Below are 288,358 nucleotides of genomic sequence, written 5' to 3' on the forward strand. Positions count from 1 at the left end.
CTATATTTGCTAACGGCAGGCCCACATTATAATACCTCCGACTTATAATGTTTGCCTTGATATTTATTGAAACGTCTAGACATAAATTGTTTGCTCCATCAGCCAGTGACGATAGGAGTGATTTCAATAAAAGCTGTCATACATTTAGATTTAGTTCCGCCATTTATGTTTTACGAGTTATTGTTATCTGCGATGGTGTGTGTCGATATTTATTAACATTTATCGGGTAACGATTCATTTTCAACTATTATAGTCATATTATTTCATGCTAGCTCACAAGATATTGGCAACAAATTTGGTTGGGACTTAAGATTAGTACTTAGTTAGCATTATTGTTGTAACTTCTAGGGTACCTATTTCAAATTAGTAAACAAACGAAATCTACTCTTAAAGTTTTCATTTAAAAACTGTCATAAATTCCCATGTCGCATAATATTTAATTCTATTTGTATTTTTCCTCAGGGCAAATCCATAATCAACATCCTCAAATATGTAATCCATCAATCGAAATAACAGCTACACTTATCATTTTTTTTTCACATTTAATTTATCTATTTGTCAAAAAGACAAATGACTAAATATTCACCTATCATAAATATTATATTATCATAACATTACATTAGAGAAATAATAATGTCCATTACTTTAACAAAATCCTATAACCACTTTTTAGTCGTATGATGCAATGAATTCATATTTACCTTTATAAATCTTTAAACACACTTTAGCAAAAAATATAAAACCCGACGCACTTGTTTTATAATCGTGCGTTTTATGTACATTTTTCCATTAATGTCATTAAAGGCAAATAACGGCAAAAAACTGAGAAACAGGTCTAAACACGGAGATCTAATCTAGCTTTTTCCAGCGCGACACGACGTCCATAGGAGGCAAAATTGTTTAATCTTAACAATATAATACTGCTAAGGAGATTGTTAAAGTGCCAGTACATTTGTGTTGCTAATGCTGCTCGGCCATGTGTGAACTGCGAATATATTAAGAGTAAACCCTATGAGGACAAGACGTAAGGCATTTAATGCGACTTTTAGCCATTAATCCTCACGAATGATTTTTTTCTTTATCTGACGTGGTACGAATTTTACATAATAATTGATCATTAAACTAAATTTATAGAACTTACATTAAATTTAATAGTTCTGGCCTGGCGTTGTAATTTTTTTTTTAATGGATAGTAGTGTTTATATAAATAATTGTTATAATCAATGTAAATCGTTTCGTTATAATTGGATAATTATTATCCTACATGGGTCAGGATATTAAAATAAAATTTTATACGTCACACATAAATCACCGTCAGTCAGCGAGTGGCAACCCTGTGCCGTACCGGACAAAAAGTCGCGAAATTCTCGCATTAATTACGTGAATAATTACGTATAGCCCATGTTGGTCGCGACACGTTTTTGCTGAGATCAGATAGGTGAAGTGGAATCCGATAATTGTCGTGGCAACGTGCTCCGGTTGTGTATACCATTATTATAATGTCCGTGATAGATGGAGCTTCGTCCATTTTCATCCCATACTAGGATGGCTTCTTTCTATTATAATAATTAGGAAAAACTTTCATAACGTACAATAGACTTTAAAGTTCTCTCTAGCCGACAATTATGCTTGCCAAAATTATTGCAATTAAATTTATTCATAGTAAATTCACATACACGGAAAAAAACAACACATATCAACTACTTACATTTCATTAATAACAATCACTCCAACATTCTTAACACCAGCAGAGGAACGCAAATAAAATCTATGCTCATAAGACACAGGGTCCAAGATCACTTTTGACATAGTAACCCCTAATGACAATGCCTTATATGTGGAACTAAAAAAAATGGTCTTAAAACCACCCATTATAATATTTCCTTAGGTAGACTTAAAATCCCAGTAGTGTTGATACGATTTCGGGTAACTTTCTCCTATTATTCCTGCGCTGAAATCGAAATATCAATTTAACTACTGCGGCCTCCGAGTGGAGTTTATTACATGTCGCTAGCGGGTGTTATTCCGCGAAGGAATTACTTCAACCTGCCGGTCTTAGCAAAACGTTTAGCGGGATTACTCTTAAACGGAAAATGTATTAGAATTGTGTCAACAATCGGGTTTCGAGCAAAACATAATACACTCCCATTATAATAGCAGTCGCTTTAATAGGGTAGTCACGTTGGTTGTTGATTGAACATAAATGGAAAAATAATAGTAGACTATACAAATATACAGCATCATTGTGACATTCCGTTAATAAATAAAACCACATACTCTAATTTCCTCTGCTAACACTGTGCCAAAAATCATTTATGAATAACATTACTTTTCTGATTTAATAAAAAAAAATTTAGTGCGGATATGGCATGCGTGTGAGTGTATTTCTAGCTGAAAATGTGATGTTACCGTGTGACGAGTAGTATTAGTAGCATTAAGGCGTGTAATATTAAAATTACTTTTCATGGATATTTATTTTGTTCGAAATTTATTTTTTTATTTCACACACCTCAATTACGAGGAGACTGAAAATATTTTAGCTCACACTGGAACACTGTAAAATATCGACTACACTGCGAAATCCAGAATTAGACAACTCTATTTTTAGGTATATTAACCCTATTACCACATGACATACACTCAAATTATCTTCTTCACCCTACACTTTTACACATACACTCACGCACACACACACACTCGCACACACACACACACCCGCACACACACACACACACACACAATATGACGCTCTCTAACTCGCGCTTAACAAATTAATGCAATTTAATTAATTGGTTTCTCAAGACACAGGCGCAGCCTAATTTGAGAACCTCTGGTAATTTTCTTTGTACTTTTCTTATTTTTTAATAAAGGTTTTTTCATTTTCATTTTTTTTTCATACGGTTCGAGTAATTTATTGTAAATTATTATTTTCAACAAATTATGTATATGGTTTCATTTAGTAACATATCAAAACTATACTGTTCAATAAAATAAGATACTAAGACATTAATAGCGTTACTTCCCACAAATTAAAGTAAATAATCATCATTTCTAGAAATTGACTACCTATAAAATTTTAAGTTGTCAATTACTTAATCCTTTAGACTATTATAAAAGGTAATCATGGTGCACTATGTTAAGAAGATATTGAGATGATTAAAAACTTTTTGAAAAAAAATATCTGTTTCTTACAGTAACATTCACTCGGCCCTTGACCACACCAGTACATAAACAACAATATTAATTTTAGAGACAGATTGCAGCCGGAAGATGTTATCCGTCCAGTGCCGGTTACTCCAAACGATTCAGTGCAACTATTTTAAGTTGCCTGTCCGCCTGTAATGAGGGGCCATTCTACATTCCATCATCACTACAAACAGTGTAAACACATGTTATTATATCGTAGCCTCTACAGAAACAGCCCTTTAAAGTAACGGACTAAAAATACGGTCAAAACAACGGAATGAATGATTAGATTCCGATCTCTTACATGTTATTAATCAAGGGTTTTCCAGTTTATTTTTTTATTTAGTGAAGATATGCGTGGGCTGTAAACCGTGATCACAGTTTAATTCTTGGGTTATGAAATAATATTGTATTTTTAATTCGAGACTTTTATATTATAAAATTAGGATTATATCCAGACTTGATGTTAAAGTCAGTTAATAAAGCATGCTAATGGGATTTTTTAGATTCTAAAACATATTCCATATTAATTAATTTCATGGAACAATCCTCGATTAAATAAAATCCTAGACTAAACCAAATAACTATAGACAGTACAAGTAATAAAATATCGATTGAAAACATTCACTTAACGTATCACACTTAATGAAATTATGAATTTATACTTATTGTAGCGGGAGTCATTTGTCAACCCGGTCTCACAACTGGTGGAACAGGTCGTAAAATTAACTTAAAACTCTTTTATCTGAATATATTATTGCCGCTTTAATGTATCGAACGGGAAATCTGCATTTTAATAGTCACATTTTAATATATAGTCTATTAGCGAAATATATGTGTGGATAAATTGGAGCGAAGATATAATTTATGATGGGAAGAAGTGATAAGCGAGTGACCAAGTGAATTTTAATTGGGAATTTTGCTCGACAATTATGCGCATCATAGAATCCAATAGCTATATTTCATTTCTCAATAATTGTGAAAGATTTGTAAAGAAATATAAAATATCACTTTATAATTATGAAATAATTTCGTCTTTTCCGATATGTACCACAATATTCGTGGAAAAAATAAGTAAGTTTGCCGAGTACATTTTGTCAAAAAAGTTAATGATATTTCTAAGGTGTTTATATAAAGACAATGCTTCGATTGTCTTGGAAAAGAAATAATTTAGAAACCTTTTTTCCAAGCTTTACTCTCAAAGAGTCATTCTATGCCTACACATTGCAAAACCGCTTGTAACCTTAAAAAAAGATAAAAGTACATAATGTTCCAATGCACTAGAGTCGGTAATTGAAGGCATACAAGACTAGTTTAATTCAAGCAAATGGTGCTGTCATCAAACGGGTAGCTGCTCCGTGGCAATGAACTCTATATAAAAACAAATCAAGTGACACCAAAAACACCACACTTGTGTCAATTATTGTAGGCATAAGTAAAGTATTTGCTGAAGTAACATTCTAGTCCATATGCTTTTACGTTATTATTATGCTTATTTACTAATATATTTAGATTATTATAGCTAATTGCTAAATAATGAGACTTCCAGGTCCCACAACGACATAGACCCTTATTTTTACGTATCGCCATTTGATACTCACACGCCTTAATTGAGCCCTTACCAGATTTAAATATACACGGATGCCGCTGATATCTTCCATCAAAGCGAATCTGAATTCATGGCCTTGGCCATTTACTTGGAACATAATTCCACTCCCATTTCTATACTGTAATTTGTAAACGTCTGTAGACAGATATTAATATGTTAATGTTCAACACTTAAGTAGCTAACATGTTTAGTTTAATGGTTAATGTAAGTGAATTCATAAATAAATACGTACTAGCAAATAGTAACAGCAAAAATCTATATCGATTTGAACTGCGCTGATACTCCTGAGATCTTAGACATTATGACAAAATGATACTGGCACTATGAATACAGATGCTTAGGGTCATAGACAAAAGTTACCCAGATTTAGTAGCATACTTTATATAAAAGTTCGTTAGCCTATGCCACAGTACTGATGACGGTCCTAATACTGCATGTATTTGAATAATTCTCTCATGTAGAGATAAATACAAGATCTCGCCTCATCGCGTTTATGGCACCAGATGATATCGCTTTATGCTTGCTCCGTGGACCTTGTAAGCAGTTATAACTAAGTACTTAAATGTTAAGCTAAATGCACTTGATGACTTAGTTAATTCAAAGTAACGCTTGGATTAGATAATGCTATTTCTAATCTACATACTGATATACTCACGCCTTGTACCTGGATGGGTAGACAAAGTTAGTAACTTTTGCACCAGCTTTTAACCATACTTATTTTCCATATGGTGATGTGATAAAGAACGAAAGAATTTTCGCTAGCATTTTCCTTCCTTCTCCCCTCCGTCGATCCTAAAAGAACCCACCCCTCACCCAAATTCCCTCCAGGGTTTTTCTATTTCTCCACAACAACTTGCACACAGCCACCACAACTCAGAGCTACGTATCAAGTAACGGAACTTCTAAACTCTTTTTTGACTCAATAAATGAAATAACCTGACACTATATCAAATATAAATTCGAATACGAGGCAACTCGAGCCCATTTCCGCAAATCAAAAGTTGTTAAGATTTTTTATTCGACCGTTCAGCAAACGGGCATTGTAACAGGTTCAATGAGGTGACTTGAATATTCAGAATAGATTTTTCAATAGTAGGTAGGTACTACCTACCGATAATGAGTCACAAAATGTAGAATCGATTGGAAAGTCAGTGGCCTTTAGATGTTTTTGTTCACCGAACTGCAAATTCTGTATGCAATCGTCAAATGTATTCATTTTTATTTTGATCTAGTTTGACCCGAAATAAGTAGTAACGGTTGAATGTCAGTGACTTCAACCTATTTAATATAGTATATTCCTATTCTATGTAAATTTAAAATCTTCTTCCAGAATGTAATATTAACGTCAACCCGTCTTCAGTAGTATAATATATTGGCGCGGATCTCGTTGAGAAATTGATAAACTCCTGTCCTTTTTAACGTATTACTTACTTGCTTTTGTTCACAATACCGCCTCCGTAGATGCCTTTTTCCAGTATAATTTTTCTCAGTATAAAAATTAGTCTATTTTTAAATTTAGGATTTTTACAATCTGTGTGAAAAAAATCATCCTCATACATACAGCGTACGTTTAAACATAGGTAATACAATAATTCATTAACTTTCACATTCGTAAGATTAACCACTTTTTAACATAGTTATAAAGGAAAAGGTTGTTAAGGCTTCTTAGCCAATAAAGACTCCAGCGGTATCTTTAAGTCATGGCTTAAGGATACCTTGTTCATATACACCTTGTAGGCGAGGACATGTAATACCCACTGCAGAGGTATCTACTTAATCGTCATTGGTTTAGCTGTAATCGAAGCATTAAAAAAATTAATACGCTACTTTAAGACGAGTATCGATAAGCGTAATACCGCCCACAACCATCGACGGGTTGAATCGGTTATTGTTCATTATAAGTCATTTGGTATTAATAAGTTTGTATGTTGGTTATTAATGTGTTTTTTATACCGTTATCCGACTCGTACAGACAACAATAAGCTCTCGATCACGACTTGTCAACCGATGAGATTCCTACGCGTGGTAACCACAAAAACTTATAAATGCAAGTGTATTTTAGTAACAAATATTTTTATGATTAGAACAATTTTTTATTTGATAATTTTGGAACGTGTTTTAGAGTAGCATTTCAAGGAAATTTTTATGATCAAAATACTGTTTCTTTTACGTTTTTTTTTAATTTTGTGTTTAAGTAGTTAACCGGATGTAAGTTATGTTGAACACGAATCAGTATGTATACTCTTATATAATATACTAACGTTATGTTGATATTTTGATACACCACGTATGTACTTTTAAATGGTACTAATACAAGTATGGTGTAGTATTCCTGCGTCTATGCTAAATCCAGGGGTCGGTGCACGGGTTTCTTATAAGCAATGCCAAAAAAATTGGCTCGTGTTTTTACGTCCAATCGCTTGGCTGTCATGGACTGTCCTATTTTTTGTACAACTGTCACATCACAATATCCAAATTAATCTATTTTTCATTATTGCACCGTTATAAAAAGGTAATTGCGTGATTTTATTTCCTTTTGCAGGTAATTTACGAGTAGCGAAAACCATCGACATCGTAAAAACTAGTAAGTGTAAAAATCTAATTCATTTACTTACTCTATTTTTATAACAAGCGACTTGCAATTAAAATGAGGTTAATGAGATCAAAAAACATTGAAATATTGGCATAACATGTAATTTAGACTATTTATTTACTGTATTTTCATAAAAAAATTATTTGTAATTATACTAAAATGAATATGGTAGAACGATGGAATAATATCGTTTATAATTATAATATTGCGCATATAAATTGCAATTACATAAAAAAAGAGTGAGAGATTTCTGAAAAACTTAAAATAATAAAAAATTGAAAATTTCAACACACGGCTCACGGAACTCTGAAGTTTACTAAACTATAAATTTGTTCCTGCGACTAACGCTCAGTTAAAAAGCTTAACTGAGCTGTTTTTTGCTGTTGATGAAATTAACAAATAATAATAAATACTTACAAAAAAACGCACAAAATATGAAGAGTCATTAAGTAATCACTATTACGTCTTTTTGTTTATTTAGCAATAACAATATTCCTGGATACGAAAACAAAAAACGTTAGGAATTATATAATACGAATTACCAACATAGTACAAATAAAACACTATTACTGTAAACAAATTGTGTATTGCAATGGAATTTTTATTTTAAGTTATTACAAGCACAATAAAATTCAAAGCTTCAAGCCGCTAGCCACCATAAACATGATACAACCGGTATTATCTGAAAATTCAAAGAAAGGAAACCGAAATATACAATTTTACATTATAGAGTACTTCAAAAGCGAGACAATTAAGCGAAAGTTATAATAAGACTAAATCTAGTTGAATGGGCCTTCTATTGCATAAATACAAACACAAAAGAGAAAATAGGTCCAGAACACCTTCCATCATAGGAGCGAGATCTGATACGCCATTTTGGTTGCCATGACAACAGAAGTGCGAGCGCCACACGCGGCTCCTTTGATTTACCACGCACCGGTTTGTGCAGTAAATAATGGCTGGCCGACGTACATTGGCAGAAATTGGCGGGCCTTGTAGAGGTGTGGTACTTAGGCCTGATTTACACGATTTTTGACAAAATAAAATAGTGGTCAATTTTTTTTCAAAATTTATTAGAACTGCCGTATTCTCGTTTAAAAACGTAATCCTACGCCTTTATTCCCGAAGGCATAGACCAAGGATGATCAAACTCCAGCACTTATCGACCTTCGTTATATCTGAGATTGTCCCGTATTAAGAACAATTTCCAACTCCCGCAAACAGGGTTTTGTCCAATGAAAAATATTTTATGCCGCTATTGTTAATATATTAAATATGATATTACCACAAACTTCATGGTTTCTACGAAATGTAAAGGTGGCTATAGAGATGATGTGAATAATTTTCTGACGCCTGACACCTGATATAATGTATAAATTTTATATAACGGACGTATACCATCCCTCGCTCGATGATTTAAATTCTACTTTTAAAGCTGTAAAGTACCTAAAAAATCTCTTACACATGTATTTATTTATTTTGGTATGCGACATAAATGAGTAAAAGCTTTATGCACACCAAAAACATCAATCATGTTAAATATCATTAAACGCGGTAAAACTCCGCAACGTTAACGCATCCATTATTGTGTAAAGTTTATTTCTCTATCGCTAAATGCAATTTGTGATCAGAATAATTTCGAAATAACTTAACTTATCTCAAATCTTTACATAAATAGGAGTGAAACAAACTGATTTAATGTCGGATCCCAGTCATGGATTAGTAAACATTATTAATAACAGTCTCTTCATTTCTTCTATTTTACAGGCCTTTAAATCAACCAGAATATGATATGTACTGATCACTATACTTTACCAATGAAAAATAAAGTTATTAAGATTAATTTCATCCTATATTTGTCAATATAGATTTCAGAACACACGTGGAGGGAAAAAAAGCGTTTTTACCGCGTGTTTGTAGCGAGCCTTAGCATACGCTATAGAAGACAAATGCTCAAGATAGTAAAATGATACCGGCACAAGTGCGACTTAAAGCACAATGAGCTCTCTAAAATTTACGTATCCGCCACAAAATGTAGACAAAGTGTCGCCAGAAACAGCTGCGAGCCACATTTTCTCGCGGAACAATTCGTGAAACACCTAAAATAGAAACAAGTGCTATAATTCGGTAGTAATCTAAATAGACGATTCTAGAATTAAAACCACAAGTCTCGAAGTAATGGTCAGTGTTATATAATTCAATCGCATTTCTGTTTCTTGAAATTTATTTTACTTCTAAAATTGTAACAAGTTTCATAATCTATATTTTATTGTAATACTACTTTAATCTATTGTCACATTTGAAAAGTGAATACAATGAAATACTTAAATAAAATGAATACTGGTTTAATAACGACAAGGTTTGACAAATATCAAGTCACTTAAAAACTAACTTCTCAAATACCATCAATCTACGTACTAAATGCCAAACCATATCCGCATCTTATAAATCGACAGTCCGAGTGTTAACTTCTCATTAAGCTCGAATAACCGAAAATAAATAATGGCAAACTGGACACGGAGCAATCGTGGCACTCGCGGCTCTGTTCCGGATGGAGTTAAGATCAGGGGTATGTCACATTAATCACGATTTGAGCTCAATGTGCCTGTAGGCAGTGCGCATCAGTGCCTTTAATCGGGAAGCCATAGCTTTAGCGGGTAAATCTTCGACGGTAAAAATGGCGACGTACGAGTACACTCCGTGAACGTTTTAGAGTTGTGATTGTAGATCCAAAATGTCTTAATACTGTTGTGTATATTACTGTATGGCATGTAGTATGGTTTAAAAGATTAAGGAAATGTGTTTACTGTTTAAGGTTACGAGTTTTTTTTATAAATCACGAAACAGTTTAATAATAAACATTGACCTATAGCTCTCAACTCTTTCTCAGTCCATGTGACAGGCCTCATAACCATATCTTTCTCAAAGCAAATAAACTAGTATAATATGCATCATGCATTCAAACTCTCGAGTATCTGCAATAACCTGAATCATTTAAGAATAGCCGCTAGTTTGATGGCTCCACGGACTACGAAACTAGTCCGGCAAATGGGCGGCTGCATCAATCATTAGCTTGATATGTATCGGTCACACGCGGACTGGCGCACCGCTCCATGTCTTTATGTGTGTTGTAACTGAAATAAACACTGAAAGGGACAGCCTTACGTATTTAGGTTTGGTGCGAGGAAGAAAGAAACATAAAAATATACAATTAAAAATTGACACGGTAAATCATGTAACATGCTAGGTGCTTTTGATTCTTATAACCACGATGGCACATTTTTCTATTTGGTAATAGCAAACAACTATGAACTAGATCAACACTTTCTTCACAACCACCAATTAAATAAAAGAATGTCGATAATAATATTAAATATGCACTAGTAGTCAAACAGAAGCTTGTGTTACAAGTTCTTAGACGTAATATTACTGAAAAAACCGGACAAGTGCAAGTTGGACGCGTGCACCGAGGTTTCCGTACAAACTTGTAGGTGAGGCATACACAAACTTAAGTTTACCGTTCGATCCCTAGACATGGCAACTGTACCAACCGCAAATGATAAGTTTTGAATAGAAAAAATCGCTTTTTTGTTATTAAAGTATACATTTACGGTTTTTAGATTTTTTTTACATGTGCAATAAGACATCGCTTCTTATTTATTATATTTCATAATTCTAGATCAACGGGAAGTAGTAGTACCCTATATGTTTTGATTCCCTAGTAAAATAGCAAAATACACGAACATATGCGATATAAACGGTCAAAACTTTTGATCCTGTTGACTTACTAGTTTGATACCTCTAAGCGTTCCTGCGAAAGAGGATCTTGGCAGACAAACAAGCAGACGGACAACAAAGTGATCTTATAAAGGTTTTTCTGAGGTACAGAACCCCAAAAAATAATAGTAAACCTGTATTAATATCTCCTTGTTTATAATAAATTCTTGTTCTACAAATAGCTACTGGAATATTCATACACTGTCGAGGCGGCTATTATAAAAATAGATTTTGACTTTAATTTATGAATCTATAAAAACTAGTTTGCTATAACCTATTCCTTATCTATTAATATAAATAAATTATTGTTTATTAAAAAACAATTAATCAACTGGCTGTCTATTTTTTAAAGATAAATAGCTGTATATTTCTTACATTTAATTATCATAGATAGTGTATAGCGTATTTTTAAATCCGTTACCAAACTATAAGAGCAGCTTTTGAAATAAATTATATAACGTGCACTATACATGGTGACAATAGAAAGAAATATTATTTTCGAACATAACGGTGGACAGCGGATGGAGGCGCGCTGCTCAAGACTAGGATAGTTGGCGCTTACTTAGGAACCCTATTAATTCAGCAGTAGCATTGATAGGCTAATTTGTACTAATATATGTAAAAAGCTTAAGAGTTTGTTTATTTGAATGTGTTCATCTCAGGAACTAATAAACTGCTTTTGTTTTTTTTAATTAACAGAGAACTACATTACTCCCTAGTGCTGTAGACTACTTTTTGTACCGGAAAAACTTTTTCATATGGGCGGAGCCGCGAGCAAAAGCTCATAAATGGATATAATTACAACCTCACTCAGGTTTGAGGGCCCTTGAAATGTCTTTGGCATTCCAGGTAAAATCGGACTTATTATGTCCTATGTAAACCACATTATCGTTTGGCCGGCACTCATATCACCCAAATGTCCGGCAATTGTTTTCTGCAAACTTATTATTTTAACGACCTACTAACTTTATGTATCAAGTAGTTGAATTACCTTCAATAATAAAACTAAATGTAGGATATATTTTACAAAAAGTAACATACCTGCGTAAGTAAGAACTTTATTTTATAATCTTTATAAAATAAAGTTCTTTTTACCGAAAGCCAATATATAATTAAACATCCATAATCATTATAATTACCATTAATTAACCTTATCCGTTAATTGTTGAATGTAACGGATATCATGATGTAGATAAAAATCATGATATGATATTTGTTCCTTCTAGTAACCTCAAAGGTTAGTAATTCATCGATGACATGCATAGATATCAATATATTAAATTTACATTTTTTTTCGCGGGGTAAACACACATTTTCGCTACTACCATTTAGGGGGTGAGTAGAACGGTTGTTTGGTTTCTCCAGTTCATTCATCCGAGCCAGCATTGGACCTAGTCCCTAACCCTGTTATACTCTACACCAGCATACCAACCAAAACCCGCGGTGGCCTCCTTCGGCGCATACGAGACGGCCTCAGTGTATCTTGTTGCACTAAGATATTACTAGAATTGCCTCCGATCACCCTGTTCATAAGATCCAAAATCCATGATTTGGAGCCAAAATTCTGCAGGCTACTTTCAAAAATGTTAATATTATTTTACCTAAACCCACTGTAAAGTATTTACGCCGATACAATCACAATAATCGTGTATACCCGACGCTAAACGCCGTCTAACCACTACACTCTATTCGGAAGCAACTGAACTGCGAAGCACTTACGTGAGACGTAAACTGTCATTATTATATATTTATCACTGTCCGTGCACTGGCTTGAGAACTGGCCCCGTGTGTCCGGCGCGTTATAAAGCAATAATTAGAGACTTACATCGCTTTAATCGCGATATTAAAGCGATGTTTATCTTTGTTGGAAGCCAAACGGGCGTATCTGAGCACAATCGGAGATATTTGCATATTCGATGCACCGCTACGTGTTTAGATAAGAGCGATCACGTACGATACAGGGCTGGCGGTATGTAGCAAATGTCCAAACGCTACAGTTAAAGGTCATTACTTGTTTGTTAAATAGTTCTCGAACTGTTATCCACTTTGCTGGACAAGCAATTATTTAAACGTTAAAGAAGAAGGGAGGCGACACACGCAAATGAAAATTATTATCGTTAATTATTTTCTGTAAATATTTTTAATACAATAAACTATTTCGCATATTAGAAGGACCCATGTCGAGTTCGCGGCTTAGTTTCCACTCTCAATACTAGCACGTCACTGTCTGATTGATACAATTAATTATGTGTCTACTGCGTAGCGAAAATATCATGAAGGATACCTGAAATTTGTTCAGAAACATTTAATTTAATTTTTCAAATTTATTAGAAGAGGCCTGTGCCTGCAGTGGAACATTAAATAACACAGAGATAACATAATTATTTTTTTTGTTAAATGTTTGTGCCAACCCTAACTTTGCTGCAATATTTTACAAATAAATATATCATAAATTCATTGCGTCTTTGATTAATCAAATATATGATAACTATGAATAATAAAGTCAATGTAACACTTTGTCATTGTAATCTAATTTATTAATTAGTCATTTGTATTTTTCCTTTATACACGAACTTTTCTTGCAGCGCTACCCAGATAACTTATCCTGAAAAAAAGGAATAAAGGTATAATTAGCCTTTTCTGAACAATACAACATTGTATAAGTAAAAATATTTTTATAACCTGTTAATTAGTTTCAAATATTACCTCTACAAACAAACTTTACCTCATTGTAATTTTTTTATACTTACTAACTTTTGCCTGCGGCTCTACCCGCGTGATAGTTTTCCTGGAATAAAAAGTCTATAGCACTCAGGATTAATGCAACTTCCTATAAAAAATCGGTTTAGTTCCTGAGATTAACGCGTTCAAACAAACAAACATAGATGTACACATTTTAAATTCAAAATATAAAGAGCAAACTTTATTACTCGATAAATATATATTTGTACAATGTATTTAGAGATGTGCACTACATCAATCACGTTTGTCTAGGAACGATCTTACCGACCTACGTATAGTCTACTTCAATACGAAACACATCTCACGTTGACAGAGTTTGAATCACGTCCTACATCACAAAAGCCCGGATCGCGAACAACTTGTTGACAATGTCTTGTGTCAGTTTTTAATCCGCCTCAAGCATGAACACAAAATAGTTCTTGTCGTTAAAATACAATAGCTTTGACCAATGTTATAAAGCAGGTTAGAAATATAAATTTTTTTGATACCTATACATACGAATGCACTTATACCTACGAACCTAAGATATCCATTTTGGCTTTGTATTCCACTTCCACACTATCGAAACTCCGCTTTGAAATCCCCATAAGTGTTACTTATATCATTGGTAACGATGTTAAAAATATCAAATGAAAAATATCCTCGTAACTAAACGTATAACAAATGAAATTCAATCAGCACGTTCAAGATGACAAATGTGTGAAATTCTATACTCCTTTAGAACTGAGAACGTCTGAAATATGTAAAGCTTAGATATTTTATCGTGCTCATTCATTTTATTTGCCTTCTTGCGACATGACGATAAGAGTATCTCCCAGGCTCATAGTATAAAGCTTGAGATTCAATTATTGTATTACTTATACGTATTTAGTAAGAAATTACTCAATGAACTTTAAATACCTTTACGCCTATACAAACAAAGCTATAAATCTAAAGCATTGTCTGTAATTGTGATTTATTGCCTAATTTGAAATGTCATGGTGGAACAATGAAATTGTAGACAAAATGAGTGTAATGATTGATCTATTTATCACATTCACAAGATTATATCAATTTGAAATTCAAGACAGAAGCTTTCTTTAAACAACTCAATATTTTTTTAATGAATTATACAGGTCTTGGTGCTTGTTGTTCTTACCTATAACTTGATCATGTTGATACCTTATTTGTCTATATCGCGAACTTGTCTAATATAGATTAATATAAATTACTACGTCATTAATTGTCATAGGTACTTATTGAATAATGTAAGTATGCATAAGTCGTTTTTTATTATTACATATTCATTACAAAATGGCATCTACGATCTGTGATTATATAATTCTAATATCCTGAAATACTTCATGATGATCATACGATCAGTCCATATTTAAAAGAAATATCTAAATTATGCCTTCTCTTACCGTAATTAAACTCATTTAGCTCACCAACCATCCGCAATATTAAATGTGTCCCTGATAATGCAATTTTGTACGACTTCCGCTTCAGAATTATAAAGTATAATTTGTGTGCATTGAAATGAATCGTAAACGCATAAACTATAGATTTTATCATATTATTGGTTTTAAATCCAGGCGGGGTCGCGGTGACAATTTATGCCCCTAGTACTACTTACAGCAATGCTTTAATACATAGTTGCACCATTAACCTATCATCAATGGTCCTTACAAGTAATCTCACGTTCCTTAGAGTTAATTTTACAATGATCAGATAAATCATATACACCAAATAAAATAACCTGGTTAAATATAAAAACGAGACAATTGATTGTCAATTTAACCGTTTTAACTATCACATTTAATTTCGTCATACAATATTCAACCCTACGAACAACTTTTATCTGATTGGAAAATTAGCCCATGAAATACATGAAAATCTAGTGAATAATATAGTCAACTTCCAAATACTTACATAAACACACAGCATTCTTATCTCCATCCTCTGGTGCATAAACTAAAGTGGACCAAGTGACGTCAACGATCATGGTGTCCTATTAAGGGTGCGCGATATTGTCTGCATACTCGAAGTGTTTTTCCATTAAGTTTAGTTCTGTGAAAGTGATATCTTTATCTCATCGTTTTTGTTGATGATCGAAGATAGAGTTGGGGTTCAAAAACAGGTCTTACTTGTTTGTCTTAATATTAATAAAGTTGTACGCGCGCTGCGCTTGTTTTCTTTTTTGTTAGAGGTTATTTAAGGCTTTACGTGTCTTTAGCTATTAATCCGCTTGTGATATGGTTTCATCAAGTTTTTCTTCAAAATTGTTAATGTTCTAGTTTTCTCTTGGATATGAGATGTGGTGTATCGAGTATTTCGACAAGAAAATAAAAAATATACAGTTTTTAATATTTTTTGAAAAAATGATTTTAAGTATAATAATTTTATATTTCTTTATAAACATTATTATCTTATCTTAAATGCGGAAACTTGTAAAAGTGTTTGTTATATGTTAAATGCAGATACAACTGAATTGATTTGGAAGATTTTTTTCGGGTAGACCATGTCCTCGATAGACTACTTTTTATCCTAGTAATTTGCACCCATAGAAACTAATGGCATTTTTTGACCAAAAATTTTAAACAGATGCCGCTAACATCGTACAATAGGAATCCTTTGTAGCGGGTAAGGCTTTTCATGCAGGCGAAGTCGCGAACAACACCTAAAATAAAATAATTTTTATTTTAAATCCTCTGTAATAAATTTCGCAAAATAAACTATGACAGTTAACATTACTATCACTTATATTTATTGCTCGTAATTTGGCATTCAATTTCCATTCCGGGAGTCACCTGCGAAATATTTATAAAAAGCGCTGATAAATCGACGAAAACCAATTTAACACTATTCACAACAAAGGCGGTTTTATCCTTTTTGATAACGGAAAAAGGCAACTATGTATCACCGATATTATAGAATGTGCTTATCCGATTCCGTGACAGATAAAGCCGTGGGCTCGATAGCACGAAGACACCTGAAATACATCACGCGGGTTCGTACCTCCGCGGTCACAGTAACCTTCAAATTCATTTAATCCACTGCCGTTATTTTAAAATATTTTCGTTTTTCTTCCGTACGTATTCATGCAGTATCAGATCACACTGCAAAACATTCATATCATTTATAATTACTGATGGCTATCGGTGATATTTCTTGCCACGCGATTTAACTTATAGTTTTTCTATTGCTCTTGCCGTAGTCTCACTTACTCAACAGGATATGTTGAGATAAATTGGCCACTTATAAGAGCTATTTATTATTTCCTAATCAGATTATCGTTGGTATGAATGGAATGCTAAATATGTGCATTAAATTTGTCTCAAAAGATAAAATAATATAATAGAGACGTATGTTTAAATATCCCATGAAGAATATATATAATAACTCGATATTAAACATTATACTCGGAACTGACTGACAACAAGAGCGCGTCGTTTAACTGATGAGAAATGCTCATCAAAATCATTGTCAAGACTATTTCATTATTATTATCATACGTATTTGACAAGATAGCAAAGAATAAATACTTTTACTAGGTTAGTTATATTGAATTATATTATACTGTACAGGCGTAAAAAAACCTACTACACATAGCTATTAACTTGATTAAGGATATGGAGTCTTCTTTGCCAAATGATCATATACGCGTGAATTAATGGTGTTTATTTCTTTGCATTACAAAACTCTTGTCATAATAAGGGTAACGCTGTTCCTATGCACAGAAGCGTCGGCCAACCTCTACCTTATTTTATTCATCTCTTTCGAATATTTAATGCTTTTAACACTATAAATCGATTTGAATACAAACATGGCGGCAATTGAGCCGTGTACAGTCGGCACTGCAAGTTATTGCCGTAAATTAAACGCTTGTTTGTTGACCCTACCCGCGTTGGATTGCTCTAAACTTGGTTAACATTTGAATAGTATTCTTTGGTCGATAAGTTAGTATTTGCGTCTGAAAGGCATAATGCAGGGCCGGTTTGCATATCTTCCTATTAAGTTAATGTCCACGCGATATTACAAATTTATTCATCAGCCACTTTTACAACGAGCTCGATGAAGAAATGCTTCAGATGTTGATTGCGAAGTAATTGCTGTGAATAAAAAAATTGTACGACTTTGTAACTGGCTTGAAAATTTAATTTCCTTATAAATAAAGACAAACATGTGTTAATGTTTACATTACATTCAAATTTGACTCTTCGTATGTGACTCAAAACAAAAAGTTCAAATACAAGTTAAAACTGAACTATTAACTAAGTAACCAAAACAGTTGGCAGGCTATCCGCTATGTTAGTAAATCTCGTCAAATTCAGTATCTACATATATAGTATGAACCTACTTTGACATTGAATGCATGCAGCATTGTTATATCAACAGACAAACATAGCTAAACAGTCTTAACATTATTAAATTGTAATAATTTTATGAATCGGGTACTGGACCCTGTCATATTAGATTTTCGAACTTGAATACAAACACAGAATATTACATTTATATCGGTTTTCTAATAAATAAACGACTGGATATTGTATATTCATAACCAAAAATATACACCTAGTTTTAACAATTCGAGTACGCAAATCTAGATCTATGATAGCACCTAACATAGTTACAAACGATGCTTTCAATATTTTAGCTCTTACCTCATCATCCTAAAGCTATTTTCGTAAAAAATATATGATTAGTTGCAATGTAAGTTTAATTGCAGCAACAGGCGTTCCTGGATTACACCCGACCGAGTACTTAAGGTCGTCCAGTTAATAAGTTGCTTCAACGCATTAACATCGAGATAAATCCGCTGGATAAGCTCGTATGAAGCTGTATACAAATAGTGGACGGAACTTTTTCTGCGGCCGCCGCGGCTTGATATGGCTAATACACTCTAATAAATTGTGTCTGTCTATTGATTACTGGGAGAGTTTCTCTATAAGGCTGTATTGCTCTTATAAGTTCATAATATAAACGAGACTTGTTTACTTATACTAGTGTTCCTTTGGAAAGTATAAAGGAGCCGCTTTCCGTCTCCACGACTTTGGGAGGTTTTTTCTCTTTGCGTTTTTGCATCCCGCAGGTCTCATTCGTCTCGCTGCGTAACATTCTCATCTTTCAACGAGTATTGCATTTTTTATTAAAAAGAAGAATTAATGTATATTTTACAGGTAACTTAAAATTACATAGCTACATTTTAATACAGCTTTTTATAGCTGCCATGCAACATATCGTTATAGTATTTGTATTTTAACGTAGGGTCCTAAGCCCGGGCTACAATAAAGGAATAACAAATTCATAACTTAAACTGAAGAGTCATAGTAGGCAACTCATTTTAAGGCAACAAGTTATACACTTTTTTACTATCTTTATTGGTAATGATTATTCAGGTACACTCTATATCCTCTTATTATCGTATAAAATAACGTGGTAAAGTTTCGGAATTAAATTGCTTAGCTCTGTTTTATATTATAATCATTTATTAGGGATAATAACAATTGTAGAATAAATGATATAAAAGTACTAAATGTCTAAATGTACAATTGTACATTGTCCCGACATATATGTGTCCTAACTAACTACATTACCCATAGTTTATTAACCATCCGCATTTAAATACATATTCTGTGAACTTCTAACACTTTAAAACCTGCTTATAATAATAATTTATTAGTTATACACTACCGATTACATCATAAATTACACACGTACAACTACTACGTTTAAATACTAGAATCGCCTTTGATGCGCAAAAGCCTCAATTACAAAGACAGCTAGAATCACTTAGGATAGTAAAAGTTCAATTTTACTAAGAAATAATCCAAGTCGTGGCCTTAAATGGCTGTAAGCTGTTTCTAGTGAAATTACTTTAAGCGCTTCGACGAACTTATCCGTGGTTCAATAAGACTAAAAGCAACAATCGTCTCCGAAAAAAATTAAGTTTTATATTCCTTTTCTCGGTAACTGTAGCTTACGATTCTGATATCCGACTACATGAAAATCGAATCATTTACAAATTAGAAGCAATTCGAATTATCTTATCTGATCTTATAATATTTTAATTCAAAAATATACAGGTTTTAACCTTTGAAAATCTTATTACACACGAGCCGCATCATACATTGTATGCGGGGAGTGGTTTTTTTGCTGGCAACTCTTAATTTACCTCCTGGTGCGACTGACGATTGAACGTCGATCGGTCGTAGCATAGACTTGTCGAGCGCATTAATGAACGCTTAAATATTGTGACCGGATCAGATTAATGAAGTAATACCGACTGATATTAATACGACCTCTATCGATTTATGTATCCAAATAACGTATAGTCAGGGGGCCCTATTCCGACTACAGTTTGTATGTTATGTTTTTTTTTTACTTCTACGGGAATTAAAGTTGTCCTTAGATTAGAATATCTGTAATTGCAGAGACGAATTCGCTTTGTAAACGGAATAAAGCCGAAGTATATTTTCACAAATAGTCACTTAATCCATGGCAAAATTACATTTCTTTAAATATAATTATAATATAATAATAATAATATCAGCCCTGTATTATATACTTGCCCACTGCTGAGCACGGGCCTCCTCTACTACTGAGAGGGATTAGGCCTTAGTCCACCACGCTGGCCTAGTGCGGATTGGTAGACTTCACACACCTTCGAAATTCCTATAGAGAACTTCTCAGATGTGCAGGTTTCCTCACGATGTTTTCCTTCACCGTTAAAGCGAACGATAAATTCACAAAGAATACACACATGATTGTTTAGAAAAGTCAGAGGTATGTGCCCTTGGGATTTGAACCTGCGGACATTCGTCTCGGCAGTCCGTTCCACACCCAACTAGGCTATCGCCGCATATATATTTTACAAACGATTTCATTACCCACACTATGTTTAGATTTAATTTTACCGCTCAGTGACCACCTGTCATTACAAATACATTAGAAATTATGTATTTAACACGAATTAACACGGTAGCTATTAACATAATCGTTTATCACGATTTATTTACAAAAATCATAGAGCCCGCTATATTAAAATCATGCATAATTGCTGGTCAAAAGCGATATTTAGAGAGCAAACATTCTTCTAGCTTATAATTATCAACTTCTACATGTGCATTTTGCTCCCCAACTATAGAGCTTAAGCGTTAATTTCAAACTATGCTTTGAATTTCTTTACTACTAGAATGTCATTTACTTTAACCTCATTTACATAGCCTGGGGGATCTTATTACTTGTAGAGCTAGGAAAAATACTTTTTTCTGCATCGCTGCTAACTTAGTTTAAAATTAAACTTAAATTTAGAGAAAATCAACGTCGTATAACATAACAAAATGTTTCTTTGATGCGATAAGGATTCATTTGTTGAGTTTGAGCGCTTGTAATATTGAATCGAATATTAAAACCGAGATTTATATTATTATTACTCGAGACCAATCGCATGATTTATTTTTTTATATTTTTTCACAAACAAAATAATTTTGGTTTAAGAACAATTTATGAAAGTTTAATCAGTGGCTGAGGCCAGCTGTCAGCCATACAAAGTCATATCTTTTAGTACGTACAGAGTTTTCAAAGCGCCTTCTTGTCGTTATTATAAATATTTATCCGGGCCATCGGATGTCGTAACTGGTCTCCTAGTACATTCCGCTTGCCGCGGCATGCATACTCAACTGTGTAAAAAATATATACCCGTGTTCTTATTTTTTTGCGCACAAATCTGATTCATTAGTTCCTACGACATGAAAATTAATTCTCTGTCTCTTATGTTTGGATATTTCTGCAAAAACTATCAGAAGTAATTCAATTGAATGATGTTCATATTATTTATATTTACATAATCACAAATTTGATTGTTTATAAAGATTGTGAGATTAATTAGCAGTATTTTGATTATAGTAAATAATTACTTATGATAAATGACGTGGAGATGGCCTTTAGCCCTGTGCCGCAAGTAATAAACACCCACATTAAGGCTCAGCCATTGTCGGCGCCCTGCTGTGTACAAAACACCGGCTAATGGGAGATGATATTATCTTAATATGCTATATTTTTAACATACAAGTATTTAACGTCAGTTTCTCTCGTTTGTAAGTCCTATTTGCACATAAATGTTTTAATGGTATACAGTACATCGTAAATCATTCAATTTTAATCAGTATACTATACAGATATATTTTTTGCACTAACAGCTCGTATTAATATATTTTTCCGGAATAAAGTATCATTCAAGAAAAATATATTCAAAAGTATCATTTATCTTTTTTCCGATAAAAAACTAACATGTAGGCTAAACTAGGACTTTGTTTATGTATGTGCTAAATTCCAAGTCATTATACAGTATAAGTATTCACTTCTAAACAACATTCTGTTAATCTTCACAACTTGAAGTATTATTAACCTAGAGTAATATAGATTCGCACTCCGTATCAGGTTTAATCATGTTGGTTAAACAGGACATTTCGATCTATTACCGAGAAACCCATAATCTGAATTCAGGTCTAATAATCCTGGATTAAGTCCATTAGAGCTTACGTATGGGAAAACCAGTTATACGACATACAAAATTACATGTAAACCATTTCCATATTATTATTAGGCAGCCTAAATTAATCTTTTATTGAATACAACGAAACAGGCATGTTAAAAAAAATATGGAAAGATATAAAGTCTCTCAGTATTCACGTAGAAAGTGGAAATGACTACTAGAACATAATTTAACTAATACAGCTTCTTTTTGTTGAATGGTCATATTAAATTATGAGTTGTGATTGTCGTGCAATCGAAAATATCAACAATAGTCGTATGGCAAGTCAAAAGCCCTGTGGGTGGTTTAAAAATGCAGGCCTAGCTCGCAACTACATGAAATAAATTAATGATTGAGCAGCACGGCTTCAGCTCCCCTGTATTTTATGAGACAGAATTTGAGGCACGGTCCACCACACCTAGCCTATATTGCAACATTTAAATACAAACTAAATAATTGCCAAATAGTAGATATTCATAGTTAAGATTTTATAGAAAGATTTGTAGTCTTAAATATTATGTCTCGTAAGATCCTAGATGGATTAAATTTACTTGAAAGGAGGATACATATTACAAAAATGTTTTTTTTTTATTTATAGAAGTCACGCGAAATGTCAGATTAATAAGTAGAGACAATAAGCTGGCTTCGTGTCACATCCTAGGATTATAAAAAGCTAAGCGACTTCTATAATACACTTGGTCTATATATTCGGAAATATGTGCTTGAGCTGGTGTCTTGTTAGTTTAATGAATATGCTTAAATAAACATTTCATTCATGCGTACAATACGAATAACGAAACACAAATCAGAGCCCATATTAATACCGTTAAATATTTATAGCGCCGTACAATCGACAGAGTTATGTTTCATCATTAATTTTATTGTAACGCAATTGACTTGAATGGCGTATGACGATCGGCGCCATGATGTTTTTTTGTCTGTGCAAAGTGTTGACGTGTTCTGCACCTGCGCGGATGTTGCCAGGTTATCCATCATAAAATGATCTATAGTGTATTCGCTTACACCTATCCGCTGTCAATAACTTTTCGAAATAAAGAAAATAAAATAGAAACGTCGCAAACTAAGATTCTGACGTTATAATGTCGGGTATGATGTGAATTTGCAGTTTAAGTGGAGTTATACTGACGATATTTCTGTAAAAAAATCTTCAATATACTTTTTCATGAAATGAACTTGTCTCACCTACCTCATGGGAAGTTATGCTTATACCATAATTATTAACTATAAAATATACATGAAGTCGGTTAAATTTTTTGGTTACGAGTTATGTGCATAAATAATCCTTCGGTATATCCCCAAGTAGTAAAAGCTAATAACCGATTTTAGCATTTATACACTAACCAAGCATTTATAGGTTTAAAGAATTTTATTCTCAAAAAAGACAATATAAGTCGCTTACATGAGAATGCTTGCTAATTACTTAGGAGTAGATACAATATTGATCGGTATTCGCACAAAGATGCTCTTCCAACACAATCATCGTATTATTGGTATTGAAAACATTAGTATTTGTCTATCACATATTGAGCAAGTTTTACTTTGAATGTGTTGAAATAGTTTACATTTTTTATACTTGACGGTATTTTGTTATAAGTTTGTGCACCTTCATAAGTAAACATTTTTTTTCCATAATTTGTTCTTGTTTTGGGTAGAACTAAAAAACTAGCGCGGCGCGAACTTCGTTGGGATATTTGCTTGAGGCGTGTGAAGGATAGGTTAGTATGGAGAGCGTCGCTTAATATTTTTCTAACAAGAATACAAGTATTGTAAATATATAATTGTTTTATGTTCATTAATTTTGTTTCGCTGTAGATTTTGGCAGTGGGTGTTAAATATATTTATACACTAATCTGCAATGGTTAAGCGTGATGGATAATGGAGCCTAGAAGGCTCCTTATCGTAACCTTAAGATTCCCGAGAAACGCATGCAAGCCGACTTAGTCGATCTCAGGTCGTAGCAAATAGTAAGAAAAGACACTTTTTGTCACTGAATTAAATTAGATATATTTATGAATAATGAATAACTATTAATTAAAGTTGCTATAATGAAACGAATACAAAATATTTACAATCAGTAAATGTCAACCATCTCATGAATTATGCAAAATTCTAAAGAATTATAACGTCGCCAATAAGTTCGTCTAAACTTTGTTAACAGTCCCATGAACAACGTGGAGGAAGATTTAACTCAATTGGCTAAGAATGCGGGGTATGCAAGTAGCCTTTCACATTCATTCCTACTTAAGAATTTATTTAAGTATTTCAAACTGATGGATTCTGCTTCGGTCAAATAAGTTTGTATGGAAAACACATTACAGCTGAGACTTTGGTATTATGTTTAAAGTCAGCATGAGAAAACTGTATGCGGGATCATTTTGACATTGCATTAGGTACTAAATGAAACCACGTTCTTATCTTTTTGAAAATAACACTTTACAATAAGTTACTCGAACCGTATGTGAAAAATTAAATATGTAGCTTTCGAACAAAATAAATATCAATAAAAAAAATTCTTACCACTCCTATTCGGTAGAAAGTTCGTTGCAGATGAAACGTCACACTTCCAGTCAGAAATACAGTCATACAAACACCATATTTCCTAAATTTGCTCAGTATTTTTGGTAAAAATATTAATTATTCATGGATGATTTTTGTCACAATGTTAGCGAAAATAAGGACGAGTATGTGGTGTCATGTATTAATATAATGTCCAAATTATCCCGTTAAAAATATTAAATTAAGCTTACTAATACCGTATGGAATTGAACATCCGCAAGGGGAAAATAGTACATTAAATACAATACGTGATGTTTTACAAATTATTGCGCGTTTTGTCAATAAGAATAACTTTTGATATATAAATAGTAACACACCTAAATCACACCTGCGATATTACTGCATTGGTTTCCTGCAGAAACTATAATAAAAAAAATAAAAATAATATCAGCCCTGTATTATATACTTGCCTACTGCTGAGCACGGGCCTCCTCTACGCTGGCCTAGTGCGGATTGGTAGACTTCACACACCTTCGAAATTCCTATAGAGAAATTCTCAGATGTGCAGGTTTCCTCACGATGTTTTCCTTCACCGTCAAAGCGAACGATAAATTCACAAAGAAACTATAACAAATTAAAACACCTACTAAAAACGCCAATGCATTCACTACTTAGCATGTCTCGTACTCTCTGTTAGCTGATAGTGTCAAAGATACTAATGTGTAGGCGCCACATGCGGTCTCATTTGAATGGCAAATTTCGTAAAGTAAATAGTGTGTGAGCTTGCACTAATCGAGTGTCTAGGGAAATTGGACAGCATCCAGCCGTTCCGGTAGGATTTGACAGCTGTTAGAAATTGCAAAACTACGCTCAGGAACTTTGTACACATTTGTAATTGGTTAACGGATAGAAGTGGAAGCTATTTGACGGAGAGCAATCTATAATATTCTGGAAAGTTAGGAAATTATTAGAAGAGAATTAGCCAAAAAATATTGTATATAAAAACCAATTTGTGGTAATTCGTTAGTGATTAAATAGCCCAAGAGCTATTGTCCCTCCCAGGCACTTAAACCAATTAATATAATATTACTAGGCGGTTAGGGTCGTATTATTACTGCATTTGGCTCGTTCCCAGACAAACCAAGAGGCATTGTTACAGGCTTTTCGTTTTTTCCCTCTTACAATACAGAGCAATGACCAGATACAATGATAAAATACATATTAACAGTCATAAAGTATTTAAAGAAAATAGAAGAAATTTATATATTACCATTGTTTTTTTTGTGTTGGTCATTGGAACTAAAATTATAGTTTTACAGTACGTGAAAGGTAGTCAAAAATAAAATGTACATATGTACTACTAACAATAATCCTCGTCAATTAAACATTTAAATGAAAATTAAAAACTAGGAACTCCACAGTAATACACATAAAACATAAAATTATTAAATTTTGGACGTCCGCATCTGTGCGTTTTATGAATGCTCTATTTGCATTATAACTTTGCCTGCAGCCCGCCGCCATCGGAACCACGTTATCGATTCCCTTACATTCCCAACTAAAACACGCGTCATCAATTATTATGACAGCTAATTTTAGTACACACTTTATGTAAAGTTTAATATTAACGGTTAACCTTCGTCAGTTTGTCAGTTGTCATGCACGGGCAGTTTGCGCGGACGTCAGTCACGACTGGCAACCCCGGTTATTAATATCCCACCTCGTTAGTAAATTCTTATCTTCTCGTTAATGGCAACACTGGCGATTTACATAGCTGTTGATAGTTGTATGAGTTTGCAAGTCAAAGAAAATATGGAAATATGGCTATAAACTACCATAGACTTGTTTAATGGGCGTAGGAGACGTGTTTTGTCTGCAAAAAATATTTTAAATAAATTTCCTATAAAACACAATAACTACTACACGAAAATAATTTAATTTTACATATTTATTAAGGCTGGTATACTCAAAGACAGAAAGAAGTTAACTGATTTAATTCAACGTACGTGTATTTTTAAACTTCATGATAGTTATTCATAATATTTTAAGTTTGGCCCGAGACAATAATATTTAAGTTTTGCATTGAATGAAGATCAATACGTTTTTATACTATCAGCATAACATACAACTCTTAGAAATCTTACTATAGTCCAATAGCTCAATAAATACTTATTGGGAGCTGCTGTAAAAGACTTAAGGAAAATCAACGAAGTAAAACACAGAATCTTATTACACGTTCTTTGACATCAGATTACTTAAACAGCGGTGAGAACATCGGTTGGGTTAAAACTGAATGACAAGTGTTGTTAGCACCTTCTTAAGGCTCGAGCGAAAAAAATCATGTCTCTGGCAAAGGATAAAATGCGTTAGAGATGAGCGCTAACAAGTAATACTCATTTCATAAGCCGTAGTGGCGAGTCAATAAAAACCAACCCTACTCCTTACACATTATGCCTCATATCTCCGATTGTTATCGTGACAATCTCGCGATCGTATCTCTTGAATAAATCAACGAGGGCGGTATGCAGCGATTGCGCACTGGTAATATACGAACTTCGCAAAACCTTATTCACTATTCCTTTCTATTGAGCGAGGTATGTTATTGGGTTAAACTTTCGTATATTGTACTAAGCCGTGTTGGTAAAAACGACTGCGTAAATACTGAATACTCATGCAATATGTTTTTTAGACAATCCGAGACATACATAAGTGAACTATTAAAAATACCACATATTAATACAAATTAAATAATGAAGATTCTGTTGGAATTCTCCAGCAAATTGCGCAGCTAATCTACAGCATAAATGATAATGATTCATATCCAGTCAGGCGAGACAAAACCATTCTGCATCAAACGGCAGAGATAGTATAAACCATAAAAAATGCATAAAATAGAAATGTAAGCAATGATGAAAAATTCATCAAAATTAAGCCAGGCTTTTTTATCCCCGCACGGCAAAGTAACTCCATTAATTAAACCAATATGAAATAGGTAGCCTACAATGTAATCCAAATGCAATATCAATCAACAATAGTTATCTAAGGCATGACTTGTTGACGACAAAAATTATGGCGGTCTCTTACTATACACACACGAACTAACTGCGGAAACCGCCTTGTCAGTACAAGCCATTATAAAAAGCCTGTTAATTCTTCAGGTTCCATCCAAAAGATTTATTACTGACAAGAGGAAACTCGTGAGTATCATGCGAAGTCCACAGCATACGTAGCTGCCCGATGTAGGGGCCGTGTAAAGCGGTACTCGAACAGAATATATTGTGTGTTAATGTATTCCTATGTTTGTTAACGCGTACTATCTTGAATAATTGGAGTCGACCGTCGAGTCCCGGGGCCTGCCCACTGCCAGCTCACAGGAACTTCCGTGCACTGGCATGCGTCTCAACGTTACTAATTTCAATCGATTAGAATATCGACAGCGTCGTAAATCTTCTTCACGTTTTTTAATAATTGATATTTACACGTTATCTGAACGAATAAGTAATTTTATCATCAGAGACACGCTATCATAAAATATTATGGTCATGTTTTCTGTGTGGAAATCGCAATGTTTTAACGTCCATTAGTATTTGTCTGGGTATTATAATATTAGGGATAAGGGAAATAACTATACGAAAAGGATTATATACGGAGACCACTAAACAAATATATTAATATATACTATAGTATAGTAACTATACCATTGCTATATTTATCCTTTTCAAAAAGGTATAAAAATCGTTATTACGAAATTATCACTCATTCATTTTACAGTTCCCAAACAAATTATAATTACACAATATAAACGATAACTATATTAAATTGATAAAAGACCTAACAATTACATCTACCAATATTTCAATTATAAGTTGAAGTAATAAATCTTTAACTTCACATTATGCAAAATGATAAATCATAACAAAAGATAAACAATATAAAAGTTTTGCGAAATTTACGACAGTCGTGTTTGATAATAACACTAAATAACTAGACCGTTAATGTCAAATGTCAAACTAGATGTTATATTCTAAAATCATTATAATCTCATAACTTGCTCACAATTCTATGCGCAAAAATAACTTTCTTCGAAATAAGGATCCTATCTACTGTATACTTTTTTGTAATGAACTAATGGCTATACGATATTTTCTCTACTTATGTGCAAAACTGTCTTTGCGTTAACTTCTAACATCAAACTTCTTCACAAACTTTCTTATTATTAATATTCGTAGGGTGCATCTTAAAACTGATGACTCTCAGAATATTCAACGGGTGTTATACACAAGTAGTTACTTTACTTTGACACGACAGGTGGCGGAATCGAATCTCGAGCAGAGAAATATTTGTGAGGCAGTTTCTTGCATCTGGTTGCTTGTTGTCAATACCACCCACGGCACTCTAGAAAATTTCACTCGACGTTGTCGTAATCTATTGACAACATAAATTCCTTATCTCGAAATTCTACTCTTTCTAGCAATTTTAGAGAGCCTCCGTATTAAATATTTTTTTCTAAACCTTGGAATATATAACAGTTGCAGTAACGAGTCCTTAACACTGAATTTTTATTCGCAGTTGAGCTTTTGAACAAGTCCGCTGCGCGGCACGGCCGTGTGTCGGCGGCCGGCTTTATCAATTTAGTATCTTATCTGAATCTGCTACCACGTGATGTGGCCGCGCTATAACACGTCAGAGCACGTCATAGTGGCGCTCAAACCTGCACGACGGGACCAGTCGACGCGCCGCATACTTTCATATTATGCTTATCACACACGGGGAATCTAAAGGCGATTGTACTCTTTACATTTCTTATAGAGCAGGGGACTAGTGCGCGTGTGGCCCATAGCTTCATGTCTCAAACCGAAATACAAAGTCGCTGTATAGACATTAGCACTTAAAAGAAAGGGTATTATAAATTTTAAAGTAGAATAGACAGCGTGTAAAAGACGGTCCTATTACCTAGAGGACATACAACAATATAATACACTACCTCCACGAAAAACTTGAACAACAATAGGCCCGAAACAATCATAAACTATTAAAAGCAATTGTAATCTTTGTGATATATCGCCAACACATGAAAGAGATCATTCTTTTATTACTCAGCTTATGATAAACGCCAAACATGTTATAGCTAAAATGCTATATGTACTTATCTACTTGTTGTATAAAGCCAGACTATGTAAAACTCCCTTTACGTACCTGCGGAGTGCACACTGCGCACGTATTGCTCTCGGGTCAAACACAATATCAACTTATCGCCCATAAAGGAGGGGTAAATGTGAAGGAAGGTTTACGTTCTCAGATAACAGCCCGCAGATGTAATCCGGACACCACGCCTATATTCGCACATGCCTGCGCGGAACACATGTTCGTAAAATGTTATGGTTTGTACAGAGCTCCTATGTGAATCACAGGGAATACAGGCTTAATAGTATATATTATAATATATTTAATAAATGTAAGCATGTAAAGCCATTAGTCCTGCGCTTGATCTCTCTCCGGTCATGTTGGATTGCCGTCTCATCCGATTATGAGTGTGACGGAACAGAGAGTGCACCTGTGTATTACACATACTTGGGCACTATAATATCTTCTGTCTATGTGGCTGATCTCCGTTAAGTTTTGATATGTCCCAAATACAAAACACTGGGTCATTACCAAATCAAAGATAAATCTAATGCCTAAAAACCCAATAGCCCATTCAGGTTACAAGTCACGATACATGGAAACGAATCTTATGATAGCACATATACAATGTAGTCAGACATACAAAAAATATTACCTTCATTACTTGTGCAATTAGGTAAAGCCAAATAAATTCAAATTCACTCATATAAAGTACTCAATCGGCATCACAAATAACCACATAAATGCCTATTTAACTATCTATGCACATAATTTTCTCGCATTTCATAAATGCATTTTGGAATTAGCTTTAGATAGATACCATTACAGGTGTCCATTATTGGTTCTAGCAACCGTATTATCAATACAATACGAAGTAATACAGTCAACTGCTAAATGATATGACACACAGTAATATGACAGTTTATATTCGTATGATAAGCTAAATATGTAATTCGCAAACAATTTACATGCACGAACTGAAAGGGGTTAATGATTCGGAAAATAAGGTCTAACATTAGCAATTATCACACATGATTCAGTTATCATAAAATACCCCACACATAAAATAAGACCTCACCTTTATACAAAATTGTTTATACTCACCGCCTTTAATGGAAACATTACGGAATAAACAAATCGAGATGTAAAGATAGGAACGCTATCGCAGTCAATAAACATCCAGTAGCAACAAGGCAGGTGAAAATGACACGCTCCCACGTTTTGTATGCAATTATGTAAATATTATTGTTGTGGTTTTATATTGTAATGAGCGAGCGACGCGGCCCGCGTGCCACTGGCGGCACGTGCCACCCGCTATCTGTATGTACTCTTACAATGCCAATAACTTTTCCATAATATTATTACTACGATAAAACAAAACGGCATTTATTGAACCTCTAGTGAACAGAAACTGTGCTATAAAGAAAAATCATAACTTTAGTACTATGGTCTTGGTGCTCATTTTAATGGTATCAAGCATAATAATGTTCCAAATTGAAAATAATATTAAAAAGTTTTAAAATATTGTCGATGATGATATCGGCCCTATATTATATACTGTCTCACTGTGGAACACAGGCCTGCACTACTACTCAGAGAGATTAGGCCCTAGCCCACCACGCTGGCCTAGTGCGGGTTGGCAGACTTCAGAAATCCTCAAAATTCTTATATAGAACTTCCTCACATATATAGGTTTCCTAGTGACTGGTGACCTGGTGAATTCGCAAAAAATACGCACATGACTTGAGAAAAGTCAGAGATGTACGCCAGTGGCGAAAGGTAACTAGACATAATATGTAGGTAGGTACTAATATGCATAAATATTGTGCAAATCGTTGTAATGATAATTTGATTTTAAATGAATTACGAAAGAGAAGCCGGTAGGAATCGGGTTATATGGAGCCTTCGCCACTGATGTACGCCCTTAGGTTTTGAACCCGCGAACACTTGCAGCTATGAATAGTGATCATTTAATGCATCATTTAGACTATTGAGGAACAATTCGTCGAATAACTTGGGGAATAAAATATATTAAATAACCTATTTACACATACATATTCGTGACTATTTATCTTTACTCAGCAAGTATCTAAATCAGGTGATAAATACAGTGGATAATCCGCGATGAACTTTATTCCACAAACAAGAACAATAAAAAAAAATGTGTGGTATTAGCACTCGCCTTATAGAGTATGCATTCATTATATGCGAATGGCTGCTACTAGCTACTTCTTTCACTCAACGACCTGTCACCGGAGCTTAATAGCGATCCGCCATAGCGCTATATTATACGCGCTACGCGATCTCAAGCGCGCTACACCGCGCTACGCGATTTGTAAAACTCCCGCGCGATTATGCTTCATATGCACGCTACAATTCATAAAAAATAGGTATAAAACTATGTATTAAAATAAATAAAACCCATTAACACTCTTGCATAAAGGCCTAGTATTCAAGACTTAAAATTCTTTTCATGTTTGGTATAAGGTGACATATTAATTCAGAACCAATAAAATTAACCAATAAAATACACTGAACATTTATACATTGTCTATAACTATTCCTGTAGACGTATCAAGTATTTACATTAGTAATGTAATTCTAATATACACATCTATATACGCTTATAATTAGCTTATATCCCGGGAACCCGACACAACATATAGGCACTACTAATATGCATAAATGCGGTTAGCAAATCGTTCAAGAAAATTAGATTTTATATTAACTCTTGGTCTCTCGTGAATCGCCGGCGAGCCAAGACAGCTACATGACATTTGCGTGTGTCACGGGATTATAACCTTATATACTACATATATACTACATAATAAGGTTATTTTTCCGTCACACGCGTAGCTGTCAATGTTTGCCGGCAAACATTCAGCTACCTCACGGGTTAATCATGAAGCCGGCAGGAATCGAGTTATATGGACCTTTCGCCACTGCCCGATAGTGTTTCTTGCTCATTTGTCAGTTTGCATGACGCAAAACATGCGTGACCATAAGCTTTGTACGTTTTGTTCAACATTTGTAAAATTTTTATAGCTTTGTGTTGTGATTACAAATCGCACGCTAATATGCCCTCATTTTAATACATTAGCATCAACCGAGTATAGCTTGTGATATATTGTTTAACACTTGGTGTTACTGAGTTTTTGTGCTACTTCTTCAGTTTAATCATTCGCGTACGTAATTGAAAAATATTTTATAATGTTCTGTAATGCTTGTTAATTCGATCCTTGACTTATAAAATAAACTGACAAGAACTGTAGTTTAAAAAATCATAATGTTAATACAACTCTTGCAAAATTAATTTGGGCATACAAAAACAAATGTTGCTAATTCACTACACTCGTGCCACGGTATCAAGGAATATTCGAATGGTCTTTCGAATGGTCTGTCCAATTCAAATCACTTCGCGATTATTTCACGCCAAAACAGAGTACGAACGCCCATATTTCGTCGAATAAATTTATAATTCCAGTGCTAAAACACAACATCATCCATCATTTGTTAATAAGAATTTAAGAACCAAACACTGGTCGTTAGCGTGTCAAGCGCTCATTTGGAATATTCTTCGGCGGCAGCGCGTGCGCACGATTACATCGAACGTGGTTTAATACGTCATTTTACTATGCAAGCTGATTAATCGGCCTATTAGTCCCTTTCTTACATATTAGTATCCTGAGAACCATATCAGGTTAACGATAAGCAATTGCTTGCCGAGTTAAAAGTGACCAATCGTTGCCCTTTTTGAAAATAACTACATGCGATCAAATATCAAGTTTATAATTCTTGATTCATAGCCCAAGAGCAGATAATAAGGTTTTATTTCGAGTAATATTTTTGAGAAATAATTGTTTATCTGATAAATAAAATTGATGCAGGCTACTTCCAATAGATCGATCTGGAAATCTTTGGGGAGGCCTATGTTCGGCAGTGAATATCCTGCAGCTGATGATGATGATGAAGAATTGTTAATCTTGTAAACGAAGTTGCATCCAAAGAGGCCTTTTTTTAATAAGGTACAATGATTTGCATGCCAGAACATAATATTACTCTAAACTTTAATTTTCAGCTTTGTAATACTCGGGTTTAACTATTAGGAAATATTTATTGAGTAATATACATGTACATGTATATTTTATTATTATTTATTTTATGAAATCAATTAGATTTAATTACTCCATTTAGATTTAATGATCTCTTATCTCTACGGAAAAAGCGGCGATAGCCTAGTACGCAGGTTTAAAATCCATAGGCAGCACCTTTGACTTTTCTAAAGCCATATTTGTATTCTTTGTGAACGATAGCTTACTTTAACGGTGAAGGAAAACATCGTGAGGAAACCTGTATACCTGAGAAGTTCTCTATAAGAATTCTGAAGGTATGAGAAGTCTGCCAATTTGTTCTAGGTCAGCGTGGTGGACTAAGGCCTAAGCCCTCTCAATAGTAGAAAGGGTCATGCTCAACAGTGGGGCAATATATAAAAAAGAGCTGATATTATTATTTTTAGATATTATCTTCAAAGGTATAAAGACTTTAAATCGCTTATCCAAGAATTTATGGATCGATAAGCTTCCAGAGCCTTGGATGCTTATCACAACCCACATTGCTCGTAACGTTTCGTATTTTACTCATGTAGCTAGGCTATTTAAAAAAGGAATTCAGTTGGAAAGCGTTAATAAACATAATTCAACAAAAAACTATTTTCTATAATTTAAAAAATGCATTACCTATTTATAGAAAGCACGTAACTAATGCCACATGTATGGTAGTAATTAATTAGTCAGAAAAGCTAATTAATATGAATACGTGATTCTATCATCTATAAGCGTGGCTGTGTAGAATAGGCGCACATTACTTTATTAGGCAGAGGACTCATCAAAGTCGTGTTGAGTTGAGATTTATCTTCACTCGATTGTCCTTAATTGATAGAACGTATAGATAAATAGATCGATTGATTAAATACTTCGTCTCGGTCGTAAGTTTGCACAATGCTAGCATTTTCCATATTGGAGTTACTGGTTTTCAGTAATTTTTTGTCTTATTATGGATTCGAAGATTGTTGTAAAATTTCGGATACAAAAATTTAAAAGTACTTGTTCAATTTTAGATGTAATTTTATATTGAAATTATAATAATATTAGTATTGTATACAAAAATTTAGAATTTTAATAATTACTCACTATTGACATAACTGCGTTCGCTGACGTTTAGCATTTGCAGAATTGCCGCCAATGCGCATAATGCTTTTTACTTAACCCAAACGGACTCACTCGCAGATTCGCTCGCAAGAAAGCGTGATAATGACTCATCTTATTAATGCAGTTTCTAATAGAAAATTTTACCATCTTCAATGTCACTTCTGTACGATAGAACCACATATATTGCACTGTATCAGAGACTAGGCTCAGGCGAACAAAATTGGGAAATATTTTTAGATATTCTTTTTGTGCCTCCGGCTTACAGTGGACGGTAGTAGAATGTTTTTAGAGATGATTTCCATGGTGCGCTGGCTATAAATTTTAATTATCCTACTGTACTCTCTATACTATGTTTTATAGTTTACATTTAGAAAAAATATTCGTCTTAGTATTGCGTGCTATGTAATTACGAATGTATAAAAATATTGTTTTCAGAAAACTTCCTTGAGACTACTAAAAGACGTATTACAAAACCTCAAATTATTGAATATGTAATTGCCACCGTGACAATTACAAGCTCGCGGCTGTCGTGCGACAAATGCGCGGGACGGTTGACGCGACGTCGCGTCTCCCGCGCCGCGTCGCTGCGACTCCACTCGTTAGCCACGCGCGATTTATACGCGTTACTGTCGCAATTTATTATTTTACAGTGTTAACCGTTCGGATTTATTTACATACGATGAATGTTGAATTCCAGTGATTCGAGACAAGATATACGTTTCCGCTCCGTTTTGAAGAGGATAAACAGTTGTCACATCATAACGAATAGCCGATGCTATCTGTACTTTGTTGCGCTTAGATTTGCATGGAACTTATCACTATAATTGCAGATAAAATTCATTTCACCATGCTATTCGCAAAGATTTTTTATTATTACCTAGAAACAACTTATTTTAGCAGTCAAGTTTGCGAGGGCTTTTGTTTTGTTGTTTAAAAATCTTTTTAGCAAATATAATAAATAAGTATACTTTGCTTTAATATTTACACACCAGTATAGTGCATCGTCGTGCAACAATAATTTAAAGTGCTACGTAAAATTTACTAAAAAAATATCTCAGACCGTATTGCAAAGACAGAACATTACCCAAGAATTGATGGTACTAAGCTTCTCGCCTAATAAAACGCTACAATTGCCCATAAACTATAGTATTTATGCCCTGTACAGCGGTAGGCCCATCCGCGACCACAGCATAGGGGCTTACCACGGCTAACTGGATATAATAGGTATTTCCCCAATCAACGCTACAGTTCTTCAACGAATTGTATACAATAGATTAATCAATGTTGCAGTTACTTTGGTCCAGCAAACGGCCTAATATTCCACACAGATGAGATCCATACTAGTTAAAGTATAACATACACAGTTACTTAGGATGTAACCTCGCCGAAGCTCCGTCTCAGTCCCTTAAAGTACATTTGCTATAATATCCACGAGTACAGTCAACAATTATCAAATGTCGTAAATCATTTTTTTACCATTCTTCGTGTCTGTGTAGACAACTTGCAATTGATTCCTCACGTTCACGCGAGTCGGAAAGATTTCTACAGCTGTTCGAGAACCCGCCAATTGCGCTACAAAGCGCGCTGCGCCATTTACGTGTATTGGAACGTCCGTTGGCGCCTTCACCGCCGCACGCCTCCCCCGCTGCATCGGCACGCGCACCCGACCAATCACCGTAATCTATTTGAAATTAGAACTTCACACGCGCGATCACAATCACGTAGTGCGCGGAAATCATCGCCATATTTGTTTTCGCGGCGTTCCGTTTCGCGCGGCATCGTTAACCATCAAACGCGAAATAATATTTCAAACATCAATTACACCATCAGTCAAGTCTATCTTCTGTCGGGGGCAGCAATTTTGTCATTCAAAATCGTTGAAACCAGTCCGCGGCCCGTTATGGGATTAATTAATGGTCCGCTGGTTGCTGGTCGGCCATAAGGCGATGTAAACGAGTGCTTGACTTGTCTCACATGTATAAGAAAAACGTTAGAAGCGCGTGTCTGGATCGTGACTACATCAGTCAAATCTGCGCTTGATATTCAGGGGATAGCATTCGTTACTACAACGCGTGCGACTCCCATACATAATATAGATTACTTGCTGAATACATTATTGTAATGCGTCCAGTTACAGTTATAAATCGCTTTATACAAGCTTTTTTAGACGTACATTTCTTACGTATTCGGTTAATGATCGACTAATAATGCGTATTCAATTAGATTAATATCATACGACAGATGAGTGAAAAACTTAGACCAACTCGCTATCATACATAAATCATTACCTTGCCTCGTATTTATCCAATTATTATAATTTTTATAATAAAAACATAAGATATTAAATTTGAAAATAAAATGAGACGGAATATACATAATAATGTTGCTACCGACATAGTGCAAACATTAGATTTATCGCACAGTTGCATTAAAAGCTTCACATTCTTGTTATACAGTATCTACACTATAATACTTGAGCAAAAAAATATACTTTTTAAAGTGAACCCTGCCGTGTACACTTGCGCGATCTGTTTCCATCGTTCATATAAAATTTATTTTAGATACATCAAACATAATTTTAAAATAGGTAACTACTCCCAGACAATAAGTTAGATATCCGGCTTTAATACCCCCACATAGATGCGTAATTAACCTGACTACTAGACAATCAAACCTTTGTCCTTAAATAACATGACATCTCATGGAACACCAAAATAACCTTACCGTCATAAAACATTATTATCATCCTTCCAGCTATCATTTTACGATCTATAATAAGAAAAGTAACAGTCTCAATATAACAGATAAAGGTTTGTCATATCGGTACGCAAAAGGCACTCTGTATAACTTTAGGAGTTTCGTTCCGTTTTACATAGCGTACAATGGTAATAAGACAAGCCTTCGTGAAACGGAACGTAACGATGACAGCTTACAAGGCATTAACAATATGAAATATAAGTACTGCTTCAAATAATTGACCGCCAATGTTTAGAACTGATGGTCCATAGATGTAAGACTATAAAATGTATTTAATTTTATATGGATTTACGGCACTTACATCATCATTATTTGCGGTGCAAAGTTAAAAGAGCTGTGTCAAGGTTACGAAACCGTTGGGAAAGCTAAATGTACATTAGTATCAACAGAAACCCTTGTCACATACAATATTTAAATAACAACTCTTTAACAAAAGATTATACTGCCTTCAAAAACCACTAAAAACAAAAAATAATTTAATATAACCTATATACTGGTTACCAATTTTGAAGTCTGTGACTTATTGAAATTGCTATTTAAGCTGGATAAATACATGAACAAATGTACTATAACTTTTTCACCAATAGGAAACACCATTACTCCTGATTGCAACATACTACTTTTAATCCCTGGAAAATATTTATCCTAGAAATAATTATAGCCGCGAGCGGAGCCGCAGGCAATAGCTAGTTATTAATAAACATTATCGCAAAATCTCTGATTTTTATAATCATAGCTGTTAAGAATATACTAGTTTAAACAAAAAAAAACCAAAGCTTATCTCACCCACCCGATGTCACTTGCTTTTTCAACTAATCAATAAGGAGCCTTATCAGTCTGTCGATGTCGGTACGGCAGTCTGACAAGTCGCAGACCGCGGCGGACTTTGACGTGCTACCAGCAATAATATCTGGCCGAACTAACGAATCTATCAAAACAATTTCCAATTTATCTTAACGTCATTTTATACAGGGGATGGACAGTGAGACATAGATTGTGATCTGTCTTTCCGCGTCGCTGGCTCAAGCGGGTCAAGATCTTGCTCAGAAGTACTATAAAGTGAAATGATTTATATACATTTTAATTACAGCTATATCCACAAAATTATAAAGTAACCGTTGATGATTACGTGGTCATAATCATAATTTACTAGACAATGGTACTAATAACCGGGCAAGGAAATTGTAACTTAATAGATTTTTATCATTGAAATATTCATATAAACGCAATGAACATATCTATATACCTATGAGTAAAAAGCTTATCAGCCTAACATTTGATAGGGTTGTATTATCTTTGTTTGTTTAACGAACTTTAATGATAAGCCCTGATATTGCTGCAGCTGCGACTACAATAAGTATAATACTAAATATTGATGAGCCTGCTTATCGATAACATTTACGTGATATCAAAATAATGTAATATTAAAGGGTAAGTATCTAAATACATAGATACAATGGTTGATAATAATCAAGACGAGGTGTCGACCCAGGTTCCTACCTTTGCGTGTAACTTATCTGGGATAATTTTACTTGATAGTCTCTTAACTGATTGATCTTATCTGAATTGAAGTTCAGTCATAAAATAATTATATTTTCAAAACTTTTTATGTTTTAATATTTTTTATGCAAAAATTAACGATTCGATCTCTCTCAATGGAGGGAGTGCTTGAGACATGATGTAGTACATAGAGTACAGTATTACATTTTGCCTACTACTCCGCCTGTGAAAATATTTCCGGGAAAAAAAATAGCCTATAACACTCAGACGGAATGTATCTTCCTGTTAGTGAAGAAAAAATTAAAAACGTTTTAATAGTTTTTGAGATTAGCGCGTTCAAACATAATAATGAAAAAAATATATATGAACAGTTATTAAAATATAAAATCCGAATTTCTCATAAATAAGTAGGATAGTGGAAAGCAGGATTGGATAATTGTTAAGAATATGGTTATTATGAATAAATATTTTTAACGAGTTTATAGCAAAACATTAAGTTTCCTTCACTGTATAAAACTTTATAAGATTTTATTACTAACACAGAATCCTACAGCGATAGAAATCTACAATAATTATTTTAATCGTATCAAAATACATTTCGAGGTTCATAATAATTTCTCGGACTCAAAGTTAGCGCGGTAACGACTCTGTTTTATACCACATATTTTATGCGTTAGATGGGAAAGTATTATCATCTGCGCCGCAGGGTGATATCAACGTTTACATTATACTCTAGACTCATCAGTCTAGAGTATTATTAGTACCATCGAACTAATGATTATTTAATTTGCGTGATGTGGTTGCACTTAATAAATAAATTTAAAATAACGCACAAGCCTAACGAACGGGTTGATGCCAGAAGCGACGAACGAGAGAGCCCAACTAGCTAATCATTGTCTCATATTAGGTATAAGGTTCATTGCGTTAATAAATAAAATCACATATTCGGCTTTACCATTGCTAACATTGTGCCAAAAATAATTAATGAATAAAGAATATTTTCATCAAAAACCCCAATTTTACTTTTCTGATTTTTTTATCATTTTGTAGTTTAGTGCAAATAAGGCGCGTACGTGAGCATATTCTGTGTGCTGTGTGATATTGCCACTTAAGAAAAGCAGTCATGACATTAGGCATAATAAATTCAAAATTCCTTTTTTTTATATTTATTTTTTCTGACACTTATTACATTTTTTTATTTTATAGCTACAGTACGAATAATTTTATGTAAATAATTATTTTCAATAAAAAACAAACTAGCTTTTTTGGTTATTTAAGTAAATATTTGCGGATTTCATATTTTTTCCTTTACATTATTTCTTGTTAAATTTTATACTCTATAGGTTTTGATTCCCTTGTGAAATCGTCTAATACGCAGCATAAACGGTCATATCTTTTAGTCCTATTCAATTACAAAATTGTTTCTTTTTCACAGCTGAAAAAAAAACCTTGGAACTTAGTATTTCATTAAAAATTTCAACTCGATGCAAAGGCATTCTTAATAAAAAGGGTCTTGACATGCACATAGATGAACAACAAAGAAAGCCTCCTTTTGAGACACGGAATCCTAAAATAATAAAAATATATACAATTTGTTGTGAATTACGTAGGTCCACAAATAGGTCTTTTCAATTTACTTTTTAATTCATACATGTTCAATCAATCCTCACAAAAGCATCCTTGTTGTTAAAGTTTGAAGTAAGATTTATCTCTATCGAACTTCACATCTACCGCAATGTTAAACAAGCAAACATATATTTTGCAACGCTAAACATGCTGTTGGATACATGTGAATCGTGTAGTTTCATATTTACTATCGGCCTACGCGTGCATTGGCCGAAAAAATACTAACTTAACAATAGCGTTGAATTCACATTGTCTCCTTGAGGCAGAGTTCAAAATTCAATAAAAGAAAAGCAAACAGCAAAGATGCAGAAGCAAAAACGAACAACAATGATGAAGGAGTGTGTCAGAAGGCGGCAACTTACACGAACTGCAGTCTCCGCAGGGTTCCCAACTCCATAAAACTCTTTACTGTGTTCCGATTTTTATCGACGAAGGAAATTAAACTGTAAACAATAGTACTTGTATTAGTACTATTGTAATTTTATTATAAATTATACATCGAAAATGCGCCCCGTCGCCTCTATTACATTTTATTGCTGGCCTAAATTAAAAAATATTGAAGTTTTAAAAATCTTTTCTTGGAATAATATGCAGTTTAAAACCGCTTGCCAATTTGTCAGAAGGAGCAGTCAATGTCAACAATAATTAAAAGCATTAATTCACATAAAATGTAATGCTACAAGCATTTTGAATGGAATAACAGGTATTTTAAATTAAATTAATCCACTGTCTGTCTTTTCACAGTTGCCGCCTTACCCCGCAAGGCAATGGAAGCTGTCAAAATTAATAAAATGTAAGTGAAGCCACATAAAATAAAGCAAATATATACTTAGTAACAGAAAATGCACTTACTATTCTCATTTATTTATCATAGCTTTTGTCCTAGCTACGCTGGCATTATAATTCGTTTAACAGTAATTAGATTTTGAATCTAATGAGTAACTTTTGCATGATACGCCTACAATAGTCAAAATAGTCAACTATTCCAAATATGGCTTTTTGCATTCTGTGTATTTTGCCTCTACTCTCGTATTTATCGTATTAAATCGTAAATTATAATTCATTATACTCAAACAAAATAATAAATATATTTCAATTATTTCTCAATAAATTATTGTATTTCTAAAGGGCAACCCTTTCAGCAAGTCCTACAACAATAGCACGACACATTGAATATTCTATGAATCTTAAATGATTTGTGATTCAATAATGTTGTTTCTCATCACACATTATAATTATTATTACAAGATTATTTTGCGTATAACCTAACGTGTTTTCAATCGAATCTATACGTTTTTAAAAGAAATCTATAGTCAGTAAATTAAAAATAAAAAGATAACTATTTACATAGCCTTGATATAAAAACACACGTGGGACAATCGACAATAAATTTCTATATCGAATTGGTAAATTTAGTAGCGCAAGTACACATTCGAAATAACACATAATCACCAGAAATCAGTATAAATAAATCCAAGGTACAACTAACTGTGCTCAGCAAGTAATTGGGTGGAATCCGAGTCCGAGTTAGAAATTATAGTTTGTAGAGGAATTTCGCCGTCCATTGTTGCAGGAGCAGCTCTTGTTAGCCCATTGTAGTCCCCAGCGCCCTGCAGCGATGTCAGACCATTTTCGTATTAAATTGTTTTATCAAAATATATAATTTCCCGAAGGAGCCGTGCAGGCCATAATGATTAGGGAAAGCCGTCGCTTATACTTTATTCAAGGAAGGAAACGGAGTCGTAAACAAATATTATTTTATTTTAATTACTTAAATTATTGCGATGTGATTGAAAGTTTAAAAAAATTGTGGTTTTTAATTTATGGTACTTACTACTCTCATACATTTCATGTTATATTTTATATAACGTTATAAATATGTTTATATATCAGAATTTCATATTTTCAAAGATACTCAACAGCAAATATTGCAATTGAACTTTTATAAATGGCTGTACACGGTCACAAAAATAAAAATTACAATGTACTACATTCACAAGAACCAAGCCAATACCAACTATATTATAATTAATTGAGTACATCCAATAACAAACGTCTGTTACGTTGCATTTCTATAGCTCACAGAGCCAAGACTACAGTTATAATTTACAGGATAAATTTAAATATACCGTATTCTCAATGAATTGTTATTGAAAATAATGTCCATAAAGTGTGTTTTGTCTGAATACGTGGTGCGTGTTTGGCGCAATCACTACATTCGCAGCCGGCACAATGGACGACATCTTTGCTTAAATGGTAACAGATAATAGACCTCCAGTCTTACTCCAAGTATTAAGCAAATGTCACATAGAACCCTTTACTAAATAGGCACAATGGTACAATTACCCATCAGCTCGCTATTCTTCTTCCGTATATATTTGAGACAGAATTGACAACACAATACAGAGAAAAATTAATATTTATACCCTACAGCGTAAATCAACAGAATAATATACCAGGAGATCTATACATATTCCGCAGGATAAGTAGTTCATTGACTAATAAACAATATATACATAAATATTGTTTCAACAAATAAAAATTGCGACTACGTGATTGGGTACCCAATTATAAATTATTAATTAAAAATGAACTCTATGTAAACTTCTAAGACGATGATTTTATAAAATCGCTGCAATCATATCCCTCGTACCACATTGTAATAAAGCGGTGATAGTTCACGATTACCGCGCAATCGGTGCATTGTCACCAAATTGTTTCATTACATTCTCATTGTTGCACTAACAAAATGGCACCTTTTCCACACTTAATAAGGACATATTTCCATTTACATTTAACGCTTTATTTATTGGAATTCATATATTGGGAATTTGGCTTATACCTACCGCCGAAGGAATATATTCTACTTCTATATTACTTTATGGTCGTATACTCTACTTGCGAAGAGATCCTAACCCAGTTATTTTTAAACTTGATGAAATGAGCAATTCGTCTGTATAAATAATTATGTCTGTTAACAGTAATTACTTATCGGTGTATGTTTTTAAATTTAAAAAATGCTAATACGTACATTTTTCTTCCATATGTATTTTATTAATGTAGTAATAGAGTCAGGGTTGACCAATGTTTGAAATATTTCATTTTACTTTGTAATTACTTCATAATATTAATTAAAAATACGTTATGCCAAATACCGCTATCGGCATCACATTATCAACAGTTTTTTAAATAGCACTAACAACTTTATGAATTTATATTCATAATTCATAATTTTTCTTTATTAATTACTCATTTTAGCATCTATGCGTTATCTCCGAATCGCCATCCCCCTTCAAAGAAAAGGTGGTAACCATAAATGGAACCAGCGACCTGCGGTTTCTTAGCCAACGACGCCCACCGCGGTGGCCTTATTACAAAAATACCTTATTAGTACGATACCATACATACTCAAACGACCCCCTACACACACATTTTAAACAATTATTTTAGAGAATTTATAAATGTAAATGCCATGCACATGGCATTTAATAACAATTTCTCAAGTATTATGATTATTGGTAATTACTTAAAAACGCGTAACGTGAGGTTATGTGTAATGATACGCCGCGCGGTGGCTACGCGGGCGATGATTGAATAAGTAAAGCCAATTATAAAGCCGGCTACAAACGGTCCAACCACGCCTTTTAACTAACTATATGTTTTTATTGTAGTTGTTAGAAATAGGAAATGTACTTGTAATTAAATGTAACTTTTTAATTATAACGTAATCAAGATATAAAAGCATTCTTCATGGAACCATGTAATATAGTGTAGTCTTCGGTATGTGCCAATAAGAATTAGGCGACTTCAACCAAGGTGTATAGAATTTTAGTAAAACGATTTCTGTAGAAAATGACCGCGCACAGCGTTTATAATTGACATAATTGCAAATGACAATGATATAGTAAAATTGACATAAAACCAATACCAAATTCGAAAGCCGTAACGTAAAGGCGGAAACTCTCGTCCTGTCTACCTATCTGCGACATTTCATTATGGTACATATTCGATAACATTTTAATTGGGGCAGTCACGGCTAGATTTCAGAGCGACATCTTGATTAATTAGATGTGATATATAAAAGGATGTTTCTAACTGAAATTATGTATCATTTGAAATAAAAGTAGCTGAGCTTCAAAAGCTATGTGATGATGCATAAATAAATATAAAGCTACTATAAATTTTTCGGTATGTATTCCCATCGGTTTAGCTGTTATCAGTCCGTGAACCCTACTTTACTTACCATTATGTACAATGGAGTAACATTATTGTACCCTTTTTAAAAATAAAATAACATATTATGCAGTTCATTATTGCTTTTAAAGTATTTAGGCCTATTTCTGAGCCTGTGGGTGCAAAACACGCTTAACTAATATAAATTATACCCAAATGATATAATTTTTATGTTTCGGTGCTCAAAAATGGGACTATCTTCAAGATAATGATCATCTACGCTGTAACTAATTATCATTCCCAAATCAATAAACGAAAAAAAAACAACTGTAACTCTACTTAATACCGTCTAAAATAGTAATAGACAATCAGATTCACAACCGCTATCGTTTAAATAAGTAATTGTCTATAAATAATATAATTGTAGACCGAATCATAGAAGCTCACGTGCAATGCGTACTGTTTGTGTTAACAAACCCGAAGCCCGGATGCTGTACCGGCGCAGGCAAGATAGCTTAATGGTCTCGACACACGTGATTCAATAGAAATTATACCTTCACTGAGACATAGACAGATAGCGGCAGAAAGCTCACTCCGCGCAAAACGGACTCTTTTCTATTGAGTAATTATTGTGCCGGATATTATTTTCCTAGTGACAATAGCGGATATATTTTGTGGCTGGTGGAAAGGTATTAGGTATTATTTGCTAATGGAAGGAGATCAAATAAATATTGAAAACCGCAATAGGGACTTTTTTGTGAATAAAATTGCGCGCTGTATTCATGTGCACATCCAGAGAGTTGGATATAATTCTGGAGTCCTCGAAAGACGTCACAACGCTGAGGGACATAGTTTCGCTCATCGATCGCCATTATACTTGGCCTCCATTATATTTAGCACTACATTTAGTGTAGTAGTCAATGTGCCGTACTTTGATAGAATTAGAATAGCACATATATTTTATATTTAATGCACAGGATATATCCATATTCATTCTGGATTAATCTTATATCTGTCTCTACTAAGATAAGGTGAGATTATATCAATATTTCTTTAACTAAGCACGGAAAGCAAACCACAGCCGACGGTAAAATTATTTCTGGTATACATTATAAAGCATTATTTAAACATTCATCTAATAGATTTTCTGTGAAAATTTATAAATTATACCTACATTTATAAGAGTACTGTGAAAAATAAATTCATCATTAATTATTGAAAATCCTAACACTCACATAAAGGAAAGTTGGAAATAAACATAATAATTGTGAAACCAAAAGGATCAATTTTCAAAGGTGACCCTTCTTTACAGTCGTGGCTCTATGAGTAGACGGAAGACGGTGAATACGTATGGCGAACTTTATAGTCAAATTAATGTCACTGTCTTACCTCAAGAGATTTAGTACCAATGTGGGTAGGTAGCTATTTTATCTGGTTTCAAAGATAAAACGGCGAATGTTGTAAACTATTTCTTCCTATACTACCTATCCCTCAAGGCCGACAACTGTACATTAAACTATAAACGTTCCTTAGTACCCTATTTTTAGGGTATTTACTAGACGCTAGGTAATGTTATATGAATTATTAGTTGAGTATTACTATATCATGCCTTAGGATTCAAATGAATGAAAATTCTTATTTTAATATACACGTAATCATTTTAATTTTGTTAAAGAACATGCTTCCATATAACATAACTTTTTTATAACTATTATATGTCATTATGATTAAGTAGTAACGTATATATACCAATAGTTATTGTCAGACAAATCAAGATCAAGAAAATTGCCCTGTAAATTATAAAAGATTTTCGGATTGAAAAAAATCAGGATCTGTATTGCTTATCCATTTGCATTGTTTGCAAACAGACGAACAATCGAAGTAGCAGACAGGTGCTGGAGTAGAGACCATGATTAAGTAGACGTACTGTATAACGCCCTGCTGCATGATGGACCGACTACTTGAATACAGCGGCGGGTAGAAGTAGCGCGCAATTGAGGAGGCTTACGTTCAGCAGTTAACGGCGACAGGCTGATTGATTAATTTAAAAAAGTCAGCATCTTTTTAAATTAATGCTGTGTAAAATAATTAATAGGCAACCTGAGAAAATAAACTAAACATTGCATTTCGTGGTAGTTTTGAAATACACTGTATAAGCCGGGGGTGCGTGTGGCCTGATTATACACGCCCTGAATCAATACAACATTTCTACAGCATTTATCTTACTTACATTCTCCAGACATATCCTATTGGCCCACCGTTATCAATTGCAACTTGAGCCGAACATTAATCTGTTACATATTATCACTATCAGTAAGTGAATGATAATGCATTTGTGTAAATCATTAACTCGAATAACATTTGCATTTGTATACCGTAGAATTGAGTGAGAAATCATTAATTTTCGTGTAAATACACTTATTCAATTACAAAGTGAGTTAGTAAGGTTTTAATGGTCGGTGTGGTGATTGAGCTAGGTTTTCCAATGAATAAATTTGCAGTGATGTCGCCGTGGTTACTTCTCGCGCTTTGACGCTGCAAATTGAACAAATTTGATATTCATTGCGGGTAGCTCCAACAGCCTTAACTGTCGATACGATTAATAGATAACATCATGCGCAAAAAAAATGATGGATTAACTTACATATATAATATCTATCATTTATACAATGTCAGTAATGAAGTAATATAACATTGATGTTAATCATTTTTTTGTTAGAAGGTAACGGAACCATTGTTGGCCCACGTAATTTTATAATTTTCATAAAATCATTTCATAAAAAAGTAAAGAAAATAACATTTGATTAAATTGTATCATATTATAAAAAAATATTTATCATTATAATATCATTTTATTACAAAAGAACTAACAAAATATCACATTATGATTTTGCATTATGTAAAACTTAAACTAAATTAAATTAATTAAACCTGCACTCCAAAATTACCAATTGAAAAAAATCCTGCAAATGAAAATACTTGCAAAATAGTTTCGTTACGTATTCTTGAAGAAACGAAGAAAAAAGGATCACTTAATTGTTATCTTTTTTCAACATAAATAAAGTATTTCTCTCTTGTACAAAAACATACATCTAAGCAATACTAATAAATCTAATCACCAAGAGTGATTTGATAATTAGGTTAAATATTCTAAGCTACCCCACAAGCATATGGATTATAATACATAATACTTATCAAGGGAGGTTAGGGCTAATTAGCGAACTATTAAAAAGACCGAAAGGAGGTTAGGGAGGATGTCATAAACTTAAGCAGAACGTTGTTAATTCAATATAAAGACATGTCATTATTCAATACAAGTTGCTAATAATATAACAGATGTTGTTGTCCCTTATAATTATGTAAATTTATTGAAATTTTTATAAACTATGTCATCTGATGATAACTACAATGCAACCAAAAAAACACTTCGCGAACAATTACATTAACGGTCCCCATAATTATGTTCCTCAGTAATTGTGTCTTCGTGCTCATGTTAAAAGCCGAATATGCTGAAAGGAGAAACCCGTTGGGTGACATCTGTAACACCGGTGAAGTGCAAAATAAAATAATAATTAATACACAAACTTCGTTGACCACAAATGTTAAAGTTGAGGATAGTTCTTATTTTTTATAACTCACTACTTCACGTGCCAACTCTTCTGGTTGCTAAAATGTATCTACCATCAGTACCTTATCTCTCGTTAATCGACATTATATTTGCATTATACTGTACCTATTTATCATCGAAAATATCTAAAGCATCGCTTAGTTTTTGCCATTTTATTGCCGAGTAAAACATTATAAAGTCCGTAATACTGTTTTGCGGGAACAAGTTGACAATGTCGTTGCAATGCCTAATGACTGCGCAAAAAACAACATCTAATAGCAATAGACGTGCCAAGGCAAATCATTCCGAGCGCCAGTCGTCAACAATAGCGGGTATTAGTGTTCGATTAGTGAAATCTGTCTCGAATTGCGAATATATTGCAATGCAATCCTGTTTCAAATTGAAAGCTCGCCTGAGCTGATACAAAACAGTTTAACTTAATGCAGAATCAAGCTAATCAAGTCAATCAAATATCGGATATAGCATTTAATAATGTTGATTTATAACCGTTTCGATTGGTATTTAAATCATGAGTACAATCTAAGTACAGGATAGCAATCGTAAAGATAGCTGGCATACCGCGTAATGAATCAGTTGAATAATGAGCACTGGTCATTAAAATTGATTGTTGACGCAATATAGTTCTTATAATAGTTTCACTAAGATCCTATAAAAGTCAACAGTGTTTTCTTTTATGCGTCGCCAAATTAGTATGAATTTAATATGGTAATAATTTTTGTGCTAGATGAAATTTATGACATTCATTCAAGCTTATTTATGGCTGGCTTATTCATACAATTAATCGCACCTAAACACATATTGCTAAAATACTATAACGCTCTTTGCACTATGTTTCGTAGCAATCATCATCCCAGCAACTTACACCCCAGACGTAAATTGAACAAACATTGAACAGAATTCCACATTCATTTATCCCGGGATAAAACTTGTAAAACGCAAATTTAAATACTTCATTCTATAGCATTTCCTACTTTATACGATTAAAATACCATGCAAATGAACACAAGTAAAAGAAACGAAACACATCAATTAAACACATTTAATAGATCTCTTCGAGGCAGCACGAAGTCACAGAATCTCTACAAGGTCCTTATACATTTAAGTTTTTAGCGTGCCGTATACCAGCGTTGTCTGCGGGTTTTTTCAGCTCGCCCGAACAGCTTCATCGTAGTTGTACTGAGTAGTAAATTGCCTTATTCGTCTCTTACCTTAGCTCCATAAAAAACACGACACGATCCACGCATCGCAAGAGGCGCGGTCGCTCATTACATTGTTTAAATCATTTATTTTAAACTTTAAGTTGATGATGTAAAGTTCAGATTGGGTTTTCATTTATGAAATGCATCTTACACTTTATTAACTTTCCCAGTGTTTAAGGATGTTGCGGGTATAAATATGGGTTGAATAAAGATTTTTTTCTGTGTACTTGTGTAAATAAAAACCTTGCTGACGATATTAAATACGATTTTACGTAACATTTTCAATAACATTAAAAAATAACATAACCTTTTCAAAGAAATTCTAAAATTTATTTGTTAATGAAACTTATATATAAATAACATGCAATTAACATAGTAATATAAACATTGATAGAACAACACGTACAAGTCGACATGTAATTAAACTCGATTCAAACAATGAAGTTTTGACAATACAATAAAATTAAATAAAAATAAAAACAAGACCAGTGAATCCAACAGAAACAATGTTATAATAATGAAACTGCTTAACGAGATAGATTCTATAACAAAGAGTCGGCCGCGGGCGTTTTTCATTACCAGCTGGTGCGGTGGTGTGGTGTGGTGCAACGCTAATGATACAGTTCATCGTACCGACCTTTGAATTGGTGCATTTGGCGCAAACGGCGGAAATTGATAGCCCTGCTTTAGGCTAACAAATACATTATCATTACATTTTAGTGCAATAAATTGGGCAATGCAGTTGAATGCACTTCGGTTATTACCTTTATCGATTCTATGCTCCAGATAATTTGATCTATTGTGATATTTAGTAATGTAATTGGTGATACACTTAAATTAAAATAACGACTATCACATACTTCGTGATGTATTTATTATAACGGTTGCGTTGTTAGGTCCCGTTTCGTGATCACCCAAAGTAAAGCATTTCAAAATAATTCGGACAATCTTCAAAGGACGCAACATCCCGCATTGGTCAACGTCAGTCGCACTTGTGAAAATTGGAAATGGACTGATGATCTTCAAACGCCTGAATAGATCTTTATGAATTATAGCTTCTTAGCTATAATTAATAAGAGTTGATTTAGAACCATCTCGATCACATCAGCTTTAAAATAAAAAGTCGCTCAAAATCGGTAATTTGTTTAAGAGCTACGTTGCCACAAACAGGCATACAGATACACAGACACACACCTTATACTAATAACAACCCTCTATTTACGTCCAGGGCTAAAAAAATAACAGTTAAGTAAAAAAACATATAGTACGCTATAATGGATAAATTCAGCCACTTCATTATTTTACCAGCTAATTTGATCTAAAAAGAATACTAATGTAATTAATTTATAAGGATCAAAATGCAAAATTCTTTCAGGAAGGCACGTTAATCTCAATTCCGCATCATTTGGCTAGATTTGTCGTGACAATTATCTTTTGATGATCCACGTTTCTTATTGACCACTTGCTAAATCAACCATTAAACCCATCCGACCGTGTCAGCACTTCCTATTCTTTTTCATGATAGTTTTAAGCTACAATGTGTGCATAATTTATTTTGTTTGGGTTAATTTCCGTTTAAACTGATTTCACTACCAATAAAAAGGCGCCTAATTAATTTATTTAAAATTTAGCAATGCTATGCCCGTGTGAAAATGTTTTTGGGATAAAATGTAATCTATAGCACTCAGGGGTAGCTTTCTATAAATTCTTCTACTTCTCTAAAAATTTCAAAATCGGTGCAGTAATTCCCAAAATTACCGCGTCAAAGAAACAAACTCTTCAGCTTTATATATTATATATTTGTAAAAAAATATGTTTGTTTACTGATCGATATATCTTTATTATTATTTCTTATTTAATCACAGATACATTTTATATAATTCACATGTTTATTTATTCTATAGCATAAACAACTTGGAGATAGATTAAGCAAAATTTCCTAATATTCTAACAACCCGCTAAACACCACTAGAGCACAAAGATGGCTATAAAATAGAAATACTTCCTCTTGTTGTAGTTCTATAAAAACAGGCTGTTCAGCTTTTACAGCGGTAATCTCCCGCATTACCCTACCGTTATATCACAAGGTAATTCCACTAGATTTGCATAAAACCATCCGCGCCCTTATTATCCTTAGTATAAACATTAAATGGCATTCACCACTTCTACGCTTTTTTTATGTATATTTTTTTGTTATTCTGCATCACATAATTCCATTTAAAACCACTCAAAGCATTTCATTAACATTCTTAGACCACACAATTACAATAACACGTTTAATGTGACAAAAAGCTTGTTAGAAAATATTGAATAGAAATTGCTATATTAAAAGTCTAACAATAAACAAAGAGGTTCCTTAGAAGCGATTCACGATATAATACGAGATGTGTTTATTAAATTCTCATTGTATCACTATTAATAAGGCATTATTAAAGCGTTCAAATAAAATACTATAGCTATTATTGGTCTGCATAATTTATATATTTAGGCTATAGAGACAAGACGGAAATTCATTTAACATTTTAAATAATATAGTATGATTTCTCTAAGCTTGCTACACAATTTTCAAACTTGTTAAAATCTACCTAATATCGAAAGCTTTCTGGCGCACGACCAAACGAGCTATACTGATTACAATTATCTAATTAGAATAAATAACACCTATTTCGCAGCAATTAATTTAACGATATAGGCTTTAAGTAAAATAAGTCAATTTGTTGCGGTCAAAGTAATGGGTGCGTTGACAACTTCCGCCTAGTTAACAGAGATGGTATTAGCGCTAGATGGTAGCGCGAAACAATTATTTGTTTGCCGCTCGTGCAGTTTGCCCAAGTAAAATATTAAAATTACTCTTCACTCGTTAGAACGTGATACACACTGCCCATAAGTTGGGTGAACTTGGTAATTTGTTTAAGGTTTACGCGACATTGGAATCTTATCTCCATCTGTAGAAAATCAAAACATTTTAAAAATCTATCGAATATATTCCGACATACTATAAAATACCACTCAATACACGCGTATTTATGTGGATGCATATTTATATTGCTCCCTTCAGTTCCGGGTGGCGGGAATAATTAAAATGTCTCTATCTCATGTCTCTGGTATTAAAAATAATTTGAAAAACAAAGTATATATCTTAGATACAATTTTTATCAAATTGCATTTTTCATATTTTTTTCAAATCGATGTAATATGTTAGAATAAGTGGGAAGGAAAAAATAATATTTGCCGAAGTTTACGACTGTATGTTCACAGCATACCACTTCTATGCATACACTGCCTTATTTGATGATGTTATTTATTGGTTATTAGAAAATTTATTAAGTAGCACGCGTGGGCCGATTATGAATAGTTGTACAGCTACTTAGAACTCGGCTTATTTCATAGCTCTACAAAATTAAAACTATAAGTTTTCTTTCTGAAAAGTAAACAAAAATAACAAGTGATATTAACTGGTAGTAGTAGTATCATTGAGTGTATTAGTGTTTTCTACAAGGATTATTGAATTAAGCCTCAAAATATTTATTTAAAACTTCTTTAATTATACTAAAGTATAGATATAATTAATCGTTCCATCAGATTTGCTATCGAATTCGCAATTTTAGTTTGATTTCTCGATTTCGTGGCCGCCTGTACTAGTGCGTGGCACGATCCAAAGAGTATATCGCGTTCGAATCGATGTATCGATAAGGTCGCGATGTTGATTCGACATGCGATAACGTTGCGCGTTATAGCAAGCGCGGCATAGGCGCCCTCTACACTGAGAATTAATTAAACTCAGCTTATTAGTTCCCGATGCGACCTTAGTTAGGCGTAACGAGTATTGAGTTAAATTTATAGGCGTGTTTCAAAATTAAAAGTAACCAGTTTCCTCGTTAGGAATGATGTAGTGTCTGATCGAGCCATGATTTTTCTTCTATATTAATGCTGAGATCGTGTAAATGTTTTTCATTTCGTCTTTAATAGGATGTTAAATTTTTTAGTTACGCTCTGCTCTTTTTCTTTGCAGATATAAAAACTACGACGCATGCGACCGGTGTTCTATTATACGAAAAATTTCAAGATTATTCTCAACATGGGATAAGTATCATTTGGAAACAGGAAAAAAGTAATTATATAAGGTAGTCAAACCAATATACAAATATTATTCCTCGAATACATTTTAGATAAAACACATACAATCCAACAGTAAGTTTCGCAAATAATCACAATTTAATCTTATCTCGTGATTTATATCATTAAAGACGTTAAACTAGATGTTTCTTCTTTATACATCTAAAACAATGTGCCTTATCTTTTCTTGGTAACAAAATGTTAGAGTACCTATCGACATAAAGTATGAATGCTTTACAATTTATTCAAGCTTGTAGCACATGAATCGATTCGTCTGAAGTATCGATATCTGCGGGGTTACGAGTAGATCCGATTGTCGATAACACGCCGATCTCGATGCGATAACGTCGCTCCGTACATATGTTACTCGCTGACATTATAAAGTAGCTTTTATACAGTCAGCGTTCGCCAACGCGCTAGCTTTATGACCTCTCCAACAATACTCTGATGGCAATGTATGGGATTCGATATTAAAAATTATACGCACATTTAATAGAATATATAATTTTCTGGTCTTTACTTTCAATAATTTAAGACAAAATAAAATTAAGCTATATTTTATGCACTTTAAAGCATCCACAAGACATACAATTTACGGTTTTCAAATATAGAACAAGTCACTTTTTATTTATAAAACATTTACGAGCACGACTGCGAACCCTTTGGCTCCCATGTTATAATTCATTTGCTATAACTGTTTACTTTAATACTTCAAAATATTTATTGAGTGCGTGTAAACGTTTATTTTACAGTAAATAGAAAGATTATTGCAGCGTGGCAGTTGATTGACTGGCGCTTGAGGGTTCTTATTGTGATACAGTTCAATTTACGAGAATTTCGCTTGTTTGGCTGCTTTCATAATTTCTTCTCTACATAAACATATATTATTTATCTTTTTAATCTATTTTGGTATTAAAATATCCCTTTTGGAGCTCAAGTATTAGTGATTATTTAGTACTATACGTAACCATTTTTAAAAAATCATAAGATTATGTACATAAGTCTACTACTAGTCTCATGTTTTCTGAATATAAAAAAATTAATCCCTACTCAAATAAAATTACCCTTTTTCGAATAACGTTCCAATTTATTTATGCAGTATTTCCAAAGTGTACCGCTTAGATCTTATTTTACTTCTTACTAATAAAGATTGTAATGTAGTATTTTTTTTATATATAAAAACGCAGAAACAATTAAACGGGTTTGAATGAATTTGGCACACGGGTAGGCCATGTTCGGGATTATTACATATACTACATTCATCCGGTTATTTGTTCCCATGAGAAATAGAGAATTTTTTGTTACAGCGTTTTAGAGACTTTTGTAGCGAAAAAGTAGTTTCTCGAAGGCGAAGCCGTGAACAACACCTAGGTACGAATAAAACAACATTAGGGTCTGAGTCGAGAATACTCTCAGGACTATCTATAGTCTATAAACTACGCTTCCTCCCATGCCTTGGAAGTTACGTATGACGAATTTACAATCTGCAGCGGTATGTTAGTAGCGGAAGGGCAATCATGCCTCATGCAAACAAACACGCGTTTAAGGATATGTATATATTGACTAATCGCTAATATTACTTGTGTAAGCTGGCCAATTACTGATATATATATCATAATATTATAGGTACCTGTAACGCATTCATTTTATTATAATACACAAGCAATTAACATTATTTTGCAAAAACGTTCCTAAAACATTGAGTAATATTCTTCTTAAACATAGCAAGTCATTAAATAAGACAACAATCAAAGTATTAGGAAAATAGTTTAGCGGTTCCTCAGTTGTGTGTGCGTTGTAATCGGACGCCGGAATTAACTGAAGCTGCGAGATAGATACCGGCTACTTCATTGGCACGATGCGCCAGTCACACTGTGGACTTGAGAACTATACGGTTTCTTATAATTCATTCATATAAAGTTTCACGTTTTATATCGAATGCTTCGACGAGCGTGAGGGTTTTAGAAATATTGTATTTTATACGCGACGAGATAGACATATAAGTCATTAGAGTATAAGAAAAATTATACAAAATATAAAAATGACCTATGTGGCGTAATTTCCTTAAACTTATATGAAAAGGTTTAAAACTCTACTCTATGAATACGAGTGGGTTTTATAGTATTTTTATAGTACTACAATAGTAGAGCTATAAAAAAACACTTTGACAATAAAGTATATTAAACAAACATATTAATCATAACTGAGATAACTGATCACTCATTTCTCATTGTTCCGTGCATTAAATAATTCGTCACTTAAAGAGATAAAATATTGATTATTTCAAAACACTTTTAACAGATACCTATTGCTAAGACTAAATGTGTGCTACGATAGCTTTAGCATCGTCACATTTAAATAATAACCAAACAACATTAAACACACAGCGAATCTCATTTCATAAGTCTCCGCAAGGCACAGTGGTCACACCAATAAGTCGATAATCAAGCTCTTAGCTAGCCGCCCATTAAACTAGAAGATAACTCTGTAACTACGCGAAATAAATAAATACCGTGCTTGTCACGAGCGGCATTAGCTCCCACTTAAACGGATTAGATTAAGTACCCGATTTTGTTAGTTGCTCAAGTGCTTTATGATGACCATAGCGGAATATGCGAGACGGTAATGGATCTGACAAGCCCACTGGACGGTACGGTTGCAAAACGTTTATTTGAATGTATCTGTACCCGCGGGCTAGGATATCGTGTAATTGGCATGAACAATGGACGCAGTTATATTCTTTAATATTTTTGCTGTATGCAGCTGGATCAAATGCAATGCAATTTATAGTCACCATATTAATACGTGTTATATTAGTAATAACACAACAGCTATCTGTCGGCATGTAGGACTTGTTGTGAGCATATTATTACGCACAAAATTGCCTTAATAATTAAGATCTTCATTTCAATCCTTAAATTACTAGTTATGTACGTTGTATACGACTTTAAAAGCATTTTCTACCAATACGAATAAATTTATTTTCATTTTATCTCGATGTTAAAATCTCAAAACAGCACATTACTTTTAATAACCACTACACGACACAAAATACCACTTCAGTATTTATTCATTTCTTAATTACCAAGGAAAATATAAACTACAATTAGATAAACGTACAATGTACAGCAAGCACTACTTCGCAGGCTATAAAATATGCTAATATATTGTGTAGTACGATTGCGAACATGTCACTGGTAAAAATATCCCCGCAATCCACCGGCAATCTATCACATATTCAAATGAGCGGTGACATATGCAATAGGCGGCAGACAGTTTGACGGCGGGCGCGTACGTGGGCGTGGCGGGCGGACGGCGCGCACGTCACGTGCGTCCGCGGTCACCACCGACTCTCGGCCGCAGCCCGTAGTACGCAGGCGCACTCGCCGCACCGCTCGCCGCCGACACTGACTGATTGGACTCTACGCTAATTGGATTGAAATACTGCTTTTTATCGCCAATTATACAGTCTCATCTTACGTAAATCCTTATAGAATGTTCATGTGTATTTATAGGTATATTGAAAAGTTAATGGGATAAATGGCACTAATAAGGCCGCTGAAATAGAACCACATTCATATTTGCAAATTGAATCCGAAAATAATAATTTTACAAAAAGCTTACAAATATAAAAATATTTACTACTACTTACATTTAGTTTCTACAGTTAAAATAACTTTAATATTCATAATAATAACGTAACATTTCTATCTACTTTGTAATATTGTAAACTCGTCCGCTATAATTAACTTTTCTTTATACACAAGTTTTGGGTTGCGATTAGAAGTAAGCATATTTTGTAATCAATAATTGGTGTATTTTTAGTTGTAACCTGTTTTGTGTTAAATAAATAAATAAATAAATAAATAAAATAATAACCGTGATATTTTCTAGGCGACATAACTTACTATGAAAATAACAACGAAATCAATTACCTAACAGTAATATTGACTCGTCCTCATGTTGTAGCAAGATTCGCATCGATTAGCTTGTACGATATCATGCTTGCCCGGCCGTTATCAGAGCTTGTATGTGAAAACAAAAGGCGCTGCGAGGAGAATGTAGACAGTGAAACAATTATGTATGGAATCGTGTTGCGCAGTTAATTGAGGCGGCGGTTAATTAGAGACGTGTCGCGTGGTCGCCACCGCCCCCGCGCCACATTGTTCGCGCACGTAACGTGTGCACAACAAGCGGACAATAACTTACAAAATTGATTGAAATTGACAAGACAAGAAATGAACAAAATGATAATGCAACATGACTAAAAGTGTTTATTAGCCCGATAACCTCTATATTGGAGTAAAATATATGATGATAATGGAGAGAAATGAGGGTATCAAAAAAACCATTTAGTAAATCGCAAAGAAAAACACATTTGTAACAATTAACTGAATGTAGCCTGTCTCACTACAACATTAACTAGAGTTTATTCTTTAAAATTTATTGTTATAATCCCGACAATAAGATAACCCAAACGAAATTATCTTCCCACTATATCGATATTAATAAGGATTGTTTCTGAAACTAGTATGCAACCAGTACAGATATTTGAAATTTAGCTTGATTTCAGCGCAGTGTCTGCGCGGCGCGTGGCTCGCCCGCATTAACAAACACAATCCTCTCGCATTGTACTCATTGCGCTGCGTAATAACTCGCTAAGGACACATACATATTGGACGTTTATTGTATTCTATTAATTATTCTATTGTATTCATAAATAGCCAATGAAGCTACGTTAATGATGTTTATGCGTTTAATTTGCATGTATTCTGTAATGAAGCAGAAAATTATAAAGAGAAGGCAAGCAAGTGATTTAGATAAATCACGGATGCGATATGAACACGGATGGTAAAGAATTGTCTAGACCTCCATAGATCAGTATATAAAAGCTAGTCATTTGGTCCCGATCATTATTACCTCCAAAAAGGAATGCAGAGCGAAATGCAATATCTTTAACTCTACACCAACAATATGACTGACTACTAAGCCTAACGATAAACTTAATAAAGTACGATTAACCAAAAATATCACATTTCCGATAGCGCGCAATCTAGCAATCGTCCCCGCACTGTTAATGTACAATACCTCCAAAGCGCATGAGTAGCCATTGGTCTAATTCAATAGTTGATAATTCAGCGGGCGTCGGCAGCCTTCCAAGATTTATTGGTTTGGTCCGCAGCGCGCCCTTTGTTGCTCCGATCAACCGGTCACGACTCGAATAGAGGAATTCCTCACACGACAGCGGTGAACGATTTTATTTGTTGATGGCCGGCTAAGTTTCTGACACCTTAGTAGGAAGCACGGCGTCAATGCTAGTTACCGTGCAGCCGCACCGACTTCAATCTAACTCGTTCCCGCTTTCAACTTGACAAGATCTTTACTATGTTTTTTGTACTACTATTTGGGTATTTTATATCCTCATGAAGTAGCTCTATGAGCACACATGATAGTTTTGGGCGTTCGTCACCACCGTAGGACACAATCAAAAACCTAATTGAACTTAATTAAAGTTCAAGAAGTTCACGAAATACGTAATACCGTAATTTTTTTATAACTAAAATAGTACCTATAAGTAGGTACCTATATTTTATAATATATATCTAGCAGACAATCTCGCTAACCATAACCGTAAACTAAAACTGTTTAATAACGAGACGGATAAAGGGTATATTCAGAGGTCCCCAGGCGTTGCATTGCGAGTGAACTTCGATCCGAACCTCCGGCCTGCAGGGAACAGGTGTTCGCTAAGCTGTCTGCCTGCGCAACGCCCGCGCATCCTCTCACAGTTGTTTTTAAAAATCAACACACATTTAAATATTCATGAATAATGTATATCAATTATTTCGTTAAATATTTTATATTTTTTCTCTCGGCATTGATATAGTATATAAAAGCCGGGAGCGAACCGAGCAGGGCATAAAACAAGGTTGGTATTAATAAATTAAAATATTTTTAGTCTCCTACTGAATATAAATAAAAAATTAATGTAAAGCATGTATGTCGCCCCGGGTACAAGACTTCCTAAAATATATACATAGTTATTTTATGCTGATAGTATAAAGAAGCCTTAGTCTTATTTGATCCTCCATCAATGGAAATTGCATATTTTAGTCTGCACTATACTTACTGCCGGATATGAGTTCTTTGATGTGCTCTATAAAAAGATAAATGAACATTTACATGTAGCGTATTTATCTGCCTGGGAGACTTTATGCAGGAATGAACTGCCTTTTTCTTAAGGTAGACAAAATTTACTGGCTGAGTACATTAATGTAGCTGTATACTTTGTAGTGTAGTGTGTATCTCGTAAATAAACGCAGTATAATGAAAATACTAACACCATCAACACGTCTCTACATCCTTCTTTACAACAGTGCGCTAGGAAATTGCATAAAAATTTATCCTTAAAATTTCATGAGTACTTTTTCATTACAAATGGCTTAACAATCGTATTCTTCCACATTAAAATTCAATCTTAGACAGCTGTCGTAGATATAAAATAAAGGGACAATGATGACTGTATCCGAACTCCTCCGAGTCTTTAAGTAATGGATATAGTTCGAAACTTTGACCTCAAAACCGCCAATACCTCTAAGTGAACTCACTTAGTGCTTATGTCCTGTATAAATTATTCTAATAACACAATAGGTATCTCCCGGTACATGAAAACAAACGTAGGAAGTCTCGAGTCTCGATTTTATGTCAAAAGATTACACTGAATCCCCGTTAGTATCGGCACACATAAATAATGTATCAGATATGTACTCGGCTGTTTTAATGATAACGCTCGCCAGCCACGTACTTGGAATTTTAATGCGTGTGCCATTTTCAGAAACTATTGAAATATACTACTGTATACATTATGTCAAATGGATGAATGTATGTACATCAAGATTTTATTCAAAGCACGTAAGGGCGCGTGGTGTTACAAATATACTTTAATTAAATGTAAAACGAAAACAAAATGTTAATACCTAAATCTTAGTAATAGCAGAACGTGCGGATCTATACGCACTATTGGGTATAAAATAAATAACTTATTATTGTGTCCTATGACAATTATTATATTGATTCTCAGGTATATTAATTATTATTAATAAGAAAGCTTAAAGACAATATGGGGGGCCAGACCCTTCCCAACGGCGCCTACAATCCGTGCCTATCACAGCCGATGCAGCCTGGTTCTCTTAACAGATATTATTTAAAACACGCCGCCTCGCCTATTGTTTAACTTTAGTAATGGCGTATAGTGAAGTCATGTTAGTGCTTGAATCTAAAAATGTTCCGATATTATACTTTCATACCGCCCTATGTGGACATAACTCGTATTTCTATTAATAAAGATGTTTCATAGAAACTTGAGCACTAACCCGCCTCCGCGCATTTTGTTAACAGATCGGACATTGGTAGAGTAAAGCACATAAATTACTCGTAGTCATGTAATATTTTATTGTAAAGAGTAACCTGGTTTGAGTGTCTTTATGAGATGTTTGGAAAGTCAGGATGATTTACTATCAACATCAATGTGTATCCACCATCTGTCATATGTATATCAGATCAAGAATCTATATGGATATATAGATTCTTGATCTGATAGGTAGATAGATAAGGATTTAATCCATAATTATTTAGCGGATTGTCTAATAATTTTTACTGTTCTAAGGAGACAGTTTGACCAAAGATATTTTATTTTAAACTTTTAAGTAAGTACTTCTTGTTTATGTGGTAGATCTGAACTGACACGCTTCGGCCAAATTTTTTCGCATATCAGAATTATTATTTCCTTAATATTTAGTTATAGTCTCGATGTTACGGAGACGATCACAATATACTTAAATAAAATAACTCCATCAGTTGGATTCAGTTGTTTTGAATATTATCGCTTAAAATATCTGAGGTCCCAAACAATAATATAATAATAATAATATCAGCCCTGTATTATATACTTGCCTACTGCTGAGCACGGGCTTCCTCTACTACTGAGAGGGATTAGGCCTTAGTCCACCACGCTGGCCTAGTGCGGATTGGTAGACTTCACACACCTTCGAAATTCCTACAGAGAACTTCTCAGATGTGCAGGTTTCCTCATGATGTTTTCCTTCACCGTTAAAGCAAACGATAAATTCACAAAGAATACACACATAATTTTAGAAAAGTCAGAGGTGTGTGCCCTTGGGATTTGAACCTGCGGACATTCGTCTCGACAGTCCATTCCACACCCAACTAGGCTATCGCCGCTTTTTTAGGTCCCAAATAGAGGACTTAACTATTTAAATGGTCATTATTTGTATCAAGTAAATATTATTGTTAATTTACAGTTTTCATGCAGTATTATTAACTACAGTTTGTACCAGCACGCTATAATGGCCGTTTTGATGTTTATCTCGCTCATCAAGTTTTGTATTAATTCACTACGTTGAAGGAGCTAATTATTGCTGTACATTACTGTCAATAGTGACGTGCAGTATTTATAGAAAATTAATAATTTTCCGACACAATCTGCATTTGTTTCCGAAAATCAAAATTTTAATCAGAATAAATCTAATACGATCGTGACTTATAGGCCAGCACAAGTTCTATCTCCGGCAAACTCACATTGTAAAGAATAATATATTATATTCATTTTCATTGCAATATTCGATTTATTGAAATATATTAACTTATGTACTTAAAAAAATCACTTACCCCTTGCAATACTAGTTAGAAATCTAAAATCTTATAGATGCGAATCACATTTGCTTATATTTTATTAAATTGAGATTTCTATTCACTATAGTAATCTGTTAAAACGACCATCATAGAGCGTCAGTATTATACCTATTAAATTTATTTTTCGCATACTCGAGTACAAAATATGAATAAGTTACGCTTCAAACCATTATTTAAACAATAAAACTAAATTGTAAACACCATTCGTATCCTTACTGTGAAATATGTATAACATAATTTCAAAATTGATTAAACATTGTACACGTTACTCTCGTATTTATTTACTTTAGCTCGAAGCGGTGCATTACATCAGAATAATCGATTCACTCGATTCCCGTCAGCACTCGATATAATAACAAAACTATCGAATACTGAATCACGGCCGACGACGATCGAATTCTATTATTCTATTCGAATGCATCGATTTGCCGCCGGCGAGCGACTCTGCGACAGCTATTATTCCTGACTTGAAGACGGGAATAAGAATTTATCTTGAAAACCTTTATTATTTACTTACGAATAGAGTTTATGTCATCCTGTGTAATATAATTAAATTATGGATATTTTTGCCGATTTTAAGTGTTCTCTATAAGTTCAAAATCTTAACTCGGTCCTTATTACAATGTATTATGGTTTTGAACTAAACTATTTCTTGGCGTAGCCATGTAATCTGATCGTTATTGTCGGGAAGAATTCTAAGTGTAATTTAATATTAAATAAATTAAATACTGTGTATTTATTTATAGTTTCATATAACCCACTATAAATAAAAAAAAAACGATAATTATAGAAACAAGGAGATGAAGCTGTAACTTTATAAAGAATGAATCAATAAAAAATACGTTACAAGAGTAAACCATATCGTCACAAAGTTCTTTTCAAAGGGAAGAAGGTTGTATCTACCCCTGCACTATATTGGTATGGTATCTAGCATTCGTTGGCTGAAAATTATATCGTGACCCAGTCAACATACGTACTGTCAGCCACAAAAGTTCCTGTACAAATTTAAAACTACAAACGCTTCTACACATTGACTTGAATCTGAATATTAGTTCTTATTTTATCTAAACTAATAAATCGTTTGAACTTTATTTTAGTAAAGAAATAAACGACAAACGCGATTTCATTTTTTTTTTTTTTCATCTACTTTTGTGTTTCACTGTACCGATGTGTACACTGAAGAACGTATCCAGGAACAAAGGAATGCAAAAAGTTTCAATAAATCACCAACTTTCTTCATATAAAATTCATAATAACGCATTAGTTATTGATATACGGTTATTGTCCTTGTCGCACAAGCGTGTCGCGATGTCCCCGACGGCCGATGAGACGCTGCGTGACCGCTTGGGGCTTCCTTCGACAGTCGACAGACGCCTTAGCCCTGCAGCATTTAATTATTCAATAAATATACAGTTGCCCATTCAATCCGCTTTCATTTTATGACACGGTTTCAATTGGTTAAAATCCTCAATGCTTTATGACGCTTGGTTTTATTTCGATTACCATTAATTTGACTTTATCACTTAATTTGTAGTTTACTTTAGTGGGATTAATGAATTAATAAAATCAATGCTTACCTTTTATTATTATTTATTGGTGATGGTGTAAAACAGCTACATGATATATTTCTCGATTAATGATCAATTAGCGTTCTAGTACCAGCTGTACACGAGCTTTCAGATGCTTTTTAGTTCGGCTTTCCTAAAAAACAGTTTAAACGGGGAGTATTTCGTTTAATGCAGCTTCAAAATATTATACTTACATTTTCGTCTAACGTACAAACAAAATGCCTTAAAAAATATGTAATCTACATTTTTCTAAACGCCATTCGAATGGTTCTCTGATCACTATAGACCGATTTCCGCAAAATCTTATCCGTCAACGACATGGCCCAAACGTATTCCTCTGATTACCTCAAAACGCAACTAAATACCTGTCTTACGCAACATTCCAAGGGATTATCTGCTACGACACGGGCTGTGTATTTTACCATACAATCTAATCGCGTTACTCTGCTCGCACATCTCCATCACTGAAACGTGGATCAGCTTCTTATTCTCAGGTCTCGTCTATACACGTATAATCAAAAATAATGTGATACTTTGTATGTGAATACTTATAAAAAAGGAAATAAAAAAATGAATGAATAAATTCATCGATTTAAGATACCAGTAAGTTAGCAGTGTTATAAATCCTATACGATGTAAAACTTGATTAAATTTATTACTTATCAAAGTAACTCAATAAATCAAATAAATGAATACAGCGCCATGGGTTGTTAAAACTGTAACCGCGTTTTGTTACTCCATTGCAACTGCATGATATTACACAGCAACCTGTTATTTGTAGTCCGTGAAACAAAAGAGACGTTAAAACATAAACGCTGATACATCGTATCATTCCGGGATTCTAAAAGCGTTTTACCTTACAGGTGACTATTAATGACCGTGTTTGAATCCTAAATCTTGGCATACAACTAGGTATTGTGGCGCAATCTGTAATCGCAGCCGCGGGGCAGCACGAGGCCATTCCTCACCTGCCGACGATGTGGTGTTGATTAATCGCAAACCGGTAGATACTCGCGCCCCAAGCCTCTCGACCTACTAGATCACACGCAGAACGCGATTTGAGCAAATTTTACGTGAGATCTGAATCTTTGTCATTTCTGCGCGGGAACACCAATTTGTTTTCGTACTTAGCTCCCTAAGTAGCAATCTAGCGTACTGTCGTAGATTGAACGGTTTGGTTTTTAGACTTTATAAATTTATTGTTATTTATTCGAAGGTTGGATGATACTATTATACCTTATATGTTCAAACACATTCTGTAATAATGCTATCAAGTAAATGTGATTTTAATATTGGCCAAAATTATTAAAATTCATACAAAAGTAACTAAAAAAACAACGGAAATAGGTAAAAGTGAGTGCGCCTCCGATAGATACTTAGACATTTGCTTACCTCCCTCAGACATACTCCGACACAAATATACAAAACATTTTTAAACAGAAAATAAACTGTTTCAGGAGAATTTTCCAGCAGACAAAACTAACTCCATCCACTAAACAGAAACCATGTAATTTGTGATTCCACAGCTCTCTAGTTAGGCACGCATGGTCCGAAGTTACCGAAATGAGAGACTACATGCATTAATCACGTTTAGTCACGGTGCGTAACAGCTTTATTTTGTTTCAGGTGGTTAAAGCAGGGCATCCGACGTAAGTGGCGGCTTCTGATAGCCGTGGCGGAGTCTGTAAGTAATCGCCTATTAACTGTTAGCAGAACAAATGTTCCTGGCGCCAAGAGGAAGGTACTAGGGTAACATAAATTGTTTGAGATAGCTGAAGATACGAATATGTCTATAGTGTTATTTGTTTAGTTAACAGTGTCATTGGACTTAGTTGATCAAATGTAATATCCTATAATTATTGTTTTAAAAATGGGCTTTGAAGGGGTCCCGAAGCAAGCCGTCAAAGGCTGTTCGCGCACCTGCTCAAATTGAGTAACTATGACATTGGTGACAATAGGATCTTAGACAATAGAGATGGTATTCTGTTGTCGTTTTAGCTTCTACGTAGATAGAGGGGTCACAAGAAGGCATTGCGCGAGGACGATCCCGTACAGTTATCGTAGTGCAACATCATACCTGGGAACCGTCTCCTATGCACCGAAGTAGGCTTACCCTGGGCTTAAGTTCATATGCCGGTGAAGGACACTACTTCACATTTCACTTTCTACACATCGTGTTAGAAATTCGGCCCAATGCTCGGACGAATGATTCTGTACTCCCGAGTATCATAACCAAGATTACCGTTCCACTCAACCTGCGGTGGTGGTAGCAATAACATATTTTTCGCCGCAATATAGACATGCTTGTTTGGCGGTGGTTACATTAACCGTTTTTATTGTGCAAAGTATTATTAATTACATAAATATATTTTCCTATTTTACACCAAAAATAAAATATTTTTAGATCCAATAATTTATTATTTCATTAATTAACCCTAATTTTAAAGCGGGTCAGTCTTATCTTTTTTTGCAATCTTAATCTCTAAATGTCATCTGGATACTAAATATAGCAAGAATATTTCAAATAAACTATAATTAAAACACTCTCTATTTATTTATAGAGGTCAAATATTAAAGAAAGTTATTGCAGTGCAGAAATTAAACTAAGAATTTGAAACTTAGAACTTTCACATCCTTATCTGTTTTCGCGGCACACTTTGCCATGAAGAAAACACTGCACCTAATTAAAAATATTGTATTTAAAGGACGACATAGCCTTTTTAGAAGTCAGATCGTATTATGATAACCAGAAAGACTGGGCCACTTCAGGACTTAACATATAATATTAAGGACGCACCATCCTGGTAATCTTTCAACAATTAATGTCTTCCAGAATCAGAGATTTATCATGTTCATCGCAATTTCACTATTTAAATATCCGGCTCATATTAAACAACTATCAGAATAGTGAGCGATAGCTTTACCGGGTTTGGAAAGCTCAATCTAACCATACTAATCAATAACATATCGATTTAAGTCATGCATTGGTCCTAATAGATTCCCTAGAAGGCATGCACCAGGTTTAAAAAACACTATCTTTCAGATTACTGCAACTGCTTTTGAGAAGGAGGACAAGTCCTGATGCTCAACTTCGGCGAGGGTCTTGGCGGTCTGGTCGGTTTATAGTTCCTACTGGCCTGCTAAGTCCCAAGCCGCGGTGAGTCGTTCCTGTAAACAACGTGTTCTTCCACGGTTTTTTCTAATACAAATGTACACAAACAGATGTATAAACTGTTTAACATTTTTTCGTATAATGTTATATTATAATAAGTATAAGTGTGGAAAGGATTTTCAAGGACTGATTTATAAGGATAAAAAAATGTAATTGAAATCAAAGTGCAAATAAGATAAATAAAGTTAATATTCATTGTTTTTCCCGTTCGATAAATAGCAATTAAATTGCAAGTGTAACTTTTGCTTATACACAATAATTGAAATACTAGAATGTAAGTAGTAGTTTGTAAAGCCCACTATCACACTTGTTAACACGTTTTGTGAATCGCTGCGGTGTCCCGCGAAACAGGTGCGTTTTGCGCGAAACCATTTGTATCTAGTCTTAACTCTTATAAATATTTAGATAATGAAAAGTTATTGTAAACTATTTTGTCTAATACGATTGTAACAATTAAACTTCCAGCTTTTAGTTTTTAATATTGAACACTATGATGTCTTGCAATAAATGTTCAGCACAATCATTTATTAAAATTATACATACAAAGAAGCTTAAAAAATACATTATGTACCTCTAACGTCGCAAGGACTTGAAAGTTTCGTGAGGCTCGGTTTATTTCCTTGCTAATGTATTTTCCTTGCCACTGCTAGTCCTAGCCTGTAATTATAATGCTTAATTTTTTTTTTATACAGCGACGTCGTTCCGCTAATGTTGCGCTATGTTGTGCTAATTACTAGATAATGACTCTTTACACCGCTAGGGAGGATTAATATTAGTAAATAATTACCAGAAGCTACTTATGTGATGTGGTTGGATAAGCACTTAAAAACGATTACAATTAGTCAACGTGACGAAATACGCATTAAAAATTTGGTTCTACGTTAAGCGATGCAGATTATAGAGATAGTGTGGATAATTAATGCTGTTTTGGTATTGTTTAGTCTATATTTAATGATGAATAATTATAATTACTTACTTCAGGCAATATAGGGTCTCTAGTTGTTTGTGTAACTAGACTCTATATTTACAAGTAACATTACGCTCGCATTATAATAACCGTTCATAAACCCAAACGCTGTTAACTATTTACAAGCTGAATGTAATCATATAAAATTACAACACACCGCAATGTAAACAATTCCCAACAAAAACTAACCTCAATTTAGAGTATAATAACATTGAATGTCAATAATTGTTCCATACAATGTCAGTGCACGACTTAATTAAGTGAAGTGGGCTGATTGACCGCTGCTGCCCCTTTGAAGTCAGCGCGTCGTGCCTGGCCATTGTATTGTAGATCAGGGAGTTCACCACTAACTAAATCGTAACAGTGGAGCCACACAACGAGGCGCAGTGACATTGTGGCTGTTGTGTTTTGTGCAGGTTGTTCGGTGCAGCACGGCGCATGCGCACGCAGACAGCTGACGACATGCCACTTTTCACTGTTTCATTGACTGAAGCCAATGAGTATTGTCGAGGTATTGGCATTATCATTAAATTGTACTTTGCGAGGGCTATCGCTTTCATTTAGAAATAATGTGTGCGTAAAACAATTATAATTACTTTGTAATATATACGCCGTAGTAGTATATAATTTAGACATGGAATATATACATAGTACAGTCAGCCATAACGGTAGCTGAACCATTTTTTTTCTTTGTTTGAATTAGAGTAAGTCCCTTTTTTATTTTTGTGTATAGGCGTTTTGAACATTTGAATTCGTTCAGCTACTTGTGTAGTCTACTGTACAAATTAATATATGAAAAAATTGTAAGTTCAGGAACATTATTTTCATAACCCTTGCATGTAAGTTTCCTGTTTTTTCATATTTATATTATATGTAATTGTAGATATCAAATCGAAAGGTACGATTTATGTATAAATAATTTTGTAATAGGCATTTTAATATCTAGATTATAATGCGAATATCATGAATTTTTCGAGTTGCTTAGCCCGGCAGAGCAATGCCAACCCTAAAGCGATTCGTATTTTTTTACTTCATTTTCCTGCCTAATCTACCCCACACATATTATTGTCTCATTTTACTCTCAGAAAACAATAAACTGACAATCTTAAACTCACTATCTTCACCAAATCCTCGGCCAGATCGCGGAATATTTTACACAGAAAATTACAATATCCCATGTTAAGAATAGAATTTGATGTGAACTGACCGGGTTAAGCACTTCTAATCTCAAATCCGTACAAAGTATGTCGCCGTAGAGCTGGGGTTTCAAAGCGGCATGTGCCTCCAGTCATGCAATGCCCTTGGAAATCCCAAACGTGCTGGCGACCGCTACTCGACGAGGGATCTCGACACGTCTCAAGATTAGTGAGAATGATCACAGCTAAGTGGGAGTCAGCAAACGTGACAGACTGCCAAATCTGGACTTCTCGGAATGGGCGTATCCGGGCTTTTCGGACGCAATAGCTCTTTAGATATCTGTGGTTTACTGTTGGTTTATTTATAAAAAAAATTAAAAATATTATATTGACGATTTCTGTGCCTCTATTATTGTTGTTAGAGATTTATAAAGTTCTCCAAAAGTAATGAGTTTGCACAGGTTCCAACTTCATGAATACTTATTATTATAAATAATAAATTGTAATTATGTCGATGATGTTAATGAATAGATAAAATATTAATTACTGTGTATTTTCAGCACAGCCAACAGAAATGGCTCGTTTAAGTGAAAATTCACATCACAGCAGAAGCCAGTATCGATCATGGAGATACAATCCCGCACGCCATGCTGAAGGTATCCCCTTAAACAATAATTGTTACTGATTACTGTTTTATTAAACACTGTATTAACCCTTTTTATGTCATATAAATGAAAAATAAAACAGACAGATTAGATTGTTCAAAAATGTTAATTATTAGCCTACATTATCAACAAAAATGTTAAAGTGTTAAAATTATACACAATTTAGTTTTACTAATACATGATCCAGTCACGCCATAGAAAAGTGCAAAATGTAGTCACAAGCAGGTATGAAATAAATTCACCACACAGTCATTGTTGCTGATGATAGTATCTCATTTCTACGCTATCATTACTGTGCTCATCTTTTGCTAAGGTAGTCATTATATGCAGTAAAAACAACAATTATTAAGTATGCAAACACAAAATATCCATTGAAACACTAGACATATTATCATTAACACGTCCGTTAAAGTGTGTTTCTCAAACACCTACAGCGTATTCTCACCGCAATTATAGCGACTACCCTGACAGTCAACATCTACCTACTTAAAAAACTAACATGAATAACCGATAGCAACAAATACATATTATCTTAATCATATGACAAATACTAATTAACAAAAGAAAGGCAGCCTGAAATTGACGACATCATTCGCAACTCATGCCGAAGACGGCATAACTGGCATTACTGTGTACAAAGTAACCGTTTATGCAAGATTTAAAAAATGGAACAGTTGGCGATAACAAATGGCGCTAATTTTTAATTTGAGAAAAGGCAGGTGTGCCCGTTTTTTTGCAGTACAGGAGCAGGGGCTTGTCGCCGTGTCGGCAAGTTTAATTGGTATCGGAAAGCTACAGCTAATTGTGGGTGAGGCTGCAGGCGAAACTAGCGCCGCTGGGTCGCATTCACCTGTCGCCACCGACGCCGGACGCAAGAACACGCCTCCACTGAACCAAATTACTCGCGGACGGTCACGACTGGCGTCCCTCTTTTTGCACATTTTTTTGTTCTAAATCGTGCACTGGTTAATCGCTTTAGCCATTTTTACGACATACGTGACGTCTCGTTGAATAAATAGCTATCTCGAGCTAGCTATATGTAAACGGAAGTATGCGGTATTTAATACAGCTTAATTGTTTCGAGACATGCTGTATCATCACTGTCGTCTCGTCATATTTTTTCATTACGGAGCAATCAATTAAGAAATGGAAAACATCACGACGTCGATAACGTTAAAAACTAACATTCTTATTTTCTAAATGCAATTTCTAAGAAACTTTATTTATACGTTATACCAGTGGCCAGTGGACATAACTAAGTAAAAGCTCAACAAGACGCTTCATTTATCAAACACAAGACCTAATATGGAGAGCGGCGCGACTACGCGGATGACACTCGTTGCCGCAACGTTTGATTGACTTGTAACTATATCGTTTTTGTACGGTCCATCGCTAATAAGCTATATTCCCGCCATTAATGAACGCAAGTTCGGATACACTGCAACTGCAACAATCCGGTAATTGAGTTCAAGTACAATGTTTCTCAGATAGACAGGCGTCGAACATAATCTCAAGATGAAAAAATATATGCTCTCTCCATGCATTAAATAGCGTAAACACTGAACGCATTTTTTATTACATAATAAAAAAAACTTTGGTGCCGTATTTCTCATAATTTCACGCTTGATGTAATGACAAATCTGAATTTATTTACCTTTAATAGACCCTCTTAATTTTGTTATACTTTAGACTCACATACAATATTATTTCACGTATGATGATATGATGAGATTTTATAATTACAGTAAAATTTGTGTAGGTGAAATGAAACAACATTAATGGACTACAACATGGCTTAAACAGTAATTTAAGCTTCAAGATGACTGCATTATTCAGAAATAAAATTAATAAATTTGCGTGTATCCGTACCAGCCGGAGGCCGATAAGAAAATCAAAACTATATGCAAGTCGTGGCACGTGCGTAATTACGACGCGGATGCGCCCGCGCTGCACACTGCTGCGCCGCGCCGCAACCGTCGCTCTGACGGCCGTTTGACAGCCCGCCTTACTTTTGTTTTCTGATGAGTTTCTCCATCACGCTGACAATATATCCTACTGTCTATAATAATGGGCGCTTTTACACCGGGTTGCCTGTATATGGTTGTTATATATCCTGTAACCTGTCCGCTCGCGACGTGAATGTGTCAATTTTCAACCGCTACATCGAGGAAGCCACATTTGCGATTGTCATGTCGAAGCACATAAATATACTTTGAAAGTAAAATATATCCCATCACTTGTTTAGCGTACATATGGGCTTAATTAGTATCGTTTTTTATTAGACGTTCAAGTCTTGTATTAAATAAAGAAGTTACTGTGTATGTTTTAAATTAAGTAAAATAGATTTGCTTAATTAAATTATTGGTAATCAACAAGCTTTAATTTATGTTTACTATATCTAGAGAGGCAAAAGGAGTGGGACTTACTAGTATATACCTATCCTAGTTATATCTCCAAATAGTAATTAATAACACTTAAATAGGTTTACGAAAGCATGAACTAAAGATTTACATCCACTGTTCTTTTAGGACTAGGAATTCGAGTAGCATTTCCTACAAAATTTATGGAGAAAAATTTTGACAATTTCTGATCTTAACAAGATTAGAAGGTCATTTACCTTAATATTTTCAAAAATGATGGACAGTTTCCTCAGAAAGCTTTCTTCTTGCTACACTAGTTAGCTTCACTTACAGCCCCATCCGGAACATCCACCCTGTATACCACAGCCTCGAGCTATAGTCGTCAACGTTACGTCACAGACGAATAATGTGTAAGTAATGAAATGTTCACACTCACGCCATTTATCCTTGAATGGGTAGGTAGGGGCGCAACAGGCGGTCACATGTGTATTCCGTTCCATTATGTGATAGGAGGCCAGCCTCTCGCCATGTCGGGCACAATTTTTAGAATTCGAACTAGAGGAGAAAAACCCAAGATCACTTTGCCCGACCCGTAAATCGAACCCGAAACCTCAACACTGCAGTCGTACTGTAATACAACAACGCCACTAAAGCAGTTGTTCTCATAAATTAAGTTTACATATGTTATGTAGGTATTTTCTAAATTATAGAGACCAAATATTTTAGAAACTAGATACCGTGATGAACGTGGTTAATAATATCTAGCTGTTAACACATATTGTGTTTCTTATGTTTGAATTAGTTATGCAACTAGAAATAAGTAATCTGGAAAGGCGACCTGATTATTAACAACACCACGCAGGAATATTATGTTTGATCAATTTGCGCATACGCAGCTAATCTTTCAAAAAAATATTTAGTGTTTTCTGGTCTTAGCCAATCTCAATGACTTCATAAAATAATTTTGTTGTGACTAGCTAACTGTGAGACTCATACCAAGCCCATAAACAAAACTACATCCAGCATAGCTCCACACAAATTTGTTTATCAAAATTGGTGGTGTAATACCCACAATCCACAAAATAACACAGTGTACGTCTGTAATACAGCTCCCGTCACCTTTCCCAAACATAACAACTATAAAATTGTCTAATATACTTTTCAAATTACAAGCACGAAGCTGTAAGTACACGATAGCTCTCACCGGCGGCGTTGTAAGTTAAGAGCGCGAAACGAGAGAGGTCTAGGGTTCAATGTCGCGGAGACAGGTTTATAGGAAACACGCGCCGGGTCAGCGATCACCGACACGCGAAACCAATGCAACTTCCGTCAATTACCGTTCGTTTTGTTTAACAATTTCTGTTAAATTCGCTCGACGGACGGCCGTGTCACTGCGACTTTAATGCGCGCCGCGTTGCCTTTGTGAACTGACTTTGTTCAATAAACCAAACATTAATTGTTATATCTATTGCAAGAACTATAAATAAACTTTTACAATAATCGTTTATAATGTATCTAAAGGCATTAGGTTACTTGTTCAATGAATGACGAGTGAATTGATTAAATTTAAATAGATTTGACACTTGTCATTTAATTTAAATACGGCCTTTGATACGCATTATTGTTAATTGTATACCTACATTACTATCGCAATAGGGCTTAACCATTAGAAAGATCAAAAATACTAACCTTTTTAAAAAAAAATAATTCTAAAACATACTTACTGTACTTAAGTCATAACACACATATAGACTAGAATAATGATCAAAGATCATCACACATACAAAAGGTAAATAATTCAATACTAATTTTGTCAATTTGCTATTGAGAACGACAATTTATGTTTTTTGCTTAGAAAATCAGAACTGTATTTCATTATAATTGCTGTGTATTCGCTTGAATGTGCTTCTTCCATATAACTTTAAATCGATTCTTTTATTCGATCATAACTGATCGCTAAAAATGAAAAAATATGTCTTGGAATTTCTTTACAAAAACTATGTAATTCTGTATCGCAAAGTCGAACACGATGGGACATCAACTTATTAAAGAATAAAAAATGGTGTCGTTTGAAATGGACCTTAGACAGCCATCATCAATCGGATCACGTGCCAACACAAAAAACTAAGTTTTAATAACACTGTGTATCGAAGATGACTTGCCCCATTTGGCAAAATATGATTGGCACACAAGAGCGACAGGCTGACATGTATTTTGCACTGCCCCTGAGCCGCGCATGCGCGTGCCATGATAATAAGCCTCTGATGCAATTAACGGATCTAATCTTGGGTATCACGTTTTCCTGCCAAATACCCGGGATTGCTATCATGTGACTGCGAAGACGCGCTAAACGATTTTTATCAGGTGACGCGACGCAAGAATTTTGCTTTTTTATATAGTCAATTATTAAATACCGTGTTATCTCTAGGGATCTTTACAGATTTTAATAGCAATGAATTAAAAAACAAGTCTTCGAGTAATCCGTTAAAAACATTCGACCTTTTACGTAAAACCTTAAAGTCCATTGGTGATGAAAAAAAAATATTGCCACCGTGTATCTATCAGCAGTTAGAGCTAAAGTAGCAGCGGGCCAGCGAGACTCGATCTTGTGCTGCCGCCATTAAAGACCATAAAACGGATTTAACGCGACAATAAATTTATATTATTATTAGAAGCCTGTATAAACGTTGCTACTTGGAAACTCTGATAGCGAGCACGCTGAGCTACTCTACCAACTGTCAGTAGATACATATTATAGGGCTTGGTACTGGTTCTAAGATAAACGTTTGTAGAATGTGAGTTTTTATAAATTATAATTTTTGTTTTCTTATACAAGGTGTCTATAGTAGTGGTATCTGCTTGGCATGGTAGCAAGGTAAATTCATTAATGTTCAGTAATGAGGATCAGCAACAAACACTAGAAACAATATTAAAATAACCACGATTACTATAAGTTCGAATGACACTCAAGTTAGTTGTAAGTTCTTTTTCACTTTCACAATGGTAATTCTGATAACATCAAAAACCCTTGCGTGAATTAAAAACAAAAATCAGGACACAAACATACCCGTAACTCTCAATAATAAAGTACAGAGGGTCTCATTACGTCTGGTTAACGAGTAAGCATGGTAACAGACGCGCATTACAAATTCCAGCAAAGAGCTCGCTCGCTGTTTCAACCTCTTTAAAAAGATCTACACGTGCCTTTGGCAGATATAATTTCTAAATAGTATGTTATTGATACGACCCCGACGTTCATAATTATTAATCCGTTCTAGTTTTAAACAACAACATTTTTGACACGTAAGAGCATAATAATATCCCTATAATAGTTAAGGCAAATCATGTTTCGCTTATAGCTTAATTGAGCGAAATATTCATATTGTAGGTATATTATTTGTATTTTTTTAGTATCTATATTTCTTGATGCATTTTCCCTGCGGTTTATAATATTATTTTTGTTTTAAAAACAAAAAGCCCAAGATCTAATGAAGTCCGTGGAGCTGGTGTCACATTCCACGCCGAGCAATCGCACTTTATCGATCCCTTCAACGATTATAATGTTCCGTGAATTGCTATTATTGTGCACCAAATTTATATGCTAGTCCGCCGCGGTTGAAATGTGTCACGGAACGTTTAGTGTAGTCGTACTGGCCGACCAACGCAGATTCGTATTGGCGATTTATTTTATCACGAAATCTAACTTTACCAAAACAACAGAATATTACAAGCACCTTATAAAGCAATAAATAAACAAAACTAAAGTCTACTTTAGCTAAATAATTACAGACCACTTAAATGCTTGCAAAATCTTAATATTGAAACTAAATCTAATAGTTACTTTATGCAGACACAGATGTCAATATTCGATAAGTGGATGATCCCTAATCGATACCACGCAAACGTTCTATGACTGGCAAGATTTTACTTCATAGACAATGAGCATCGTATGTAGGTAAGAGCCCGAAACCACTTATGGTGTATGGAAAATCGTTGTATAGAAGCTTCTCTACTACTAATTTGTATTGCTTATCGCAAATAATAAAACAAGGCTTCTAATTAGGGTTGCCATCACACGGTAAAAATCCCGGACATTTGGCTGAAATACGAGTTTTTCCCCGGACAATTACGAAAAAAAATTTTTGCAGCAAATATAAAAATATCCTTATATTTTTTTTAATTTTTTATTTATTTATACATGGGTTATTATGAATAAATTTTTTAACTAAGATTTATTTCAATTTATAGATACTAAAAATATTGAATTTTCTCTGACAACAAAAGTGGGTTACACCCGAACACTTTTTAAAAACCTCTGCCGGACGGTCCCTGGACGCCCTTCAAACTAGGACAAATCCGGGGATTTCCGGAGAAATGGCAGCCCTACTTCTAACCAATTCAAAGTTCATTATATTATTGTCATATAATCAACGCACCATCACAGCGTCATTAGCTGAAACCGTTAAATTATTCGCTGTCGCATGCACCTAGTCTCGTAACAAGTACAAAGTGAAGGCGTAGCGGGTTTAGGGTGTTAATGTAACGTTTAGGCCGCGTCTGTAAATCGCTACCAGTATTTATTGTTTGTCGGCCGTCGCGACGGGTACCCAGGGACACGGCCGTGCGCGGGTAAATCACCTGCAACGGTGTTGTAACGCGGGCTTACATGGCGATAACACCCATTTTGTACCACCCTCGCCATAATTGGTAACTTATGGGACGACCACGATGTACGCGACAGCCGGCTGTATTGTTAAACATGCCCACGCACTATAATAAATATTGCCAGATCCTAAACGAACAAGAATAGTGTCGTCGTGTTAATCTGATACGTCGAATGAATGATCTAAGTAGCTTTTTAAATAAATAATAAATTGGAGTTTTACCATCAATATAACTTATAAATTTTAGATTGGCGAAGGTTAGTAGGTACAAGTTATTGTCCAATATTTACTTGTATATTGGCTTTAATTTGATTAGGTGCCAATAATATTGTGTAAATCTAGAACAGTTCACAAAGGACAAAATGTGCCTAAATACAAATCGCAACTCAACAGAATATTCGTTCTCTTTAGTTACTCTGACGATACATATTTTTATGGAACTATTCAAGAACTACTTTAGCAGAAAATTTTACAAACAATTCGTTAAAAGGTTGATCGCTATTCATAACTCCTGTGAAATAATATTAAAATTAATAACCAATAAAAAAAAATATTTACCTCTGTTTTTATTCTTCTTTAATGAATTATTGGTACTTATCTATAATAGCACTTGACTATGCAGTAGAGTTTTTAGGTACTCTATTGCCTTCACCAATCCATATTGTATTTGTCATTTCACCCCTCTCTGTTACTATATATTTGTATATTTATATAAACATATGATAATTGCGTGTAAAACGAGAGTTCTCATGTAGTCCCGATTCGTCTATAACAAGCCGCTCTAATCGGGAGTATTCACGCAAACATCACTTGTTTGGCGACTCGTCGCGTGCGAACAATCTATCACTTCGCCACATCATGAACCTTTATTTTTTCGCAAGGTAAGAAATTATTACCAAACATAACTGCTAATTATATTCTAGTTTTAAAATATAATAATATACTTAATTAAGTAGGTAGACAATTTTTTTTCTTGCCGAAGTAAAAGTTTGGTTAATATTGTTGCTCCATTCCTAGTCAAGTCTCTTTTATGACTATACAAAGTACGCAGTTACCAAAGATACGTTTTCGATAAATAAGATTGTATCCAGTATTATTTTTAATTACCTTTCCAAAGTTGGCAGCTAATTTATTCACGATAATACCGCAAGAAAATTAGTGTTACAGATGGACAGTGGGAAGTAATTATATAGTAAAATAATCAACTGAAGTAGCTAAGTTTTTAATGAAGGTAATTAATACAGCGTAATAAACTGCGCCAGTAAAGATACGACTATAGTAACTTAAGAAAATTCATTCAATATATGCAGGGTCTTGACGAGCACTTACACGACACGACACGACACACGTCGGACGAACGCGATCGCCGAAAGCGGGCCCAAATACGACAGCCCGTGGACAATTTGCCCCGGACGCGTCACTCAGTTTAATTGGCCATTAGCTAATGAAATCTTGCGATAACATCTGGTCGGCACGGGAGCAAAGCGAATAGGTATTGGTTGCGATCGAACGCGCGCCGTTAGGTGGCTGACGATGACAGCGGGCAGGCGACGAGACGAGCAACGTCCCCGTCGAGATCGCAGATAGCCGAGATGTGCGAAACGGTCAGGCTCGGCGCGATGCGATCCGCAAGCAGATTCTCGCGAGCGCTTCAACTTCGCCGCCACGCCGCGCCGCCAGTCTCTAACAGCTGTCAATCACACAAATTGACAAAGCGCATTCCTGGATGTGGTTTAAATATCTCGAACGGTGCGATACATTCCATTTGTTCAACTATATTTTAATTAGTTAATAGATCAAAGTTTTACTCACAATTCATTTTGCTAAATATTTAAGGAATAGCTTTACACCGTAAAATATCTCCTTACTTTTCAGATGAATCATGTTACCTCATACAGAAAGACAACACGTTTGTACTTCGAAATTTATTGCCTCTGCTTTAAAGCTCGCTTGTGCGGTACAATCTTCATTATTTGCCTGTGAGGGCATGTTGCAGATGAATGTAAGTCGTTAGCGGCTGGAGGTGAACAATATAGCGCAGGCGTCGTCGGGTGGCACCATTAGTATCACGTCAGAGCTGCGTCGCACCGCTGCCATGTGCGGGCAGCCCTGGAGCGGGCACAAGCAGGTTATCACAGGTAACCTCGTCGTTTCATTTTGTTACATTGTACCGCTTCCATTAATAACATGATATATCTATTTGTGACATGATATCTTTAAATCAAAAGACGGGCAAACGAAAATGTGGGCCATCTGATGCTAAAGGATGACCCCTTTTTATGAAAATGTACTGAGTCATAAGAATTGTAGATATGTTGCCTAGCTCAAATTTTTGTTTATTATATAAAAATAAGTATGAACCTAAGTAATTAATAATTTCAGCATTTCTTATGCACACTTATAGATCTCAGGCTAGCTCTACATTATAGCATCTTCTGTATTACCAAAAAAACAAAAGATATCTCCGAAGTTCCATTTAAGGCCGTAATTTAACAAATGACAAATTACCGCAATGATCTATAACAATATTGTTGACCATCTGACACGGACGTATGAATCAACGGCATACCGGTTTGTATCCTTCATCTTAAATGGGGAAGACAGAGCGCACTGTGTAACTAAATCTAAACTCTTAGTTATTCTCCGAAACGAGTTCCATGGGCCACTGAATGTTATCGGGTCTGAAAGTGTTCATCTGACGAGAAAACCACTTTGGAGTGGGAATGGCGAGCGTTTGTCATACGCTCGCTATCACTGAGCCACTAGCACTACAATGTCGCACTAAATGTAGAGCGTTACTGATACAAAAGCTGTTTCGTGTGTCTGATAAAATTAATTACATTATTTATTGACTGCCTCGGTGGCGTAGTTGTATTGCACGTCCGGTACAATAGCGCTCTGAGGTCCTGGGTTCGAATCCCGGGTCGGGCAAAGTGATATTTGGGTTTTTCTGCTCAGTATCAGCCCGGAGTCTGGAATTTGTGCCCGATATGGCGATAGGCTCGCCCCCTATCACATCATGGGACGGAACATACTTGGCGAAAAGTGGGTGCCCTAGTTGCGCCTCTGCATACCCCTTCGGGGATAAAATGCGTGATGTTATGTTATGTATGTATTATTTATTCAGATATAAATAGATGTCACTGTAATAATTTCTTGAATAAGAAGATCTTTAATGCAGTGATTTTATCAATAAGAGTCCTTGTTCACTCTGTCTTGATTAAACAAAGATTAAATTAAAAACACTACGAGCTCAACTCATATGTCTTTTAATCACTAAGTTGTTCAGTTTCGCCAACATGAAGCACGGGATATTAAATGAGTGGTGGGTACGTTCACATAGAACGTACAGCCAGCAATTAGAAAATTAATCGCACATAGATATGTGCATGTGTGTGTATTTAGATAAATAAGTTAAATTTTCCGGGATCGGAAATGCACTAATCGTAATGCATAACTTGCTGCGCCACAGAAGCTGTAACATAAATAGACAAGGATCAACGCCACGTAAAAAAACACAGAGTCCATATCCGCAACGCTAAAATGCCTAAAAAATACGTGCCACAGCCGCTTGTTATCACTCTCATGAACACTGCAACTAAACAGAGTTTCTTTATCTTGTATCAAAAGTGACATAAAAAAACAACAAGTGTCCTCGTTAAGACAGAAAGAAGTGTGCACGTTATGCAGTGTAAATAAACAAAAGCAGTTATCGCGGGATCGACAGCGTGTCGTTTGTTAACATTAGCATGTGCGCCACATCACGAACTGTTAAATCAGAACAATGAGCAACCGGCGGCGCAGGCGCAGCGTCAGTTCGCAGCCGGCGCGCCGATCAGCGGAGGCGCGAACGACCCACTTCGCGGCGCGTGCGCAAGTCGTCACACAGAATCATACAGACCCGACATTGTTCACAAGTTGAGCACTCGTTCATTAAGTACACAAATACTTAGAATAATTATAGCCTAAATTTATAAATAAATTTCCATTACTTCCGAAACATAATTTTATTTTTTTATCAAGCTTTTGTAATTACATTACTTACGTATCGCTATAGAGTATTCAAAATTGTGTTTACAGGTAAATAGTAAATAAATAATATCTCGCTCGAAAAATACTCTGTATCTATTCCCAAACGTAGATTTCAATTAATAAATTCAATTATTTCAATTAATGATATATTTCTTTATTTTTTACAGCCTACTTTACCTACAGAAAGTAGGCATCTGGATGACATCGTCCCATCAAGAAAACTTTATGAGATAGGTCGTAATGGAGTACGTAGTCGTAATGAGATAAAATACCAAATACGTAGCAACCGGCTCTTAAACAGCTAAAACAACTTTAATAGACATGCCTATGCAATATTGTTTTTTCGGACATCTTCGACCCAATGTATTACCGATATCTTATGTAAGAGGTACATTATTATTGTAATAAAATAGGTATTTAGTTTATCAAAGGTTTCGACTTACTAGTTGTAGATTCATACATATGAATGATATTATAATCTGAACTAAGTTTAAACTTATTAAACATCATCAAAAATAGTAGGAATATATTATTTGCTCAAAGATCGCGTGATACCGTGAAAATGACTATTTAAAATAGGAGAAATTACACCACATCCATAAAAGGTGTCACGCTGTCTAACTCAAATGAATGTCCACTCTGTCCCCGAAACGTCGAATTAAACTATGCGAGGCAGGACATAGCTCAGCCGTCGCAGATACCATCGGCACGAGTGCCGACGATGAAATGGGATTTACGAATATGCCGCACTGAACAGCACATTTCACTGTACCAACATAAATATATTACTAGAATAGGGACGTTCACTAACTTTCGTAGATACAAGTTAGACGTTATAATTTAGAAATTACATCATTTGAGGCCAGCAATGAGCTGTGCGTTTTAAAATAGCGATATTTAACGGGATACATTTAAAAGGCATTCTTAATAATAACGGTTATGCCATTACAGTACTACATAAGCTTGTATTCGACATTCGATATCTTGAAAAAATGTAGTAAAATAAATATAAAAGTTATAATGCAAAAACGAATTTGCATATTAAAAAATTTCCTAATATTAAAATGAAACATTACACTTAAATAGATCAGCATCAAATGAAACATTTGCAAAAATATTTAACATAGAAAGCCAAGCGTTGTAATAAAATGACACATTTCCTGGACCGTAAATGAAAATAAAACATAATCGCACGTGTGCGCAGTATGCAAATGCAGCTCTGCGCATGCGCTGCATTAAAATGCAAGATGGCGGAAGCGCGCACGCGAGGTCGAAGGGTCGCCGCTATCGCCACGCGCCATTGTCCGAGCCACCGACTACTGTGCCAACACGACAAAACCCGGACAATTCACACCATCCTCACTATTTATTGCAGAATGACTGGCTTTTGAAGCGGCTTTTAACTCTACATTTTTATCTAGTTCATCTCAGTTCGTATTTGTAGAGTCCACATTATGACTACAATAAATTTTAATAATTTAAAAAACGAAAAATTAAGTATTTATTAATTGCAATATGAAAACTAGTACGGTGCCTTTCAGCATCGCAAACCTACTGGAGGCAAACAATTTCTGAATATCTAGAATAAATGTAAGCGTGACTTTAGACTACCTACTTAAATACTTATTCTTAAAAAGTTGTCACACAAAATAACTATAAACATTAGCCAAAATTAACCTTGTCCTAAGATAATGAATCGCATAATAAAAATATTGCTTCTGCACTCACCTATGATTAGATACTGACTTGTAAGCACAAAATCATTATTGAATAACAATACTCCAAATTGTTAATTTGAGATGCAATTTATTAAGTGGACCCAATCGAAGTTTAGATAACTCTGGTTGGGAGTGTTTATCCGGCATTTCGCTAACAAACAGCGCACCTACATATCCTCTCACGATCTGCTAAATCGTTGAGCACAATAGACGCAGGCTCAGTTCACTTAAACTAGAATCCCCGTTGAAACACATTGTGTTGCGAAATGTTAGAAAATTATTTAACCACAACGTAGCCAGTGTAAGGCGTAGTCATCGGCGACATAGTTAATGCACATTTATACTTTGTTTTTTTTTTTATTTTGATATTTTAGCCCCATTAAATTAGTGTGCGCACTCTAGTAACAATTCTGTGTTATATTGCATACATAATATACAGAGTATTTTTATATTGCGTTATCAAATAAAACCCGTCTTTACATCTGCTAAGATCGTATCAGAAATCATCCATGAATAGCGAATATTTTGGCGAAAAACTCAGATTTAATTTTTCTATTTTTTTATTTACTTGTTCTTTTCTGCGAATATGGTATGTTCGTAGGTGTATTTCTATTAGTGTGATGTTGGTGCCCCATCGAATTCTCTTAAGGTAACAGTTAGTAGCATTAGGGTATGTAATATCAAAATTGCTTTTTGTTGCCACTTTGTTCAAAAATTACACATATTTATTTTATATCTTCGGTTACAGAACTTATTGTAATGCTATTTTCAAATACACAAGTTTGTAATTACATTTAATAACGCAATGTCAAAATAAACCTGTATAAAGAGATGTTTAGGACTTGCTCTAATTATGTAGCAAAAACGACTAATGATGATGTACCAAAATTAGTAACCAAACGGAAAACTATCGAAATCAATCCCAATATTTAACTAAGCAATATGTGAAATTGTGATACAACTTCAATCCGATCCATTTTCGCGACCCATCTGGAGATATGCACTGGGACCGTGGCGCATCTTTTTAACCTTAGTTACCTAGAGCTACGCCATTGATTCACTCTCTATAGAAAATAGAGGAGTTTGAGATAGTGCGCTTAATGTTAAAATTAAAATTATACAGAAAAAAAATCGAGAAACATAATAATTTATTTCTCAATAATATTGGAACGTTATTACACAGTGGCCACAATGCAACCCGTGTAATTGTATTTCATCTGCATCTAAGTTTTAAAAGTAGCTATATTACGTCAATACTTTTACTTACATAGTTGATGCTAAAACAGAGATTCTTAAAAAAACAATGTGTTTCAGCTCTTCACTGTCGACTAACACTCATCATTCACACCCTGTAAAGATCCCTTGCCGAGTATGGACTTCTCTCATACCACGCCACCTTTCTCGGTCCCAAGTCAATGTCATCGAGGTTGATCCGCGATAATACTCAGGAAAATAAAACCAACATACACAGATTAAGTATATTTATATTATGCAACTTAATCCCAACTATCGCTTTCTTTGAAAGCTGTCACACAGTGCGACTTGCTTTCACTGTCAAATTTTTCTATTATCTTCTTGTTTCCTTTAACTTTCTCTTGTTTGGCCGTTCTTGATGACTCTTGATGGCCGTTGTTCGGAGTGTTGGGCCGTTTGTGCGACACGTGTGAGTCGGTATCGGCTGTATCCGAATTTTTTCGGCGGCGGTTCGAACACGTCTATCTGGGAAAATAAGACCTGTTTGACTTCTGAATTATCTTGATACTTTGGTGGCAACGTTCTGAACGTATATATTTGCATGTTATAATTCCAATAAATGCATGCTAGGAAAAAACTTTGGATTTCAAAATAATCTCATAAGTAATTATTTTTTACAATAATTGAACACAAACAGTATACATACTGTACTGTGTAATAAATAAGTCTTAATAACTAAATAAGCTAATGTATGTAAAATAATTATAATTTAAATTTTAATAGACAATTATTTGCTAACATTTCAGGGGGTGCCCACCTGAAACACTCCTGAGGAAGTCCTCTTGCACGTGATGGGTGCATGCGCAGGTGCGGGCGCGAGCACGGGCGGGTGCGCGGGCGCAGGCGGGGTCGCGATGGCCGGCGACGGGACACTGCGGGTCCTTTCACGTGGCACTCTCACCGGCACCGGCGAAGACTGAGGTGTGGGCGGGCTCACGTTACTTGCTAATACTAATGCCAAAATGTTCTTTTAAATATATTAAAACCAAAAAGTATATATCCCCTATTGAAACATAATACAAAAACTATCTCGAATAAAAAAAATACTAAAATATACCAACCTTGCCGCGCTTTTATTTCAGATGGATGTCTGTAATAAAACAAAGACATTTAAATACTGTATCATCTAGAAAATGTAATATACGAGATCATTTGGAAATAGCATAACTAAATTAAACTCCACAGTTATCTTCATGAAAAATAACATTTTACACTATTACACAAATCCGTGATGTAAAATAAAAAAGTATCGAACAAAATAAATATCAATAAAAAATATTTTAATTTTATACCCCTTGAGTACAAAATTAAAATATTTTTATTTATATTTCGAGTAGCGTCGATAGCCTAGTTGGGTGTGGAACGAACTGCCAAGACGAATGTCCGCAGGTTCAAATCCCAAGAGCACACACCTCTGACTTTTCTAAAATCATGTGTGTATTCTTTGTGAATTTATCGTTCGCTTTAATGGTGAAGGAAAACATCGTGAGGAAACCTGCACATCTGAGAAGTTCTCTATAGGAATTTCGAAGGTGTGTGAAGTCTACCAATCCGCACTAGGCCAGCGTGGTGGACTAAGGCCTAATCTCTCTCAGTAGTAGAGGAGGCCCGTGCTCAGCAGTAGGCAAGTATATAATACAGGGCTGATATTATTATTATTATTATACCCCTTGATGCCACTACTACTCTAAGACAATTCGTCGCAGTGACTATACCTTACTTTATACTTTCAGTCAGAAATGCACTTTCGCACACGCCAAATTCACTTAACTACAAAATTGTAAAAAAATCAAAAATTTAATGGATGAAATATACGTTATACAAGGGTGCATTTTGGCACAATGTTAGCCGAAGTCATTACAAATATGTGGTTTCATTTATTAATGGAATCTCAAAATGATCTCAAAATGATACATGCACCTATAACATAACATCTTTATTTTATTGAAGTCCCCGAATAATTTTTCTGTTACAGTAATCGAAAGTAAGCCGTATGTATGAAATATAAAACTTATTTATGGATTATAGAGTAATTAATAGTCAATGAATAATTTGATCACACTTATATGTAGGTCGTAACACTTTTTACAAAAATACTGGTCACTCAGTGTTCGAAGTCGATCTTCTAAAGTGTTCATTAGAGGTTAAATCACTACACTGGGCGTATTCGATCGTACATCTGTATCAGATATTTGCTTAATCTTTGTACAAAAAATATACAAAATCGATATTGCTCTGCTTGATTTTGACATTTACACGCCTAGTGCCAGCATTAAAACCGCTGCAGAATACGTTGCCCAACATCACAATGTAACACACGTAACCACTTCGTGAAGCATCACTTTTGTTCATATATAAAAATACTTACATGTATAATGTATCTTTGTATATGTATGTATGTATACGTACATCCTGTACTTTTAGTTGTATTTTATTATATCAACAGTATTTTAAAATAAATAAAATAACTAATATTGATGTGATGTTTCATACAATCTGGCGAGGTGGAATGTTGTTAAACATATTCAGCATGGTGTTTTGCGACACATTTTTAACCTATTTATCTATCGAACACAAACATCACTAAAAACTAAACTAAACAAATGGCTAAATGTAGTATCGTGGTTTATTTCTAGTATTATTTTCACATAACACTCAGGTCCTAAGGATTTTATGAAAACTTATTCCAACTTTCTAAGCTAAATAAAAAACCATGCAACGAAAGGTTGAAACTACTTCGTTGAATCGGAAGAGGTTGAAATGTTGGAGTAACAAATTAAATGATAGAGTCACACACAAACAATGCAAAGGCAATGGATGACAAATTTAAACCGCAATGTGACTCCAACATCTCTCTATGAGAAATGAAACAATTACAATTGATTACATCTTTATTTATTTAAAATATTTTTACAAGTTTCTTATTAACTTGAATAATAAGTTTTAAGCCATTTAATAGCTATAATTTTTCGGTAACTTACATTTGCATACTGCAAATTCCTTACTTGCAAACTTATCGATAAAAGCTATTATAAACATTGTTAGAGTCACATTGCTTTCACCGTTCAAATGTCTGACAAAAATCTAAATAAAACCTTATGAATTAATATGTGTTAAGAGCAGTCTTGTAAATTACTTTTACTTTCTGAATTATTTTTCCTTAAAACCTTAATATAAAAGCAGTACAAAATATATGAAGCATTATTATGACATGCAAAATTAAACACTACAAAAAAACATTAAAAATATATATGAGTTTTAAAACATAAAATATAATATTATTTTATGATTAACTTATAATATAAATCTTTGGAATATTTGGTCGAGCAGTGGGAATCGCTCGCAGCGCGGGAAATGAGTTTCCACGCACTCCATCATGAACAGAACAACGTAAAGAAAGACAAATGCGACACACACGAACGCAATGGCCATAAATAAAGTGTTTAATACGCACACTGTCTTACAGTCGCCGGACGCTGCGTCGCTCCTTGAGGACGTCTGTGGATAAAAAAGCATCTCTGTTATTATTTTAACACTCTTTATTTTTTGTTCTGCAAGAACGTCTAATGGGCACCTTCCTTGAACAGGTGAGAATGGTCATGTCGGACTCACCGACCTTCCGACCTAGATGTCACATAAATGATCTCTGGTCGAGTCCCTAACCAATTTTATACCGGTATACCGACTAAAACCAGTGGTGGAATGTTTCTGCGCCTGTGGGATAATTCGAGAAGTTGTGAATGCATCCGAATTCGTCGACACGACTCCGCACAGTACCACGGCTTATCTCTTTATACAGAGTGTAATTTTCAAGTGGGCGTGAATGGCGAATACCGAGTATGATAAATACCTTAAAATGCTAGTAAGAAGTCTCGGATCCGCTTAAAATTAAAACTAAAATTTCATCCACGCCTACTACAAAAATTCACCATGTATATATACGTTCTTCTTGTTTTTTTTTTTTTTCATTAATCTATAATATAATCTTTATGAATCACACTGTGAGTTTACATCAGGCGTTTAATACTACTCGCTTAAGACTCGCCTTATCTTTATCGGCATGGTACTCATAACGCGAAATCGGGACGGATATCAGCAAGTAATAGACAAACGACGTCGTCCGTATTAGAGCAAGTCATAGCACGCACCTGGTGTATCAGTCGCTTGTAGGTGGAGTAGGGCAGCAGCGCCACGCCGTCGCGGGCCTGCAGCGCGCGCAGCACGCCCGCCGCCTGCTCGCGCCGCGACAGCGCCACCAGCGCGCTCGTGTCCTCCACGAACTGCACCGTCACCGGGCCTGCGCACACACAAACGCACGTCTATAACATACGTCACAAGATAAGGGGTGTGAACGTACGACGAACGCGTCACGTGAGGACGTCTCGCGAGCAATTACTCCAACTGTTTGCATACATCTTTACTTATTGGCTCGCCGAAAGCGCATGCGTCGGGCGTATGCAAACACACACAAACAGATTTATGCACTCAGGACATGGCATAGACAGAATATTATATGTCCATTGCATAAAATTGCTTTAGTTAGTAGCTGCGATGGTATCTATACTATTATATAAAGCTGAAGAGTTTGTTTGTTTGTTTGTTTGTTTGTTTGAACGCGCTAATCTCAGGAACTACTGGTCCAAACTGAAAAATTCTTTTTGCGTTGGATAGCCCTATGTTCGTGGAGTGCTATAGGCTATATATCATCACGCTATACCCAATAGGAGCGGAGCAGTAATGCCTACTCTCAGGAACTATGGGTCCGAACTGAAAAATTCTTTTTGCGTTGGATAGCCCTTTGTTCGTGGAGTGCTATAGGCTATATATCATCACGCTATACCCAATAGGAGCGAAGCAGTAATGGCTAATCTCAGGAACTATCGGTCCGAACTGAAAAATTCTTTTTGCGTTGGATAGCCCTTTGTTCGTGGAGTGCTATAGGCTATATATCATCACGCTATACCCAATAGGAGCGGAGCAGTAATGGCTAATCTCAGGAACTACCGGTCCAAACTGAAAAATTCTTTTTGCGTTGGATAGCCTTTTGTTCGTGAAGTGCTATAAGCTATATATCATCACGCTATACCCAATAGGAGCGAAGCAGTAATGGCTAATCTCAGGAACTACCGGTTCGAACTAAAAAAATCATTTTGTATTGGATAGCCCTTTGTTCGTGAAGTGCTATAGGCTATATATCATCACGCTATGACCAATAGGAGCAGAGCAGTAACGGCTAATCTCAGAAACTAGGAGTTTGAACTGAATAATTCTTTTTGTGTTGGATAGCCCTTTGTTCCTGGAATGCTATAGGCTATATTTATCATCACGCTATGCCCAATAGGAGCGGAGCAGTAATCGCCTAATCTCAGGAACTACCGGTTCGAACTGAAAAAATATTTTTGTGTTGGATAGCCCTTTGTTCCTGGAGTGCTATAGGTTATATATCGTCACGCTATGACCAATAGGAGCGGAGCAGTAATGAAACATGATGCAAAAACGGGGACAATTTATTAGTTTTGAGAGCTTCTGTTGCGTGCGCTGCGTAAACGGTTAAAGTTATGCAACAATAATGTATGACGGGATTGTTCCTCTTAAAAAGTTCTACAAAAATATCATAAAACAAAAGTCCCCCGCTGCATCGGTCTGCCCGAACGTGTTAAACTTAAAAACTACCCAACGTATTAGGATAAAATTTGGTATGGAGACAGTTTGAGACCCTGGGAAGAACATAGGCTCCCGGGAAAATATATAGCGTGACTTTTATAACGGAAAACTTTAGCCCGAAAAACTTTATAACGCGGGCGGAGCTGCGGGCAAAAGCTAGTTTTATATACCTATGTCTAATCATTAATTCTAAACTCACCAAATGGGCTAAAAAGTTGGTTGATATCATTCCTCTGCCATTCTTTAGGAAATGTTAAATGAAACACGTGGTCTCTCGACGGCGTCGCTGCAAAAACACAAGAGTATGGTACTTAATACCTTCTACAAGACTGCGATTATTTCTAATGCCATTTGCAGGGATTGAATCCCTCGCGGTTAAAGTTAGCCAGATGACCAATGATAAAATCTAATGTGAATCATTTCTACAACATACTTAAAAAACCTATTTATTCGGTCCACCTCACAATGGGGGCTGTAAAGCTTTCTGGTATATGAAAGTGTACTGACGATCAGCGCCCGCGAGATTCATATAAGGCGAGTCCTGGTGCGCCGTCTTGCACAGGAACAGCTTGCTGAGGAACGGCTTGAGCACGGCGGAGGTGGCGCTGGGGCGGGCGTGCTCCTCGCCGCGCATGCGCGACAGGTGTCCGTGCATCGCCAGGAAGCACAGCCCCGTCACGTACGCGTCGAACCCCGCCTCGTGGTGCTTGTCATCGGCGCGCCGGTACCCGCGACCCTCCAGCGATCCTTCAATATAAATAAGTTTGATTCAATTATTAAGTATAGTGTTACCGGGAAAAATTAACCTAGCCATGTTATGGTAAAATAGTAATTAATTTCTTTTACTGACAACATAAACTTTAAAATGAAAGGTGAAAGGGACACCCCAAAACCCAGTTTTTTTTTATATTTTCCTTCAGGTTATACCTATAAGTTTTATAAAAGGGTGCGTATATATCTAAAAATGGTTGTCATTGCAGTACATTTGCTAGATATGTACACACCGCAACACATTTTGTCGAAAACTTTATCCACCAATGACAAGAAATAGCAAAGACCGTGTGAATATCTATACTATTATATAAAGCTGAAGAGTTTGTTAGTTTGTTTGTTTGAACGCGCTAATCTCAGGAACTACCAGGTCAAACTGAAAAAATATTTTTGTATTGGATAGCCCTTTGTTCCTGGAGTGCTATAGGTTATATATCATCACGCTATACCCAATAGGAGCGGAGCAGTAATGAAACATTTTGCAAAGACGGGGAAAATTTATTAGTTTTGAGAGCTTCCGTGTCGTGCGCTGCGTAAATGGTTAAAGATATACAACAATGATGAATGACGGGATTGTTCCTCTTAAAAAGTTCTACAAAAATATATTATAAAACAAAGTTGCATCTGTCTGCCTGAACGTGTTAAACTCAAAAACTACCTAACGTTTTAAATGAAATTTGGTATGGAGACAGTTTGAGACCCTGGGAAGATCATAAGCTCCCGGGAAAATATATAGCGTGACTTTTATAAAGGAAAACTTTAGCCCGAAAAACTTTATAACGCGGGCGCAGCCACGGGCAAAATATTATATAAAAACTAACCACTATAGTGAAAAGGTGCATTAGGAAATAATTGTCACAACAATAAACAGCCTCAGTCTATACAGTTAGACACTGTTCCCTATGACTTCTATCTAACCGACTTTGTGACAAAAACGAGATATATTCCCGCATGAAAAAGGTAAAACTTACCGACTGTAGGTATCGAAAACGGTTTGCTAGATAAAGTGGAGAATAAATGCTGCAATACACTCGAATTTACTCTGTCCTTAAACGGCGGCAAACTAGACATATACTTGGTGTCTAATAACCTGAAACAATATACATGAGACGTGAATATGTATAAACGGTAAACCACACAAAATAATAATTGATAATAAATATGGAATATATACGCTTGACTCATCAAGATGTAATTTTGTTTGTTGTATGAATAAAAACAAAAGCTCTCAATTATGAACGTCTGTAGTAATTATATTAATATTCTCTCAACATGTTCTTTCAAGGGGAAATGGACTAAATAAACCGGTTAATATGATTAGTTATAATTCAATAACCATATTCATATGATCCCTTTTTTTATATGTCGACTGTAAAGCACACACCTTTTGTTTTTAAACGCGGATCAGCTGCGCGGCGGCACAGAAAAGAAAATCTTTACAAGGGTGCGGTGGCATGTTAAAAATAAGAACTAAGTACAAACAGCACGTCGGCACACCACTCCTGGTGTGTTTCATGTTGCTAACACAAACACATTTGTTACGTTAGTCAAATGCTCGTATCACTCATTTTTACTTTGACTGTGGCGACGCTGACGTTAGAGTTCACTAAACGAGAGCGAAAAACATATCTGACGTGTCACGAACAGCACTTATGTCAATTATACATTCAATGCCTTGAAGTCATCCTTCAACGATTATTTAGGCAAGGAAATAAAAAAGTCAATATATAAAAAAAAAACAATTACACTGGGAACATGCAATTACTGAATTCCTTGAAAGAGTTGTAGTCCAGCGGCAGTGGCTGGAAGAAATGATTGAGTGTGTGCAGGATATCCAGCAACATGTTGTGACCTACCACTAGCTTCCCCTGTAATAATAAATATTTTTTTTAATCCTGGCCCAATAAAACCCTTAATCGTATTTCATTCAAATTTACACAAAAAAACTGTAAATCCTATGCTTCAGATTCAATTATTGCACATAAGTACAAGTACTTGGTTACTGTGAAATGGTTATTTCATTGTGGGTAATATTTCATATTGAAATCATGCCCTGTACCGTTACTAACTTTGCAATTTACTACGATAAAATGGTAGCAAATATAATAAATATTATTAGAGAAAAAATACCGATTGACTGATCATCCGTGCCACTTTAGAAAATCCGACAGCTTCTTCCAATTCTTCCCACTCGCGTTCATTCTTCTGCGCGTTATAATTCTTAGTGTCGTCCTCTGACTTTATCCTTATAACTTTTAATACCCTATAAGCAAATAACATTTATTTATAGGTAGCGTTAAATTTTATAGTCTCAATGCATAAATAACTAAATGTCTAAGTATAATTTTTAAAACTATCTGAGTCTTATATTCTGATCCTAGTAATTGTCTAAAAGTTTTGAAACTTTAAATAGACCCTCGTTTAAAGAGCAAATTCTTTTTGTATAATACATAAAAATAACAAAAATAAAAAAATATTGACAAAGCTGGCAACAAACCAACATTTGTTCTATGTTGTTTGTTGTATTTATACAAGGTCATTTTAACATTGCATTAATAAATTTAACCACATACTCGTCAACCAATGTTAGCAGAAGTGAAGACCTCTGCTAACATTTTGCCAATAATCATCCATGAATAATAATTTTTACCAAAAATCCTAGTTTTACTTTTCTTATTTTGTGATAATTTTTTAGTTTTAGTACACATAAAGTGTGTCCGTGACTATATCTCTGACTGAAAGTGTAATGTTGCTGCTGCGGCGAATTCTCTTAGAGTACTAGTAATGGCATTGGGCTTGCAAAATTAGAATGACTTTTTTATATTTATTTTGTTCGAAACTTATAACTATACTTTTTTATTTTGCATCTACAGTTTGAGCAACTTATGGTAAAATTTTATTTTCAAAAAGTTAAGTATGTGGTTGCATTAAGTAATGCAATTTCAAAATGACCTTGGACATAAGAATAATATACAGTGCTTTAGTGTTCTGTGTTAATGTTATGAACATCATGAAATAAAGTAAAACTAGTAAGCAAATTGTACACTATCACTATCACATCTGTGTACATGTTGCTATTATAATATAAAAGCTTTAAATACCTGGTTTTGTTTTCCAAAATTTTTGATTCAATCAAGACTTCATCTTTGAAGCGTGCCCTTATCTCTTGGAAGAGAAGTAACCTAACGAAAGAATTGCATTTCTCTATCTCCATCTCGTCAGATTTATTATCATCTATAAATTGCCGAACTTGATTACTAAAATAAAAACATTCATCAGTACTTTGTTTCACTTTACAGTAATTAAGACTGTAATAGCCTAGTTGGTATGTACTAGCTCAAGAGTTTCTTTGTTAGTTTATTTGTTTGAACGAACTTATCTAAGGAACTAGTGGTTTAAATTGAAAAAAAAATCAGTTAGATAGCTCATTTATCGAGGATAGCTATAGGCTATATAATACCGCGCTATGACCAAAATGAGCAGAGCATCAATGAAAAATGATGGGAAAACAGGGAAAATTGTTTGCTACGTAACAGGTTACAGTAACACAACAATCATGTATGACGGAATTGTTCTTAAAAAAAAATCTAAAACAATATGAAACAAAGTCCATCAATGCATCTTCCTGCCACTTCTAAACACAAAAAAACAAAATTCTATTTATAAATTTGTATTTGTAGATAGAATTTTAAGTAAATATTATATTGCAAATTTTCAAGAAGTCATGAAAAGATAGATAAATAAATATATTATTCAAAAACTTGTTAATGCTAACATGAATTATGAAGTATTTAAATGTGATGACACCAACAATGTATTTGAGAACATAAGGGTATACATATTTAAATATATAAGATCTCCAAATACCCAAGATCTCATCTTGTTATGGCTAAGAAAGTTGATGGTAGATGGAATAAATAGAAAAATAAAAGAGAATAAAAAAATAACATTGTAAGCCTGTCAACAATGTATGAATCGTATGTACTCACCACACATCTTCAACAAATGTTTTGTGTTCATCAGGAATGGTTATAGCATCCTTCTCCTTGGCTTGAGTCTTTTGTTTTTCTAACAAGTTTTCTCTTAACCGTGTCTCTACTGGCTCTGTCATGTACGATATGCCTGCAATTACAATTATATAAAATCTACCCTGATAGAGCTAGTAATGCAATCATGAATCAAATACATAAATTTTCATATTATGTATACAAATACACAAACAAATCCCCATAATGTTTTAAATTAATGAGCAGTGTTGTGACTTTTTAACATGGATTACATTTTTATTTGAAGCAAGACTTACCTTCTTTAAATACCTTGTTAAAATCGAACCCTTGTGCTCCAAGGAAATCCAAACTGGAACTCTGGCACAAAAACATTTTCTCAGTTCCTACCTTTCCTCGTGGGAATAAGTAGAAGTTGTAGGTGTCATTCATATAACACTTCCTATTGTGATCCCAGTAGAAGGCACACAACCCGTACTGTATCAATAAAAAGTCCTTAGCACCTTTTAACAAACAATAGTAGTACTCTTCTGGAGTGTCGAAAGCAGACACGTCCCGTCCGTTTATTAGTCCAGTAAATTCAGTATCTATCACTAAAAAGTCCGCTTTGTCAATCGAAGCACTAATTAATGGCAACGCCTCTTTAAAATCTGAAAAAAAACATTTCAGTAAGCTTATAGCCTTACTACTCACATCGGTTTCTAACTACTATCACTCACTTTTCCTCACAACCTCCATTTCAAATGTGAAATGTAACTTGTAAGACGTTAATAAAATAAATTTAATTGATATTTCTTATTATTATTATAAAAAAATTGTGCAGGACAAGTACAATACAAACACACTAATTTTAAATAACATTTGACAAAATATGAAAATGGCATTTATGATTTGAGTCTCATTGTTTGAGTCTGACAAGAATCGGGGACCGGGTTTTCCTGTTTTTTTTTAAATTTATAACCATAGACACATGTCTTTCAGCCGAAAATATAATAAAACATACCCATTCGAGTGCAACAAACAAACAATCTTAGGGTAAAATTAATTATTGTGTCTATAGACGAAATACAATATTTAGTATAACATGGACATATAACAATAGTAAACAAAAGGAATATATAAGTATAAATTTTCTTGACAGTTTTACAAAGATGTTTACGTTTTATGAAGCTACTTGTACGTGTGTGTGTGTGCGTGTGCGTTAAAAAAAAGCATCAACAGAATACGTTCAGACTTTTTTTCGTAACCAAAAATTAAATCTAATCTAATATTTTAATATAAAGCTAGCGAGGTTTTCTAGGTTTATGATATACAGTATGTTCCATTCTAAAATTTTATTGAAAGTTTGTTACCTAAGTATATTTTTCATACCCAATCTCAAACATTGTGTCGCGTCGCCCCAAATTTTCATAAATTCTTACCCTATCTCAAAAGAGAGGTATGAGCGGCCGTAACAACAAATACGTCAATGCGGCCCGCCTCGATAAATAATGTGTACAGCATTAAAAATGCGAGTGAACCGCCCCGCCACACATCGGACTCCGGAGCATAACTAAAAATAAAATAACCTTAGAATTTTAATAATGTTTTATTTTCGCCTAAAATATACATAGGTATTGTGTAATATTATAACAATTTTATTATATTATGTAACATAAACTGTAAATTAACAAAGCATTTGCTTGACTGAGTAGAAACCAAATAAACACATATCCTTATTACTCTTTTTGCTTCAATAACTCAAAACACAACGCATATAAATGAGAATACTATAGATGAAGAGCAAGACGAATAATTATTTTTAGACTATGTGTTGCTCGTGATTTCACCCGCGTTTAAAGCCTTTTCCACTTAGTCTAATAAATGGTTTTACTTTCTTTCTTACAAGTCCGATGCATACCGCCATCGGTACAACGCCAGTGCAATGTATTAAAATTCAGGATACTATGCCTGTGTCAAATTTCCTACAAATCTGTTTAGCCGTTTCTGAGTTTATTTCTAAGACATTAACACAAACAATCGCATTATAATATTAGATAAAATAAAGTATAAGAGGACGATTGATGTGGTGGCTTCCCCCACAACAAATCTGATTTTCATATTGTATGAGCAGATAGAGGTGATCGTCCACTACATTGTTATGCCAGTTAGGTATGAAAGGCACCAACATAATCCCATTACTTTCATAACTTAACTTAGCTCTAGTGGAAAAGTACTAAAGACTCTAAACGCAACTCTTCTGAGTACTTGTTAGGTTAGAACATAAAATAATCTGCTGGAAATTGCCTCTCTTGTGCAGCCATGGCTTTGACTTGTCGCAAAGGTGAGACACGCACACAAATATAGGTAACAAAGTACAATAAAAATTATTAATATGAATTAAATTATTTTTTCTAGGTGAGCAGACAATCTCTCATAAGCCGACTTGTTCCTATAAATGTGTATATTTGCCTTTACTTTCTTCATTAGTAGCTTTGGGTCGATGTCACTAAGCTTCATTAAAGCATCTGAAAAATAAAATCATAAAGTTTAGAATTCTATGTATTTAGGATGATGTTGAACTGAACTTTCACTTCTAAATATTAGGCATAAGGGAGATTTTAAACTAATGCTATAGAATTCATATAATAATACGTGAGGAAAATTCTTTGTGCCCTTTTTTAAGCACATTGCGCGCAGAGTAGAGTGAGATTTGGCATTATTAAAGTTTATAATATACAGAAGTATGGCATAATAATAAAATTTATGTATAATATGTGTTACACATATATTAAAAATTAAGAGAAAATATTGCCTTCAACATGGGCTTCCCATAGTCGCCAAAATAATGTAAATAACAAGGACTTGTGGGTTTTAGTAGTGAGTTTAAATGGGAGCAGCCTGTGACAGGCTGTACAAAAGCTATGCAAAAATATAAAATAACATGTGTAGGATGACTTGTAATGGTAATAATATGATTTATATAACTTAACGCAAAAAACATATCACAAACAGGCTTTCGCCCCTCGATATAATTATTAACATTAGGACGACAAAGGAGGCCATCAAGGACTCGAGAGATGCGAAAGTAAATGAGGCCAGAAATCGGAAGTGGGCATTAGTCACAGGTGTTGCCATTATACAGACTATACATAAATAGGTTCTATAGCATTATATCCAACCAAGCATTTCATTGCGGAACGCCTCGTCAGCATCGTCGAGGTGTATGAGCATGGCGCCGTAGAGCGCGTCGACGTGCGCGCCGTACACCACGGTGTCGTAGGGCCGTGGCCGCTGCGCGAACAGCGCGCACAGCGTCTGCGCCGCGTATGAACGAACCTTGTCGCTGCTGTCGTCCAGCCGTTTCAACACCACTGCAATATGCGCATTAGCATGATTTGTAGACAGCGTTAAGCGGTTTGATCAAAATTTAGTTTAAGGAATTGGCCCACATTACCGGTTCATACTATGACCGTGTTATGAACGTATCAGGCACTGAAAGAATACGACGTGTCGTATTCTTGGATAATCCGTGGATTACTATGCCCGCTGCAATGTTTTAGTGACCGTACCATCGCTGCATGTCATGCATGGACCGTAGTGACACCGACCAAATAATCTCGCTGACAATTGTTAACAATCCGTGCAAGGCACATGGTATGCTGTTGATGGTGATGGTCGGTGAAGAAACCGCCTAATGCGCATAGTTACAAACTTTTCAATACAAAGGATATTTTTTACCTGACACGTCATTACTATGGTCATAGTATGAAACGGTGTAGTGGGCAGACTCCCTAAGGTATAAGCAGAAAAAGCACTACTATGGCCGACACTGACTTAACTATAGTTTATTAGGTATGTTATAAACTTTTAAATAATAATCGTATTGCAGTGATTTTAGCCACCTAATCTACTGACTTTGTTTTAACCTCTAGGATTTATGTAAGTTTGAATTAAAGTCGCCAAATAAATTTAACAATTAACGGAAAACATCAATAACCTAAACGATCAAACACATCGTCTATTAACAAATATCTAAACAAAAAAAACACGATAAAATTCCTCAAAGTGACTGACCAAAGTACAACTTATGCAGTATATCCGCAGTGAAGCAGCCGCGGCGGCCGGCGAGAGCGGCCAGGCAACAAACAGCCCGCAACGCGTGCTGGCGGCTCAGCACTGAGTTGTCGTCCACCAGCCCCGCCACCAGCGGCACCATCTGCTCCAGGAACGGCTCCAGCGACTCCTTGCTCGGAAACAGGTTCACTTGCTGTCGAGAGTTAACACTTACAAAAGGGGTGATCAGATTTGCTATTTAATCTGCCACTAGTCGCTCGCGTCACCAACCTTGTCCCTATAAAAGTCCCCTACTTTCTTTACTGGAATAAAAATTACCTTGGTGTTACCCAGGGGTATTCTCCTGGAGTCAGTGAACACAAAAAACATTCTTACAGTGAACAGTGAAGTGAACAGTGAACACAAAAAATATTCGTACTCATACATTTTTTACGTTAAAAACATTATGGTGACCTTATCGTTGTGGTCGCCATCGCCACCCTTGTCCGAGTTGAGCGGCTCTTCCAGCGGGTTCTCTTGCAGCGCGGAACAGAGGCACGCGATGGCCGCCGTGCGGATCGCCTCCGCGGTGCGGCCCGCCGACCACACTAGATTCGGCATTATCACCTCTGCGAAAACGAAACTAATTTAAATCTGTGAGATGTTAGTTACCTAATTCTTAGCTGTCTCGTTTGTGTCGTTTTCATTTCGAAATTAAAGTACCAGTGTGCTCATTTCCAGGGGTAACTGGTCTTCAATAATGATAGTCTAAGTTTAGGCTGCAGTTGGCTTCTAACGTGGAGATTTATTTATATCTAAATATATATTGATTGCTTTCGATACTATATCTGATAGTCGGTTTAAACGACACTCTCTTTCTACATGTTTTTTACGAGACTTTGTCATTTAAGCGTTGTAACTGATACATCTTTTTAGTTAATTTCTACTGTATTTAAAACGCCGTGATTTCACACAAAATTATAAAGAAAACCTTGAATACAAATAAATCAAATCTACTATGTAGTATTTACCTTCAATAACAATTTTAAGGAATGCCTCGAGTTTATCATATTCACATTTCCTGAAGTTCTCCTCCCGTTTCAAGAGCACCGTGGATAACGTAGTGAATATTTTTAACTTCACTTCAGGATCTACTTTAGGAGTTGCCAAACACTCTTTCAACAGAGGAGCTATTAGATGAAGTTGGGCACCCATTGCTGACCCTATAAGAAAAGATGGCATTGATTGTAGTGTAAATAAGCGATAATTTTAAAATTATTTTAGGTAATTCTTAAAATTACCTAATTATTTCCATAAAACGTATAATGGCAGAAAATAGTAAAGACAAAGGAATAATTGTCTAGAATAGGTACTCCAATAATAATTGAATCAAGAAAAAGCAATGGCAACACAGCCACATTTGAACGTATCATTATGTAAAATATACATAAGTTCCAGGTTTTGAACAAATGGCAACACTAACCTGCATGCGTCAGCACGCACTCGAGCAGACAGCGGTCGGGCGCGAGCAGCGTCCAGCCGAGCGCGTCGCTCGTGATGCGCGCCAGCACGCCGCGCACGTGTCGCGCGTACAGCGACGTCAGCGTGCGCCCGCACTTCTCTACCTCACGTAACTTGTCCAGATTCGCTGACAACGATATTTATAACAATTAGTCTCCTCAATAATTGGAACATGCTGAGCAGAAAGAATCCAACTAACAAACTGATATTCTTCAATTATTATCAGTTTGTTAGTTAAATCTTTTCTGTACAAAACGATCCATTTTTTTTTTTGTATAATCCGTAAAAAAATTACATAATACCTTTAAGGCTTCATGACTAAACGCAACAATCAGTTCTAAAAAAGAAAACTTAAGGAAGGTCAGTTTAAGAGATAACATTCAATTCATTGCTAATGATGATGATTACCAATTGATTGGATGGACCAAAGGATTTATACCAATGAAACCTCATTACTAATCTTAATTTACTAAGCGTCCAGGGGTACTAAAATCATATTTATATCGTTTTCGTATAAACAACGTACAAGATTGTAAGCTCCGTACTCACACAATGCCATCATCTGTATCTGATCATCGACAGGCATCGCAAAAACGGTGAAATTGATCGTGAATAAGTGATCAGCGACCGCAGCGCACGCCTCGCCGCACAAGTCCATCAGCGCCTCGCACACTTGCAGCAAGTGCGTTTGGTACTTCGGCTAGAAAAACGGTAGGTAAGTACATCATTTGGATACATGCGATTTAGACCCCAGATTCTTATAAATCTTGAGACTCCTTCCTAATACAACGCTTAAGAAAATATCTTTGACGGAAGGTAGTCGTATGCTTAAATGGAGATACAGGCGTTGCGATGTCAAATAGGTAGGTAAACTAATAAGAAATTTGCGGAGAGATCTTATGAGTCTTAACTTTTTACCACTTCGTAGTAAATTATTAAGTACAGCATACACATGTGCAGTATGTAACAAAATTTAACATCTTTTAAACCCAAATTGATTAACCTTTCTCACGGTACAGCGGTCAGGATCTGCCAGCTCTTTACAAATCTCCGGCAATGCTTTCTGCGCGACGAGTTCACCGCGCGAGCCCTTAATGATGTTGGCGAGCACGAGCAACGCACACCACGCGTCCACGTCCGCCTCCAGTAGCGGCCACCACGTCTCCGGGGTGATGAAGTACCCGAATAGCTCAGCAGCGCGTTTGATCTTGAAATAAACCACAGCATGTTCACAAATATTATAATTAATTATTATTTTTATACTTACTTTTTTAATCCCAGAACGCGACAAGCTTACGTACGTTCATTGACAGTATTGGACATTGCGATGGATCCTGCCCAGTCGTTTTCTTTCATACGAGAGCCCTACTAGTAATAAATGTGTACGCCGTTCACTATCTAGATAGATACATATAAATAGCCTACCACGAGTAGAGTCAATCCTGGTTTCGATGAACGATTCAAAATCGCGCTTGGCCGTCAATTTTACCTCGAGCACGACGCGGCAGTCCTCATCAGCGGCGCCTCGCAGCATGGTGCGTACAATGGTATTCGCGTGCTGCGTACAGCCCTCCTCCGCGCACAGTATCAGCCAACACAGCAGCTGCGACACGCGGAGACGGGCGTCCGCTTGCCATCCATCCATTTCTGTGAAAATTTTATTATTATGTAGTGGCGCTATAACCATATAAAGCAAGTCAAATCGGATTCATCAGTGTTGGGACACACACACTTGCGCAGCTATGTAAGTGCACGTGCGTAGTTGTGCGAGAACGCTGTGTCACACCATACCTCCCGTATAAAAGCAACGCGCGTCTTTGTTTAATCAGTACGTCTTACGATTTGTTACTATTACCATCTAAGTACGCCTCTGTGTATTAAACGTACTCTGGAGTTTTGAATTATACAATATATACAGTGCCATCTTTGGAGTTTCATTATAGCTAGAGTTGCGACTCCCATACATTACCATCAAATACACAATCAACTCTACATTGGTGACCCCGACGTGATTCATCCGACGCGATACACAAGACGTGATTCATCCGAAGCGATACACAAAACGTGATTCATCCGACGCGATACACAAGACGTGATTCATCCGACGCGATACACAAGACGTGATTCACCCGACGTGATCTTCAAGATGGCAACAAAGCTCCAAATACACAGACAAAAGAAACGGATCTACTGGGAGTATCCGTTCAGGCGCGTATTCCTGACTTCTGGGTAGATGAACCTCGCGCCTGGTTCATCCGGATTGAAGCCACCTTAGCACCGCAGAAGGTGAGCGACGACACATGCCCAAGGAAGTTATAACATCTATTTTTTGGCACAACCTCCGGACAGGCAACAACATATTACTACAAGTGGTCGAGTAATCAATATTCCTGTAAGATTTATGGATTCATTAGGACTCACATTATATATAAGCATATACATTTTTTACATATTTTTACTTTATTCTTACATTTTTTTTTTCTTTTTGTTCATATACACAGTGTTTATATTTTACAAAATTCATGTGCAAAACAATTCTTCGAATCATTACTATTGCATCAGATCGTAAACAACGCACGGTATCGAGTCGAGTACATGCCTGCTCATGTTTCTGCTCGATCAGCAAAGCGTTCGCGATGGACAGTTTTTGTACACATTTTATGTCTTTTATAATATTAACGTTATAACTTTGAATTATTTTAAAACAAATTGCTTTGTCAAATGTTACCCATCGCGAACAAACTGCGTAACGATGACCTAGATTTTAAATTATTTGTAACATTTTATTTGCTTACTTGGACATTGTCATAAGGTATAAGAAGCATTTATAGCGCTATAACTTCATACGTTATAGACCTCGCGGACAATCCACACTTTACGAATAATCGTAACAATGGGCAAAACTTATAGTAAAGAAGAAGTAGTTATAGCCCAGAATAGCGCAGTTGAAACGCAAGTTAATCAATTTAACATAACATTGATCGTCATAGCATCACTGCTAGTCATCATGTTAGTTACTACAGTGTGGTTACAATGTCGACGCAAAGTTAAAAAGTGGTTAAGAAAAGAGGTATCAATCGCTGCAACGAAAACAAACACCTCGCCACCTGCAGACAGCTACGCGTAATACGAGCTGTATCCTGTTGACGCGTCGAACTTATCGCAATGTTCAACAACAGCATCAGTGTCCAGTGTCTAGCGTTATTATTAGTCAGCGATGAATTTGTACTCGTCACATATTGTTTTTATTGTACTTATGTGTAGTTACTTCTTTTATAAACTGGTTTTTATGCGTTGCGTTAATTTTTTTGTAAAAGGGGGGAATGGTGTTGGGACACACACACTTGCGCAGCTATGTAAGTGCACGTGCGTAGTTGTGCGAGAACGCTGTGTCACACCATACCTCCCGTATAAAAGCAACGCGCGTCTTTGTTTAATCAGTACGTCTTACGATTTGTTACTATTACCATCTAAGTACGCCTCTGTGTATTAAACGTACTCTGGAGTTTTGAATTATACAATATATACAGTGCCATCTTTGGAGTTTCATTATAGCTAGAGTTGCGACTCCCATACATTACCATCAAATACACAATCAACTCTACAATCAGTTTTTTCCAAATAGAAAATCTCGACATTTTGGTCGCCTTTCTGGTCAACTCAAACAGTTAATGAATTATCAAATAAGGGAAGATCAATAATTATAACTAATATATAATAATAACATAATTCAACACAACAACAACAAATGACCTTTTCCAATAGCTGGAACTATTTTTCCAATATTGCTTTGGACTAAAACTCTGCATCCAAGATTAGGTCGGTTGACATCAGGGTAATGAGAGGGTATGTCTTTTAAGAAATCAGTTTTCTTTTTAAGGTCTTCCTCATTTTCTTCCATGTACTGCAAGCCTATATCTGTCCATAACTTGGTTGCAGTTTGTCTTACATCTGCTATTGCATCACTTAGACTGAAAATATAATTGAAAATAAAATTATACAAGTAATTAACACAGCATGATCAAAATATCTTATAATTTTTTGTATAATCTCTCAGAACATGTATATGATAAATATTTTATTATGGCCAACTCTATGGTATTGTTTGTATTATTTATATTAGTAATATGAAGATTATACTTCATATTATCTTCTACTTCTTTAATATTATGTTTTAGTTTTTAATTAGGTATGGTGTCAATGGTAAATCACTACATAGTATAAAACAAAGTCACTTTCTCTGTCCCTATGTCCCTTTGTATGCTTAAATCTTTAAAACTAGGCAACGGATTTTGATGCGTTTTTTTTAATAGATACGAGTGATTCAAGAGGAAAGTTTATATATAATAACATCCATTAAATAGTGGAGAAATACTGTTTTTTGGTATGTTATACCCGTGCGAAGCTAGAGCGGGCTGCTATGTTTTTATATACAACATTCACAGTTTTTCTGTAGTGTATTTAGTATCAGCCGTACGAAGCCGGGGCGGGTCGCTAGTTAAATATATTTCTATAAACATATTATCACCTATTTTTAGCTTACATGGAGAGAATTATAAGATGATTAAATTGTCACTAAATTAAAAAAAAACATTGAAAAGCTGACTGAAATTAGCCTTATAATCTAAATTACTTACCTTGTCAGCAAAAGAGGTAGCATCCTATGCCAGAATGAATATCTGTCTTTATAGTTAAGCATCCAGTTGCCCACTTCAAGTGTTACCTGCAGGCGTACCTGAGTGTTCTCATCAAATAACTTCCCAGCCATTGGAGTGATTGAGAGCTCAAAACATTTTGCACTCCCTGCTAGCACTATTGCACCTGACATCATGTTTTTTATATTAGTTAAAAAATAATTTAAAAATAATATAAGCATTCAAACTCAAATAGTTTTGTGATGATAAAAAAATTGTTATTTATTTATTTAGCTATGAAAGTTTACTCATTAAATAAATTATTTATGATTGTATATTACCTATAGCTCTGATAGCTGCAACACGAACTCTATAATGTTGGTGAGGAAAGTTAGACAAAACAGGCTTTACGTAGCTCTCTGATTGGAAGTGGAAATCTCTTTGCAACACTTTTGTCAGCAAAATTATACATTCACAAGCTTCAAGCTTCACTTTGTGAAATGGATCTGTACTTGTTTTAGACAGGATGCTAGTCAAATCATTCAGAAATGGACTTAAAAGATGAGTGACTTTATACTTCTCTATAATTTTATGCACTAGTTCCATTAGAATCAAACGAATTTCCTCTGAATCTTCGACGATTTCCGGACATCCTATACGGCGCACGAGCACGGGCACTATATAAGTTAAATAGTAGTCATTAAGGGGCAGTTTTTCTATAAAATTTGAAATTATCTGCGCAGATACTTCCCGACCAGCTTCGGATGGATCAGAAAAACTTTTAAGGACATATGCATAGATTTCTGGGAATACTATGGTAAGGTCACAATCTTCGTTTAGAGCATTCTCGAATATTTCTTCATTTATCTTCACCAGCGCATGCTTACGAGTCAATTTTGATTCGCTTTGCAATGCAGATATATGAGGCTCCAACAGGCCTCTAACATCATCTTGTAATCTACGTTTTGTAGTAGTCATGTTTCAAATAATTTACGTGCAAAGTTTACGTCTTTCAATCCTTTCTTCTTATTGACAAAACAAAAGTGCCGCACAAAATATGTTTCCATGACGACGTTGACATTTTGACAAACGGACCATGACCCAGGGCTACCAAACTCCTAAAAAAAATAGCCCAAAGTCACGATAAAATATCCCTAAATAGCCCTAAATGCAAATACCCCAAGAAAAGCCCTTTGCTGTCAATGTTATTTTGTATGGTGTAGTGTATACCCAATGTGTATACCTATCTAAGAATATAATTGAAATAAGTCCCCTGTTTTATTACAAGTTAAAGGCCGAAGCTACGCCTGTAGTTGTGAGGATCGAAGAGAATTATACTACAGCGTCTCAGAACAATGCTTGTCATTGTTCACAAGACAATATTTTTATGGCTTTAAAATTAGCCCTAAATTATTTTGGGTCCTGAAAAAAGCCCACTACACTTATTTTAGCCCTAAATTTAGGGCTAAAAGCCCTAAGTTGGCTAGTCTGCCATGACCAATGATGACCAATAAACCCAAAAACTAGATGTCTCGTCGCTATTTTCATTTCTTTTTTTTCTAATGGAAAGTTGGAAAGTCGAAATTACAGGAGTGAAGCCAAAGCACTGAAAAATATTATAAAAATAGGAAGACATCGTATCAAAGTCCTTTACATGGTCGATTAAGTATACAAGGATGTCATTCTTACTTCTGCGTAATCCGGCACAAAGTGAAAATAAAAATTTATAATCTGTTCTGTATACAAAATTGAGGACGGAACGCGAAAACGTGCACCAATCACAGCCAGCCAAGTAAAACTGTCAACGTCTTCATTACTATGAATGGACGAGATCATGCTTCTTAATTTTTAGTTTCATTTTCGTACTATTACTAGTGGACGTACTCTAATAGCACCGATTAATCCCTACTTTATTATTAATTTATTAAATCAAATATTAGTTGAACATGTATAAATCGACCGTATTTCATTTACTATTTCTGGCAGCAGCCATTGAAGTTGCGCTTTCTTTGAGAGAAGGAGATTGTGAAGTATGCGTGAAGACAGTCGAGAAGTTTGCGGCCACGTTATCAGATGATGTTAAAAAGGATACAAAATCTATCGAAGCGGAGTTCAAGAAATTTTGTAAGGGCACAAAGAATAAAGAGAACAGGTTCTGTTACTACTTGGGTGGGCTAGAGGAATCCGCCACCGGAATTCTCGGTGAGTTGTCGAAACCATTAAGTTGGTCAATGCCTGCAGACAAGATCTGCGAGAAACTGAAAAAGAAAGACGCTCAAATCTGCGATCTCAGATTCGATAAACAAATTGACCTGAAGAATGTTGATCTGAAAAAGTTGAAAGTGCGTGACCTGAAAAAGATTTTGAACGACTGGGATGAGGTTTGCGACGGCTGCATTGAGAAGACAGATTTCATCAAGAGAATAGAAGAATTAAAACCCAAATACATGGGTAGATCTGAATTGTAATATAACCTAATATTGTAGGTAAGAAATTGCTTATAGTTTACCTAATAATTTTACAGCAGTAGTAAATATTGTATTAAAAATCGAAAGACCCTACCATATGTATCATTATTTTATTCTATAAAACTGACTTTATTTTAAGATATAAAAGAAATTGATATAATGCCTTAATAATTAAATTGGCAACAGGCATCTAAAGGCCACCCACCTAAGAATGCCAAAAATAACACTACATTAAGTTCATTATATTTATAGGTTCATTAGAGGTTAGGTTGATAGAATCTTTCATTTCCTATTATACACTGTGTAAATATCAGTAAGACTTAGATGTTAGTTGCAGAAATTTTAGAGTGGATTTAATTTGCATCTCAACAATTATAGCCATTTATCAATGTGAATAAAAAGTCTGCTGTATGTAGATTTTATATTTACATTCGATATACTGTATAACATTGTGAGGTTGAGGGAATTTTTTAACCAAGTCACAACAAAATTAGCTTAATTTTTAAAAGCAACCACTTGTCATGTCATCTGCCACATCTGTGTTACACAAGTTAGAAAAATGCATATGAAAATGATACATATGAAAAATACATATGAGAATGAAGAAAAAAACATGTTTTGACTTGCAAATTGATCACAGAACCTTTCATCCTCCTGGCTCTATACACTGTCACATAAATCCTATTATTTACAATACATTTACAGAAAACCTGCAAAATATAAATTATTTATCCTAAATCTCTATGTGCAATGGAACTGTTGGGTAGTTAAGTAGCATACAATTATTTTAAATGTTTTTTTGTTTCAGGTAAATACTAAAGAATTGTCACATTGTGATATCAAGACTCTATGTTTAGCTGAGCAGTGAACTCTGAGCAAATAAACAAATGAAGCATTTTACAAACAGTAAACTAGTGTACCAGTTGCTGAGTGTGTGTGCATGTGATTAAATAAATTATTAATGTAATTAAGTAAATATTTTTTCCATACTTATTGTTTCACTCATACTCCTTCCCTTAGTATATATAATATTTGCTTAATAAAATATATATTAATCTACCTGCATTCAATGTTTTCAAATTCAGATCGCATAGTTAATAATTTAGACTACATAATCTATCATCCCTTAACTATATTCTTTTTTGTTAAAATACAAAACTAGAGGCTTTACAACGTAAATTTTGCATGCTATAATTGATTAAAATTTGGTTGGCTTTACATTAATGCTTCTCGCATTCATGTATAAGCCAACCAAATGCAAAAGTCACACAATAATCTATGCTTCTAAATAAATAGTAGTAATATGAGTACTATATAGTATATGCATTAGTTGTTTAATATAATTTTCAAATAAAATTAAATTGAAACTTGTGAAAAACATCCTAAATTTATGTTTCCAACAACCAGTTGCAAATATGTTCTATTAAAATTATTTCATGTTATTTTAAAGTAATAAAACACCACTACCATTTCGAACTAAGTTTATTGCAGTAACTGTTTATAATGCATTAGCTATACCAGCAAAATTGAAGTTAACCATTTCAGTTGCATACAATTAAATACATGTTGATGTTGTATGGCTGCAGATTAGTGGTACTTGTAGTTCCTGTGGTGCTCTGTAACAAGTAACAAATTTATATTATTAATATTTAAACCATTTTCCACAATAAAAAACAAAAATGAAAAAAAAAAACACATAATTTACAATTTGTACCCTTAATAATTTTATTTTATCATGAATTCACAGTTGTTACACATCATAATGAGTATGGGCCAACTGAGCATATATATGTTTATTTGGCTAATCATAATAAATTGTACATAGGCATCTAATCTGAGACATAATGGAAGCAAATAATAAAACTGCAGTTCAGCAAAATTTTGCCAACTGCTAATGATTTACTAAATATAATATTTATAGCAAAAGTGAATAAAAAAGTCCTTCATATGGCTTACATGTACTAGAATAAATATTGTTACACAAAAATTTACAACTTTCCATAACTATTGGGTAACATTTTTTTTTTTTTTTTCAATATAAATAGCATAATAGGATTTTGATGGCCATATTAAGAATTAAAACCATAGTCAATAATGATGATAGTCAATTTACCATCGATGACCATATGAAATATTGTATTACATATTTATTTATTTATTTACAGAGAATTATAATATAGGCAGCCTTAATGCCAGGGGAATTTTCTACCAGTTGACCTTAGGTAATAGATTATTAGTTGACAATAGACCTTAGACCTTTCTTACATGTTCCAAATGCTATTAATTTACAAAACTTGTTAATTTTAAATAAAAAAAATACAATTATGTGTATGGGGAAGACATTAGTTATACCATTCCCCATTTGTTAATAAGTTCACCTAAAACTTTAATGCCCACTATATTGCATTAATGGAGTTTGAATAAGTACTATCCTAATAATATTTGAAACAAATAACAGATTATAACATCTTTTGATTACACAATCTGTGAGACATATTAGTACAGAAGACAAATTTTAAGGTACATAATACTTTATACCAGTGATAGTACATAAATGAAACTTACTCATCCTGCCATAGTTGATAGCATAGAAGAATACCATGCTGCCCACCACAAGCTGGTAGAATGGAGCCATGCCCACCTTCTTGGGCTGCACATACTTGTGCTGCCATCTCCACCAAGCTGTACACATTAAAACAAAATATTTAGTTGTATTGAAAAAATGTTTTATTTATTTTTAATTACCTTTTTTATTAGATTAACAAAATATCTTTATGTTTTTAAGTGATTTACTATAAAAGGCTTTTACTTTCATTTAATTATGAAAAACAAAATGACAAAAAGATGAATTGCTATCAATAGTTATGTAAAACTGGGTGTTGGTTACAATTGCATCCATGCAATAAAAATCTGAAATAAAACTGCAATGTGTATTTTTCAAGATATAAGTAATATATGTCATTCCAGAAAATAACTATTTGTTATCCAAATGAATTCAGTGATTTGTGTTCTTCAACAAACATATGAACATTATACACAAACTTACACATTTATTATATTAGTAATATCTTTTTTATCTAAATGTGAATCGATACTTCCAAACGCTTACAATAAATAAATATGTAACATTAATAACCTTCTTTTTTCTCTAACCTTAAATATTTAATTATTGTAGGTAGATTTAACACCTTGAACTTACCTCGGCTGAAAGCGCCTGCTATAGCAGATGGAGTCTTATTCCTCCTGCTGAGCCATGCGCCAATCTCATTGATCTTCACCTGTCCGAATGGAGTATCAGCTGAAAACGACAAATGTTACATAATCGAGTTTCTTACTCCGAAAGACAAATTATGAATTCGTGGACACTTACGTTTGCCATAATAACGGGCAGGATCATAGGGCCCATGGACAGCTGGGTTATATTCCTTCGGGTAGTCGCCGATAGCCATGACTCTTTCACAAATTCAACCAATATTCAGAATAATCGTGATAATCGGTCGACCAATTGACAAGTACAACTGACATTTGGCTATATTATTACCAGATATCTTTATTGAAAACCCTCCACAACTGAACATAGAAATCTCAGAATAACAGTTCCTCGAAAATAAAAATATCCAGAAAAAATAATTCCGAAGAAGTTAGTAATCAAAAATGTATTACTCTGACGAGTGAATGCACTACGTTTTGCTCTGAACTTGGCTAATTTATTTCGCACCAAAAACCCCTCAGCTCATGTGGCATTAAAATACCATCAAATTTTGGGAAAACTCTTCGTCAGGCAATTACGATTAGCCATAAACAATTTAATTTTTTTGCGGATTTTACTCTGACTGCCAAGTAATGGCCATTGACAAAAAGCAAATTACAGAAGCTCAGAAACAGAAGTTTAAGAGTATAACAAATTCAACAGATCATACACTAAGCGGCACGGCGCATTTTGGGATGTCGCCATAAAAGAGATTGGACGTGTAGTGGAAGTACAGAATTTCCAATAACGTGTAAACTCAGCACCGAAGTTGAAGTGTCGAACTCTGTCTAAAATTACCACACTCTGTTATGAGAGAAAACAGTTAAACATTTATCCTTAAGGTGTTAAAGTATCAAAAAAGGCCTACTCTATCGGCACGTCCAAGTCCACGTTTTTATAATCTGTATGTTATAAATAAAAAAAATTATGACTTGTCAAAATATTGTCTATGATTATACAGCATATTTTCATTTTGCTGGAAGTGTATTGTTCTGTATTTATAAAATTTAAACTAAATAAACTATCAGAATGGTCCTGGAAAGTACTATGATTTGTGTGGACAATAGCGACTATATGAGAAATGGAGATTTCTTGCCAACGAGGCTACAAGCTCAGCAGGATGCCGTAAATTTGGTATGTCATTCCAAAACTCGATCAAACCCTGAGAATAATGTTGGTTTATTGACGTTGGCTAATGTAGAAGTCCTAGCTACATTGACCAGTGATGTTGGTCGCATTTTGTCTAAGCTTCACCGCGTTCAACCTAATGGTGATATCAATCTGTTGACCGGTATAAGAATTGCACATTTGGCTTTGAAGCACCGTCAAGGGAAAAACCACAAAATGCGTATTGTAGTGTTCGTGGGTTCCCCAATAAACACTGATGAAAAAGAACTGGTCAAACTCGCTAAAAGATTGAAAAAAGAGAAAGTAAACTGCGATGTTATATCTTTTGGCGAAGATGCCGAAAATAATCCTCTGCTGACATCTTTTGTTAACACTTTGAATGGCAAGGACAATACCTCGGGGGGTAGTCACCTTGTCTCTGTCCCTGCAGGAGGTTGTGTTGTACTCTCTGAAGCTTTGATATCGAGCCCATTGATCGGAGGGGATGGAGCAGGTCCCTCAGGCTCAGGTCTTTCTCCATTTGAATTTGGAGTTGATCCCAATGAAGATCCAGAGCTTGCACTTGCTCTGCGAGTTTCTATGGAGGAACAAAGGCAGCGTCAAGAAGAAGAGACACGTCGACAGCAAGCAACCACTGAAGGAGAACCTGGCAAGACTGGTGATGGTGAAAATAGTGTTATGGAGAGAGCTATTGCCATGTCAATGTCTATGGGCCGTGAAGCCATGGACCTGTCTGAGGAAGAGCAGATTGCTCTTGCAATGCAAATGAGTATGCAGCAAGAGGCACCTGCTGCAGAAGAAAGCATGGATGTGTCTGAGGAATATGCAGAAGTGATGAATGATCCAGCATTTTTGCAAAGTGTGCTTGAGAATCTGCCTGGAGTTGACCCCCAGAGTGAAGCTATTAGAAATGCCATGTCCACCATCAAGAAAGACAAAGATGACAAAGACGATAAAGAACAGAAGGATAAAGATGGGAAGGGTTCAGGATCTAAGTAAAATTGCTATTCTTTTCCAATTTTTTTAATAGATACATTATGCTTGTAAACTTCAAAATAGACACTACTCTGTAATGTTATTGTCAAAGTTAAATTCAATAAATTACGGATAAATGTTGTAAGTGGTGTTTAATTCCATGAAATCCAGTTCAAACCTTCAATTTTGTCATATTCTGAAATAGAATAGGAAAATATTAGTCATACATAGAATATTATTATTAGTTTTCGTTTTTTTTGCTATGTAGGGAATAAATTATAATTATATTAAAATTTACATTCCATATCTTAAATTTGACCTCTGCGGTTATTTTAGAAACTTGTTTTTAAACTAACTTGCATCATTCCAAAACTGTTTACTCTGGAACTTCTTTCTTGCTTCTGACAACTGTTCCCGTCTCTGATGTTCACTAAATGCTTCTGGTTTGGATATGCACAATAAATCTGGCTTTTCTGCAAAATTTTATTTTAGTATACTTAAACCCATTTTATTATCTAACATAAAATTGGGATTGGATAATTTGATTGTTTACAGTTTTGAGTTTGAATGTTTATGAAAAAATCAGCAATTTTTACTAAAATATAAATTTTGTACTCTATTTCGTTCTGTATAAAATTTGGATCTATGGGTGCAAATTTGACACAATACTTAGGCGATACCTCAAGGTCCATTTTCATACATTTTGTTTCGCCTTTAATCTGGGTAACTAAACAAGTATTGGCAAGTAAAGAATTTAAATTCACGTCTAGTTAGTGATTAGTTCTCGCAGTTGAAAGAAAAATGTAAAAATAATTAATAATCATGGATATTTCTGCCCTTAAAATTTCGTCATATTAAATTTTAAAGGCCGAAATATCCATGTTTTATTAATTATTTTTACATTCTAAACGTGATTTAAATTCTTTACTTGCCAATACTTTAAAAATGAATGAATATCGCTTAATTAAAATGACAAGAAGTAAATTGATAAACTGTATCAGTATTCAGTATTCTCGCGGCTTTTCCCGGATGAAAAACTTTTCCCATTGCAAAAATCACTCGGCTCTTAGTGGCGATTCATAGCGCCACCTGTACAATGCCTGCTCTACCCATTTAAAAAATAAATTTAGTTCCATAATTTTCTTTGGAACATATGATTGGGATAAAAAGTAGCAATGTGTTAATGCAGGACATATTCTATCCAAGTGCAAAATTTCATCAACTCCATTCAGGTGTTCCTGCCTTTATTTCTAACAAATATACAAACATGCAAACATTTTCATACATATTGGAATTTATTACATTACTAAGAAGACTGTAAGACTAGCTGTTCCGTGAAGCCTCGTGGAAGACTTTTCTTTTCGGAATAAACATGTACGATTTACCATTTGCAGAGAAATGTTTTGTTTTATCTCGACTTTTCTTATTAAGCAGCAGATAAGAGCTTTTTATATCTTCTAATTGCGGCTTAAAGCTTTTGTTACTATGTATGGCGGCTGAAAAATTAAACAAATCCGTTGTTTCACTTCAGTTACGTAGAACGATATTACAATAGAGACGTGCTACTCCAGGGTCGCACTAAAGGTAATATTTTAATCGTAAATAAAACATTTTCATATCATTACTTCGCTTATAGTGTAGCCCTTTTTCATATGTATTAACCTTAAATAAGGTTAAAATAGTTTAATTTAAATGTCTAACATTCGCGTAAATATAAGAAATCATTAAGGCTAAATTATTAATTGTAAGTACAACAAATAAATAAAACAAACAATACGTACTTACAATTTGGTCTACCATTTGAAGGGCTGATATAGAAATTTTTACACTTTCCATTTAATTCTTGGAGTGGTGCAGATACTTTACGTACAGGCTCTGAAATATATTATTTACATATTATATAACTTATTCTCTACGGAAAGGTGACTCGTTCTCAATCTATAGATTCATGACTTACAAATACCTATTAACAGCAACACCCTAACCTTGATTCCAGCTTCTGGCACCTGGACGGAACTCGTGCTTAGGTATGTTTACGTTTTTATTGTGTGAAGAACTGATGTTATCTGTAAATATTTCTTTTTATTATGCGTGTGAAAATGGGCTCGTCTCAACCTTTTATTAATGTATTAAATATTATGTAATTTGAAGTATTGCAATTTCAAGTGTTTTCAACAGCCGGGGTCTAAAAGCAGGCAACTCACTTTTGTTAGCGGCATTGCTTCTCGTGGGTAATTTAACCTCTAGTTTGGCATTAGTGTCATGAGTTCCGCGCAACTTGTTTCCAGAGGCCGGAGCCTTCGTAGCTGTCCAAAATAAAACACCAAGCGCTATAATAGTGATCAGTAATAGCCACTGATAAAGCAAGAGGCAGGAGGCGACCTGAGCCAACCGCCAGTACAACAAGTGGACAAGGACACTCGTTACAACATCTACATAAGTGTTTGCTGTAATAGAAGGCGGACGGACCGTGCTTTATACTATGAAGACATTCTGTAAATCCGCGGAGGCTATCTATTCGAAGTATATTCTTTTTAACAGAGCCGTAGTAGTGTAATACTATAGGTACTGTTAAATTATATAATTAGCAGAGGTCCTAATATTTTTTTTATTTTATTAATTTAAGACACAAAACAGATTACAGTCAAAAACTATAACAAATATAAAATATACAAACATAAAACTTGAATGTATTCCTAAACTTTGCGCCCTTAAAGTTAATTACTTAAAGTGCGGTTTAAGAGAAAACTATTGAGTACTGTGTAATGTTCTCTCCCTCTTTCATTATTGTGAAGTATTCGACTTCACTGGTGTGCTACTTACGATCAGTGATTTTTGATTTTGTAAAAGTCGGTTACACATTCAAAATTATACTAACATTAGTATTATTGATAATCGTCTGCTATAAATAAATATTAAACTAACTTTTATTACTACCTATATAGACCTTCTGAAGGCTTGAAGATTTAGAAAACAATACTCACGTTGTCTAATTCTGTTGATATCACTCTTCTTTGAAGTATTCGAAGGTGATGACTCTTTGATGTCTCCTTAAACACCAAAAGCGTTAATATTATCTCGTATAGTATTATCATGACGAGTTCAAATGTATGTACCTATGCTATGTTGCGTCGATTACTAGTACAAAACGTTACCTTTTAACGGTTTAACCGGAGATTTTGACCGAAGGACTGGAGATACTTTTTCTGCAGTGACATCTGTTTAACGAAATAAATGAGTAAATATATAAGTAAGTCCTCTGGGAGTACGCAAATGGAGATACGTTCAGCTGATGAAGCATATTGTACACCACTGTTATACAGTCCCGTACTTTAGATATGTACTTACACCATGTTTTCCCAGCGACAGAAGCGCTACTTTTAAATTAAATGAGGTGCAAATATCAAATATTATACACTTTGTGATATAAAAGGCCCAGTAAATTTCCAGTTTTAGTCTTTCAAATCTATTTACAATGCAACAGTACCTACTTCTAGACGCTTCAGCAGTGGAACTAAAAATAAAAAGAGCAGTCTCTTACAAATTAAACGTATTCCAGTTACAGACCTAGATAAGTTGTACTTAAAAAAAGTAATCTCTTACGCGCCACTATCTGCCGTTGAGGTGGCGATTCTCGCCTGACTGTCAATTTCCTATTCACGGGAGTCACCAATGGCTTCCCGTAACCCGAATTCGGCCGACCTAGTAATAAGTTGGTTTTTATATCATATTTCAATCTGGAATTACTGTACCTATACCTATGCGGTGCGATAAAATTAACTATTCCGATCCCAATCGTTATTTTCGAATCGATTTCGAAATTGGCCGATAAGAATATTTTTTTTAACACAATTACTTAAATATGACGTATAATAAGTATTTTTAATCAGAGGCGGCCTTTGGCGGAGGCGAACCGGGCAACCGCCCGGGGCCTCGCGCTTACAGAGACCTCGCACGATGCCTCGCAAGATCTTTTTTTTACGTTCTTACCGACGAAACTGTTAAAATAGGGCAACGTTTTCAATAGTACATTTTTGGTTTGATTCGAAGATAGCAATTGAGACTATATTAGTTACAACTTTAAACTACATGGGTTGTCAGTATCTAGTCGCTCTTACACCTAACTACATTGTTTTATTCGTAAAATACACTCACTAAGTACAAGGAAAATAATAAGAAACTGCTTTACTAACTTGGCGGGGTTGATGGCGCAATAGAAGCCTTCTTTTTGATGTTTTTCGTCACAATATCCAATATTTCTCCGTTCTTCGGAATGGGAGCAGCGCTATTTAGTGTTCTAGAACGAGCTGGAAATTTACAATCATGAGGATTTAAACAGAAGTAATAAAAAATATACTAAATAGTGAATGTGATATAAATTTTATTCACAATTTTTTTTTATCCTACAGCTGTCTTCTATCTTAGCCGAATATAAAATTAAGTATAAGGTTACCTGCTCAGTAAAAATCAATGGTTATTGATTATCTAAATAGTTTTAAACTCTTATGATAAATACATGCTATCTTTAAAAAATGTGTCAATGTGACAAATGTACTTCTTACTATCAATTACATGACTAGTCGAATTCTTCTTGATCAGTTTGAGTCGATCTGCTGGTCTGGCGTCTCGACTCGAGTTGGAACACTCGCTGATAGTACGAGCTGCGAAAATTCATTTATTCGATAACTGACGAAATCATTATTTTTTAGATACGTAATAGAAATTTTAATGATCCATTCTTCGTTATAATTTAAATAATGTTTCAAACCAATTCTATGGCATATCTACTTGTCTTCAAGGCCAGAGATGTATCTCTGTACGTTCTGTAGTAAATACAAAAATGTATATAACAATAACGTCAACCCTGTATTATATACTGTCCCACTGCTGGGCAAGGGCCTCCTACTACTAAGAGAGATTAGGCCTTAGTCCACCAGCTGGCCTAATGCGGATTGGTAGATTTCACACACGTTGTATGTTTGTAATCAGTAAACTATTTTGAATATTCTTTCTCTAATAATAATGTATATTACCCTTGAAAGTTACAGGCTACTTTTTATACCACCAATAGGTGTTAACAGGGACCGACTCACGAGCCGCAAAAGCTAGTACTTTAATGCAATATTTACATGTTGGGATCACTTCCACAGCTGCCTGCACGCATGGTTTTTCTGGCGAAGTTTCACGCCGCAGCTTGGATGTAGCGCTTTCGCTTAGTGATCCTAGTAAAAACATTTCAGCGTTAATTAAGTAAAGAAACAGAAAAAAAAACAAATAACAAAACGATTTAAAATACTAGCACTCAAATCATATTAAAAACACGTACTTGTAGATATTTTTGTTGGTGACGATGATTTGCTACGTGGTCTCACAATTCCAGATACGGTCATTCCTTTAAGTTCTTGTCTTAGTCCTGTAGACAGACGCTATAAGTATTACCTACAACTAATACGAAGGAGTAGGTATTCTTACATCCATACAGTCCCTTCAACCAACCCTGTATACAGGGATGTGCAACTAGTGAAACAAATAGTTGATTTTATTTCCATCACACGGCGACGATGAGTCTTTCGCCACATAAGCCAATTTCGGCACAACAATGTACATTCGTTGACGTAAATATAATCGAAGACCTCTCACTCAGTAAAGATCTTGGCCACCCTTGAATGAATTGTCTGAGCAGCTGGCATATTACAGCCTTTCTCCTCTGCTCTAAAAACAATAGTTATAACCCCACCTGTGACTTTAGCTCAACCAAAAATAATTCAGAAATACTATACTTACTGGAGGCATTACTCTCCCTGTAATTGACGTAAGAGTTCGGGGCGGAGCCACCATCGTGGCAAGGGGACGAGCACTTGCTCCCTCGGTTCGGTGATCGGTTACAGCGCCGCTTATGTTTCACTTCTTCCACTTGTAAATAACAAATAACGTCAATTTTCTTATCTTACCACTAATTTTCACACTTAAAGGGTATCGAAACTAATTTGGCTTTATATAAATTAATATAATTGCTATTTTCGAATCGATCACCAAAGTAAATCAAAAATAGTTCAGAATATAATTTTCCAGACATGCTTACTTTAGATTACTGATTTGTTTACTTTATTCTTGATATCGATTCGAACCGTTTATTGATTTCTGCTATTTATGATTTTACACTAAATGAAAAATTAGGATCAAATAAAAATACAAAATTTCATCAATTTCTTTATTCAAAATAAATATACAATCTTCAACTGCCTAAATGCTTTACATGCATCTAAATGCCTTACACGACTTCACGAATGCTTTGCAATCATACAGCCAATAAAACAATATTCTTACATTCTAGTAGTAAAACAGCCTTGTGTAATGATCATTTACAAAGACAATATCAAGTAGAGATACCTAACTAGCTATTTCTACTGATATTTATGTTTGTGATTTCATTACTATCAACCTTTGATGTTTTTGTCTCTGGTGATGTGCTACTATTATCTATGGTGCCGTCTGCTATTGATTCAACGGTGAACCTATGAACCATACCCAAAGTCGGATTCTTATCAGTTAAGTTCTTTTTCCTCTCGCGATTTTCTGCCTTTTGTTCCATTTCCATGCAATGCTCGGCGAACAATAGCTGTAGTGGCGCGTACATGTGAGGCAATAACTCCAAGTCACTCATTGATATCTGAAAACAACGACAATGTTACATAATATAATTAATTCTTCGTTTTAAGTCGATACAAGGGATAAAAGATTAGTTAGTTATATACGCAAAACAAAACAACACTGTAATATGTTGATACTCAAATTTCTACACTGTTTTCAGATATAATAATCTGATAATTTAAAAATGGAACTCAATAACAACCTGCATGTTGTCGAAGGCGATGCCGACGCTGTTGTTGTCGTGCAATATGTTGTGGTTGAGCCGCGGCAGGCGAGCGTATCGCTGGCTGAAGTGCGTGAGCACGGTGTACCGCGCGTGCATACTGCGCCCAATCTCGATGGCTTGAGACGTCGTCGAGTGCATCTTCATCCGCGCCTCCTCTGCCAACTGGTCTTCCATCGTCGCCTCGTGGATCAGTAGGGTCGAGTTCTTACCTGCAAAATGAAGTAATACCATAGATTATAAAAGTGTTACGGTCTTCGGTTCTGACCTACAAAGAGTAGGCAGAGGGACGTAATATGTCTCTTTAGTCGATATTATATTTGGTCTGCACTACATCAGGTGCAGGTTGACCAGAGAGTCCTGGGTTTGAATCCAAAGTTAGGCAACACATTGTATAAGTATTTCTAGTCCTATTTTCCCGAAACTGGATCTCCTAAATGAGGCCGACGTACTGGCCATCGCTCGTAAAAACTACACCACATTGTTGAAAAATATTTTAAAAAATCTGTTGTACCACATAAATTAGAGTAGAAAAAGTTAAGGTTTAGAATAAGAAGAAGGCATTACCTAGATTTACGAGTTCCTCGCAGGGTATGGTGTCGCCGGAGTACGTGAGCTTGTACTTGCTGTCGATGGAGACGGCGACGCCGAACGCGTTGGGACAGTGCGACACGAGGCACGTGCGCACGTCCTGCACGCCGATGCGCGCCAGCACCGCGCTCGTCAGCTCCTCGGACACTTTTCCTACATTGTATAACTAACAAAACATCGTATGTTAATGTAGAAATACTTTAATGGGGTGCAACCGGACAAAGAAATAGGATTCGTTATTCACTTGTATAAGTACAGATTGTGTAAATAAATCAACCAACAATTCCAATAGCTATCCTCGCATTATTCACGAAAATAGCAAATCAGGATAAAGTTTCACTAACAGGTGACTTTATTTGATTGGTTTATTCTCAGAATCTGGCCATTAGTTAAATGAAACTTACTAATTCCTGGTTGGGTATGAGAGTGAACTCTTGTCGTATCCGCTCGAAACGTTGGTCGTACACCGACAGCCAAGACATGATTTGACCTGGAGCCAGTAAATACAAGGGATCTGGTTTGTCCGCCGCGGATACTTCCTCGAACGCTTCACGGCGCGCTTGCAGGATGCCGATGAGACCTGGTAAATAAAAACCATTTTTTTTTTAAATATCTTATGACATTATTTATTCCATTTAGCATCGGAATGTTTGCCGGCAAACATGACAGCTACATGACAGTTACATGACATTATGCGTGTCACGGAAAAATAACCTTATTATGTAGTTGCAATGACTAAATATAAAGAGGAGAGGCCTCAAAAGTTAGCTATATGAATAAGTTATATTTATGTTAGGGAAATCGACGCAGAATTGTCAATATATATGTCTATCTCTTTTACTCAAAGCTTATTTGGAACGCAACAAACAAAGACAAAAATAATTGCTTTCTTCGAATATGGCACTATTTCGTTTACTTCAACACACTGGGACCGCCTTGCAGCAGAAACGCCATTTATTGCAGCCCAGTCAGCAAGTACATGTAGTGTCAGACGATGTAAACAAATCTTCATAAATATTGAATTTAAAGTAATATAATCATATTCTCAATTGTTTAGTTCGTTTATTAGTGTGTTTGTTAAGTTTCGAAAATGACTCGGTGTTGTGTGCAAGGATGCAAATCGAATTCACGCAAGAAAGACCCCGAAATATCTTTTCATAGGTTAGTAACTGTTTTTACCGAAAATTAGTAAATATCTTTGTATATTTACTTTTTGGATGTGTTTTTATCAATTAAAATTATATTTGAATCTTGTTTGATAAGCTTTGAACCCTTTTAGGCGTGATTTATAACCATTAAAATCATTATGTTTGTTTACACACGAGCTTAGGGATGGGTGGATTTGTTTAGAAATGATTGATATCGATATTTTAACAGACGCCCGTTTATCAGTTACGGATTTTGTCTTTGAAAGAATGTTAGAGCACACATCAATATTGTATTATCCAGAACGACAAACTAAGTGAAATTAGAATTTTTTTTTAGATTACCAAAAAATTTAAAAACCAAGGCAAAATGAATTGAGAATATTGGACGACGTGATTGGAATCCTACACCGAATACATACTTATATTCGTTCTTTACATTTTGAGAAGAAATGCATAAACCACACGTTTAATTAACGCGAGTAAAAGATAACTGTTTTCCAACAATATTCCCGATAAGTAAAATAGTAATGATTATTATACTTCACCTAATAGTAATATTACTTTAATATATTGCTATGAATAAAATTAGAATTGTTACATAAAAGAATAGATAAACATAAAAGATAAACATAAAAGAAACAACATAAAGATGAAATGTAAGATATATTTTTACAATTGGCGGTCTTATGTTTCGAGCAACCTTTGCATGCACGGAAATAGATACATAATCATATTGTTGTTATTGCACATAATTATGTATTATAATTGATTATCTTAACCACCATCTTTACGCTCATTGATTTTAGTTTGCTGAAACATAGTCATGTTTCTCGATCAAAGAGCATAATCATAAAATAAAATAAATACCAACCAAATAATTGCTGGCTACGCTATCTTATTCCATTTATCATGTATTAAGTAAATATCTTAATCTGTAACTTAAATTTTTAGCAAGGAATAGTGCAACATACAAATATAGATCAAACACAACTGGATGTTTGTCACAACAGGTACTGCTTTCTTTAACAATTGTTACTTATAAATCAGTTTCAGTTTGTTTGTTTATATTATAGTACGTTATATTTATATTATGGTAGAACCTAACCCCTTTCGTATTTGATCTTTTTTGGGCTTGTTTATCTCTCTTTTAATTCTTCGATGTCGATACAAAATTTTCGGTACTAGCATATCACTATTGTAAGGGGCGGAGTCGGCGCCATTTTATGCATTAAATGTGCCGCATGTCACGTGACCATATCACTCTCCTCTATACTCTTTTATCATTGTGTAGTAGATAATGCGTAATGTCATGTAGCTGTCATGTTTGCCGGCAAACATTCCGCTGGTAAATGGGTTAAAATAGATTTTTTAATATATGATCATTGTATCGCATCGATAAGTAAATTATTACGTTTCGGCACTATTATAAACTGTAATCATTGTATATAAACATTTTTCTTTTGTAAATGATCACTCGATGGAACAGATGAAATATTTACAACATTCTAATAAATCAGATGGACGAACCTATATGATGATCGGCGTGTAAATGTGACACATAAACGGCGGTGAGCGTCCTGAGGAACGCGTTCACCTTCTTTGGCCCGAAGAACCGCACCAGCTGCCCAAACGTACCCTCGCCACAGTCCAGCAGCATTGAACGATTCTCACTATAACATTATCATCATCATCCACTTATGTTTTGAACTTCAATAGGTCATATTGCGGAATAGATTATTTTCATGGATGTTGCCACCTTTCTCTCTGGGATACGATCTTGAAAAATCACATTATAAAAATCTACTGTTGCAAAACTAGGCTTCTAACTGTAACACATTGCGATACATTCGAAATAAATATTGTGATAGGGAACTAAGTGCAAGCAAGTGCCTGTCAAACGACTTTAACTTTTTTTTTAATAAAACTTTTTTGTACTCACTCGATCTGCAGTGCAATGGCGCTTGTATTTCTGGTTTTACTGGGTATGCAGGAGCCGGTACCAAGGAATACCACCTTAGGATACTCCTGGTGCGCGGTGGCCTTGTACCTGATGCCATCCACCACTCGCCGGAACTGCTCTAGGCTGCCCACGAACCCGTCTATGTCCATTGTCTCTTCAATATATTCTTGGATGTGCAGCTTTGGTTCTGCTGATCTGTGGAGATGACTTCTTTAATTTTAAAATCCGCATTGCATTGAACGCATGAGCAATAGAAAACTGGTAGCTGTTATTGAACAGCACTGTATTTGCTTTTTCTTTAAATCTACAGGGCAAAATAAGAAGCGCAAGTATAACGACATTGAAATGCCTTATTTTTGTTGCTGAGGCAGAGGCACTACCTGGAAATTGACTAGCTATGAGACAATGACTGAAAGATTTTCGATTCAATTATTTAATGTTTTGAACACACACAGTGAACACAGTTGTTTATTTACTGACCTGTCCAATTGTTTTTTGGGCCTCAGCTGGAACATAGTGAGCGTCCTTGCAGATATGATCTCGAGTTTAGCGTGAGGGTCTTCGTCTGAAGCCACTGAGCCGTCGCCCTTGCACGACCCCTCCATGTTTATTATGTTCTGGAACTGCGCGAGCGCAATCTACAAATGTTCCTTGACTATTTGTACCCATCACCATGGTTAAATGATGTTATGATGGCTAATGATGAAACGAATATTAACGGGTTATATAGCAAATGAGGTTTTACACAATTACTGTGAAGTTACAGTTACTATAATAATTAAAATGTTATTGAATGCCATTCTAACGGCGTTTAATGTGCCTAGCTAATATTATTTGAATATTATGAACGATACTAACAACTTATCAATTGTAATAATTAATAAAATCTGTTATTGTACTAGTTTGAATCCTATGTCTGAACGAGGAAGACATCTTATAGTTTAATGTTCGTAAGGTTTAAAGCCTAGTAAACCCTTTCTCTTCTAACTAGAATTCTTTATATACACTGCTGCAGGTAACTTAATCAATAAAAAATATAGTAATAAAGAAATATTAGATTACAGTGAAATTTATAAAGTAGTAGTAGTGTAGTCAAGTAAAATTGGAACTCACGAAAAATCTGATATATGAAGAATACAATATGATATATTTTTTTTCATTGATATTTCTAAATTCAGCACAGTAAAAAAATATTTATAATAATATATGAAAGAATATATCTACATAAACAAGGAAAGAAAAACATCTTGTTAGAAATAAGTAAAGATTACTTCATAGTCATTTAATATTCAAATTCAATTATTAAAATTTAGAATGTGAAATAAGCATATGTTATGATTTTGTCATTTAACCTACTTTTTATACATTCAGCACCATAATATTTATAAATGCTTTGTAATAAGAAAAGAAAAAGTTCTCATATTGCAGATTGGTTTAGTCAAATGTAACAGTATATGAAGTCAATGTTTAGTAATTGATTTATGCTTACCATTTTGGAACTGTAGTAATTTAATATTAGACTCGGTTATAGCGTTATGGCCAATCTATACTATTATATAAAGCTGAAGAGTTTGTTTGTTTGTTTGTTTGTTTGTTTGTTTGTTTGTTTGAACGCGCTAATCTCAGGAACTACCGGTCCAAACTGAAAAATTCTTTTTGCGTTGGATAGCCCTATGTTCGTGGAGTGCTATAGGCTATATATCATCACGCTATACCCAATAGGAGCGGAGCAGTAATGTCTAATCTCAGGAACTACCGGTCCAAACTGAAAAAATCTTTTTGCGTTGGATAGCCCTTTGTTCGTGGAGTGCTATAGGCTATATATCATCACGCTATACCCAATAGGAGCGGAGCAGTAATGGCTAATCTCAGGAACTACCGGTCCAAACTGAATTTTTTTTTTTGCGTTGGATAGCCTTTTGTTCGTGGAGTGCTATAGGCTATATATCATCACGCTATACCCAATAGGAGCAGAGCAGTAATGGCTAATCTCAGGAACTACCGCTTCGAACTAAAAAAAATCATTTTGTATTGGATAGCCCTTTGTTCGTGAAGTGCTATAGGCTATATATCATCACGCTATGACCAACAGGAGCAGAGCAGTAATGGCTAATCTCAGAAACTAGGAGTTTGAACTGAATAGTTCTTTTTGTGTTGGATAGCCCTTTGTTCCTGAAATGCTATAGGCTATATATATCATCACGCTATGCCCAATAGGAGCGGAGCAGTAATCGCTAATCTCAGGAACTACCGGTTCGAACTGAAAAAATATTTTTGTGTTGGATAGCCCTTTGTTCCTGGAGTGCTATAGGTTAGATATCGTCACGCTATGACCAATAGGAGCGGAGCAGTAATGAAACTTGATGCAAAAACGGGGACAATTTATTAGTTTTGAGAGCTTCTGTTGCGTGCGCTGCGTAAACGGTTAAAGTTATGCAACAATAATGTATGACGGGATTGTTCCTCTTAAAAAGTTCTACAAAAATATATCATAAAACAAAAGTCCCCCGATGCATCGGTCTGCCCGAACGTGTTCAACTCAAAAACTACCCAACGTATTAGGATAAAATTTGGTATGGAGACAGTTTGAGACCCTGGGAAGAACATAGGCTTCCGGGAAAATATATAGCGTGACTTTTATAACGGAAAACTTTAGCCTGAAAAACTTTATAACGCGGGCGGAGCCGCGGGCAAAAGCTAGTAAAATAATATACAGTTAGCTACCTAATTGTTAAGGCAAGAGCAGAAAATCACTAACAGATGAATAACCTTACAGATTTTTAAACAACTCACAAAAAAGAAGGTTCTAAAGACTTCATCTTTTTTACATTTATCGCGATATAAAAAAATATTAACAAAGCAGTGAACATGCATGTAATATGAATCGTGTGGTACCTTATTTTTCAACTCGTCAAGGCCCTTGAGGTGTTCGTGTTTGGAGTTGGCAGGCGCGCTCCACTCGGCGGGCACGGACGCGTCGCGCAGCAGCGGGAACACGTCCGCGTCCAGCAGGTGCAGCTTGTGCTGCGAGCGGTGCACCGCCTCCGAGCCCAGGCACGAGTTCTGCGCGTTCAGCACCAGGTGCCGCGTGCTCGCGCCGAACATCGACATGAACTCGCGATATCTGATACCACATCACATTTTTTTCGAGTACGTTTTAGCTTAGCAATTGCTGTCTAAACTAAAAAAAATTCGTAAAGAGTGATATCAAATTATGAATAGAAATAAGAGCAGGGAATAATATAAAAGGATTATATAGTTAAGCAACTAAACCTTTGATATGCAGGATCTGTTATAAAATTCATTCTAAATTGCACTTACGTGGGATGGTTAAATACATTAGGTGGTGTGTAATGGACGATGATCGTTGGTATGTTCTCCGGCGGATTGTCGCCATTGTCAAAGTGTGCCGCAAATTCCGACACTTTTAAATATGACAACTCTGGGACTTCGATAACTAAAAAAAAGTAAAAGGTTGACAGCAGCAGCTTGATTATCTAGTTATTGAACTTAGTTACAGGAGTAAAATATTTATTTTCTAATCATTAATATATTTGGGCTACATATCCAAAGCTGCTAATTGCTAATATTTTTTTTGTTAGCATTAATCTATGTAATGAGTATTAACTGCTCTGATTCAATAGCGATTATCATCAGCAGAGGCATGTTTAATAACTAATACAAGAAACATTTATTTTATCCCTGTAAGTGAAGTACCAATGTCTGAAGTAGTTCTTACTTATAAACACAGGTCCAGGGTCGTCAGGGGTTTTCACATCTTTCGACAACACTAGAGTGCCGTCAGGCAAAACCACATCTTGTCCGTTTTTGAGCTGACCGAGCTGCGGGCCTGGCTTCACACCCCTCTCCACACATTTGGCCAAGTCCAGAGTGCCTAACCGTTTCTGTTTATACATAAAATGTTTAATAATAATCCTTTTTCTAAGAAAATTATTACTTTCGTTTTTTAGATGCGTACAAACATGAAGAATGGACCCGAATACGCGAATTGCGAAAGAAACGCGAAATATCACAGGCGGCGCCCGCGCCTCATGTGAACCATCAAATAAAGACACGCATGAATACTTGCAACAACTGTACGCTACGGGCGAGCGTACCGCGTATTCTAATACAAACTTAGGGAACATCACTGTTACATACTATGTATATTTTTGACTCAAGCCTTGAATATTGCAAAACTATACAAACAGATTAGTTAGCAATATGGGTACACACCTTCAATGTGCAAATGTATGCAACAGTGCATTTTGTTTTCTTTTGCAGATCGTACAAAACTTTTTCAGTCTTTTTTTTCATATCTGAGGACAATGGCATTACTCAATACATATGTTAATTTACACTAAGAGAATGTATCAAATTACAATTGGGAACACAAGATTTTGAAAATAAAATTTATGTGACAGGAGAAATGTTATCTAACCATAAAATTTACTACAATTTAATATTTACAGTTTAGTATTTTGAAACTATTTGAAAAATATATACTCAGAACTTTTAAGCACATAATGGATTGATCTATTAATAATATAAAAAAAATCGACATCAGTTATGTTCACCTTTATCTGAACTTGATTTTGATTTAGATTTTTCTGGTGAGGCCCCCTTGCTCTTTGCTTCCATGTTCCTTATCTCAGGTTTGTAATAATCTGTGTCGTCGTGTATAAATTCTTCGTAATCTTTGTCTGAATTATTGTCTAACTTAGGTTTTTTTGCTGCTGGTTTCAGATCTTGGTTAACATTTGGAAGAATACTGTCATGTGGACCTCTGCGACAATTCATATTGTGATATGAAAATAATTAAAAAAATATAATATTTAATTTGTAATTAATAACAATACTGTTCAAATTATATTAGAAAATACTCTAATATTGCTAAGATTTAAATTTTTAAGCATTTAAAATTCATTTAGGCAACAAAATAGTTAAATATTGCACAATTTTTTGTTTCTTTTGAATAATGAAAAAAATATTTTTATAAAATACTTACAGTAAAACATATTTCACAGTCATGACATTATCTTCAAAGTCTTCACTGGGACTACATTGTGCCATCTTCACATTCATCTCTTTCATGATAACAAATCTTCTTGTGGCTTGGTACAACTCATCCTAAAGAATTTTTTTATTATAAAATAAGATTTAGATAAAATGGTCTAATAAAATTATGAAGCTAGTGCCTATTATTTAAAACCAGTCAATATCTAGTATTTACGAAAATTTAACTTTCATGACATAAAATATTATGATAATATATTATTATATTGCAAAACTATTAATTAGTGTTTATTAAAATATGCTCTGTACCAATCCTTCAGGTCCATGCAGGGTAATTTTTGGTATTCCAACATCCTGTAATGTCAGGGACAGTCCAGGTAGGCCACCGATATTCCGCCAAGTCTTGCTGGTGATGAAGACATGCTCAAGACGCGACAGCTTCACCTTATGCTCATGGGCGAGACGTTGTGTGCATTCACCACAGTTGAATAGGTATCTAGAGTATATAAAATGTTTTTTTACACTCAGTCTGTCACATCTTTATCCTTTAAGGGATAAGCTGAGGTACAACTAGTGCACCTGTAACGCCAGCCAAGCTTACTCATATAGCCAGTCATATACATTGGCAATTGTGTAATTCCACACAGGGAGTGTGTATTTATTGCTATAATATTATTGATTAATATTATGCACATTTTTTCTGATGGAAACTCAAATGATTTACAAAATCAAAAAGTAAATTACAGTTTTGTCATCAGATTTAATTAACAGATACAATAATTATAATATTGTTTACTTTCTAATACAGCATACCTACTAAATACATCATATTATAACAATGGTATTGCTTCACTATTAATATAATGGATGCAATGTCAAAGGCATAAATGATGCAACAAGGATATTATTATTTGTATTCTTTTATAATATTTAATGACTACATATGCATTGCATCATCTTAATTTGTATCATTGTTTTATTTATATAGTTTCAATCAATATGATAACTTAGTAAATGTTATGAAATCCTAATGGTGACATTATTATTTAAATAATTTTTCAACTAAGTTGTCAATGATTAGTTTGTGGATGATGATAGGATGCCAAAGTCTATCTAAGTGTAAGACAAGGTAATTTATCGAAAAGGGATAACGCTCAGCACCATTACTGCAAAAACATGTACTTGAATGTTAGTGACAACATACTATATCTGACTAACTTCACCTACCTAATATTCCATGTAAAAATAATCACATACCTTTTTTGATCAGTGAATAAGTACAGTGTGTTGGCGGCACCACGGGCACCGGAACCCATCACCTGAAGGTACACTGTACTAGGAGTGTACTTTTCAGACTTTTTGGAAATAACCTGCCTTTGCCGCTGTGCGACTGCAATTCTTGCCGCAGTTTCTTTAGGCATTTTTGCTAGAAATTGGAACAATTTCTTATTACGACTAGTAGAGTAACAACGACCATCACATGAACTAACTACACGTTTACTAAACAATGCACCTATACCGTACATGTGTTAAAAGGTTATTTATAAATTGATTTAAAGTTTACGAGCATGCGTCTTGTTGATTTTATTTGTAATAATTATTTTTGACATAATTAATGCATGATATTGATCTTATAGATTATATTGACGCATTTTTAGATTTAGAATTTGAGAATTGGCCAGGCACTTGACAGTTTCCAATGGTTTTCAGTATTTTCTCATTTTGCCATGACAAATGTCAAAACTTCTAAACTCTTTTTTTTTGTTTTGATTTACTCCTTAATCAGAAGGCAAAGGCTCTCAGCCATACAGCCTAGCTTCTAAACTCTACGTAAAGTGTCAAAGCGTAACATTAGGCTGGACTTATACATGTGTTTTTCAGATCTGAATCCAAAAACAGAACTGTGTTACGAAATTTGTCAATTTCGTTTTCCTTTACATATTTTATTTATTTTCACATGATAAGTAGACGTTTTATAAGGGAAAAGTTTCATTTTAATTAATTATATAATCGTTGCTGCCTTTTACGATATATCCATTCGCGAACTTTACCGAATTATATAGGTACCTAGAGTACTCGAATCTGAACGCACTTCCAACGTCAGGTCGTTGACAATTTCTTTTATCTGATTATTGAATGTACCTTTTCCTTATAAGTACACTGATTGTAGCTACCTACCGAAAATGGCTGATAGCAAAAAAAATTTTTTTTTGGCATGGCGTTATCCAATTTATTTCAGAACGGTATAAACTATTATTGCCAGTCTGCAATAAATATTCCACAAAAACTTACTAATAGCAATACTGTTATAGAAAAATGGCGTTCTTTACAGCTGTGGGTTGCGCAATTTTTATGTAAATGTGCATTAAACTAATTACTGAATTTAAGTTTTAAGTGCGGAAAATAATATAACAAAGTGGGCATGATCATTTAAATAAATAAAATAGTGCAATTATCACAAGCGTATAGTTAATATTTAATAAGTGGAAGGCTGTCATGGACCGTGTATTTTTTGTGTTGTGGTGATGTATGAGAATGATAAATAATGAAACGAAAAATAATGCGGCTATGCAAATAATGTGACAATGATGGATGTGCTATGGGTGGTGTTATTGGTGGCCGCAGCCGGCACACGCGTTGGCGACGGGCTCCCAGTCCGGCCGACGCCGCAAAACTACCCTCACGGTGAGTCATTTTATTGAAAATTTACATGTTTTTCGCTAATTATAAACATAAAACAAGATAAGTTCGCACTTGTTGTAGTTGTGAACTTAAAACTTAACCTACCTAATAAATTATACAATGTTTTGTTGTGAATACTGCAGATAACATCTGGTTAGGATCAGAAACATGCTTACATGTATCCATGTGTTAAAGTGAAATTTAAGAGGGTATAACTTTTAACGGTCGTCATATATTGAAATTATGAAGGTATTAAAATAATTATTTTTACTTATTGCGAGAAATTACAATGCCTTATTTATTTAGTAAACATGTTTTGTTTTGCTGATTGTATCAAACATACAATTAACGATTTTTATTTTAAATGATAATGTTCTTTATTTGCATTTGGACTAGATAGTGGTTTTTACAGGGAAATTGAAAGTCTCAGTCTATTCGTGTGAAGCTATAGAAGTGTAAAGCTTCTATATAATATTTCAGATGCAAGTGGGCAAGCATCTGAGGGTTGGAGTCCTGACGGAGGACTGTATGCAATGGTGCCAGCGCTGGCGCTGGTCCTCACCGCAGTTGGCTTGCTGTTTGGTTGTACATGGTGTTACCGACACAAAGATTGCAAGGTAAATTGTAATACATTTTTAATTATATTTTTCAGTCATGTTTAAGACTCAGAGTGATGATCATCACAAAAATTAAATTATCTGGAAACTTCAAAATCCAATTGATCTAGCCAGTAGATTATCATTTAAGAAAAACATTAGTAGTTTCAACATATATTTTTTTTTTATTATGTAATGAATGATGCATATTTATCTTTATGATTTGATTTGCATATTGTAAACATACAGATTGTCCTATAAATGGTATGCTGAACCTAAGAGTAAATGGTTTTAAGGGTGCAGAAAATAATAAGAATATATCTAATTATTTGTCCATACAGAAACAAAAGACAGGTCAAACAAGTAAAAAACCTCAATATTTCAAAAATACTTTTATAAACATCATTTTCTATGTCTGATAGAGCCCATAGTCGTAATTGATGTCCTTAAGTTCAGTGTATTATGTAAAGGACACCTTGTATAATACAATTGTAATATCAAAAATAATAAAGTTATGAAGTCTGTTAGGGATACTTGACTAGACTTATTAGCTATTAAATCAAAAGAATTAGGTAAACATAGTGGATTCAAACAGTAATATAAATTTGATATTAAATTTAGGCCAATTTGTTTAAAACAATATTATGAACAAATGTTGACTTTTTATCTAATAAATTCCATGTTTATTAATAAATTCAGGACTATTATGTGGTAAAAAATATGTCAGTATATTTTTTATGAAGAATTCTTGACACAGCATTTTGAACTTTTCAGCCTTGTCTGTTTTATAACATTGATTAGAACATCCTATTTAACACTTATTCATCCAATATTCTTGTAAACCTTTTCAATGCCATAGTTTTTATCACTCACTTATGTGTTTCATGCCTGTACTGATGTTATTAATTATGTACTACATACTACTTCTGAGAGTGTTTACTAATAAAGCTATCTTTTGTCAGTTATTACTGAGTGGCATAGGCAATGTTTTATACTAAAACTGTACTTGCCACCTGGCAGCGTTAAAAGCGGAAGTTTATTGTGTATCACAATTAGAAGTAATTATACAATCATTGATTAGAAAATTACTGACATAATAAATTTGACAATACTTGTTAATTAATAATGTGGGTCATTTGCTTAATTAAGTTATCCCTACTTCTCGTAACGACGATTGGGCGTTATCAGATATTCATTCATCCCGTAGGCGTCGTCGGCGGTGGGCGGTCGGCGCGTCATAATCTCGTTCCCATACGTACGACGTTGGTTAATAAAACTTCCAGTTGTGTATCTAATCAGCGGACGGATGGGGTCGTCGCACTCGACGCGCCCTTCGCGTTTTCAAAACTATGCCCATTCTAACAGATATTATCAAACACATGTTTCAGTATTTGAACAATTTCATGTTAACTTAGTTATCTGTAATCTGTGGTTCTGATAAGATTGTTTTTATTGCAAATACTTAGAGCTATGGCATATTAGGATTATGCGTAATATTATGAAATATTTATATATCTATACACCTATTTAATTATTCTTTCAATTCTTACTTTGCTTTATCTCAATTCTCTTCATAGCTTCCCTTGAAAAGTAAAGTATTTAAGAAGTGAAGTATATAAAGCTTTATTCAGGTATTTGAAAAACAACAATTCAGTTCATACTTTCTCAAGTCTGATTAATTTAAAATTTTGTGTACTGTTACTTGACATGGCTCCTTGTGCTAATCCTGCAGTATCAAGTTGTGTGTGGGATACCCAACACCTCAGCAACTTACAGCAGATATGGAATATTTGGATTCATAAGAATGGTTTCAATGAGTAAGGTGTTACATGATGATGGAGAGCCATTATGAAGAAAATTGTTAGCTTAGAAGTTTGAAATTAAAATATATTTAAATTTAAAATGACCCCTGACACAAAAAACCTCCAAAAAGTAAAAAAAAATCATGTGACTAATTTTATTACAAGTACTGATACAATATTGTTGAGTTATTGTACTAATAGTTGTGATTATCATTGAATATCAATGTTGTAACAATATCGATCACCTATCCATTAGAGTAATAATAAGTATCCCTATGCCTAGACTTTTGACAGGACTTTTGGTGTTAAGGGTAAATAACAACATTCAAAATTTTTATTTTATTTTCCGGAAAAAAACGTCCCGAAAAGGAATATCAAACGAACACAAGTAATTTCTTAAAATAGTATTTCATGAATTATTAGTACGGGAATGTCCTTATATCAATAATTTTATATTTAAAACGCCGAATAACGATACATCGTGAAATTTAAAGGTAATTAGAAAAAAACATACCCCATTAACAGATTTCTAGTAAATAAGCGGGAGTTATTTCTATACATAATTCATAAATTATGAATAATTTCAAAATTAAATTTTGGGCATTTTCCTTTGCAAAAAAACAAAACACAAATTTATGTTAATTATAGGGCTTATTATTACGTCACATGCTTTATGATAGAAATTGTACAATACGAAACGTTAAAATAAAGAACAATATATAATACGTATTTACTCTAGGTAGGTCATGCAATTTTGCTACTGTTTCAATGAAACAAGTAATAAGTTATTGAAATTAGGGTAGCTCCCCGTTTGTTATCACAGAGTAAAAGGTGGTAAAATCGATTTTTTAATCTCATGGTGCAGAAAAAGAGCCATTGTGTTGTGCGTAGGTCATCCGTGACATCACGCACGCCTCTACGACGACTCATTCAAGGCCTAACTGTCACTTTCGTGACGTAATCCTTTTAGTGCTAATACCTCCGGAGTCAAGGAAACGCACTGACCTTGGCGGCTATTATTATACAAACGAGATATAATCTGCAAAAAGAAGTACGGCAATAACTTGGAGATCATCGCGAGAAAAGCTATATTTGTCAATCATAACATTTATCTGTTAATTACCCTAACAGAATATTCGTACCGTGCTTAGACTAAGTATTAAGTATCCGACGAGGTTGTGGAATCCTTTACCAGGTGGCACAATTTCATGTTCTTTAGCGTGTGTTCTCGGAATTTGAATTATCCGATATTTTCGTAAATGCAATGCGTGACGTAGGCTTGTATTAATATAACGACTTTTAAATTTATAGTTATAAAAATAAATTTAACTTTCATTAAATCAAATGTCCTTAAATGTGAGATACTCATATTCTTTGCGCAATATTCTCAATAATATTAGAGAATATCTGATCGACCTTGTGCTCGAATGTCAAATATCACTTTTGAAATCATAATATGTTTTGTTGCGAATTCTCACCAAAAACGTCACACGGATTCTGTATTCCTAAATTTAGTCTTTATATAGGTTAAAGAGTTACTCATAATTTACATAACACCTACACATATCTACGTTACTCGAGCACCACAAGTGCTTCTTCAATGAAAGGATTCAAGTGCGTCTGAAAGCGACTTAGTCTATATAAAGGAAGCTGTCGGCTTTACTCAAATGCTTTTGTACTGCGAGCCCTCCCGGCCGAACCTATTACAGTCTAACCACTTGTGCTAATTACTCGAGATGTACAATCGACGTGAGTCATTAAAGACGGGACTGCCCGACACAATTACTCATCAAGCAGAAGACATTTGGCATTTGTGCCGCTTCTATTCTTTGCTCCGATGCTCCTACGATGTACATGACGATTCGTACTTAATGCACGTGTTTATAAATGATTTTATATGTTGTTAGTCATTGCATATGTTTTTACATCTAGCTTTTATGGCTCTTAACGCAATGTGATAGCAGATGTAGGTAGGTATATGTATTTCGTTCAAACATTATACGCGTTGTAATGTTTTTGTTGAATTATTTATATGAGCCAATAAGGTTTGATGTACATCTATAGCTTCGTTTTAAAACGTCTGTTTATGCACTAGATATCATTTATTATATCAGTTTTTTTTAATTGACCCAAACTTAAATTTCTTGATAACCTGCTTAGTCCTGAAGATTTAATGTAAATAATTGTCGTATTTATTAAACAATATTATATTAACTCATACAATGCCAAATTATTTCACACTAAACATAAATAATCGTGTATCAGCACTCTGGACAATGCAAATCATTATTCTAATTAGCTTAATGGATGAGCGTTTTCTGTGAAAGCGTATTAAATTAACTAAATAGCCTTGTGACCTGTGGGTGTTTTTATTCTTTTCGCTAATAAACAACGTCCCAGATTAGGTCATCTGTTATGATGTTTGAAACACAAAATAATTATTGTCTATACTCTATAGAATTCGTATTCCACGCGGGTCATGGTGGTGATTATAAACGAAGCGTAATTTATACTCAATATTAATTAATTTAATAGGCATTTAAACAACCCTGTCTTAAAAGACCTTGTCGATTGCATAATAATATAGCTGTAGATTCTAATTGCATTGACATCTTTCGCCTTTCTCCATCCCAGTACAGGAAAAATATGTTATGTGATAAATAATTATATATTAGGGTTTTTAAAGGTTCTCAAGGTGTTGGTGCGTACTTATATTGTGCCACCTTTTTCGTTACAAGTTTTGTAATCTGTGGAAACTGTGGGGGAATGTGTATTTCTATTTGTTTAGTTTATTATATAAGTAAAACAGTACCCTGTTATTTTCCAAATAAACTAAAATAAAAATAAAATAAGTATCATGAGGGTCGTTAGCATTAAAGTCGGTTTACATTACAGACCAAGAGCTGAGCTAAATCACTTTAGCTTAGCTGACATAGCTGAGAAAGTTACATACATTAAATGAAATAGCTTAGTTTACATAGTTTCTGGTCAGCGCCTATGTAAGAAAAAACATCTCAACTATGCAAACTAAGTTTAACTAACTTAGCGTTTATTCTGCAGCCGGCATTAGAATGGTCTAAAAACCTATCAAAGATAGAAGAAGAATCGGTACTGATCATGATCTCACGGCTCATCTCGCGCAACAAATCAATTCGTGATAATATTTAAAAAATAAGAACACAATTGCGCATCGAACTAACCCGAGACCGAGTCCGAAACAAACTGTAAACACGTCAGCTTGGTCGCAAATTACGTGCACGACACATTGTTTGGTATAGTTTCATTCTTCGCTCGATATCTAGTCATCGTGACCTTGTGCGAAATCTCAATTGCATCGTTCCAGATTCATCAGCCCGTGGCCCGTACCGAGACACGCGTTGGACGTAAACAGAATTATTCATACATCTCATTGTTGGTTAAACAAACGCGTACTCCTGATAATTACGACGTTTACATATCTGTGCGTTGACTATCAAAACATTCAACTCTGGGGAATCTTTTTGGGAATTCTTAGGATTATTGCGTTCATTTGTTTGTAATCCGAGTGTTTGTAAATGTAAAAAAAAAACATATTACTGTACTGTCCGGGTACCACCAATTTATTGTCTCGGGATCCAAATTCAAATTCTTGGCGTTGTGGATTCTTATGAATGACAATAATTATATTCATCATCGCTATCTTCAGGTAAACCATTTGCTGCTTTGTCGCCGCATTTATAGAAAAAACTTTTACAATGTGCACTTTACATATTTTGGTTACCAATTGAGATGCCAGCAATACGTATCAAAATATTAATTCTTTACTATATTCGCTTTATCAAAATAAAAATGTAATCGAAAATAAATTTCATCTTAATATACTTTTCTGTTCGTTACCGATCAAGTATATGTATATTATGTACATGTATTTGATTCTAAATTATGCAGCGGCGGATTTAAAGGTCCCCGGCTATCCTCAGCGTGTCATTCGATATCGTGACGTAGGTCCACCAAGGTGCTATATCGGGTGAGTCAGCGCCGCCCATCTGCCGGTCGATGACAACACCTCAGCGTAAACATGTGTTACGTGCAACGTTGTGCATACATCACTGATCTTGGATTTTCTTAAATTTTTTGTGATATCGTCTATTAAAAATTGCAGTCCTTTTCACAGACTATTATTTAGCTGTATTATGTTACGGAACGCCTCTTAAATTTATATACAGACGAATAAATAAATTGAAGGTCATCCTCAAACTCTAAAGAGTTAACTGTCTTGCAATTAGATATAGCACACTTGTGTTTGATTTTGTTATTTTTATTTATTTTTACAATATTACCTCTTCTGGCCTATTCATATATATATTTTCACATTCTGTTTGTATTAAAAACCCATTTAATAAACTTTTTCCAGCGAATGTCGAACCGAAAAAGAAAAGTACAAACCCGATAGTTTGGCACGTAGGTAATATAAATCCCGATTGTTTTTTATCGCTGTTTGTAGTATCATCAAACGTCTTTGTTTTTGCAAAAGAACCCCCGCGTAGGGGAGTATAATCTGATTATGTATGGAAATGGCACGGATAGATGTGTTTGCTATCAGTTCCGAAGAAAATATTGTCCCGTCTCGGTGACGGTGAGGGGATGAAGAAACTCAATGGCCTAATTCTGTGTTTGTTTTTGGGAAACAAATAATATTTCTAACTGTCTAACGTGGTAGTCCATTCATTATAAATGTTTTGTATAGTTAAAGAAATAGAAAACATAATTATTGTTGTTCTTTTAGAATAGTTCCAAGATAATACGCTAAGATTTATTTTAAAATAAGGTTATTAGTTCTGAAAGGTTCATACATTGATTTCGTAGCATAAGAAATACTAAGCATGGAAAGGAAATGCACAGGTAAGTAACACCTTTACAAAGGTTAGGTCAGAAAAATAATTTCTAGTTGTGAAGTTAAGTAGCGAGCAGGCCGACGACGGAGTCACTCACATCCTCCACAATGCTCTGAAACACTCTACTTGAACTCTGCACAACGGAATTTGAGATCACATAAAAACCCTAGACTACGCGCGAGACATTCACACGACGTAACAACAAACTTATATTTGCAGTCATAACATTTAAAATAGACTTTATGCACACTAGTTAGGAGTTAATATTAGATTGGCTAACTCAGCTATAATGTTTGTAATCTAGCGATGCAGTGGCGCTTATAGTTGGCATAGAGCCCGGGGCTAGCACACCCCGAAGCCGTGCCCCTCCTACGCTGTCATCGCTCCGCACTTCCCCCATCGCTCTTGTGATTCATGCTCTAAAATTATACCAACCTATAAAACCGGCGATGTAACGTTAAAAATGTTTCTTAGATTAATCTAGGAGCAATGCGGATGCCTTGGTAATGGTCGATGCGAATATGTGCCAGTGTTTAGAATTGTTGTACCCACATGCAGCGTATGTGTCCACTCTTTATATATGATTACATTATTGTGGTAATACATTGTATTTAATTTTCAACATTAGTATTAGTGCAGTATTAGATGCTTCAACATTATGATTGCGCGTCGGCTAATTAAAATATTATGCTTCTCCCGAAGCTTACCATTAGCGCCGATTTTTTAGCTCTTTTCATTCAAGTTACTACTGGCAACTTTAGGTGAATCGTACCGTACTGTCACCCATGGTATTGGGATCAATAATATCGACTTTATTTAGCTTCCAAATGTCATGATACTATACCAAAAGCACTGACAATTTAATTTATAATGTCATATTGCATTGCACTGCATAATGTATAAAAAATGTATGGGTCGGATTTAAGTTGTCTTATAAGTTTTATTTGATCATTCATTTTTTTTTCGCAGTGTTATCCTTGTCAGCCGTTTATTACTTCTAGTATACTATAGACACCTAAACAATCCGCACACAGTTGTTCAAACATTATGATTGTAATTAACTGTCAACAAAAAAGTTGGCTGACAATGTAATCAAAGTTAACATTAACTATTACTTAATACAGAATTAGCTTAATATTGAGGCAGGTCTGAACAACCAAACATATAACTCCAATGTCAAGACCGGTCGGTGTATCTTAGCTTAGTCATGTCTGTTTTTAATATTACTCATACTTTTGTTTAATAGACGGCATGTACGCAATTTCATGCATTTTGTTTTCGTCAAGCCAAATTTAAAACTAGCTTTTTTCCTATATGGTAAATATGATTTACAAAAATCATAAAAACATGAAGTCAATAAATTAGTCAACGTAAAAAATATAAAATCTTCGAATCAGTTAATTAAAAAACATAAACATGGATTTAAAGTAGATCGAATAAGTTATGTAAACAAAATACAGGAGCTAAATCAAAAAGTCATGAAAACGCATTGTTTCTATGATGGGTTGCCATACCGCCTGGTCTACCCGGAGGTGTTTCGACTTGTTATTTTATAGATAAATAAAATAAAATTCATCTAAATTTTTATTCATCACGTAGGCGAACATACTTACATTTATGATAAGTGAATGTACATAAGAATATTTAATTATTGACTAAGGCTCACAAAAAATGTACCATAACACACGGGAATTGTAACACACAATAACGCACAGAAAATAGGCAACACACTGGAAATATTGTTAAGATTAGTGCACACCAAAAAAGAGTACTTTATTTTAGATCAAATACTATATGCTACATTTTGTTTATTTAACTCAAGAAAAATATTATTATATCCTAATCTAAATAATTAATATGATATAATTATAATAATAATTTAGCCTTTCCCAATAGAGCTTTTGTCTTTCGGCAGGTGTTAGTGGCATCTAAAAAAAGGAAATATTTAGATAATATTTTATTTTACAAAACATGGAACGACTAACTTCAATAATCAAAGTTTTGATATGTGGTCGCCATTATGATAATATTTCCAATGTAATCTAAGCTTAATACCTTTCATGTGTATTACGTCACACAGTTACGTAACACACGTAACCCACGTGAACAAACACACGTGAATAACAGAACCCGTAAAATAATTAAATGCAATGTAAATAAGTGATAAACTACACTATATCACAATATACATATCCCTCTTATTTGTTTTTACACTTTATAGACAATTTTAGCTACTTACCATGCAAAATTGCTTCTGAAAAGTCGCTTAAACAAAGGACGAAAAATAACGTGCACTAAAGAATTCCCGTTTCTACAAAAACTAAGATGTTAGACAGGAAACTGATATATCATTTTGAAAGTAGTGAAGTCGTCATTATAAAAAAAATAGCATCATATGTTGCTACTACTTTAACAAAAAAAACTACTTCGTAACAAATCATTTGTAACACACGTGAAATAAAATGGGAACATTTTGTTTTGAAGTCGTTATTCATTCAGCTTTTGCTTATTTTAATATATCAACAAAACTGATTATAGCTTTATTTGCATGCTTTCAACATGTATACGAGAGCTCACTATAAGTATATGATTCAAGACGTTATAAAAAAATATATATTTGACTATGGGTAGACACATTTTATTTTTGTATGAAACAAGAAGTAAGCTATTTTATTATACCAGATAATTTTCGATTACATTTAATAATATCAAACTATTAAATAGCTTAGCATTGAAATATGAACAGTAGCCAACATAGGAATATTTATTTTAATTTTATTAACTTTCGAACTTACATTTTTCTTACGACGTAGTTGGGCTCATGAAAATTATAGGTGAGGTACATTTTTTTTGAGCCTTAGCCTATTATATTTATTTATTTAATATATTATTAACATCCTTCAATAAATAACGTTGCCCCGAATTAAAATTAAGACAATTATAATTATTAGCATGTAGTACCGAAAGTTTTAAATATCTCGGTTTAGCTCCAGGAAGTTATGGCAGTCTTACATTATCGCCAGCTACGGAACTGTGTAGGCTACACGAATATCTGGCCAAAGCTAATTTTTGTTGCATTTGTTAACAAGTTGATCAATATGCATTAAAACTGTAGGTCATTCATACTCATGTGGTAGTGATTTAGTTTCCTGTGTAGCATTAAAACACCGCGGGAGATACGATAGTAAAAGCAATCGACGAAATACATACGCATATTTTTGCCAAATATCCATTGTTATTTAGTCTAGCCGAGATGTTTATAGCGTTAGGTAACTGTACAAGTGACAAGAGAATGGTGTGTACACAACATTATGCGCTTGCGCATCATTATCGTGATTCACTCGCGGTCGCCGCGAGCCATCTAATTACAATACGAGAGCACGTGCTTCGATACAAATGTGGGCCTTATTGATAAGAGGCTGTTAATGAGTGCGCCTTGTTTTGCGCCTCTATAACGTCTTTGTGATTCGAGATATTACCCGACCGGGGAAATGGAGGAACGGTTTACTTTGATTTTGTTTTGCATATTTTACATAAGATTTTTGTTATTAGTTATTAAACTTGATTATGTAGTTCATATAATAGTGATCATGTGATAATTACTAAGACCATTTAAATTACAATTTCATCATTATCATCAGCTACAGGATGTCCATTACTAGAAGCTGTCGGCATCCAGAGACTCTGAATTGCTAAATTGTTAATTGTAATAAAGGTAGCAGAAACCTTTATTACAATTAACAATTTAGCAATTCAGATTTGAAATAAAAATAATCATTGATTTTATGTATGTGTGTATCTTATTCGTTTCTAATTTGACTAATAATTATTCCTACTCACCCAACACGTTTGTTTAATTTGTAACGTCCAAAAACTGTTTAACTTCGGGGTGTGGTTGAAACTTGTTTTAAAAAAACTTTAAATAATGTCAATGCCCACATTGCTATTCCAATTATTTTGGCAACAACATCGTGTCATTCATTTTAAGTCTATTTTTGTTTGGATTCCACCAAGTGTAGGTACTCGTATGTACATCGAAATGCATGTATGTTCTCTTGTAATGTTATTTCTCTGTCATAATTATGTTTTTAACAGTGCAATTTGTACGCAAATATACAGTCAATTGATGGCAGTTACAGTCGAAAAAACATACATGATTAATCGTGCGATGATATCATACGAATATAAAAAGCATACATATTAATGCCATTTACACCCTTACAAAATTATAATTAATTTACTTTCATTTATAGATAAGTTATTAAAATCAAAAAAAATATTTTATTTTTTAAATAATAATGTCAATCACATGACTTAACCCCGTGTGGTTAAATTGTACTGGATTGAAAAGATTTTTAAAATGTATCGTTCACCATTCGTCCACTTAGTATAATTGCAGAAGTAGAGTGTAATTACTCAGTCGTGCGCCCTGGCATGCTCTATTGCAAGCTCACTGATTCGTCACTGCTCACTCATAAGTTGTTGGCACTATATTCTTGAACAGTTTTATTCATGTTATAATCTCCAAAATACTTTGACTTAGATTTTACAAAATTTTCTACCAGCAATTTCCAAGATTATCGCTGATAACAACAAAGATTTTTTTCTGTTTCTATCTAAACTAGCGTGTTTATTTGCAATGCACAGTTTCACAAAACACATTTAGCATTCAATATCCTTTTGCTTCGTAGTAATTATCCTGCTCATCGTTTTTCATTAATCGCTCATAGCACTGACCTTGTAATAGGAAATCATATTTCCCAGAAACACTAGTTCTTAGTACAAGTCATATTAAAGTAATGATTCACAAGAACTTCTTTAGGTTTTCTAATTTTCTTTTAACGTATTTTTATTGTGAAACTCTATTAACTTATATTCTGTAAAAGATTATGTATTCCTTCCGAACCGAATTTCGGCTACAGTGGCCAATCTCAACAAATGCAGGAGTGTGTGCACAATCCACTGGTGCACAGTTCGGTGAAATGGCAATCTTACATGATCAGAAAGTTATCAGGCGCAGGACCAACGGCTTAACGTGCTTTCCGAGGCTCATGGGTATCCTACAGTCAATTTCCTTGCTCCGACCTGCGACTGAGTAATTTTTAAGATGGAAAATCTCAGTCACAATTATTTTGGTCCGACCCGGGATTCAAAACCAAGACATCAGCGCGGTAGTATTACTCGTATCGTGTACAATTACAACTACCCCATCGATCTAGTCAACAACAACATTTTAATTATAATTAGCGATCTTATTAATAATTATAATTATGTTAATCAGTGATTATTCTACTTAGCGTTTCACTATCGCATTCGTATCTTAGCTGTAAATACGATTTTTATTATTAACAGGTTTAATAAAATACTACTGTAAACATCCAGAAAAGATCGTGAGTCATGCTATTCCTTTATGCAAGGTGTGAAAACTGCTAATTTCTAAGAGGGCATCATCATGCTTGCGTGAGTGATTCGAAACATAACTAGTGTTTTATATATGGCATAGTCCTTACTGGCTAGTGGATGATGGTCCACTTATTTTAAAATCATATTTGTAAATTTAAAAAAAATAGAGCATATAAAAAAATTGTTTAAATTATAACATCACCACATATTATAAAATTTTAATAATAAAGACACTTACGAAAATCGTAGTATGTTATTGAATTGAGTACAAAACAAAAAAGAAACTAAAAACATGGATGGTGGACCATGTTAGGTTTCGGGCTATCTTCGGTTAAAAATTTTACCTAAACCTTCTATGAAAAACAAACAATGATCTAAGTACTGAGAAGATATCTCTCATGAGATTTAAGGAGCTTTTGAATCGGAAACAAGTACCATTATTTTCGATTTATCTTGAATATTACTGGTACATTTTTGCATATATATTTTACAAAATATCAATGCATATAAAAATATAAAAAAATGAATCACCCCTCGATAAGGTGGCTGAAGATCCAAGCCATCGGCCATTATATTATTATAAGTATCATATTTACATGCATTTTTAAATAAAGGATCTATATTATCTTCAAAATATGTGTTTTGTTGACTAAGACACTTGTTATTGGACCGTACCAAATCCGTTCCATATTTAACAAGAAAGTCGTGCACAAACATTCAGTGCGGGTGACTGTTTTGTACTTCACCGTGATTCGCGCACTGCTTTACACAACAATAGTAAGCGGCACATCTACTTTAGGCTTGCATGGGGCGCAGGCAGCAACATTGTTGATTAATGCTGATGTGATATTACGTCCGTTCTATTAGTCCCGAGGAAGATACTAGACGTAAACTTTCTAGTTAAACGTTAATAAAACCGCGTTTTGCTTGACGTTACAGAAAAACAAAATAAATCAGATCTCGTCATATACTCGCATACATGTAAGTTTTCGTTTAATCTAGAATTTTGCAAGCATTCTTTGTTGCAAAAATTATTTTGCCACTTTACTTTATTCAAATTAAAGATACTCCTAAAGTTTTTCTAATTCGCTCAGATATATCATAGATTGTTACATTGTATGGTAGCCTAAGCATCATGAAATATTACAACCGCTATTGTTAAGCATAGTGCACATTGGCACATTGTCGCATTGTTGCTGTATGGTCGTAAACGACAAATGTTCTTGTAAATTGTCGTCCATTGTTCCAAAGCCGACGACATGAGAAAAGTAATACGAAGTTTTGTTTTATTGTTAAGTGATTGTATGTACTCTGCGGTACATACAATCACTTAACAATACAGTATTAACAATTACTCAAACCTATTACCTAGGAAATTATCTGGATAAGCATATTATTATGTAAATATTTTATCGTTAACACTAATAAGCACATTTTTTTCCGAAGGTAAATAGTGACAATTACAATAAAAATATTGCCCGAATATTTTTTTTTCCGGTATGAAGTTAAAATATGTATCCAAGTTAAATCTTTTAAAAAACCTTTACGTCTAGTGTGCCAATGATAATTCATTCCAAATTATTCAGAACTTTTGGAGTAGCCCAACTAATTAAAATTACCACTTGTTTAATTTTGTAACCCCCGAATAACTACAATATTATAAGCTTAATGGGCGTTGATCTCTGAATTACAGAATTTTATTTTTTTTTTTCTTTCTGTATGTATTTATTGATTTGACTAAGGAAAAAAGAAGGAAGGAAAAACGATTTATTAGTTTGGAGTAAGTCGAATGTTTGGGTCGATAGACCTACAACAAAACCAGATACATAGATACATAATATATTGTATAGTAATATTATAAAAGTTTATCAGCATTAATTTATTTGTAACTGAGTAATACTTGACCTGTTCTTATTACGGTACAACAACATTAAAGCAGAGATAGTGTTATGGAATCTATTTAATTTTAAACATAATGACCAAACATGTAAGATATGTGACTCCTTTTAATTTATAATTATTGGGGTATTCAGATTGATGTTAGGTTAATTTTCAGGTTAGTTTCATGTCTAAATTTTATTAGCTCTCGTTCACCTGAAATATTTACAGAAAATAAAACATTCGCTGTTATTCTGGGATAAAAATAGCCCATATTACCAATGTCAACTCAGTATCTGTGTATCAAACATCTATATTCATTAGGCATTTTATGCGTATCGTAAATAAACATCTGAAACAACTTCTCAAACTTTCTCATTTACAATTTTAATGGTAGGCCATTAGCCAACCATATTAATGAGATGTTGGTAAGTATCCGTACACCTTTTTATCATGTTTACACTGCATGTTTTTCCTATGATTTCACTACTTATTTGTCAGGGACACAAATACTATGATGTATTTTGTAATCGATTTAATTTTGTCGCGAAATAGTAATCTGTAATCACATACTTCAATACAAACAGGCTATACAACAATAAAACGATAATGTGGCGGGACTCTCGAAACAATCATTAGAAGTTAATACTTCGAATGTCCGTTACTCGGAATTGGTCATTAATTGAAATCGCATTATTACAATCATCCTCTTTCATAAGTTAACAAGGAACATAATTTGTATAGACCGCAATAATACATTAAACCGGAAGTACAATAATAGCCGGCGGATACAAATAAAACTCATATTGTGATAAACCTTGACGTAGCTAGGGCTGCCATTTGTACCATGCAATACATAATTTATGTTTAAAGAGTCGTTTTATGTGTGATGCACAGCGTGCTATCACGTTTGATGTAGATGAAAAGGCGTAATTTCTGTAATAAGTGGTTGAATATTGTTCCCCGTAAGAACAAAGCGACCCTAATCCGTATTTGTATTGTGCATGATCGCAGTAACGCGTAAATTACGATCAGAATCTAGATTCTAGACGCTCCACCACCGACTATATACTTATTAAGCTTTGTTATAACGACTCTTTTAAATTTTTACTGCACTCGATCGGTTTAGGAACTTAACTAAATGTAAACAAAAACTGACATCCGGCTCCTGGGTAGTCAACCTTTTCTTAACTTTACAGTGTTTACGAAGACTGTCGTGTCAATGAAATTACTGCGTACTAAATTCCTTTTAGAACAAAACAAATAAATAATAACCCAAATAAATAAGAATACCGAAATATAACTGTAACAAACGCGAATAATAGTGTAACAGGTTATGAAGTATATTTGTGTTACGTCTTATTTCGTAAACAGAAATGGTGCGGCAAAATACCTTTTTTTTTCTATTTGCTTCCGTTTAGTTAATAAATAAACTGGTGGAGTATAGTTAATGAAATAAAATATAATTATGAATAAAATGTGTAGAACAATAACGGACAACCCTAAACTATGCTTGAGAGCTGAGGGCACAAAACGCATGTATAACGTGCGCACGTCGCGTCGTCGCACACCGAACGTCGGGCGTACATACACACACATACTGACCACACACAAACACACACTCAATGTCACACACCCGTCTTATTACCGCTGTCCGCCACGCAGCTACCGCTCTTCATTCAGCGTTGTATGATGTCATATTGCACATTATGTGTGTAGGTATGATAATAGTGGCGTAATTTATTACAAGTCAATTTTTGTTGTACAATTAGCATTCTCATTAACTGACACGACATATAAGTATAGTTTTTGTGCGTTCCATCCATACGATGTGAGTATTAGTGCAGTTTTAAATACTGGATATAACGTTTAAAGCCCCCACCGCAATCCTATTGAGTATTTTTTTCATATAGCCAGAACATTTTTGACATGAATTAACCATAATTGTGAATTGACCAGTTCTATTTGTTGAAAATATAAATGAACCACGACACAAAACACCTCTTAAAAGTTAAAGAAAAATGTGTTTGTAAGTATATTTATATTCTGGCCCAAATGTCGAGTCGGAGGACCGCTTAAGAAATATTGTCATCCCCCGATCCAGGGTTCGGTCTCGACGCGACGACTTTTGGGTCAAAGTATTACTAAATACTAGGTATTTACAATATGCTTAAAGGACAAACAAACAAATTTATTATTTTAATTTTTTAGCTAAACATACATATAAACCATTGTTTTGGTTTAGTTCAAAACATCGCAAATTACCTTAGGTATCTAAATGTTAATAAAAACACTTTATTTATGCTAAGATTAAAGTGCAAACATTTCTTTGGAATAAATTCAACAAAAGAAACCTATAAATTACCTTAACAGTATTTGAAATTCCGTACATTTACCAATTTAAATATCCAGAAACCTATTGAAAGTATGTTGTAGTGGGGTATGTGCATGCCGAACACACCCGAGATGAGTGTAGTAGTAGGTAAGCGGCTGATTGAATTGCTGATTGTTGATTGTAGCGGATACAAAGCGTCCCCGTTCACACGACACGTTGCGTGTGCCGGCCATGCAAAATACGAGCGTAAAAATTGTTCAACATTCCTCCGAAAGTAGGCATCATTTAGATGTATTTTGGTGCACACTATTCTGACTTGACTAAATAACTAACAAAATCTGACTTAGATTGCCTTTATAACGTGTATTGCGAGAAAGTAGGTTTTAAGCAAAACCATATAAAAAACCGATGTTTTTATTTACTGAAAACCACAGATCGTCTCACGTAATTTTTTTCTGTTTTCTGTAGCCGAACGAAGGAGCGGATAATCAGGTAATCCATTTATGCTAACATCCGTAGCTTCATGTATACTGTCCGACGAGTAATGTTTTGTCCACGTCGATAATAACTGTGCGGTTTGTAATGGTTGTTTGACCTTTTTATGTGTTATCTTGAAACATGTCAATTTCTGCAAACGTTCATAGCACTATTTGTATATTCTTGGGGAAGAAATTGTCGCAAATCTTAAAGATGGGGTCTGGTATTGTATGACAAATAAACTTGAAAATGAACACACATGCATTTAAGCAATGACTTGTTTAAGATGTCTCACCTGTATCGCCTTTTTAACCAAATGTATTATAATTAATTGGTACATGTACGTCGGCAGCTGTTCACAGCGAGCGCGACTCACCTGCACGAGGCGCGGCGCGCGCACCCGCCCGACTCTGGCTTCTCGGAGCCCGTCAACAACAACATCAGCGAGGACAACAACAATGGGCCCATCTCGCTGCGGGAGATGCAGAACATCGCGAACAACAACGCCGCCGCGTACATCGTCAGCGAGAACGAGGAGCGCAACAGGATCAGCCGCGAGTCCGTCGTCGAGTTCGAGCCACTGCCCACCGGGATAAGGGTCGCCGATCCGCTAGAGAGATGCGTCGATTGGTTCGGTATGTGTTGTCTCATGAGTGTAAGGTTGTAGATTCTAAGAGAAAGTAACAAAAATTCCTCTTCAATGAAATCTTGTACTATAATGTTTTCTCTGGTATATTATGTTATTCAAATGTCCGTATGAGTACTGTGACGAATTAGATCCGAGCAAAAAACGTATCGTTTAACATTTGAACTGGAGACCTCGTCACAATACATACCACTGGCATTGTATTCAGTGAAGCATTGAGAATTTCCCACGAATTACCGTGGGCCGCGGCCGGTGCCTCGAACGGTCACGCCTATCACTCACTTAGAATCTAATTAGTTAATGTAATTGTTTTCAGGCGGCGAGGACTTTCCCAGGAACACGCTGCAGTACCTAAGGGAAATAGGTCGAGGATGGTACGGCAGGGTAAGTTTACATTTCATTACAAAATCGAATAACCGTTAGTTGGCCCCAAACATGTAAAACACATGGTAATAAAAAACATAATGAGTGTTGTTTATAAGTTAGTTACCTGGTTTTTTGAACTAATTTGAGAGATTTCAAGATTTACAGTAAGAGACGAAGCATTTTTAATGTCCTATCATAGAACCATAACTATAGTCCGCGAATGATACTAAATGGCGAATTTATTATTAGCCATAAAAACGAATGAGTCGTAAGGCGACGCACATCTGTACACACATAGCAAAATTGTGAATAATGCTATGTAAATACTTATCGTGTTTATCGATAAATTTTCCTTCTTCGATGCTCTTTAAAGATCTATAAAACTTGCATATCTAAGCAGTTGCAACAGTATAAAACCATTAATGATGAAAACACAAATATGTACCTCCTGTATATCAATTTTTAACGATCATATTTAGCATTATAGTAAAAATATTTTTTTTTTTAATAATCATTTTTGTTATCAGGTTGTAGAAGGCGAAGTCGAGGATGGTGGTACGACGTCGACGGTAGCTGTGAAGATTTTGAATCAAAACGCAAGTCTGGAGGACAAGGCTCGCTTCCTCGACGAGAATAAAATGTACCGCGACGTGATTCACGAGAATGTGCTGCAGTTCCTGGCGAAGTGCTTGCAGGAAGACCCCTGGATACTTTTATTTGAATTGTGTCCTCTGGTAAATATTTTATAGTTTTACTATCTCTAATTAACTCCCCCAGTAAGATAATTTGGTTATATTATATTCATTTGTGTACGTTGTTTGTAATCAATAACAGTATACAGAAAAATCTTTGGCGAAATGATATAAATTGTTTAAAAAAACGAGACAGCAATAGATATTTCCTGTGTTTGTTTGAGATCTGTACTGGATTTACCTCGCCGTCTCTTTCGCACACCCGCACCGTAATTCCAGTGACGTCACGGCCTATTATAGATCTTACATTCTTCATTTGTTATTTTACATTTATCCTACTGCGAGATTTCAGAACTTTATTATGCGTAGTTTTTATAACATAGACACTATTGTATTCACAGGATCTCCAACAATATCTCATAGTAAACCGTCCTAAAATGGCTATATTAAACGAGAGTGGCGTACCGTTGCGAATAATGTGCGACGTCACTTCCGCACTGGCCTACCTTCACTCAAGAGGTTATATGTATGGGTAAGCAAGCAAATATTGTTATGTAATATGGTAGTATGTATGTTGTATATCCACAATTCTATATTTTTTTATAAAGCTGAAAAGTTTGATAGAACACGCTTTCTCAGGACCTCGAATAGAAAATTATTTTAGAGTTTAATAGCCTATTTATCGAGGAAGGCAGTATATAACATCACGCTAGACCAATAGGATCGGAGTATTAATGGAAAATATAGCAGAAATGGGGAAAATTTATTCCTTTGGGAGCTGTCGTTGCGTACGTTACGTAAACTGTTAAGGTTACGCAACAATTGTGAATGATGGATTTGTTCCTGTTAAAAAAATCTAAAAAATATATTATAAAACAATGTCTCCTGCTTCACCTGTTTGCCTGTCTCAATGCGAAAAACTCAAAAACTACCTAACGGATGCCAATGAAATGTAATATAAAGATAGTTTGAGACCTTGAAAAGGATATATCCTGGAAAAAAATTGAAGCGGCCGAGGCCGAAAACAAAACCTGTTTTATTTAAGATTATGTTATATTATGTTATTGATATTGTTTAAGATTTGGATATGATTTTATATGTATTTCAAATTTAAAATATTCTTAAATCTAAAGTAATATTAGATAATAATCTTGACATACATTTTCCGAAATGATGCCAACTTAAAGGATATATTATTTTCTCAGCAATTTGTGGTGTGGAAGTGTACTCATCCGCGGTAACGCAGACAACGCTCGCGCAGTACTAGGACGATACGGGACAGCAGATCCACAGTATGACTACAGCGCGCCGGAGACGAGGCGGCATCCTCCCGTGTACACGGTAAGTGATCAAAGCAAATCATCGCATAACTCTAGAAAGCTCTACTTATCGGCTTCATTCCGAATTGTAGGTAGGTATTTCGATTCATGTGAAAGCTGACAATTTCATGTCCTACTAGCCTATTATTGTTATAGATGCGAAAGTTTGTAGTTCTGGTATAATAAATATGTGAAGAATAATTGTTGGAGATACATAAACCGCTTAATAGGTTTAAATAAAATTTGGTATATAAATAGAATCAAGTGTTAAGATTAACATAATATTATTTATAGACTTATTTTATCCAGGAGAGGATACAGTATTCTTATTTGGGGAAAGTTCTTTACATTGCTAGGCCACTGAGCAAAGTCCTGTATACTATATTTCATTCTAGATTCTACTTACACTATGTATCTAATAAACATTTTGTATATCTTACAGGCCAGCAGCGATATCTGGTCCCTAGGCACACTGGTGTGGGAGGTGTGCGCATGGGGATCTACTCCTACCAGACATCCGCCTCCAGTACCTGATTTACCTTGCCCATACAGAAATCATCTGTGAGTGTGTTTTTACTGTAATAATATTAAATTTATACCCTTAGGCTATGTAAAAAGGATAATAATATGATAATTTATTTTTCAGATATCAAGTAATGCAGCTATGTTGGAATCCAAATCCAGCTAGTCGACCCACCTCAGCTCAAGTTCACGCCCTTATTAACCATCTATACACAACCCACACAGAGGCCAGTGAAGCCTCACAAGATGATGGCTATGGCAGCAGTGACTTTGAGGAACGCTGGCAAAGATTAAAGCCCAATACAATACCAAAAGTAGATGAACATATTGCTATTGTGCACGCTCCGTCCACATCCATGGCATCTCATTTCACTGGCTCTGATCAAGAAATCGATACTATACAAACAATGCAAGACACACTAAGTATTGATATGGACACAGCAGTATCAAGATCCAGTAGTATTATGTCTGACAAAGATCCATTATCTGTTCAAATAAAATCGGAAAGCCTTACAAACCTCCACGGATCATTGGAGGACGTTAGAAATATCTACCTCACACATAACGAAATGGCAGTTTTAGAATGTCACCAAGGAAATATAAGCTTAGAAGAAAACAGAGAAAAAGAACACGACCGATCTGATAGTTCTGTCGACCCCTGGTTAAAAGACATCATTGCAGGTAGTCAAGACGATGTTAGCTATTATAAAGATGTAAGCGATGTTATTAAGAATCTTGATAATATATTGAATTCGGAAAAAACATCCAGTTCAGAATCCAGCCATCAAGCTAGTCCATCGCGTGATAACCTAGTTTTGGACTGTAAGAAAGACTACCCAATGCAATCTAGCCTAGTGAAATCACCCGGCATTAGTAACTTTCAAAATATTCTAGAAACCGGTTTCAACACTAATATCGAGGACAAAAGTGTGTGTGATGATGATGAAGCCGATCGTGATACTATTGGGACATTGAGTCATTCATTCGAACGGCATAGTGATACAATCAGTCAGCAAACTTTGGAGAATCTTACACCAGAAACACCAATAAAGGATATGAATGATACTCATACATTTATAGAAACAGAAAAAAATTCTAGCATTGGAGATAACGTGATACCCCCTGTACATGAAACTGCTGAATTGCCAAAAGATAAGGAAATAGAAACTAGTGATATTAGTATTCCAAAGTTGAAGGACTTATGTGTAGCTTCATTACCTAGTATAAGTGATAAAGTTGGAAAATCAAGTATAGATGAAGATGTCATTTGTGATAGTATATTAATAGAAAGATCTGATATTAGCAATGAAACTAAGTCAGTAGGTGATGTAGAAAAAACGAGAAACGACACTCAAAGCAGTTCGACTGTTAAAAACGATCAAAATGAGGCTGCTGTGGAAATCTTGCCTGATAAAGTTGTAATACCACTCGAAAATAGTGTTGATCGTGTAGAAGCTGATATTGGAGATAATAAATTCCCTCTCAACCAAGTAAATACAGTTGATCAAGTTTTCATTAGTGTAACAGAAAATATAACCCCCATATTTTTAAACGAAAATATTAGTAAAGTAGCAGATGAGGAAGTAGGGAATAATGATCTCATTGAGCATGTAACGAGTAGTTTTAATGAACCAAGTCTTGGGGTTAATGAAACAATCATAGAAATATGTGAAACAGTAAAAACGAATGCGGAACGTCTGGAAAAACCATCAAACTCATTAATACACAGTGATAATATACAATCCCTTGAACCGTCAGTACATGTAAATTATTCTGAAACTAAGGAGTTAGTCAGAATATTTCTAGAACATGAAATTGCATTAACTGGCAAACATGCACTGAAAAAAGAGATTGTTACTGAAATTAATAAAAATAATGCAGCTATAGAATATCTAAACAAAGAAACAATACCAGAAAGACATAAAAATGAAAATAGTGTTCATCCTGCGACAGATCAATATATACATAATATCGAATCTAGTGATATTTTAATATTAGATAATACATCAGAAAGTAAACCTCCGAGCCTAATAGACATTGAAGATAAATATCTCGAAGTAGATCCTAATGCAGCTTATGATACGAAACATGAAGAGGTCCTAGAAAGCTACATAGAGATACCGCCTAAATCTATCCATGAAAATGTAACTATCAAACCAATTACCGTTGATCATACCAAGGAAAACAATGAATATCTTGCGCCCTGTTTATCCGAAACAGTCATAAATATAATGGAAGAAAAAAACAGTAGAGAAAATTCCATATCTTGTGATAAACAAATTAATTTAAAAAATGTTGAATCACTAGTTGAAGAAGATAAAGATAAGACTGTTGAAAGCGCCAACAGATTAAAGCAGATTATTCCAGAAGTTGCGCAAAGGAAACAGGAAATTAGCCTATATACACATGAAAACTTCCATGACAATAATTTGTTATTGAAAAATAAAAATACCTCACCGTCGGCACCCAGTACATCTAACGATTTGATAGTTAGAAAATCTGATATAATTGAAGTAGATGATAAAAATGAAACTACATGCACACTGGGATTGATAGACGAGCAGATAAGCGGAGAACACGATGATATCAAATTTTCTAACGACATAACTCCGGAAATAACAACTGATGAAAAACTAATACCTGCGTCCGTCGAACTACCATCCAATTTGGATCAAAGTAGCATGGATGGTTTAACAAATAATTTTGTAAGATCTGATTCGGATCTACAAAAAGACACATTGCCGGTTTTGCCACCTGATACAGTACAAAACAATGATAAGCAAAGTTCGCCTTGTGAAATTGAACAACTTGACAATAAGGATAATACTACTAATAATACTTGTAGATCTGATTATGTAGTTATAGAGTTACAAGAGCACTCGAATGATAGCACTGTTTACATGGATCTCATTAATAGTACTAATAGTAAAATTTTAAGTGATAAGACTGTAGATGATGAAGTTAGAAGAGATTTCGAACATTTCTGCTTGGACTCATTGCCGGCTGATGATGTTGCTACGGCCAAAAATGAATCGACAGTATATCTAGACCTTCCAAGTCTCGAAACAAGAAAAGAAACCATAAATTTTTTGCACATGGAAAGAATTGATACAAGTAAAGAATTAGAGAAAGTAATAAGCACAAGCACTCCGTTAGGGAGTGATAATTCTGCAGATAATATTTTAGAAAGTTCCATCAAAATGAAGGAGCCGCAAATGTCGGAAACAAAAGCCCCGGATTACGGTCTAGGTGTAACTTTAACAAAACTTGAACAAACATATGTGCCTGAAAGTATGAGCCCATTTGAATCACCAACAAAGAGCCACCATTCAGATACCTTTGATGAAAATAGTTCAGTGGTCTTAGGCCCCTTCGAGAATTGTACTTTAGAGCTGTTCAAGGGCGTGAAATCTGCAGAAATGGTAGATTTGCCCAAAGAGGAATTATTGGCTTTTTCATCCAACTTCAGCGAAATAAACCTTGAAACTCCTTCCCCTTTACGCGATGGTAATTTTTTGAATGAAGTTCCCGACATCATGCATGACGATTTACAGTTCGACGATATAACATCTGTAAGTGAAGCTAAACTGGATATGTTGACAACACAAAATGTTGTCATCAGCGAGTCTAAAGCAAGTGTGTCAGACCCACAGACAGAAACGAATACCGAAGAAAGTGGTAAATCGGTGACGGAAAAACGTGTATCACCCTTGACGCCACCAAATTCGCCCGGAATATTTCTAGCTTCAACGTCGCAACAAAAATATTTGGTTGACATTGATTTAAATCCACCAGCAGCAGTCGTTCCACAGCCCGTCCAAACTTTACAAGATGAAATCGATTTGAATCAGATTGAATTACAAATCACCTCGAAATTAGCCATGGCAGAGAACGAGAACAATTTAAACATTGAATATTCTGGTCCATTGACTGTAGAAGGTTTAGTAGAAAACGAAGCGGTCGATGCGATGCCGGAATCTTATTTGGCTGGCAATGGCGGGTCGACGGAAGATTTAAGGGAAGGCTTAACGCTAGATGAAGAATGTGTGAAAGCATTGAGAAACGAACTTGAGCTTAAACTGCCTCTAGCGCAGGTAAGATCTTATAACGTCATTTTATGCCTTAAAATGTGTTAACATAAGCTTTGTTAAAACATAATATTATGTCACGTAATTTTCTATCTTAACTGTAATTATTTTATTGAGTGGTAAAAGAAAAACAATGATAGTAATTACCGGATTGTTTGCAATCGCGAAAATATTGCCCTATTTTTGTCAACGATTTTTTTTTTGTTATTAATTTGGACAGTCGTGTTGTTAAAATTGATCACCATTGGTATTATATATCATTGAGCGTTGAAAACAAATTTAAAATTTTATTGCCTCCAGAGAGATTTGAACTCTCGACCCCTGGTTTACAAGACCAGTGCTCTAACCCCTGAGCTATGGAGGCTATACAGACTATATTCTATTTTAAAGAACCCTATGCTTGATAAATATTAGGGTATCAAGAGTATTGTTTTATTATAATGTAAATTTACATAATAATAATTTATATTTCATTCATTTCTAAACCTTGGAAATGAAACGACGCAATTTCGGCCAGTTATCAACAAAGTGTTTTTGTATGCAGTTTCTTCGCAACAAGGCGTTAGGTTCATCAATAAGAATGAGCACCAGTGGCGCAGGGTCTAAACAACTCGATTCTTGCCGTGTTCACGTTATATAGAATTTATGTGGAAACTTATTATCATTAGAACGATTTGCAGACCGCATTTATGCATATTAGTAGTACCTATGTGTTGTGTCTGGTCCCCTTTCCGAGATTTTCACTTTTCGCCACCGATGAGCACCTAGTTTAATATTTTTATATCTGGACACAAAACAACTAAAAATAAAACTTGCAGGTGGCAGCTATAGAGCCTCCATGTGAAAGCGAATGGTCGTTGGAGCTCCCGCCCCCGCCCGAGCTAGTGGTGAGCTACCCCGGCGCGCTCAGTCCCATCGCAGAGGAAACCGGCCAGCAACTCTGCGCATACGAGAACGACACTAACTGTGAGTTGCTACCTTTATATTAAGTACTTTTAAAATTTAATTAGTGTAATTAAAAAAAAATATTACAATAGTCATTGTAAATTCTATAAAGTGTAATTTATAGACGCTCCGGCACGCGGTGCAGATGTTTAAATAATACACTTTTTATTACCTAGAATCTACATACACATATTTTCTGTTTTTATTCATACTTATAGCAACACGCTTACAATATATTGAGTAGCACAACTCGTTACTTTTATTTACCGTAAACTGGAATTTATTGGATCATGTTTATATAGTTTGTAAAGTTGAGTCCTCTTCTTATAATATAAATATTTCTCGACCACTTAAATTTAAATGAAAGATAAGTATTTTTTTTTATGAAATATTCAATATTCATCCGGATCGCAAATGCCTGTCGTACAATGATTTTTCTGCTATTTTTTGCTACTTACGAATTTCAATCATAATTAGGGAGACCTCCTGCCTCCTCCTGAGATTCTGTCGCGCATTTTTAGACGCATTTTTATATCAATACTATCTAGACGCGTCTGAATAAACAAAATTATTGTCTATTTTGCGAATGCTTCCGTAAAAACAACAACAAAGATAACGGGACCGACATTGTGTTGACGGAGTTTATCATGTAACGTGGCGTTCGCATTGATCCATGTATTAAATCTGCGTCGTATCAACCGCGTGTACTGCTTCTGCACTGCTTCTGGAACGCTAACATATCTGATAGTGATACAGACTCGTGGCCCTGGGCGAAGGTGGACGTTTAGCGACAGCATCGCGACGGTTTCGCAGCCGTTTTGCGATTGCATTGCTACAAAAAGTCGATCGGACCACCTCTCTTAATAAGCCCAAATCCCTCATACTTGCCGACAGGTATATATTATCATAGTTGGAATATAACTCACGCGTGTATCTTAACCAGGGAACGCATCAATCCGCACGGACTCGTCGGAAAGCTACCCAGAGCCGTGCAACAACTCGACCGACGACGCGACCGAGCTCCCCACCGGCGCGCACAGCGGCCCGCACGACACGCACCACTCACACGACTCGCGCGACCACTCCACCTACACCATACAATCCAAGGAACAATCACCCAATGTTACTTACACCGTGCATAAGGACATCGCCAGTAGTAAAGAGTAAGCCGGACTGACTATATCTTCGATATTTTATGTTACACTTAGGCTATGTTTAATGTTCAGCGTCAAAAAGAGAGTAATATGTGTGGTTTTAAATCTAAGTTCTGTATCCGTTGTGAAAAACACAATATATTTCAAATTAATAAAATCAAATCGACATTTCAGAATTACTATGAGCGCAGACAGCTTGAACGCCAGTCCGTATAAGAAACCTAGGGAAGATGATAACCAATCACCTATCGACGATAGAACTTATAACAAAAACGACGATGAGAAAGAATCCAATTGCGAACGTATATCGCAAGTGTCGCCATTCTTACTCAGCCCTACGACTGACACCTCCGCACCCGACACTTCGGACAACTTCGATAATGCCACCGGCGTATCGACTTTGTCGAAAACCACGTTGCCGACCGACGCTAAGTTATCGAAACCCTCCGAATGTCTGTCAAAAGCAACAAGCATAGACTCGTGGTGTTCAAATGACACGCTTTATAATGTCGAAGAGAATTTCGACGATTTGGATCCCGACTTACCAACGGACTTCGTTCCAGAAAAGGAGGAGGGTAACAGCGAAAGTACTGATACTTTAACACACAACGACGACGAAAAGGAACTAAGTCACTGTTCCACTTACATTATACACGACAGTAAATCCGAAGCATGCGAGACGTTTTCGCCAGATTCGATAACAGCAAACGATAATTATACCTACACGAAAATAAAGACTGAAGCGGCAGGCACGACAACATCTGCTGTGACCAAATCGGATATCAACGATTCCTCGAAAAACAGTCAAACGAAAGATCTAGCATATGGGTCATTAATGTCCGGACTACCGTCTTACTCGAATTGTACAACTGAAGTTGGGTCCGCTCTTGATGATGCCTGGAAACTTCCCCAACCGGAGTTAGTAAGAAGATCTCCTATGGGAGACCAAAATAATATAACTCCACCTAAATTGGACGACGATAAGGAAGTCGACAGTACCAGTCCTCACTTAACATCTGAACCATGCATCAAAAAAATGGAAAGTGTAGACATATCTTGTTTACAAGATAATTTAGTTGATAGTCAAGATAAGTCGGGAAGTTCGGAGAACCAAGGCATATTAATTGATATAAACGATAGTCCAAATAATCGTTACAGAAATTATATGCCATCTGTTACAAGCACGCCGTTAACTGAGCTAGACACAGATACTGAAAATGTTGAAGGTGTACCAATGAAATTACCTGATATTAAAACAGAAACTCTGGAGTATATGGAAAGCTTACCAAATTTCCAAACTTTTCAACAATCAGCAGAGGTAAGGCCTCAAGATCTGTCATCTCATATAGAGAACGAACGAACGAATCAAGAAACCGAGATTTTACTTGAGGGGGACAGCAAAACCTTGAGTAGAAATAGCAACAAAGATAGCCTGGGTGTATCTGAACGAACCCCGACATATTCGGATTTCGAAAGTTCAGCTGTTGCAAAACCTCAAGATATGAATGCAAAAGAAAAGTCTAGTCAAAGTGTAGAGAGCGGAATAAGTTCGGAAGATTTCCGTCAGTTCGAAAACTCCGTGAGAAGCCGGCCGCAAGATCTCTCATCTATGATTGATGCCACATCGTTATTATTGAAAAGTGAAAGAATATCCAGTGAAATGCTATTAGAAGGCATCACTAATGACCAAACAAGTCAGTCTACCAGTCGACTGAGTGATCCGGTTCGTTCTCTAGATATAAGTCCGCCTAATTTTACGAATTTAATAGAATCTCACACTTTAGTTAATATTAGAGAGCCAAGCAATACTTTTTTAATAAATTTTGATATAGATGATGAAATGGAACAACCTCATTCAATAATTATAACTGAAGCACCATTAGATGTTATTAAAGATAATACCTTTGATTCGCATATGAGAGCAGAAATTTTAGATCTGCACACCACGTACGACTCACACGTTCACCAAAGTTATCCAAAAAAAGATGTTGACAAATTCAATTACAAAATGAATGGTGAAGTACCCTCGAGGGAAAGAAGTGGTGATGTCGCCGAAAGTGATACGGCTAAACTGCAATCGTCTATTGGCAATGATGACGCGACGCAAAATGTAGAGTCTCCGCGTGCGTCTATGTCGAACGGTAAACTAGTGGCTGTGACAAAACGAGACGGTAAGGTTTTTGGGAAGAATGAAAAATATGCAACAGTAAATTTTTTAAACGAAACATTTGAAGAACTCATCGAAAGTAATGTTGATGACGGTGATGTAAAAGACACAAGAGATGCAGAACTACTAGATGAAGAACAAGCAAGCTCCGAACTTAGAGGCGTGGATGACGAGGCCTCACATCATTCAAAAGCAAGCTCATATAAAGAAAATGTAGAAGTTAAAGCTAACGGCATAGTGGATGCAGACAGCCACAAAATGACGTCGGTTACTGAAAACTTTTTGCACAACGAGAAGAAATTTTGCCAGCTGGACGCTTTATTTCCATTACTAAGTGATATTAGATTTACTGGTAAGTGAATTTCAATTAAGTTTACTAAAACTAGAATAGAAAGAGCAATCTTGACATACATATTTATAAAAAGAAATATATTTCTTTCGCTTGATTATTGAAAACTATGTAACGATTCTTATTGTTTAAAAATAATATTATTATTTAAAATTAATAATAATGATCCGGTTTGTATTTCATAATTAATTTAAATGATTTGATGATCAATGTTGGTACTCCCAGGTCCCGCAACAGAAATAATGAGCACGTCGTTTACTCAAGAGTCGCCAACGGAGCCGACGTCGCCCGAGTGCGAGCGGGACGGCAAACCAGATGCAGCCATCGACATTATCAAAGAGTGGGACAGCGACACCGACTCACATTCCACCAATTCGTCCAGCGGCGAGTTTATATGGAAAGTAAGTAGTAGTGCGCGGTAGTAGTAATACATAAAGAAATTAATATATTATATCAATACAGAAAAGTGTGGATTGGTGATAACGTAACATCTTTACTTTGTGGTTAACATTACCGTCTACCTCTATCTATTGATTCCAAAAACAAGTGTTGTTGAGTGGTGTATACTGAACTTGATTTAGTTCTTGGAACACATTTAAAATGCTACAATGCAAAGGAAAGACAATAAAGATAAATAGCATTTTGTTTGTGTTTCATATCTTCGCAAAAGGTTGATGATTTAAAACTGGGCTTTTGTATTTAGCAATTTGTATATGGTGAGGTGCCTTCTTGTGATTGACGTAATGGCGTGGATACTAATCCCTTCGACCCTGCTTAGTTGGTAATACCATAGCCCAGAACATTTTGTATCTTGTTACTATATCCTCGAAGAGCTTGACAGTCTTTCTACGTGTATTGGGTAATAGTAGAATTGTTAATATATTTTACTGCTTTTTTTTATAAAAAGGAAGGTAATCGTTAAGCCGCCAATGTAGGATTTTGTGCCTATCTTCACATTGGCTGCACAAACTAATCATCATAATATAATACGATTTCCGTGTCTACATTTAAAAAAAACGTACTGGAAAGACGCGTGATGATAGATGACAGAAAGTAATCTCTAAAAAAATCCCATATTAATGATATCGAATATAAAGCGAAGATTTCGCGACATTGATTATTTTCTTAATTGAATCCCAATACATATCTGATATATTCCTTTCAAAACGATATATATTTTTAATCAATGTAAAATAAATGTCTTCTCCGTGCAAGGTTACAGTTGTACATATACAATCAGTATTGCGCCCAAATCCGTTTCAAAGTCTGTCAAGTTTTTACTTCTCTGTAATTTGGTAGCTGGATAATGCATCCCCGATACTGTATAATCTAAGATATCTCCCAGCTTCAGAATATTGTCTAAGATATTCAACTACCTTTTTATATATGTGTACAACAGATATTAAAAGTATCTTGAAAATTAGGTTTTTACGTTATAATGGTTTATTAAACATTTTGTTCGGACGACTTATAGAACTTATATTGTACAATATACTAGTGTATGTTAAATATTATTTTCAATTGAAGTACTAATACAATACAATAGTTTGATCTTATTCTGCTGCTCTGTTTGCTTTATCTTATAATAGGGGACCGGTCTATGCTTGATTTTGTACATTATTCTATATGTAATTGTTAATAATACGAAAAAGAAGCACTCCTGCGAAGACTGCATAACAATTGGTTAAAAAATGAGCGAGTAATTCATATTTAAAATATTGTAACGTGCAGAAGTGGGCGCGATGTGGGGATATCGCTTATCTCTTTTTTTCGCACGCGTCGTAATTCCCGATGACGTCACATGTGGATATTTCGTCTCTTTTCTGTTTCTTGTTAATTACCCCTTCCACCGAAATTCAAAGACTTATAAGTTGTTGATTTTTTACCGGATTTTAATAATTCCTCCTGTGTTATAATTTATATTATGTAAATATTTGATAATAGTAAAGAACAAAAATGAGTCCGGTACCCTATTATTTAATATTGTCTACTACATTATACTTACTATTACATGAAATAACACATTATTTTATTAAAACTAATTAAAACTAGTAGAGGAGAGGGGTGGGTTTGGACGGTCCGCCCCTAGTGCCTAGCACCAAGGGGTTACAACTTCCACTTACTAGCATAGCAAAAAAAAATGATGTAATTGTAAACTGTATTGAAAAAAAATCTACTATTATAAAATTCTACTATATACTGTTTACTACTAAACTGGAGTCCAAACACAAATTATATAATGGAAGCAATAATATGTGCCTGATATATGGTGAACGAGAAATCAAAGAAAGCGAAACTCTAAAAAACTATCCTACCGATTCATCTTATAATTTTCGGTGGAAAAAAATAACAATAATTTTTTTTTCCTAAATATCTACGAAAAATTTACCACCACGTGTGTTCAAGATGATTGGCGTACCAACGTTCAATTTAAAATGATTATATTATTTTGTTATGTGTTTGTGGTAGATAAAAATCCGCCCTGGATGCCAACTCATGCTACGCCGCCACTGCTACCTAGTAATAATTTATTAATTGTTTGTAATTATACATAACTACGTAAATAGTTTATTAATATGCTTTAAAAGTATCAATTAAGTACCGCTTATATTATGTAATTGTTATTATGAACGAATGCCATACCCGCTTTATATTATGTCCGAATAAAACGTTATAACTTATATAGCAGGCGTGAAAGGTGATAGTCTAAAGCTGTGTGTACATGTGTATAAATGCTGATATATCGGTGTCGGTGTGCTTGCATGTACATGTTACATTGTGTGTGTGGCGTTAGGACGGCGGCGGGCACGAGACCTCCGTCGTGCCCTCCACGCACTTCGACCATGTGAGTACCCTGCTTGTTTGTTCTCATAGTCAAGTAGAATACGCATTTATTTACACATTTTGTGTTTCGATACAATTGTTTTTGAAATGCTAAATATAAAGTTCATTTTAAAATATAAAATATTGTAACATTTCCAATTTTTTTTCATTACCACAAAATATGACGCATACTCGAAAATGACATAATGAGTAACTACTGTATACAATTATGTAGATTTACGAGCATTTAAAAAACAATCCACATCGTAGTATAGATTTTGGTTTGCTTTACACTCTAGTTCGAAATAAGTTTACGTAAATTATAGTATTTGGAACAAATATCTGATTATCCTTGCAGCATTTACAATATAGTATGAATATTTATCAATAGCAACGGTCAAGCGAGTCGCAGTCGGGCGGCGCGGAGGACGCGGCGGACGCGGACGGCGCAGGCGCGGGGGGAGCGGCGGATGGCGCGCTGTCCGACGGCTCGGGGGACTCCGGCTCCGGCTCGGAGGGGGACGAGGTGGAGTTCGTGCCGTCCTCGTGGGACTGCCGCGCCGCGCCCGCCAAGTCCTCGCTCAGGAGCCTTGAACAGGCGCCGCCGGTAAGTTTAGGTTTTTTAAGTGTGTGAACTGTGAAGCTCGATTTTATACTATTTATTCGCCTCTTTGCTTAAATAACGTAATAAGTTCATAAGGTTCACACATTATTGAAGCAAAATGGCGTATTAGTCTGTAGGAAAAAATGTTTTAGACGCGGTTGTCCCTATTAATTACATGAATACTGTGAATTCTTAAATCAAAATTGTTAGAATGTTATACGAAGAGATAAGATTATATTATGGGGACCTGACTCGTATCTTCAGGATAACAAGAAGCGCGTGGTGTTCAAGCGGCAGAAGTACCACTGTGTGTACGAGTACCCGCGTGAGGCGGCCGATGTGGACGCACACTCGCCCGCCGCCTACCTGCCCGACCTCTCCACCTACTCAGGTCGGTATAACTACTCATTAAAACCATTCATATTATACCAACCATAACATTAAGGTTTACTATTCGTGTTTTTCATTTGCACATTTAAATATAGTATATTTATTACCTTTTCCTTCCTCTTTGCAATGAAACGTGATACAATGACCAAATAAATTTTGTTATAAATACAATACACTTAAAATATTGCAAGAACAAAAATATTTAAATATGAGTTTTATTACTTCAGATTGGGACCCAACAAGCGTCGAAGAGGCAGAACTGGGCTACGGCCAGTTGTTCGGGGCTCCAAGTCCTCTAGACTTGTATCCTCTCCGCTCCGGTATAGCTTTTGGTGCTGGTAAGTAGCACAGCTTGCACGGCTATAAACACACGTTCATTCGTAGAATACATGAAGTATATTATACAATTTTATCTATAACGGCCGATTAAGATCCTTAGTTAAAAAAAAAACAAAAATATTACCTGCCTCTTGTGTCAATTGATATGACTAATAAATAGTAAGAAGTGGTATAATGAACATATTATATATCTGAATCATTATAAAAAAATAAGTGTTTTAAAATCTAAATTGCAATTTATACCGTGGTAATGTATAATAACATTAAACAATATTTTTTGTTAATAGATTATGACGAAGATTTCTTCATATCCTCATCGGCCCGGCCGTTTGAGAGTCTCGGCGTAATGTCGACGACGAGCCAGTTCTTCCCGGGCATGCACGCCAAGATGTCGCTGCTGGAGCGCGAGCTGCCCGACGAGATGTCGGAGGAGTTCCCGCCGCCGCCCTCGCCGCTACCCGCCACGCTCGCGCACACGCCCAGCCTCGACTTCACCACGCCCGACTCCGGCGTCGAGGACATCACTCCCGGCTCCACCACCGACGACGACTTCAAGGCTAAGAAGCTGCCCTCGCCGGAGCTGGCGTGGCGGCCGCTCGACAGTGGCAGCTCCAGTGAGTCTGTGAGCCCCAGCTCGCCCGGCGGCGAGGCGCTGGGCGGCCTGCGCCACACGCGCGACAAGCTGAAGCTGGACCTGCCGCCCAGCCCCCACGTGCCGTCGCCTCGGCACAACAGAGTGTTCAACTTCGTGCTCGACAAGCCCAAGCGCCGCGCTCAGGACGCGCCCGCCGAGATACCCACCACGCCGCTCGTCATGACCGACGAGACGCCGATCGTCACCACGTCCTTGCCGCTGCAGAAGGAGTGCGACGACTTGCCCGTCCCGGAACCGACGTTCTCCACCTTCGGAAAGAGCGCACAGAAAATTGAACCAGAACAGAAAATCATACTGACAGACGATGTCGAAACTGAAGACGAAGTGAAAGAAGAGAGTCCTAAAGTTGTGGAAGCCGTCAAAGGAGAAGGCACCGTGTTGGACAGTGGCGACGAGGACTCTGGAATTGAGAGCAGTTCTAAAGCGACTCTAGAGAGAAACAAATCGAATGTGTCTTAATCGAGATGGGACCTCTTGTAATTTTTTACATAGCTTTTGTGCGTGGGTTTTGTCGATTTGTAGTGAGTTGCTGACAACTGGAGGTATACATGTGGAGGAAATTTGAAGGTTAGGTAATTAAACTTATAACATTTTCCCATTACAAGTGATACCGAATTTGTTTTATAGAACCTTTGATATAATTTTTAACCATTTCGTGTGTTAGGTTTTCAATATGTTTATGTTTTTCCTGGCTAGCGGAATATTTGTAAAATATATTTTTCATAATGGTATTTTCTAAAAGCTTTTTGATAACGGTCGGATGTACACAATTGCGCCACTAATAACATCCTGATAATGTTACTCAATGCCATCGTAGTAGATAGTATTAACACCAGATGTGGACGCGTTAGTTTGCCATTTAACTATGGATAGTTGATATACATATCGGGGTAATGTTATAGGAATATTTCTGTTGTTATCCCACTCATTATTAGTCGTCAATATTACGACAATCATCAGAGTTTCGTGATAACTTTACATAACTAGCCCACACTTATTTGAATATTTACCCCACAACTCAAGATAGTTATATGCAAGGATTAAAATTTAGAATATAATAAATAATATGACTGAACGGCTCGTTAACGCAATCATATAAATGTAATTATTATAACCACATTATTTGGGTGGCTTTACAATAAAATGTGCATTGATGAGTGCCAGTTTCAGTTTCTGTCGAAGTGTAAGAACGAATATGCCGATGATTTGTTTGGTGAACACACACAACTATGGTACAAATAGACGTGAATTATGGTGTATAGTTGTATCGCTTTCATTATTGCCTATTACATAGAACTGTAAGCGTGTTGGTAAGTAATATATTTACTATATGAAAACAATAGCCTAGATTTTATATACAGTGAAAATGTTATAATTTATCGATAACACACCAGTCACTATTGCTTTAAAAACTATTTTACGGAATTTACAGCGCCTTTTCTTATTTATAATTATAAACGTAAATTGGCATATTTTTTTTTTATAAATACACTTCCAGTTAAATTAAATATGAAATATGGTCGCATTGATAATAATTAAAATGTTGTAGATTAAAGTGAACTCTTTATTTTCGGCATTTCGGTGTTCATTCTCGTGGCAAAATATTGAGTAAATAATTTTATATAAATCAAGCTGTAAGGAGATGGCCTACCCAGTTTTAGAATTTTTAGTGATATAAATGTCCGCGATGTTGTCGATATCTGTGGGCTGTGCCGTCATGGCCCCGAACAAGGCTCTATTAATAACAAAACTTATCGTCTTCGATAAAATCTTAACTGTACCTTAGAAAGCCCATAAATATTGCTAGTATTTTCATGCGTAATGTTTCACTTATTTCGTAATATTGTAGTGAATTAGATTGTAAAATTATTATTGTGTTTGTGATACATGCCACAAAATTATTATAATTTTGTTATGTTTTTGATTTTGCATGATCTGTTTCGAAGTGTTATATGTATTAAATAACTTATTTATATAAAGTTTTATAAAATTATGTAAATTAAGATTTGTTTATGATTTAAAGGAGATTTCAATAACCTATAAATTATCGATAGTCATCTGAAGACACAACTTAGAGAAAGGAAGTGCATTATAATCATGTATGGTGGAAGGATTAAGTTGCAATTCGAGAATATCGACAGATATATGCGATTTTGGCACGGAGAGTAGATTCCTCGAAAAGAAATGGCGAGTTTTAAATTGGACAGTTTCGTTGATATTGGTTATTTGTGGTTTTTGTAGCGTGTATCCAAACTTTAATATAAATAATATCTAAATTATAATGTTATTTGTGACGGTCTATATGTTTACGCACAAATAAGCATGCATCTTCCATATATTGAAAACCTCGATGAAAATATTAAAATTGCGATCATGTATTGAGGTTAAAAAGCCAATTGTTAGTGTAAGTAAGATTATATTAAGTAAGAGTAGAGTTAGATGTAACGAGTTGTGGTGACAGATCGACGTGCACCATGCATCGTAACCTCAGCAACAGGATTTGAAAATATGTGCTGAATATTATAACAAACTATCTAAGGTCACTTTTATTTTGTAATCTAAGCTGCTTCCGATTAAAACTATGACAACCAGGCATACGATGTTCACTCATAGGTCTCAAATAGTTTCGTCGGTTTAAACGTAGTGTAAGTATTTCGTAAATCCCAGTTTCTTGTCTATAATTTATAAGAAACAGACGATTTTACTTTTTTAAATCAATAAAATCGCTGTTGCTGACCATGTCCCACAAAGCGAGTGCCACTAAAATTACGTCATCCAAATATATGGAAATACGTCCAACTGAACCTATTGTGCAATTCTCCTCATTTTCATATCATCGTGTTTTAGTTGTTTAGTTACACTGTAAATATTATAATTTGAATGTTGTGTATTTAAAGAGGAAAACCCTTTTTGAATATGAAAAAAATATATTGATTACTGTGTTTATTGTTCTGAACATTATTTTTACAGTGTGTAGTAAGTTTTCGTTGATGTACAGATGTAAATACACGATAATAGATGTTCATTTTGTTAATGTGTAGAGCAAGTGGTTATACAATGTTTGGTAGGTTAGAGCCTACTGTCAGGTGTGGCCCACTTTCGTTTAAATCATATAATATTATTAACTTTCGCAATAGACTTCGATTAAGACAATTTATTTTCCGTGTCGTATATATTTTTTTTGTAACAAATAGAAAATGAAATGTTTTGTTAATTACACTGATAATGATAATAATGCAAGAACAAAGGAATTATTTGAATGAATTGTCCAATAATTATGGTATTTATTGTTTGTAAGTTGTTATTGATTTGTATGAGCAGTCGGCTGTATTGAGCAAATGTGAACGCATTAGAACTCTTTTCATATTGCGACTTTGTGGAGTCCTTTTAAAAGTATTTCTATGAAAAAATATTAAATAAAACTTGTGACTCAATATGAGCCTTTTATTTGGTATTAACGTTCTATCTTAAGATCCTAAACCAAGTAGATATTTGCATAAATAAAACAATCAACTGGGTAGTAAGTGAATACTATGCTCTACTAATATACATCTTTACAAGATACGCAAACAAATAATAAAATAGGGCTTTCTACGATATTATACCCACTACACAATTTTATAATCTATGTATACCCTTATATAAAGCTGAGGAACTATTGGTTCAAATTGAAATAATCTTTTACTTTTAGATAGCCCATTTATCGAGGAAGGTTATAATATATAAGGTATGTAACAGTATGCTATAGAAGTGAAGCATTAAAGAAAAATGTTACAAAAACAGGGAATATATTTCTTTTAACAAACTTACGCAACAATAATGTATGACGGAATTATTCTCCTTAAAAAAATAAAAAAAAAATATTATAAAATAAAGTCCCCCGCCGCATCTGTCAGGCAGACAAGCTGAAGGCGATAAACTAAAAACTACCCAGCATATTTCGATGAATTATGGTTTGCAGTTAGTTTGAGACCCTGGGAGGGAGAGAGGTAGGATACTTTCTATCCCGGGAAAATATACAGAGGGACATTGTTCCCGGGAAACTTTCACACAGGCGAAGCCACGAGCAGTCATGAATAAAAGAAACCTTAATGCATTAATGATGTGCGTAGGTAGTACCAAGGAAAGAAACATCGATATCGCTCCACGAATATTACCAATTTCACGCAACTAAACGGTCAATGTACCTTTTGGGGACTTCTCAGTAAGACCACAGGAAATTGAATAATACTACACAGTAAGACCGCTACTTGTCCTCTACCTATTACACTTTACCTAACGTGCAAAGTGCTTAGTTGCTATACTGACTGGACAGCTTTCCCGGAATGCCATTGTAAAATAATTACCTACATTTACACGTCTACTAAAATAGAATTGACTCGACATGTTTTATTTAAAATGAAAAAAAAATGTAAGGTACATATAAGTTGATATTATTTATTTGTTATCACATTATAATACAGTAGGAATGTTATTGAGTTTAACTTCGTCGCCAGATAATGACGAGTCCCGACACGTCGCTGGTGGCCAAGAGACTCTCGTCGTAGCTGAAACTGACGCCCAGCACTGGAGAGGCGTGCCCTGGAAAACAATAAAACTTTCGAACTGTAGCTGTACAAATATACGCAATATTCACTACTGCGTGATCTGTGTGAGTTTTATTGACAAAGTATTGTGAAATAAATATTATGTTTGTACTCCTAAGGGATAGCAAATATTAGGTATTTCGGAAACAAGGAAGTTCGAGTGACTCAGTGCGTATTTAAACAGAAATACAATTACTAGCTGTGGGTTTTCAATCGTATGTAACAGTATTTTAGTACATACAATTGAATAGGCGACTAAAAAAAGCTTAGTCTAACTAATAATTATTGTTGTAGAAGTCTATGATAGTAATACAATATTATGTTTTGTTTTCTTTGACGTTAAATGTGACTCGATATAGCAAGATTAAACGCTGTATAACTAAAACCATTCACCATACAACTAAACCAGACTTATACAATTTTTGAAGGAGAGAACAATTACCCTGCAATTTGTTTACAACCGGTTGCTCGTTGTGTCCCTCTATGTCGAGAAAGTAGACACACGAGTCCTCGCTGCCGGAGACGACGCACACGCCGCGCCGGAACGACATGATCGGACAGAACGTCGACTTGACGCTATACTGGTTGTGCATCACGTCGAAACGCTTCTTCAGTACCAGAGAGCCGTCACGATCCGCAATCCTGATGGTAATAAAAATATAGTCATGTACTCTACATTTTCGCTACTGCTGAGCATAATCTTTTGATTTCAAGAGGTTAAAGGCCGGTGTGAAGTTAGACACGACACCCTCTCCTTTCATCTATCTTCACCCTCTAGTATCCAAAAACAAAGGCTTGGTCGTTACCCGTAATCAACTACAAGCCGGCCGTGATTAAGTGATCGTACTGTACGTTCAAGCACATCGTTTTATCGTTTTTTAATTGATATAGCTGATAATCACACATTAAATCTATTAAATGAAGTTATCACGAGAAGTTTGATGCGGACCTAAAGAGGTAGAGCGAGTTGTCGGCGGCGCTGACGAGCAGCGCGGGGTGTCGCGCGAGCCACGGACTCCAGCTGAGGCACGTGACCGCGCCGCCCACCAGGCAGCGCCGCAGCTTGCTCAGCGACCCGCCCGCGCCTTCCAGACGGTAGCTCACTATTATACCCTGCACATATACTACGCACTAGTATATTGGGAATTTAAAGTATCAACGAAGTGGCAAATACATGCCTTAAAACATAAAAAAAAAATATATAAATATCAATAGAATTTACTTATTTAAGGATTGCATTGAATTTACTGATTTCTGTCCTGATTAGGTATTTGGAAAGACAAAGATGATAACAAAATATAAAATTCAAACAAAAGCACCTTATCATTAGCGGCCCAGAACATTCTTCCGCTTGATTCACAAGCTATGGACAACACCCGGCCGCCAAGTATGCTGCTGCCACCTTTATACCATACATTTTGTACATCATGAGATTGTCGTTAAAACTATTAACTGTAACACGCCACCACCAATTTCTTACCTCTCGGGTATATTCCAGTGGAGACATTCAAAACTTCCACCATTCCACGTGCATTACCGGCCTGACAGAAATTGAGTTAAGTCCAGAATTATATACAAAGCAGCGATAGCGCAAGACAAGAAACAAATACATTATAATGTCGAATTGGAGGACTTTTTATCTAAAAAATAATAATATTAATCTCCTAACGCCACGTATAAAAACAGATTGAGCATCTGTAAAGGATACAATGACCATGTTGTTGTTGGCGGGCTGAAACACGCAGCACAGCAGCGGCGCGGCGAGCTGGTCGCGCACGCTGCGCAGGCGTCGACGCGCAGACACTTCCCACAGGCACAGCAGTCCGTCCAGCGCGCAAGTTACCAGCAACTCGTTCGACGCCGACCAATCGCATCCTGAATCATATTACACTGAATTATCAACAATCCTCATATTATATTTAGTTTTGAGTATTATACCAAGAATGTTATGAATCATGGAAAGAGTGGGGAGCAGATTGCTCATTAATGGTACCTCAATGATTATTTTCATACAGGCCTTGGCAACATAAGCCCACTGCATCCTCTCTTTCTTTCTTTTTAATGCTTTATACTTATCTCATGATAAGTATACTAATATACCACTCCGTCATGTACAGTGGGCACTATCTGGACAGATGCAAATATCCTATCATTAGTATTACGTCATGTAGTTAGGGTCGAAGGCTATAAAGTCTTTGAAACGTCAGGAGGAAACTGTACTATAAAAAGCATGATAAAATCCAAAAAATAGTTTAATTTTTAAGTTAAGGTAACGTACGACTTAAGACGACGAAAGGAATTGTACGTTTGAATGTACAAATCCTACAAATATTGCAATGCATATGAGACTTTCCCGCCCTCACACCCACCACTACAACTCCTGTAAGCCAGGATCAGCAGTGGCACGCATTTTATGACACCGAGCAGTGAAGCTCGGCGAGTCTCAGGGAAAACTAATATGTCATTATCCCGCAACGAAATTAATCAAATAAAAAGAAAGGGCGGAGTTGGAAATATTAATTGTCCACTTCCCTCCAGAGCAATGCGGGTGACAAAATCATGATGTAAGGAGGCGATTTAACCTCAAGGATAGGGACGTTTACAACTAGATAAGCTAGTTATAAAGCACCACGGATAAATTAAATGAAAGGGTCCTATCACATGAGCTGTTAGATTTGATTACAATAGGCATGGCAAAAACGCCGGAAAGCACGGAAATTCCGTCTAGTCTCAACAAGGTCCATGTAGTATACAACCCCAGATGTTATTTGCATACTGTTTAACATGATGTTGCGCTCTTCATGCCAAAGTACGTGATGAGCAGATTGTTCAACCTCGTAACCAGGTGTAGAGCATGGGCACGCAGGAGAATCAACCAGCCTAAATGAGAATAGTTTACCCTTAAAATTACCATGGCCGGTAAGGAATTGCAATACACAGTAATCTATTTCTAGCCAAGTTTTAATTAGGCGATCGCGAACGTACGGAAAGTATTTATATAAATGACGCCCTTTCGAAGACGAGTCCCACCTACATTGCCATTCATTTAATAACTCGTTGTGTACATCAGTGTGCGGTTTAAATAGTCTATCGATTCTTAAGAGCTCGCGAGACGTAAGAAACTTTTATCCATATCCTCTCTGGTTGAATAATACATAGCGGCGCGACGCTGTACCTCCAAATCGACAGGGAGTACACCCGCGAGGACAGGCAAAGCTTCTGTACTAACAGTTCTATACGCCTTGCACAAGAATATCAACGCCAATCGTTGACTCTGGAGCAGTTTCCTGCGCACAGCACCAATAGTTGCCCTATCGGCCCATACAGGTGATCCGTATGTAATGCAAGCTAAGTAAGTCGCTCCATAGATGATTTTGAGCGTAGTGAAAGACAGTCCCCACGTAGAGGTCGATATCCTTGTCAAGGCGTAAAAGTTACGTTTTGATTTTTCCCCGACATTTTTATATGCTCTAGAAAGGAAAAATTTCGTTCTAAAATCAAACCTAAATAACAAACCGATTCTTTCCTTTTTACAACAATATTATTAAATTTTATTCGCGGCGGTGATTTTAATATACCTTTTAAAAGCAGTTGGAACGTTTTGTGAGGTGCGAATGTAAGGCGATTTCTTTCACCCCATTCAGATATTAATTGTAAACACGTATCCGCCAAACTTTCAAGCCCCGATCTACGATTAGATTCTATTAGTTAGAGGCCGTCATCCGCATATCCGGTTAAAGTGCATCCTACAGGTAAGGGAATTGAAAGAAAATCATCGAAGCTCAAATTCCATAAATAAGGACCTACAACTGAGCCTTGTGGACATCCCATACTCAGCGACTTCGACACGGCATGGTGGCCGAGTTTCAGTTTGGATGTTCCGTACGAGAAGTATGAGTAAATTAGGGAATATATATTCCTATAGTAGCCTCGTATTTTTAACTTAAGAAGTATCATAGGCCACCAAGCATTGTCGAAGGCACCGGAGATGTCTAGGAAGATACCGAGTACATATTTATGTTCCGATATACTTACTGTTCTTCTAACCGATATTGCCGCGTCTGTAGTCGACCTACCTATGGTAAATCCGAATTGATTTTTGTGAAATACTGGTCCGCCCGGTAGCAGACGAGGGACAATGAGGCGTTCTAGAAGTTTACCTAAAGATGGTAACAACGTAATAGGTCTATATGACTTGGGATCATCGGGAGCCTTGTCGCTACTTTTAGGTATTATTCGAATGAAACCGGAGCGCCATATTCGCGGAAATATACCTTCAGCAATACATCGGTTAAAGACAGATAGTAACGAATCTCCGGCTGATTTACACGCTTCTTTAATCATCTTGCAATGCATATGCTGAAAATTAAAAATTGTATAATTACCAGTGACTGGTTTAGTGTGTCCGTCCAGTACGACACTGACACGCGGCGGAGTCGCTGTTACGTCACATATGGAGACCGTGCCGTCGTTGGACGCGCAACATAGCTTCGAACGGTCATTGTTTGCAAATTTCACTACGCTCACTTGTTCCGAGTGCTGTTACATGCACAAAGTATAATTATGTAACAAAACCCATTAAAAATCTGCAAAAATGTACTAACAGTAGTCACTCATTTCTGTTATTAGATATTAGCAATAAATTGTTTCTTATAAATTTTAATATGTTTTTTATAACTGAGGTAATATCATGTCAACTTTTACAAAGAAGCTGGTAAAATCAATGATCATTTAATTTCCCCCCTAGTACAATATAAAAATGTTAAGTAGCCTTATTATTGTTGTGTTATAATTATAACCCCAATACTATTGATAATGTAGAAACTAGTTTTAACAACTCCGGTTAAAGTAATGCATCAGTTATAATGACTAAATAGTAAGGTATCTTTAAATAAATGCATATTAAAACATATTTATAACGACTAATGGATAAAGCATCCAGATTCAGTGAGAACTGTTTTCACTGTACTTATTTTCTTTTATGTCATTTCATTTGCTCCATTTAAATGCCTGTCACTATTAGACATAAATAAAAAATTGATACCTGGTCAAATATATGATGAACTCCAGAAAAGGCATAATTCTCTGATATTGTCAAATCATTTTTTTTCTTTGATGGTGAATCTTCAACAGCAAGGCTGGCCTAAAAGAAGAAGACTTATTTTATTTTTTCCCTACCAGCTTGAATGCATGCATTAATTCTCACCTACTGCATGTAGTTAATTATAAGCAAAATGAATTCATTTGAATGGATGTTTCAAATTTAGAGAATCACTATAAATACATATTTTAGATTATAATTTATGTGTGATAGTCTAGATATGAAGTTAAATATATTTCAAGTTTTTAACAAACAACATAATAATTGGTTGAACACAACTATCCCAAATAGTATCTTTAAACTTACTTTACTACTTGATCTTGGACGTGATGATGAAGAGCTGATGGAAATATTATCTTGCACCCCATATCGCCGTTGCAACAATTGGCTTCTAATATTTATATACTTTTTTATTGTTTCTATATCCTATAACACAAATTCAACTATAAAACGCTTTAAAACAATATCGATTATAATATTATAATCATAATAATATACAAATCATACCTTGAATTTGGCATTTTCTCGTAATAGTTGACTGCGGCGTCGAATGTACAGAGTTTCTGAAATATTTACAATACTATATAAAAACAATACACTGCCACTTTTTATATAGAGGTGTTTGGTTAACATATAATTTTTTAATCCCTATAATATTTATTACAGTACAAATTTAAGAAAACGTATGATTTTTATTACTACGATACGATAATTAGTTACTAAGCATGTTATATAAATAGTATTTGCATAAAATAAAACGTATTGTAGTGCTCAAATGTTAATTTTATTTATACATAATAAAAACGGTGATGTTTACTAAAATTAGGGCTATTCGGAGCTCTGTATGCGTTGAATCTCGCATCCAGCGCGAAGATTTGCTGTTGAAAGGCCGCAGCCATTGCAATAATTTATATTCTTAATTGTTATATGATGATTTAAACATTATTTCGCAATTTTTATCTAACAAATAATATTATTGTTTAATTTAATTTGACACTTATGACAACATGACATGGGAACAACTGTCATAAAAGGTGACATATATAACTAGTGTGGCCACCAAATAATTTCAAAATAATATTTTATTATGGCCACACTCCTCAAAATGCGTTTGAAATAAAATCAAATTCAAGGGAATATTTTCGACCTGTGAGAAAAGCCGAGACTTAACCGATGGCTTATGTATAATAATTTCTACTTTTGCTTGAGGCAGAAATTATTACAATCTAGTATTCTAGATACAAAGAAATTACAAAACACTTTTTGCGACTTTTAACTATTCCTTATTGAGCTCACAAGTCCGTACAAGTGAAACAAGAGAGGGAAGCTGCCGAGCCCCACGTCACATTTTGTTATTTGTAGATAACCATATTGCCTACCCACTGTTGTATGAATTTGTATTCAACTACTTATAAGGTTTCATATCGATTAGAAATCATTTCATAAAAAACAAACACATCTACATATGTTTTTTTTTTCATATTCTTGTTTTTATTATTTTTTATATTTCTCCTAACAGATAATAGAAGGCAACCCCATCGCCATGTCGGACATAATTATTGTCCCCGACGACTCAGGAGTTTACTAACACTGACTAACACGGGGCCAAAGAGCATTTCAATACTACGGAAACACGGAGACTAATAGAAAATCCGAAATATCGATTCCTTTATGTGGGTGTTGTACTCAGGACAAATATTTCAAGTATAATGTAGTAATTATGTATTCTACTTGTAAAGATTATAATACTAATGCCTGCATTTTCGAATTAGTGTCACAAATATATAATCGTAAGTTATGATACACCTACACATACACGGAGCACGTCCTCCACACCGCGCATCGACCGCGCTGAGGCCAGCGATTTCTTAGAATCTTTATTTCCGATTCCGAAATACTCGGCGCACTGATACCAGGAAATCTCGACGGGCGTTATTTTGGGGCAATGCCGTGTAAAACCCGAAACATGTAGCTTTCTAGCGAGGTGCCTCTGTCAGCCGTTATAAATAATCAGAATGCGTAAAAAGGAGTCGCTGACCCCCAATTACCCACATGATTTTATGTTTGCCTAAAAATATCTTGTACATATTTTGCCGCAGGATCCATTCTTGATTTATTTAGGAAATAAAACAAATCGTATAATATTTAAATTTCATTTTTATTAATGACCACGTTATACCAAACATGTAACATTTAAAATTTATTCATACATCAATGTATGCATCCGGACATGAGACGAAATGATAGGTACGATCAAAACAGCAAACTCGGCATTATTTACACTGTATAAAACTATCCGACAGATTAGTGGTTTCAGAGCTTTATTGAGAAAAAAATCTTATTATACTAATAACATGCTACTACAAATTCATTTGCTGCAAATAAATTAATGACTTACAAACACATTTGACTACTGTTTGTTGAACCTACATACAGTTATAAAACTTACATTGACTTAAAAAATGCACGGAGTGTGAAACATTGCTGTTAAAACATGTAGATCGTATAAATCAATCAGTCGAAAACTTATAATAAAATTCATGAAGGCAAGTATTCCTAATTAATATTTACTTAAATTAAATCTATATACAAATAAAATGTCTACACTAATAGCTATGTACACAATTTAATTAAACATTATAATATCAACATAATTTTAATAAATTTGATCTTATTTATTAGCGTGCTAACTAACTCAGATTACAAACGCTCTAGTAAATCCAACTTAGCGAACTTTATTACATACTTATCTCACTAATTAACGGAAAGTCAGAGCCACTCCCACCTGAGCGTGAATACGAGTCTAAAGAAATTAATTTCGGAGAGTTCGTGATTATCGTATTTTATGGCTGACGAAAAAATCAAATACTTAGTTACACAATTTAAGTACTGTGCTTGTCATAAGATATTATTATTGCCTTTTGTTACTCTTTCTGCATTGATTTTTTAAGATTAACGTCCTGGCAACTCACCCAAAGCCCAATGCAAAATACGTAACACGGTTCGCTAAGTGGTACGTCATATACAAATCCAAAAGAAGTACCTATGGACCCAGTAACACGAAATTTATAACAGACACTAAACTTGACTACAACCAAGCGTTTCGGCATCAGTTTGATAAAAATGGAACAATAAGAAAGGGCCTATATACAGTACATTTTATGGAGTTCATATTAGTGAAAGAGCATTCAATTCAAAATTCGAAAGCTTTGGCAATAAGTTACCATTTTAATCGATGCTTTATCTTTTTGACTTTAAATTATTTGAGATAAAGAAAAAACAACAAAACAGATTAATCACTTTTATCGGTGAAGGCCCCAAACCCAAAATATAGTAAAAAGTTTGTTTATAAAATGTACTGCATACAGGATATGATGCCGCAACGATATTAGCTTTCACAATAAACAGTGGAAAAGCACGACCACACAATACGTAGGTATAATTCGTATTTCCTTACAAATACTTAGAAAGACGTATAAAAACATATAATTTTAAACAAATATAGGATCGATTTTGTGTAATATTCGAAAAGAAATGTTTAACATACTATTAAATCAGTTCGGGAAAAACAAATTATAGATGAAGAGCTCTTAAAAAATATAACATGGAGTGCCTTTTGTATCTGTATAACTTTTATAGCGTAATAATATGTTCTACAGTGGGGCACAGAGTAATCAATAACCGCACCGGGTAGCCGTGCTAACAAACAACATATTAAACTAGCTGCAATAGACGTATCATCATTACCATTCGCGTGATTGCACAATTTTGCCTAAAACGCAAAAGATTACTGGGAATCGATTTCTTCGCGGTAAACGTTAATTCCATTCTTATGTGTCTATTATTTAAATTATAGGAAAAAGCTTTTTGAGGTCTGGCGTAAATAAGGCAAGACCCGGCTTCTGAGATTATTTTAAACGTGCATGGAACTAATTTTTATGTGTCGACAAATAAAGGGAGTGACGCGTACCGAGTGACATCACACCTCGCGCTGCAAGACGTGAAGTTGTGAGTTGTGTCGTATCAGTGACTTGTATAATCAACAATGCGTTTTGTCACAATATTTATCAACATTGATAAATAGACAAGTTCGTGGAGACGCGACGTCCCGCAGGTGAGGACGCGCCGACGCGTGTGTGCTTCGCGTCAATATTTACTCAAGCAGAACACGGCACGCAAGCGAAACTGCGATAATATATTTCGTAACGCTTCACAACTTTACAATAAATTTATCAAAGTTGTAAACAATTCTTATTAATTTAACATATGTATACTTAATAACAATAATGTAATTAAATTACGTCATTCACATTTCCCCAGGGGCCAACAGACTGTTCAGCATCGTATTGACACTGCGCGACCTCACAAGGGTAGACAACGATCAAACGCAATGTTGTCAGTTGTCACCCTTGACTTATTTATAGAAAAGCCACTCACAACGATGCGGTTCATAGAATTATATTGTATGAATTATAAACTACCTACGAGACGCAAAGTGCTTATTCACTGAAACAATCTTTGCTGTCGAGTATGCTTAAACCGTAATATGAGGTTTATTTCTAGAATGTTAAGATACAAATTCGTACAACACCTCGTAATTACTAACATATTGATTATTCGCACTATACGTGTACTTTAATAACCATTAACAAGTAACGAACCATTACCACGCATACGACGCGGTGCGATGTATACTTGCGTCGTGAATCCGTGATAAGCTATCGCGAAATAACAAACCTAACAATATTTAGCTAAATTTACTACGTTATACACATAATTTGTATACGTTCACGTTCATGTACATATTACAATTGTAAAACATTGCTACAGTTTCAACCGTCAAATTAACACTTAGAACATTTATACCCTATAGCAATGACTAATATACAAGTATTTTAAATTTGCATTTACATATTCAACGAAAATAGCTAAAGTTTACTTGAAGTTTGAACATTAATAGCGTGATAAGGCTGTACACACACCGACGGACATAATAATAACGTTAAAAATGTATATAAAGTTTTGTTATTTTATACTTAATAAAATTTAAATAATTTATAAATGTATTAAGTATCGAGAAACCTACTTGTTTATGTATAGTTTTAAATTCGTCGTAACGTTGTGAGGGGGAATCTTAGCCAAGGCGGACATGTCCCTAATCCAAGCGCATAGACTAATGCAACGCGGCTTACAGCTACTCATCGGAACTTAACTGTCCGCCGCATGTGGCCGCCGCGCGGCATACAAATGTGCTACGAGTCGAAATAAAAAGGAGCCCACCGCCTACAATTTACCTAATTCGTTCATTCCAAAACCCTGTCACGTGTTGGTGTCGCATTAGTATTGGACACGCGAATATTACCTCATAACGTTGATATTAGTGTAAACAGTTATTTACAAAAAATATAAACTTAAAATTTTTATATCCTGTATTTTAGACGTTGGTTTAAGTTTTATTTAAACGTATATCAATAACTCGTTGTTGTGATTCACTAAAGCGCCCAATACGTATAATTATGTATTAAATTGATTAGGACATGTAGGTACATATAATTATAATTTATATTTGTAAATAAACATCGCAAGATTTATCAATTTAACATTAATATAAACAATACTCGGCATGGTTTTACCTGTTATAGTTATACACATTCGTATATCCCGCAAACTCGGTTTAGCATGCATTAAATTTACTATTTATTTATTTAATAACGTGCTTTAAAACATGGCATATTTTTCGCGTGAAAAGCTTGAAGCATAAGTAATGTTCATATATTCTTATTTATTACTATAAAAAACATTCTTAAGAAAGGGCCAATAGAAAAATTGGATGTTTGCAAATTACATAACACATTTGTAACGTTATAGAGCTACTAAACCGCGCGTCTATGCTATTTAGTAGTATAAAGCCTTGCTAGTAACACTTAATCGGTTTGCATGAATGTCAATGATCAAACGCCGTGGTTAAACGAATTGATTGTGCCATATTCTATAAACACGAACCTGCTAAATCTGAACAAGTATTGTTTTTAGTAGTATGTGCATTCCACGATTTACTGTAGAAGACGACAAATTTAATATTGTTATATTAACGCCAGAAACGCATTGCATATGGGTAATTGCTACATAATATTTAATATTTATAAAAATGTTGAAGAAAATTTTATAAACGTAAGTATAGTTAACGATAACGCTTAGATGAATAAATTGAATGCAATAATATTTGCATAGGAAGGAGAGTGCTAATGTATATATTTCCATGTGCTATTTGTATAAATTCGGTTACTAAATCTGGCGCGGTACGTAATAGTGACGCACTCCGAATCGACATGCGTGACGTAAACATAGTATTATGTGTGCCGTTTGCAAGCGGTTTTATAAAACCATATAATCTCATTATAGATGAACTTTTAAAAATGTTTTGTAAATATCAACCAATGTGGGTCTGTGGATTCTGACCAAGTACCCAAAACTATACAGCCTGAATTAAGTTTAATTTAAACTTTAGGAATATTATTATAATCGATTAGGAATGAAGTCTTAATCTCCATGTATTTTATTTATAATTTACAGGTTCGTTCCACATATGTATTTTCATATCTAACACAGTCAAATTGATGTAAACAGCAATAATAAACTACAAAGAATCTCGTAAAATATATGCATATAATAACATTACTAGATATATGCAGATAAAGATAACTAAGCTTATTAACGTTCTGCTGTATTAATTTGAACCTCACTTATCAACCGACAGTGAGGGGAAGTCGCCATCACAATGTTTGTAACTAGCACATAATGTTTTATATTCTAGACTCCGTTCCACACAAGACTGCTTCAAATAACTACTTTACTAACTAAATAAGCAATAACTACTCAGATCTGAGAACATCGTATTACTAATTCTTAGAATTTGTGGAATATTTTATACAGCATTAATGTTTTATTAAGTTAACAGTAGTCGGCTTCCGTGGGTTGAAACGGATCTGGGGGGTTTTATTAATCACGTTTTACTTTTTCTCTCAATTCTTGAAATGCTAATCGGAATAACCAGTTGATAGTTTGCGAGTTGAGGCTGGTAATGCCGCCGCGCCGCTCCGTCCGCGAGTCGCGCCCGTACACGCGCAGCGCCGCGCCGCGCGCCTTCCGAGAAACGAAAGCGAGATAGCCGCTAGTAAGAAATGCGATTATCGTAATAACCTCACGGAACAAGGCCCCTTCCGATTTGAAAATAGAAACTGCTTTTTGAGAAACGCACATTACAGGCCGCCCGGAATTAAGTATTTCCATGCTTATTTATGTTTACACTGTCCATTTCATAATAATTCACACTGATATCTTATTATAGCTGCGTGTATATCATCCATGTAGTTAGACTTGTTAATAGATGTCTTATATTGCTTTAGTGACCCTTACGTAAAAAGAGGATCAGGACCAACAGACCGTTTGAGAAAAAAGGATATCAATATCGGCCTTATTTATTACAACTTTTTTTTTTATAGCTTCAGAAAATAATTATTAAACAGTCTCTCTCTATTTTGCCATTTCTTTTTAACTATAAAGATCTGTTTTAATTAAATGCAATTTATGTAATGATATTATAAAAAAACTAAGTATAATAATTACTGCCCCTCGAGGTAGCACAGGGGGCCCCCTATGGCCATAAACCAGCTGTTCAGGGACGAGCCGCACATGTAAAATCCGCACTTAACTATTCGTTCTATTCGCAAACATTTGTTTCGGGCCTATTTAAACAAGAAAAATCCAAAGGATCGTAATTCCTTCTAGAAACGTCAGTAATTTTGAAAACCCATATAACCTCGTCATAGAGTATATATAATAATATAGGGTCAGGACTATATGTCCGGCTGTTGAGTGTAATTATAATTTAATTTATTTACTTATCTTTAACAAGGTCTTTGTTAACAAAATTTCGATTAAATATACTGTTCTAAGAAACGGCCGGCATATTTAGCGGCTAATCGACTTTAAATAACACCTATCTTTCTTAGAAGGTATGAAGATTAAGTAGTCACAAAAAAGTCCCACACGATCTGAACTTGGCGCGTTAGGGACATTTACCTTATGTGGCTTTAAGCAACAATCAATACAGACCGTTTCGGAGAACAAATTAATATGTTCTTACCGAGAACTTGCACGAGGCACCAGGTGTACCAGGAAAATCCACTGTCCTGTAATTATCCGCGCAGAATAAATCTTTTCCTATCAGTTTAGCTCACTAATCTCACATTGCTGCCACTGAACAACATTAATACGGAATTATCGTGAATCATAAAAAAATAAGTATTTCTGTTAAAGTTCGGATCAAACGAGTTTACTATCGTGGTCATCTATCTTTAAAGCATTTTGACTTTACAAATTAGGGTGAAGATATTCGACGTGTCCGACAAAAATAATGATTGAATAAATATTAGTAAGTCTTGCTTTGTCTTTTTTTCCTGTCCGAATAGTAGCAAAGCAAGTTTTTGTTAAGTATTCCGATTTAATGTTAATTGAATACGGGTATCAGGCTATCAGCTACACGCATAATCTAAAACCCACATTAGAATACAAGTTTTAAGTTATGGGTATTAGGAACTACGAAGGACATTCGATCTACAAAACCCAAATCCGAATTTAATATTTGTTTCTGGATGGATCGAACATGTGGCATTTCGTTTCACAGCCAATTTAATACCTATCACGTCACCGAGGGTATATTAGTGACCAAATGAAATTCTCAGGCGTTTGGAAACTTAAATAAATCTTCTCATTGGATCGACTGTAATGCAGTGCGGTGCAGCATGGTTCAAAGAGAGCCAAAAGCACAGCCAGAATAAGACAGCGACATGCTCATCTCGTCCATCAGTTACATCAGAGAGATATTCATATAAACATTTAAGAATAATCATATTTATATATAAGCAATATTATAAATATTATAGATACTTGTACACATTACCTTTCCGTAGCTAAAATTTTCTAAATAAACATTATATAACATACGAATATTCTTGTAATGTTATGATAGAACCGAATGGGCGGGCGTTACGTTACGTGTTTGATAACCATTGCCAGTTTCACTCCCAGTCGTCGTCGGAGGAGGAGCGCTGTGGCGAGGAGTCTGCAGGCTCCGGGATGACACTCGCCAGCGTGTGGAGCACGGACCCGCCGCCGGCCCGCTCGGCGCCAGATATCCCGCGACGGCGCATCGACAGCTTGGCATGCAAGTCCGCCATTAAGTCACCAGTTGGAGCAGCTTTCGAGCCCTGGCGAAAAGTCTTATTGTTAAATAAATTACACATTTAGGTAAAAAAAATAGCGAATAATGGAAACGTATATTAAATATTAATTTTATACGACTATAAAAGAACTTAAGTATAAATGTTTTAGGATCTACTGACTAAAACTAGCTTTCATTTTGATGATGAAACGAAGATTTGTATAATATTGAGCGTATATCCATTCTTGGGAAACATTATCTAACCCATTTTTTTGATATATACATTCGGTGATGCAAATGTATACACAATCGCGAATGAAATCTTTAATATAGTAAACATGTTTATTCCATGTTTATTAATTAAGCGAATCACCAACAAAACTGTAAATTAATCAGTCATTGGCTTTATCAAACATATTGTGTTATCTCTGACGCTCGGATTACCTGACGTAATAGTAGCAAACGGTGAATAACTGTTGTTAGTTCAAACACTTATTAGTAGGTGTACGATTCATTTTAACCAACTAATTGTTAGCCAATAATATTATTTAATTGGGACTATTCGCAATTTATGCCTGAATTGAAATAACTTTTATTTAATATGAAATGCCGATATTTACTACTGTGCATAATTAGGCAGTGAAAATATGAGTATGTTTTCGTTGGATACTATCAACAATTTAATTTGTTTTAGAGTCACAACATGCGTGTTGCGACTGATTATTGAATTAAACAAGGACGCGGAGCAGTGTTATCAAGAGAGTAATATGAAATTAATTGTTTTACTCGGAATAGTGGTGTCTATCTATGCTGTTATCTATGTCTGGTTATCTACAGGTTACACAGAAGCCGAGGTCAACGCCATGTTATTTATCAGCGGTCATAGTTTACAGAGAAAATTATCGACAACAGATTCCTAGCGACCGTTTAATTGATTTTTTAAACAAAGTTGACAGCGTACTTGTAGACAGCAGATAGTTCTGGCCTATATTCAAGTAATATTAAATACTATCGTGGTGTTTTGAAAAAAATCTGCATTATATCTATTATGATCTTCTGGAGTCGATCCACTTTAAATTTGTGTTTTTATTGGAGGCATGGAATCAATTTAAATTAAGAAAAAAACTCATTGAAATAAATTGAAGTTAGTCGGCTAGTTAGCGAATTTTAAATTTTCCATCACCAGAAATTTTACTCAACCCACTATAAACATGTACTATGTCTATAAGGAATTAAAGTGATTGTAAAGTGTAATGTTTTGTCACATGATAAAAAATCATTGATTTTCTTTGAATTCAATATTATTATGACCGGTAAATTGCAGGAAGTTTTTGTGAATAATAAAGACAGTGCCGCTCGAAGGTGGTAGTACAAACATCTCATAGACGACCGACAGTTTGGCTGCTGCATATTTAGTGATGAAATTAAATTACCATCAGATCTGTTGCTAACTGATTTGATATTTTTTATTGGAAAAGTTATTATTATATTATAAGTTTTATTTCGATATTTCGATTGGGAAAGTAATTATTTAAAAGCAGGTAATAAACGTTAAGATAGTGCGGATGTATATTATGAACATAATATGCTTAGGTTTACAATGCGATATACGTATGGATAAAGCTCTATACGAAAGTTCTTATACAGAGATTTTGAACATACGATATGCATCGATACAATATATCAGTACAATATATAATTAAACTATGACAGTGTTTTTTTCATAACTTGAGATTCACTTTATATTACTTATAACAAGAACATTATTAATAGATACAGAAATTATTTTAAAGAACAAATTTAGCTGATTTTTGTTTAGAATTATCGGTATTTACAGAATAATGTTAACAGACTTTTGTAGGAAGTAAGTACAGCCAATTCATAAGTTTAATAAAGATAATATAATATGAAAGTACCATACAGAGTTTAGTATCTTAGTCGTCTCAAAGTGTAATTCATATTATATTGAAATATTCAATTACGATGCAATATATTGATACAATAAGTTTTAGGTAACTACATCCGCCCAATGAATTTTGTACAATAAAGAGGTAGATATATCAACAGCATACGAAATCTAAATAGTCAAAATTGTCCCAATTTGGACGTTTCCATACACTACGCGTAAATGACACATATTGGCTGTCTTTTCACCGTAGTATGGCAGAGCAAGAAAGGGTAATTTGACTCCCTATAAACCCATGTATATATTAATTACATACATACATACATACATACATAACATCACGCATTTATTCCCGAAGGGGTATGCAGAGGCGCAACTAAGGCACCCACTTTTCGCCAAGTATGTTCCGTCCCATGATGTGATAGGGGGCGAGCCTATCGCCATATCGGGCACAAATTCCAGACTCCGGGCTGATACTGAGCAGAAAAACCCAAATATCACTTTGCCCGACCCGGGATTCGAACCCAGGACCTCAGAGCGCTATTGTACCGGACATGCAATACAACTACGCCACCGAGGCAGTCAGTATATTAATTACACATTAGATCCGCTCCAAGAGAATCGATTTTTCGTTAGTACTTGTTTAAATACGTGAACTCTTTCACACGACAATTATATGTAGTGAAATATAAATGATATAAAATAATGTGTATGTATGCGTTCGGAACCCTTTTTTCGTTTGAATCCTTAGGCTCTGGCATAAGTATACTTTTTAAATATCACTGGACCCGCCCTATTCTAAACGCGTTATATCAATCATTGTTATGAAAATAATAGATAGTTTAATGTTGTTTCATGCATTCGATTATAATGATCCAAGACTATATTTTCAATGAGGTATAATTTAAAAATCATTAACGAGACTTAATAAATTTGTCTATCGTAGAGTTTGAAGACAACAAAAAATCCAAGAAGCACTTGATTATTTTCGTCGCATTGTTCTTGCTAATTAATTATTATCGCGTTATCTCGCTCAGTCATTACCATAATTGAATAGCGTTCGTGGAAACACTCCTCTTTCTTGTATCATTGTCAACCTTGTGGAGATATTTTACGAGGAAAAAATTCATGAGACTGAATCGTCGGAATACATTCCGCGTAAGGTCGGCAGAAAAGTAGTTACACGAGATTCTCGCTTGCGGGAACAACATCTTCAATAACCTCTACGTGAGGTGTTTAAACTCGCTTGTTGTACTGACTAAGTAGGTAGTTAGGTGCTCAAGCGGCATGCCGCGGTAGCGTATACTTTAAGAAATAATGTACAACGGTTCTTGTGGGTGTAAGTTTCAAGAAGAGTGGAAGATGTGAATCGACTACACGAGACACGTGCCAACTAGTACCGTCAACGCATTGTACCTATTGAAGTATTCATGTAAGGAACAGATATATACAGCGATGTGTAAAGAACATACAAACAGAATTAAGCGGTCAAAGGATAATAATTGCGGCTAATCTATATTTCTTTACCGATATATAAAGCTTAAGAATTTGTTTGTTTATTTGAACGGATTAATCTCCGGAATTATTGATTTGAATTGAAAAATATTTTGTTGGATAGCCTATTTATCGAGGAAGGTTGTAGGCTATATAACATCACGTTTTGACCAATGGGGACGGAGCATCAATTAAAATGTTGCAAAAACGGGGAAAATGTATTCTTTTTGACAGCTTACGTTACGTGTGCTGTGTAAACGGTTAAAAATCATCAATCATAAATATGAACTCAAAAACTACCCGATGGATTTCTATGAATTTTGGTATAAAAAAAATACTTTATTGATGACGTAGGCGAACAAAGTCGCACTTATGATACGTCAAAACAATTTATAAGAATAATTGTTCTATTTCTAAATCACAAGTAAAATCACTTATATAACTACGGACATTTTTCGTATGGAGATAATTTGAAGCCCAGGGAAGTACATAGGTTACTTTCTATCCCGGGAAAATATTTAGTTATTCATATGACACATAAACACCTTCCAAAAGTTTAAATCAGCAACCTCTTAAGGTTTGTGAACTTTAAAGTAGGATAGAATGCCCATGGCATTAAGTCTGCCTGTATACCATGTGTACAAAGTGTAAAATAAAAATAAATAAAATAAAGTCTAGATTGCACCAAATTACACTCATCATGGTAAAACATTAGTCGAATAATAGTCATATTTTCACCGTTAACTTGCGTCTCTGCCCGGATGGGGGATCCTGAGGGGATCCTCAGGATTAAAGCCGACAGTTTATAGTTGAAACCGTTCAAAATCTTAGACTTCGTAAAATACCAGGGTAAAATAATTATAATTTTTGTTCCTCGAGTAAAGGATGTGCCTACTTCTTCGAAATTCCTCCCTTAATTGGCTACAATCTACGATTCTTCCAAGTAAATTGGCCGGTTTTATTTTCATATTTCGTGGAAAAGCTGATTATTAATTACACACCTAAAAAAATATTATTGTGTACACATTCAACTACGTTTCAGATAAATAAAAAGACCTTGAAGCATAAATGGGACAATGCATATAATGGACAATTCACTTAGTGGCTGGTACTCCCGGTTCAAATTTACAATTTATTTTATAGCATTTCCATCCACAGAGATCAATTTTAATTAATAAAGCTCCAGCAAAGGCACACATTAGACTCAACTGTATTGTATATTTGGCGCGGCCTCGACGGTAGCCAGGCAATTATAATTAATATATCGTGTAATAGCTGCGATTGTTCAAGTTTAAACAACAGAGTACACAACTTTACTTTAGAATGAGATCTGGAATGAAGCCACTGGGTATATAATAATACGCATTTAGAATCTCAACTCGACGATCTTTTGTGTTCAGAAATTCCTGGTGCATTAGGGGTATACGGATTGCGGAGTATATGTGTCTGCGTTTGACTATTATAAAAAGATCTTCGTTGAACAAATTCTAGAGCATGACTAATTTAATCTGTTGTTCGAAAACGCAACCCATAGCGTAGCGTAATATCATTTATTTACGAAGATTTCTTAGGAGCGGCGTGCAGGCAAGCGGAGCGATCGATGCTTAATGATAAAACAAACATTAAGAAAACGAAAGGAATCGTGTATGCGTTGCTGGCATTAACAGCAATGTATGCTCCTCCTTTCCCCGTAACTTTTTATTAGTATAACAATCACTTGGATCGTAATTAATACATTATTTATAGAGAAAAATAAACTATAATTTATGGTCAACAAAATTTAAAGCTTCGTCTTTAATATTTTTTTTAATATTTCTGCCAACAAAATGATCGATGTCTAATCGTATACTAGAATATGTACTTATAATACCTGTATTCACAAACTATTCTTTGAGCCCGCACAGTGCGCCCGAACGCATATTACTAGCAACTTCATCTTTTTCTACGGCTTTATTCAACTTCGTATATATGACAAACATCTGAAGTAAAGTTGTATACACACATGTCAATATGAACCAATCACAGCTCCATTCTATCCCATGCATACGCACTGTGAAGGCTGTTATTCCGAAATCATTAAAAAGCAGCTTTTTATCATAGCATTGCTCTGTACTGTATTCAGTGGGAAATACCCGAAACTGTCCTAAAACAAAAACCTTCGATTCATATTTAGTATTATATTTAGTATTCGTATTCAAGGACGAATGTATTAGTAGTGATACGTTCTATCATAATAACACTAAACAAACGATTTGCGCATGTACTACAAGTTAATGCTGCTGTGTATAAGTGACATAAGATATATTTTTGCTAAAAATTTCAAGTAATATATCAGTAATTTCGCATAAGTAATACATTTTAACAAAAACGAACTGTTGAAATGAAAAACTAAAAAAAAAAACTAAAAAAAAAATCACGCGTTTGTCGGACGGTGGTATTTTACAGTAGTTCAGTGTAAAAATAACATGATTGTAATAATAATTTGAAATTCTACTATTGTTTCATAGCTCAAATGGGGTCAATTTAACTCTTTTGATAAGCCTACTCTGTGACTCTAATTATTTAATAACAATGATTTTACAGGAAGTATTATACAATCGTTGACAAAGCAACGGTAATTGGGATTGACTTAAAGAACTACTTCATTAAATAATATAGAATAATATTTTATACAATTTTATAATTAGTAGTAGTTTCAGTAAACATTTTAATTTTGTTATTATAAACTACGCCAGCTTCATAGCTCTTTCCATATCATTATTATTACCAATAATATTCTAACTTTCACAATCTACAACTAAAATTTAATGTAAGTTTATAGTGGATCGTTCCGAACAAATTTGAAATTGAATCCGTTAACTAGGTACGTGTTTAAAACTCCAGAGAGAGACTAGTTCCACGGATCCGTCAATTAAAACTTAGCGAGGGAACTAATTCATCTCAACTAATCAATCTCAAGTATAAAATGATATTTATTTTGTTACATTCAGAATGCGTAAGGAGAATTACATAGCGATATCGTATTATCATTTACAGATATTAGTGATATTTGCAAAAACAATGTCGGACTACATAATTAATTTATGTATTAAAATACCCTTTCAACATAAGGTTATTACGTAATCATAATTGGGCGTAGATACTCAAAAAGGCTCCAGCTCACAAAATGACACTTTTGAAATAGTGAAGATTGAAGTTTAAATCGTATTTTTGCTCATTGATATTTTATTTTATATTTTGTTAATAAAAAAATAAAATTAACATATTTTGACTAAGATGTTTTTACTAATGGAAAATATAGTCCTTACAGACTAGAACTAATTTGGCACACTCGGCTTATTTTCGACGATACTGTGGGTTGGATCCTTTTTGCGTATCAACGTCCAATTATACTTAATAATTGTTAAAAGAACTAACTTTTAACAAAAACTAACAAAGCACGCCTTCATCCCTAAAGTGGTAAGCACTAGGCAGAGGTGCAACTAGGGCGTTCGCTTTTCGTCATGTTATTCCGGGGTATGATAAGGCGTAATCCTATCACCAAATTGAGCAATAATTACACATCTCAGTGAAACATGTAGAGAAGACAAAAGGGCATATACCTATAGTTGAATATATAAAACATTAGTGGCGTTGCTAGACACTACATAATGCTTTATATCACATTTCTCGAAATAGAAGACATTTATCACGACGACATCGCAGGCGCCAGCTGGCGCTCGTCCAGTTACTGTACATTGTTAATTTAGACCTTATACAACAACTGACGATTATTTTAAACATATCAAACGCTTGTTACTGATATTTAGAACTTGTTTCAGGGAACTTCTGAGTAAATGCTATTCGTCACATAAATGTATAAGTTTTTCAATACAAAAGACACACTTTAATCTATGCTACGTAAGAAAAACAACCGTTTACATTAGCTGTTTAATATATAGGTACAATAAATGTAAAATAAAATTTACTTGAAACTTATGAAAATAAATAAGGAAATTTAGTAGCCGCCAAGGTAGTGTACAAGATTTCGTTCACGAGTACGGCATTGTGTAAATGTGTCGCCAAGCGTTTGTGTTCAAGCGCCATTGTTCTTTAGTATGCAGTATAACAAAATCAATGACATTACGTATACAGCATCTGATAACTTCATACTTGAATAGTACGAAGATATTTTTATCCCCTAGAAATAAATATGAGTCATAGGCTGAATGAGTAATAAAGCAATGTGTAAAGGGAAAAAGAAACACGGAATTACGGCACTTGATTAACTTTAATTTGGTATTTATATACTTACTTATATTCATATCTAAAAATTACCATGCGGTGTTTAATTTCATTAAGACGATTATAAACAGTTAAATAGGAGAGAAACTGTCGTACTGAATTTTGGAAAGAATGTACATATTTATTTTTTTAAATTCGCACAATCCGTTATTATGGAGTTAAAATTAAAATAAGGAACCATGAAGTAATATCACGTATATACCAAAAGTACTGAAATTCAATATACAAGGAAACAGCAATAAAAATATTTTGGACAGTATAAACAATATCCTTCTCTTTTTCCTCGAAAAAAAAAAAATACTTGTGGATTAACCAAAATCGTTGACGGTTCCGAACAAAACAGTTTATAGAGATTTTGTAACGTATCTTTTACCTATCTGTCTCTGTATATCCGCTTCAAAACTAATAGTTAATTCTTATAGGAACATATATAATCTACGAAAACTTCGAAGTTCCTGTAGTACTGGATTCCGAAATTAGATAATGAAACATGAGTTTCAATTTGAAAATTGGATTTTATCACATCACTATTTCATCGGGAAAACAGGCCTGATCCTATATTACGTGGAAAACACAATAAATAATGCATTGGCAACTAGTAACAACTAAACACCGTCTGACGTGAAGACGCGTTCACACAATGGGACCTGCTGATATCTTTATCATTATGTTATCAACCATATTATAGCGGCATTTCGTAGAAACCACACTAGAGCATATAATTATCGTTTCTATGAATCGTCCCGATACGTACATAATTACTCAGACGCCTTTTGCGAACTACTGAAAGAGTTTTAGAACAACATTTATTTTGTTTTGGAATATAAATTAATTACATTTATGATGAAATTATTCATGTCTACTTGTCCTTATAAAGAAGAAACATTTTTTATTAGCTTTTATAACTAATTAGTTTCCTGTGTAGGTACAAGACAGAACCATATCGTAAACATTACTTTAACTACAATATGAAATTACAATTCGCGTGCGATTAACTAGTACCTACTAGTTACACTACCTGACTTTTCGAAGAATTGTAACCAGCGGCAAATTAGGAAACTCACCTCAGTTCGACCTTGTTGAACAAAAACATAAGACATTGAACATGAGATTTTAGACAAAAAAAGTGGTTTTCCAGTTTCCACTAGCAGCGTAAGAATATTTCTTCGTACTGCTACAGTAATTATCATACACATATAGTATCACGCCTATATCCCATAGGGGTAAGCAGAGACAAAGGATTACCACTTTGCACGATTATGGCATTCTTCTCGCACTTCCTCCACGTTCATCAATCTTTTCATGCATTCCCGCCAGTTCCGGGTATTTTTGACCTGGCCTCTACTAAGAATGTCAGATATCTGACATTCGAAGGTTCGGTACGGTTGACCCCTACTAGCTCTTTCATCCACATTCGCCTTATAAACCCTCTTTGTCAGTCTCCTATCATCCATCCGCTCCAAATGCCCAAACCACCTTAGCATACCCTTCTCAATTTTAGTAACTACATACTCTGTCACTCCACACACATCCATCACCGTAGTATTCCGCACTCTATCCTTCACCCCACTCGTGCTACTTAACGCTCTTATTTCCACTGCTTTAATGTTACTTTCATGCTTTTTCTGCCATACCCAACTTCCACTACCATACATCAGAGCGGGCAATAACACTCCTCTATAGACAGCCAGTCGTGCAACACCCCAGTCACCCGATTCCCTGCACTCACTCGTCTATCGATATCACTATCATACCGACAATCACTTGTGAAAACACAACCCAGATAGACAAACTCTCTTACTTGCTGTACCCTGTCATTACGGATTATAATAACTGTATTATATAACTGTATCAGATTATATAAAAAACCGACTGTGCATACCCGAATTGGAAGCAAAAAAACAAATGATAAAAGGTCAACACCTTATTCATCATTAATGACTGACTGCTATCAGTGAGGAAACCAATGACCGCATTATGATTTAAGTACAACAAATGTTTTGTAATTTTTCATAAGTTATATTGTTGAAATTATATTTGTTTTATTCCTCTCTATATCTGTTTAGATCATCGTTCCTGAAATCTTTAATATTTGTGTTGTGTAATGTAATGTGACTGCCACTATTAAAACAAACATTCTATAGACGCTTTGTAAGTGTTTAGTTTTAATTATCTATTTGCTGTTTTATATGTCTTTTAGTTGTTCGAAAGTATTAAGACATGGCAACATGAATGAGTTCGTATGGAGCGATATAGTCACAAAATACAGCAAAGCTCCGTAAACAAAGACTAACAAAATAATAAAAAATCTAAGTTTCCACAACAATATCTAATATAGTTCACAGTTGATTTGAAAGGCACCATAATATGTTAAGATTAACCAATTGTTAAGATTAAGTATGTATAACATCGCATTAGTATTAACTGTTATGCTTTTATAATATATGTATTAATAAATAAATATATGCTTTTATTGGAAGAAATAAAAAAAGTGTTGATAGTAAGCAAAATGAAAACAATTCAGCTGATTCTTGTTAAAAATATAATTTATTGACAAAACAATACCGATGCTGTATTTGTAGAAAACAAATCATGGAAATTAATTATCTCCGCATAAAGGTTGTTTATAATTTACAATACAGAAAAACAAGTTGGCGAGTGTGTATATAATCTTCATTAAATAAAACTTCCAAGAATGCCAATAGCGAAAATTCACGCTTCATATCGAAAACGAGTCGGCGCTTATTCGCGAGTTCTACATAGCGGCGTGTAGAGCCATTAAATGTTAATTGATCGTCAGCAGGCTGACATTAACTCTTTCCGTGAATAGGGAGATTTATACGAGAATAAAGATTGTGTTTGTTTTTATTGTGTCAACCGGTTTCGAGGTTCCTTTTTTGTAAAACACGATACACGCTTCATGCACTTAGCGTATGTTAAATAATTAAAAATTCATAAACATACGAAACTTATCCACATCCCACACACGAGGCGTGTATAATTTCCTAGAATAAATCTATCATCATTCGGCCGCTCACAATACCATCGAGTAAAATAATTATAATGATTAACAACGTTACTTTCGCTAAATAAAATGGAAACATATTTGTACAATCTACACATTTTATAATTCTGTGGTTTCCTCTCGCGAATTACTCGGTAGGGTGATTAAACGAAAAATGGAAATTAATATTACTGTGATGACAATTGTACATTTTCCCGTTGGTATTTCTTAATCTCTTTATTGGTTTAATGGCAGGATACATGAGCTGTAAAGGATGGTTTGGGTTCCGAGTTGTGTAACTGTAACTTGTGTATGTAAAATTATAAATTGAACACTAGTTAAGTAATTGCCCGAAATTGGAATTTATGCCCAAGATGAGAAGAGGGCCGCTTTCTATAACATGTATGGATATAAGTTTATATAGCTGTCACTTTCATGCGCAAAAGAGTGAATATAATTCTTAATTTCTAAATGGTATGATGTAAGGTGTAGACGTACCTTTGCCGCATCAGTGTCCACAGCCGACCGGAGCTTGGCCCGGCCTGCCCCACCGGCTCTCCTGATCGCTGCCATGAGATCAGCGTGTGCGTCGCCTGTTACTGGCGGAGGCGCCGACACCGATGGGTTCTCTTCGCTATAACAAACGAATATTTCACATCACTTACCCACACAAACAATAAATATTATTTTGAGTAGGCGAGTGTACGGTATTTGGTTCAAACTTATATTTTTATAAAAGCAACGACCGACGGAGGCCGGTTAATGAAAGGTCCGTTCGAGAATTCATAGTTTCTATGAATACATACTATGGATTATGAGCACAATATAGGTTGGTAAAGATATGAATTCAGGTTAAAAATTCTCGTATAGATTTGGACGACGGAGAGCCCGACATGCAAGTGTATAAGTTTATCTCGAATCGGTTGCTATCAAAATGACGACATACAACAGGCTTTTTAACGTCAGCTCCGTTTTACTATCTAGAAATCTCTGTTTCGACTTAACTGCATGTGATGTTTTGGCGTGTGTGGTCGACTGATGTGATCACCGAATTTCTTATATCGCGCTTCTGGTTACAAAATTCTCCAGGCTTGTTTATCAGAATTTTTTACCATCTTTATAAAAAAACTCAACTTACTATTTATTGTTAAGCACAACGAATTTTTATCGTTTTATATGCAAAGTCAGCAAAAACTATTGTTTAATATTGTATTGTGCAGATAGGTTAATTATATTTATTCTGCCAATTAAATGGCTATTAATATCCATTAAAATGGCCAACATAATTTATTTTAGAATTAAATGTTTTAATATTTATGTGATTCAAATTTAGACCCAGGAGTAATAATCGAGAGAGTAATCATTCCGTTTTGATGAGCGAGTTTATAGATGTGCGTGCAATATTTAAGTCTGTCTATACCTTATATGTACTAAAAATTTTAAATAATAAAAAATTAAAATATATGAGAACAAACTAGTTGAATAATTCTTATTAAGTTTCACTGTGGGTTTAAGAGTAAAATAAAAAATTATTAATGTCAATGATGCGCTATCACCCCGTCGGTCACTATTGACTAGTTGCAACATATAGAGTGGAAGGTCCTAATTTGTATTCCCAGGTCAGCTAATGCATTGGATAGCTTGAATGACCTAATGGGGGTAAATTTGCCCGGTATTTGACACCCCAAAGAAAATTTTAGGAAAATAAGGAGAGGCAAGTAGGGATTGCAATCCGGTCCGGCGGATCCGGTAATCCGGCGGATCCGGTACGTTTTCGTTGTCTACCGGATCCAACAATATCACCGGATCTGGTGGCCGGTTCCGATATATTAAGAAAAACGTAATTTCTATTATCAAAACCGTGCGAAAGTACTAAAAAACTTGAGAAAGAAATGAGCGCTTATGAAACTGAAGGAGATAGAGGGAAATACTTGTCTCTAATATATGACTTTTTGACTTTAGTGAAACCAACCAGTGTTGAAGCTGAAAGGGCTTTTTCGGCCGCTGGTTATATTTGCAGTTCCTTGAGAAGTAGGCTAAAGGATGATACTATTAATACAATTTGTTTTCAAAGAGCGTTTTTCTAACAAAAAAAGTGATCTGTGATGTAATGAATGCATGGGTATAGTATCCATAAGCTGTTGATTTGAAAATTTTAATTTGGATTATTGAAGAATATGATTTTGATTTAATTTAGTTTTTATGAACGGGTTTAACTTAATTTAAACCATAAATAATTCATTGTTGTTTGTAATCTTTGAGACTGATTATTATATAATAACTGACTGATAATAATTATAAATAAATAAGAGTTGATTTTCGCACAAAATCGTTTCTATTTTTTCCCTGTATATTATTCCTTTTATTATGCCATGAAGTTAGAAATATGCGCTATGTTGAACACCCAAAATACCAATCCGGATCCGGCGGAATTCTCGTGATTCCGGCTGAATCCGGCCGGATTTAAGTTTGTACCGGATTGCAATCCCTAGAGGCAAGCGTCGTAAAAACTAAACATAATCGTTTCTGCATCGTGCTTGAAAAATTCTGTTGCGCTCCTTTGGATTGAGAGTGAAACTGGAGCGGGATAAAGACCATGTTCCTCCTCAGGCACTTATTAAAAATATTCATGATATAAATAAAGGGTATACTTTTATAGTTTATAGTTTCGTTAAATACCTAAATAGCAAATAAAAATTATTACCTATTATAAAAAAGTACTCACTAGATATGTACTATATAACACTATTCGCTGTATCACTAAGGAGTAAGGTCTTACAAAATAACCTTCAAGGCATCTACATAATATTATGATCATTTTACAAATAAAGACATATCGAACATAAACATTCTCAGATCGACCGATTTTCCTTGTATTTCAAATCATAATATTAAACTTGCACCCGAATTCTGAGAAATCATTAAAATATTTATGATGCTTTAGCATATTTAAAGCATATTTTTCGACGATAATGCTTCAAAAACACCCACATGTTTCAATAAATGTTTCCATTGTCGTAACATAAGAAATCTATTTATTCGAATTGAGTCGGAGCTTGTAACGTAGGTACTTCTTGCGGTTTACCCTCCTGTATCGATGTGACATGGTTTCCAATCCTAAACCAGAATAGGTGTAGCTTTAAACGGGCCAATTCGGCGGGTACTAGGTTATAAGGGGCAGTGGCGAAGCGTCCATACAAGCCGATTCCCACCGGCTTCCCTTTTGGGTTTTCGGTGATACTAAACAAATTATTTAATAGGTAAATTTAAATTTAAAATATATCAGGCAATGGACAATTATTATAATAGCTTAAATTATTAATTAATGATAACTTAATAATGACATCTAGCGGCCATTAGCCCGTTGTTTATTAAATTTAATCGATATCGATTACTTATTTTAAATAACATTAGATGGCGCACCTTGTATTTAGTTCCCCAGATATTCCGTTACCAAAGTGAAATTGTGACGCCACAGACGCAAGGTAACCCGCTGTCAAGCGGCTTAATGTCGTAGTATGTTTTTTAATATAGATGGCAGCACTTTCTATGACTTTCTATGCCAGTGTTTGTCGAAATCGCGCGGAAGATGTGGGCAAAGGTAACCCGAGCTAGTTCGGCTTCACGTTAACCGACTTTGTATAGTTGTCGCTTTTTACGTCCTTCAAACGTCATAATTTATTATGCTACTAAGTTGCGGTGTTTGTAAATTGTCATATTCATTTTTTTTTGATAGTTCTGTGATATTTAGTTACCAGCGCTTTGTTTATTTAGAAACTACAAATAAAAGTGTATTATAATGGAAATAACTAACTACTTTGTGATCAGTTAATGTCTACCTTTACGTAAGTATATTATTAGTATGTGATTTCACATATTAATATTTAGATGGTTAAATATTTGAAGTACTTAGATCTGAAAGTTTTTGATTTCAGACACAAAATGTTTGTTAGAAGAAAATAAATATTATATTTTACTGAATTTAAAATATAAATCACCACGATACAAGCAAAAATTAACGAATAACCTTCCTTGATTATTTAAATTGATACTTATATAAGTTTATCATGTAGGTGCATTTAAACTGTTGGTCTGTTTGGCGATCGTGATACCTATTTCTATAAGGAGAAATTACATTTACTTACAGTTTATTTTGAAAATAAACAGATAATCATAGGTAAGTAGTGTGGTTATAATTTGAATACTTTTGTTTACTGTTATAACAAATTAATACGTAAGTACTTATATTTGTGATTAATGAAAGGAGAATTATCTACGTTTATTGTTCGATTTTATGGATGTTTCAATTATTTACGCATAATAGGTAATTTTGTAGGCATGTCAATGTTTGTCGATTTCGATTCAAGACTAATTCGTTGTTTCCGTTTTTGTTTTCTAATAAATTGCCCCCAAAATCTTAACTGACGCCAATTTTTTTTTACACCAGGTTACCTTTTGAAAAATTTCACCCTTCGCCACTGCTAGGGGGTGCCACGGGCTCCAAAATCCATTGTCAGACAACATCGACAGGAGACGGCTCTTGCCATCACGCAAGAAATGTATATTTGCAAAAATTTGATGCCGGGTTATTTTCTAAAATTTCATTTTGATGGAAAATGAAATTACTACTACGCTTAATCTAATGAGTTTCCTCAGGCGGTAGGAGTGACACAAAAAAACACACCCTAAAAATCATGGTCTACCCGGGACGTCCGCGACGGCGCAAAGCTAAGCTAATTAATTGACTCAAGACTTTCAAAAGTCCGCCCGCAGTTGAGGTTGAAACGGGCTCTATCTGCTATCGTAGGTTCCTATTTTTGAGAAATTACATATAGAAACTTGTAAAGACTCTGTCTTAGAGTCTTTACAAGTTTCTATATGTACTTTCTATAATGTACTCACTATAATGAGATTGGTAACTAGTATTAATTAACTTTATTCAAATATAACCTACGTATTTAAAGATAGTCTGAATAACCTTGCTACTGTATCGATCCGCGCCGCTCTGCCTGAGCAAAATATTATACGAGATCTAGTCTACAGTCAATTCATCTTAATTTATATTCAATTCAGTGCTCCCTCTAACTCCTACACCAATACAGATAATAGCTCAATAGATAGAAATCACCATAGACTAGAGATATGAATTACAAAGCACTATCATATTTTATAAGTTATAACACTGCACCGAGCTGACGTTTGATACCCTGTGTCATAACACAATGTTATATTATACGCTCATGACTACTACACATCGCCAGTAAACATATATGTATTAAATAAACTATTTTTGCATTGATTGACCAATACTGATACTCCAAAATCTAATACAAAACTAATCAACGAATCCCTTATGTATTTATCTATATTGGTTTTGATATATTTCAGAAAACTTTTATAGTATATGTGCATTGTGCACTAATTAAAGTATTCGAGTTTGCATAAACTATATAATGGGTAAAGATGTACATTAATATTAATTGTATCATGTCACCAACCTGACAAAGATAAGCTCAAAATAAAACTTTTACTGTTTATTGCTCGCAGAACATTGGCTATTGAAACTCCGTGTTCGTAGAATACGCACCGAGTGATGGCTGAAAGGAGTCGCTAACAGAATTACTGTTTCTTAGTAAGAAAGCATATAAACGTATACATGTAATGATATGTAGGTACCCATTTTAGCCGATATGAAAATCTCAAAGCGGTGTTATTGGTTTTTTTATATGACAACATTCGTGCGTGTAATATGATAAAATAAATTTTGGATTGCAATAAATAGTTGAAATTATCTTCTTCTGAGTAATAAACAAGATTTTTAACGTCACATTAGAAGTGTGCAATACAGAAAGTAAACAGAAGCCAAAACAACAGTTTTTAGATTTTTTCTCTCACGCATTACGCGAAAACTACTGTATGGAATTGAATACTCGAAGTCGAACTTAAAATATAGGTTTTATTTAATCCCAGACATTATAATGAATGTATAAGTATGCAGATTAAGAACATATGTACGGAATGTATTGTTCTTCTTATTTTATATTATGGCTGCCAGAATTTATTTATCAGTAATTTTGCCAATGTTGAGTAATACGAGCTGGTAAAAAACAAAAAGAGACTAAAAATCAGGGTAATCCAAATATGTGATAAAACTATGTAAAAAAATCATGAAATGTATAACAATATTATTAGCATCTTCCATATCATCTTCCTGTCAATGATTAAGAACACTCATTTGGAACTGCGCCGGATTGTACCTATTATTTTGACTAATATCTAAACTCAAGGTAATCAATACGTATTAAGTTATTTAAATAAATTTACAGTTATTGAAAACCCATAACTTTCATGGAAATATTATTTTACGTAGAATAATAACAATAGTGAATGGATATGCGGATGCGGCACGGAAACCGCAGTCTTAACGGTGCGATCGTCTTGACAACGCGAAACCTACCGTTTTTACGAAATGTTCCACGCTTTTAATAAAATATTCATTTTACAAGCAACGAAGTTTTATTTCATGTTAAGGTTATAGGCTATAACCTTAAGTATTAAAATTAAATATTTTATATTGCCAATATTTGATCATTTAAGCTAACTAATATGTAGTTGTTTGAACAAGTCTCAAAAGAAAGTTCTTTCGCCAACAAAACGTACGTCAGTATGTAAAGGTTGTATTGTGTCATTCAAACGGAGTATATACTAAATAATGAGGAAAGGACCTAAGAACTGGCAAGATGGTGAATGTGGGTAGTGAAAAATCAAAGACGGAAATTATCATATTTACTATATGTGTGCCTAACTAAACTTATAATGTTACTTGCTAGAACAGAGAGGGGCAGTTCAAGTTGGTGTAATATTAAAACGAATTAGATAATAATAATTATTAAAAAATATTAAAATCAGCAGGTATTTTTTATAGTTTTATAAAAGTTAGGACAACGCACATTAAAAGTACTAATTCAAGTTTAAAGCGGTGTATATGAATGCTACTCGTAAATAGCGTGCTGGGTAAGGTTATATAATTCATTTAGAATTTTAAACACTTCTAATTACTGCATAACGTAATAGGTATTTAAATAGATAATATATAACAGGAGATGCGTTATTATGTTGTTTATAATTATCAAGATACACGCAACGTTATAAAAGGTTCAATCATGTGCGTCTAAACAAATCATCTAATTCTATTATTACAGTATTTAAAAATACATTGAAGATCAACAACCTTACATACTAACACAGCCCTGTTAGATGTTACTCGTACTATACAAATTGATAGCTAACTACTGCAGTGTCCATAAACATCTAGTGAAGCAATCAGCATTCAGCATGTTTTCTTTACCATCAACCGTTTCCAAAGGAGGAAATTTCATACGTCGTATTTTTTATCTTTGTTCAGGGAATATTTTTTAGCCCGTGGTTCGTTTAAACGATTCTTTTTGCTTTCTACTTCGTATAGCTTGGGATGGATCCTATTTAATTTCATTTGGTATAGGGGAATCTTGGACTGAGGATGTCGAAGAGAAGTTTTCAAAAACAAATGGGATTTTGACGTTTCATTTAGTGTTAGTTTCAATAAGATGTGTTTTATAAAAACAAAAAAAAACATACATAAAACAGACTCAAAATAGTGAGTTTGAGTCAGTTTTCTGTATTATGTTTTTATTTTCTTTTAATTATTTTTTGGATTGTCACTACAAACTTTATATGCGAAATTATTATAACATAACCTATGTAATCTTTCCAATTCGTGTATAAGTGTTTTTATGCACACTAAATAGCTTTTTAGGCATTGCCTAATTTAAAATGAATACATATATTACATTAACTAGCTTCCGCCCGCAGCTTCGCCCGCGTGGATTTTGGACTTCAAAAATGGAGCCGGTCGCGAACGTTCGAGAATGTTCGTTTTACGAAGCTACTCGCTAGGTGATTCGCTAGCCTCTAGGTGCCAAGCACGCCGCCCGCCTGTGCGTTCGCGACCTTATATATATATACAAAAATAATCCTTATAGCATGATTCAGTATTCACGCGTGATGGCTTATTATTAGCGTATTTCATGTATAACTTTGGTGTTTCTATACCGATTTCTATGATTCTTTTTTATGGAATATTTAATAATGTTAACTTTTTTAATTAGGGATGATTGAGAGTGTTATAAACGTAAGAGTAGACAAATATAATGAGAAAGCTTCGAACTGCTAAGTTATCGGGAGTTACACGTGTTATTGTGAGTCAACCATAAAAGATAGACATATGCTGTCGTGGGATATTTTTTATATAATTTTAAGGACAACATTTCCGTCATATATGATTTCTGTGTAGCTTTAACCATTAAGGTTGCACACGCGACGGAAGCTTAAAAATGGAGTAACTTCTCCCGTTTTCCCAACATTTCCCTTCACTGCTCTGCTCCTATTAATTGTAGCGTGATGAAAAGTATACTATAACCAGCTCAGGAGTATGAAAAATAATTGTACCAAGTTTCGTTAAAATCCGTCGAGTAGTTTTTGTTTCTATAATGGTTATACAGACAGACAGACAGACAAAAATTTTACTAATTGCATTTTTGGCATCAGTATCGATCCCTAATCACCCCCTGATAGTTATTTTGGAAATATATTTCATATACAGAATTGACCTCTCTACAGATTTATTATAAGTATAGAATAGATATAGATAGATTATTTTGTAAATTGTAGTGGTGTTTGGAGTCGGGTTTTTTATATCGCCTATGACCAGTGCACGCTTGCCACTAGTTCCCCATGTAATATGCCAAACATAAGCATCTTTCTTTGCGCTTCACTTCGCTTAATATCAGGTGCAGTGAAGCAACTTTACCGAGCCTCAACAAAAAAAACAATAACATACTTGGATCATGGCAAAGGCTAAAAAGAGGCACTCCGATAGATTAAACCGGTCCTGGATGGCATGTTACAGGTCATATTTTTTTTTAATTAATGGCACGATAACCGTTGATGGTTCGCCACCCTTGGCCTATCACATGTAACCTCGGTAGAATGTGATAAAAGCCGCGAGGGATTTAATTAAAACTGAAAAAACTAGTTTCTAAACTCGCGTGATGCAGTGCCAATTTCATCTATTACCTTATGCAAAAATTTGCCTTAAGGATGTATAATAGTGCGAAATCGTATGACGTGTAATGCCAAACGGATTTTATTTGGAAAAACCTCGCCTGTCGCTCGAGATATTACTCTCGTGTAAATTAGGCTTTAAAGGACCTTGACGTAATGGCTTAGGTTACGGAGGCGGCCCAGTGATGCCTGCCGTGGTATAGATCGTACGGGCAACGGCAATTTGTAAGACTGGTAACAACGAGATAGATACATGCTTAAATTATCCCAAGTTAGTTCCAGGATGTGAAATTTATTTTAGCCCATAAGCATGCATGGAAAACAGTAAAAATCCTTGAGCCAAAATCCTCCCATAATAAATAAAACATCGCAATATAGGTATAAAGCTTAGTATTACACGCGAATTGCGTAAAAACTTTCACCAGAGCACAGTACTATGCAAAAAGTATTATGAGAGTATAAATTATAAAACGTCATGATGCCATAGTGTCGGACGGCGTAGGTATTTTTTGCAATTCATTCATGTATTGTAAGAACTGGCTAACCACGTTTGACGTCACTCGTGACAAACGGGGGAAACCGTAATCAATATTTTACAATCTTATTATAACTTCTTTATATACTTTAATTGTAATGTTCATTTGTGAAAGCACTTTTTATCTACTGTTTGAACGACATTAAAGCCCACAAATTACTACAATATTGTAGTTATTAACCTAAGATTTGAGGCCTCAGGACGATAAATGCATTGTAGTGACATACAGGTACTCTGTAATTCAAAATCGTGGTTGGCGTTGCTATTGTTTACGGACAGGAGTAGCGATTATTATACGACGAGCGAACAGTTCATTCAATTCTATTCAAAATAATTTTATCCTTAACACAAAACGGAAAATCCACATAATTCCGTTTAATGGAAGGCTTACGTACGATACATACTTTAGATATGTAGTCAATTTCCAGATAAATATTTTGTTAGCAGTCTGTATGGTAGACGTAGTTATTGTAATACATACACTAAAGGGAATCCCCGGTGTATTGACATCAGGCAAGCGGTCGCAAAGGGCCTGTTTGCAAACACTAACTCAAATCTGTCTAGCGACATCTGTAAAGACATGTCTTGCATCACACCCACAAGAATCAGCTAAGATACTCGGGTAGGGTCATGATAATGTTAATACAAAAGAGAATCTTAAATCCGACACATTCCTCTATAATTACTTAGACGGTAGCGACAAAGCCTTTTATCTGCCTTTTTACAGCCCCGTACACATCATAAATTAATAACAATACTTTAATAGTGAAAGAATACCACCAAGATTATAATTGCAAATGCACACACATACGCCTTATATCCCCGAAGAGATAGGCAGAGGCACAACCCACTTTTCGCCGTACGTATTCCGTCCCATGATGTGATAGGGGTCGAGCCTATCGCAATATCGGGCAGAAATTACAGACTTCTGGCTGATACTGAGTAGAAAAACCCAATATCATTTTGAATAGGGTTCGAACCCGGGGTCTCAGCACTGCAGTAAAACTGTATTATAACTAAGTTACTGAGGCAGTGAATAACAGGCGAGATTAAAATTGCATTATAATTTATAATGAACAAAGTTTACGCCTAAGGTAAAAGAAAAATAGCATTAAAATAAATAAAAGTACTGAACCCGTTTTACTTGGTCGGCTAAATAAAACAGAGAACAATGCGTCATTAACACACTAGTAATTTCAGTCATCGCATGCTCAAAGATTTGTCATTTGTTGATGATAGGATCTACTGTCCTAGGATCTTCGTCTGCAGAGCACTGCGTGGGTAAAAAAAAGCACAAGTGGGTATAAGGAATCGCTCGATGCGAACATTAAAGCCTTTCTTATTCTACTAAGTAGTTTATTCATGAGAATTAAAGCCAACTCTGGAAAGAACAACATAGCATTCGCGTAGCTCTGACGTCAAACGCCTTAATAGGTTATCGTAACTGACATAAACACTGGCCAGTTCATCGGTAATAGGCTTTCTACGTGAAACGACGCGTCGATCATAGAAAGTCCATGTTGCCGCTTCTCTTGTTCAAAAGAATTCTATAAATACGCTGTCGCCTTTAACACGAATCGAAATCAATCAAGGAAAACATAAAGCGAATATTATATTCAAATACAATATCAGCATGGCGTATGGCTACGCACAAGACACCCAATAGAAGCAGTTATTAGCATATTAACATTCGGAACAATGCTAATTTGCAACAAGGACGTTTGCAAATATAATTTGTATGGGGCCAATGATTTATTTGATTATTGTGCATTAATTTATTTTGTCATTATATTTGTCTGTCAGTCAACATGTCCATATACAGAAAAACAATTTACATTATGTACATCTACTTCTGTATCTACGACGCGGATATCAGTAAAACTTGAACGTTTATCGCCGCTCTCTGTGACCCTATGGCATTGAACCAACCGACTTCATCTTGGCAATATTTCAATTACGATTTCGAAGAACTGATACCATAACAACTTTGCTATTAGGCCGCGTCGGTCGTCTGAATTCGAAATAATGCATACATAATACATACCTAGTAATATAATTGTTCTCCTAACCTATTTATTATTGTTATACTCCATGCGATGGATAAGACATCATTCATCAATCATAATTATTATTTACTAATGCGTATCTACTTATCATGCTTGCTGCATGCCAGTCATCAATATGTATTTGTTCATCCACGAACGCGAGTGCTATTCGTCTTAATCTTGAATGCGATTCTAATAACATGACCTCCTCGCAGCACACTTGAGAGTTCCATTCATTTATTGCGTAGTCTTAAAACTTCAAGTACTTTATGTGAAAATCATCCTGTCAAAGACGACTAGGACTTACGCCTGGGGTGTATTTCATCCACTCACATATTTTGTATCAAATTGTGAGTTGCATAATAAAAGTTATCTGACAAGCGATCGCGTTATAATTAAATATTTTAAGTACAAAAAATCCCATTATCTTTTCCACAAGACCCTCGTATTACGCAAAGTGAAGTTTACTTTTAGGTTGATGATTCTCAATCACTGGATCTCTTTTAAATGCGTAGCATTGAGAATTTGATTTTTAAAAATAGTGTAACACGTCAACATCACCTCAATATTTTATATTCATTTCAAATTTACTTCAAGCTATTTAAATTTATTTATATAATGTATTTTTTTTATGTGTAAACATAAAGCAAACGCTTCTGCTACGAAAAATTACCATACATATAAATAAAAAAATATGAAGATTTGTCGTTACATAAAATAGAGATGTACCCATTCAAAATTTGGATATAAGTTATGTGATGTATATATATTTTTAAAGTATCGCAATACATTAACTAACAAGAACTCGTGAAGAATGGAAAATCATACGCTATTCCAGTGCCAGTGACCAACGAGATCATTGAAACATGTTCAGATGTCGCCCTTGTATAGCCGTCACTGGCCAATATAACAGCTAAATAATGATTACACTTGGCTCTTTTGCATGTCAAGAGTAAATTGATGAATCCGCTATTGTACGAGCTATATACAAGCTCCCCGACAGTTATTCAATAAAAAGAGTTGATTTGTACCCAAGTTCACCAGAATTTAGAATATAAAATAAATATTATAACATGTCAAGAGAAGCTTTACACATTGGAAGGTCCAGCATGAGGTGAAGAAGTAAGGCGTTATAAAAAAATATGTGTGAGATCTAAAAAAATAGTTATGTGTGTGTATGAAACCAAGCTACACCCAACTAGCTCGTAAATGATATATTCATTGCAACATTTTGCGAATTCGAATGTTGTCGCAAAGAAAACACAAACAAAACAAATTTACACCGACAGGGGCTGGACAGAAGACAGAGGATAGTAAAGTTGCCTCTCGTATGTGTGAGCGCGGAGTGTCATTTCTTAGAACTTACTCTTTGCAATTTCCCAGAAACAAGTCTTTATGCTTAAAGAGCCATTGAGATTGATGAGGGTGGATTCTTAAGTTGGACCATCGACGGCAAACATTAATATTATTTGTATAATACGATGTTCTGTGGAACGTACGCACGCGCTTTGTTTTCAAAACGGCTGTTTCTACTTAAGAACACGTTACGGAGAAACCGGCGTGGTTTGTAAATAGTCCCATATTCTCGAATGCTACAATGCCTAGTAATTTGATGTTTATTGTACTCCAAATTTACTTCAGTGTTTACCTTGGTTTTAATAGCTTCATTACTTTGAAGTTCCTTCATTATATATATACCATCGCCCAAATGTCTTGACCTTCTAGCAATCTCTGGCTACACCTTATACGTAATAATGCAATTTCTTAATCCTTAATTTAAAACAATGGTATGGTATGTTGATTGATATTTTAAAACTAATAAAGCAAAGTTAATAATGAGAGAAATATGTAGTGAATTACATACATGCTCTGTAGAGAAACAAACGGCCCGCGAAGTGAAACTGAATATGGATTATATTGGATGGAATAACATGGTGAAAAAACGCTATAGAATTGTTAATAACTGGTTGATTAAGCATGCGCATTCATTGATGGTATCTATGAGTGCACACTGCACACACTACTTGTATTTTTTATCCATCCCTTTATCTATGGCATCAACATCTTAAAACTAGTTTCAGATAAAGCTCCAACTATTAATGCGTCATTTCGAATTTTTCTTTTTGCCTACAATGTGTTAATAAGAGTCGGTGCTCAGACTGGATCGACGGCCATTCTTCTTCTTTTTTAGAAATTGATATGCAATGCATTTATTAGTGAAGTCATAAATAAACACGCAAATAATATGGAATTGACACCTTTTACGGTTTTCACACGAGTATTATAATCACTTATATTCGAAACTGTTTATTTACACTATAACAGCAGAATATAATGACGAGGGTATTTTGTAAAGCAACAGTATTCAATTCTAGCATAATAGTTAAGAAAAACAAAGTAGACGTGTATAAAACTCCTTAACTGTCAAATTACTTTATTATACAACTCTTCAGAATACTATAAAAGCATGTTAATCTCAAGTTAAAGCTAGTTAATATTCCACCGAGAGAGTTGACGGGGGTCAAGTGACCCATAACTTCAATCTTGGCTTTGGAGTCGCGTGGAAAATGACTTTATTTACATTTTTCCGAGAAATTATATCTATATAAAACACGTTTCTTTTGAAACTGAGCCGATAACGCTATTGTATAAATTAAGAAAATTTTATCATTCGTATATTGTAAACTGATTATACAGTTTGAGTTCAAAACATAATATTATTGATTTGTGTATGAAATTCCAAGAATTCTAATTAAAACATATTTTTTCGTAATTGAAAGTTTACATAGTTGTATACTACAATATTTTCACATATTTTCATAAGGTTGCAGTTAGTCATTTATCATTTTAATAATTTAATTATAAAAAAACTTACTATCACACACAAATTCGAGAAAAGAAAATAAGTTCAATTCGCTGAAAACTCATGCGAAACGAATATAATATGATTGCAGGTAAAGCTTTACAAATAAAGTTAAAAATGTTATGTTTTTTTCATATTCCTAAACGGTATAATTTATGTCCGGCTTGGGCCGTCTTGTCTAATTAGTAGCTGCGAAAGATTGTCGATTATGGCTCGCCTACCGACAAAACAGAATTTTTAGAATTAATTGCATAAATTAAAACCCTTTTAATTAATCAAAATTCCATTGCATTAATGACATTAAGCGAGTAACAGTTTTTGCAGCAATGAACACAGCGACTAGACTAGCTTCATGTGCACCTTCATAATCTAGAATGGGGTGTTTCGCTTTTTAAAAGTATTTATCTATTCATCACACATACTATGGGATTAGACGTGACACAAAAAAAAAACAGGTACAAGAAATCCGATAACGCTAATGCGTGATTCTTAATAATGCAGACATGTGTTTTATGAGGAGTGGGGACCGAGAATATTTACGACACCAGATGCTGCGATTGGAAACATACTGTGAACTATCTAAAAATGGTAGTAACTTTTATAAAATCAGTAATTATTTTTCAATAACGTACACTTATCTACTTCTAAAAATATTTTACATAAAACATTACACGATAGTTCATTTGTAATTAATACAACTGTTAGGGATTCCTGTAGACGTCAAGTCATACTTAGAGAAAATAAACTCACATCTATAACAATGTAATAAAGCTGAAGTTTGAACGCACGGATCTTGGGAACTGCTACTATCTCGAATTTTCTTTTATTTGTGAAAGTGATAATACCCATAATGTAACTTTATATTAGTATGAGGTTAGTTTTCATCGGCGCTGGTGTGAATGTATTCGTTCACTACAAGAGCGAACGATAGAGAAGACTACATGGGGAGAAGGGTTACACGTGTTGCAGATGTTTTGTGTTACGAGGAGGTGTAGAAAAAAGGGGCATGAGTCATGCAGGCAGAGAGATCTAATTCCACGCCGAGACTTTGTGGGAATATCTAGATAAAAATAAAATTAAATATTTATCAAAAACAGAAAAACTCACCGTTTCATGTGTGTAGTTGTAAGTTCTAAAGGCGCCGGTGGAGGAGGTGGAGGCGGTGGTGGCGGCGGAGGCGGAAGCAGTAGTGCTTGTGCACTCGTCGGCGGCGGTGGAGGCGCGTCAGGAGCGTCAACCAAAGAAATCACTATTTCCGAGTTAACATTTGGTAACTCCTGAAGATCCGGCAGCTCAGACTCAGGTAAAGAAACGGCTGGGGTTACAGGTGATGTCACTACAGATGGTGCAATAGACCCTTCGTTGTTAATCAAAAATTGGACATCTCCAGCTACTCCCGGCAAATGCGGCAGATCAAGCGGCATATCAAGTTCCGGCACCTGTTTAAAACCGGTACTTGTTTAATACAGAAACATAATATTATGTAGATAGAACCAAACATTTCAAAACGAGTGTCTCACCATTCCCATTCCAGGCGCGTACATGTATTCATCGACTTCACGTTTCATCACATCTTTTTTCATTATTGAATAGGGAGCTGCTTCTAATAAACTTGTGTTTTCGATGTTTGTTTTCACTGTTGGTACATAAGTCGATAACTTATTGGATGTACCGAGATAAGGACTTTCATCAGTGTTAAAAATAAGCAATTCCCCGACAGTTTCTATGTTGTCAATCACAGCGTTTAGTCTATAGTCCTGTTTTGGTTTCGGGTTCGCAGTATCCGCGACTTTCACGTGGTAGAAATGAAGTTTTTCCTGTAATAAATCACTTGATGTGCAAATTGGCGAATATTAAATACTAAATAGACAAATTGTAAGAACTCTACCTGTATTCCTTTATCAGAAAGCAGCCCCTGAGCTTTTCCACTCAGCGTCACTTTTTTAGGTTTGTACTTATACCCTTCGAAACCAAATACTGATTCATAATTTTCTTGCGTTATGGAAGCTGGGTATTTTGCACTCGAAAATACTTTTATCGCCTTTTGCAAACCAGTTAACTTGTCAACTTTAGTTTTGGCAATTTCCATCCTATCTTTTAATTTAGCAGTTTTGTCCATGTTCTGATTGATTCTGCACATTAGTCGATAAAACACATCATCAACTACCCCGTTAAGGTTGTCAAGCGTGTCTGCTATTTGTAGAATAGTTTCTTCTGTGCTCAAATCACTCGATACTATATTTATCTTATAAAGTCCCTCCATTTTTACCATTCATGCGCATAAATTAATTCCTGTAACAATATAACCCCTTCATAAACTTTTTTATAATGCTAGGCCAAGAAACAAGTTATTTGGCATGTTTCAAAATAGTCTTTTCTTACCTACTGAGCTTCTTAAAACTGTCCTAAAATAAATTAATAAGGCACAAGAACAATCACTAGACACATCCACATTCTTGTGTGAAATAATATTATGTCCCATATTTTATAGCACTGCGTGATAAAGCTCTTAAAATTTAATATTTACAGTTCAGTTCAAGTTTAATATTTCCCTAATATATATTTTAACAATCATATCACTTAATTGAGTTCAAGTAGTCACTTGTTCAACGAGTTTATTCTCTGCGAATCAGTGAGCAGCGAATGTAAATTATCATTAGTGGGATCGGTACTCCACGAAAATCGGCAATAAGCGTCGGGTGACATTGTGGGATCTAGTATTGCTGATTCTTCAGCTAACTGACCACCCAATAACATATTATTAAGATGTTTGTTAATTACAGCATCTCCTGGGCTTACATAACCGCTAGAGGCTTGCGGCTTTAATGGCACTGTGTTGCGTACAGGTTGTTTATGACTAGGCAAGGTATCGAGTGATTGCAGCTGAATATAACTGCTGTCGGCGCCATGTTTCGCAGGCGAAGGCAAGGTAGGCATTGTCGGCAAGCTTTCTGGGCCAAACATTTTTGTTGGTGATGGTCCTAGTTTGGGGAAACTTAATCCCGTTTTCATCTGAGCTTCTTCGGGTCGTACATATCCTGACGACACCGGAGCGTGACTCGTGGCGCTGGGTTGAGGCACCCCAGTCGTAAAGATAGGTGGCGAAAGAGACGCCATAACGTAGCTCGAATTAGTATTGTGGAGTGACGGTTTTGGTAGTGAGGTTTTGATAGGCATTGACGCAGATTGAACGTATCCTGACACGGGGTTTACCGGCTGCTGCACATATCCACTATCTGAACTTTTCTTAAAGGATTTTTCACCAAAGTATGGCGAAGCATCTCGCGATGCTTCCGTGTCGTAATTAGATAAATCCTCATAGTCTTGGTTTGTATTCTTTTCTGAGGCTCGTGTTGTTTCAACTTCTAAACGAAGCGATGAATTTGAGCCATCGTCTGAAGTTGAGACTTGTCTATCTACTGGGGCACGTGACATATCCGAAAGAGCAGTACTATCTGTGTGGTCACTTGAAGCACAATTGTCATTTTCTTTTTGCTTTAGATCTGAAGTGGAAACAGTAGTTCTACTGTTTGGTAACAGCAACATTTCATCAGATGAGGGCTTTTCATCTTTGTTAGAAGGATTCCAACCTCCAAAAGCATATTTAGAAATGTCCTTTTCAGGAACACCTAATCCATTAGGCAGGACTGGTTTAATATCTTCCCTCTTTTGGTACCTTTTGTAACATTTTAATGAACCATACATCAAGCCCACTACCATAAATACTGCTATTAATATAAAAACCATCATTAATCCATCTTTACCTCCACAAGCCACTGCACTAGGATCGCTCCATTCACCTGGATGTTCCAAAACAATATTATTATTTCTGTGAGGTAGTTGCACTTTTACGCTGTCAGTTAATGTTCCATAATATTCATCTTCATCATAATTCACAGCTCTAACTCTATATGATTCTCCAGTAATTCCACCATCACAATGCACTAATGAATAATCCAAATTTGTTGTGTTGAATATCTCAGACACACCACTTCCATCCTTCACTCTGAGTATTTGATAAGAAGTAACAATGCCACCAGGAATTTCAGGAGGTTCCCATTTAACAATGTCAGGTCTACTCTTAACAGTGGGACTTTTTAATTTACTAGGTGGACCAATCTTTGTTCTAACAAATATAGCATCATTTGGTTTTACTTTTGAGCAACTTCTGATAGCAGTATTGCAAGCTTGCACAGTCCATGAGTAGTTAGTGAATCCAGTCAATTGAGCTAATTTTACATGCCTTCTTGAACCATCTTTATCCTTTTCAGATACATTGTCAACAAGAAATGGTTCACCATAATTATTAATCACATATTTTCCAATGATTCCATTCTTATGAACTGGCGGATCATACGATATAAACATTGAATTGTATTCAATTTCAGAAATAGTGATATTTACAGGGCTTGTGGGAGTATCTTCAACTGTAGTTACTTCAGTAGAAGCATTTTCAATAGTCTTGAGTCCATATGTCGTATTCATTGCCAACGTAAATAAATAAGTTGTGTATGGCTCTAAGTTTGTTATATTTATTGCCATCTGTTTTGGATCAGTTATATTAATAGTAGTTTGATTTTTAATTTGGTTTTTACAAAGATTAGTTGTAGCTAGAACTGGACAATATGAAATTCGATACCCAGTAATCACACCATCTTGCAGTGTACAGTCCATAGTCCATTTTATTTTAACATATGTTGGTCCTGGTGCATCACGGTCCATTTTTACAGGAAATCCATACATTTGAATAGTATCTTTAGATATGTCACAGATAGCCCAAACCATCCCACTTGTCTTCTTCCCACTATTAGCAGATATTGCAAATTGATACCTGTTCTCCTTTGGTAAGTTTATTACATGAGTGGTCTTACCAGGATTAAGCACTGTAAAATTCATTCTTCCTGCACAAATTCCTGTAGTATTATGAATACACCAAAAGAGAGTATAATTGTCTATATTTTGTACTCCACCCCATGATAATTTGTATGTGCCGTTTTCATAAGCAAGTTTAGTAAATGATGTTACTTTAGGCCTTGTGTTCACTTCGGGAGGGATATATAGGTAGGTGCTATTGAATGATGAGCCATTGTCATTCATAGACCAAATAGATACATCTATAGCATCTAGTGATGCATTTTTCAAAACAACATAACTCAAGCTTTTATTTTTATCAGCAAAAATTGTTTGATAATTTTGCTTATATGGTGTAGCAACTACTTTATATGTAAAATTTGTTCCTGCTTCCTCATACTCTTCCAACTGTTTCCAATAAATATATATCAACCTTTTAGTATTAAATACAGCCTGCCCAAATGCACCAACTATGGTATCAGGTGGCCTATTTGGCCTTTCACTGGTGGTATAAATAAACTTATATGTAAAATCAGACCAGATACCTTCTTTTGCTGTAGTTTTGCACTTAATATATATTCTTACCTCATACTGCATATGAGCATATGGTAAGTTGGTCAGGAGAAATCTATATGTTCTATTTTTAGCTGGCAAACTGGACACATCAACACTTCTGAAATAATCCATATTGTCAATTTTGGCAATCTGATATTCTATTCTGTGGTCGACACCATCTGGGAGTAGGTTTAGGTTCATATCTATGGTCCATTGCAGCAGCACACTATGAGTATAATTATACACAGATATTAATTTTTTAGGTGGATTAGGTTTTACAATTGAAAAATGATCTATTTTTATAAATTGCACATTGCAGCCAAATCGATTACAAGCTGTGAGGTTGAATAAATATTCTTTTTCCATTGGGCGGTATCTTGGCTGACTAAATGTATTCCACATACAAGACCTTGTGTTATTAATTCGTACTACTGTACATGGCTCTCCGGGAACACCATGAATTAAAAATGACAGACTGTAATTAGTATTACTAATATTGTTTGGTTGTGTCCAAGTACATTTCAATACTTCCAGATTTTGCGATATGCATGTAAAGTCTGTTACATTCTCAGGGGGAGAATCAACTAACACTCTAGCAAAGCAATTGTTGTTAGTTTTCTTATTTTTACAGGTATAAGTATTCAATTGCTTTTTAGGCTTGTCAATGTATAATTTAATGGTTGTCGAATTGACAGCTTCAGAAGGAATAACATCCTTGCCTATAAGAAAATTCAGATCAGCTGAGGAGGCTGTTTCATCAGTACAAAACATCTCCAGTGGTTCACTATAGTTAACAAGCAGCATTCCCTCTGGACGAATATACACAGGAATATTTTGAATGCCTAGACAGGTGGCGGGTAGGCATGGTAAACTGATTAAACTATGGATTAGCACAAACCACATCCACAGACCACAGTGCGTTCCTCTTTGCCGACCATTAAACTTCCTTTCCCTTGGAATATTACTTATATTTTCCATTGCTGAGTAATTCCGATGTCACTCCATTACGAACTGATACACTAATCCCGAAGAAACTAACTGACTGACAATCGACACATTCCTTGTTTTTTATCCGACGAGCTAAATGGCGCACCGATGGTCTCAACACGATGACACACAACACACTGACTGAACACGTTTACCCTTCGCGCACTACATTTATTTAACTAACATCACTGTTCCTCTACGACATGTAGAATTTAATGAAAGTTGCTATTGCGAGCCCGAAATGCTATAAAAGTGCACTATATCGAAAATGTATTACACCTACAGCAAGTACTTACATAAAACAGAAAGAATACTACGAATCGGAGTATTCCCAGAAACGCCAACTTCACTATAATCAAACTGTCGAAAACAAATTTGATAGGACAGTCAACACAAGCTTAGTCTACACAATATGCAATTACTACAAAGGGGTAAAACGATTTTCAAAACTAATAAGCATTTTTATAGTTAAATTTTCGGTGATAAAAATTTATTTTTCTTCAATTTTACACGAGTAATACTGTGCATAGTGCACACCATAAATGGACATTGCTGGTTTTCGACGAGTGTCTACACCCCAAGAGAATTGTAATCTATACTATTATAATTATAAAGCTAGAGTTTGTTTGTGTGAACGAGCTAATCTCAAGAACTACCAGTGAGACTTGAAAAATTCCTGCAGTGTAGGATAGCCCACTTATCGGGGGAGGCTATAGGCTATATATCACCACACTATGACCAATGGGAGCGGAGCAGAAATGAAAATTATTGCAAAAATTAGGAAAATGTATTACTTTTGAGAGATTCCGTTGCATGCGCTGCGTAAACGGTTAAAGTTATGCAACTATTATATATAACGGAATTGTTTCTCTTAAATAAAAAAAAAATATTATAAAAAAAGACCCCAGCCACATCTAACTGCCTGACTGAATGCGATAAATTCAAAAACTACCCAACGGCTTTCGAAAACATTTGGTATGGAGAAGGTTTGAGACCTTAGCAAGGACATAGGCTACTTTCTATCCTGGGAAAATATATACCGTGACTTTTATAACAAAACTTTATCTCGCGGGAGGAGCCGCGGGCAAAAGCTAGTGTATGATATGGACAGTGTACTCTTATGCGTATGTATTTAAGCCGATCATCAATAAAGGACTTTATTAGTATTCAACAAACAATCATATTTTGTTATTGATGTACCTTAGACTCTCTATTGTCTTATACACCGATTTAAATAGTGGTTTCAATTTTTATTATGGTTATGGTTTATTTGTTAAAAAAAGGGATTTTTGTATTGAATAAAACTTGTGATAAACACAATTATTCTTATCGAAAGCGCAATTATGATTATGATTCTTTGATGGTAGACTCAAAATAGAGTGGCCAAGTTGTTTTTGACGTTTTAATGTATGCAGTAAGTAGATGGTACCTAGTATAGGTATCAAAACGCAGATATTTAGGTAGATATGATATCATATTTGAAGAATCGTGTTTTTATTCATAACTTTGGTTCATCGATTCCAAGTAAAAATAAAAAGAGATTTATGTTTGACAAAGCTAGTGATAGAAACCAGCATTCGCCGCTAAGAGCAATACAATACTACGGATTCGCCGAGTGTGTACGAAGAAAATGAAAAGTTCGGTTACAACAAAATCGAGAAAATACTAAATGTTTTCATAAATCTAATTATTTTAGTACATATTTTACGTATATGCTTAGAGACTAATTAAAAATTAAATAGTTATTGTTCTATGCGTTTATACTTTATTTTCCATGAATTTTATAATTTTTGAATTATATTACGCTTTTGAAGTCCTTTTTTGACATGTATATTTGCGTTCTGAATAACTACATGTTTTCTAACTAGATGCACCAAAATATAGTATGTTGCATAATACAAAAAAAAAGATATAACTAAAATATTAACAATATACTACTACTATACTTAGTAAATTTTATTTAATAAAATATTACCAAAAGTAACATATTATGTAATTTATATTCAAATTTCGGAACGGTACTTCAATTACTTCATCCGTATTGTATTATTTTTTGTTATGATCGAAAGTACTATTAAGATAAAAGTAGTATCAATTATGTGAATAGCAGATCGGAAAATGGATGATAATCGACATACCATACTGGGTAATTCAACTAAAGATGCATTGAACAAACTTCGCGATGACATATATGGTGTAATCCAGGAACATAACAAAAAGAATCCTACTGGGTATGTTTGGTTTTTATATCTTATATTATCAAACACATAACAAATGTTACTTAATTACAGTTTCTTGTGTTAGATTTTATTACTGCAAGTTGTATTTCAGGTAATTTGAATACAGTAAAATAGGTTATATTCCGTTTTTCAGGTACGGTATAATACGCGACATAATATCTTTTTCTTCCGAGAAAGTTCTACTATCAGGAGTTGCGTACACAATCACATTTATTTACATAATATGCTTGATTTTGACTTACCTACTTGGTGTGTCAGTACAAGCGCATGCATATCTGATTTGGGAAGCATTATTTTTATTTATAATACTTGTGGTAAATTTCTTAGTAGCATTCAATGAAGAGTATTTGTACAGGAACGAAATACCTCATAGAGTAAGGAAAGTTTTAGGTAAGTAAATATATGCCATTATCATTATTCATTGTTTATTTCGTATCATAAAATTTGTTAAAAAGCCTTGGCCTGAGTACCTAAGTTTTCTGGTACCACTGAGGGACAGACCATAACATTGTGTTAAAACATCATATTTGAACTCATTGTCCAGCACACAGTGTAAATATAACCTCCATGTCTCGAACATAATCAATTTGTTATGGTAGGTTGAAAACACAAAATAGCCTTGTGCTTACTATGCAGGAGATGTTTTTTATACAAACAACCCAAATTGTTTGCATACAAAATACACATTACATTATTAACATCATTTTTCATCAATCATCAAAAAATATATGATTGATATAATGAAAATATTTTGAATAGTATATTATGAATTATATAAGGTCCCAGGGTTAGATCTCAAATTAGGCAAAGTGATATTTGGGTTTCATTACTCACTATCTGCCCAGAGTTTGCAATGTGTGTCTGATATGGTAATAGGCTCGCCCCCAATCACATGAGAGGGAACACACTTGACAAAAAGTGGGTGCCCTGGTTATACATCTGCCTACACCTTTAGGGGTATAAACATGATGTAAGTAAATTTTGAACAAAATAAACAGCAATAAAAAAACATTAAAATTTTTCACATCCTAATGCTACTAAATACTACTATAACAGAATTCTTCACAAAGGCAACATAACACTTTCAGTCAGAAATAAACCCATGCACATGCCATATTTGCACTAAGACAAAAAAACTAGAACTGGGATTTTGGTAACTCCATTTGTTATTCATGGATGATTATTGGCTCAATGTTTACTGAGGTAAAGATGACTAAGTGTGAGGTTTTATTAATTAATGCAATGTCAAAATGACCCTGTATGTATTAAGCCCTAGTCCATCACTACTAATTTAAAAGTACTACAGATTACAAGTTTAAATTTAATTTTGTAACCACATCTTCTAGCGGTTGTTTCACTTTAGTACCTTTTGGCATGGAGCTCTTAGGTGGTTTAAGCCCTTTGACCATCTATGTATACTTGTTCCAGAATTACAGATATATGAATTAAGAATAGCTAAAAGTTACCTGGCAGAAATAGTTGTTTTGCTGATAATTTTAATTATTTTTAGTTTGATTTTAAGCTTAGGTAAACATAGTATTTTTTCTTTGAGAGATAGTACAATTGAAAAATTATTTCAATTTCAATTTTTTGTTGATCTTCATTTAGATAAGTAATAAAAGTTTAAAATTGTCTTAATTTTATCATTTCAATATTTGAAATATAATAATTGTGTTTTTCAAGGCTTTATCTTGGTAATTAATTACGACACTCCTTAATATAATAATTTAGATTAGTTTTTGTTATCTAGCCAGCTTGTGTTTTAGGCATTTAAATTATGTAGTATTTTTCACTGGGTAGTCAGTTATGTTTATAACTGCCCAGCAATGAATGCCTGGATAAATGTAGCTACACAATATACAATTTAAATTGTTTTAAGCAAAAAAAAAAATATTTATATTTATTTTCAGATACACTAGATGAAGCCATTGAAAAAGCGAAATGGAAACAAGACCACTATCCACATTTATGTGCTCCGTTTTCTCCATGTGTTATTCTGCAATGGACATACAGAGATGGTAATTGCACATTTGCAACAGACTAGCTCAGTGAAGTTTAGAAAGTTGGGTTACTTTGATTACATGAATATATTATACATTTAAAAAAATGTAATGCTTGAAATAAATAACTGCATTGAATTTCATGATATATCCCTTATAAAATTCAGTTTAAAATATTAAGCTCAAAAATATTGTATCATTCTTTATTTGCTAAGCCTTGGCTACAAAGTGTAAATAGTATGGTGATTCGAAAAACGCTCAATCTGTCTTATTAGGGAAAATTACAACTGCAGACTTATTAAAACTAGATGCAATTGCAAAGTTTAGAATTAAGGCTCTTTCTATCTTCTACTTTATGGCCCGTAATATTTAATGAAAAAATACTTTATTTTTAATAGCTACAATAGTGAATCTTCCATGGGCATTACTAGTGGAAGGTGATGTGATAGTACTAAGGCCGGGTCAAGAAGTACCCGGGCACTGCAAAGGGCTTCAACCTGAAGATCCTGAATTATTTTTTGGACAAACCTTTCAGCCCAGCTCTCAGGTATAACACTATTGTACTCTTTTAGTAAACAAAAAAATGAGTAAATAATCTTCTGTCTCGTTTGCCTTTTGGTATATATTGTCGCTGGTATTAGTACTTTCGTTCTATCAAATATTGTACAATAATAATGTATTAAGATAAACAATAAAAAAACAGAGACAAAAAATATCGTAATAATATTTGGTAAATACTATTTTGTTACGTAATTACATTTATTTTGAGAAATATTCAAATACGAAATGTAGACATATTTATTCCTAATCTTTCACATTTAAGATTTTCAAACGTTTTAGTCTATAATCATTCCGTGTCTTGAAAAAGCAGTAGTTATTAGTTTATATTTTGTTACACTTTAAGAGAAGGTATAGGCAAGAAAACAATCATTTGCCTGGCACATATAAAGGTTCATTGTTGTTGCAGCATAAGGAAAGTTTCAGTGTTCCACGTATACGAGTACCTCATCAAAACAAAGCCTACAGAATGTGTGAAACGCCATACTTGAAGAATTTGAAATTGGCACTTAAGCAGGCTACTGCCAGACCTGTCACAGTTTTTGAGAAACAAAGGTATTTGGTAAGCATAAATCTTTAGTGTATCCTTATTATATTTAGATGAATTTATTATTTGCTTCATCAAAATGACGCAGTAGTCAAAATACGGCACACCAAAGAACAAAATTCGCTCATAAATAAATAAGTACAGTATAACCTGCTAGTGGTTAGCTTACTTACGTCACTGGGCGACATGTTGCGGGAAAAAGAAAAAGATCTGAATATGTCGCTACAACTCTGTCAACTTTTGCTCATTGCAATATATTAAATAGTTAATTTCTACTTCATTATCCAACCAATTAAACCGCTGTATTAAACGAATTATAAACGGTTTGTTTGTAGCTTCTAAAGCGCTACATATTAAATATTAATGCGTGAAGAAAAATCTTTGTATCCCTTTTTAAGAACATTGCGCGCATGGAGGAGTGTGAGATTTCATACCTATAGAGTGCAGAAAAATAAAATGTATGTATATTTAGGTACTTACATTAATTCCGACCATTCGACGACCGCTAGTATAAAACAATGTACAAAATCAATTATAGGTATATTTGATTGGTATTATGGCATAGCCATTCTGAATAACACTAACATACATAAATATATGTCTGTGTTAAAATTCCAGTGCACGGTGAAAATAATGGAGGGTATTGTGTTGCCGCTGGTGATATCGGTGGTGGTGGTCGCCAGCTTCATCCGGCACGTGTACCACCTGCCGGGCGTCACGCACTGGACCGAGATATACTTCCTGCAGACGATCGCGGCGTCGCTGCCGCTGCTGCAGATCGTCTTCCCCATCGCTTGGGTCACGCTCAACTGCTGCGGCATGGCTAGGTGAGTTACACATTTTGATCTTATTGCCATATAGTCTGTGGCAATGTGAACAAACAAAATTAATGTCCTTTTGTACTCGTATAAATGTACATTTCATGTATGCTCTTTACGAGATCGTTTGTAATATAAGTGTTGATGGCTTCTTTTTTATGTAAACTTGAATGATGAGATAAGCTAGTAGCAATATACTGAAAATAACGCTTACTATAATAATAATATCATATATTACTATTTCAGGTTCAAATTATTGTCAGAAACTCGCCAAAAATACGTACGTCCCAAGTCGTGTTCGATATCAGAGGACGCAAGCGATCCCCTCATACAGGCTCTGAGCGAATCTAGCCTTAAAGCGGAGACCATAAAGTCCATCGGGAAAATATTTTGTAACATACTGATCGGCAGGGAGGACATGGTGACAAGGACAGCGAATATCGTTCACGTGCTTGGATCGCTGTCTGTATGTGTATTTTATAACTATAGACAAACACACACTTTTCCCGAATCGATTAAATTTATGAGAAACTACTTTGCGGCCACGATTATATTCACGCCCTCTTAAGCACTTGAATGAATGGGTAATGAAGAATATCACATTTCAACCTTTATTTTTTTTCCTAGTATCTAGTAGCCTCTATTTTTAACTAATGCCATCGTAGGAATACCAGACATTTGGTTGTCCTCTGCTAAATTCTGGTATATAAATGTACTTTATAAAAAAATATCATTGTCATGAACTTTACAGGCTCTATGTTGTGTGGACAAAAAAGGAGTATTGTCATGGCCTAATCCGACAGCAGAGAAAGTGTTCTTGCTGCGTAACTCTGACCCAACGTCGCATAACTCTAGTAAAACCAGTTTAGTTGGCTCTATGGGACATCAAAGTAACATGACATTAGACCAGCAAGGAGATGTTAAGAATCCGGAACCGTCGACTATAGCTGAGGTATCTTAGACATACTATATATTTTTGACTGCCTCGGTGGCGTAGTTGTACTGCATGCGCGGTACGGCAGCGCTCTGAGATCCTGGGTTCGAATCCCGGGTCGGGCAAAGTAATATTTGGGTTTTTCTGCTCAATATCAGCCCGGAGTCTGGAATTTGTGTCCGATATGGCGATAGGCTCGCCCCCTATCACATTCTGGGACGGAATACACTCGGCGAAAAGTGGGTGCCTTGGTTGCACCTCTACATACCCCTTCAGGGATAAATGCGTGATGGTGTGTGTGTGCGTGGTCATATTTTATCATGTTATAGGTTATTAAAATATTTTGACATTTTGAACAAATATTGTATGCAGTGTTTACTAGAAAAAAAGTTGAAAGTAATCATAACTTAGAAAACTGGGTAACGAGTTAGTAATGTTGTCCGACCTTTACGGGCTAAGTGTGGGAAGAGAAGCTCGCAACGAATACCGATATAATATGTGTCAGGTGCTGGACTTGACGCACGACCAGAACGCGCCGTTCAGCGTGGAGTTCGACGACCAGCGCTGGCGGCAGCACCTGTCGCTGCTGAAGCCGCTGGGGCTGGCGGCGCTGCTCAACACGTGCGCGCCCGCGCCGCGACACACCTACGCGCACTTCTGCGCGCACCTCACGTGCGAGGCGCAGCTCAGGTGCGCGCCGACCTGTGTACTAACTCATGAACGCTCCAAATATTTTATCTTATTTATCTTCAAGAAGGAGTAAAGCTTTTCAATTGCACGGCACGGCCTTGCACATTGGCATACAGAAGGGTAGTTGACGTAAGAGGGAGGAGTTCCCGGAGGATAGTCACCTACGGTGTGTCATAAAAAAGGGCTTTATTTTCTAGTGAACATCTGGTTCCGGTGACGAACCGTCGGTGCCTGTGCGAGCTAGCAAAACAAATCGGCTTTAATGACTCGGTGGCCGCGTCTTATACTATACAAGACTGTCTGTCTATATTCAGGCATTTGGTAAGTTAGTCTCCATAGTCACTACACGGCACCATACTTAAAAATAGATAAGCATCATTTTATAAATGCGAGAATGACGAGGATTGATTGGCCTCTATACATATAGAAAAAGTAGACCTACCTATGGAACAATAAAAACACCCGTATAAAATACGTAAGGTAACATATAAAATATGACTACTAAGAACTAGACAATACGTTATGAAGCTTTATCTATATCTTCTATTCTATACTTATGATAAATCTGTAGAGAGGTCAATTCTGTACATGAAATATATTTCCAAAATAACTATCAGGGGGTGATTAGGGATCGATACTGATGCCAAAAATGCAATTAGTAAAATTTTTGTCTGTCTGTCTGTATAACCGTTATAGAAACAAAAACTACTCGACGGATTTTAACGAAACTTGGTACAATTATTTTTCATACTCCTGAGCTGGTTATAGTATACTTTTCATCACGCTACAATTAATAGGAGCAGAGCAGTGAAGGGAAATGTTGGGAAAACGGGAGAAGTTACTCCATTTTTTAAGCTTCCGTCGCGTGTGCAACCTTAATGGTTAAAGCTACACAGAAATCATATATGACGGAAATGTTGTCCTTAAAATTATGTAAAAAATATCCCACGACAGCATATGTCTATCTTTTATGGTTGACTCACAATAACACGTGTAACTCCCGATAGCTTAGCAGTTCGAAGCTTTCTCATTATATTTGTCTACTCTTACGTTTATAACACTCTCAGTCATCCCTAATTAAAAAGTTAACATTATTAAATATTCCATAAAAAAGAATCATAGAAATCGGTATAGAAACACCAAAGTTATACATGAAATACGCTAATAATAAGCCATCACGTGTGAATACTGAATCATGCTATATGCTTCCTTCGATTTCACCAGGATCCCATTATCAGACCCTGACCGGACAATCGGACCACCTGCATACCACCATACATTAAAAAACATCCCGACAAATTGAGCACCTCCTCCATTTTTGAAGTCTGAAATCCACGCGGGCGAAGCTGCGGGTGGAAGCTAGTTTTAAATAATGTAACGTGGCTTAATAATAACACGCATAAAAAAAATATGTGCCTACAAAAACTGTTTTAATCAATCTTTGTTTTACCTCCTTTTAAATGAACGCAAAAATAAAACAATGAGAACATAATATGTTGAGTTGTTTGGTGAGCGCAGCAGGCGGACACGCTGCGGCGCGAGACGCGGTTCGTGCGGTCGCTGCAGCTGAGCACGCGCGTGAAGGTGCCGCTGCCGCACATGCTGGCCGTGCTCGTCAAGGACCACGCCAGCCAGCTGCAGATGCTCACGCAGGTCACACTACAGCCATAGCTACTGATTTATTTACAAACTATCTAAACAATTCGATTATAAAATTATTTTTCTAATTTCATGCCTCGGTGGCATAAGCTCTCCTCGTATCACACCATGGGACCGAAACAAATAAGAACAGCGAAACATTGATGTATCAGTTGTCAGCGCATAACACAGACCAATATTTAATATGCTAACAATTTTTAATTGATTTTGTTTTGAAAGGTTATATATACTGTTTAAATTTGCTTTGTGTATTGTAAAGCGCTAATCTTAATCTTTAAATGATTCAGGGCACGGCAGACATAGTGCTGGACTCATGCGTGGACTACTGGAATGGGCGCGACCTGACTCCCATATCTCCATCGGATCGGAAAAAGATCATCGATTTTTATCAGAGAAACTCGCTCACTGCCTATTGTACTGCATTTGCCTATAAGTATGTTATCAAATAATCTATTTGCCATAAATAAGTTATTTTCGTTTGTTTTCATAAAGTGAAAAATATTATATTTTCGTTCTTCTGTTTCGCATATATATATATATATGTAGACTAGCTTTTACCCGCGGTTCGGCCCGCGTTATAAAGTCTTTCGGGCTAAAGTTTTCCTTTATAAAATAAAAGCTATATATTTTTCCGGAGCCTATGTTCTTCCCAGAGTCTCAACCTGTCTCCATACCAAATTTCATCTTAATACGTTGGGTACTTTTTGAGTTCAACACGTTCAGGCAGACAAATGCAACGGGGGACTTTGTTTTATAATATATTTTTGTAGATTTTTTTTAAAAGGAACAATCCCGTCATACATCATTGTTGCATAACTTTAACCGATTACGCAGCGCACGCAACGGAAGCTCTCAAAACTAATAAATTTCCCCGCTTTTGCAACATGTTTCATTACTCCTCCGTTTCTATTGGCCATAGCGTAATGATATATAGCCTATAGCACTCCACAAAGGGCTATCCAACACAAAAAGAATTTTTCAGTTTGTACCGGTAGTTCCTGAGATTAGCGCGTTCAAACAAACAAACAAACTCTTCAGCTTTGTATAATAGTATAGATATAAAAGTTTTGTAAAGCGATGTATAGATTAGAAAGAAAACTTGCGTCACGTAGTTGTCGGCAAGTGGTTTTGATTGTGTTGGTGCGCGGTGCACCCGCTTGTGCGGGCGTCAGTAAGCAGTGCGGTGGCGGTGTGCAGGCCGGTGACGCGCGGCGTGGCGCCGGCGCTGGCGCGCGCCTACCTGGAGCTGCCGGCCGACAGCCGCGCGCTGTACGCGCCGCACGAGCAGCACTGGGCCGACGCGCCCGCGCTGCACTTCCACTCCACCGGTAACTCACCCGCACAAGCATTACTCTTCTTCTACTGTATTTCCTTCTCTCTATCTCTCTCTCTCTCTCTTATCTTGTCTAAATCTAAATAAATAAATTGTAATATTACAACACTTGGTGATCACAAATCAATACAACAATACACTATAAACTATAATTTAATAAAATAAAAAGGACAATAAAATACAAAGCCATAACATTTCAGATTCGTTATTGTTTAACGAAGTGACCGATGACGATGTAAAAGATGCCGATGGGTATTTTGACTTGCAGTGCAATCAGGTACGTAAAATTTTTAATTGTAAACCTAAATTTTACAACCATTAAGAATATGAAATAAATAAGATATATTAGATTCTATTTGTAGTATAATCATCTTTAACTAAAAACAAGCTAATTAAGTTAGCATCCCCAATGATTTAGTGTGGTATTACACTTATTCTTTTACAAGACTTACATACAATTTTACTAGATTTGTCTTAAAGAACAAAACTTAAAACATTTTCCGCAGGTGTTCATAGGCATGGTGACGATGCAATACCAAGCGCAGAGTGACATGGTGGAACTGATAGAAAGGTTGGAGCGCGCGTGCATCCGCTTCGTGCACTTCAGCAAGGAGAACGAACTGCGCTCGCGCGTCTTCAGCGAGAAGATGGGCCTCGAGTCCGGCTGGAACTGCCACATATCGCTCATGAGCGATGAAAACGTCAGGTACATTCGTAGACACCGTCTGTTTTATCATTTATTTGTATAATTGATGCGGTAACCGATATCACTAATCATACAAGAAATAAGGGTTTGTAAAAATGACGATTACGAAGCATCACAGTAATATCATTCATAGATTTGACTTTTAATATTTGAAACATGTGACACTATTTTATAGAATTTCATAGATCTATAAAATCCCTAGGCTAACTGATATTTAATCTCTATGTATATTATTTATTATGAAAATTCAACATACTTATTGACATAACACGAATCGACCATTATATTCCAATGGATGGGCTACAATTTTGAATTAAAGAATTTATAAATATAATTTAAACACTCTTATTTACAATAGATGCAGTTTTAAGCTAAAAGATTATTTAGGGCTTATTTATTAATAAAATGTAATAACAATGTTGATGGTAATGTCTTGAGTGGATCATCGTGTGGCGCTTCAAGGTGTATCGAGTAACGCGTTTGTCATTATGTGAAGCTATAATCCCTATGTTTTTAGTCGGACTGAAGATAGTGACTAGAGATGAGACAGCTTCCTTCGTAATCACAAGTGGGCTACATTTTCCTATATTATATGCTGTAGCTATTAAAGATTATTCCTAAAGAGTATGAGTGAGTGAATGTACGGTCAATAGTTGCCTTTCTTATATACGGATTGACACAAAAGCGAGGCAGGTATTAGCCGTATAATCATTTCATCTCTTTTTATAAATTGACCTATGTCGTGGCCGTTGCATGTTGAAAACTGACAAAAGTGGTAAAAAAGGTAACTGTTTTCAGTTCAACCAAAAACATTGCGGTTCCCTGTATTAAATGTTCAAAAGTATCATGATAACACTCATCCATCTCGCACACACCACACGGCACATGTATGATTTCTTTTTCTAAATATTAGATTTTACTTTATAGACAACCTGTTTTATGAGTGTGTACATTAGTTGATTTCAGTGGTATAACAATATGTTGTGGGGCCCCCAATATTTTCTATTCGACATTAATAAGACTTGGCGTATTTGTCAATTATTTGCGCCTTATGACCAAAGTAATATCGGCTTTGTGTAATCTATGAATAAAGTTATTATTAGATTGGCTCAATATGGCAATATTTTTAATGAATAGATAATCATTATTCACAATGTAAAGCAGTCTGTTAAGCTGTTAAATTTGCCAAAATATAATATTATGATTATAAACACCAAGGGGCCCTTCTGTAAATATCAAAAATAGTTACGCCACTGATCTTATGTTAGCATACAATTGATGTTGTCTTCTATATCGAAATACCAAGCAAAATATTTACTTACAGAATGTTTACAAATGTGATACTGTACCAATCTTTATCATCAATGTAATATTATTTATTTTCATAAATTATAATGATTAAAAATATGGACTATATTATAAATTTAAACAATATTTATTATGAATTATTTATAAAAAGTAATATATTGGTATAATAAATAATGTCATACTACATTTATCGCAATGAACATTCACAGTGAAGTTATTGTTTTATAAACATTTATATGTAATATGCTAGTCCATCTTTAGAATTACATAACGTCAAAATTAGTGAAAAATACAAGCATATTGTCATGCCTAAACTCCAATGGAAGAGGCATAGATGCAAACAATACGCAAAACAATGTTATAGTTAACCTCAGATTTCTTAAGCAGCAATGTATAAGACGCGAGTGTCTTACAGTAAGAGCGCGTCGCCGCTGTCGTCACAGACGCTGGCGCCGGGCAGGGAGGCCGCCAAGCTCGCTAGGGCGTACCAAACCTATGACGTGCCCGCACTCGGCTTGTGCTATAGGTTTGTTTCTATCTCGCTCTATCGCCTGCATAGCCTTATCTCACGTTTCTCTCGCGATCAACTGATGGCTTTGATATAGGAAAATGTCGTTGATATGGGTTGTCAAAACTTTTTTCAGACAAATAAGTAATATAATTTACCGTTTGTATGAAATTTAAACCCAGGGTACTTGATTACTTTTAATATTTTAACGAATAATTTATTATTCTCTAAATAAATTTTATTAAAATATAATAATGTTGTGATTTTCTTGTTTGTAAAACGTGTTGTTTTGTCAATATAAAGCCAAGTTGAACTGCCTTTCATCATTTACTTAGAGTGAACAACGTGATATAAAGCTTGCGAAGTTTAATTACATCAGAGATGTTTATTTTGATCACATTTTATAGAACCGTCGCATTAGGAAAATTAGCCGTTTTAGTTAGAACATCCAAGCATGCTTGAAAACTTTAAAATGTGAACAAAATAATTATATTTTTAATTTAAGCCTTGCATTTCTCTTAACCTTATGTGAGCTTTTATAATTTCAATGCTTGAATTGTTAGTGTGATTAAAACACATACAATATAACACGACATCTACACGACATCGAATGGAACTAACAAGTGTTAACAATTAGAATGCACTAATGGCCTACCGGTATTATACTGCTCCCGGAATAAAGCCCCAGTAATTAGCCTATAATGTACAATTGTTGCCCCTCAGCACACTTGGCTTATATTGCCAAGCGCGATAAAACTTCCCCTTTCCATAATTTTCTATATACCCTCGAGTGATTAAGATAAAAAAAATACGTATGCGTGTATTATCCTTTAAAAATATCACTTATACCATAAACAATAATTAATGCGTATGTCGCTAGTAACAACATAGCGTCGTCTAAAGCATTGTCGATGTCGGCGCCGGGCGCGATCAACCTGGAACACACGACGGTCAAATTCGACAGCGAAATAAAGAAGGCGCGCCATTCTATCACCACAGGGTTGAAGGTATATATTTTGTGTATTTTATTTAAACTATTTAAATGCAGTAAAAAATTATCTAGTTTAAATTTTTAGTGCTAACCATCTTAGGAAACTAGTCCTTACTTAGTAAATGAATAGCATACTATCTTGTTAAACTTTTAAAACTCGAGTAATTTATAAAAATGAATTTATGAATATTATGCAGCCACAGCGTGGCAGTATAGCGACGAGCCAGCCGTCGGCGGACTCGCTGCTGGCGGGCGAGGCGGACGAGGCGGAGGAATGCGGCGAGGCGGCGGGCGCGGAGTCGCCGGCCGACGCGTGCCGCTCGCTGTCCTGCCTCACCGACTCCACCGACCACTCCGCGCCGCTCAACTTCGACATGAGCAACAGGGTATCACATATACACTTATTATCGAGCAATGACTTTGAAATTTTCCATGAACTTCAAAAAATACTAGCACCGATGTGAGTTAATTTTTTTGCCTTTATCCTGGAAGGAGTAGGTAGCAAAGAGGTGTAACCAAAACCCCCACTTTTCGCCATGTATGTTCCAGACCATAATATGATATAGAAAAAATAATAAAAAATTCGAAGTATTGTGCCAGCGTTAAGTCAGGAAAGAGGCTTTCGGTTCTTATTAAAAAAACACATGATATTTGTTAGGCATGCACTTGTTTCTATTTTGTAAGATATTTGTTATACTTTTCCACGCTATGTCATGTCTTTCATAGTAACATACGCTAGTCAGTCTAGTCTAGTCTAGTCTACGCCAAGTCTACGCTATCTTTGGAGAACAATAAACTATCTCTATACCAATCAAAATAAACTTAAATTGACATTTATTTTTATTGATTTATTCTCGACATCGTTCCGAAGATAGCCATAAAGAATCGTTTAATGATTGAAAAAACTCACAATTTATTACCTACTTTAGAATATCACGATCCACATCCCTAGTATGTAGCACTAACTGCAGAAGTAAGGGGTTGTGTATAAGTTGAGGTATGTGTGTACGCAGGCGAAGCTCCCGCGCGGCATCGAGAACATCCGGCCGCACATCGAGCAGGTGGACAACGTGCCGCTGCTGGTGTCGCTGTTCACCGACTGCACCGCGCGCTCCGTGCAGCTCATGACACAGATCATGCAGGTACCTTCACACCAGTGCCCAAGGGGATGGACCCTTGGACCCTTCGTCACTATTATACACTGCAATCTTGTTGGCTGGGAAGAGCCATGACCTAGATACCTTCCCACAATCGTTAACGCTAACGTTATGTATAAATAGACGATAGACTTATCGATAGGATATATAATTCCCATACATTTTTCTGTTTTATTAGCGTCAACGACTGTAGAGAAGCGTCTTGGTTAGGCCTGAAATTAGGTGGTAACTACCCGCCATCTTCAGTCAAATATGGTTTTATCAATATTTTATCTTGATCTTTTGAATTTTCCATTTTTCAAATACACTCATGCCTTTTTTATCGCCGAAGAAATACGTATGTAGCGATTTACGAAAGCTGGCACTTTAACAGTACTCACACCGATTCAAATTTACACAGTACGTTAAAAAAATCATCTAATTGAAAGGAGATACATATCTATGTCAAAAAAAATCGAGCTATACTTTTTAACTTAGTTGATTCGTGGACAATGCGTCGTCATGGCGCATGATACTGACGTATTTATTCATAGAATCTAATATGCGTCAGCTTTCGGTAATATCCAAAGAGAATACAAATACGTAATAATATATACTTATAGAGGAACAACTAGTGCACCCAGTTTCCGCTGTTCGTATTTCGTGATATGCAATAGGGGACGAGCCTATTGTCATTTCGAGTACAAATTCTAGACTCTGGGTTGATACTGAGCAGAATAAATCCGACTCAGTTATAGAACACGCGACGTCAGCAGCACTTGTGCAGTCGAAACAATACAACCGCGCCATCGATCCAGTCAATAATATATATTTCTTTTTATATTTCTGAACGACCAATAATATATATATATATATATATATATATATATATATATATATATATATATATATATATACAATTAAAATAAAAGAAGTGCGAGAAAATGTATAATATCTGCCTAAGTTACATATCTGTATTGATAAATGCAGGATTATGGGGAGGTGGTTTGTGTCATGGGCTCTGCTGCCAACTGTCTCAACATGGAGATATTCATGCAGGCTGATGCGAGGTACGTATACATCTTCAGAAAACGCACTTAAAACAATTACTATTTAATTTAACTGTAATAATATCGCTCGATGCGTTTGCTCAATTACTTAGAACTGTAAAATGTCTGTAAAAGACCGAAATTGGTTAAGCACGGTTTTAAATGCATATCTTCTGGAGGAACGAGGAAATGGACCATTCAGAATAAAGTTATATCGTAACATTCATTTATTTTCAAGATTAATCTAATATGTTAATAAACGATGTTCAATATCTACACATTGAACATCGTTTATTAACATATTGACTGCGGTGACAACAACAAAACAATGTACCTATCCATCAGTGCGGCACGCAAGGAGTGTGTTGTCTCGCGCTGGCAAGTGGTTGAACAACGCGAGTGAGTGAGACAGCGTGACATAGGCACATAGTAGTAGTGTGGTGCCGCCCGGGAGCCATATACAATGTGTTAATGTTATCTACGAGTGAGTGGCGCCCGTTGTTGTTATTTTACTGATTTTGAATGATATTCTAACGCAGCATCGCAGTGGAGCCGTTGTATCCAGTCTTGTGTCAAAAGATGCCTCCATATCAACTGCCCGACTCGTGCATAGGACCTATAGACTTGGCGAGGGCTCTTAACTCTGTACCTTGCTCGCTGTCGGTGAGTTCACTTTTGTTTGTTTAGCAACAGCGATATTTCCTAAAAAGTAGTTTGTATACATTGTGGGTAGATGCAAATATGCTGTTTTGAATATTAAACTTTTTTATTGTTTATGATTTTTGACATGAAATAATGCATCGTTATAAATTTAAACAATCTTTAATATACTGTGTAATCATAATGTTTTTAAATTATCATCACGAAATATATTTATGAGATACTAATCGTATGTATACAGAGAACTTTGTTTTCCTTTTATATATATTTAATTGTATGTACCTATTATATTAAATGTCTTATTTATATACACGCTGCACAGTTGCAAAACAAATGGCAAAACCAACCTTTCACTAACTACAATAAAAGTCAGAGAGTAAGTACAGAGCGCATTTATATGTGCATGAAAATGGAAAGTTCACTGCTTCTCATTAATATATCACAGCGGCAGAAAATCGGGCACCCATATAAATTAATATGAATGGATCATTATTAAAAGAACAAATATCAAAAAATGTCGCATCAGCAACACTGTCTCATCGGATGTATACGTACGCGGCTAAGACCAAATTAATGTAAGTTTTTGTTCCATAATATTGTATTTATAAATATTTTTAACAATAAAACACAACATATTTCACCAAAATAATGTATACATTTGTTTGTAAAGATACATTAATTTGATCTGCATCGGCGTTACATCCATCTAATGTGGTTGGGTTTCAATTAAATATAATTAATAATAATAACATACAATAATCGATTGATTTTTTTAAATGATTACGACAAAGCTATTTGAGTAACAAATCATATGCTTGCTGTGTTTTTTTTTTATTTATCCTTAATATGTTACATGTATATGAGATAGTGATTGTTTTGCGGTTCAGATGTCGCGCGACGCGGACGTGTCTCTGTTCACGTTGATAACGATGTCGCGCCACTACATGATGTGTTTGTGGAACAGCACGCAGTTCTGGATATGCAGCATGTGTTATATAGCGTTGTTACAGGTAAGTTAACGTCTATAATGTTCCATTTGAATTACATATAAAATGCATATTTCGAAAAGATGAACTTTTGTAACCTGAAATAGGTTAAATAGTTCAGGTTATTATATGAAACTAGCTTCTAGGCCTGCGTCTTTGGCCGCGTGAAAGTTTTTCCTGGAATAAAAAATAGCTTATAGTACTCAGCAGTAATATATTCCTATTATTGAATAAAAATTATAAATCGGTTTAGTACCTAATTCCTGACATTTGCCCGTTCAAACAAAAAAAATCTCCAGCGTTATAATTAGTATAGTTATAATGAATAATGTCTGACGAACCACTTATATATATATATATATATATATATATATATATATATATATATATATATCTGTTCTCTTTTTCCACTTACTTTTATGTCATGCTATATTATATTAGCGTGTGGTTCATTTATATTTGTTGTATCGATGGTTAAGCGCGGATAGGAATGGTTGACGAGAGTGTCGTGTGCAGGCGGGGTCGCTGTGCGCGCTGCTGCCGCTGGCGCTGGGCGTGGGCGGCGCGCTGTGGGGCGCGGCGCTGTGCGTGCCGCTGCTCGGCGCCGCGCTCGCCTTCGCGCCGCTCGACCCCGCCGTCATGACGCGCGCCGCCACGCGACCCATCACCACCATCGACTTCAACGTTAGTACTATTTATACTAATGTCGATAAATTAACGAATGGGGATGGAACAACGTGAGTGAGATGGAAACCGATAAACTAAGATGGCGCGTGCAATGTGCGGGGTGTCTCCTCCCCCGCACCTCAGCTCATACCCTCAGGTTGCCACAGAATTTAACCCAACATTCAAATTGCCTTGCATAGCACATCAATAGTTTTAATTAAATTAAGTAATTATATTTTGTTGGTTTTTCTGCAATAATAAGCTGACCTTATTGATATGTAGACAGCATTACCATTAACATGACTATAAGACGTAAATAACAATACATTGATTTCAGATGGCAATATTTGTATTCTGGTGCTACGCGTGCAAGTTCTTACCGTCAGTGATAGCGATACTTTGTCTATACGGGTTTACATTGCGGAGTTTCTGCGAACAAATCGCCGCCGCGACAAACGCAACTGACTGTTGGATAGTGTACCCGGTGAACGTGGGCAACTTCTCGCCGAGCCACGACCTCACCACCAAGAGCTGGCACGGCTGGGGAGACGACTTCTACGACGGACTGTACTTAGCGCAAAACATTACGCTCGCACTAATGACATTGCATTTAAGTAGGTATTTGTATTTATTCTTGTATGTTTGATGAAAAATCATATTTTCGTATAAACAATAATATTAAGGTGTAAGACAATAAAATATTATTATCATTTAGCTTTAAAGTAACCTACTTCAGAAAATTAAATATTATATTTTCAATAAATAAATCTTAAAGTATCTTAATTCATTATTGTCCAGTATATTAACAGCATGAATATGTTTCCAGTTGTGATCTCATTGTCATTCGTACACCGACATTCTTCCATATGGCAGAGGAAATTTTGGACAAACAGGGTGTGGTCATGGACTGTGATCATTTTGTAAGTATTCTATAAACGTTCAATGTCATCCATTAAACGCCTACATACATTATTCTTTGGATTCACACAATTAATTTATTCATAGTTTTTTAAATCAATTAAGAGCGTTTACGCATCCGCGCGCCGTATGTCTCAAAAACAGCACTTTTCGAGGGAGATAATATCCATCAAAACATTATTTTAAAAACATATGAATTAGTAATTATTATAGAAAATTTTGTTGTCTAAAAAGTTAGTAGAGAAAATTTTTAGATTTATTGAGTATTTGTAAATTGTTTAATGATTACTGAACAGAGGTTTTCAAATTTGCGCTTCGAACGTCTATTTCAAAGCTCAAAATATCTTAAACCACTAAGGAACATAACAATATGTTATTTTTATCTAACTAAGAAGATCCTGAAGAAAAAAGTTAGTGGAGAAAAAATATCTTTTTATGTTTAATTTATGAGAAATAAAAATTCAAAGAATTCGAAAATTTCAGAAATGTTGGTCATTTAAATGATTTTTTTTTATTACTATAGCTTACTTAATTGAATATAATATTGGATTACTATAATAGAAGAACATCTCCTTAAAACATACAATTTAAAAATTCTACAAAATTAGTTCTGTTATTTTTCTATAAATATTTTAAATACCACTATAAAACGCAACGCGCAAATCGTTTCAAATTAGTCCGCCTTGAGGCTTTCTAGAGAGAGGACGTATCGCTCGTCGCTCCGGCGAGACTCCAGTTGGACTTTGCTGTGCGTAGAAAAAATAGTCACGTGTATACAGTGATTGCCACATCTTAGTACTTTAGTAAGTAAAATATTTTTTCTTTAATGATTGACAATAATTTTAGTAGTTACTATAAATTATTATTATATTATTATGTTTCAGACACAATGGGAAGTAAAGCTATTTCTAGGCAAGAAAAGGAAACGTAACAACGCTGAAACTTCGGCTAAAGCAAAGGCTAAAAGATTGATGTACTAATGTTATAACATGCGTCTGTAGTTATGGTTGTTGCTTTTTTAACTCAATAAACACTTGAGCATAGTTACTCGAAGGAAAAAAAATCTCGGAAACTATGCGTCTTACATAAATTTTGTAAAGTCATAATTTGTAGCAAATTGTTTTGCCTACAAATATGTTTTTTTCTCCTTTATCCCGAAATGGTAACTCATACCTGTTCTACCTGCATAACATTCGATAAGTTAAATTTGGTAAGTTCTATGGCAAAGAAAAGAGTTAGGAATAAATAAGTAAAGTTGTACACAGACACACAACAGAGCAACAGGTTGTAGTATCGAACATTTACAACTATTGAAAGAGAATGTTTGCTTGCAGTCAACATTTTTAATGAAGTGTAATATGTGCAATATGGAATTTAAGCGCTAAGAGATATACTGATAGTATGGACGTATATCGTGGAACTGTGAATGGAGCTATGATGACTGAAGTTGGTAGATCAAATTTAAACGAACAGTTAGCTTCCATAGATTTACCAATATTAACGCAAAATGTTTACATGAAATGTTACGACGAGTTAGCTAAATGATTGAAATTAGCTGCAGAGGACAGGATGCAAGAGGCCGCTAGGGAAGAAACTGATAAAGATGTTGCCTGTGGCGATGTAAAAGACAGTATTCCCATACTTACAGTCAAAGCTGACTGCTGTTAGTCAAAAAAAAAGTACAGAACCAACTATTTTGCTTCGTCGTGTGTCGCAAATATTATGCAAAACTATGGATATAGAACTGGTAAATTGTTATACATGGATGTACAATCGATCGATTGATGATCGATGTCACTGAGAAGCAATACCTATTAAAAAAAAAAAACTATCCAAAAAAATATAACCAACTTCCGAAAAAAGAAGTCTTTTATTTCTCACTTTTTAGTTATACACCTAAAAATGACATCTCATTACATACACCTTCTGACTCAAAATATAAATTCCAATATGTAATTTCTAATGACTTAATTTAAACTTTCAATACGCTAAATATTAAAAACTGCAGATCTATGGAGTAATTATGTGGTCCATTATAAACATCGTAGCACAGTAATTTTCCTGATTTATTGTCTGATTACGGAGTTCTGGTGCCTATCTTTCGGCTTCATGATGAGCTCCACTTTACTACAGGGTACTTTCTAAATGCAAATGCTTAAATTTTTTAAGCATTTGCATTTAAAAAGTGAAAATAACAATTTGTAAAATTGCCGTTAAAATTTGTGATAAATGTTTATTTTTTTATAATTACAAAATGATACATATAAACTATTTCATGATGAATTCTTATATATTTAATAGTAGAATTCTTCATTTATCATAAATTCATAAATCATAAGTTACATTCCAATTAGATAATTAAAGCGAAAAAATCAAAATTGGTTGGTCTGACTATAAAGATAGCCGACGCGCTAACTCTACGCACACAGCTACGCAACGGCTCTGTGTGAGTGAATTTTGCGAAGAATTACCTATTGTTGACTTCACGCGCGGCACGTAAACGCTCTTAAGTTGTTTTAGAAAATTTTGTGAAATAAATATATATTTTTATATTATTGAGATATTAATTTCAAACTAGAAGTTTAGTCCTCTTCCCAGATAAATATTACTTTTAGAAAATAAATTAGACTTGAATCTTATACGTAACAAAGTAATTTTTAAAAAGCTTCCAAACTAGACTAGAACTATTTAGTTCGTTTAGTTTAACTATTTAGTTCCACTACGCTGTTCGTGGTGCCATTGAAATCACAATTATGAGTGTTGTCAAAACAAAAATCCTATCAGATTTTGTTAGTGAAAATAGATTTTAGTAGTAATAAATATTTCGATAACTCCAAAAGAAATACAATTAAGAATTTTTGTCGGCAATCTTCAATGCTATATAACGCACGATTGTGTTATTTAATCCACAAGTTACACATATCTAAGTAAGACCCGTTCTAAAGAAAATTGAACAGAATAATAACTAGTTGCGTCTTCCAGGTTGTTACTCCAAACCATATTCAGTGTGGTGATGCTGAGCAGTTCGTACGGCTACTGCGACAAGTGGGCGCTGTGCTCGCTGCAGTACCGCGTGCCGTGGCAGCTCGCCAGCACGTACCTCGCCTCGCTGCTCATCGTGTTCGCGCTCAACGAGTTCATCAAATGGCAGGAGATTAAGTTAGTCTCTTTTACTTAAAAAAATGTATAAAGAACGTTATGTATTTCCCAAAGAGCAAATTACCAGGATAGAAGAACATAACACTATGTGAATTTAAAACATACGTCTATCCGTATGCCTTCATCCAAATCCGTTCAGCGGTTACGACGTTTACCTTTAGCAAACATTTGCAATTATGATATGAATAGGAAATAAGATAGACGTTATGTGTGTAGATTATAACTAAATAAGTCTTGCATATAACATGAGTGATGGTGGCTGCAGTAGCCAGAGTGGTAGTTTGGGCTTGTAACACTGGCCCGCAGTAAAGGTAGAAACAATAGGAGGAACAGCCAATTCTGTTTGTCCCTCCACATTTTGTCCTCTGTGCGGATCGATTAAAATTATAATAAGTAATAAATCTACATTAAGACACCTCTAACGTTAAAAAGTATTATTGTAGTCCCGCCTATTGTATTAGCGTTGGGGCTTGCGGTGACTAAGTTGTTACACATCGGAAGCTGTTCGACCTTTATAAACGCTCATTTAGACGGAGCAATTATTGCTAGAAATAATCATACTCAATTATTGTAAGCAATAAAATTTCCTTGAAGACACTGTAAAGAGTACCTACATTAATGCGGGCCGGATATGTTACGCCATTACGCACGTTCAGACGGAATAACTAAACAATAATTCCATAAGACTATTGCTAGCAATATTTGATCCGTTTAAATATGGTTTAATAGATAAAAATCACATGCTATGTTAGTCTCTAAATATTATCTGTTGACGATGTTTCAGAGCGGACATCCGCAACCAGCGCCGCGCCCGATTAGACTTCGGTACAAAACTGGGAATGAATTCACCGTTTTAACCAAACGGAAAAATCTAGTCAATTACTCTTTAGTATATTTTGTTAATTAATGAACAAACGGTATCCTAATGAAGCCAATACGATGTATTTTTAAGAGAAAATGACTATGTACTTAGCACGTACGTATTTTGTACTTATTTTATTTATTTATATTAATGACACTCTGTTTTGGTGATTTTAAAATAAAAGAATAAATGAAAGTAAGTTATTTTATTTAACCTAGTCATAAGATGTATCTTACTATACCCTAAAATTGTGTATTTCAGGAGCAACTCGCGAGTTGATCTATTATGCCAGCGCCATAAATGTTCGTAAGCCTCAGACAAAGATATTACACTCAAGAAAATACTTTATTAACACTTTTTTTTTATAAACAAATTTAATGAAAATATACATATACCTAAAAAGAATCTTGTGAAACAATAATTTTGACTATTCATTTCAACAAATTGAAGTTAGTTTTGTATCAAATTCAAACTGATTTTTTTAGTCCTACTGTTGCCGATATATTTTGTGCACAGTAGTAGTTGATTTGCTTGCTGTGGAACAATTGATATACTTGCCTTGTTGAACAATATACAAATGGTTCTTCAAGGCTATGTCAAATTATATTCCATTCTTTATATCCAATATGAACACAGCATGCCACAATAAAATTAGAATAGGGTGCCAAAAGTAGATTACCTGTTTTTAATTATAAAGGGAATAATAAATAAAAAAGAAATAAATAATGCATAGACAAAAACAAATGTTTATCAAGAATAATTAATTGATTTGTGATGCATTCACTAACTAAGTATTCATTATTGCAATTGAGTCCACAATGCCAATAGTTTGATCATCTTCAGGTTAGCAGCGTACTTAAAATATGAAACACTAGCATTCTGGATGTTGTATAAAACATTAAGACAATGTCAGTAGCTAACCCTCACTAACTATAAATTTGTTAATAACATTAATAACAATCTATATTATTGTTAATGAATAAACACTTGTACTTATTGATAAGTAATATTATGTTTTAAAATAAATGTTCCTATCATTAGGAGTCATCTGGTAAATTCAGTATCTCTTGAACAAAAGAAGCTACATCAGTTTCCTTTTCACTGTGCTCCTTACAGAATGGGTGAGACAACAGTGCTGTGTAATTAGGTCTTTGTCGGTAATCTTTTTGCAAACATTTTACAATCAAATCCTCAAACTCTGGTGAGAATTTGTCACTTGGCAGTCTGGGAGGATCATCTTTTACCACTTGCTTTAATTGCTCAAAAGGCGAACCCCAAGTGCTGTAGGGAAATGTGCCAGTCGCAAGCTCGATCATAGAGATACCAAGTGACCAAACATCACTACGAATGTCATATTGCCCTGGATTACCCATAGGGTCAATTCTTTCAGGTGCCATATATGGTTTACATCCTGCATCTATGGTTTTTGCAACTGAGTCAACAAGATGTCCAGAGATACCAAAGTCACACATTTTAACTTCTCCTTTTCTATTTATCAAAATGTTAGATGGCTTTACATCTCTGTGAATAACTCTGAGCTCTGAATACAAATAATGCAGAGCACTCACAACAGAAAACGCAATTTTGCCAAGAATGTTTTCTGGTATAGAGCGTTCATTTTTGTGCACTTTCAAATAGAATTTGTCAAGGCTCATGTCCATAACCTCCATGCATATCCACACATCACCTTCTCTGAACATTGCACCATAAAAATGCACTGTAAATGGACATGCACTGGCCCTCATGGACACATCTAAGTCCATGAGTAAACGTTTCCTCTCCTGAGACTGATTATTCAATGTTGCTGTGATTCTCTGAAACACAAACACTTTATAAATAAATGTATTGATTTTAATGAAAAAATATATTTTTTTACAATCTTTAATTATCAAGGACACTAATAGGAGGCACTAAAGGCTGAATAACAAAGCAGTAATGGTGAAATATTAACTGAAGAACTGAAAGGAGTAGATCCATAGTATGTTACTGCAACTAACATTGTTTTTTGAAAACATATAATACAATAACATAAGTATAATTTAAAGAGCTCTTGTCTCATTTTACATTTACTAAATTATGTAATAAATATACAACCAACAATTTAATTCCTATTTTGCAGTGCAATGTCCATTATCTACAGTTATTAAAAAAAACGTAACCTATTATTTACTGCCATAAAAAGAACCATACCTTAACAGCCATCACAGTGTTGCTGGGTATATGACGCATCTTCTCCACAATGCCATAAGCTCCTCGGCCCAGGTCACAGATCTTCACCAGGTCATCAGCATGTACAGTGAATGTTTTATCATCAACTGTTATGGTGGTCTGTTTGTCCAAGTTGCCAGGTGGAGTCCTTTATAAGTCAATAAAGATCAATAATTAGTAAATACTTTAGGATAATTGGAACAAATCTTAATCATAGATAAAGCCATATTTTTTTATTACTGGTGATTTTTCTCATACATATAATGAGTTAACAAAAACAAGTAAATGGTTCTTGATATGAATATGATAGATTAAAATAGTAAAAAAATCAATAAGAATATCAGATTCTTTTGTAATCCTAGAAAAATCAGAAGCATTAGTTTCAAATGTCACAGTGGACTGGTACTTATTGGAATGTGTTTTATTTGTATCATAGAGTAACAAAAAGATGATTGACTCATATATCGAAATTTTTTTAACATTTATGCATTTTTCTGTACAAACAAACATCTAAAATCTGAGAAACTATGGCGCGAACGCCATGCTAAAAGTCTAATGAGCCGCCCTCAAAATAATCATAAAAATAAGGAAAACATTGATAGCTGGGCCTAATATACATCGCCTGTGCCGCCAAGCAACGGGCAACCGGAGAGCTGCAATGAGTAGATGTATATGATGTAGAGAACTAAAATTTACTCACACGACTTGCTCCTCCTGCGGTTTAAAGTTGAACCCAGGCGGTGGTGGTTTTTTAATCGGTTTTCGTGGCATGTTTCTTGAATGAAATAACACCAAACTGCCTGATTATAACAAAACTCGTAATATCACAACGAAACGCTCCTTGAGCGCCCGTTATCGCATCTAGTACAAATTACAAATGATTTCAATAAATTTGTATACAAACATATTTCACGAAATGTTGAACATAACCATAAATAGCAATCAAAGTACTATGTCCTGTAGTCTACGACGATTCTTTTTTACATTTATTTAATATTTCCAAAAATGTATGTAACAGACAGGCAGGTAACTACAGATCTGACATGAAACTACTAAAGTTGTTAGAGGTAAAAAAAGTTGTTATTATATAATTCTAATACTGGTAACTCACAGAAAAAAAATGTTGCCTTCTTTCATGAAGGAATGTACTAGGTGAACCAATTTTCGACATCGTCTGCGACTGTTTCCAATACAGAGCATTTGAAATAGGTATAGTTTCCAACGTTTATTTTTTCAAGTAAAATATCTAAAATGTATATTCTCTGCTAAAATGTATGTAGCCCCTATTTGATAGTTGGCTACTTGGAACAAAACAGGAAAAAAAAATACGATATTTACAAATACATGCACTGAACAATGTGATACAAATGAAGATTTTTTTTCAGTAAATATTACACAAGAACGTTATTTCTTAAATTAAATGTATGCGCAGTATCCATCACAAGTAACCAATTAGCTCCCGTCTTGAGATTATATAAAAAGGACGCGCCATAACATCTTTCCTTTAACAGACAAGAATTATAATTCTCTTTGAGACAAGAGTTTCAGACCTACAGCATTGGAGTTGATATTATAGTAAGCAGTTAAATATCATTGCCAATTTCTTTAAAAAACTTAAACAAAATCGAATATAAAAACGAATTTATTTTGAAAGATAAATTATATTTAAAATATAGCCTAATTAACTAATTTTATGTGGAAGAAAACTTTAAAGCTCGAACTGCATCTTTTGCTTTTTTCTCAGCTTCTTCTTTCATTCTATGTCTTTTTTCTTTTTCTGCTAAACCCACAACTACATCATGCTGCAAAGCATTTTTTACTGCTGCTTTAGCAAATAATTTACTTAAAACATAGTCATCATCACTACCTGATTGTATTTCGCTTTTATGTACTTTCTTTTTTACTTTTTTAACAGTTACTAAATTTTCCACTTTTTCATCCATCAAACTGGTGTGCTTTCTTTTATGGCCTTTTTTAATATTATTAATATTTTTATTACACACTTGCTTTGAATTATCATTATAAGAGGATGTTACAACTTTGGAAGATTCATTGATATTAATATGACTTGTATCAGATGGCTCGATATCATCATCAATTTCTTTCTCTTCTGGATTTGTATTTTTCAAGACATTTTTGATTAAAGTTTCTTCATAGTCTTTTTTTATATGCATATTGATTATATCTAATTCTGATAACACATGTTCAAAGGGGACATTTGTCTCTTTGTCATCAACTAAATTAATTTCAGGTGTTTCAATTACTGGTGGATCTCTCAATATATCTTGTTTTCTTTTGTATTCTATTCTAGGATCTTTCACTTCAACATTATTTTTATATTCCACTGAATCCTGTGATATTTTTTTACTTATAGCTTTTGCCATTTTTTTCATTGCTTCTAATTTTTTCAGATGCAAATCATTTCTCGAATGAGTTTTATCTTTTGTGTTTTTAGAGTTACTTACATTTATTTTTGTGTGTTTAAATAATGAAGCCGTCTCAGTATCACCTTCAAAATTTGGCTCTTCCAGTGAGAAAAGCCCTTGTAAAGTACTTGTACTGAGTACATTTTTTTGATTGGGATCTAGTAAAATTTTGTTACTTAGAAAATGTTTAAATATTTGTCTTTGATAGATTTTTTCTTCAATTGTTCCCGCTGAAAGAAGCCTATAAACAGTAACATTTCTTGCCTGACCTATTCTCCAAGCTCTTTCTTTAGCTTGATCGTCTGTGGCTGGGTTCCAATCAGGGTCATAAATAATAACTCGGTCTGCACCTGTTAAGTTTACTCCTAAGCCTCCCACTCTTGTAGTGGCTAGAAAAACCAAGTATTCTGGTTTTTCGTTAAATGTCCTAATTAGGTTTTGTCTTTGACCAACACTAACAGATCCATCCATCTTTAAATATTTGTATTTTTGGTTTTGCAAATATTGTTCTAAAATACACAACATAGCCCTTGACTGTGTAAATATGAGTGCCCTATGTCCTTGCTTTTGCCAAATTTTAAGTAATGAATTTACTACTGACATTTTACCAGATCTTTTCCAGTGACCAAACTTGTCAGCATCAACTTGTTCACAGTCTTCTTGAGCTTCATAAAGGTATAAGTCTGGGTGGTTGCATATTTTTCGTAATGTTGTTAAGGCCACCAACACTCTTGCTCTCAGAGGATCGCCATATTTATTTTCCTTGTCTAAAATACTTCTTACTGTACTACCCATAAGGTAACCCAAGTATAAATCTTTTTGTTCTACTGTCAGTGCACAAAATAGGACCTGCTCATTTTTTTCAGGTAGTTTAATATGGTCTTGAACTTCAGTTTTACTACGCCTTAACATGTAAGGTGTTATAATATTTTTTAATGCTTTTGCTATCTCTAATGCAGTTGCTTCTTGCATTTCAGTTGCATTGGCATATCCTCCTTGGGTAATGGGTTGAGCAAAATGTATCATAAATGTATTGTATGTTCCTAAAAGGCCTGGTTTCATAAAGTCAAACAGAGACCACAGCTCTTGCAAACTATTCTGAAGTGGAGAACCAGTTATAATTAGTTTATGCGGTGTCTGTATTTTCTTTATAAGTTTGCTAACTTGAGTATCTGGATTCCTGATTTTATGCCCCTCATCTAAAATTAGATAATGCCATTTTCTGGCCATTATTTCTTTGTGATACTTTACAATACCAGCATATGTCAATAATAATATACCGTGAGAAGCATATATATCCCTAACAAGTTTGTTGTGATTTCCACTGTGTGAACCCGTGTGGTGAAGCACAGCTACTCGTAAATGGGGACACCAGTAGTGAAAATGCGAAACCCATTGATAAATAACTGTTGCCGGTGCTACAATTATACTGGGTCCAAGGCCATCCCAACTACCTGAATTCGTTTTTGAGAGTCCTGTTAAAAATGCTATTATTTGTATAGTTTTGCCTAACCCCATTTCGTCTCCCAGTAAACCCCCAGATTGCACTTGATGTAATTCCCACAACCATTTCACTCCAGTTCTCTGAAATTTATACAACTGTTTCCAAATATAATTAGGCACCAGGTAACCATTCTGAAGTTCGTGATTTTCTTCTGGATCTTCATTTCCGTTGAGTATATACCGAATATCAGCTGATAAAGGTTCTACCTTGTTATCTCCTGCACAAGCCATGGCCAAATTGTGCCGCCAAGTCTTAATCCTTTCATTGTAAAAACTTGTGTCACCATCATCAATGATCTTCTGTACGGACTCTTTGGCGCGAGATGAAACTTTTAAAGGACATAAGTGAATAGTTTCGTCTTCATCTTCCGACGGCACATAATCCTCATCGTCGTCAGAATTCTCTGCTATAGAAGCACTTACAGCTGGTTCTGTTTTAAGATCCGATTTGTTTAGTTCCAGTTGAGGTAACTTTGACTTTTGATCTACTTTTTCTTTTTGAGAAACTTTTGCAAATTTTTTTACCTGTCTTTTCGAAATATGATCAGCTGCAGTTCTACTTTTTAAAGAAACACCATCTTTCTTAGATTTACACTCAGATCTTAGTTTAGCCAGTGCTAGTTGACTTTCGAGATATTTGTTTATATCAACCATTTCGAGATAGTTATTTGATTTATTTTGAACTGAAGTTTTTAATACTTATTATTTCATAACTTAGTGATCTTATCAGCACTCGTACATAGGTGTTTCATAGAGTAAGTAATATACTACGTAAGAGGTGTTTGTACATATGAATAATTATTTGTATTTGAATACAATTAGTAAAAAAAGTGTACCATTTTTTTTTAATTGAGTGAAATTGAGCAATATTAGGCTTAGAGACGTGATTGGCGAAAAATCGATATAATACCCAATAACAATATGATAAAGAAATCGATTATAATTAATTGTTTTCAAAGGGAAAGAGTTCAATTAGTGCCAATAGCCGTGGATTATTGTTTTAGTTTTATTAAATAAATAATTCTAATTTGCTCATGATTCATCCATCAAATCATTATTTTCGTATGTTGACATGATTATTGTTATTGTTCTAAGGTCGCCTCAGTAAGGTCGCACTGCGCACAGCACCACATACATTTAACTTCAATGTCAATTGTTAGGCAGTATGATCGTAAGACTATAGCCTGTCCTCTAAGGACGAAAAAAAAATCAATGTCATTTGTGACAGTTCATTCTTGCCAATTGGTAATTGTTTGGTTATTTGAAACTGGTGTATTTTACACGTGGGGGACAATTTTAGGAAATGTCTATTTTACCCAATACTTTTAACTTATTTGAATAGCGCTTAAAGTGATTTTCCTATAGTTTATAAGTTTATCGCAAAATACACCTATTAAAACATGCAGAAAATAAAAAGAAAAAGTGATGGTGACCAGTCTTCGCCTTCTAAAAAGAAGAAAATTCTAAACGATACTAACAAAAACACAAAGCCTAATTCTGAAGGACCAAATAAGAAAAATATAAACGATAAGAGAAACTTTAGAAATGATGGCAAAAGCGGTAAGACTTTTAATAAGTTTGGAGGTAAAGATAAAACCTTTGGCAAACCTGGCTTTAAAGGAACATCGGATAAAAAAGACCAAAGCAGCGGCGAAAAACCTAAATGGTCAGAAATGAAAAAAGAAAAGAAACAACTGAGAATAGTAAGACGCAAAGCAAAGGCCACAGCTGAAGTATTTGAAATATCACATAAAGCAAAGCTACTTGCAGCACAAATACAAAGGTATTTCAAATTAAAATATTAATAATATGTTTCCATCTAACATATAAATATTTGTAATACTGTCTTCATCTCTATAATATTCCCTCATTTTTAAACCATATCTAATGGTCTTCACAGAAGCCTTTGTTTCGTTTTCGTTTTTTTTTTACTCATCTATCACTGAACATTAAAATAATATAATTGGACTGTTGACTACAAACTTTTAAAATAATTTCCATTAATAATAATATCAGCCTTGTATTATATACTGTCCCACTGCTGGGCACGGGCCTCCTCTACTACTGAGAGGGATTAGGCCTTAGTCCATCACGCTGGCCTAGTGCGGATTGGTAAACTTCACACTCCCTCAACATTCCGATAGAGAATATCTCCGGTATACAGGTTTCCTCACTATGTTTTCCTGCACCGTTAAAGCAAGTGATAATTCACAAAGAATACACACATAATTTTTTAGAAAAGTTAGAGGTATGTGCCCTGGGATTTGAACCCCAACACCAACCCCACACCCAACTAATCTATCGCCGCTGTTTAAATATTCCATTTGTTATTTCCATTATAAATATTCAAAATAAAAAAAACACTTAATAATTATTAAGTGTTTTATTTAAATAAATAACTATTTCAGAAAAGTTGTGAAACCTGATTTCCGTTTAAAGTCATGTAAAGAGTTGCACTGTATTTTAAAAGGACAGTATAAAGCAATTGCTCTGACGCATGATTTGAGCAGAGTAATTCAAGTCTTGCTAAAGCATAGTCCAGAAGATGTAAAGAATGAAATAACTGAAGAACTTCTGGATATCATGGTGCAAATGGTTCAATCCAAGTATGGCCAGCATGCTGTCAAGAGAATCCTTAAATATGGCACTGATTTTATACGACATGAAGTGATCAAAAAGTTCTTTGGCCACATTGTGTCATTGGCAACTCATACAATAAGTGCTCCAGTACTTGATTACGCTTATGGTGAATTTGCCACTAAGAAAGAAAAAATGTATATGCAACAGGAATTTTATGGTGACATATATAAAAATGTATGTATTACATTCTTCTTTAAATTATTAATTTTGGTGTAGAACATTTAGCACCACCTGCTGTAATCCTACCTTTGACACTTGGAATCAGTAGCAGTCTTAACTAATGTGAGGCTTGAGGACCTTTATGAGGTTTTTTCCTGATTGCTTAAAGAGGGAATATTTCTCCTTTGTGCTTCTTGCTAGCATGAGGTCTCTTAAAACATGGTTGCTTAGTTCAACATTCTGTAAAGCCTCCATGGCTTGATATTTTGTCTCAGAATGGTTTCAGAATGAATATTTCTTAATTATTCTAAAAAGACTGAAATTGTGGTAGTTTCACCCCTTGTTAAATCATTGGAGAGGAATGTGCAATATTTGTCTTGTTTTAAAAAAACTACCTGAGGTTAAATCTTCCAGAAGAGATAAATAAGTCTTTAAATCTGTTCAATTAGCCTACAAAATCTTTATAACAGAAATTAATTTTGTAAAATGAATTTAAAATTGTATTATGCCAACTTCATATTGAGGGTTATATTGAAGCCACTGGAAAAAGTAGAAGCCTTACTGTCACCTAGTATTCCATTCATTGCGTGAAAGATACATAGAAATATATTTTTATTTCAGTCAAAGGATGATAAAATAAAAACTCTGGCTGATGCTTATAAGGACACCCAAGGAATGAAGCCAGCCATTCTTCAGTCATGCAAGGCGAATATTCAACGAATTCTTGATAAGAATTTACATGATGGAGAGTAAGTACAAGATAACAATGCTGCAAGTAGGATAAAAAGTAAAACCTTGTCATAGTGGTTATTGAAAACATGTGTAGCATTCCAGAATCAGACATGTATATATTGAGCTGAAACAAACTGGCGTAATTGTGTTACCATTAGGTGCAGTAGGGTCACTTTGCTGCGACCATATGAAATAAAAATTAGGAATTGGATATAAATTTGTAAAATATAAAAGTTAATTTTCCTAATTTCAGGTTATTCCATTCTGTGTTGTATGACTACATCAGAGAGTGTAGCACTGAAGACCGTACTGAGATGATCTCCACTCTTAGTTCATTAATTGTCCCTCTCAGCAACTCATTACCAGGAGTGAATGCGGCTAGCATGTGTATATGGCAAGGCACTAATAAAGATAAAAAAGTGAGGTTCTACTTTAAATAGTATTAATACTTTAAAATATATAAAAAATTATCAACACTGGTAAATTCTTGTTACAGACAATATTAAAAGTGGTAAAAGAACATGTCATACCTCTATGTAAACATAAGACTGGCTACCGTCTTCTCATTGCCATATTTGACTCAGTGGATGATACGGTTCTTGTTAAAAAGGCAATTGTTACAACTATAGCTGCCAACTTAAAGGATGTAGTCAAAGATCATTGGGGCAATATGGTAAGTATTTTGTTTGTCCACTCTAGTATATTTTGCTTTTACACAATATTTAAAAAAAAGTTGTGAATAATTTTTTTAAGTTAAATTTTGTGTGCAATAAATTTAATTAATTGTTCTTAATCATATAGTTAAGGCATATGATGCTCCTAATGCTTCCAAAACTCATTAGTGCTTTTGTACTTCATATTTCATGAGGCATTGAAATGAACAATATAAATTAAAATTTATTATTTTGTAGGTTATAATTTTTTGTATATGGCTTTGTACATTAAAAAAAAACATTCATTGCAGGTGGTACATTGGCTTGTTAAACCTAAAGATTCAGCGGCATTTCATCCAACATTTATAAAATTTTTGGAAGAGGGCGCTAAAAGTGGCACATCTAAGAAAGACGCAGAACTGCGTATCAGCGAGCTGAGAGAAGCTGTACTTCCTCCTCTAAAGCAAGATCTTGAATCTGATCCACAATTTTGGCTCAGCAGCAAAACTAATATGCTATTAGCCATAGCTGTATTGTCAACAGGTAAAAATATTAACCATTATGTTAAGAAATATTTAGGCATTTGATTATTTAATTGAACATACAGTATATTTATTTTCACTTATCTATAATGGCCCTTTACTTTTTCACAGGAACTTCAAAGGATATATTGGAAGGGTTAGCGAAAGCTATTTGCAGTCCAGAGTGGCGTATTAAGACTGAGGGAAAAGATTTATTAGCAGTAGAGGATGCTGGTATACACATGTGCCTTAAAAAATTGGCTGCACTAGACAAAGGCAAGGATGACTGCTCCCTGGGAGAGGCTGTTGCAGACCATTTAGATGATGATACAGTTAGTATTTGTAATGATATCTTATTACTTATTCCATATTAAGTTACAACAGACTTGTTGCCATGCCTCTATGTATATTAATATGCTCTTGAGCAGCATAATTATATATTTAAAACTGGACATGTATAATTATGGTGCCGAAAAAATAATGAATTATATTATAAACTAGCGACCCGCCCCGGCTTCGCACGGGTGCAATGCTGATACTAAATACACTACAGAAAAACTGTGAACGTTGTATATAAAACCATAGCGGCCCGCTCTGGCTTCGCACGGGTATAACATAACAAAATAATAGTATTTCTCCACTATTTAATGGATGTTAGTATACATATAAACCTTCCTCTTGAATCACTCTATCTATTAAAAAAAACCGCATCAAAATCCGTTGCGTAGTTTTAAAGATTTAAGCATACAAAGGGACATAGGGACAGAAAAAGCGACTTTGTTTTATACTATGTAGTGATTAATACTTTAATCACATACCATATTTCAAAGAATAAATATAATTTGTATTGCACAATAAAAATATTACGCCATATGCTTCGAAAATGTATATTTTGTAAACTTACATCCGAAATCAATACTGATAAGGAATACAACAAACACGTTGTGTCGTTTCTTTATTAAAAAGATAGTTGCATCTAATGGTCTTGGATGGGAAATCCAGCGTGTTATATTCTAGTATCACTTCTGTGCTCATCTTGAAATATATCAAAATAATGATTGTAACATTTTCAGATCAAAGTTTGGCTGCTGACCAATAGAGGATGTTTCTTCCTTTTAAAACTTATTGAGAGCAATAATGAAAATGTAGCGACTAAACTGAGTAAGAAAATAAAAGCGCACTCTAACTTATTGAAGAAACAAACATCGCAAGGTGCCAAGATTCTGCTACAAAATGTTGAGAAATAAAATAAAGATTAAAATACATTTAAAACAAACTTTCATTATCAATTTTCATTATTAAAACAAACACACATCACGCCTTTATGCCTGAAGGGTTAAGCAGGGGTGTATTCAAGACACCCCTTTTTTTCTTGTGTACCATCCCACGATGTAATAGGTGGCGAGCCTATCGCCGTATCGAGTACGAACTCCACTCCGGGTTGATACTAAGCAGAAAAACCCAATCATTAACCTATTTACGGTTCGACCCAGCACACGTACCGAGTACTATTCTTTATTCTGTGATACAGCTACGCCACCGATGCAGTATTACGTCAGTTAAATTTTCTTCTTGTTCATAATATTTACTTATGGCGGTACAGGATGTAAAATGATGTCATCCCGTAGGTATTTTTAATAGCAAATTTTTAACAATGCCTAAATTATAATGTAAATTAGCACTATAAAATCATTTATGAAAACACACTAAAGTACCGCGGTAAAAATATGAACACTAACATAGAGCAATAGCAACTTTGAATTATCCCGAATTCTCCTCTTCCTCACTAAGCAAGGGTCGCCTCAAGCCGCGGGCCTGTGGCATTTTGCCCCTCATGCCACCCTAGTATTAAGTCACTGGCTCATGTGGAAGTCTCTTTACACCTATACATTTACCTTCATAGATTAGGTACTAGAAGTATTTTGATGATAAAAACTGCTTGTAGCGATGAGATTCCGCCCCGCACAAATTACGGTCTAAGTCAGATTCATCGAACTGCACTTATTATGGAATGAATGCTGTGGATTTTTAACGTCGAGGGGATTACAAGGGTTTAATTAAAATAATGTAACATTTGGCATCGACGCGCGACATAACCTAAAAAAAACATGCTATATTCGAAATATAATATCTCTATTTTCATTTTCACTTATACACCACTTCCCATGGGGTCATGTTTCATTAACCCAAATTTTTCCAACACGCTCGTTTTCAGATTTTTTTATAACTGCTAATGTTTTTTGGACTAATTCATCTTGAATATCCTCAATTGTCCTGAAAATATAAAAATAGTACATGTAATTAACCAAATGTAGTAAATCATTAAAATGTTATAACATTATCCAGTCCCTAACTGGTAAAAATTATAATTAATTGATAATATTCCAAACTATTGTAAATAATTTGTATTCTTAAAGGAATAAGACTTATTTTTTAAAAAAAAACGTAATTTTAATAACGACTAACGACTGTATAAAAAAAAATATATCAAAATAGGACTAAGTACTCTATACACATCAATTTGGATAGTTTGAAATCATTAGTTTAATTATGACCAGTTTGTGACTTGGAACATTTTGCACAACTTAGTCAATTAATTAATTACTTATTTTTATTTTAACCGACTTTAAATATAGGAGGAAGTTCTTAATTCGACGAGTATATTTTTTGTTTAGTGACTATGACCTATTGTAGTACTTAGAAAGATATCATACGAATAGCGGCGTAATCTTATTAAGGCTTTAATGGCTCTTTCAAACTCTTCAAGAAAAAAGGGGGTGAGAAAAGGATTTTAAACAGTCAGATATATGTTTTTAAAAGAATTTACCTATTCGCATCTAGAACGTCCCAGTTTTCCTCTTTCAATTGTGAGTACATATCAACAACTTTTCTTTGAAAATCTAGAATTTCGTATCTGAAAATAAATTTCATTTGGATTGTTGATTTATTTAATTAGTGAAATCTTACCAAATAAAATCCACACAAAACTTAAAAACTGTTATATAAATATAAGTACTAAAACCCAGATGAAGTCAAATTTTGTATCGCGATTGAAATGATATTTTCCATGGCATAAATACAGCAGACAGGATAATTATAGAATTTTTAACAAGTTCAAAAAATATAGTTACCTTTCCTGCCCAAAGCCTTTCCTTTCTATGATAGCCTCAAAAGGCATTGTTAAAAAAAATACTTTATCTGGTTTAGGTAATCCCACATCTGGTGATTTACACCACTTTAAATCTAGACCTGCAATAAATTTGTAAATACAATTAAAATATCTTTTTATTTTAATACTTAATATATGGGGCATCCACGTAAACGGACAACGCAATAAACGTAACGTTCTGAAATTCATTCTAAAATATAGTACCATTACGACATAAACCACCGCGATTGAAACTTTACTTTGAATTGATTGATTTTAAATATATCTTCCGAATAGCCTTTAATCTACGACGGCAATTCTCTAGAAACCCATAACTTTATAACTAAACTTCAAATAAAAACAATGTATATCGTACGCTTACATATACTAAAACTGCAAATAGGCTGAATATGAACGAATTTCAGAACCTTATTTATTTCGGTGAGCGCTTCACGTGAAATGCTTCATATAGCTCAGGGGTGGCCAACTTGGTAAGACCCAAGATCTACTTTTCACTGATAATACTCTGTGCGATCTACCAAGCTACATACTTCTTGAAATCTTAAATGAAACAACATAGTTCACAGTACATAATTTATTATTATTTTGATTAAAAAATTGTACAAGACAATGCGTGCAGCAGTCAGTGATTAGGTATGTTGGGCGGTCTGTTCTACGTATTTATATTTTTGCCTTGCCACGATCGACTGGCCTTGTTGTCGCGATCGACCAGTCGATCGCGATCGATCGGTTGGCCACCCCTGATATAGCTCTTAAGACCTATCCAGACTATGCGTGGCGAGTTTCACACGTATAAATAGACCTTGTTCGCTCGTGTCACTGGGAACTATAGACATTGGACATCCGTAAAATATAATTTTGTAATATTAAGTACATCGAAATATTAAAAATGAATTAGGTAACTACTAAAATACATAGATAGGGACATTAAGAAAGCACATAACGTTATTGGACTAACTAAAACACAAAGTAAGTTAAAGGAAAAGCTTAAGTTTGCCGTTCAAACCCTAGACACGGTTATTGAACCAACCAATAATAAGTTTCTGATTGTTTACTATTTTCAGATTTTTCCCTTTACAGGTGCTGTAAGACATTGCTACTTGCCAAATTGCGTGATAGGTCAACGGGAAATATTCCTATAGGCTTTAATTCCATTGAGAAATCGCAAAATAATCAACAAACAGTCATGTTTTTTATCAAGTTTGATTTTGCACGTTTGAGAGACCGTAGCCCGAGCATTTTTTATAATGTGGACTTGAAAGTTCTATACGTTTCTTACAAAAAGATTATTGACAAAGTAACAGACGGACAAAAAGTGATTCTTTAACAGTTACGGAATCCTAAAAATTGACTTAAAAATTACTGTAAAATTTACAAGTTTCGTGCAAATTACCTTTAGCAGCAGAGAATGCAACACCAGAATAACAGTATCTATCTAAGATGATTGTGGTGCCAGCTTCTAATGTCTTGATTATGTTGCCAGCTTTCTCCCAACGGTTTGCAGAAAACAGAAGATGTACTGCTTCATCTGACAGATTCACCTGCATTATTAAAAAATAATCAATATTGGTTATTGAACAATTATTATTTGTCGCATTCCTGTTAAAATAATATTACATGCTAGACCTGCATCATATACCGTCCACTTTTAGACACAGACTCAACTACGGAGGATTCCGCGGTACACGAATAACAACGCCGAAACTATTTACGTGCCACTCCTGCCACACATTCACATTATGATGCAGCATAGAATCACCCACCCGTACCTTTTGCAAGCCTTGCAAATTCGACAAATGTTTGTATATTATAATAAATAATTTACTGTAAGTATCTATATTAGATATGCAATATACTACCTATGTTATTTTCTGTCTGACACATACTGGCGCCAAAGAATCCGTCGCGTGTCACCATTGTGGCAACGGCCGCGAAAACGAGGCGAAAACAGTCTAAAATACCTGAAATGGCACACGTGGAGTCGACTCGTGGAGATTTGGACGCAGTGCAGTTTCACGAACAGGTGTATGTTGCACTCTGTGGTCCGATACGCCAGCACGGACCAAAAACATGGTAATACATGTTAAAACTGTGTTAAATCTTGCTCGAAAATCACCCAGAGGCGGGAGACATGGTGACAAACATGCAAATATTTAGGAATTACCTATACTTCAGCATCCACGCAAGTAGCATATCGTTCGTTATGAGAATCGTGTCGAGTGGTTGTAAGAAAATTAATGCCATAAGGATTCAAGAAAAAGGTGAAAATTGTTTGTTTTTTTTTAAATGCTCTGGAACTACTGTTGCGAATTAAAAAAATCTTATAGTCTTGGATAGTCCATTTCTCGGGGAAGGCTATATAACATCACGCTTTGAACAATCGGAATGGAACGTCAATGAAAAATGTTCCAAAAACGGGGAAAATGTATTCTTTTTGAGTGCTTCCATTGCGTGCTTTGCGTAAACGGTTAAAGTAACGCAACAAATATGTATGATGGAATTATTACCCTAAAAAAACTTCTAAACATATAGGTATTAAAACGAAAGTCCTCTGCCGCATCTGTTTGCCTATCAGAACGCAATAAACTCAACAACTAAGTACTCAACGGATTGCGATGTAATTTGCTATGGAGGGAGTTTGTGACTCTGGGAAGGACACAAGCCTACTTTCTATCCCGGGAAAATATACAGCGGGAGTTTTATTCCGGAATTACTTTTCACGCGGGTGCAGCCGTGCACAAAAAATTGTGTGTGGTATATTTTAGACTTCGTAATGGAACACGAAGTAATAAAAATAGTCAAGTTAAAGATAAGTGGATATAAAACTTGACTTACATCTGAGGTCAAATATTTATTTATCATTTGTCCAATTTCTGTTTCACGTGATGGAAAATTCCTATATTCTGCATGGATGTTCCTCTTCTTTAAAGTTTCGACTAGAAAATAAAGAAAAAATTATATTTTAACAAACACAAAAATTATAATTTTGTTTTATCAAAAAATATTATATTTGATTCATTAGCTGCCTTTAAGAACAACTAAAAACCAAAAATAATTTAACATTATTTATATGCTGGTTACTCGTACTAATTTTTGAGTCATTTACTATTTAATATTGCTAATGGCGATACCTCAAGGTCCATTTTCATACATTTTGTTTCGCCTTTAATCTGGGTAACTAAACAAGTATTGGCAAGTAAAGAATTTAAATTCACGTCTAGTTAGTGATTAGTTCTAACGTCTAACTAGACGTGAATTTAAATTCTTTACTTGCCAATACTTGTTTAGTTACCCAGATTAAAGCCGAAACAAAATGTATGAAAATGGACCTTGAGGTATCGCCTTAAGCTATATAAGTACATGAACAAATATAAGAAAACAATGTTTAATTTTATTAGACACCTACTCCATAATCAGTAAACCAGTGAATGGGTAATCTTAATTTATTTTTTGTTTTTGAAGACGGTATAATTTTTTAATACAAAATGCTTTTAGATTGGTCCTATATATTTAAAAAAAATCGGTATAGTTAATGATTTCTTCTTAACCGAATTTCGGCCACGACGCCCAATCTCAACGAAGAACAGTCAAGTACACAAGAGATATAGTGCGCAAGTGCGGGCGCAATACACAGGTGCACTCTGTAGCTTCACTCTCGTAGTCCGGTGATAAGGCAATCCGACATAACCGGAGAGAAATCAGGGGGGTCTGCTTCGAAAAACGAACGTCAAAACGTCCGTCCGAACGAAACGACGATCTTCGGATTTAATTTTACTATCAAATACTTCGGATCTATCACCGTTCCGTAGCTTACCTTAGTGATCGAATCAATAGGGTATTACACTCTTTTTTTAAAAGTGTCTCAAATTAATCTTAAGGTGATAAAATACCACTCAATCAATAAGTGCCATTAAAATACATTTAAATATTACATTTTAAATTTTCCCGCGTAAATAAACGAAAACGCTAGAGGCCACGTTGCTGACGTCATCTCGACAATAAACATCAAGTAACAACACTGTGCATAGAGAAAGAGCAAATTATTACAATTCAAATAAGCTACTATTCCTATCATTGGTGTGGTGTTCCTGAATGTAAGAATACTAGTGTAAAAACGCCGAAAAAATGTGGATTCAAGTGCCAAGTGATATAACTATGAGGTAAACTTGGTTTAACTTGCGAGAAGAGATCCAAATTTATTGTTCGAAAAATTTGTCTATTTCGATAAATTAGAAATAGTGAACGCGTATTGACACTTCAAGTAGTTTACTGACTTGATGACGTCATGTCATGGCGGCATTCGTTTCGCATAATTGTAAAACAGATAAAAAAAATCAAAACTTTGAACTGAATTAAAAAATAGATTTTATAATTTTATGAACTGAAACTACTATTTTCCGATTGCTTTTTGATTGAACTATCTTATTTATGTATTTTTGGCTTTTTTCTCACATACACTAAAATACCCTATTCCCAGTATTTTTTTTTTTTTTTGGAGCGATCAGTGGATCTTTATCCTCGCAGATGGTTTTAAAAAGAGATGGCGAAACCTCACAAGTTCTTACAAAGTCCATTTCTAAAATTTTGCGATGAACGGATGGGATCCATAACTCTTCGTAGTTTTCATATATATTATAATTCCGTCATACATATTTTTTTCATAACATTAACCATTTACCCAGTGGACACAATAGAAGCTCACAAAAGTAATAAATTTTTCCATTTTTGCAACATTTTTCTTTACTCCGCTCCCAATGGTCATAGCATAATGATATATAGCCTTTCTCAATACATGGGCTATCCAACACTAAAATAACTTTTCAACTCAAACTGGAAGTTTCCTGAGATTAGTGCGTTCAAATAATAATAACAATTAGTTTATGTTTATTTGGAAAGTGTTCATTTTAAGTGTAATATTTAAGTAAAATAAAATGACAAAATTCTAAAAACCAGAGGTGTTTCAAATTAAATAATTTATTCAATAGGCTTGCTTTTAAAGAGTCTATCCAAATATATATAAATTATCCTGGTTAGCCAAAAATTTACAATAGTCATCCTCAAAGCAAATATTTTTTCCCCTACTTCATTATACTGGTAATAAATTAACAAAAGTAAAGTTTTAACCTTTGGCTGAAAAAATGTATTTGATAGATTCTCACTTGACAAAAGCTACAAGTAACTTTTTTGTATTTTGATTCAATTAAAATTTCATTATTAAAAGGTCATGGTTATTTTTTTTTTCAGAAACAATTTTAATGAAACAACCTAATCAAATGACAGTAAGTTAAGGTTATTTTTTTTTATTTTCTCACAGAACTCTAGGTGACAGAACTGAATTGGATGACTGTAGATTAAGGTTTTTTTATAACCATTTATCTAGCATACTCATAAAGCCATAACCAAACCGGATCAAATCATTTCCCCCTAAATAATTTGGTCATTGACAAAATTAAATTAAATTGCTACAACTGAAATGTTTGTTTATTTGAACACATGTCCCAACAATATTTTAGTGTACTTCTTATTCACATAGTACTTTCTAGGTTATCACTTATTAGTACTTAACTATTCATTAATCATAAACATAATCAAATAATAAACTTCTATAGTAAACAAACGACTGAAATTTGTGAGAAAATGTTAACATACCTAAAGTTTTGCTTTGAGTTGATTTTCCTGTTCTATCCACGCCTTCAATAACTATTAAAGCACCTCGTTTCATGTTGATTATAATTTTATTATCAGTCAAATTTCGCAAAATAGCTCACAGAAGTTTATATTTCCGTTCATAATTCATATCCTTTTTAACGTTATACTTTTTGAAGAATAAAACAGAAGCCCCGTTTGACAGCAGTTAAATTTTTTTTTTATTTTTTTATATGGCTTCAATCACTGTGTTGTGCTACGCCAATAGTTAAATGTTAGAAGCGTAGCTTATCTAAGTAATCTGTGAATATTAGTTCTGAGATATTAGTAAACGTGAGTGAGAGAGAGAGAGAAATAGAAAACTGTTCCGTACAAATAGTATCTCCATGTGTAATGAACTGTGAAGAATATCATCAAATTTTGATTTTTACAAGTATAAACAAACAACATGATATTGTATATTTTTTTATAGGTCTTATAGATTCCGAGTTATAATTTTATTTGGTATGCATCGAAGTGTTAAATGGTTTTTATAAGTAGCAACATAAAATTGCATATTTTAGTGTTGCTAATACAATAGCTTTATCAAAAACTGGTGGTTTGGTCACGTCTTTTAGAAAAAATTAATGGCTTGAGGGAAATCTCCAGTTTTAGTGGGGGTTTGGCAAAAATAATTTGGTAACACTGTATTTCATCTACGACTCGCTCCATGGACAGAAATAAATTAAAAAAAAAAAATCTACGACTCGCTCGGGTTTCGAAGTGTGCTGTGATTTGCTTGTTGAATTTTCTTTGTTTTTATTAGTTTTCGTTAATGTAAATCAACTCTGTGAATATTTTCTTCATAATCATGAAAAAAGGATATAAAGTCACTGATGTTCAACGAGAAAAGAAGATTGGCGTGGCCGCAGAAAATTTGAAAGAGTTAATTGAAAAGTCGCGTAAAAAGTTAGAAGTAAGTAATTTCAGATATCATTAAATAGGCGCTAATATGTTGTAATAACACCTATGCCATGTTTTATATTTGATTGTACTAGCGATATTCATTCATAAGGTATGATGTTTATCCTTGAAATTCATTAAATGGGTCAGGGTTGCAGCCTTGGCCGATATTGGCAGTACCTTGACCTAGTTTTACAAATGGTTGTATATTGGGTTTTAGTTCAATGTCAGCTACGCCGAATGCCGCCTCTTTGTAGCGGAGGATGGAACACTGGTCGACGACGATGAATATTTGAGTACATTACCACCACAAACACTTTTCATATTGCTTAAAAAATCTGAAAATATGATAACTGGTATGTTTTTATTCATAGTTTATAGTCAAAATTATATTTGAATTCAAAATCAGAATAAGAGTAATTGGACTTGGTCATTACTAATGAGAAAAGTACAATGATTTTGTTATATTAAAAGACTTATATAAAAATGTTGAATCCCATTAAGTATAAAACTAGGATAACAGTATCACATCTTTTATAATATCCTCAGTGGAAAGATGAATTATTGTTACTACCAAGAGTGGACATTTCATGAGAGACAAAAAATGAATTAGAATAAATTTGAAAAAAGCATATTTACTGACAGATTTCATATAAAGCATGCTGGTAAAGTTTTGAAGATAACATGGTGCTAATGCAAATTAATATAAAAAACATTTAACTTGTTTTGATTTTTTTGAATAGTTATGATATAACTTACATATCATGAATCAATATTAAATCAATCAGTTAAATATATCATACCATTATGATTTTTGTTATATTTTGTGACTTTATAACATAGTTTTAAAGGCATTCAAATATGATTTAATAGGTTTATTGTAGCATGTATATATAATATATAAAGCCTTCTTAAAAATTAAGGGCCAGTTTAGAATCAAATAAATTTTTGAGATAGTAATGGCAGTAATGACTTGTTGTGGTACTTATATGTTTAGATATTAAATATGTGTACTATTAAAAACTTTGAGAGTAAGAATAGTGTAATTTTATCCTATAAATAATATTTGGTAATGTTGAGCATTATTTTTTATGTACCTTGTTATACAGTCCTATAAATCTGCCCTTTAAAAAACTCAATGAATTCATATAAAATTTGGTTTTCAAGTTTTGCACATTCCAGAGTTGTTTGACATTATGCCCTATAATGTTAAGGCAGCCTACTACTACAAATTTGACTACCAACATATTTCATTTTGGTGGGTAACTTAATTTATATTTCCACTGATAATATAGTCAGATGACTATTAAGAGTTTGTTACAACAGTCAGGCAATATGTTATTTATTTTAAAGTAAAATAAAATTATTAAGTAAAGGATTTGTTAATGAGATTTTGTGCAAAAATAATTTAATGACAAGAGGTAAGAAAATGCAATAATATTTTAATGACCTTTTTAAAAAATATTTTTAGATTTCGACTACTACTACAATATGATTCGCTCTACAAAAAAAGAGTATCTAGAGACAGGAGCTGCAGCTAAACAGTTTCTTAGTATCAACATGAAAGAGAAGTTCAAGGTGTTTCAGAGGTATATAGCATCAGCTGATGATTCACACACAATACTCAGTGAACGTTCGGAAGACCCTGGGTGGTTTGAAGGTGAAAACAAGTTTTTTTTCTAAAGTCTTGTAAACCTCACTCTCTAGGGTGTTGACTCATATTTATTGCTGTAAATGGCGAGACGAGCTTGCCGTTCGCCTGATGGTAAGCGATACGACCACACTGTCCGACCATCTCATTTTAAATATAGGCTCCATTTTATCCCGCGAAAATATATAGCGGGACTGTTATCTGATTTGACTAAAAAAGTAATCACGAGGGCGGAGCCGAGAGAAAAAGTTTGTCGTAAAATAAAAATATCTTATTTCCGTTTTCCAATTTCAGGATTAGAGCGCAGTGAAAAAACAAAGGAGCAGTCAATGTCGAAACGCGTAAAGGAGCGAATGCGTGGATATTATTACAAGACAAAGTCGGCTCTACAGTCTTCAGATATTTACGTGTACTCAAAAAATGTACGTGGTAAGAAATTAATCGATCAATTTCTGTCGGAGCTTCGCAAGTTACTAGAAACCAACAAATATAATGAAACGTATTTTAATCGCAAAGCTGAACAAAGCTCACGGCTCTGCGATGAGAAAGGAGAATTTCGATGCGGCGGTCCGTGGAATGCCCGCAACTGCACATATGAAGGAGAACATATCATCAATCCGTACAGGAGTCGCGAAGAGCGGATCATATTCCAAACTTGGAACTTAGATCACAAAGTAGAGTTGTCTCGGTCAATTGTACCAAAGATACTAGAAGCACTAACAAGTTTGTACAATGGTGATATACACTGCGTTTCGTGTGATAAATATACTAAATCGGGTGGTATAGAAACGGATAGATATTTCCTCCAGATATTTACGCGAGAGAACCTGAAGCTCGTGCACATTGTGTGCCATTACAAAGGTAAACATGATGCTCAGTCAGCTGTGTTTACGGTATGTAAGGATTGCTTTGGTGGCCACACTCTTGAATATTAATAAAGTAAATAAGCAACAATCACATAATAATATATAATGTTTTATATTTACATGCAATATATTTTTCTGCATTATTATGCTACTTTAAAAATGATGACCTGTGATAGGTAAAACATTCGAGAATTGAAATTTACAAATCAATTTATTTTATTAATTATATTATGCTTGAGTAACATTATACACCTGTTAATTAGGTTCTCTTAAGAACTAAACAATTTTTCTTTATGTCTTTTATATTTAAAACTCACTATAACAACAATCATGATAAAGGTGCAACATAGCATATTTTGACATAAACTGTTAGATATTTATTGTGAGTTTTTATTAAAATTTTCATAGTGTCTTTGTATAGTGTATTGATATTGTAGTCTTTTTAATGTAGTTACTATAACCAGTTTTAAAATGTTGTTGTTGTGATTGTTTCAAAGTTAAAAGATTTATTCTATTCCTTGATTGATCTCCTATGCCCTTCAATTAAGCATAAGCATACCATTAATTCCTAAGTTTATATAGTTTTGTAAAGTAAATACACAATGTATGAATATTTTGTATCCAATCATATAAGTGGTCCGATCCAAAAAAAACTTGAGAATGACATTTTAAGCTATGTTTTAAGATAAGTTTTTCAGTAAGTAGGTTGTTATTTTAATAATGCCAGTAAAATTGATACACTAAAATTTTAATTAATTTTAAAATTTCAAATTCTTCAAATTAGTATGTGTAATACTGTCACCAAATTGGGCGTATTTGTCAAAATATATTCGGTTTTTGGACCAAGCAATATGAACTTTGTATTCTTTAAGCGGCGATAGCCTAGTTGGGTGTGGAACGGACTGCCAAGACGAATGTCCGCAGGTTCAAATCCCAAGGGCACACACCTCTGACTTTTCTAAAAAAATCATGTGTGTATTCTTTGTGAATTTATCGTTCGCTTTAACGGTGAAGGAAAACATCGTGAGGAAACCTGCACATCTGAGAAGTTCTCTATAGGAATTTCGAAGGTGCGTGAAGTCTACCAATCCGCACTAGGCCAGCGTGGTGGACTAAGGCCTAATCCCTCTCAGTAGTACAGGAGGCCCGTGCTCAGCAGTGGGCAAGTATATAATACAGGGCTGATATTATTATTATTATTATATATTCTTTATGCACAAAGTAATAGTTGCATTAGCCGATAATGCAAAAAGAAAACGATCGAATACGCCAAGTGTGCAGCCATCGTGATATGCTTTTTTTTATTAAGGGATAGAGTGCCATAAACTTCCTACGACTCATGATACAAAACTGAATCTTAGTGTGTGGTTAAGCTTTTTTTCTTCTTTTCAACATGGTATATATTCCACATAGTGAAGGAATCAGGTATACTTTGACAAAAGAGTAACTCCTTATATAAGTGGTATCTGACCATTAATTTAAAAAAGTCGTTGTTCTCCTTGCCTCGCAATAGTCGGGTTATAAGTACCTAACAAATTATGAATTAAGTTCTTAAAATGTCATTCACAAATTTAGGTGTATCCGTTTCATAAATTGCAATTTAAAACAGGAAAAGGAAACTTCAGTGTTATATACAGGGTTTTAGATAGCCATAAACAATTGTTTAATGAAATCAATATGTAACATTATTATGTGAAGATTTTATTTTTACGTTATTGACTGATACGGTACAAGGTGCCAAACTATCGAATTTGATAGAACAAAAACTCTTTACAAGGTTTTGTTAGATATTCTCTAAATTTATCGTTGGTGTTTCCTATTTTATGTAAGGTTGCATTCTAGCTATAGGATGGAAGGAATGTGAACCTTCCATCCAGATTATAATGTATTTAGTATCCTATATGCCTCATTGATAGTAGTATACAATTGTTATTTTTTATTATAAGTGTATCTTATTATAAATATGAATCTTTTTGTTGTGCCTGTACCATATAACTTAGGTTCTACATAATATATTACATCATTAAATGCATGATAAATATTATGTTCATGGCAGTCTGAGCATGACATACATATTTTATTTCGATTGTATTATAAAATTATGTACTTATATGAAATATTTCGTAATTCTTCTTACTATATATAATTTTTAAATTAAAATTACATAATCTCTAATTGTGCGATACCTGTTTCACAGCCGTTTGATAGATATTATATTCGCACACTTTTGATCTTATTCTAAGCTTGCGTTAACTCGCGGCTTAGCCCGCATGTATCGTATTGTAGACTATTTTAGGATAATGGGTAACCCATATTATGATTGTCTAGGACTTAATCTATCTCTATAAGGCAGATGTTTCACTTTTGTAAGGCATGCAGGCTAAAATATGTATATTTCCAGAACACTTAAAAATACCTCCTGATTAAACTTAGGTAAAATAAAAGACATTTATGATAAAAATAATATTTTTAAATTTTTTATTAAAAGTATAGCAATACCTTTAAGACAAGTTTTTGATCCCATTAATTGCAAGTAAATTATTGATGAAATTGGATAGTTTGTGTCAGAATGACAACATTTAGATTGTCACAATACATTTTATTCTGAAAGGAATGTAATTTGTTAAAATGTTTGTTACTAAGTATATGTATGTAGCCCAGTGTATACCCTCTTTTCATATAAATCCATTTAGTAATTAATTTCTGAATAATTAACATTTTTTTTTAATCACGTTTTATTTATTGATATTACAATGTGCAATAGTCGACTACAGTGAACGGTTGTGAAACAATTTCGAGTATTATTATTCTAAGTAAATTAATTATAAAAGAAAACCTATTTTGTGACAATTGTTTACCTACTTTAGATAGGTAGTGAATAGCTGCAAATGATAGCAATACTAACTTCTAAGTAGTTATGCATTGTTATAACATCTCTGGTAGTGAAATATCATAGAAGTTATAGCAATAGTTGAGTGAGTCAATAATTGTTAGTTGATATAAAAGTAGATGCTTCCAGCAAAGCTTTATAGAAATATAGTAAAAATGTTGTGTAGTGCCAAATATTTAGATGTTCTTAATATACAGTATTAGTGATTATACTACCTTTTCCTTTAGAAATGTAGTTAATTTGTATAGTGGTGTTGATAATCAACGATACAATCTTCGTGGAGTCAGTGACTTGTTTATTTTCTTTAAAAACTAGTAATATAAAAAAATACAGTTTATTTATAACATAAAATGTAATTTTTTTGTACTGTTAACTACAATTAAAAAAAACGCCATAGTAGTACAATATATATAGAAAATAAGAAAAATATCAGTAATTTTTAGTATATAATTTAATCTGATAATTATTGAAGTAGATGATGATTAGAGGTGGAATAATCTTAAAGATGTTCTATTTTAAATTATATTAAAAAGCTAGACCATGACATTGAAAGAAATAAATATTGGAAAAAATATGGTTTATTATTTAGATTACCATTTTACTGATTACTATAGTTACATTTCAACTTAAATCACAATCACTAATTGGTAACCAAAACAAATGTTGTGTGCTATTTTTCTGTGACCTGTTACTATCCTATTAAACTAATAATAAAATAAAGGGGTATAAATATAAAAACAATATTGAAGTAACCTTTTATTTTTTATGTCTTACAGTACTTCATCTCCTCTTCCGTCCAGTGGACTTCTTGCTTGGTGCCCTTTGACCTTTGCCTGCTTTAGGTTTTTTCGCTGAGAAGTTAGTTGTGTTACCTTTCCCCTTGCCTTTTCGCATTTTAGGTTTCATGGCTTTCTTTTCTTCTGATCGCCTGCATAAAAAATGTTTATGTGAGCATAGTAATATTTAATAAACATATAAAAATAAACCTTATAAAAACGCCTAGAATAGTTTCACTAACTTAAAAAAAAAACTTCACCTTGTAACAGAGCTTTTACTATTATCCTCTAAAGTCATAGGATGTGTCCTGCATGTGAATTGATATTATCATAATCCCCCTGGCCTCAGATCATTTTACTATTCAACAAGTACTATTGCAGTTTATGTCTATTTTCTAAATGTCTTCACAATCTTGCACATTTATAATAAATTGGAAGCTACTTGTGGCTTTGTCGATGTACAAAAAAAAATCGTGTTACAATACCCCTAAATGATTACTGATCTATAGCACCCTCAGTGCAAAAATAACACCATCTATGTAAAAATTCAAATATTTGCTACAACAGCAAGGTACCATGGCGAAAAGTAGCTTATATTATGTTAGTACAGGACATGGTCAAGCTGTATGCAAAAATTTATTGAAATCTGTCATGTCTTTAATATGTTTCCTTCTAAAAATCATTCAAACATTTTCACAAACATTCACATTTATAATATGATAGTAAGTAAAATTAGTTAGATTACACTTGAAATAATATCATGGGTACTACTCACTGAATTTGCTCAGTATTTATGTGTCTAGCAACAGCTTTGTCCATATCAATTTTGGGTCTTTTGTTGAGAATATTGTCCAACACATTGAGATTGTGTTCTTTTTCTGCTTGTGGGGTAGGTATTGGAGCTTTACGTTTACGCTCTTTGCCTGGTATAAGTTCATGGACACCTTTGCCTCGAGCTTCTTTCTCTTTAGGTAATTTATCTTGAAATTTGCCAAGTGATGCTGTAGATGCTTTAGCTACTGTAGCTGCAGTTGCAAGCTGGAATAGTTAATAATATACTAGACAACATTTCACTTAAATTAGGATAAATCTATAACATTAGTTTGCATGAAAAACCTCTAATAATAATATGTACACCTTAATAATAACTGACCTGATTTGCAGAGGCTTTATCAGAAGTGACAGGAAGACCGACTCTGGGGATTTTGACCTTTCTAGCCCTGGCTATGTTCTTCAGCCTCTGTAGCTCATTCTTCGCCACCTTCTCTGATTTCTCACTTGCTTTCTTCTCATACATATCTGTCATAGGGTCTACATTTTGAGGCACTTCTATGAGCCAATTCTTTTCTTTTTCTGCAGCTGCTTTCTTAAATCTAAAAATAAATGTTTAAATGAATTTTTGCACCATTTTTTCTTAAACATTACATTATAAGTTAATTATTAGGTAATGATATAATATAGCTGAAACCTGTAGTTATCTGCCACACTTTAAAAATAGTTATTGCAATATCACCTTTATTTCTTTAGAATGCTCAATGAACTGCAGTATATCAGTATAAACTGGGTAGACTAATAAAAACAAGTTTAAATAAAATTGGACTGGTGTAATTCAGGACTAAGGCACAAAGGGTTCTTCACAAACTTGTATGTAAGGTATATCAGTTCAAATTTAACAAGCTTAACATTGCCATTCAATACCTATACATGTTTATTGCACCAACCATAAGTAATAAGTTTATAATAGTAAATTTTATTGCAATATTTGTTTTTAGTTTTTTCCTTCACATGTATTGTAAGACATTATTTCTTGTCAAATTATGATTTTATGGCAACAGAAAGTACCCTATAGGTTTTGATTGCCTTGTGAAATTGAAAATATGTGAAAAAAAAAATGGAAATAAATGGCCATATCTTTGGTAGCATAGACATACAAGAGACTATACTATACTATAGTCCTATGTATTTAGTATTTTTTTTAAATTTCCTAAGAAATAGGGTTTTGGTAGATAGACAGACAACAAAGTGATTCTATAAGAGTTCCTTTTTGGATATGCAACCCTAAAAACAAATAACACCACTTAAAAATCCTATACAATTGTAGAACATTCAAATGACTTAAGAGATAAACATTTTCGTAAATACATTGTATTCAAATAAAAAAATTAAAACATCAAATTCTGATTTAAAATTGTCTTTTGAAATGAATAAATATTGAAATAAAAGATTAGAAATAAAGTAGATGGAACCATAAATATTATTAATCAGTTTTGCTTACCCAAACAGAGGAACCCATTTTTGCAACTGTTCATCCCACTGGAGTTTATCTTTCTTTTTCTTATTAATGCCCTTTGCTTTGGCAAACTCTTCCCATTTAGTGAGAGGTCGCGGTTTGGGCACGGGCTTGGCTCGCGGAAGTACCGTAGTGGGTGGTGGAAGGCGCACTACTATCGCCTCTTCGATCCTCTCAGTAGGCAGTTCCCATACTTTGTTCAGAAGTAACTGTGTGTTGTCTCGTGCAAGTGATTGTAAGTATTCATCAGTGTTGGAACTGGAATGATAACGTTTGGGATATAATTTCTGTTGATACATTTATTGCCACACATGGGTAATGGATACAAAAAACGATTGCATTATTATATTGCGATCTATCTATAAATCATCCCTAGACCATAAAAGACATAAAAATAATTACTTACTTCAATAATTTCGTATCTAAGTCATTAGAATCATAGGCTAATAAAGTGCCAATATCAAATTCTACTTCTAAATGTTTATCAACAATTATTGGTTTATATTTTTCAGCTTTTTTCTGTTCTCTGTCTAAAATTTCGTTTACGATTTCCATGGTTTATTTATGAAAACGCTACACATGTGTCACAAACCACAATACGAGGCAAATAACCTCAAAGTAATTTTGACAATTAATGTTTTTTTTTTAAATTCTTTTTTGCGGCGAAGCTAAGGACGAAGTCATACAGTCATATTTTCATTACAAAAAGTATATGCTGAGATGAAGGGCAAATATATAAAGAAAAAGCTGTATATATGTAATTTTTTTTTCGTCGAGTGCGGACGTAATTACAAATTTAGATTTGAAATATTATACAATTCCCAATTCTGTTTCTATTGTAGTCAAAATGGCCTGGATAGACAAAGATTTAAAGCCTAAGTGCTTATAAGAAATTATTCATTACAGCAATATGTTTATTTCCGTGTCGTATAATCACATTTTTCTTCATAAAACTGATCCTTGCACTGCATACAATTATTACAATATTTTTATCGATAGTAAAATATCGATAATTCAACCTTCAGTCTCTACCCTCCACCATGAGCGTAGCGAGTAGCGAATAGCGATGTAGCGATATAATAGAGTAGTAGTCTTCTCTAGAAGCCGGGAAGTATAGCTCCTGTGCAATTGTTGAGATTTTTTCTGTATTTGTTCCGTATTTTTATCATGTCAAGCCCGTTTATGTATATACTGGAGGAAAAAAAGGAGCTACTCGTAGGCTTCTCGTTGTTCATCCTTTATATAACATATTATATAGTGGAAGTTGTGAAGGTAACTTTAATAATTACGCTATTTTACTATAATTACCTTTATAGTATAGACCGGTGCGGTGCGGTGACATTGAATATATTTTTTTTACTAATATTATAAAAGCCTGCTTTAACATTTATTGCAAATTATAAAATCTGTGATATATTTTTTTCGTTAATTGAATACAATAATGCATAGTTGATTAATTATTATGGTTCAGGAAATTCAAACAATATGTAATTTTTTTTTAAATAGAATAAAAAAATATTGAAAGATAGTCGCATTTGTCCAGTACTCTCATAATTATTTATTATATTACTATGCGGCGTTCCTATGTAAAAATTAACAGCTTAGTACTTAATATATTTTTAGTGTAAAGTACATATGTGCATTAGTCCTAATTTTTATCTTTTCTTTACCATCTGTGTCCATTCGTTACGTACGATTTTTAAATACTAATCCAGACACTTTTTGCATTTCGTGATATGCACAAATATCTTACGTAAAATTAAATGTTAAAATTAGCTTATATTGATGTATTCATTATGCATTTGACTTAAAAAAAATGGACGGTAGTCGTAGATCATAAGTCCGCAAATACTGTCAAATGTAAGACATTATAAAATAGTTTTGGTAATGAAATGGTTTACATAAAATCAGAGCCGGGACTCGCGAGTCTTACATGTCGTGGATCGATGACGCGATATTACGACCTTTGTACTAGTCAGTTCGGCCGAGACGCGCGTGTATGATTCGCGTCGAGTCGCTACAGTTTACAGTCTCCCCTGATTGTATTGTTATTAATGAAAGTCTTGTAACTCGTGCTCTGATCATGATACATTTAACCTGATTATTATATTATCTGCTGACCTCAAAATTATCGATTTGTAACACTAACATTTATTTATGAAGACTCTGATTTATTATATGACTAAGGATTGTTTGGTGATAGAAAAGCTAGGATTTTGATTTTTAGAGATCCCTTAAGAGAAAAGGGGAGAAAGTTGTCTTTTCTTGAAGCTGCCTCCTTAGAGCAAAAGTAAATTTATGCATATTTTCTGGATAAAATTAAATTATCAAAGGAATGTCTGCAAAGTTTTATTCCTGTCAATAAAAGATAAATACATATTACTTCGTATCTTTAATTCAACCTCTAAGGAAGTAAAGAGGGAAGAGGTAAACGATTTTCTTGATCATCATATTATATCAATTTATTTGATTTACACATATGGAAAAGGCTACCATTATGATGTATATGCAAATACATACAACGTTCACGAATTTGTGAGGATGTTCACTTAACTTTATTACTTATACTTAATAGGTAACATTTTAATAGTAGCCCAGGAACATAGTAGTTAAGAAAAGGATAATATTTCTAATAATTACTTAATACATAATAGAAGTATGCGATGGCATTCGAGTATACTCGCTCAGGATGCTAGTCGGGAATAGAACCTAAGCCTTCATCTAAGCCTCGCAACCATATTACCCATTTCTCGCATGTTCCATATATTTTGTTCTAAACATTTGTTCAGATAAAAAATAAGAAAAATGACGATATATGTGTAAATAATACATTAGACTCTAGGTAACATAGTTACCGCCTAATGAAGAGACGACTTACCACACCTGTTTTTTTTTTATTTAAACGAGCAATATAAATATAATTAATAATCCATATAAACAAGTTGTTATTTCCTCCAAGGCGTGCCTTAATCGCACTCCCCCCACTGTGGGACTCGCCATCTGCTTGATTAACCACAAACTCGTTACCGTCGTCAAATAGAGTTAAACTCGTCTATTTTCCTTTAATCTCAATTGAATTGCTCAAATTTCGTACCATTCGCTGAAGACTAATATAATATCGATGCTTAAGGTACCTAATAGGTTCTATAAAGCCGAGGTTTTGTTTCTTTGAACGCGCATATCTGCAAACCTGTCTAGGCACTGCTCTAATTATGAAATGCATACTCTTATTATATAGGCCGGTTACATTATATATGTGCTAGATATTAGTATTTTTAGCTCAGGAATGGGCCTTTAGGCGAGCCTAGCACAAGCGCTAACAGAAGCTATTTCAATAAGTCTCAATCATTTTGAAATTTTGAAGCAACTAATTTCAAATTATAGTGAACTCAGGAAGTTGGGGTTCCATATCGCAATGGGGTCGTAGACTCATTTATACTCGTTGTTCAATGTTTACAGGCACACGTTTACCATCGCATTATTTGATATTTGCGATGGCATATTACTTTTTTCTGTTTCATTGACTATGGCAGTTTGAACATCTTGTGTATGATGGTCGCTATCCGGGTGTACACATTTATCGTACGATCACGTATGAAATTGTAATAATAAAGTATACATATACACAAGTGATGGTTTCGTATTTTTTTGATTACAAATAATATGTCGTTATATTGCAGAAACCGATATTGGTATGCGGTAAGGCAGAGTTTCGCGAATTTCTGCAAAATAATGTGCCCCTTCTTGGAGAATGCTATTGGCCGACGCCATGGTGTGTCGAATCACGTCTACAAACAGTCATCGGTTCTATCTTGCGATCTTGGTTATCGCCAACAGCACTCTATCGACGGTGCGTATATTTGCAATTCAAAATTATTACAGAGGTCTTGCTAATAAGTGTTTTTAATTCGAAGAAATTTATTTAATTAAAGCGTGTTTTTGATAAACTTCAAAGGGGTACCGGTTAGTGATTCACTAAAACTCAGGATTGTCATTTATGGAAGGATCTTGAGAGAGCTTAACATTAGGACTTCATACTTAATACTTCAAATTCTAATACAATTATACAATGATGAGGTCCTTAGTTAATCAAGATGCATGGTTACGGAGCTGGCGTGGTTGCAGGGAGGTGCTGGTGTTGTCGGACGGCGGGCAGGTGGCGCTGGATTGGATAGAGCCCGAGGTGGCGGAGCCGCGCGCCGTTTTGTTGGTGTTGCCCGGGCTCACCGGTAGCGTGCACTCTGACTATGTGCGTTGCATAGCCACCGCGGCGCAGAAGCTTAAAACGCGCTGCGTCGTGTTCAACAACCGCGGCCTTGGGGGACTACCGCTTACAGTAAATATTGATGACATTTTTTTCGTTTATCTTGAAATAATTTACTGCCTCGATGGTGTAGTCGTGGTGGGAGAGGTTGGAAGTGGGCAAACTGATATTGGGTTTCTTTTTACTAGTATCAGCTCGAAGTTTGGAATTTGTGTCCGATGTGGCAATAGCCTCACCCATCCCTCGGCATGGGTCCTCGGGCGCGGATCTCGGTCCGCTATTTAATGACGTTTCTTGGGTTGGCTATGCTTCTGGCATTGCTTTAGTCCATGGGCGGTGGATGCTGCTTACTATCTTGCTCGTTTGCCTACTAAGGCAATAAAAAAAGGAGCGTTCTTTATGATGGGCGGAGGGGTGAAGGAAGGGAATAGTTAGCAAACTGTTACAGGCTTCAATGTGAATGTATAACCAAGACATACTGATCTGTGCGCCTAGGGCCTTGGCAAATGTCACCCAGTGTAATGGCGTGCATTCTGCAGTCATGTGTCAAGTGTCGAGTACATTGTTAGTGTCTGCAGTTGACGCGATGGTGATGAGCGTGGTGTGACACAGACGCCGCGGCTGTACTGCGCGGTGAGCCACGACGACCTGGCGGAGGTGGCGCGCGCGGTACGGGCGCGCTGCGGGGACGCGCCGCTGCTCGCCGCCGGCGTGTCGCTCGGCGGGCTCATCCTCGGACACTACCTGGCGGCGCAGGGCGAGCGCGCGCTCGTGCACGCCGCGCTTGTAGTCTCCTCGCCGCTTGACGTCATTAAGGGTTCAACATTTACCTATTATTTAGCTCAACCGGATGAACATTTTGCTTAAGGCGATACCTCAAGGTCCATTTTCATACATTTTGTTTCATATTTAATCTGGGTAACTAAACAAGAATTGCAAGTAAAGAATTTAAATTCACGTCTAGTTAGTGATTAGTTCTCGCAGTTGAAAGAAAAACGTAAAAATAATTAATAATCATGGATATTTCGGCCTTTAAAATTTAATATGACGAAATTTTAAAGGCAGAAATATCCATGATTAGCATACATTAGGTCGTTTATTGGTATATAGTGGTTATTCACCGTTCCACCTTGCTTATTCATAGATACAATTGTACCTACTATACGAATAAACATTATTCCTATTTGTATCTCTACCTTAACAAAATTACAGACTGTCGTATGGCTGATAGCTTACATCTATAATAATAAAATTTGTTACTTTGCAGGTACTGACTACATGAACCGTCTGCCGTTCAACGCGTTATTATCGTATTTGTTAGCGCGCGACATGCGCAACACGATACGTTCGCACGCGCCGGTGCGCGGATTGTCGTGTGATTGGAGACGCGTCGAACGCGCGAAAACCGTGCGTCAGTTCGATGAGGCGTTTACGGCGCATCATTTTGGTTTCGACTCAGTAGAAGCGTATTATCGCGCAGCGACGCTGCGGGACAAACTGGAGGATGTGCGGGTTCCGCTGCTGTGTCTCTGTGCCGGTGATGATCCTTTCCAGCCTCTTGACGGTAAGTTCATCATTGGTTCTAATACTGTACTCATGGAGAAAAGAGCAAGATTAGCGTTCTTTCTCCTATTTTTGTTTGGTGAAAACCCATGAGAGGGCTGACTAAGTTGTGTGGTAGCTATTCCGATGCGCGAGGCGGAGCGGGCGCAGTTCGTGGCGCTGGCGGTGACGGCGCGCGGCGGACACATCGGGTTCCTGGAGGGCTGGTGGCCGGCGCGTGCGCCGTCGCGCCAGTACCTCACGCGCCTCACCGAGCAGTATTTCTCAGCGCTGCTCACGCACCCCGAGTTGCTCCACAATGCGCCTGCGCCATGACTCCACACACTCCACACACGCTTAGTGCCGTAACTACGTAAGTATGTTTTTTTAAACTATTGTGTAGAGAATTTATAGTTGTATAATCTAATTATGGTAAATTATCTATTCGTATATAAGTTTATAGATTTTTTTGGCATTTTAGGTACATACATGCCAAGGTATTGGCTTTGTATCTATATAGTTCTTACATAATTCAGATGTTTGAAGGATACAAATTGCTATTGCATCAACTGTAAAATTGGAAATCTTATTATCTATCTAAAAGCTGTTGGGTAATGTGCACGTGTTTCACGTGTGTATCCGATAACCTTATAGTATTTGAGATTAACAGAATGATATATTTTATAGATATTAAAAATGGTTTCTTCGGAACATTATGGGTCAAATTTACCTATCGTTAGACCACAGTGTTATTTGCCGGTAACCAGCGTAACTTGAATTCTTTATCCAAGAAAATTTTAGTAGTCCAAATACCCAATAGCTTTCTGCATATAGTAGCAATTCTTTATAATACTTATATGTTAATTGAAAAAAATTCTGACCAGTGATTTCATAGTTTGAAAACATTTGTTTCCAATTAACACGGTTAACACACTAATATTGTCTTTAATAACAAATATTTTTAATATTATTGCGCATGTATAATAAATGACCTATTTACAATGTAATTATTTACTCATGTGTTTTTCAGACGGCCCGGCGGCTACGAACAAACGCGGCCATCCACGAGGTTACTCACTGAAACAGCCTATTAGATAGAAATAATTATATTGCAAATATTGCATTTTATAGCATAGGCAACGTCTAGGTTGTGGTGCCTGAGGTTGTATGCAAACAATTTTTTTTTATCGTCTTAAGCCCTCTCGTAATCAGCGATTGAAATGAAAAATGTAATTTATCGCTTTACATTTTCTTGCCAGGAAACTTTTACTACATGCCAGAAATGGTTCAAGGGACTTTTGAGGATGGGACAGGTATATTTTTATTTGCGAGAAATTTAATTTCTTTTAAAATTTATGTATGGACTTCCCCAACTCACCCACGGAACTGCATAGGTAGAATGTAGTAAGCGGTTAATCGTGTGTCAGTATAAATGATTTTTGTCGGTCACACTCAATCATGTGAAAGTTGTTTAGAAGTCTTACCAATAAACAAAACTCATTAACAATATAATTTTAAATTTCAAATAATCGTTAGTGGTAAAGAAACAGATAAAACCGATGTATTATAGACTAAAAAAAATATTGGTAACAAATTAATATATTTTCTACTACAGAATCAACAAATTGGCACATTAAATTGTAATTTCTACAATGTAGATAAATGAGGTATAAAAGCGCAATAAAATGTCCACACGTGTGATCTGCTGACACTCCGCTGACATCTACTGCATCTTACCCTCAGGTCATGGCCTTTACTCCCAACGTCAATACGATCAAAGATTCCACTGCTATTTAAGTATATGTTATAGTTCATATAACCTCATCATGATTATTACTTTGCGGCTAATACTCGCAGTAATCTATGCCATTATACATGAAATAACGTTTTCGATTGAAGTCCCGTGATCGTCCTTGTTTTATTCCTATCGATTATACCGCTCTGTTCAATGTATAAGGAGCTGCACCAAATGATTTTTAACAACGTAACTGATATATCTTACTCTAGATTTGTAAATACGGGTATTTTTGTTACTATGTAATTTATAACGAGGTTTGGTAATGTACTTGTCTAATTTCATATCAATGTGGGCAACGATATTTCATCATTAGATAATAATAATTAATTATTGTTTTTACAAATGTTGCACATTATTGATAGAATTAAATACTAATGAGTGTCAGAGACGTTCACGAGTCACGACGCCCATTGTTACCACTGTGATAATATTAATTTAAGACTAAATTACACTAGTAATTAGACTTGGCTAGATGCTTCTAAAACAAACAGAAAAAGCCGCGCCACTGCGATATTTTGTAACACTGACTTTTGCTTCAACAAGTTGACTGATATAGAGATAAACTATTTATTGAATGTGAAAATTTTCCCATATTGAGAGCTCTCATAACACTCAAAAAATTAACAATGAGTCACTGGAATAAAAAGTCGCAGCCGGCAGCGGATGTAAGCCCGAAGCCGCCTCGTAAAAACTACCGACACTCATTATTCGCAAGCGTGTACAAAGATACACATTCAGTAACAGCCGAGTCTTAACAGTTCACCGAGAATGTCAAGACTCTCCTGTTGTAGGTACTGAACTAAATTAGATTACATGCAAGTTACAAGTCAGCACGCGCATTTCCTAATATTATATTATGCACATAAGCAATGAGATTTTATGACATTCCTTGATTTATCGTAAACACAATATTATTACTATATTAGGGTCGGAAAACTGAAAGTTATAAACGAATTATAATTTAGTAAAGCGTATAATATAGACGTAAGTGAACAGAAGTATCAGTTTTAAGCGCATAGTACGTTACCGCCCGTAAGTGGTCTTTTGGTGAGTACTGATTTTATGAAGCTCAATGTCGCCAGTATTCAGTCCTCTAGAATGCGACTGTGGTTAAGAACTGTGAAAAAGTTCTTAGAAGCAGGAGAAAATGCAATTACTCGAGATTACGATGTAATTTTATTGTTTATTGGTTTATTCAAGTAAATAAATGCTTGTTTTTATAAATTACATTTTTTATTTGGCTCCTTAGTTTGCATTATATTATATATATATACTTATATACTTACGTAACGCCCTCCGGGGCAGATAGATACTTATCTGGGGGTATCAGTTACTATTGAAATTATTGTATGTGAATATATACTCAAATATTGTACACCAATGTAGAATAGTAATTATCTATGTTTATTTTAGTTGTATTCTCCTCACTATTTTTTTATTATCTATCGTGATCCAATTTCTTTCTGTACCTCACTATTATAAAATATAAATATGGCGATTGAGTACATACCATACTTTTTATTTCCCATGCTATTTAAATGCAATTTCATCAGTTATCCTACCTCACAAAAAAACCTAGTGTACTTTAGCAGATGGACAGAATCAACAATTATAGTGGCATTTTATTGTAAAATTAATTATATCATTTTTTAGTAAATAAGTAAGTAGCCGTTTCACTGAAGAGAGCATCTTAGGTTGATCTTAGGAGCGTTAGGTACTCCGTTTGGAACTCTAATGTAACGGGGAGGGCACCGTAATAAATTCCTGTATTAGTTGCAATCAATGATGCAATGTATGTTACATTCGGTCATCGCTAACTTGCAGCAGCGTTTTACCCTTTGCCTCCCTCTCAATGGGCTATAATTATCTGGATGTATAGGTATTGAAACACAGGGTACCTACTCTTTATTTATTGTATCAATGCCCAGAGGCGGCTCGAGCTCATGTGCAGCCCGAGTGCAAGAAATTCCTTGGCGCACCCTAAGAGACAGTGTAATCTTTAATAAATTTTATAATAATCAAAAGTTATTGTGTAAAATAAAGTAGCCGCTCGCCGGCCTTAGCACGGGCGCAGGTTGTTTGAGAGCGCCAGTGTCGCGAGCGACGCATGTCTTTTTGAAGGTATCGTGTCTGGCGCCTCTCTAACACACTGCGCCCGTGTGCAGCGCACACCCTGCACAGTAGGTAACGCCGCCTCTACCAATGCATATAATAATTTAATTCGAATTTCGATATAATATAGTCATTCTACACATATTATACATTATATTTCAGGAATTAATATTTACTGCTGGATTTGAAAGAAAGAAAAGAAATTTATTTTGCAACAAATACAAGTTACATAAACATAACAAACATTAAAACAAGCGAAACAGACAAGAAAACCTAAACACATGTCACAAAAAAGGCAAGAACTTAGCAATATGCTGCAAGCGTAGACAGAGAAACTAACTAAAAGTGAAGCCAGCGCCGATCTTTCGTTGAGTCGTTTATTAAAAATGACGTGACGGAAGACAAAGAATAAAATAAAAACCATTTATGACATACTAGTTTTTACTCACGGCGCCTTACACTTTTCAGCTGCAGTTTAACGGAAATGGTTTTTACCCGAAAAAGAGGAATATGTTTATGATGGACTAATGACGAAGCTGTATGGGCTAGAAACCTTTGGCTTCTCACTACATAGGGAAAAAAAAATATAACTCATTACCGCGGACGCCTGTTGTCAGCTAGAGTTGAGTAGGACATGACATAAAAAAGAGTTTGTAAGAGTAGCCTCTTTTTAGCATTGAGCCGGTACAACGTCCTACTTCAAATGAGGCGAGGCGTAGTGAGGCTCGGCGCTTCAATGCGTATCTTACAGTATTTTGTAATGTTAACTCTCAAAATATTTCCCTCTCGCTCGCGACTCGAAACGCAGTAATGTAACGTTTATTGTAAAATAACGTCCTATTGTAATTTGTAGCATGCGGTTCTCTACCTCACTGTCCTCGTCCTACAGTTTACCAGAAACGAAGAATAAGTAACGCGACTGCCGCGACATAAAATTTGAAGTAGTACAATATATAATTTTGAGCTACTCTTACATTTTGACGTCATGTCCCGGACAAATGTACCCCCTCTTGTATGTCCTACTCAACATTATTGTCAGCTGTCAAGTGTCACCTGTGTTTATTTCTTTTTTTTTGAAAATTGGATTGAATTCAATTGCATGTCGTTAAATATTTCGTCTTATTCCCTATCTAGGATTTATTTATGTAAAACCTGAATACTTATAATAATATTGCACCAAAGTATATATAATTCCTGAATGAACAATAATTTATGGTAAAATAATGACTGGTGAAGAAGAAAAACCTTGTTTTAAGAGAGAAAATAAGTTTATCGTAAAGAGTGGTTGTAAGAAACGAATGTGGAGATCTCTCAAGCAGATTTTGACTGCGGAGCGTACACTGCTCTGGCCTAACGAAGCTGTTTTATGTAAGAAATGCTTTGGTTTAATAAGGGTAATTTATTTAGTTTATTCTTTAATCCTATTTTTCTTTCAGATTATTCAATTAATGCCCCGCCAACATTCAAACCTACCAAGAAATATTCGGATATATCTGGGTTACCAGCTCCATATGTAGACCGTCACTCAAAACTTTTTTATGCAAATGTTGAAGAATTTGCTACCGTTAGAAGTTTACCAATGGACATTACCGCAGGCTATTTACAGCTGCGTGGAGCAAATAACCTTGTAGGCTGAGGGACTAATAAACTAATGTAAATCAAATTAATGTTACAGTATATTTTGCATATAAATTGTACTTTCATTTTGATATTTATTATTTTTGTAGTGAGTGAGTAAAGGTAGCTTAAGATGCAAGGTTTGGGATAATGATAATGAAATAAAAAAAACACATTGCAATTTTTTTTATTAATAAAATATATTTACCCGTGATTCCGACTTGATGTTAATTTCATTCACATGCAGGGCTGAAGCGTAATTATACAAATAATAAGAAAATTAAATCTCAGGTATTTTTCTTTAACTGTTAGTAAATAATTCATAGAATAATCAACAAATATGTAACCAATAATATTGTTTATGTATGCATATTTTTGTATATTAAGTTAAAACATTAAACTATATTATATTTTTTAAACAGTTTGTTAATTATATTCCATATTATGTTTATATTTCTTATAAATTTGTATATTATTTTATTTTGTTATTATTTTTATGATTACTGATCACTATTGCTATCCTTGTGACATTAATGTCTGTTTTAGTTCTATGTCATAATTTTACAATACATTACTCTAACACTTGTATATATTTTTATGAGTATACATAATATAATTATGTTTAATACTAAAATAAAGACTTATTTAAATATCCCATACTGCACTCTTGTGCCCTACATTGAAAAATCATCTTAGATAAGGTCAGGTGGGGCAAGTGCGCCGACGGGGTAAGTGCACCTGCCCTAAAAAAATCGAAAACTATTGATGTTATACAATAACCGCAATCTTATATCAATGCTACTAACTGAAATACGGTTCCACTAAAAAACACAAATGGCTCTGTTCATTTTAATACGATTTATTCGCCATTTTATTTTAAGTGTCATTTAGACCTGTAAACAGAGATGACCACGTGAAAGATAACATCAAATATTTCAAGATATGTAACATATTTCTGTAAGCCAGTAAAGTGAATACATAGTTTAAACCTTTTATTTTAACTTCCTACCTGAATTTTATTTATATATACTAAAATAAAGGATTTTTTAGCAATGCGAAAAATGTACCTCAAAATTGTCGAGTAGGGCAAGTGCGCCACAGTTACTAGTCGTATGGCGCACTTGCCCCTAAACCATATATCACCAACCTTTTTTGAGAATATGTTTTACTAATATGAATTATTATTATTAAAATGTTATACTTAGCATAATTTTAGTACTCAAGGTATTTTTGTTTTAAAGCCGACTTAAATAAAAGGGCGTATTAGTTAATTCGTCGTATATTTGTTTGTTTTAGATCGTTCGTTTTTACAAAAGAAAAACTGGAATATTTTGGTCTAGAGTAACTTTACGTGAAGAGGTTGCAACTGTTCGATCAGGCACGTTATCTGATTCTAATGCAACTAAAACATATCAAATGTCATAAGGCCATATTCTAAGTAATTGAGTTATAATGCATTAAAATTGTTAATTCCTACATTTTTATATGTTTATTTTTTTGTTTTTAGAAATAAAATGGATTTCATATTAAGGCTACCATTTTTTTATTATTTTTTTTTAATGTAGCAAAAATGTGTAAAATGTTTTGAAGCCCTGATGTACAAATATATGGCGCACTTACCCCGAATTTCATTAAACAGCCATAGTTTGTTATAATATTGAGTGAATAAAATTTATCTAAGAGCAATGCGGGTAAAACTTATTTCTCTATGGACTAAAGTGAGTGTTTTCTTTATAATGTTTCATATTGGCGTTTTTTTTACACAGGCGCACTTACCCCATTTCCGGAGGCAAGTGCGCCTACTACCATTTTTTATTTTGAGCAAAATAATATTAATTTATTGTCTGATTGCCTTGAATGACTATAGGTCGTTATCACAAAATATCAAATATTCTTAAATTAATAAAATTACATTCTTAAGTCAGCACAAAAAGAAATTATTTTGCATTTAATCCAGCTATGAAAATTTTATGGCGCACTTTCCCCTACTGACCTTAGTATATATCATTTGAAAATAAACAGTAGCATAATGCAGTGTAACAGAGAAGAGAAATACTTTAGTAGCCTTGCATCTTAATTGGATTTAGTTTAATGTCATTGTCATGATATTTAACATGATCACAATATCTGTGCATTTCTCTGGAATGCGGTTCCCCTCCCTTTTTCCTTTCACCTCCCCGCGCACGCCGGATCTTGTCAGTACGGCAGGGGTATGTCACTCTCAAACAGTCACTCTATTTGTTTTTGGTCTAACCTCAAATTAATTTTGTTGTAAGATACTTTCAGTTAGATGACACTAGAGAATAAGTTTTCAAAACACTAATCATGCCTTTTATCCCTATTTATAAAATAATTATGTACGTAATTAAATTAGATAAGTAAAAACATAAAAACAAATGTCAGAGGCTATTTTAATTAATTAAAAAAAATATGCATTACTGAAAATTCCGAACGAAATACGATAAAAAATTGACTGACACAATGACAGAGATTGTGGCAAGTCGTCTGACACAATTTCAAACGAGTTGCCACAATATCTGATGATTGTTATTAAATGGTAAAATATTAAAGTTCTCCTTTTGTTGTAACATGACAACTGAAGCTTAATTTAATTTTTCCATTTTATTAATACAATTATAAACAAAACAACGCATACTTTTTAAAATTTATTCTAGTTTCCAATAAATTACATATCTATTTTCTCATAAGCATGTTAAAATATTTATTGCATTAAGTGGCAATATCGCCTTGTTTCCGTAATTTCAATTCCGGTTGAAAATTTTCAAATTTCCCATTGCAGTTTGTGTGCGATAAGTTCGATTACGATTTCCTCAATAATGAAAGAACTTTGCTTATTCAAACGGACCACCGCTGCCTTCTTACTAATTCACCCCGGGCTTTGTTATTTGTTTTGCACGCGATAAGGAACTGATAAAATATTTGGACAAAATGTCTCATGTTATCTTGGTTGTGCGATTGATGGTAAATGACATTTATATTTTTTATAAAAATAATATCGATAGTACTCATTAAAATCGTACATAATATTTACTCAGTCACCGCGATGGCGAAATCTGCTCATTTAAATAGTCTTTTTTAAAATACGTGTGGGAATCTGCATACCTTAAAATTATGCGATATTCATTTTTGATTTTTAAACTATGAAAAATCTGTTGGTAGACAAGATTGTCGTTATTACGTCATCTTGGTTTAATATACTTATTTTGGTTTGACTATTGAATAAACAAATTTCAGAGCTGTATCTCTAATGGACTAATTCCTTGCATTTGTATTGTGTTATAAATACATGGCATCATTTATTATTTATTATATTTTAATAAATTATTGTATTATTTTTCAGGACCATTACATTATGTCCCTAAAGCAACTAGTTATAGGTGGAAATCCTGGCAGGACAAAAGGTTTCAAGTTTGAATTAAAGTTCTCGACAAAACTCTTAACAGAGGACAAGAATATACATAAAAAACTTGCGGTACACATATACATAAGCACTTTGAGAGCTGTTATAAATTATATATTGGTGCTTTATGTAGAACTACATTTCCCACTTTGAATCTAGGTAAGATGTTTTCCACATGTTGCGCCAAGAAGTGCAGCGAACAAGCCGTGGGTGCGTAGCGTTCACGCAGCGGGCTCACAGTTGGCTACGCATTTTGGACAGTTAGTAATAGAGTGAATTCAGATGAGGAAACATTTCTATTAGCTTTGTTAATTGGAAAAAGTAACTAAAAAAAGGGATATTGCCGTGGTTACATGCCATCGTATTAAAAAAAGTATGTAAGTTGGGACTAAAAGTACAGGCGACAGCACAACAGCAGCCTGAGTGCTTACTAATATAATTTTATTTAATTTTTTTATAATGTGTGTGTAATATATGTGTGCTAAGCGAATTTGGCACACGGACAAAGTTGCAATAATATAAGATAGGCTGGGTGCTTTTTATCCCCTGGATAGTATTTTAATTGTGAATCTGAATATAAAATAGACAGTGCTATGCATCGATACTTTTATTTAGGCATTTTCTAGCGGGAAGGGCTTTTAACGTGCGTGACACTACGAGAAAATCTTCTCTAAAGATCTCGGCTTTCACTTTTCTGTCCGTTCATGTCTCTCATATCGAATTATGTTACAGAACATTATACACCCGGATATTCATTTCATGAAAACATGGATTTAATGGCCGAAAGAAGCACATATCTCACCGGTAATGCTATATACATATCTTACTTAAAGTTGTGAAAATGTTTACTAAAACTTTTTAAAATTTAGGATGTTTTTTTTTTTATGGCTACAAGCACTGTTTTGCTGTGCTACGCCAATGTCAATAAAGCTAGGGAAACATATTACAGGAAGGAAATTGGTTTCGGAATTAGGAATAAGTCAGGAAAGTTGTCAAGATATAATATATTAATAATAATAATATTCGTCAATACAATATATTAATAAGTATATACAAACTATATTTTTATGTTATTATGTACAATAAATGAGGAAATAGCTTTATAAATATTTACATTAAATAAGAGGAGGGAAGAAATACAACAAGGAAAAGGAACACCAAAGGAAATGAGTTGACTTATAAAATGAGCATTATCAAAAAGCGGATAAGCGAAGAAGATATGATTGAGGTCACCCTCCTCTTCACCGCATTCCCAAGTTCTACTACCAATAATACCAAGTCTAGCAAGGTGAGCTGGCGAACACACATGACCCAAGCGCATTCTCATTAATATACTAGTAGATCGCTTACCAAGATTTAATTTGCAAAACCATGGCTTCTCCGGTATACCCAATTGGACTTTCGAATACAATTTGCCTTTTATCTGACTGCTTTCTTCCCAGCATTTTTCCCAGGATTCCCTGAGAAAAGTAATCGGAAGTGCAGCCAGATCGTTGCAATAATTTATGTACGGATATACATCACCACTTGTTATCGCCTCATTAGCCAAACGGTCGGCTTTTACATTTCCTTTTATATTAGCATGACCAGGGACCCAACATAAAACTACAATTACGTTTTGGAAAGGCATTCTATGAGCTTTTCTCTTATATTCATTATCACAATTGAGTGGGATTTTGATTTGAAAGGAAATTTTTCAACGGCCTGAAGGGCACTATATGAATCTGAAAAATAACAGTTTTACTAAGTCTAGCAATAAGAATAAATTCTAACGCTTTATATATTCCATAACATTCCCCTGTAAAGACTGAAGTTTCTGGAGGAAGCTTTATTTTTGTATAATGTTATACTGAGTATGGTAAACGCCCACGCCCGTATAATCTGACAAAGAGTGTTTTGATGCGTCAGTGAATATGTGGTGAGAATCAGGCCATTTAATGCTTACTAATTCATTAAACTGAGTATTAGTGTTAGGGTGGTCTCTATCAACGCCCAAGGAATAACATATCACCGGCGAAAGCAAAAGTGATTTAAACCCAACCATAAAAATTGGGAGAGAAACTGATCTGTAAGTGGGCGCTTGAAAACTTATAAATTTACGAAAAATTTAGGATGTTAATTTTGACAAATCACACTAATGATGAGGCTAAGGTATAATCGTTATTGAACGTATTCGATTATCGATTACCATTTTTATAAAACTTGATATCGATAGTTGCATAATTATTTGGTATGTTCAGATGATATAAATATTTTTTTATTGAATTATCTATTTATTATTGGTAAGCCATTTCCATTTATGTTTTTTAAACCCTACACCACTTGCAGTTATCATTGTGTTAACTATTTAAATCGTGAAAACATTAGATATATTAATTATAGATTTTTTTACCAATAAATGTGATAAATTACAAACAACTCGAATATTTGCAAAAAATAATATAATTAAATCTAAATGCAAATTTTTATATTATCAATTTATTTTATTTCAATGGCGATTTGCGATAGTCCGTGATTGTTCATTATGATAATGAGTGGCACTTCAAAATAAAATATGATATTACCTGTAGTAAATTTTACCGAAAAAATACGAAATTTCATGTGAAGGAGCTGTCAAAATTATCATCCTATATTTGATAACGTATAGTTACTAATTAGAATTGGGTAGGACATGACATGAAAAAGAGTTTGTAAGAGTAGCCTCATTTTAACATTGAGCCGGTACAATGTCCTACTTCAAATTAGGCGAGGCGTACTGAAGCGAGGCGCTTTAATGTGCGCCTTACAGTATTTTGTAATGATAACACTCAAAATACTTTCCTCTGACTCGCGACTCGAAACGCAGTACCATAATGTTCATTGTAAAATAACGTCCTATTGTAATTGTCCACCTCTCTGTCCTCGTCCTATAGTTAACCACGGAGAATGAGTAACGCGACTGCCGCGACATAAAGTTTAAAGTAGTACAATATATAATTTTGAGCCACTCTTCCTTTTGACGTTATGTACGGGACAAATGTACCGCTTCTTATATGTCCTACTCAACAAGTTACTTTTCTTTGCTTGAACAGTAATATTCATTAATGTTTTATTTTTCAGATATTACTAAAGTATTTTCGGACCATATCTACTGCCTTACAAGTAGGTCCCGAAGACACGCGGTATGCAATACTCAAATTGGTTTATTCCAAAAAAATATAAAACATTTACGAAAGCGAAGGGAAGACAATTTTTACCAGAGGAAAAAAATTGTCATTGTCTTTATTCAAAAAACGTCCTAAATATTACAAACTTTTATGCAAGTATTTTACTCTACCATCATCAAGAACTGTAAAAGCCAAAAAAAAAAATTTAATCAGCCAATAGCATATTATTTCACAAATGGACTTAATAAGATAGAGCTAAATATATTAATACGAACTGTCTTGGAAGATGCCATTGATGCTGGGCTTAACGTAATCAACACAACATGCGAGCAGGCACCCGTTAATGTCGGTCCCATAACAGAGTTGGTTAAAGAAAGATGTAACTAAAGCTGTATATTTACGGAAAGGAAAATACTGGTAACATGACATAATACGCGTTAAAGGACAAATAACAACCCCGTTTATGAGCTGTTGCGGCTGAACATTTAACGGCAAGAGCAGAATTCCAGCAGAATGTCGTCAGTTAGTAGATTTCACACTTTTACTTAACAATTTATTTAATTCATTGAACGGGTGTAGCGATTTTTATTTATTGTAAACTAGCTTTTGCCCGCGGCTCCGCCCGCGTGATATAGTTTTACGTTTAAATCTCTCAAAAGTTATAAAGTTCCCCCTTTTTGCTACAGTTTTCATTACTGCGCCGCTCCTTTTGATCATAGCGTGATGATATATAACCTATAGTCACAACGTAGTAGTAGTGATACACAACCTTGAAAATTCCTCTAGAGAATTTCCCAGGTTTGTAGGTTTCCTCACGATGTTTTCCTTCACCGTTGAAGCAAGCGATAATTCACAAAGAATATACACATAATATTTTTAGAGAAGTCAGAGGTGTGTGCCTTTGGATTTGAACCTGCGGACATTCGTCTTGGCAGTCCGTTCCACAATCAACTAGGCCAACGCCGCTTTTTTTTTGTTCACGTATTGTTTATTATTATTTATACAGATATTTTTTTATCTTTCACGTTCATATTTAAATGGTAAAAGGTGCTGCCCTTGCTGTCCCATCTTAAAATAGAATATGTATCTACAAAAATGATTAGCAGTCTCATAAGATTGATTTCTTGTGACTACAGTGTTTACGGTCCCTTACTAAAAGATCCTTTAAAATTACCATAAGGGCAAACGACTTTGATTTGAGTTTAAAATAGATAAATTATCAAGTCCAAGTGTGATTCTTTTTACTGATGTATCCTTCATGGACAACAGCTTCAGCGTAAAATTAACATTTCAAAATGTTAAAGTGCCTTAAACAAAAATACCATTTCTTAATTTTTCTACTCTGAGTACGATTATGTATTTTCATATTTTTGAATACTTAATTTCAAAGAAACAAAAAATAAAAACCCGAGAAATTCTTGATGACGTCACACATACAGTTGAATAAAGTTGTTCCCTTG

The 288,358-nt window shown here is 34.7% G+C and overlaps 18 protein-coding genes, 1 long non-coding RNA gene and 1 other non-coding gene across 34 annotated transcripts; 9 read left to right on the top strand and 11 right to left on the bottom strand.

Annotated features, from left to right (window-relative positions):
* Positions 1-41,736: 41,736 nt before the first annotated feature.
* LOC115446487 lies at positions 41,737-54,413 on the top strand. Its single transcript, XR_003938924.1, has 3 exons — positions 41,737-41,823; positions 41,898-41,946; positions 54,166-54,413. It is a non-coding gene; the product is annotated as an uncharacterized LOC115446487 (long non-coding RNA).
* A 30,316-nt stretch (positions 54,414-84,729) lies between these two features.
* LOC115446481 (poly(A)-specific ribonuclease PARN) lies at positions 84,730-95,978 on the bottom strand. 3 transcript variants are annotated; one of them, XM_037437890.1, is made up of 14 exons: positions 95,960-95,978; positions 95,256-95,606; positions 94,942-95,074; positions 94,054-94,209; positions 93,083-93,215; positions 92,699-92,820; positions 91,924-92,042; positions 90,689-90,928; positions 90,381-90,467; positions 88,666-88,814; positions 87,972-88,015; positions 85,579-85,607; positions 85,275-85,468; positions 84,730-84,978 (listed from the first exon to the last, which is right to left on the bottom strand). In XM_037437890.1, exons 1-14 carry the CDS (start codon positions 95,961-95,963, stop codon positions 84,760-84,762), a joined length of 1,980 nt encoding a protein of 659 aa, XP_037293787.1. In that variant the 5' UTR covers positions 95,964-95,978; the 3' UTR covers positions 84,730-84,759. The 3 variants fall into 3 exon arrangements, with proteins under 3 accessions (XP_037293787.1, XP_030029017.1, XP_030029018.1); XM_030173157.2 differs by lacking the exon at positions 95,960-95,978 and adding an exon at positions 95,676-95,903; XM_030173158.2 differs by lacking the exon at positions 95,960-95,978 and adding an exon at positions 95,676-95,903 and having other exon boundaries at positions 84,739-84,982.
* A 553-nt stretch (positions 95,979-96,531) lies between these two features.
* On the bottom strand, positions 96,532-106,460 carry LOC115446476 (dynein assembly factor 5, axonemal). Its single transcript, XM_030173151.2, has 12 exons — positions 105,488-106,460; positions 105,150-105,333; positions 104,266-104,483; positions 102,002-102,159; positions 101,516-101,719; positions 101,062-101,212; positions 100,475-100,639; positions 100,023-100,214; positions 99,466-99,620; positions 99,013-99,205; positions 98,118-98,309; positions 96,532-97,463 (listed from the first exon to the last, which is right to left on the bottom strand). The coding sequence occupies exons 1-12, from the start codon at positions 106,122-106,124 to the stop codon at positions 97,336-97,338; spliced, it is 2,577 nt and encodes an 858-aa protein (XP_030029011.1). The 5' UTR covers positions 106,125-106,460; the 3' UTR covers positions 96,532-97,335.
* Positions 106,461-106,936: 476 nt separating this feature from the next.
* Positions 106,937-108,603, top strand: LOC115446479 (mesencephalic astrocyte-derived neurotrophic factor homolog). The gene is made up of 2 exons (XM_030173154.2): positions 106,937-107,632; positions 108,423-108,603. The coding sequence occupies exon 1, from the start codon at positions 107,093-107,095 to the stop codon at positions 107,612-107,614; it is 522 nt and encodes a 173-aa protein (XP_030029014.1). The 5' UTR covers positions 106,937-107,092; the 3' UTR covers positions 107,615-107,632; positions 108,423-108,603.
* A 475-nt stretch (positions 108,604-109,078) lies between these two features.
* Positions 109,079-111,203, bottom strand: LOC115446480 (putative ATP synthase subunit f, mitochondrial). Its single transcript, XM_030173155.2, has 4 exons — positions 110,985-111,203; positions 110,814-110,912; positions 110,180-110,296; positions 109,079-109,230 (listed from the first exon to the last, which is right to left on the bottom strand). Exons 1-4 carry the CDS (start codon positions 111,061-111,063, stop codon positions 109,202-109,204), a joined length of 324 nt encoding a protein of 107 aa, XP_030029015.1. The 5' UTR covers positions 111,064-111,203; the 3' UTR covers positions 109,079-109,201.
* Positions 111,204-111,797: 594 nt separating this feature from the next.
* On the top strand, positions 111,798-113,112 carry LOC115446478 (26S proteasome non-ATPase regulatory subunit 4). Its single transcript, XM_030173153.2, has one exon. It carries the CDS (start codon positions 111,894-111,896, stop codon positions 112,989-112,991), a length of 1,098 nt encoding a protein of 365 aa, XP_030029013.1. The 5' UTR covers positions 111,798-111,893; the 3' UTR covers positions 112,992-113,112.
* LOC115446475 (ribonuclease Z, mitochondrial) lies at positions 113,000-130,301 on the bottom strand. Of its 5 annotated transcripts, none has more exons than XM_030173147.2 (30): positions 130,081-130,299; positions 129,814-129,982; positions 128,866-129,052; positions 128,549-128,670; positions 128,118-128,326; positions 127,777-127,859; positions 127,280-127,445; positions 126,862-126,997; positions 126,436-126,664; positions 124,021-124,178; positions 123,520-123,735; positions 123,108-123,250; positions 120,837-121,012; positions 120,409-120,598; positions 119,821-120,053; positions 119,496-119,637; positions 118,752-118,880; positions 118,294-118,380; positions 118,097-118,189; positions 117,530-117,628; positions 117,161-117,274; positions 116,571-116,669; positions 116,123-116,185; positions 115,952-116,017; positions 115,172-115,273; positions 114,953-115,033; positions 114,753-114,842; positions 114,353-114,463; positions 113,324-113,440; positions 113,000-113,163 (listed from the first exon to the last, which is right to left on the bottom strand). In XM_030173147.2, the coding sequence occupies exons 2-30, from the start codon at positions 129,975-129,977 to the stop codon at positions 113,120-113,122; spliced, it is 3,849 nt and encodes a 1,282-aa protein (XP_030029007.1). In that variant the 5' UTR covers positions 129,978-129,982; positions 130,081-130,299; the 3' UTR covers positions 113,000-113,119. The 5 variants fall into 5 exon arrangements, with proteins under 5 accessions (XP_030029007.1, XP_030029006.1, XP_030029005.1 ...); XM_030173146.2 differs by having other exon boundaries at positions 130,070-130,299; XM_030173145.2 differs by having other exon boundaries at positions 124,021-124,163; positions 129,814-130,301.
* A 540-nt stretch (positions 130,302-130,841) lies between these two features.
* On the top strand, positions 130,842-169,096 carry LOC115446474. 3 transcript variants are annotated; one of them, XM_030173139.2, is made up of 19 exons: positions 130,842-131,241; positions 131,719-131,855; positions 148,595-148,618; positions 148,956-149,238; positions 149,566-149,633; positions 150,143-150,349; positions 150,709-150,839; positions 151,513-151,648; positions 152,069-152,187; positions 152,273-156,242; positions 157,055-157,202; positions 158,125-158,344; positions 158,510-160,854; positions 161,077-161,252; positions 163,646-163,696; positions 164,066-164,281; positions 164,543-164,669; positions 164,896-165,006; positions 165,295-169,096. In XM_030173139.2, the coding sequence occupies exons 1-19, from the start codon at positions 131,142-131,144 to the stop codon at positions 166,119-166,121; spliced, it is 9,396 nt and encodes a 3,131-aa protein (XP_030028999.1). In that variant the 5' UTR covers positions 130,842-131,141; the 3' UTR covers positions 166,122-169,096. The 3 variants fall into 3 exon arrangements, with proteins under 3 accessions (XP_030028999.1, XP_030029001.1, XP_030029000.1); XM_030173141.2 differs by lacking the exon at positions 163,646-163,696; XM_030173140.2 differs by lacking the exon at positions 148,595-148,618.
* On the bottom strand, positions 156,528-156,600 carry Trnat-ugu. The gene has a single exon. It is a non-coding gene; the product is annotated as a tRNA-Thr (tRNA).
* A 978-nt stretch (positions 169,097-170,074) lies between the features above and the next one.
* LOC115446483 (WD repeat-containing protein 13) lies at positions 170,075-176,391 on the bottom strand. Its single transcript, XM_030173159.1, has 11 exons — positions 176,167-176,391; positions 175,857-175,912; positions 175,656-175,775; positions 175,293-175,391; positions 174,634-174,787; positions 171,957-172,123; positions 171,729-171,789; positions 171,568-171,650; positions 171,198-171,361; positions 170,691-170,890; positions 170,075-170,243 (listed from the first exon to the last, which is right to left on the bottom strand). The coding sequence occupies exons 1-11, from the start codon at positions 176,246-176,248 to the stop codon at positions 170,143-170,145; spliced, it is 1,287 nt and encodes a 428-aa protein (XP_030029019.1). The 5' UTR covers positions 176,249-176,391; the 3' UTR covers positions 170,075-170,142.
* A 1,097-nt stretch (positions 176,392-177,488) lies between these two features.
* On the bottom strand, positions 177,489-216,639 carry LOC115446468 (WASH complex subunit 1). 3 transcript variants are annotated; one of them, XM_030173137.2, is made up of 6 exons: positions 216,495-216,639; positions 211,694-212,097; positions 211,326-211,622; positions 210,913-211,244; positions 195,759-195,894; positions 177,489-184,618 (listed from the first exon to the last, which is right to left on the bottom strand). In XM_030173137.2, the coding sequence occupies exons 2-6, from the start codon at positions 212,075-212,077 to the stop codon at positions 184,430-184,432; spliced, it is 1,338 nt and encodes a 445-aa protein (XP_030028997.1). In that variant the 5' UTR covers positions 212,078-212,097; positions 216,495-216,639; the 3' UTR covers positions 177,489-184,429. The 3 variants fall into 3 exon arrangements, 1 of the variants encoding a protein (XP_030028997.1); XR_005112231.1 differs by lacking the exons at positions 177,489-184,618; positions 195,759-195,894; positions 210,913-211,244; positions 216,495-216,639 and adding an exon at positions 212,188-216,488 and having other exon boundaries at positions 211,441-211,622; XR_005112232.1 differs by lacking the exons at positions 177,489-184,618; positions 195,759-195,894; positions 210,913-211,244; positions 216,495-216,639 and adding an exon at positions 212,188-216,488 and having other exon boundaries at positions 211,441-211,622; positions 211,694-212,114.
* A 1,569-nt stretch (positions 216,640-218,208) lies between these two features.
* Positions 218,209-240,121, top strand: LOC115446459 (transmembrane protein 94). Of its 4 annotated transcripts, XM_030173124.2 has the most exons (28): positions 218,209-218,429; positions 218,572-218,828; positions 220,349-220,456; positions 220,837-220,985; positions 221,406-221,558; positions 222,162-222,370; positions 222,608-222,827; positions 223,113-223,313; positions 223,801-223,985; positions 224,183-224,306; positions 225,504-225,638; positions 225,932-226,077; positions 226,842-226,972; positions 227,178-227,254; positions 227,484-227,683; positions 229,407-229,517; positions 230,380-230,506; positions 230,688-230,876; positions 231,504-231,632; positions 232,617-232,696; positions 233,215-233,338; positions 233,658-233,711; positions 234,223-234,345; positions 234,838-235,005; positions 235,325-235,601; positions 235,814-235,907; positions 238,888-239,064; positions 239,849-240,121. In XM_030173124.2, the coding sequence occupies exons 1-28, from the start codon at positions 218,317-218,319 to the stop codon at positions 239,919-239,921; spliced, it is 4,134 nt and encodes a 1,377-aa protein (XP_030028984.1). In that variant the 5' UTR covers positions 218,209-218,316; the 3' UTR covers positions 239,922-240,121. The 4 variants fall into 4 exon arrangements, with proteins under 4 accessions (XP_030028984.1, XP_030028985.1, XP_030028986.1 ...); XM_030173125.2 differs by lacking the exon at positions 233,658-233,711 and having other exon boundaries at positions 218,317-218,429; XM_030173126.2 differs by lacking the exon at positions 229,407-229,517 and having other exon boundaries at positions 218,317-218,429.
* A 528-nt stretch (positions 240,122-240,649) lies between these two features.
* Positions 240,650-243,202, bottom strand: LOC115446465 (dual specificity mitogen-activated protein kinase kinase 6). Its single transcript, XM_030173132.2, has 3 exons — positions 242,835-243,202; positions 242,117-242,282; positions 240,650-241,740 (listed from the first exon to the last, which is right to left on the bottom strand). The coding sequence occupies exons 1-3, from the start codon at positions 242,903-242,905 to the stop codon at positions 240,964-240,966; spliced, it is 1,014 nt and encodes a 337-aa protein (XP_030028992.1). The 5' UTR covers positions 242,906-243,202; the 3' UTR covers positions 240,650-240,963.
* Positions 243,203-243,758: 556 nt separating this feature from the next.
* LOC115446460 (DNA excision repair protein ERCC-6-like) lies at positions 243,759-246,924 on the bottom strand. Its single transcript, XM_030173128.2, has one exon. It carries the CDS (start codon positions 246,715-246,717, stop codon positions 243,826-243,828), a length of 2,892 nt encoding a protein of 963 aa, XP_030028988.1. The 5' UTR covers positions 246,718-246,924; the 3' UTR covers positions 243,759-243,825.
* Positions 246,925-247,283: 359 nt separating this feature from the next.
* LOC115446461 (protein penguin) lies at positions 247,284-252,050 on the top strand. Its single transcript, XM_030173129.2, has 8 exons — positions 247,284-247,846; positions 248,472-248,877; positions 249,484-249,611; positions 249,848-250,013; positions 250,091-250,267; positions 250,559-250,790; positions 250,901-251,100; positions 251,842-252,050. Exons 1-8 carry the CDS (start codon positions 247,464-247,466, stop codon positions 252,013-252,015), a joined length of 1,866 nt encoding a protein of 621 aa, XP_030028989.1. The 5' UTR covers positions 247,284-247,463; the 3' UTR covers positions 252,016-252,050.
* An 829-nt stretch (positions 252,051-252,879) lies between these two features.
* LOC115446466 (thymidylate kinase) lies at positions 252,880-259,902 on the bottom strand. 2 transcript variants are annotated; one of them, XM_030173133.2, is made up of 6 exons: positions 259,587-259,902; positions 256,773-256,873; positions 255,331-255,478; positions 253,900-254,017; positions 253,596-253,682; positions 252,880-253,042 (listed from the first exon to the last, which is right to left on the bottom strand). In XM_030173133.2, the coding sequence occupies exons 1-6, from the start codon at positions 259,657-259,659 to the stop codon at positions 252,940-252,942; spliced, it is 630 nt and encodes a 209-aa protein (XP_030028993.1). In that variant the 5' UTR covers positions 259,660-259,902; the 3' UTR covers positions 252,880-252,939. The 2 variants fall into 2 exon arrangements, with proteins under 2 accessions (XP_030028993.1, XP_030028995.1); XM_030173135.2 differs by lacking the exons at positions 256,773-256,873; positions 259,587-259,902 and adding exons at positions 255,899-255,974; positions 256,102-256,766.
* A 326-nt stretch (positions 259,903-260,228) lies between these two features.
* LOC115446462 (DNA fragmentation factor subunit beta) lies at positions 260,229-263,892 on the top strand. Its single transcript, XM_030173130.2, has 4 exons — positions 260,229-260,538; positions 260,746-260,881; positions 261,997-262,185; positions 262,471-263,892. Exons 1-4 carry the CDS (start codon positions 260,434-260,436, stop codon positions 263,109-263,111), a joined length of 1,071 nt encoding a protein of 356 aa, XP_030028990.1. The 5' UTR covers positions 260,229-260,433; the 3' UTR covers positions 263,112-263,892.
* Positions 263,893-266,492: 2,600 nt separating this feature from the next.
* On the bottom strand, positions 266,493-269,636 carry LOC115446464 (ribosome biogenesis regulatory protein homolog). The gene is made up of 5 exons (XM_030173131.2): positions 269,405-269,636; positions 268,984-269,256; positions 267,862-268,081; positions 267,484-267,746; positions 266,493-266,860 (listed from the first exon to the last, which is right to left on the bottom strand). The coding sequence occupies exons 1-5, from the start codon at positions 269,551-269,553 to the stop codon at positions 266,713-266,715; spliced, it is 1,053 nt and encodes a 350-aa protein (XP_030028991.1). The 5' UTR covers positions 269,554-269,636; the 3' UTR covers positions 266,493-266,712.
* A 407-nt stretch (positions 269,637-270,043) lies between these two features.
* On the top strand, positions 270,044-277,826 carry LOC115446469 (phospholipase ABHD3). Its single transcript, XM_030173138.2, has 7 exons — positions 270,044-270,270; positions 272,679-272,848; positions 273,124-273,334; positions 273,875-274,079; positions 274,530-274,826; positions 274,944-275,177; positions 275,835-277,826. The coding sequence occupies exons 1-6, from the start codon at positions 270,166-270,168 to the stop codon at positions 275,138-275,140; spliced, it is 1,185 nt and encodes a 394-aa protein (XP_030028998.1). The 5' UTR covers positions 270,044-270,165; the 3' UTR covers positions 275,141-275,177; positions 275,835-277,826.
* Positions 277,827-279,736: 1,910 nt separating this feature from the next.
* On the top strand, positions 279,737-280,750 carry LOC115446486 (INO80 complex subunit C). The gene is made up of 2 exons (XM_030173160.2): positions 279,737-280,082; positions 280,151-280,750. The coding sequence occupies exons 1-2, from the start codon at positions 279,938-279,940 to the stop codon at positions 280,348-280,350; spliced, it is 345 nt and encodes a 114-aa protein (XP_030029020.1). The 5' UTR covers positions 279,737-279,937; the 3' UTR covers positions 280,351-280,750.
* Positions 280,751-288,358: the final 7,608 nt, after the last annotated feature.

This window comes from Manduca sexta, chromosome 12, assembly GCF_014839805.1.
Source record: "Manduca sexta isolate Smith_Timp_Sample1 chromosome 12, JHU_Msex_v1.0, whole genome shotgun sequence".
Taxonomy (NCBI): domain Eukaryota; kingdom Metazoa; phylum Arthropoda; class Insecta; order Lepidoptera; family Sphingidae; genus Manduca; species Manduca sexta.

Bases quoted from the DNA above. Each gene is read 5' to 3' on its own strand.
- LOC115446481 (XM_030173157.2), bottom strand. The intron at 92,043-92,698 runs GTAATTGTTTTT...ATATTGTTTCAG, and splicing joins AGTAATTGCATGTTCCCAGT to GTTATTAGACACCAAGTATA. The intron at 90,929-91,923 runs GTAAGTTTTACC...TTTATATTGAAG, and splicing joins GTTTTCGATACCTACAGTCG to GATCGCTGGAGGGTCGCGGG.
- LOC115446476 (XM_030173151.2), bottom strand. From the start codon at position 106,124: ATGACTACTACAAAACGTAGATTACAAGATGATGTTAGAGGCCTGTTG. The intron at 102,160-104,265 runs GTCATTTGTTGT...AAATTTTCACAG, and splicing joins AGTTCCAGCTATTGGAAAAG to AAATGGATGGATGGCAAGCG. The intron at 101,213-101,515 runs GTTAATCAATTT...CCGTTTTTCTAG, and splicing joins ACCGCTGTACCGTGAGAAAG to CCGAAGTACCAAACGCACTT.
- LOC115446479 (XM_030173154.2), top strand. From the start codon at position 107,093: ATGTATAAATCGACCGTATTTCATTTACTATTTCTGGCAGCAGCCATT.
- LOC115446480 (XM_030173155.2), bottom strand. From the start codon at position 111,063: ATGGCTATCGGCGACTACCCGAAGGAATATAACCCAGCTGTCCATGGG. The intron at 110,913-110,984 runs GTAAGTGTCCAC...TGTCGTTTTCAG, and splicing joins TGCCCGTTATTATGGCAAAC to CTGATACTCCATTCGGACAG. The intron at 109,231-110,179 runs GTAAGTTTCATT...TACTTGTTACAG, and splicing joins TATCAACTATGGCAGGATGA to AGCACCACAGGAACTACAAG.
- LOC115446478 (XM_030173153.2), top strand. From the start codon at position 111,894: ATGGTCCTGGAAAGTACTATGATTTGTGTGGACAATAGCGACTATATG.
- LOC115446475 (XM_030173144.2), bottom strand. From the start codon at position 130,082: ATGTACGGTATAGGTGCATTGTTTAGTAAACGTGTAGTTAGTTCATGT. The intron at 127,446-127,776 runs GTGTGTACCCAT...ATGTATAAACAG, and splicing joins CATACATTTGCACATTGAAG to AAACGGTTAGGCACTCTGGA. The intron at 116,018-116,122 runs GTAACGTTTTGT...TTGGTGTTTAAG, and splicing joins TCCGGTTAAACCGTTAAAAG to GAGACATCAAAGAGTCATCA.
- LOC115446474 (XM_030173139.2), top strand. From the start codon at position 131,142: ATGATGGATGTGCTATGGGTGGTGTTATTGGTGGCCGCAGCCGGCACA. The intron at 157,203-158,124 runs GTGAGTTGCTAC...TATCTTAACCAG, and splicing joins ATACGAGAACGACACTAACT to GGAACGCATCAATCCGCACG. The intron at 160,855-161,076 runs GTAAGTGAATTT...TGGTACTCCCAG, and splicing joins AAGTGATATTAGATTTACTG to GTCCCGCAACAGAAATAATG.
- LOC115446483 (XM_030173159.1), bottom strand. From the start codon at position 176,248: ATGGCTGCGGCCTTTCAACAGCAAATCTTCGCGCTGGATGCGAGATTC. The intron at 174,788-175,292 runs GTATCAATTTTT...TGCATGTAACAG, and splicing joins TTCATCATATATTTGACCAG to CACTCGGAACAAGTGAGCGT. The intron at 170,891-171,197 runs GTCCGCATCAAA...TATTACCATCAG, and splicing joins AACTCGCTCTACCTCTTTAG to GATTGCGGATCGTGACGGCT.
- LOC115446468 (XM_030173137.2), bottom strand. From the start codon at position 212,077: ATGGTAAAAATGGAGGGACTTTATAAGATAAATATAGTATCGAGTGAT. The intron at 211,245-211,325 runs GTGAGACACTCG...GGTTTTAAACAG, and splicing joins ACGCGCCTGGAATGGGAATG to GTGCCGGAACTTGATATGCC. The intron at 195,895-210,912 runs GTGAGTTTTTCT...CGTTTGTTATAG, and splicing joins ACAACTACACACATGAAACG to CGAAGAGAACCCATCGGTGT.
- LOC115446459 (XM_030173124.2), top strand. From the start codon at position 218,317: ATGGATGATAATCGACATACCATACTGGGTAATTCAACTAAAGATGCA. The intron at 223,314-223,800 runs GTATCTTAGACA...AATATGTGTCAG, and splicing joins AACCGTCGACTATAGCTGAG to GTGCTGGACTTGACGCACGA. The intron at 231,633-232,616 runs GTACCTTCACAC...TGATAAATGCAG, and splicing joins TCATGACACAGATCATGCAG to GATTATGGGGAGGTGGTTTG.
- LOC115446465 (XM_030173132.2), bottom strand. From the start codon at position 242,905: ATGCCACGAAAACCGATTAAAAAACCACCACCGCCTGGGTTCAACTTT. The intron at 242,283-242,834 runs GTGAGTAAATTT...TGACTTATAAAG, and splicing joins CCGCAGGAGGAGCAAGTCGT to GACTCCACCTGGCAACTTGG. The intron at 241,741-242,116 runs GTATGGTTCTTT...TTTGTGTTTCAG, and splicing joins ACACTGTGATGGCTGTTAAG to AGAATCACAGCAACATTGAA.
- LOC115446460 (XM_030173128.2), bottom strand. From the start codon at position 246,717: ATGGTTGATATAAACAAATATCTCGAAAGTCAACTAGCACTGGCTAAA.
- LOC115446461 (XM_030173129.2), top strand. From the start codon at position 247,464: ATGCAGAAAATAAAAAGAAAAAGTGATGGTGACCAGTCTTCGCCTTCT. The intron at 249,612-249,847 runs GTAAGTACAAGA...TCCTAATTTCAG, and splicing joins AAGAATTTACATGATGGAGA to GTTATTCCATTCTGTGTTGT. The intron at 250,268-250,558 runs GTAAGTATTTTG...CATTCATTGCAG, and splicing joins AAGATCATTGGGGCAATATG to GTGGTACATTGGCTTGTTAA.
- LOC115446466 (XM_030173133.2), bottom strand. From the start codon at position 259,659: ATGAAACGAGGTGCTTTAATAGTTATTGAAGGCGTGGATAGAACAGGA. The intron at 256,874-259,586 runs GTATGTTAACAT...TTTATTTTCTAG, and splicing joins AACTCAAAGCAAAACTTTAG to TCGAAACTTTAAAGAAGAGG. The intron at 254,018-255,330 runs GTAATTTGCACG...AATTTATTGCAG, and splicing joins TGCATTCTCTGCTGCTAAAG to GTCTAGATTTAAAGTGGTGT.
- LOC115446462 (XM_030173130.2), top strand. From the start codon at position 260,434: ATGAAAAAAGGATATAAAGTCACTGATGTTCAACGAGAAAAGAAGATT. The intron at 260,539-260,745 runs GTAAGTAATTTC...ATTGGGTTTTAG, and splicing joins AGTCGCGTAAAAAGTTAGAA to TTCAATGTCAGCTACGCCGA. The intron at 262,186-262,470 runs GTGAAAACAAGT...TTCCAATTTCAG, and splicing joins AGACCCTGGGTGGTTTGAAG to GATTAGAGCGCAGTGAAAAA.
- LOC115446464 (XM_030173131.2), bottom strand. From the start codon at position 269,553: ATGGAAATCGTAAACGAAATTTTAGACAGAGAACAGAAAAAAGCTGAA. The intron at 269,257-269,404 runs GTAAGTAATTAT...TTATCATTCCAG, and splicing joins TTAGATACGAAATTATTGAA to TTCCAACACTGATGAATACT. The intron at 268,082-268,983 runs GTAAGCAAAACT...ATTTATTTTTAG, and splicing joins AAATGGGTTCCTCTGTTTGG to ATTTAAGAAAGCAGCTGCAG.
- LOC115446469 (XM_030173138.2), top strand. From the start codon at position 270,166: ATGTCAAGCCCGTTTATGTATATACTGGAGGAAAAAAAGGAGCTACTC. The intron at 272,849-273,123 runs GTGCGTATATTT...GCGTGGTTGCAG, and splicing joins CCAACAGCACTCTATCGACG to GGAGGTGCTGGTGTTGTCGG. The intron at 274,080-274,529 runs GTTCAACATTTA...GTTACTTTGCAG, and splicing joins GCCGCTTGACGTCATTAAGG to GTACTGACTACATGAACCGT.
- LOC115446486 (XM_030173160.2), top strand. From the start codon at position 279,938: ATGACTGGTGAAGAAGAAAAACCTTGTTTTAAGAGAGAAAATAAGTTT. The intron at 280,083-280,150 runs GTAAGAAATGCT...TTTTTCTTTCAG, and splicing joins GCCTAACGAAGCTGTTTTAT to ATTATTCAATTAATGCCCCG.